Source organism: Vidua macroura, chromosome 6, assembly GCF_024509145.1.
Source record: "Vidua macroura isolate BioBank_ID:100142 chromosome 6, ASM2450914v1, whole genome shotgun sequence".
NCBI lineage: Eukaryota > Metazoa > Chordata > Aves > Passeriformes > Viduidae > Vidua > Vidua macroura.
Genome location: NC_071576.1, coordinates 5,603,314 through 5,891,671, shown reverse-complemented (window position 1 = coordinate 5,891,671; position 288,358 = coordinate 5,603,314). Strand labels below are relative to the sequence as shown.

At 44.0% G+C, this 288,358-nt stretch overlaps 5 protein-coding genes and 2 long non-coding RNA genes across 10 annotated transcripts in view; 4 read left to right on the top strand and 3 right to left on the bottom strand.

Moving 5' to 3' along the window:
• Positions 1-3,046, bottom strand: part of LOC128809066 (uncharacterized) — a 3,661-nt gene extending 615 nt beyond the window's left edge. The window contains exons 1-3 of the long non-coding RNA XR_008437595.1: positions 2,929-3,046; positions 2,197-2,489; positions 1-811 (exon numbers count right to left, since the gene is read on the bottom strand). The exon at positions 1-811 is cut by the window's left edge and continues 615 nt beyond it. This is a non-coding gene — a long non-coding RNA (uncharacterized LOC128809066). The remainder of the gene's footprint in view (positions 812-2,196; positions 2,490-2,928) is intronic.
• Positions 3,047-10,977: 7,931 nt separating this feature from the next.
• Positions 10,978-22,635, top strand: LOC128809277 (uncharacterized). Its single transcript, XR_008437672.1, has 6 exons — positions 10,978-11,137; positions 11,342-11,431; positions 11,708-11,831; positions 14,268-14,341; positions 21,593-21,695; positions 22,498-22,635. It is a non-coding gene; the product is annotated as an uncharacterized LOC128809277 (long non-coding RNA).
• Positions 22,636-51,938: 29,303 nt separating this feature from the next.
• Positions 51,939-90,079, bottom strand: SLC38A6 (solute carrier family 38 member 6). The gene is made up of 16 exons (XM_053980309.1): positions 89,915-90,079; positions 89,269-89,390; positions 88,481-88,554; positions 84,365-84,417; positions 81,430-81,469; positions 72,229-72,307; positions 67,708-67,790; positions 67,179-67,237; positions 62,866-62,931; positions 62,608-62,661; positions 61,003-61,082; positions 60,191-60,291; positions 58,081-58,205; positions 57,064-57,208; positions 56,849-56,943; positions 51,939-55,745 (listed from the first exon to the last, which is right to left on the bottom strand). Exons 1-16 carry the CDS (start codon positions 90,068-90,070, stop codon positions 55,665-55,667), a joined length of 1,413 nt encoding a protein of 470 aa, XP_053836284.1. The 5' UTR covers positions 90,071-90,079; the 3' UTR covers positions 51,939-55,664.
• Positions 90,080-90,226: 147 nt separating this feature from the next.
• TRMT5 (tRNA methyltransferase 5) lies at positions 90,227-96,831 on the top strand. 3 transcript variants are annotated; one of them, XM_053980308.1, is made up of 6 exons: positions 90,402-90,749; positions 90,842-90,971; positions 92,358-93,007; positions 93,298-93,422; positions 94,882-95,536; positions 96,546-96,831. In XM_053980308.1, exons 3-6 carry the CDS (start codon positions 92,449-92,451, stop codon positions 96,608-96,610), a joined length of 1,404 nt encoding a protein of 467 aa, XP_053836283.1. In that variant the 5' UTR covers positions 90,402-90,749; positions 90,842-90,971; positions 92,358-92,448; the 3' UTR covers positions 96,611-96,831. The 3 variants fall into 3 exon arrangements, with proteins under 3 accessions (XP_053836281.1, XP_053836283.1, XP_053836282.1); XM_053980306.1 differs by lacking the exons at positions 90,402-90,749; positions 90,842-90,971 and adding an exon at positions 90,227-90,285; XM_053980307.1 differs by having other exon boundaries at positions 90,402-90,971.
• A 1,977-nt stretch (positions 96,832-98,808) lies between these two features.
• MNAT1 (MNAT1 component of CDK activating kinase) lies at positions 98,809-216,685 on the bottom strand. 2 transcript variants are annotated; one of them, XM_053980322.1, is made up of 8 exons: positions 216,571-216,685; positions 182,337-182,489; positions 180,651-180,724; positions 172,189-172,292; positions 168,075-168,215; positions 162,582-162,707; positions 133,861-133,982; positions 98,809-99,994 (listed from the first exon to the last, which is right to left on the bottom strand). In XM_053980322.1, the coding sequence occupies exons 1-8, from the start codon at positions 216,657-216,659 to the stop codon at positions 99,874-99,876; spliced, it is 930 nt and encodes a 309-aa protein (XP_053836297.1). In that variant the 5' UTR covers positions 216,660-216,685; the 3' UTR covers positions 98,809-99,873. The 2 variants fall into 2 exon arrangements, with proteins under 2 accessions (XP_053836297.1, XP_053836298.1); XM_053980323.1 differs by lacking the exon at positions 216,571-216,685 and adding an exon at positions 186,051-186,145.
• Positions 216,686-217,895: 1,210 nt separating this feature from the next.
• On the top strand, positions 217,896-228,947 carry LOC128808786 (homeobox protein SIX4-like). Its single transcript, XM_053980321.1, has 3 exons — positions 217,896-218,723; positions 220,081-220,769; positions 223,118-228,947. The coding sequence occupies exons 1-3, from the start codon at positions 217,897-217,899 to the stop codon at positions 223,912-223,914; spliced, it is 2,313 nt and encodes a 770-aa protein (XP_053836296.1). The 5' UTR covers position 217,896; the 3' UTR covers positions 223,915-228,947.
• Positions 228,948-250,689: 21,742 nt separating this feature from the next.
• Positions 250,690-253,347, top strand: SIX1 (SIX homeobox 1). Its single transcript, XM_053980383.1, has 2 exons — positions 250,690-251,408; positions 252,469-253,347. Exons 1-2 carry the CDS (start codon positions 250,849-250,851, stop codon positions 252,755-252,757), a joined length of 849 nt encoding a protein of 282 aa, XP_053836358.1. The 5' UTR covers positions 250,690-250,848; the 3' UTR covers positions 252,758-253,347.
• Positions 253,348-288,358: the final 35,011 nt, after the last annotated feature.

Below are 288,358 nucleotides of genomic sequence, written 5' to 3'. Positions count from 1 at the left end.
AGATGGCTGGGCAGCAGAGACTGACCTTATTGAAAATGAAAGCCTCCTGGAAGCAAGCAGGGAACTGAAGCAGCTCAAGAGTCCTGTGACTGGGGTATAATCAAACAAAATCCTGCTCCAAATCAATTACTTAAGTAGTTTGCCTTGGTCAAAAAATATAGGCATTTTTATCAATTCCAGTGTGTTTCTGCAGCACAGAGACTACAGAATAGTAACTAAGACTGTAATTAAATTTTAAGTAAAAGGATAAAGCAGGAATATGAGGAATATTGTAGGTAATGGTGGCCATTGCACTGCTGTGTTCCTCCATTGCATTGGTTATGGCAGGGCAGGTGTCATCAGATCACCAACCACAGCACTGTTGGCTTTCCTGATTTCTAACTCCAGAATAATGCCTATGGAAGGGGAAATACGTGTGCTCAGATTTTGTCATTTTTGTTCTACCTGAAGTAAAACTTCTTCCCAAAATAGTATTTTGTGCACAAGTTCTTTCTTAGCTACCTCCCATGGCACAGTGCAGATGTAGGAGCACGAATGCAATGTGCTGATGGCCATAACATGAATATAATGTGAAGTGGAAACAAGCAGACCTTTGGGGGAGAGAGCTTGTCTTGCTCTTCCAGGTCATGCAGCTTCAGCAATGGCAAGAGCAAGAACAATAACAGACAGCAAGAGGGATAGTGAAGAAGAAATAATAGCAAGGACTTAAGATCTGCCTGGCCATTCAAGAGGCAAGTCCTAAAACTCTGCAGAGTTCCAGAAACAGGACATCCAAACCAGAATCAGTCTGCCTTTGTTGCCAGGTGTGGCTCTGAAAAACAATTAATTGGAACAGAAGTTAAGATTACCACTGCATCACAAAAGAAGCAGCAACCAAGGCTCTTCCATGTACAAAATACACCTGAAATTTGAGAACTTTCCAGCACTTAGAAAACAAATCTCAAAAGCTCCACTTCAACAAAAACCTGGGGTGTTTTCAGTATCCAAAACCCAGTCAGTGATACATTCACAGGTTTTTTTAGGCCAGAAGGAATCATAGTGAAAACCAAATTAGATCTCCTGCATTACACAAGCACAGGACTTTTCCCTGACATTCCCATAACCAGAAGCATGACATGCAATCCACCTAGATCTGAGACAGAATTTCAGTTATGCTATTATGTCATTTTTAAAAAGGAAGGAGGGCCCAAAAATCTAAAGAAAAGCAAGTTAGACATGTAGTAAAGCTGTTGAGTGTTCATAGAAACCCTGCATCCTCCATGGAACAACATCCAATATCAACTGATGGAGGTTTAAGCATCCTTAGGCAGCACTTTTAGTGTGATTACCTCCTCAAGGTTGTTGTATTCTTGCCATGACTTCCCCACTGCTATTTTTACATGGTAGTTTGAAATTTTTGTCAAAATTCTTATGCTTGGATCTATGTTTGAGAGTCTGGTGTAGCTGCAAAACCCCTTTGCTCTGTCTGCTCCCTTTGTTATCCTTGCAAAAAGAAATATCTCTCTGTGTAAGTCAGAGTCACTGGAAAAACAAATCTTCATGTTTTGACCATTGGTTTTATGTTTATTCTTCCTCTGCTAGGTATCAAACCCACCACTTTTTTTTTAATATATATTTTTAGGTCTATTTTCTTAAGAAAGAAGAGTTGTGTTCTCCTGGTGTCTGTGCCTGTGCTTCAGTGTGCATTTAAACCAGGTGCTGCCAATGTAAAGACAAAATATTTGCACCCCCTCACTCCAACCCTGCCTCTGCAGGAAGGGTTTGTACAGCAAAGCAGAGGAGAGAATGGTGCTGGCTGAAAAAAAGGGTAAGCCATGAAGTCTTATTAACCCAAACCTAAGACCCAATCCTTCACACATTTTTAGGTGTGATCAGTTCACCACCCAGCTATGAAGTTACCTGTGCCACCAACACCTAGAGGAGCAATGCTCCTGCAGGGAGAACAGAAGGTGAGGGGTGCTGGGTTTTTCAGGGGGCAGTTAAATCAAATCCACCAAATCACTCCATGTGTGCACATGTGTTCATCAGCCTTTGCTGTTCTCTCCCTGTGCAGCTCTTAAATCTGTCTGGCCACCAAATCTCCACCCAACCTTACAGCAGGGCTGAGGACTCAAACACTGAGCTCCTGCTTCTCCCATCAGGCCTCAGGAAAGGGGAGAGACTCCTCAGAGGAGGAGAACCACAGTGTGAGCTCACCTTTTTATCAGCCACCAGAGAGCCCACGTGTGCAGCCACTTTCAGAGACATTTGTGTTATTGGCCACCAAAGCACCCACACTGCAGGGGCACAGGAAGCCTGGATTCACAAGTTCCACTGCTCACTGAGCAAATTGTTAAGCTTAGGAGCTTTTGTTCAGCTGTTTTGGGGTCTCCAAAGAATCTGCAGTGATGACTACAAGAACAATATGCTCTGGTGCTGGCAAGTAATTAGAAGGAAAAGAACCAGAACGGCCATTAAAACAGTAAAGGCAACTTTTTCATCCAGAGCGCCTAAAAGAAAAAAAAAAAAAATATTTAAACTAAATTTCAGCATGTAGCAGGAGAAACACTCCCCAGTCTGCCACACACATCACACACATCCTGTCTTCCCATCTCAGTTTGGTCCTAGGGGTCTTGGAAAAATGTTAATCCCCTTTTCAGTGTTAGGCTGAATTCCACCACTGTGTAACTTTTAAAATTCATAGCAAAGTGTCCTAGGCCCCGACAAGCACTTTGCAAGGAGTTTCTCACCCTGAACAGAACTAGTGGCAAGAATTTATTACCCTTCACAGCCATTCTGTGCATCAGTGGGAGCAGAGGAAACCTTTGGGGAGGGCTGGAGCTCACACAAAAACTTCACCTGCACCTTCCTGTAAACTCACACTATGAGTTTGACTCAAGAAAACAGGAAGGAGGAAAGACTTCCTCTAAAAAATGGGAGAACACTTACTTTTTAGTGGTACCACTACAAGATACATCCAGCCTAATTTTCTTCAGACTTGCCCTACTTTGTCCTGCAGAGGTCGGTCTTGCCTGCAACACACTGCAGACAGCAGGTCTGCTCCTCCTAAAACACTTCAGGAATTAGGAGTATTAGAACTTGGAAAGATTTCATCCCCTTCTCAAAAAATGATTTGTTGAAGTTTCTCTCTGAAACAGAGATACAGGGTTTTTTACAAGAATTTATGTTCCAAAAAAAATAAAAGTGATGACGATCCTCCCAAGTCAGATCATCTATCCAAAGAAATGTGAAAAACAAAGGATAAATCTTATTTCCAAAGAAAATTCTGGTATCTGGAGAATAAGCTAGTTTTGGTATAAATATGCTGAATCAAGGCTTTTTGTTGCCTTTTTCAGGCCAACATTTGCACTTGCACTAACCAAGGACATTAAAAATGAAGTTCAGCAAGCCACGACTGCAATCAGCTTTTCTTCTCTTGTAACACACACACACTGTCCATGCTGGGATGAGTACCAGAACACAATCTCAGAGTCTACAGCATGCTTTAAATCCCCCTGTACCTCCACAATTCTCAAATGCATGACTGCAGATGTCTTTTCCTGACATTGCCTCCTTAGGTATACTGCATAAAATGGACTGTCATCCTTCAGGAGGAGGGAAAAAAAATCCCAGTTCCAAAGAGGGGAAGCACTGTGATTTTGCTTATCTACCCTAAACAAGATTTGACATATCAAGTGCTAAAAGCCCCCTGCCTCTGCACTGTGAGGGGGGTTCTTATCTCCTCCTTGCCACTGAAACACGAGCTGGGGGGCAGCTCTCTGCTGAGCTGGTTTTGGGGGCTTTCACCAACATTTCCCAAACCAGTTCAGCTTTCCCACCATCTCAGGTCTAGCCCCCAGCTAGAAGTATTTAGTGTGGCAGCTGCTTCCTGAGACATTTGGCCTCCTGAATGCATTCCTCAGGGACTGGGAAGGGGATTTGGAGGAAGCTGGAGGTAGTTTGCTTTCCAGCATTGTGTGGCCAGCCTCCTTTCCTCTCCTGCAGCCCTGTCAGTGGGGATCCTCGGATTAGAAGGGAAGAGAAATCCCTGTCAGCTTAAGAAACTGGAAAAGACCAGGGGCTCAGATCAGACACAAACCTTCAACTTGCATTTATGTGAGGGCAAATTAAGTCAGGAAACTTTTTAAGACCTAACTGCTGCCAGAGGGAGGACACCACCTTTGATTTTTAGTAGGAAGATTCAGAATTCATTAGTAGGAATGAAGGCAGAGGTTCACCTGGGGAAACAAAAAGCTTGTCTGGAAGGTCACAGGGTCCTTTATTCAGAATTTATCCTGCCTTGTACATTCCTGTCTACTACTTCACGTTGTCATGTGCTAGTTTGGATGTGCAGCTAATAGCAGCTGGCCTGATTTACACAGCATCTTGAGATTACCTTCAATCCAAGCAGCAGAAATTTGTGCTACTGCAGCTGTGGATACAGAAAACCTGACTGCTACCTATGCCTGGTAATAAGCAGGATTTCCTTACAACCTCTCAATACTTTCCAGGTGAAATCACTGAATCCCTGCTGGGGATTACGTACAGGATGGATCACAGAGAAGTAGATTTTTGTCCATAGTTGTTATGTCTCCTTGTTCTTGTCTGGAAAATGTATACTCTCACCTTTATTTGTCACCTTTCCTGCTCTTACACTTGTAAATGCTCCCCACAAGTTAAAAATATTTCTGAAGTGACTGGTCAAATATATAAAACAGATGCACAATTGCATCTTGGGATGAATTAATTCTGTCTGTGTGTGAGCAGGAGTATAAACGTATGGGTAGGTCAGGGAATATATTGGACTGAGCACAGCAGCTGATTTTTAAATCTCTGCCTCTCAATCGCTGTTTCTTTGTGTCTGATTTTCTTCCCTCTTAGCTAGAAGTGGAATCAAGCAAGGATGTTTTAAGAGGTAATCCCATGTCAAGTATTTCATTATAATTTAAGTCAAATTTAAGATAATGCCAAAATGTATTCAACACTTTCAATTTTTTTTTTTTTATGTTATTTGAAGTATAACTTAAAAACAGCCACATTGGCAGGAATTTCCCTCTAAACTAGCAAGGCAAGGAGCCAGCTGTAGGCCTTCTTTCAGAGCAGTTCCTGGAGCCTTCCCTATCAGCAGACAGCACAAATACTGCTGGGGACTGGTAGGTGTAAATGAGGTTCCATGTGGGGATCCAGGTTCCCTCCATGTATTTTGAGCAACAGTTCTTTGTCTGGGAGTTGGACAACCTGGCCCTGCATCTCAAGTGTCAGGGCTACATGAGTTTTATGGCGAGGCTCAGATCTTCCCAATTGCATATTCACCCTGCATAGAGAGACAGTGGACATTGCTGTTTTGAGAAGGCAAGAGCCTGGATAATTAAATCTTTGTCCCTGAAAACTTGCATTAGATGTTCACATCCTCCACAGACAATGCTTCATGGTATATTAATATTAAATATTATTATCATCATAATTATTATTAAATATTATTAATATGTTATTAAATATTAACACAGTGACCACCAAACTGAAATTAATGGCAAAGGCTATGGCTAGTGGAAGAAATTCCTCATAGCCATGTGACCATCTAGGACTCCAGATGAGACATTTGGATCACTGAATCTAATTTAAGGTACCATATGCAAACCATCTATGCCATCAATATTTCCAAAAATTAAAAGCCACATGCTTAGGACGAAGCATGGACCACAGGTTGCTTTCACATCACCTGTTTTATTACATTCAGAAGGACAAGAGTTGAAATAAATTATGGGATTTGGCTCTCAAGAGAACTCAACTCATTACCTGATACCTTCTTATACAGCCTTAGGCACAGGAAACCCAGATCCACCAGACACAGTCAGTCCATTTAAGTCAATGGAAATTGTCACTGAGCCACCTTGAGCTGTTTCAGGTTTTCTGTTTTAGGTGACCCAGTTATCAACCTGCAGAATTCCCTGTTTGTTTATTAGCTGTGGTCTGTTTCATGGGAAGAGTGTGAGGAAGGATGCATGGGATTTTTTTTATGTATTTTAGATATGTTTTGCTCACATGTTACACTGATGAGGACAGAACACACAGCCCTCTAGAAAAGTAAAAATAGTAGCCATGCTGAACAGGCAAGATTTGGTCCTCACTGTTTATATTTTTTCTTCTGTATTCTGTGTTAAAAAGGAGGTGTGGTGGGGCCAAATCCAGTTGATTTTCTCATGTGCTTACTGTATGGTTGTGTGTAAATATCCAGACTCATGCAATCTAAAATAATGCATTAATGCCCTTGTAAAAATTCAGCCCTTCCACTTTTCTAAGGAGCCTGCTCAAAGAAACAGCTACAGGGTCAATCCCAGGTATAACAGATTTTTCTTTTAGGCTTGAACAATAAAATAGTTGGTGGTCTCTAATGCTACTGCCTTTAAAACATTCCTGGGTTTTATTAGGATAACCCATAAGTCTAGAAAGTTCCACCCTAAGAGCAGCAGCAGCTTTTTTCAGAAAATACAAAGTTCTTCTTGTACAATGTTGGACTCAAGGGTGTCTGAACTATGAATGGGTGGCTAAGGGCATAATAGGCAGCAGGTTTCACATTTTTAAAAGAGTGTCGGGGGGAAGGCAGCCCTAAATTTTGGTGCTGATGTGTAACACTGCCTGGAACAGGAAGGGGCTTCGTGCAGCTCCTGGTGAACATGGGCAGGTCCTCGATGGGTATTGAAGCTCAGCCCAGGGTGCTGTACTGATTTCCTTTCCCAGACCTGGCCACGGATCTACACACCATAGGTTGTCTTTAAGAAATCAGAGAATGCACACATTTCTTCAGCAAACTATTCTATGGAACCATGTGCAAATACCTGTGAAGGGCTAAAAGAGAATTCCTGAGATACGTGGCCATTTGTTCCACTGCAAAGGACCAAGTAGTTCCTTTTCTTTCCAAAATACCTGGAAAATAATGCCATGGGTCACTGTTTCTATGAAACTGCATTTCTTGGTTTATTTTTGCTGACTGATCTCATAAGCTAACTTTCCAGAGGAGCACATGTGAATTTATTTACATATGTGCCAATTATATTAATAGAAGTTGCAATGACTCATCAGTGCACATTGCTAAAAATCCTTCCTCAGCTCATCTTCACAGGGAGATTTCTTCTCCATGTGAATTTCCTCAGCTTACCTTGCTAGAAGTTCACGCATCCTTACACTCTTGGGAAGAAAATTCACTTTTCTTTCTGAGCTGGCAGGCACTCAGCCTGCCCATCCCAGTGATTGGACCTGCAGCACTTTGGCTTTGTGGCAACGAATCCTATTTGGGATTCAAATCCCAGAAATCTTCCTGGCAGAGAGCTGCTGGGTTTTGTTCAGTGATGCTTGAAGGCCCCCCCCCACATTAACAATATCATAAAATTTTATATTTTACATTACAGCAAAAGACTCTTTTGCTGTATCATATAGTTTGTATAAGATCTGGTGTATCTCATAACACTGGTGCTGGCTGGACTCTTATACTTCATATAGATAATATTGTTAATTAACAGTTTTTCTCTATCTTTGTTTTGCTCTTTCATATAGCTCCCACCTCTTTGTTTTTCCCTAATCTTCCTGCCTTCCTCTTTCTCAATTAATATTTCTCCCTGATCTCTCTCCTCATGGCCTCACTTTTACAAAACACATACCCAGCCACAATCAGACTGAACCTGATTTTACAGTGTTTGCATACATGCAAGATTAGGCAAAATGCTCAGTGCAACCTCAGTAAACACGTGCAGGTAGGAGGGCAGCATGGCTCAGAACTTACCCTGGGCTTTACAAAACTGCTCTGCACTGGCCCAGCACAGCTTCCAAAGAGGGCTTTTGAAAATCCCACTGCAACATCTTAAACTCCTGATCTAAGGTTCAGAAGATATTCCCAAAGAATGCAGTTCTTCTATAAATATGAGATTGATGCTGGTGGTTTCTAGGCTGGAGTCCAGAAAGGAGGTTCCACTTCATGAGGACAATGAATTCACAGTTTAGGCACTGAGCTGGTCCAAGTGAGACAGAACTGGAATAGCTGAGGTGTTTTGCATAAAACTGTCCTGACAGTTGTATTTTAGATGTGCACCCCTGTGGGCAGCTGATTCACTGCCCCCTTTTTAATTCAATATCTGCAGGTAACCATAGAGGGTAAGGACAGTATTTCTCAAATTATTTTTGGGAAGAACTCCTTGATTAAAGCTAATAAAAGTTAATTGTATGGTACACCATAATCAAATTTTTTATGCCACTACTTTTAACAGAATATTTGAGACTACTTTACTTTCTTGTATAAATGAATCAAAGGAACAAGAGTGTTCTCTGCCTTAAAGAACTGTCAATCACGTCAGACAAAAATAATGATCATTTCCACTCCTGCAGTGATGCAAAGGGGCAGGTAAGGGTGTGAATTGAAGGAAATAAAGGATGTAAATGTTTCAATCCAGGACCATCATGGAGCAGAGCCATGGAGCCTGGGACACCATAAGCAGCTTCCCCCAAGATCTCAGAGGTGACATCACAGAGCTGAGCTCCCTGAGCTGAACCCAAGTCCCAAGCCAAGCCTGCATCCTTCCACTTACCCAGGTAGCCTCAGAGCTCCAAATTCTGCCCTGGGGTACATGCTGGCCTGATGAACGTACTCTGAATAAGAGCTGTGGGCAGAATTTAGCCCACAGCAGGCAAGATTTATGGATTGAAAATGTCACATACTTTGCTTTTTATTCAGCGAGAAAACAAGAGAAAAGCTTGAAACAGGCTGAGCAAAGTAAATGAATCAGGACTGCATATTTTTCATTCTGAAAACAAGAAAATATATATGCATGAACATAAAAAACACAGGTGCCCAAGTGCTGCAGTGGCCTCCTAAATCTGCTATAAAGCACCAACATCTAAGTTATACCTGTCTCCAGACAGATACATAAATTAATGTTGGAAGGTTTCTATCGGGAAAAACTATCTTAAATAAACTCTTTTTTTTTTATCTTTTTCCCTAAGGCACTGTGTCCCTTGTACTTGAATTAAGTGTGTATAGGTACCATGCTCTTTGAACATAAAACTGCACAGCAGCAGGGAAAAGCAAAGCTTTGGTTATGCTGCATTCCTAATAATTTTTGCAGTTTATGGAAAACTCCCATAAACAGAGTACAACACAGTTGTATAGTTTCTCTGCTAATATGCTGTCTAGACTCCTTAAAATATGAGTTCTCCCTGCCTACCGTGTATCATGGCTTAAACTTTTGACCTTGTTTCTGTTCCCTTTGACCACTTGATAGGTTTTGACCCTTTTCAAGTATTTAATACCCAAATGGCAGGTCACCAGAGCTGCTGGGGCTATTAGGACTCTTAAAACCTGTCTTTTATTGTGAAGTTGAGAAAACTGGCTGCAATCTAACACAAAAAGTCAGAAAATATCTTCCCCCTTCACACAGCCCTCAGCATACAGCACCTTCCTAGGCTGGGTGACATTGATCTGTGGTAGAAGTGACAGCAGGCTCTTCTCTAACACCATCACATACGTGCTGGAGGGGGCAGAGGGCTCGACATGGAACCACACCAACACTGGGGCATTGCTAATGCATGCCTTTGATTTCTGTTTATGGCCCCCAAGTTGAGCGATCTGTCTTGTTGGCACCAACCTGACTATTTTTAAATGATGCAGCAGCTGGCTCAACACATACTTCAAAGATTTATGTTCCTGTCTCAAAGCCCTCTCACTGAAAGGGGGACTCTGGAGTAGCTTCCACTCACTCCACACACACAGACAGTTGACATACTTTATCCCAGGACACCACAGCATGGATTTTAACCAAGAGAAGGCAGGCAGTTATATGAGGGAAGGCAAATACAGAACAAAGGCAATAGTGAAATATTTGACAGTTTACAGACCTTGAAGTTCCCAAATTATAACTCATAATTCTGGATTTCTCAAGCTGAAAAGTCGGATAAACTCCTGATGGACATTAAGTGCAGGAAATCATCCCTTCCTATGAAAGGAAATACAGAAATGGAGTTAATTCCTACCCTTGCAGAAGCACATGGATAGATAGACACACACCCACACCGTCTTAGATGTGCTCATGTTTCAGTAACACAGTAAAAGATCACTGTGCAGGTGGGTCTAACCAGGTATCAGTTGATGAGGGATATCTAGGAACACCCATCAGATGCAGAACTGCAGGATATTTCAGCTAAGCCATCACATCTGGCACCAGCAATTACTAGAGGCACTCTTTTGTAGGGAGGCATTTAATATTTGCCCTACAGTGCCTCTCCATTATGAATAGCCTGAATGAAATCCTGTGGTTAACAGTGATTCCAGAAGTGGCCAACCAGCCTTGCCTTCACAGAGGTCTAGAAATCCAAAGATCCATATGGGAATATTTTTCACTGCTGGCTATAGTAGAAAAGACTACCCCAACTGCAGGAAGAAATGATGATGTTTGGTTTTAGATTAGAAGGTTGAAGGATAGTTTTATTAAAACTATAACATATTATATTAATATACTATTTAAAGAGAGATTATTTTGTTTTATATGCATATTTTTAATTTACTTAATTATTAATTAATTAACAAACTTGTGATTGTTTGTTGAGAGTTTGAGACACAGCTGGATCTGATTGGTTATTGAACTTAAATAACATTTACTAGCATTACTTTAGGTAAACAATCTTTATACTAAATTTTACATGGGGAAAACAAAGGAGCAGAGATAAAGATTGTTTTCTTCTCTCTGTGCTTCTCTTGAGAGACAGAATTGTGTCTCTCTGTCTAGAGAATGTGAATGCCACAGCTGGCTAGAAAAACGTATGTAATTCTTGGCACTAATTTCCTGGCTAACCCAAGGTGGACACTCAAATGAGCTACAGACCTGAAAAAGCATCAACAGTGTCCCTACCCAGGGAGCCACCCTGGAACAATCCATTGTGATGGACGAGTTGGAGATGTGAATCCCATGGGAAGAGAACCCCTGTGGACGGTGGAAGCAGTGATGGAGGTGATGCTGTTCTGCTGCTGTTAACAGCCACAAATTGCCTTGAGTTTATTGCAGCTCTGACACTACAAGGGAGGACCTGCTTGCCCCAAAAACCTGAAGGAAGGGAAATAATGATCCCATCTGACTCCTGTGTGGGATTAGCTGCGATTCCGCTGTGCCTGTTAAAAGTAATTGCGTTCCCTTATGTTAAACCTTTACCTGGAGAGCAAAAACTATGAAATCCTGGCAAGCAGACCCCTTCTCCCCATCACCACACAGCTGAACTTGCAATCCTGACTTCAAGAGAGCTGCCCAGACCATGATGCAAATCCCTGAGCAGGACCCAAGTGGGATGTGTAGTCTCCCATCTCATCTCTCAATCCTCCCCGCAGGACAAGAGAGGTCACAGCTCCATCCAGGTTACAGCTCCATCCATGGTGGGGCACAGCATCCTGAATTCATAAATTCCTTCTGCTGAGGAGGTACCGCTATCAATTCCTCTAATTTAGCTCCTTCAGCTGCTCTCTGAGCTGTTTCCTGTGCATTCTGGTTCACTGTCCTAAAACAAATCTCTTTTAAAGGAGATATTTTGTTAAAGTGTCCAGAGTCAACTGGTGTTTAAGTGCATGGATTATGGAAGTATTTTAACAGTGTAAAAATTTAAACACAGGGAACATATATTTTGGGGGATTTTTCCTCCCTCTGTCAGTCTTATTATAAGGTTGGTATTGGACTCATTTTGACCTCCTTCCCAATAGGTGAGGGACCAGAAATCCATCCAGCCCATCACCCTTCCTCTCGGCTGGTCACTTCTGGGGCTGGAGCAAACTCCTCTCTGTCTTCAGAGCAAGAGAGTAATTCCATAAAACCCATTAGAAATATGTGTGTACATCTATGCACACACATACACACATATTTATCATCCATATGTCTCTCTCTCAGCTTTATTCAGGCTTAAACTAAAATCCTTCTAATCTGCATCAGACACAGTAAATGTTGCCCCTGTGATATGTCAGTGCTTCCCTGCCTCTAATTTTTTTTTTAGGTAATATTTGGAAATACTATCCAAAAGCTTTTGAGAACAACAGGAATCTTTCTGTCATCCCCTTGGGTTTTAGATCAGGACCTGAATTCTTGGTCTAAGCCAAAATCTCTATATTGTCCTCTCTCTTTTTTCTCTGATTTTCCAATGTCTGCCACAGTTCCCTCCCTTTCTTACAACATCTGGTAGAGTTTTTTACTGCATCTGTATCTGAGGGCTGAATTAGACACATGACTTCTAAATAGCTTAAAATATTTTGACATCTCCCAACCTACTTCTAAATCCTACAGATGGGTCAAATTATCTGCTAAGATCTGCTGCCTCGGTCTCACCCTAGTGTTTTCTTGTTCCTAAATGTGCAGAACAATTATGTGAAATGGAAAAAAGTTTAAATTATAATTAAATTACAATTAAAGCTTAAATTTTATGGTACTGAGCTAAGGAGGTAAGTTCAGCTAAACATTTTGTCAGCATGTAACAAACCAAATTTGTGTAAGGAATTGATATTCTCCATACATTGTGGAGAATATGTTCTTGTGTGCATTTTTCCTTTTAAATCTCCAGAGGCAACAGTGTAGTGATACAGATTTCAGGCATGTATTGAATAAGATCACACCATAATATTGATACATTTATAATAGTCTTCATATGGAAAAATTCTAGCAAGTTCAAATGATTCACCAAGATTTTGCTTAGGTATTCATGTCTGAACCAGAAACTCTCCAGAGGGTCATTTGCTTGTTTGATAAATCAGAAAAGAACACATTTTTATACAAGTATTTTAATACAGGAAATATGAGTCTAGTCAGTATCTTTCCAAATACATGTGTCTGAATGGTTTTTGATTTGAAATGCTGCTTAATGTCTTTTAAAGTACTATTTAAACAACTTCACATGAGCAACTACCAATCAATATGTCTCCCATTCTCTAACACTAAAAGACCAATGCTAAATAAATGGGTTTTTAGAATCACATATAATGAATAAACCAAAAAGGAAATGGAAGAGGAAAAAAAGAAAACAGCAACAAGGCCTTATTTAGAATATGTATTACCCCAAAAATGTAAATGGCCACCTCTAGTTTGGCTTTCTAATGGAAAAGAAATAATATGAAATTGGGCAATTACAGATCTTTTCCTGAGGTATGACTCAGGCTGCTGCATTTTTGGAGGGCTGGTAGTAATGGCACTGGGGGGACTGGGCAGTGTCCAGGCAGGCCAAAGGCAACAGATTTATGGCATTAAAAAGGGTGTAGCCAGAGAGTAACTTGTAACAAATGCATCTAAAAATGAGCTGTACAGAAATGATGGATGATAGCAGAGAGCAGGCCCCCAGGAAATGCTGGGGTTTGAAAGCTCCCATTGAACTCTGGTTTAATCCTGGCTTGGGTGGGGCCAGCAGAGGGAGAGGAGGCTCCTCACAGAAACCATATTTTTACATTGCAATGTGCAGAGAAATTCAGAGTCCCAAGCATCTCAACAGAGGAAAGGGAAGACAAAGCTGCTTTGCCAAATTTGCACAAGCTGAGCTTGCAGGGCTTTCCTTTTAGAAGAAATAAAATCTAAGCCTTTTGGTAGCGTGGTGTATCAGAAGGATTTCTGAATCCATCTGTGGGGTGGAAGGTGTGAGCTGTAGTGCAGAGAGTGAATGGGAGTAGCCACTCCAGGTTTTGGATGCTGACCACAATGCTGGTCAAAGGCTGGAGGAGATGATGGACAGACACTCAAACAGCTCATCTGTCCTATCTACTGATCCCCTACCCTACTCATCTCTTCTAAATTCTCACCATTCTCTCCTGAAATCACTAAACTTTTTTGCATCCATAACTTCTCCTGGCAGGGATTCCACAGCTCTGTTACCTTTGTGTGAAGAAAAACTTCCTGTTCTTTTTAATATGGATTTCACAAGCCCTTTATCATGGCCACTTTTGCTGGGAAAATCACAGAATGGTTTGGGTTGGAAGGGACTTTAAATATCATCAATTTCCACCCCCCTGTGATGAGCAGGGACACCTTCCACTAGATCAGGTTGCTCCAAGCCCCACCCAGCCTTGTCTTGAACACTTCCAGGGAAATGATAGTGGACAGTTTATCCCTGCTTAAACCCTCATTATTTGTGGTACTCTAGATCTCTGTCATACCCCCACTCCCAAACTTTCCCTTTTCCAGATTCAATCATGTCTTATATGGAAATTATTCCAAGCCTTTGATCACACTTTTTACCCTTTTTTAGAGCTTTTCCAGTTTACTACATGCTTTTTTTTTTTTTTTCTTCAGATGAGGGGACAGAACAGTATGTTATGAAATAATTATACATCATTTGAGGTGTGGATGACCCATGGGTGTAGAAGGTGTTTTGCTTTCTATTCCTTTCTAATCATTCCTAACATTCAATTTACCTTTTTTTAACTCATGGTTTTTGAGCCCTGAACTGATGCTTTCATTCCAGATTCACTTCTTAGTTGTAATAGTCAGCTCAGAGCCCATCATTTTATAATGAATCTAGGGGTTGTTTCTCCCCACATGCACCACTTTCTGTTTATACACACTGAATTTCATCTGTCACTTTATTACCCAGTCACTCAGCCTCATAAGGACCTTCTGCAACTTTTCACCCTTCACAATCCCACTGTTAAAAGCCAACAGGAAGCCTGTGGCTCCTTTTGCTCAGGGAAGGTTAGCAGGGACTGGGCAATGCAGGGAGACTCATCCTTGGGCAAACTTGGCTGGATTTGCTGCCCTTAGCCTTCCCTCAGGACAAACTGGGCGCTCTTGGGGATGCTCAGAGCCTTCAGGCAAAGGAGGAGTTTTCCCAGCACGCCTCCATGGAATTCTCTGCAGCCTTCACCTAAATGGGGCCTGCCTGAAAGCCTGGGTATGTGAGGATGGGGAGGAGCAAGGCAGGCTTGCCCTGCACAGCTGCACATGGTGCTGGGAGTTAGACTGGCTATGGTACAGCCACACGTCTGCTCATGTCAGCTCATAAAAGACAAAAAAAAAAAAAAAAAAAAAATCGCTTTTGGTTTAAAGTTTGCCCCCTCTGCGCCCCTCCTTTTTTCCCCCCTCTCTGCTTCAAAAGAAAGACAGGTTTGAGTCTGACTCTGAAGCACCCTCTGCTACAGTATGTGCCATTTACTTTAGTAAGGCTGATTAAGTCATGCATTTACAAGTAGACCTTCCATCAGAGCTAATTTAAAGCAGATGTTCTGGGTTCCACAGCCAGGGAGGCATCAATCTGAGAATTGCAAGGGTCTCTGTAAGAGCACTGTTTTTACTGCACTTTATAGAGCACTGGGAGGAGGTTAATTGGTGTAAAAGTTTAATTTCAAATAAGGATCCCCTTTTAAAGTTGCATATATGCATATACTTTTTATGGAGCGTTATATTACAAAGTCAAAGTGGGGGAGAAAAATCATCCAAAAACATTTCAGGATCAAAGACACCCAACCTGTCAACTGCTAAGATATTTTTATGAGGAAATAGGACTCACATTTTCTCCAGAAGAAGGAGAGAGAAGTAAGAAGTGGAAAAATATTTAACTAGATTCCATGGTATATTAGAAGAAGGAGAAAAAAAAAAACACCCATGCCAATATGTTGGTTTCAGAACCTTCTGGCTTGGCTTCGACTGCTGAAAATATTGGCAAGAAAATGCTCTGCACTGGGAATATTTATTAGAAAAGCAATAGATTTGTACAGTTTAACAATAGAGGGAGGATTCACAATCGTCCATTTGCTCTCTGTTCTAACTTTCAACTACTTTTGTTTTTTATTTGCAAGCCAGAATAACTATACTTATCCCCTGAAATGCTCGTCAGCACTGGCTTAGCATAATTGTATTATTTTATTAATTGTATTGCCTATGGAGGGGTAATGACCTGTTTCTTACACTGAAAACCGCACAGGCTACTCCCAGATGGGAGGCCAGTCTTTTTATGAAGCTTAAGTCATTTAGATTTACATTTTATGCTTATTAGAAGTTATCAGATTTTTTTTGCCTTTAATAAAGACAACAAAAGAAACCAGATTTACCTTGAACTTCAGTTTTGTAGTAATACAGACTATGGCAGTGTTCAGCTCCAGAAAGGTTCTCTCTTCCTCCATCCTTCCTGAGGGAGAATCTTATTAAATGTTGCTGCTCTTCCTGCCTTGTGCTACAGGAGCATCTATGGGTCTTGGCCAAATTTGCTTAACACTTTCCAAACCACGGCCTTGACAAAGCACCTTCGAGTCTGCCAGGGTAAGAGAGCTAGAAACAGGCTGCAAATGCTTCCTGCAAAGGAGAAATGAGTGATTTACTCAAGGCTGTAGAAAAACTACGCCCAGAGACCTCATACATGCTTCTTGTGCATGCCAGTCTAGAACCCCAATCACAGCAGGCTCTGTTTCTGATCCTGATGAAGACTTCTCATCAAACAGTGACAAAATGTGACAGAGAGGCTCTTATTTGTTATTTCTCCTTTCCCAAGTGTTTGGAGCCATTCCAGACTTGTATGACCAAGGGAGATTTGGGGGGTGTTCAGTGAAGAGGGTAATTTCAGACTTTCTGGGCTGTAACCTCCTGGCTGAGCTTGGAAAAGTCATGTACACAGAGTGTAAGGCACACAGTCCTGGCTTGTGGTCCTCTTCTCCTCCTTGTACCTCAGGAATCTGTAGTGTTGTGCTACAGAAAGAATTCCATAGTGGTGGTGTGGTGATGTTTGAGTCTGCCACATGAGATCCACACCACATTACCCAAAATTGCCATTGCCCAAAGTGCCTCACCTCTGCCCATCTGTCTGTAAGTGGCTCTGTGCTGCTATGGGGGCAGCACTGCCTGAGCCCTGTGCAGCTCAGGAACAAGGAATGTGTGGCCCTGGAAAGGGGAATGGAGGAGTTTGCTTTGGAGGATTCCCAGCAGGAGCTGAACACTGGGCATGCTGGAGGTGCTGACGTGCAGGATGTTTCCCAGACAGCAGAACAGTGCAGGTGCTGTAACTACACTGGTTAATGGGCACTGTGCTGATGGGCTTGGCAGGATTTTATCCCCCAAAATTAAGGGTAGCTGTGTAGAAGGACTCAATCCTCAGATCTTTTATGATTGGAAGAGCACACCAAGTCCATCACTAAATATGTTCTTTCCAAGGGCAGCTTGAAATGGTATTGATAGGATGAGTGAAGTTCCTGTGCAGGGTTTGCACCTATTCTTTATAGTCTGGTTTAGTGAAACACAGAGACCTGAGCGGGCCGTGTGCCCAAGGAAGAATATAATCCTTCAGGGGATATGGAACTAACAATCTCATAATGTATTGAAGCCAAAACAGGCAGAGCACACTGGGCCAAATGCATCCTGACTGGAAATCCTGCAATTTGAGAAGGCTGCAACACAGAGGAGTTTGACCCAATGCGTTTTGAATTTAGAATAGATGCCAAGTAGTAACCATTCCCATGTGAAAATAGCAAACATATCTCTTTGAGACCAATGTGCTCCAATGAAGTGCATGAACTTAAGGGTTTTTTCCTTTCCAGGTGAATAATACAAAAACAAATTAAAAGCAGGAAATCCTGATAAGTGGTACAAGGATGTCTGTGCTACAATAGCATCAATCCCCATCTTCTCTGGCCCCCTTTTTCAACACCTTCTTCCTCATTAATCTCATTTTTAAAGTCCTGAAACAAGTTGCTGCCAAGCCTGATTTTTTTGCCAAAGTTTTTTTTTTTTTTTTTTTAATACTCCAGCCATTTGGAATATGTATTGTGGTTCTGTTAAAATACAGAAGAGAGAGAGACTGCTCAAAAAGCAATTACTAGTCAGTTTATACAAAACAGCAGTTTTGAAGGTTCCTTACCTTTGTTTTGTCTTTCAAATTCACCTCTAAAAACATGGCTTCCAAATTCCATGTAGTAACTTTCAGTCCCCCAAATGCAAACTGTGAGGTCTTCAGTTAGCAAATACTGAATTCTGGAGTCAGCTTTTCCAAAAGGTCTTCTGGAGCACATTGGAGTCCTCTTTACTTTAATAGGCTCTTTTGTTTTAGCTTTTACTGACATCAGTACATCCCTGGTAACTTGGGATCTCTGCACATTTCAAGCCCCAGACTTGCAGTTCTCCAAATATCTCTTCTCACAGAAAAAATAGGAGTATTTACAGCACCTTTGAGAGATTGGGAGTTGTATCTAAATCCAAACTTGAAATCCCCAAACTCCTGTTCATAAACTTCACACCCTGAAACTATGTAGGATCCCTAGTGCCCAGCAGCAAAGTTCCCTAAATTCACACTTCAGATTAGGTGCCTCCTCCTCCTTCCAGATGCTGCTGGACATTACCAATATCACCAACCCAAACCATTCTGTGGTTCTTTCTATGACAAATGCTGATTCATCTCCCTGGTATCCAGTGACAGGACACATGGGAATTGTTCAAAGCTGCACCAGGAGAGGTTTAGACTGGATGTTAGGAAGCATTTCCTTACCAAGAGGGTGGTCAGACACTGGAACAGACTTCCTAGAGAGGTGGTTGATTCCCCAAATCTGTCTTAGTGCTTAGGAGGCATTTGGGCATTTGCTCTTAATGCACTGGTCAGCCCTGAAGAGGTAAGATAGTTGGACCAGATGACCACTGTAGGTACATTCCAACTGAAATATTCATTCTATTCTATTCTATTCTATTCTATTCTATTCTATTCTATTCTATTCTATTCTATTCTATTCTATTCCGTTCCATTCCATTCCATTCCATTCTTCTCAAATCGCTCAATTTTTATAGTGAAACATGCTAGATAACCAGAACTGCAACCATAATATTGGATGTGTGTTTTCCTCATTATTTTTCCTGCTTCCATTTCTAAACACACAGATCAGTCTGATGTTCATAAAATCAGGAGACAAAATGCAAGACTGTGTCCTTGGATGCATCCCTAGGGATCCTGGGTTTAGTTGCTGGTGCCAAATGGGCTCTGTGCACAGCACCCCATTCAGCTCTGCCAAGACATTTCCTGCTCCCCACAAATTTATGATGTCACTTGGAGCAAAACTCATCTCAGTATCTTACTTTTATGATGGTAACTCTGTTGTGAATCTGATATAAAAGCAGCAGTGCCCTGGCTTCTCAGCTGGTGTAAAAAGGAGAGCTGCATCAGTTTGTGCCAGCTGAGGATGTGGTTCAAGCTGTTTGGTTAAAGCTTTTCCCTGCAAGCTGTTTGCTGCAATCTCAAGGACGCTGGAAAAAATGTTAACATCAACCAGTTGGGGGCAGGAGGGAAAAATCCCTGAAAATTTAATATAGTTGCAGAGCAGTTTTTGTTTTTTCCATTAGTCGATATTCTCAGGTTACCAGAAAGGAATTCATTGTCCTTCTCCACATTTGCTGCTATTGAAACAAGAGATTGAAAGAGTTGAGAATAAATGGCCAGGCTGAAAACTTGCAGTGCTTGTGCTGGGGTTTGGGTTAGAGCCCTTACCAATAGAGGGCTGATTAGGCATCCATTTCCCAGTCCTCAGCAATGAGATTAGGAAGTGCAGGAAATTCAGTGTCTTGAGCTTGCCACTGCTGGCTTGTTCCAACAGCCATCCATCAAGGGACTGACAAGCTCAAACTGTCCATGTCAATCTGCAGCTGCCTTTAATCACACACAGATTTATGGGACACCCCCCTCGCCCCCTGTGGAGATCTAGAAACTGTGCTTTGTTTTGCCTTGACATATATTTTTCCATTTAAGATGAAGAAGTATGAGTCCTATTAAGCTGCACTGCAGCTAAGAAGCAGAAGGGGCAAAGCTCTGTCTGAAATGGAGGAAATGATGATGTAATTTTGAACTGGTTAGGACTGAAGGGATTAAAAGCTTTGGAGTAGGATTTGGAAAGTCTCTGGTGTTACGTAGAGTAGGGCTTTATCTCCTGCCTCCCCATCTGGACAGAGAGGACCTTTTTCCTAGTTACTGGTTGTTGTTGTAGCTGTGCTGCTCATGAAGCACCATGGCACTTCAGACTCCATCATCATTTCCATCACAAACCCTCCTGTCCTGTGAGGGATCACAACATCAGAGTCAACATTTGCTGCAGGGTAAAGCTTGCCCCAAAAGTCTGGTCTCAAGCTGAAGAGCAGCAGGGGCACAAGGCAGGATCAGGCTTGGAAGCTTTCCACTTTCTAGTAACATTACACTTACCTCATTTTCTAAAATGAGCATTTCTAGCCATTATCAACAGCCGCAGAGCAGGGGCTGATGCTCCTTTTCCATGTGTTCAGGCAGCTCGCTGTCCAGTCCCTGCAAGGATTTATATCCCCACTGGTTTGGTGGTGGGACACATGTCCTGGGTGATCCTGGCCAGGCACATCTCGCTCGAGGGGCTGTGTAACAACTCAGCAGGCTCAGCAGCTCCTTGGCTCACCTCCCCATCCCATCTGCTGCTCTCTGATGCTCCAGGCAGGAGCTGCACACACAGGGAAGTGGCTGGTTTTCCTCAGCCTCCCCTCGGCCATTCTGCTCATCCACGAGAGGTCCAAGGGAACACGGGTGAAGTCATCGTGTGCTGCTGAAGCCCTGAGTGGTCCTTGCAGTGCTGTCTTCCAGCAGTTCAGTGGGTTTTGGGGGTCTCACTGGCTCTTTCCATTAAGAGAAGAAACTCATTTCAGTTATTTTTCAAAGTTAATGATCAAAATCTCTTTATGAACTCAAATCCTCTTTATTAACCAAACCTAGTTTCTCTGAGCAGAGCACAAATCAAATAACATGTGGGAACAACACTTGATCTTACTGTAATCAGCTGCTCCCCCAAGTTCTCTGTCCCTTTCTGTGTTATTCTCTCTAGGTTGGGCTCTAAGCACATTTCTGGCTGCAGCTCAGGTCTTTGGTTGCTTCTGTTTGTTGCCTTTCCCCCTCTTAAGGTTCCTCTCATATCCAGACACATGATCAAGCCAGAGCTGTATTCTGTCAGAAATGCTCTTGTCGGGTTTATCATGAAATTGAATTTGTCAGCTACAGATATGTCCATATCAAATACAAGACAGGGATATCAAGCTAAGAATAAGTTGGCAAATGGCAAGAAATAAATTACTTCTTAATCTCCAAGAACAGAATTGGTATTTTGACAGGTGTTCTGGCCATGCTTTAAGGGATAATCAAACTCCCTGCATGCTCTAAACACATGGAAAGTCAGTATACATGCAAAAAAGTGGCCATATCCCCTAGTAAAAACCTGACTGAGAAATACCTGCATTGCAGATGTATTTTCAAAGCCTGTTCTGTAATTACTCTGCTATATGGAAACACAGCATGAAGTTGTGGTCTGCTCCCATTAGTTTTTATCACAAAGCAGGCAAATAAAATCAGCTATTCAGGCATGCTGAAATAACATTAAGAGCCTGATAAATTTGCAAGCGCAATCACTGTTGCAAGTCAGAAGATATTTACAATTCAAAGAGCATCAGTCCAATTCAAGAGGCTTCCAAAGATCTGCTTTCTAATCTATCTCCAATGTCAGAATAATTAGAGTGTTATATGTTCTGATAACAACTTTCTCGAGTTCCTTATCTGAATAGAAATAGCACAGGGACTGTCTCACTCAGGAGACGGTAAATCAAAAGTGAAATGACAGTTTTAGTGGAGGCTCTGGGATTTATTTCAGCTGAAGACCTGCCCATGCCATGATGACATACAAGCCGGCCATAAAGACAGCGCTAAATGAATCTTAAAAACGTTAAGAGAGATCCAGTTTACTCTCAGAAGAGGTCAGTGATTTACAGGATTCATATTCCTGTATTGTTTTTATTGTTATTATTTTATGACAAGGTTCATCCGGGGTCAGTTGAGACTCCAGAGTTCTCTGTAGCTGAGCTGTGCCTGTTGCAGTGACTGATACAAGGAGGGAAGAAATTTCCATTTATTCCATGCCTGGGAGTGCATTTCTGCTGGAGGCTGGAGTGCTGCTCCATAGGGAACAGGGCTGGGGATAACTTCTCTAGAGCACAGGAGCCTTCAAGGGTCCCAACAGGAGCATTTTGAGCTTGCCCAAAAATTAGATTTTTCAGCAGCACACACCACTCATGGCAGGTACACCCTGCTTGGTTCCTGAGACTCTGTGTAATGGAAAACAAGCCTATGTAAGCCAGAGGGCAGCTCATGGACATTGTCCTACATTTCTGCTTGGATTCACATGAATCTGGTGATCATCTTAATTAAAACAAGGTTTATGTGGCACTAGTACACACATGGGTATGGTATTCTCTTTTGGAAGGCCAGGAAACCATAATTGCCCAGAAGAAAAATATTGGGCCAAGTCCAAAAGTCCTCTTTGCTCAAAAAATATTCCACAAAGACAAAGAGAGTAGAGTTCTTTTGAGGGATCACAAGCTGTCTGCCTTAGCAAAGCTGAAATAATGTGGCAAAGCCATTTCACAGACTGCCCCACTGCATGCAAGTAGGAAAAAAATATACAGGCAAACCCACTATTGCTTGCCAGTGTCCAAGAACCAGGGAAAATTCAGTTTTGACTAATTTTCTCTTCTCTTTCTCTCTTTGTGCCCTCTTCAGAGCAATTACAGGTAGACATCCAGCAGAAGATTTCAGTGCTCAAGCTGAGTTCTGCAGCCTTTTCCCACATCTACTTGTGCTCACTACAGGTACCAGAAAAAATGGTGGAGAAGTATCTCAAGACACTTTGAGAGATGGCTCAAGACACCTTGCAATAAATTATGTTTTCACAATGATAAGTAGCAATTGACTGGTAGGCTGAGAACAACAACGTGGTTTCCCAAAATTTATGCTTAATCCTGTCACCTGGAAAGGTGTTCTGCAACATTAGTTAGTCCTTATGCCTGGAAAGAGTTTGGTCCTGAACCCTGACAGACTGGTGGACTTTTGCCATCAGCCTGGGAGAAAGCTTCCCTTCAATTCCAGATGCACGAAATTAAATCTGTGAGTTCTGGTCAGTGTTGCCATTGCTGGCTTTCACAGGGTGTTTTAAAAGGGCTTTTTCCCATTGTTTTTCCAAGGACCTGCCCAAAAATGTTTCCATCCAAACCACCATCATGCAAGACTCCAGCAGAGGAGAGAAGAACAATAGCACACAAGGTTCCAAGTTCAATAGCAATTTCAAGGATTTTGGCTGTTACAGTTAATGAGTGGCAGTTTCTCTCAGGCCTCCTTTCTTTAACCCTTGACAGCCAAGGCTTCAAGGGCAAAGAGGTCGAAAAACCCATTTATTTAGCAGACATGAATTACTAAGAAAGCAAAACTAAAAAATGTAGAAGTGTTTTGAAGCAAAAATATCAGATAAAATGAGATTTTATTTCTATTTCCACTTTTGCTAAAGTAAGGCATGAGACTGAAGGGTGGGGTTCAGAGTCTGGATTTTGGGCAGGGCTATTTTAGAAGGCTGAAGACAGTCCAACAGTTGCTCTAGGGCAAGCACTTCTCAACTTTAGGGTATTTTAAAGAAGTATGTTTCCTCATCTGAAATCTGTGGCTTGGGCATGTTTCTAAGCATTTCTTTTTCTTGAAAAAAAAAGAAAGAAAAAAAAAAAAAAAAAGAAAAATCATCATATGGTGCCACTGCAGAAAAACCCTGGAGCTATCTGAAACTACCTTTTCACGCCTTCCCTTCCAAAAGGCATGGGGGGGGGGGGTTGATAGATAAAAGACTGAAAGCCAGAAAAATGAGGAAACCTGATGTTCCCCAAAAATTATGCACAAACCAGTTCTAAAGGACAGAAAAAACATCTCTTAGCTCCTCTGTGGGGAGAGCCTGACATCTGTGAGGAGGAGGCAGCAGCTCCTCACAGGCCGTGTGAGAGGACACACCGTGTCCCCTCCCAGCAGCTGCCAGCCCACACCGTGAGGATTTTTGGCCTCTGGTGCTCAGCACCTCTGGAATTATAAGGCCCAGGACACAGGACCCTTCCCCCAGGCCACACCAGCCCTCACAACCAGGGGCAATCCCTGTCAAGTGGCCTGACACAGGCTGAGCATCACCCGAGGCAGCCCAGGTCTCCTGAGAGGTCCCTGTCCCCTTGGCTGGACCAGGTGGGGACGAGTTCAGCTTCATCACACGGCGCCTGTGTCAGGACCAGCACGTGTCCCCTGACACAGCTGATGCCTTGGAGTGGTACCTAGAACAGAGGCCAGGCAAGATTAAGAGAATAAAGTGGGTCAAGGCCTACAAACAGGTACACCTTGGGCAGTCAGAAGCCTTCCAGAGGCCTCACCCAAGCTGGATGATGGTCACGAGTTTTTCAGACAATTATAAATTTGGTCCATTTACATATCAGGGGTTAATCCTCCAATGACAGCTTCAGGAAATGAAGTTATACACCCCCAGTTTGTTCCTCCCCAAATTCAATTTTTTGTTTAAACTTTTGGGGCCTGAGGCAGTAGGGTGTCCTTGGATTTCAGGCCTAGAGGGATTGTTTTGTCGGACCAAAATGTGAAGACAGTTAACTAACACTTCATATGGAGTTTGGAGTTGTACATTAATGCAGTACAGAATTTGAAAATTATAAAAGCTAAAATCCTAAGGCATCACAGCCAGGGGATTATGAGAGCCCTCTAGGCCAGAGCTTGAGAGAGGGTTCAAATGGAGGAAAATGTGCCACAGGGAATGATACACGATTTCAACCTCCAACATGAGGAAATCCATTATTTCATGGGAGTTTAGCACCCTGCCAGGCACTCCTGCTGTACACAACCCTCTGAGCTGGTTGTTCCTTCTGCAGCAGAGAGAGAGAAGGATTTAACCTGTGAGACACAGGAGCGTGTTCTGCCACACTTCTCTGCACCAGGATCTTGTGGCCTCCAGTGCCCCATCTTTGCTGAGCCCACAGTTCTTTCCTCCCTCTGCCTCAATTTCCAACTCCCATGAGTGTGAATGGTGGCACAGATGAGAATAGACCAAAACTGGGGCTTGTCCTGCAGGACAACAGAAATCAATTCAAAATATCAGCACCTTGGTGTTACCTGAGATACTTCATTTACTGGTGGTATTCTAAAGACTTTTGTCCATCTTGGAAACAGGGTAAATCCTCCAGTGCAGCTCTGGAGAAAAGAAGAGGCCCTCACATTCATGGTGAATGCTTGTCACAGTCCCTCAGTGACAGCTCAGCATTTGATATGAATGAGGGAGGAGGCTGACAGCAAGTGGAGATCTTCAGGCTAATTACCTTGAATAATTTGCCTGCAGGTGCTGTGCAGGTGGTCTGAGCCCTGAGGCACTGACCTAGGAAAAGCCATGGGAATCCTGCATCCTGCTCCCACCTCAGCTGCAGTTCTGGGATGCTGAAAAAACCCCACAGATTCCTCATTTTAATCCACAGTTATCAACTTAGAGTTGCTTTGAAAAAAGAGGAAAAATTTGATGTCATTGTAAAGCTTAACTCCATTCATTTTAGCAGCTTGCTCCATGCCAGCTTTAAAAGAAGTGGAGAACTTCTTCACAGATGAGAAGAGCATTCATCAGCTAAACCCTGCAGGCATTTACAAACCAAACCAAAACACACATTCTTTCCTGAGGCTGGCCAGGCAGCCACTGGGAGTCATCCCCTCCTGAACAATGATGTTTTAAAATATTCTGGGATTTTAGTTAGCCAGTGACAAACTCTCATGAAATGTGCTCGAATTTTTCTTCTAAAGGCCACTGACATGAGGGTTATCATGTCTGCATTAAGGTTTAAAGCTATTTAACAGCTCTTTGAGTGCAATTCTCAAGATGTATGAATCTTGTGAGTCACAGTGGTTTCTAAAGAGAAGCAGTCATTTATATCTTGGATTTTCAGTAAAATCTAATTTCTGGGAACAAATAAAAAAGACATGACAGCATTCTGTGCTTTGACATTCAGGAATTTGACATGAAATAACGTTACTGGTTTATGCTACTTGCTCTATTGGTTTCTAAAATCAGATACAAGTCTGTGATCAATGCATACATTTCTTAACATTGAATGTGCACTGCTTGGGGTTCATCCCAAGAAACAATTACAATCCTTCCCACACCCAGAAAACATATTGGCTAAGACTCAATATAGGCCAATCCCAAATTTATAAAGAATCTAAAAGCTTCCTTCACATGCTTAGGGCCAAGCTTCTGGGTGAGGGGTTAGAAAAATTCTTTCTGGGGAGTTGTCATTCAGAATGCAGAAGGCTCCCTTAGACTCAGCATGGACAGAGGACATGAATTACCCCCTGTGCATTTTAGGGTAAAGAAATTCAGCATATTCTGAGACTACTTCAGAATTCACTTTTTACACAGAAGTTGTCCACTGGTATCAAAAGCTGAAATGCAACAAAGAGGTACAGAAAAGGATCAAAAGAAATGACTGTTCAAAGAAGGATAAAGCAGGAATATTGAAACCTAAGGAATTCCAGGCTGTTTGACATGTCTGAAATTCATGTTCCTGCCTTACAACCGGGAACCTGTCATACCATAAAAGAAACCCTTATTTTAGCACCCGTTTTGTGATGCAAGAGGTGATGCATGTTTAAGTTCTTTGGAGAGGAGTTGAAAGCAAATGGGTTTTGCTTTTGCTGGCGTACAGGACAATTCTGTAGCATGTGATTTTTTTGTAATAAATGTTTGGAGAGCTGTAACTGCTGTGTGTGCACACGTGGGTGTCTTGTCACCTCCCTCGGTCCGGATGGTTTCGGGGTGTTTCCACGAGGAGGATACATATGCTGAGCTGTGGTCAGATGCCACTTCAGTGCCATTCTGTTTATTTTTAGGAAATGCAAACTGATCCCCGTGTGCCAGGATGTGATGGGATCAAACAGCAGGAGGCTGCTTCTCTGCTCGCCCCCATGCTGCCCCAGACCTTTTGTTCTTTGTTCTTCTTCAGGATGTGCCTTATGTTTGCTTTATCCCTCGCTGTTCTTGCCCACTCTTCTCTATCAAATAGCATCAGCCTCTTTATCATAGGAAATAGAAATGTCCTGGGAATGTCTCCATACCCTTCTAGCCTCTCAACTCAGTTTTTAATTATTTGCCCTGTGCTCTGCTCTGTTTCTTTTTCCTTTTTGGCTGCCACTAGATAAAGGAGCTGTTTCACTATAGAAGAAAAGGAGCAGTGAGACCAGCCCTAACCCGAGACCAAACACACCCTTTGGGAGGCTGTTTTCCAGGGGAGCAGCATCCCATCTTCTCCTGCCTCTTCCTGGGTTCACACCAAGCAGAGTAAAGGACTGTGGGCAGGTTAAAAATGGCACAACCATAATCAGGAGCCTCTACTTTGTGTCATAATGCTTTCATACCATGAGCTCAGTCTGAGCTCTCTCCTGTACAAACCTCCTGGGGGGATTTTATTCTTCCTGCTTGTTTTTGTTACATCTGCCTTTTGAGAGAGTCCCTGAGGAATATTTATTCTTTCTTTGGAATCTGCTGTCTCTTTCATAAACTCTCACTTCTCCTATAAAAACATATCCAGAACAGAACTCCTTCCAGTTTCCAATTTAATTTTATTCCTGAGCAGTTTATACCCAGTTGTTTCCATGCTGTGGCTATGCCTTAACTTGAATGACTCTTTTCCATCCTTGGTGTTTTCCTGCACAATATATGAAAGTTTTGTTTTTTTTTTCAGGGCTCCTCCCATTCCTTATCACAAACCACTTTTTAAAAGTTTATGAGTTCCCCTTCAAAGACTTTGGATGCATCAGGATTTCAGGTAGGTACAACACACTGGGCAAATGATACCACCAGATCCTCTTTATCAATGGATGGTGCATTTTCAAGCTGAAAGCCATCTCTTTAAATGAGTACAAGCCTTTTCTTGCTCTAAGGGCAGGGCTTTTATCTTCCTGCCTTTTGTATCCACCACTATTTTTTCAGATCCAGTAAGAAAAGCCCACCTGAATCCACCACACCTGAATCTTAACTCTATACAAGCAACATCCAGCATTTAAAATGATTGAATTTAATTTTCCAGCATTCACTGGTGCTGTCATCCTGTTTCATAGTATGAATTGGGTGAAGGTCAGGGCTTGACTGACCTTTGTCCAAGTTGTCCCTGCCCATGGCAGGGGAGGGGTAGGAACTAGCTGACCTTTAAGGACCCTTCTAACCCAAATAATTCTGTGACTTCAAGTTTAATTATGCATAGTTAATCCATTTTCTCAGCAGTACATAAAGCCTCTTCTTCTGTTCCTGGTCAGTGGAGTGATTGCTTAATGAGCCTGTTTCTGCCACTACCTGGATCAGTTTTAACACCTGTGCCTCTATGAGATCTGAAAAACAGAGCCTGGTTCCTTTTCAGAAATTGTCCTACACTCTTGTTTTCCCCATTTAGAGGCACTGCCCTGTGCTGGCACTAGTCCAAGGACAAGTTAGAGAACTTAACTTTCTTTTTCTGCAGCTCTTTGGCCCTCCACACTCACATCTTTGAAAGCCATGTTTCACAGTCATTCCTTGTTCTATAATATCCTGCTGTTTATCAGAAATGCTCAGCAGATGAGTGGAATCCATACTTGCTCCACAAAAGCCCAGATTCTCTGAACCTATGTGCAGGTCTCAACTATGATGCACTTTTCTCCCTGATCTGACTCTTCAGCTTTGTGCCACCTCCTCTAGCATGTGTTGGAGGAGAAGTTGGGAACTTCTGAAATTCTATTCCAGATTATTTTGTATGGTTAAAGGCTTTTTCTGCAGCCAGGATTATTTTTTCTTTCTTAAATTGCAAAGTGAAAGTCTGTAAGAGAACTCTTTCTCATTCTCTGTATTCCAGTTCAGTTTTTCTTGTTTTATGGTGCTTGAACAATGTTTCAAGTCAATTTCCTCTGCTTCTCTATCCTTTCAAGTAGGGCATTTCCTTTTCCTTCACTTCAAATTTTGACTCTCCCCAGAACAGATTAGGTTAGTGGCTGGTGCCCAACTATTTATCAAGGACTTGTACAAACCCTAGATAATTCAGCTTTTTTTTTTTTTTTCTCTTCTCCTCAATCTGGCAGTAAATCTTGCAGCAGCATCAAAGCTGGGCTGCTCAGGTCACACGTAGAAACCCATGTGTGTCCATCCTTCCCAGTCAGCCTTTTAGACTGCAAGACCTTTGGGGAGCCTTCCCATCCCAGTGCAATTTTGCATTATTTGAGAAAAAAACCCCAAATTATCTCCCTTATTCAAACTTCTCTGAGTTACTGATGTGTACAGAAAAGTGCTACAAATGCCTTGGTTTTGCCATCCTAGCTCCTACATCAAGAAGGCTGATTTCACTGTCCTCTGTGACCCTTCTGTCACCTTAGCCAAGCAATTTTTCAGCTCCTCAAAAGCACTTGCAGAATCAGGAATTAATTTGCTGCATCATCATCTTCTTCATCATCCAACACTATGTAACTGGAGGAATATAAGACAAGACATCAGTCTCTTTTTTTTAGATTATATTTTTAGCCTTTTGCAGGTTACATCAATCTATTTTTAGACTAAATAATTAAATAATAACTTCACTCACCTTCTGCTGGTCAGTCCTGACAGCAGGAGTGCTGTTGGACGAGATGGGTGTTGGGGGAAGTGAGAGCACAGGGCAGCTTCTCATCCTCCATCCCAGCTGCCAGGAATCTTTGAGCCAAAGTGGAAGGCAGGGACACCTTCCACTAGACCAGGTTGCTCCAAATTCTTTTCAGCCTGGCCTTGAACACTGCCAGGAAAAGGCTGAAAAGGCTCCACAGTTTCTCTGGGCAACTTTTCCCATTGTTTGACTGCCCTCACAGTCAAGAATTTCTCCACAATATCCAATCCAATCCTGCTGTCTGTCAGTTTGAAGCCATTCCCCCTTGCCCTGCCACTCCATGCCCTTGTCCCAAGTCCCTCTCCAGCTCTCTTGTAGGGCCACAATAAGGTCAAGCAGGTATTGTAAAGGTAAAGAGGCTGGACTTCAGCCTCTCTTCATGCAGAGTTAAGGATTTTCTGTCTTGGAGTAATTCTTTTCCATGGATCACCTTGTTCAAAAATCTTGCATGTCTTTTCCTTCTTTGAGGCACAATCCAAGCACTGCTTACCTTGTTGACATTGCTGTTTTCATTTTGGGAACCAATGGCCCTGAAGAAGCACTGCAGGGCATTGGGACTCTCCCTCTACCTGCCACAGATGACCTATTACAAGTCATCAAAAAATATGCATAAAATCAGTGCAAAAGCAGACAGGTACTTTAGAATTAAGACCCCTTAAAGAGTTTTGCTGGCTCCATTTTACAAAATCTGTTTTGCCCTGTCTCAAACTGGAAGGAATCAGGGTTCAAACCTGCAGAGGTATTATCTGTCACCCTGGGCAGGCAGGGCTGGCAGATGGGACCTGGCTTTGCCCACAAGAGCCATTGGTGTGTGAGCAATTGTTCTGCCTCCAGATCAGCAAGATGCCTCTCACATTCATAAAGTCACCACCAACACAAGACCTGGCAGCTCCTCAAAGATGAGCAGAAGTTTGGAAATCAAAGATATTTTTCATTCCTGAGCATTTCCATCCTACTCACTGGGCGTCTTTGCATTCTGCAAGAATAAAGCAATCAGAAGTGGTGGAAAAAACCCACCCTCCTCAATTTGACACAATTTTTACCATTTGCTAGAGAATGGTTACAACCCCCTTAAAATATGAGTTCTCTTCATTATAGAAATACTTTTTTATTCCTTTAAAAGCCAATGGAATGTGGACAATGAACAATCTCACATTTAGAAGCCAACTTTTCATCAGGGTTTATCCTTTTGATTTGGAAACTGGCTCATTTAAGCTGGAAAAATTCTGTGAAATGTTGCAATAAAAGAGGCTCTATTTTTGCATTAGCAGAAATATGCACATGCAGAAACCCAGGCGATACAAAAGCAAGCAAACAAAGGAGTGCCCAGCCCAAACTGCAAATTTCTTATTTCAAGCACAAAGGCCACATAGATCCTTGCCATCTCTAATAATAATAATGCATTCTGCCACCCAACAGCACAACATTCCCACCAGGCAGGGTAACAAAACTTAGTGGATGTGGCTTCAGCTGCCTAAATGTCATCTCAGTCTGCTGCAATCTGCTGTAAACTCTCAAGATACAAGTCATGTGTCACAAACTCCCAACAGTTTCTGGATTTGCTTTAGGACTAGAATGCTCTTGGGCAAAAACTATTCAATAAGGAAGAAATTCTGTCTTCTTTTTTTAATGATTCCCTGAAAGTTGCTTCTCACTGATTTTTCCCCCTCCTTTTTTTTTGCCTACTTTTGTACATGTCATTTTATTTTATAAATCAGATCCATCCCAGTTCCATCAATCAGACACAGGAGTATCCTCATAGATCCATAAGATACCCTGAGCTGAAAGGGATCCACAAGGACCATCAAAGCCCAACTCCTGAATTTTGCTTTTCTGTACTACAAAGTAGTGCAGTAATTGTACACACTGCTTGAGGGAGGTAAAAAACAAAAAAAGAATCTGAATCCAGGATAAGCTTCTGGCCAAAGCAGCCCAGATTTTCCATCTCATCTGCAGCTGAGACATGAAAAGCACACGTTAGGACTGGGCAGCATCCTCCAACAGCAGAAGCCCTATTTCTGGCAATCTTCTCCCCAAAGTTTCTGTGTGTAACTCTATTTATGGGCTTTTAGACCAAATATAGTAAAACCAGGTATGAGAAGGATACATTTAGACTGAATCAAAGTTTGAGGGAAGGGTAGGCTTTTTATGTTGCACATACACTTGCTGGCAGATATTTATAGAGCATGACTTTCTGAACTCTGATCCACAGTCAAGGAGTGGGATGAGTTACATGAATTCAATGCCACAAGCTCAACATAATTTCCTTTCAACACCATGGCCAAATTGTCTTGATTTCCACACCTGTACAATGGGGGATAACACTTATCCCTTTTACAGGGGATAATGTTATAAACATTAGTTTAATTACTTGGAGAGGCACCGACTTCATACTGTAAAATAACTTTACCTGTACTAGCTGTGCCACACAGGAGGAGCTGAAATCGAACCCAGGAAAGTGAGGGAGAAAGGAAGCAAAACTTCCTGTTGCATGATGCACTCTGACTAAGAACATGAACCCAAGGGACCTTGGGAGGAAAGGTTTTTGCAGCCTGCTTCTCCCCCTTTCACCATTATGCCCATGCAATGCCAAACACATTCCTCCTTTACCCAGGGAGCAGGGAAACACAGTCCTTCCACCTAAAATCAATTTTTCTTAGATTCCAGAGCAGCTGTGGTGCCATGTGCCAGCCACTATTCCCCATTCCATGTGCCCATGCTGTGCCCCGTTGTCCCCTCTGGTTGCAGAATAAATCAGAGGAGCCACTGTGGTACAGCTGAGAAAGCAATGGAAAATCCAGCCAGCCAGGAAGCTTTTTCTTCTTGATTTCTGTGAAGTTCTCCACACTTGGCAAGCTTTGTAAGCTCAGTAGTGGGAACTGAAAAGGAAAAACCATCACGTACCATTTTTCTGTGGCTTGCAAATGTGAAATAAATCAAGAGATAAAACATCAAGACATCTGTGATACAAGATTTGTTTTGTGAATGTTTAAAGCATTTAATCTCTGTTCTTCTGGCTCTCAGTCCTGGTTGCTGGGACATTATTATTTTACCTATTTTCTAAGGTATAATCACTTACATCTCAAGAATTTTCTGGCTGCTTTCTGTACTCCCCTTTGCACGACTTGGATAAATCTCCATAACTCTACCCATCTGTCCCGTTTTCTACCTTCTGGGTTATCATCTGAAAATCCCCACGTGACACCACTGAAGACCCCATTGCCAACAGCAGAGCCAGCTGTGCTACCTCATTATTTCCACCCCTTTGCTGCCTCTCAGAGCTGGGCCAGGTGTCCCTGAGCCACAGCCACCGCTCAGGCAGGGACAGGCATGACCTGAGCTTCCCATCACCACCAAACTCCTGTCCCTCCACCCACTGGGCCATAGGACATCCCCTTTTCCATCTCTTCACACAGAATGATGAAAGGTCGCTCTGGGAGTCCTGGGGAGCCCCACAAGCCCAGTGTGAAGCTGGCACTCCACCACCAACCCCTGGCCCTGGTGGGTTGCACAGAGGAGCCAGCCCAGGGTGAAAGAGGGCTCAGCAAACAGCCCAGCAAGGATTTGCAGATTGATGGAAGACCTGCAAATAGACCTTGCAGCATCTCTTTCTTCTGTGCCACATGGCCTTCTGTCTGTCTCCAAACCCTGGTTATCCCAGGGGTCGTGCAGGGACCTCTGCCCCAGCAGGTCTCCATTGTGCCTGTTGTAAGAGCTTGGCTACAGCTGCTTAATTCGTATTAAACAGTCAAGTTTCTTTTCATCTTCTTCCAAAACAAGGAGCTCAAGTCTTACAACAACATCTCCTAGGAACTTTCTGTTCTGCTTTGGGGACATATTTCTTTCTAGTGAAAGGAAAATTTCCCAATAACTTTCTTCTGCTGCCAGGCACCAAGGCAAGGCAGCATCGTGCCACTCCCTCATCATTTCCTAATAGCCTTGCACATCACTTTATTCAGGGCTGTACCCTCTCCTTTTAGTTTCCTATTCTCATTCCAGCCTGTCTGCTTGAATGCATCCAAAGGTAAGAAAAAAACCCTCTTAGGACAGTCTGTCCCACGCTGCACCCACAGCCATAAAACCTTGGTGGCCGTACTACTGGTTCTTATCAGCCATCACACCTTCAAGCGCAGAAGGTGTGTCTAATATTAGCCAGGAAACGTCGTGGAGAAGACCTGGACTTTTTCAGCTAATCAGTATTAATAACTTCCTATGTTTGTAGACAGCCCATAGGAAATGCAGCTTGACTCATCTACCCCGTAATTAGATGAACTCCCCGAAAAAGTGCAGGTGGCTGCACCACAAAGGCACATTAGCCAAGGTGCAGAATGTGCTCCTGACCAAAGGGCAGATAACAGCAGCTATAATTTCCTCCACTGATATAATGTAAAAAAAGCAGTATTTCTGACAGATTTGGCATATGGCTGAGGTTGGAAAGTCAAGCAGTCATTTTCTTTCTCTCTCTTATCCCACTCAGGGGAAATCTGTAATATGCACAAAGCCTTGATTTATTTTTTACACTCTGGCGTATTACTGGAAAATAATTACAAGGCAAAAATTCATGAATACCAGAAGATATTCAGGCCTATTTGATGTATAAGTTATACCTAGACTGCGATTCTTACAGAAGATATTTGTTTCCTGTGTTCTTTTCTGCTGCCAAGTTCAGCCATATATCACTTTTATGTATCTGAAGGCCATGGTGTAATGCAATATGAAGCTATGAATGGGATAAAGTTACATATTCTCCATTGATTTTCCATTGTATCCATTATCTTTAATGTTGGAATGCAGGTTAGTGCGAGTGCCGGAAGCCTCTGCACCTCTGTGCTGGCTGCTGCCCTAGGAAAACCATCCCTGGGGGGCAGATCAAATCAGCTGCAAGCTGCAGAGAGGAGACAGGAGTTCCCCGAAGTGTCCAGCTTAATGGGGGAAGTAGGAAGTAGGAAAGAGAGAGGGAGAAGGTAAACTCAGGGATGGGGACATGAGAGGGACTGGGAGGAAACCAGAGAAGGGCTGGAAGGAAAGGCAGGAGAAGGAGAGGAGAGAGAGGAAGGGAGCAGGACTTTCTAACAGTGGCAAATTGCTTTTTGCATGCTTAACAAAGGAGGAAGAGAAAGAGATTTGTGTTAAAGCCCCACAGGTACCACCAGCATCACTGCCCAAGAGGACAGAAAACAGCAGCCACCAGTGCTCAAGTGCCATTGCTCCCCAGTCCCAGATCTTGTGGAGATCAAGCTGAGGGTTCAGCTGCTCACCCCGTGGGTCAGGATGGGCAGGGAGAGTGCTCCCAGGCAGCACTGGAGCTTGCCACCATGGCAGATCAAGCAAAGGCTGATGAGTGGGACAGGAGGATGCAGCTGGACAGGGAAAGCAGGATGCTCCGGAGGCTTGTCACCCAGCTGGGCCCAATTGCACTGGGACTAGATGTTAACACTAACTCTCTAACAAGCTTCTCAAATCACATTTTTAAGGCCATGTGTTAACAGAAAACAACTGTTCGAATTTAGCAAGTTCCAGCAGCACTTTCACCCTCGTTCTGTCTGGGCCACAGGAGAAACGCCACTGCCACTTCATTTTTCATCCCTCTCACAAAGGGGCAGAGCTGTTAGTCATGCGAGTGGCTGCCTTGGACAATCCCACGCAAGCAATGCCAGCAGGATTTTCCATGTGTGACTAACTGCTCCTCCTGGGAGGCCAGAGTTTCCCACTGGGAAGGTAAAGGACCCCCCATGTTCTGTAATCTTAACTCTGCAGTCACCACTGCTGCTGCTATAAAGTGTTTTTAAGATGAAAATCCTTCTGCAGGTGACCTGCTCGTCTCCATCTGGCCTTTACTGTTCTGGCTGCTCTTGGTGACATCTGTGACTAATTGGTGATCGATGAAACCGAGCTGTGACCAGTACAAAAAACCTTTATTAAAACCCTGCCAGGTTAATCAGCAGGCATTCCTCAGGAGTATTGCTCAGAAAGAGCCAATTCTGAGTAATTCCATGGGACAACACTTCTGGAAGGAGCATCTCATCCAGCTTACCTTGAAGCACATCAGCCATGGACACCTTGTGTCACCTATAACTCAGGGGACAGAGCTTAGGGACCTTTTTCCTTCACTTATTTGTCCTGGTAGAGAAAAGGCTCAACCTGACATGGAGCAAAACCTTCCCAGCTGGTTTAAGAAAAATCTGGTACCTTGTTTAGTTCGAGCTGAGCTCGTGTGTGCACATGCATGTGCTGCACAGCAGGACCCCTTTTCTCATTTAAACAGCCAATTAAAGCCTACTTTGGCACTTAGCACATGACATCAACTCGCAGTACATAACCTGCCTAGCACAGTGTGAATTTAATTTGATAAAGGGGCAACTAATAAAGATCTTGGAAGGCTGGTTAAAGTTCATTAAGCCGTTCCTTTCAAGGTATACTTCCCTCCAGTGCAAAAGCTTGCATCTACTTTTTTTTTTTTTTTTTTTTTTTTTTCTTTAAAGCTGTGTTATATCCTGCCACCAGAAAAAGGTGCCTGTGTCACATCCCGACAGGGTATATTTAAAGTCTCACTGTCAAAGTCATGGCAGGCCTTGGTTCTTTGCCCGGGAATGTGCAGAAAGAAAAATAAAAGCTCTTTTCCCTGAGTGTGGGGCGAGGAGTGCAGTGTGTGTTGGTGCAGGCAGGCTCCTGGGAGGGGAATGGGCTTCTGTCACACTGAGCTGCATTCATCCTCCTTCTCCTGAGCCATCCGTGATTCCAGATGGATTTCATAAACAGATGAGGAGACTCCTCTGAGTTCACTGGTTTAATGCAGCCCGTATGGCTGACTCATGTAATAAGTATTTAATCATGTTGATGAAAATCGTTTTAAAAACTTCCACCACACACAGCGCTGCTCCCCGCAGCCATGGGGCTGATAACACCACAGCACAGCCAGGGCACCTCCATCTTCCACAGCCTCTCCAGGTGCCTGCCTTGGCTTTCACCAAGGACTTTCAAATGTGTGCATGCATTGTGCATTGCCACCCTCTAACAAGGGCCCGTTCATCTTTGAAAATACTCCTCAAATCACCCACTGAAGTGCCACAAAGGAGGGTCTTTTAAGCCCCACATTCCCCATGCAGCTGTTTCAGAGGTCATTCAAGGGTTAACACTTTAGTGTTTATATCTTCTTACTAGTTTCTGTTTGTGCTCACAAATGCCCATGCATTAAAAATTTGCTGAGCTTAAGTGGTCTCCATTTGTAAACAGAGAAATGCCACAAAGCCTTGCAAATATTGGGTGGAAATTGTTCTTCTTGTCAGCAGAAGTCATTACTGATGCCAAGAAGGACATGGGCCTTCATCATTCCCAGACATGGACCTAAAGGAACATATGTAAGACCATCATGTGGCAACCAGTAGTCCACATAAATTCAGTATATTTTAAGCTAGCTCAGAAAAAGTCAGGGCTCCTCCTCCTCCATTCAAGGTTGGACTCACATTCATGTTTGTCCTTTTACAGCACTCATCAGGGTTCAGCAAAGTTCTGAGAGCTTTGGGGAAAGGAAGATGAGTCCCATGCTGCCTTGCACAGGATCCCAGCCACAGAGAGTGTGTTTTATCACATGAAATTTTGTGGATCAGTCCAAATTTGTTGAATTAGATTTAATTTTAAGTGTTGTGGGCAAGGCCACATGCGGAGCTTTGATTTATCAGATAATATTTTCCAAACTGTAGAAATGTTGAAATCTGAAGGTGTGCTTGCAGTATACTACCAATTCCAAGGCTGCTTACATCCTGACAGGGAAAATTATTTTCTGCCATGAGACCAGACAAAACCTCCACTTTGTGTCATTAACAGTTAGTTTCCTTTTGTAAGCAAATTATTTTCCAAATCCCTGTTCAAGCCTGTGTTCATGGCTTCAGAAGCTGGGTTTATTATAATTTCCCTCACTTCATTTTACAGTAGTCATTTTTGTAATTTCTAAACATGCAGATGTATTGAAAAGATACCAGTGTAGGCTGAACAGAAAGTTGACTGTGATCCTGTCTCATCCACGTGTGAAGAGTGTGCCCAGGAATTACCCCATGCTTTCTGAGATGCCCTTCATGCACACTAGTTGCTGCTATAGATAGTTGTGCTTCAGTGGTTGGTATTTAAACCTTCAAAATTGGGCAGTCTTTGTGATTGGAAGGTCTTGAAGACTGGGAAATCTTGTGGTTGTGTTTGACTCGTATTGCTCTGGCACCAAGATTTACACAGCTCCAAGTAATGGAAGCATTACAGTCTTTAGAGACTTGATAACGAAATCCAGAGTTCACTTCACACAAGTCCTTCATCCTTCCATTCACAAGGTTACGAATTTTGGTGCAGCAGCACCAGACTGAAAGTGCAGGGATTCTGTATCTCACTTTAGAGAACCTAATGAAGATGTCATCCTGATCTTTCAGAAGAGCGCCTTAAATGGAAAAGCATTGGAACAGTGGAGAAGTCTCAATTTCCTTGCTTATGATTTCAAACTCCAGAGCTAAAGGACACCAAAGAGAGAGTTTAATGCCTATAAATCTTGCAGTGTGAACTGATTCATGACTTAGACAAAGCGCCCAAGCCCCTAAGAGTCAGGAGAACAACCCTTTAAAATACAGCTTGCTACTATTGCTGGAAACTTTAACCCGCTGGCTTCACACTCAGGAGGTTTAAGCTGCAAATGGCAGGAGAGGATTTATGTGTTCCTCTGAAAAAAATACATCAGGGTAGGAAAACTTGACCCGACAGTTTTGAGACGTGCTTGCCATAAATAACCAATTGATTGGCTGGGCTGCAAAGCCATTAGCAGGCGTGGGGAGCCTGCTGAGACTCAGACACAGTGTAAAATGCTGGAGGTGCCAGCAAAATGGACACAGCCATCGGCTACGCGGTCACCTCCCTGCAGAACTGCTCAGGAGGGCTCATAAAAAATGGAGCAGCTTTTATCTCCCTCATTCCACAACACCCTGGAAGGGGGATCCAGTGTGTGCGTGGGATCCAGGCTGTCGTGGGCCAAGGGGGAAGAGAAGAGAGATAAAATGACCACCTTGTGCTTGAGCAGTAAATCATCTGGAGGAGCAGAAGTATTTCAAATGAAGTTGGAGGTTGTGCCTTGAGAAGTTGCAGACGAGTCTCTTCTGCTGTAAATTACCACGGCTGCCAAGTGGCACTGGTAGGTCTGAGCTAGCAGGGCTTTCCACCCCCAGAAAAGTGGCAGCAGTTACAGCAGAAGGGAATTTGATGACACAGATCACAGATTTCAGGACAGAGAGACAGAGCTTGCTTTGCCCTCTGAGAATGGGTCATTTTTATCTTTTTCCTCCCAAAGAATGCATGTGATGCTCCCATCTTCACTCCCACTGCTGCAGTCACACTTTCTGGACTTGGGTTGATCTTTTTGCACTGCCCCACCCTGATGGCAAGGGAGAAGGTGGAAGTCTCATGGAGCAATGCCTGCCAAATCTTTCAGTCTGGAGAAGAGCAGGCAATAGGAAGCAGAGCAGACATGATGCTGGTCTACTCCAGACATTCATTTACACTTGAGACACGTGCACGTTGCAAATGAGAAGGAATCTGGGTGTAAATGGCTACATAAACAGCAGGGTAATGATGAACCAGAGCCAGCTCTTCAGTGAGATTACAGCTCCAGGCATTATCCTCAAACAAGCAAAGATGGAACCTTGTTCCTCTATCAAACAAGAGATGAGAAGTGATGACTGGCAGGTGAAAGGCAGGAAGGAAGAATGTGGGTATGTGAAATTCACAAAGAATCACTAGGTTGGAAGAGACCCTCAAGACCACAGAGTCCAATTCCATTCAGCCTGATCCTGCTCTGAGTCTCAAGTGCTTTCCCTGCTCAAGGAGCTGAGTGGGGCAACTCTCAAGTACCAGCTCCTGTGGTCGATATCTCCTCTGCCCTGGCACTGCCACCACTCAAATCCATCAGCTCCTTCAGAACCAGAGGATTCCTCCACTATGTAGGACTCAGTGTCCATGGACAGTTTTTCTTTCTTTTGGGTTAGATTCAACAGTTGGGTATTTTTTCTCTCCAGGGAGCGGATCCTCGCAAGAGAGGAACTGTTTCCAAATAACAGAATTGTTTCCAAGTAATTGTATTTACACAATATGCAAATGTGCACTGGCCAAGTATTGATATGCTACACAGGTGGTTTCCTGGTGGCTCCTAAAACACCAGAAATGGTGAAAACCAGGAGCAGATTCAGCTGCTTACAGGAATCTGGCCAATTCCTATGAGCTACAAACCTGTACAAGTGTGACTGGGCCTTGAGTCTCACTGACTAAACTCAGATTTTATTTTAACACCCTGATAACTCAGTAGCTACTCCCCCCATTTTAATGCCACAAGAGGTTATTGATCCCCATCCCCAGAAGTGTTCAAGGCCAGGCTGGACTGGGGTCTTAGCAGCCTGGTCTAATGCAAGGTGTCCCTGGACTTTGTGTCTCTAAAACACAGAGGAAAGTGCTGCCAAATACTTTGAACTTATTTTTTTGTTGTTGTTGTTGTTTCTGTTGATTCTTTTTGAACTGAAATCAGCATTAGTCAAAGGATTGGTGGCGAGAAACTGCTGAGATCTTGCTTCTGTTTTGCAGGTAGCAGCTCCTTAGAATTCACGGATTTGTATAAATTAGGGAGATAGCAATCATCATCTTTAAAAAGATCAGGACCTCATCAGCGCCTCATTTCTGACAGGAGACAGTAATAAATGCTTTGGATAAACAAGTATCAGAAAGGGAAGGGCAGTAGTCCCACCCACCCAGCCCACGGTAGTTCAGGGTTTTTTTGAAGGCAGCTGCTGTATCCAAATGGCTTCTGCAGTGAACAGGCCCAGTTTGTGCTGTTTTCCATGAGCCTGTGTAACCCGTTCCTTGCAAAGCTTTAGCCACCACACCACCACTATTGAGGTGCTCTGCAATGCCATGAAACCTCTTAGGTAAGAAAGCAGAGGGGCAGGTACCAATCTCTTCTCTCTGGTCACCTGTGACAGGACCCGAGGGAATGGCTGGAGCTGTGTCAGGGGAGGTTTAGGCTGGATATCAGGAAAAGCTTCTTCTCCCAGAGGGTGTTTGGGCACTGAACATGCTCCCCAGGGCAGTGGTCACAGGACCAGCCTGACAGAGCTCAGGAAGAATTTGGACAACACTCTCAGGCACACGGTGTTTGGGCCAGGAGTTGGACTCCATGATCCTTGTGAGCCCCTTCCAACCCAGGATGTATCTATGATTCCATGATAGTTCCTTTTGCTGCCTTTAACTTTGCTGTCAGGCAAGTGCTTTAGGCACCATCTAGTCCTGCCTTTATGGGATAAAGTGGACAACAGCTCCATGTTCACGTCTTTACTACTGAGGGCTCAATCCACATGCCCTCCTCGCTCGCTCTCCAGGTGTCCTACTCTCTTTGAACTGCCCATTTCTTGGAAGCCTAACACTACATTTTGGACAAATGTTTTGCTCCAGGAAAGAAAGTACTTGCTTTTGGAAGTGTCATTTCAGTGCATGCAGCACAAATGTTTATAAATACATACCTGCACACAGACAGGGCACTTGTCAAAACACATTCAAAGGATACCTAGGTTCTTTCATGTATTACATACTCAGAGTGAAAATAACCAGCTATATTTAACCCAGATCCAAGCCCAGACTAAATTATTTCAAAGGTCAATTAAAGAACAGAAAATCTCACTAGCTAATAGATAAAAATGCTCCCATTCATCTGCAGTTCCAAGAGCTTTCACACAACCAAAGCACAGGATGAGAAACTGTAATTAATCACCATTTCATATAAAAATCATTGACAACTCCAAGTTTCTATACCTGCCAAGACCTGAATTCAGATGACTGCATTTGGCCTACAGCAGTTGATGGAAACTCCATCACTCACCACGCTGATGTAGTTGTTTGGAAACCAACGGCTCTTGGCAGAAAAAACACATTTCAGCTTCTGTTGAATGACTGCACATATGAGGAGCAGGAGATGAGACAGACCAATAGCCAGTGCTCAGATTCAGATTATGTTTTGGCTGGGGCTTAAAGTTCAGGTCTGAGGCCAAGTGGAGGCTAGGATTTAGCCTGCAATGTAATCCTGAAATCACATGGGCTCTTCTCCTCAGGTGTTGGCCTCGGTGGCAGAGGCCTGGGGGTGTTTTCTCCCTTGCCTTGGTGAGTCTGTTGGTTTGGCAGACGCCGCCGCGCTCGCTGCATTCCTGTTCTTTGGCCCCGTGTGAGTCAGTTCTGGAAAACTCTTATTCGACCACAACTGGAAAAGAAAGAAAGAAAAAAAAAAAAAAACCAAAACCAAGCCCAAACCCACAGATCAAATCTGTAGGACGGGTTTGAACCACAGAGCCCAGTTTTTTTACCTTGACAGCCTGCATGATCTCAGCACAGACATAACCACAAACAGCCAAAGGAAGCACTCAGGGAGCTGAGCCCCTGCTCCCATCAGCCAGCCCGAGCCAGCAGACGATAACAGTCCAACCAAGAGAGCAATGAACGCAGCGAGCCAAATCCCTGAAGAAACTCTGGGATTTGTTCTCTCTGGCTGATTGGAAAAGCTGTTTCCAGAACTCAAGTCAACACCTTCCTTCAACCTCAGAACACCTCCTTGGGTAAACATAATCGCCTTCCAGGTTTGGGCCTTACTCAGAACGAGATCACTCTGCATAGGAATCATATTTAGCACAGGTCACGGTTTAAAACACCATCAGAAATATCTGTGAGGGCGTTCATGTTTCAGCTCTGCCTTCAGCCCTAAGGTGAGAACACCCCAGTGTGGATTTGTGATGCGCCCCAGAACACTCGTGCAATAATGAATGATGGCCCAGCTCCATTTCTTGTGCAGTCTGCAACTTCCCAACGTGTCTGACACACTGGCAACCCACGCGCAACAGTGATGGAAAACTTGGAAAGCAAATGGAAGCGAAGAAAAGCCCTTGGTGTAATTTTACAGTGTGTGAAAGACTTAAAGCAAGAAACACAACCAGATGCCACAAGGAAACTACTTTCAATTAGTTCTGCTTTGTGTTATACCTACTGATGAAAAATAAAAACAAATTCATTCTGTCAACAGCTCTATCTATAGCATAATCCTTAAATGAACTCATCCGTCAAACTGGTCTCCTCTGGCAAAACATATTACAATCCCTGTTTCTCAGCTGTGGGAATCAATCATCTGTTTCCCAAACCCATTGGTCAACATCTTAAGAACCCAATATATTTTTATTGCGCTGAACAAGCCAGTTACAGGGCACCAACCTCACCACACCACCGATGTACAAAGGCCTCGTGTATCAGCAAATTCAGCGATTCCAGGGGAGCTATTCCCCTGTCAAGGTTACGTGGCAAACCTGCCTGACCTGGAATAAAAGCAAACCTCAGCCTTTTTGCCCCAGCAGGATCCATGGGATGTGCTGCTGCTCACAGCTGGCCAAGGCAAGAGCACCAAAGAACAAACCAGATTTTTTTCTGGGTGGACAGTTCAGAGAGTGATGTTTGAAGCAGGAGATACAGAGGCAGGGATGTGCATTTTTAAGCCAAAGCTAATGGTTCCATTGAAGTAGCAGCAGAGCCACCCCACCAAAGCACTGGCAGCATTCACACACAGAATCACACAGAATCACAAGGTTGGAAGAGACCTTCAAGATCATCAAGTCCAACCTGTTCCTTGACACCTCAACTAAACCACGGCACTGAGTGCCACATCCAGTCTTTTTTTAAACACAACCAGGGATGGTGACTCCACCACCTCCCCGGGCAGCCATTCCAGAACTTTATCACCCTTTCCATAAAAAACTTTTTCCTAATATCCAACCTACATTTCCCTTGACACAGCTTGAGACTGTGGCCTCTTGTTCTGTCAGTTGCTGCCTGGAGAAAGAGATCAACTCCCCCCTGACCGCAGCCACCCTTCAGGAAGTTGTAGAGTGTGATAAGGCCACCTCTGAATCTCCTTTTCTCCAGGACAGCCTGGTCTTACAGTTCCAGCAATAGTACCAGCTACTCTTGGCATTGCAGGAGCAGCAATATCTGACTGATAATGCACTGGTTCAAGATAAACTTTCATCATTTCCCATAGATTTCAGTCCCCTGGGATATTTGAGAAATTTTTGCTTCTGGGTTTGAAATGTTTTGATGCAAGCCTTCACAAGAAGCCAAACCTTCCAGAAAGGTAACATTTCCTGGGTAATATTTCCCCGAACCTTGGGGTGCAAGCAGAATGGCAGAGGACTCTCCTCACCACCAAGCAGATCTACAGGGGTATTGCTCAGGAAAATTGCACAGACAAATAACTCTGAAAACACCACAGGAAGCTGACCAAGTGATGAGGTTTTAAGAAAAATAAAATAGAGAAAACCAGCATTTTACCAACATTTTTAACAATATCAGAGTTTACGAAAAGACTGGGCTACCAGCAGTTTGGAGAAAAGCAAGGTGTGTCCACAGTGTGGCAACCTACCTTTTCCTGGATGGAGACTGACCATGGCCAAACTCAAGGGAACTGTGTGCCCACTCCAGCAGGTGCTACACCTCCATGGCAGGGGAACATGGACATGGCCCATTGGTGCACACAGATGTCAATAAAATTCACTGCAGAAAGCAGCAAAGGCAGTGAGACTCAGCTTGGTGTGGATTTTGACAGCTCAGAAATACCTGCCCAGGGCTCCCAGACCCAGCCAGGCCTGGTGCTGGGCCTGAGGAGGAGGAGGAAGGGAGGAATTTGAGCTGAAATCAAAGCCAGACATCCCCAAAGAACAAAGCTGTGCCTCCGGATGTGCGTACACCAGGGGGAACTTTGGGCAGACAGGTGCCTGGCACACAGGGACAGACAGGGAATTCTGTCAGCCAAACATCTCCTGTACCCCTTCTTTTGGGAGGAAAGAAGAGTTGCCAGCAGAGCTGGCCAAAAAACAAAGCAACCAAGGCATGGATCTCTGGAGAGTCAGAGAATCCCCGTACAGCAAACAGAGTCAAGCTCCAGGAGCAGAACCTCGCAGGCAGTGGCTTCTGAGGGCACACGTGGGCTGCAGAACCAGCCCCTGGGGAGCTCATCCAGTGTTCATCTTCCCTAAACCCAAAGCCCAAATCTCCTGGCATCACCATGGAAGCAGCCTCGGTATCTTTCCTGTGTCAGAGGACACAGAGCTCCCTGCAGGCAGCAGGAGGGGTGACAGGAGTGTGCTCAGGAGTGTGCTCCCCTCTCTACACAAGGACCTGCTGTAACTCCCTGCCCTGCACGGTGGGCTGAGGGCGCCTGCTTCTCATGGCCTCCCTGGCTCATCAGTCACATCTCACATGGAAAGGGAGCTGAAAGACCTCGCCAAATCCAAGCCTCCAACCCCCTGAGCCAGCTCCGAGCTCTGCTCCCAAGCCAGCGTTGAGCACCGTGAGGTTTTTCACAATATGCTGAGTGCACCTTGGCTGTGCTCCTGTATGTCCCAGATCCATTCTACAATCATGAGAAGTAAAAGGATTTTTTTGTTTTAAAAGATTAAATTCTGGCTGGTGGTGCAACCTTAAATCAGACACTGTCCATATAATAATCAGGCATGGTTAATTCTTTTCATTCCTACTGAAGTGGTGAAAATTGGTGATGTGGAAGAGTTCTCCCGCTTACCCTGTGACTCTGGAGTCAGATTTTGGAACTGACAAGTGATCATAAAAGAAAACTGATTGAAAAACAACTGCATCAAGCAGATATTTGAATTCTGAAGGAGGCAATCTGTTCTAGCCAAGGAAAGGTGAAAATTATTCTAAATATTTTCAGAAAGAAAAAAATATAGTATTGCAACAAGGCAGACACACAAAGTAACATTAAACAGAGTCACTGTTGGTCACTTCCCAAAATCTCCAGGGGAAGAGAGCAGATGCCCAGGGCAGATGAAGGCCTGGCTGCAGGGCTGGGGCTGCTCTGGGCTTTTCCCACCGTGATGGTGCTGGGGGCCAGGGCAATGTTTCCTACTTCAAAGCCTTTGTTTTGGGGAGTTTGTCCAGCATAACCAAAGAAGCACAATCCAAGGGAAACCATGCAGTCCTCAAGAACAGTTTGGATAAAGAAGAGGGCAGGGTCAGAGTGTGTCACCAAAGTGCCAGCCAGGAGCAGAGAGCTCTGTGGGTGCCTGATGAGCCCAGTCCAAGCCCAGGGATGGCTTTGGTGTGGTCTGGGGTCACCCACTGGGCATCCCTGGGTATGAGCTGTCCTCCCAGCCCCAGGTGTTTTCTCCTGCTCTGCTTTAAATGATGGAGGGGCTGAGGGCTCTCCCCAGCAAGAGATGGCACTGCAGAGCCCTTGCCCCCACCATCAGGACATTTGTGCTCCTGATCCCTGCATCCTGCTGTCCTTGGGGAGCTGCCCTGAACACTTGTGCCCTTCGCATCCTTGGGATGGTGATCACCCCAGGCCCAGCACTGAGACAAGCTATAAATATTCCTCCCAACCTTCCCCCATCACTCAATCCCCTGGCACCCCAGCAGTGGCCACAGCCTCTGTGGAGCAGCCCACAGCCCCAGGCTGCCGTGGGGGCACCAGCTGCTTCCCCCTCTCAGCGGGATGCCCGCGGATGCTCGGAGCCCTGGGGGGGACGGGGCATCCCGCAGGCTCTCCCAGAGGCACCGGCAGATTAGCGGCTCTATTTTTCAAGCTGATCCTCTCCCACCCCCCTCCAACTTCATTCAACTTACAAGAATTTAAGAGAACTTGGCAGGACAGGCAGGATCTAAATATAAACCCTGGTGGCCATTTCGTCAAGCAGACCCTGATGAGCAAATGGCCTCTGTACCTGGAATGTGGGTTCATGGAAGTGACAGGTCAGCAAAGCAGCTGCCTCTTTCCTCCCAGCACAATGGGGATAGCAGAGATGCCATCAGCACGAGTTTTTTCCTACCCTGCTGTGCACTAAAAAAAAATATTCTTGGAACATTATGGAGCAGGGGAGTAAAAATAGATGTGCAGGTTCAGCATATGGCTCTCTTCACTCCTTGTGATTGCACCTTGTTTTGCAGAGAATAGAAGGAAAAACAGTTGTGCCACCCTGTTAAACTCTGCTTGCTCAGCAGCTCCTGACAATGACACTTGCTGCTTTCCAGGCTCATTTTAGAAATCCTTCCATCAACCTGGGTGTCTCTGTGGTGTCAATTAAACCAGAAAAGATGAGTCTGTAATCAGAGCAGCCTGGGTGGGAAAGGTCAAAAACTTGCTGCAACATCCTCAGGTGAAGCTCAGTTTTGCCTGTCACTGTTGGCAGCAACAAATAGTCACCACATGGAAAAGGAAGTTGGAAGCAAGGTTTGCTTTGCTCCAAGATCTCCTCTCAGAGAGCCATCCCTGAGCCCCACACCAAGGCTGGGTGGGAGGCAGCTCCCACAGCTGCTCACCAAAGTTTTTTTGGCTCAATGAAGCTCAGTAGAGACCAAACCAGCTGGAGCTGCTGGGATGCATCAAAAGCCCTGTGGCTGCTGTGCCCATGCACTGTACCCATCACAGAGGGTTGTGATGGCCAACTTTGGTCCCCAGAGAAGTGACAGTGGTTAAACAATCCCGGTGTTAATGCTGGTGGAGTCATTTCAGGGATGCAGCCTGGGAGGGACCATGCTGGTCCTCGCAGCATCTCCCACCCACCGAGCCACCTCCTGTGGCTTTTTCAGACCCTTGGGGACAGGCAAGTGTGTTTATGGCCAGCTCAGAAGGGGCTGGGTGACAGGCTGTGGCCTCAGGCTCTCCTCTGGTTTCCTTGAAGGAGGAGGACGAGGCTCCAAGATGGGTCACCACAATGGGACCATCGTGGGGGGTGAGGGCAAAGCAGGCAAGGATCCCAGGGAGGCACAGGCACCGATTCACAGAGGGTGACAGAGCAGAGGGGCTGGTGTCCCCTCCCAGCCCACAGACCCCCTGCAAACAGGGATGGTGCCACAGGCTTTTGAATGGACACTTTGCCACGCTACAATTTCCAGAGGCAACCCAAAAAAATCCTTCCTCACCTTGGTCCCTCCTCCCCTCCCCTCCCAGCCACCTTCCTCCTTCCCTGGGGAATGGAAGGGAGGAATTTTTGTGCCTTGGTGATCTTTAGCCTTGGCCTCCCTGCTGCTGCAGCAACCCACAGCAGTTCTGTGGCTGCTCCAGAACCAGCCTGGTTGTGTCAGAGCCCAGCCTGGCCAGAAGAAGCCCCTCTTTAGGACCTGGATCCTTAAGACTCCAGCAATCAGTGAAAGCCCCTGGAATCTGGGCTCCTAAACTCTTTCTGAGCTACAGGATGCCACCAGGAAAAGGGACTGACCCTCACCTGCTCATGCCCTTTATCATCACTCGAAGCCCCTGGGCTGTAACAGGACAACAAAGAGCTTTTAAATTCACCAAATTACCAACAAAACCTCATGTGTTTTTCCAGGCAACATCCACTGGATCCTGCTTTTTTCAGCTGTTTCAGTCAAGCGTGTTCCCTCTGTGGCGTAGAAAAGGACTTCAATCCTCACTCTCCCGAAAGATCATTTAACAGCAAGCTGGAGGGAGTGGAGATATGACAAGGGATTTTAATAGAAGGCAAATTAAGCTCTTTGTAAGTCACTTCCAAATTGATTTATATAGCCAAGGCTATTCCACTGTGCTTTCACAGTGGAAAAGTCCCCTAAGAAAACACCTTCAAAATACTGATCCAACTCTCCTTAAAGCCAGGAGAGGCAAATCACGCAAGTCAAAACTAGAGCTAAAATGTGCACAAAATCCAAAAAACACTCCAAATCACCATTCAGTAGATTGCTCCACAGTCCCCTGAATTCCAGATGCTGGAGCCTAATGGATAATGCTGAGCTATCAAAACATGAATGTACATGGAGTTTCTTTATTCTCAGCATTACAGCTCAATTTCTCAGCATTAACATTCATTTCAAAGCAAGGAATTTTGCTTGGCCTCCCCTGGGACCCCTAAAACCCTGGTGTTTGTGTTCCACCCCTGCAGCAGGAGCACAGGGTGGCAGGGAAGTGCTAAAGCCAAATGTTTCCCCCTTTTCAGCGTGCTGGAGAATGTGCAGCGACACCTCTGCTCAAAGGAAGGGCCTTGTTTAGATAAGCCATGGCAAACACGAGGCACAGGCCCCATAGGAGCGGCTTCAGAGGCTGGGAGAAGGTGGAATATCAACTTTCAGTATTTGTGGGTGGAAAAAAAAAAAATCTGTCCATGGTTTCCATGCAGTTTCAGCCTGAGGCTTTGCTTCCCCTGGGGAAATGTCATTCCTTGGCTTGTGACTCACCAAACTGAACTGTGAGATTAAGGAATGGCAAGACAGATGTCTTTGGCTACCCAGGCCAAGACAATGTCTCTCCACCATCATCAGAGTCATCTCCCCTTGGAAAAAGACCAGCTGAATGTTCCCGTTGCTCAGATGATTCCAGAATGTATGACTTGTAAACAGCAATGGAAATTGTGCCAGCAAATACCAAAAGGAAAACTGTACCTTTCCAACAGTTGTTGAGCTGGGCCCAGCAGTGACCCTCTGAGCACCTTGTTGTGGGATGGTGTCCCTCGAGACATGGGCCTTTCTCCCTAATCCCTGTGCACAAGGCCTGGTTGCCCTGGATGGTGTCACTGGTTGTGCAACAGCTGAGGCTGCTCTTGCTCATCCCCACCTCGAGTCCTTGGGAAGTGCAGTGGTGACAGCTGGCAACCCCAAAGTGCCATGGCAGCGGCTCCTTCTGCACTTCACTGGTGTCTGTGCCCACCAAATCCAAACCAGGCCAATTTCATGTGACAGGGTTAATGAATAAATATGAAATCATGTAAGGAAAGGGCTCTTAGCACTCCACTCCACTTTTCCATCCCACTAGTGCCTGGCAAGTTGTCTGCAAGCAGGACCTCGCTGTGCTGCACTGCTCCCCAGAGGAGCACACATCCAGGAGGGGTAAAAGAACCAACATTCTGAAGATGCAGCAATTTGGGGGCATAAATTCCACATATTGCTGTTGAGATAAATGTGTGCAGTGACCCTGCACTCAAACATCTCGATGACATCAAAAGGGCAGTGAAGGCCATAACCCCCTGCTGGAGCTGGGAAGAGGAAGGGATTTTGGGAGTGTTGAGTCTCAAATCCTTTCTAGTGGCCTCAGCTCTCCCTGTTTGAGCAAAGCTACCTCCAGACAGATCTTCCATCTGCACCTCTCACCCACCACATAGGACTTCACCAAAGCTCCCTGCACCTCTGTAAGTGCTGAAGAACCTGGTCAGCACCTGCTCAAGTGAGCAACAGTGGGAATTCCCCTGCACCCCTACCCAAAGCTCAGGGTGAGGAGCCTCCTATGACTGCACAACGAGCAGCAATTGAAATGCACCAAGAGGAGGTTTTATTCTGGTGAATATTCCAGAAGTTTGCCCCAGTGCCATGCAGACATGGGTCAGCAGGGATCCCCTTGGCACAGCTTCTGCCCAGGCTGTCTCTGTACCTGTCAACGTGCAGCTGATTCTGCTCACTGCTTTGGCCCAAAGGATCAAACACTGATTATTATATTTGGAGAAAGAGAAGTGGACTGTAGAAGTGTGAGCTGAGAAGTGGATAAACCCCATGCATTCACTCATCTTTCCCTTTAACAAGGATGGAAATTGTTCATCAACACCGGGAGTAGCGTCCCAGTGCCAGACCTGTAGGAAGCTATAAAACAGAGACTCTTTAACCCCTTCCTACAGGAGATTCACAGCCACGAGCTGCCCAAACCCAGAAATGCTACACTAAAGCCCCACCTTCAGCCCAAAGCACAGTGAAACAGCCAGGCATGACACAAGGTGAGAATAAGGCCTGAGATTTTCAAGGCCCTCAACTCCAGCCCGACAGGTTCTGTGCTGTCATAACCACATCCCAAATCTTTTCTCCATCCCTGTGTGTAAATCCCAGTATGAAGTGGAGCTCCCTGGAGGGCAGAGAAGGGGCTCCCAATGTCTCACTTCAGTCTGTGGAGGGGCAGGATGGGCTCCTGAAAGGCAACAGACTGGAACAGCCCCGAGCCTCCAGGGCTCATTAACTCTCCTTGGCCCCATCTGTGATTTGCTACATGATGTCTGGAGCAGGAATTTCCACCCTGTCTCCAGAAAAGTCATCCTGCACCTGGGCTGATCAGCCACCGCACCAACCTCCCTGCTCATTGCTGGTGACTTCGATTAAACCACACTTGAAATGTGAAACGTAAATCGGCTGGGGAAGGCATTCATGGCAGCAATGTAAAGGCTCAGTGCAAACCTTCCCAAGATGAACTGTCCTGACCTTGGCCGGGCTGACAATAAAAGTGTGACATCATGTGCAAACGAGCTCTAAATTCAAACCAGGTGCTGGGAGCTGCCTGGCGTCGTGCGGCTGCGGCACAAAGCCCTGACGTGTGAGCAGGGATGATGCTGGGGGCAGGAGGAAGGCTGAGCACGGCCAGGACACACTCAGCAACAAAACAGCCAGGGCAGCACAGGACTCAATTCTGCACTGCGTGGAAAATGCTGGGATTTGTGCTCTTCGGTGCCAGTTCCACTTGGGGCAAAAACTAGTAAGCAAACAATTGCTGGTACTCATTTCCATGTGTGTGAACTTTCCTACAGCTCTGGAACAAAGCCAGCAGCACAATAATGAGGGGGTTTTCCATGTTTGCTTATACCCTGGACTCCCCTGGCCCTTGCAAAGTGCTTGGAGCTGCACTCACAGGACACAGCTATTGGAGAGCACTGTGACTTACAGCCAAAAAGCACATCCATGCCCCAGAGCCCCTCCTGGCCAGGCATCGTTCCTCTGCTGCTACCCCCGAAGGAAATGGCCTTTTCCCCATGACTGACCCTCGCCTTGCTCAACAAGAAGGCCCTTCCCAAAGGGTCTCCATGAGCAGTTTTTCACCCCATTATGCACCACCAGGCCAGCTGCTCACCCTTTCCCCACATCCCAAAGAGTGCTGGCAGAGCTGTGAAATAAATTTTGAAGAACACTGAATTCATCCTTGTAAGAGAAACAATTTTGATAGCCCTACAAGCTTCAACTCTGTTTTTTTTTTTTTTTTTTTAATTTCCTGAATACAACTGACATGTTCAAAAGCTCTAAAAATCATGCACACATGTGGGTCAGTTCTGTTCTGTAAGCTCCTACCTGGCAAGTGGTGTAGCTAAACCACCAGTAAGTTTGGGTTAGATGCATTCACTTCCAGCTGAGAGACACTGAGATTAGTTACATTTGTTAACTTCCAATCTCCTGATTCTTGAAGAACACCAGCCTCTGGAATAAATTCTGCTGGCTCCTGTTCACAGGGGGGACCAGATCTGCACAGAAGAGTCAGGTTTGCTGTGCATGAACCAATACCTGGGAGGACAATAACTGCATTTCTCATTTTTTGCATCCTGGTGTTTTGGAGAGCACAGTCCAAAGAGTAAAATCCATCACTGGGAGCTGATTGGCCTGGGAGGGCCAGTTGGGAACCTTTCAGGATGTGCTGCAAAGCATCACCTGCACAACAGAGTGGGGATCACACACACAACTGTGTAGAGTGTAAACCATTCTTTATTTTTTGCTGGTCATTTTTTTGGAACGTGCTCTGGCTGTTCCACAGTGACTCTGAGGCAAGGAGAACTCAGAACAGAAAATCTGTTGTACAACACACAGGTTTGACATGAGCTGGGCAATTTTTACATCCAGATCATTATTAATTTCTTTTGGTAATTCCATTTCCACATGAAGCATGGCTGGATGAACACTACTGAAGCACACAAATACCAAGACCACCACCACAAACTGCAGGAATTACACAACACTTTTATAATATTGAAAATTCTCTCCCACTGGCAGTAAGACTAAACATGTGCAAAGGTTTCTTTGTACGGAGAGCAACTGCACTGAACGGTTTCAACATCAAAATCAACTGGAAAACAATAATTTCAGGTAAAGTGTTAAGTTAAATCTAACTAGGAAAGGAGTTCCACAATAATCCTAGTTTTGAGCACTGTTGTTTAGCAGTCTCCTTCCTGCCATGCTGGTTACAAAAACCACTCTTCACACCCAGCTTACCACAGTCCAGCTGAAACTTGAGCAGCCTCCAAATGGACAAGGAATGAAAATAGGAGAAAAAGAGAAAATAAATCAAAGGCAACCAATTAATTTTCATCTCTCACATTGTTCTTCCTGCTCAACTGGGGAAAGGGAACCTTTCCAAGTGAGTTCAGAAATGCTGTGGGTCCCTTCATCCATTCTTGTCAAGTCTTCAGTGGGGAGGGTTGGAAAATGCTGATGACAGGCAATAAAGTAGCATCACTGAAATTCATAAATCTGGAAATTTGGAAGAAAAAATATCTGTATGCAAGAATAATGAAGAAAGTATTTGTCAGCATTTAAATGAACTGAGAGTTCCACACTGGAGGCCTCTTCTGCTCAAAAACTTCATGGAAGTGCACAATTGTAGAAAAACCCTTGAGAGACACAATGCACAGCACAGCTGTGGGAGATGAGAAGGATAAATTACTCTGATTTTTCATTGTGGACAACACTCATACCTTCTAAATTTGGAAACAGAAATTCTTTTTCTGCCCCTCTCTCCTCCCTCTATATTTTAAGTTATGAACTACAGAAACTCAGAAGTAGCAGCATTTCTATAGTTTTTTTTTTTTCAGATGAAAGGTAACAGGCACTCTGTAAACCTCTGTGCTCTCCTTTCTGCAGCCAAAATGTAATAACAGAGCTCAGCAGAGCTGTGAGTTGCTTCCATTCATCCTCATCAACTTCACACACTGCAATTCTTCATTCCAAAGTCTACCTGTCAGGACAGTCAGTCAGCAGCCAGGCTAGTTAGGATAATACCCAAGGATTAAAACAATACTGTAGTGATTTCTGCACCACTACAGGAATCCACTGTAAAATGAAAACTGTATTTCAGGCATTTTTTCAGTCACACTTTCAAGAGGATGCACACAAACCAAACTGCCCAAGGGCAACAGAGCAGTACAGTGAGACTCAGCTTTTTCAGGGAGAGGAGGGAAGAGCAAAAGCTCAGCAAAGCTTTGCCAGCTTTCTGTCCCCTCACAGATAATCTAAGTATTCAGACTTAAGCATTACTGGTTAGAGTTTAAAATAAAAGTGACTGCAGGAATGACCTACCAGTACTACTCAACAGTATGCTACAAGAGCAGATAATAAATGAGAAATAATTTCCATAAAATTTCTAATAAATACACTCCCTAAATTCTAGTGTCTGACAAAAATCCCTGAGTTCATTCTCATCAATCTAAGATCTCCTGTTTTCCAAAGAAGTTTTGGTTCAGTCAGTCAGAAAATCACTTCCTGATGTACAGCTGTCAGTGCTGACTCAAGGTACACTTTTACAAGGTATATATTTAGTTTTCTACAACAGTGCCAGAGATTCCATGAGCATTTGAATCCCTGCAGTGTAACAAAGCCCATGAGACTCAGCTATCAAAAGGCAGCCACAGGCAGGAAAGCAGCTACAACTGCTTAGCAGGAGTTTGAATGGGAAAAAAATAAATTGGAAAAACAAAGGAGTTTGAATTGGAAAATTGAATTGGCAAAAAGTTCACTTTTTAGGCAGATAATGGCACATCTCAGGGTCACCTTGGTTTTCTGCTGGGTAAACATGCTGACAGGAGCCACTGCCAGTGCCACAGGAGGAGCTGGGAACTCCTGGCCAGGTGTGGATGTGCTGTTTCTGGTACTGCCAAACTATTACATGGAACTCAAGAAACCTCTTCTAGAAACTTTTTAATAAAAATAACTGCAGTCTTTTCCAGGGATCTTTTTCTTTGGGATCCTACCAAAATTTCTGAGTTAGCTCCCTGGCCTCACCACATGTGTCTATTTCTAAATTAAACTCCTAGGTAGAAGGGTACTTCCAAGCAAAAAGGATTTCTGAAGCAGTACTAGCCTGCACCACCTGGTGCCTTCAGGCCACCCATCAAAAATGAAAAGTAACTTCTGGACCCTGAGAGAGCCAAGTGATCTGCTGGCATGAGAAATCAGGAATAGAGAAGGTGATTCCAACTCTGCTATTTGCTGTTCCTCCCCTTTAGATAGGAGAGGATCAATCAGCCTTTGCTTCCTTAGGCATGAAATCTCTGAGGAGATAAGGCCACTTTAGGGCCATCAGATCCCACCTGATAGAAGCAAATGCTAAAAACCTCCCCATGGTCTCAGCCACTGCTTTCAATCTACTAAAATGAGGAATTTTTCTTGTGGGTACCGAATACCATTTCCAAAAAAGCCCAGCTGGTGTTAAGAATTGCATTCACATTCAGGGGGCTAAAAAATAAGGAATTACAAAAGACTACATGGAAGTTCATAGACATCTGAGGTAAAATTAAGGTTCCATAAAAGTAAAATTTCCCTTTGTTTTCAACAGAGGCAGATTTTCATCTTTTAAGCCCAAATCTTCTCTGATACACAAAAGAACATAAAGTATAGAAACACTTTAGTTCAAACCTGAAAGATTTGTAAAAATGGGAATAAGAAAAAGAGAAGAGTCTTTCACTTGGAGGAATACTGAGTATTTGAGTACTACTCAAAAGTAGCTATTAATTGAAAAATGTCTATTATTAACAGCAAAATGAAAACATCAAAACAAAATGCTACTAAAAGCTATTATGCTTGATGGGCAAAGTCTGCTAATTTAAAAATCACATCAGGATGATTCAAGTGTGCTGACATAGAAAAACTGTATTTTAATATCATGACATGCCCATTAAACTGAGCTAAGGCAGTTGGTCTTTGGATCCATCTTAGGATAAATTAGGGTAAACACTTGGAATCAACAAGATCTTACTGTGAACTGGCTGAAATTTTGGAAATTAGTCAAGCATAAGGACAATGTGCACTATCCTATGTGCATATATCACATTCTGTACAAAAAGACTGATGTCTATGCACCTTGTTGTTTTGAAAGGACAAGTTATTTCAAGTTTCTATTTTGTTCATCTTGTGCCCTAAACCATTTTTGCATTGCAGAAATTCCTGACATCTTTTTACCTGTCCTTATTATATCATCATAACTCATATTTTAGAATGGCAAAGATGAATTGTCCAGTAACTGAAGAGTGACTCAAGACTAAAGAAGGACCATCAGTAATGGAGCTGAAAAGAGCTTTACTTCTTCCTTGGCAGCTTTGGTCAGTGTTCCTTTGGGATGTCCAGCACTCACTGCAGCAGTGTTGGCACCTCTCTGGTTCTTGCTGTCCTCCTGAAGTTCAGTGCAGACAGTGTCAATAGCTGTTATTGATCAACCCAATTGAAAATTATTAGAACCAAACTGAGAAGGCCAACACAAATGCCAAAAATAACCAAGGCACATGCCTGTGAAGAAAGAAAAGCAAAAATTAATGTTGTGAAGGTCCACAAAAACAGGTACAAATAGTGTCTTTTAAAATAATCTCTAATGTTTCAAATTACTCAGTCTTCAAACACAAAGAATCTGCTTAGTGGGAAACTAAACCAAGCCTGGGATAGTTTTGCTGGGAACTCCTGGAGCAGTCTGGTTTCCCTGCTCACTCTATCCAGCTGCACAAAATATAATTTGCCCTTTACAACTCTAGACAAATCTAGAAACTGATTAGTATTTTACTCAAAATACAATTAAAATGGCAATGGATTTATTACATTTTCGAATAGCCAGATGATGATAAAACCACAGTTCAAGAGACTGCAGCTTGCTGATTTTTAACAGGCCCCCAAATTTGCTGGAACTAGTCATGACTTTAGATGGTCAGAGGGCATCATTATTAGATTTTCTTTCAGATTCCCTGTTTTGTCAATACAAGAGCAGCCCCATGAATCATAAGAATGGCAGAAAGACTATGTATAAACAGTCTGTCAGCATTTTGGCCACTCTGCTGAGCAGTGGTTAAATGAAGACAGACAGTTACAGTGCAAAAAGCAGGCTCCTGCACAAATTCCAGCCCAGAACTTAACCTACTACAACAAAAGAGAAACCACAAAGAGGAGAAAAAAAAAAAAAAAACAAACAAAAAGGAAGAGAACAAAAAAAAAAAAAAAAAAAAAAGATGTTTTTGCAAAGTCTTTTACAGAAAACAAGCACAAAAACTGTTGCACTTAAATGCAGTTTAGCTTTTTCCCAACTGCCCAGACAGAGTAACAGGTAAAAACTGAGCAGAAACTGGATTAAAAGTCAACATCTGAAAACTATAGGGAAAAGCACATTCTCAGATCAATGGTCCAGTATATGGACACACTGCTTGCCAAAAAACTCTGGTGAAGAAGGAGTTTCAGAAGGAGCAGGGCTACCAGGAAGGATGAAAGAAAATGCTCAGAGATTTTGTGAGCTGTAATGAAAACAAGAGCTTTGCCCCTCAGATTGTGTGCTCCACTGTGTATTAAAATGCATTTAAAATGAGCCTGTTTAAATATTATTAGTGCAGATGAGAAAACAGAAAACATACCCCAAGTTTCTGTGGTGATATAAAGTCCTCTCTGTTAAGTTTAAGATAAAATAGTCCAGGATATACAAAAAGCAAACATGTTGATGTGGTTGAACCTTTAAAAAACAGAAAGTAAGATTTTGTTCAGAGAAGACTGAAGTACATTGCAGAATCATATACTGGATTTCTTCAAGTTAAAATAAAACCCAAGAAAACCAACCACCACAAGAACTTACCAACTACTCCAAATACATTTTTTATGTCTGGCACATACATTGCAAACAGAACAACAACTGCATTCAGTGTTAAGGTGACAAGAATATGGCAAATCCACGACCCAGGAAGATGAGAGAAAAATACCATCAACACAGCCTTCCTTGCCTACACAAAGACAAACATTGTGTGGGTAAATACATACATACACACACATACTTTTTGATCTTATCTCCATTCCATAACCTTAAGAATTACGTAATTCCAGATGTGAAAGAACATTTTAAAAATCAAAATGCCAGAAGATTAGTGATGGTTTAATGCTTTGTCTCTCTGTAGTGCAGAATGTAATTTATTACTGTATTAAATCAAGATTTATCACATGGTCATTTGTCTTAAGAAATTACTGGCACCTCCCTTTTTTGGAGGGACAAAAGAAGGCCTGGGGGATAGTGCTTTGTCTCTTTGAAAATGCCTGGTAGCCAGTGTCAGCATGTTGCCAACTGATACATAAAATATACAGTGCTTCCATACACAGAGTTCTGCCTGCACAGTTTTTGGCCCTAAAAGAATCAATTTTCAATTCTACCACAGTGTTGATAAGCTAAACTAGGGTTTGTTTTTTTTTTTTGGTGAAATAGGTCTATATGTGTTTTTAATTTACAATTAAATTGAGTTTCAAGTATAAGTGTGTTTGTGTGTGGGTGCGTGCATGTAGAAAGGAAAAACCAAGTCAGCAAAACTCAATTTAAGAGAAAAAAAATCAAACTAAATAAACTTTAGAAGTTCTGAATTCTCTAAATTAAAAACAATGCTCTGGGCTAGTTTTAATCTGAAATCTGTCTCAAGAGCACAAATTAGCTTAGTGGTTAGTTGTTATTTTGGAGCTTTCATGGAACATATGCAAATATGTGGTCTTTGATCAATCACTTGACAAGTGAATAAGATACACAAGACTAGATGTGACTCAAGAATTGCAGTCTGCAAAACATTAGTGACCAGTGCTCACTGCCAGCTCCAGAGCTCTCAGGAATACTCACTGGGAAATGGATTAGAGGGACTGTCAGGAGCACAGCAAACAGAATGGCTGCTCTCACAGTCATGATGATGGTATCGTGGGGCAGGTACCTGGAGTAACCTTGCAGCAGTTCAGAGTCCACTTTGTCTGAAAACAAGACAAATTAATTGCTTTGTTAACCACTGGAGAGCTAGGGTAATTAGCAATGCATATTAAGGTGACATTCAGATGGATCCATCTGCTTGGGGGGATGCAGATACACTCTGGCATTACTGACACACTAGGAGGCAAAATCTTCAGGGAAATGAAAAACCTCAGGAGGCAAGGCCAGGCAGAGCCTCTGCTGAAGGCAAAGATGCCCAAAAAAAAGACACAAACATGAAGGAGACAGCATAAAAGAAGGAGGAAATTTAACAGCAAAAGTCAGAGCACTGAGAGTGGTCTGCTACCCTGATTTTTTTTTTTTTTTTATCTTAACTCTGCTTTTTTGGACTTCAGAATAGACTGAAATTTTCAAAGTCTGGTCACCCTGTGAAGTTTCAAATTCACAGAAAACAGAAGAAACCATCTGAACCACAGAGAGATGAAACATGCCTCATTTCAAAGAAGGAACTGTTCTTTTGTTTCCAATTTAAAATAAAATGTTTTACATTTTCTCAGACTGGTATTTTAGGAACAGGGAACAGACTTTCTCTGTTTAAAGAAATAAGTTAATTAAACAAGACAACCAAAAAGTGAAAAGAAGCTTGCAAGGGGAAAAAAAAACCAAACCAAACAAAACAACTCTCTTACAGACATCCACTCTTGATTCCAGTATTTCAGGCTCCTGAGTCTTCGAGTTACTAAAGGAAATCAAGCCTGCAGAAAACCCAAAGCATTCCCAGTGAAACAGACTGAGAGGCTACACTCAAGACAGGGTCTGGTCCCAAAGAAATCATGGCAGCAAAGGCAACAGGAACTGGGATGGCTTCCAGGACTATTTTTTTTTCCTCTTTTTTCCCCTTCTTATTAAGATTTCATCTGGACAGATAATTACCCTGCACTGCCTACTCAACCTCTCTGAGTTGCACTTAAATTTATATTCTCCAACAAACCAGGAAACAGCAATAGTGGGCAATAGGCTATTAGGGCCTTCAAGACTCCCCATGTAATTTTTGTAAGGTTTCTGGATATCTAGGGAATATTTTCAGACATGCTTGTACCTGGGGGTAATAAGTACAAAAGTCCCTAAAAATATGGAATTATTAGATGCTGAAAGTCAATATTCTTAGTGCTTTGTCAGACACCATCTCATCCCTACAGTCAAGAATTATAAAACACTTGAAAGGAAAGGAAATCCTAATCAGAACTTTCATTTACTGCCTTACAGTCTCCTATTTTTATTAGGAGACTGTATTATTTAGAATTATTAAATTCTAAATTATTTAGAATTTTTATTAACGCCAATCAATGAAGATTAGCATGTCATCATCTCATAGTAAGAGTTTTCAGAAGATATCAGAAGGATCCTCATAGATGACTGTTATGCATTTATGTGACAGCATTGGTATAAAACAACAACAGAACCAGAAAGTAGAGGAAATTCAATAAACCAGTTGTGTTATCATTGCTGTATGAAATAGACACTCACCTATATCTGCCAGGGCTGTGATGGACCTTTAAAAAAAGGCCACTCTGTAGATAAGGGGTCTGAAATCTTTCTGAAGTACAAGAATGCCAGACAGAAGAAGTCATCTATGTTTAAACTCTACTAAAAATCTGTACCCAGAAGTATCTAGAAGTTCAAATGCAGAGTGATAAATTGGTACTGCAGCACACTGCCACCTAAATTCTACAGCAAATGAAGATGTCTGTAGAATTTGGCAGGGCAAGTGTGATACCCCACCCACTCTTCTGATTGGTAATAAAAAGGTACAGTTACTTCATCAAATGTCAGCAACATTTCTAAGAAATGTGCACTTCTTCAGTTCATGTATCAAACAGACACATTTCTGGCTCAGGAGCTGCCTACCCTTTCAGATTTTTAAAATCTGAGGGTTCAAGTGTACTAATGCCTGAAGCATTCCAGGCAGAAGACATTTCTCATTTATCATTAACTTTTGTTCTAAGGAATACCTGAAGAATACACTTACCATAAAATGTCAGGTACCCAAAGAGAGCAGACATAAAGTAAATTAGGAAACTCAGACCAATTCCTGTGACAGTTACATTCTGCATTCTCCTTTTGGATGGACTAAAATGGAGAGAGAAAAGGACATCAGTGTTGCTTTATCTGTATTGAGGATGATTAAAACAGCACAATCTATACAGTACCTTGCCTTTCATAAGGAAGCATTGGCCTAATTTAAGGTCACTGAGTATTTGCTGAGGTCTGTGCTGTCACTGATATTTAAGGGGGTTTAAAAGTATTTTTAATCTGGTAATCAAAAGGGCACTTTTCAAGCAGACAATTAACACTGTCCTCATCCTGTATGGAATTTAGACTTCCCAGTGTCTCTTTTAAATGAAAATTGGGGTTTACCAGGATGATACCTATTCAGAGCCAGGAACAGAATCTATGTCAAAAACTGAATCAGATATGGCCAAATGCAGATTCAGTTACAGCCATAAAAATTGACTATTGAAGTACCTTAGCAAATGACCTTTTTATTCTCCTGATTGTCCAGGGCAGGACAATATCCTGACACTGATGATGGAAATACATTTGCTACTTTTCACTCCTCTAAGAGAGAAAAAGCCAGTACAGACTAAAACTATACATTTCCCAAAACCATGAAAGCTCCTTATTCTGCAGTGTTTGATGGCATTGACCTAAAAATAAAATAATAATTTTATTAATAAATAAATAATTTTTTATTTATTTTATTTTATCAGGATTAATTTAGGGAAAGTATTAAAAAAAGGTTATAATTGTATTTTAATATTGCATGTGTTCATACATTACCTTTGGAGCTCACAATAGATTGGCAAGACTGAGGTATGGCACAGAAAAGAGAAGGCCATAGTTGGTATTGCATAAGCACTCTGAAATAGAAAGAAAACATCTTGTAAGTTGTTTGCTATTACTGCTAGTTGGAAAAATATCTGTATGAACTCAGAATTCAGTTCAAGTGTTGGAAATCAGTGGAAGTATTTCCAGATGAATGCTTTGAGATAAATCTCCACAAGACAGAAATGGAGTCTCTAAATCAGTCCACAAAAATTCAACCTTTTCAAGTCATGTCAGTTCAAGTGGACACAGCTCAGTTTCATCATCAGGAGAAGTAATGCTGCCTGTAAGCCAAAATCTGGAAGATTCTTTTTTGACTGAAGCCAAGTACTTATGTAGAAAGAGCAGGATGTGTCCCAGAGCCAGTGTATCACTTGTGAAATTCTCTAAAAATTTTTCCAAATTCTAATATCCATGGCTACCTGTCAAATTACTGATTCCTTCACCCTGACCTCACTATTTTATTACTCCTTCAGAAAAATTTGGATAAAACATAACAGAAAATATTAACAGGAAATATAACATGCTTTGGCATCTGAAGTTTTAAGACAGTTATGTAATTAAAGATGCAACCACACAATTAGTGGTGTCTTATTCCAAAAATTTGTAATAAAAGAGATGAATCATCTAGTAGCTTACTGCAATTGCCAAGTAGAAGAAGCTGAACTACAACAAACACTTTTGTGCTGAAATAATCAGGCTCATACTGGTAAAGATATGCTACTTTGTATTGATAAAGCTAATTTTGAAAAAGAAGTAGAGATGAGTCCCAAGATTCTCCCAAACACAAAAAGCCAGAATTTCACATTAGATGTTCCTGGTCAAACACCATCTCTTCTTTAATCTACAGATAACATTTGTCTGATGTTTACATTGCCCAAGCATTTTTTTTTCCTTCCCTTTTTCTTGGGAGGGTAGGGTGGACTTTAGTTTTTTCAGAGAAATGCAGCCACATCCCTCCTAGATCTCACTACAGGGCTATCCCAGATTTACTTTTTTCCCTTCCTCTTCACCCCCCAGAGACCAGGGCTCTACATGACACTTCCTCTCCTGCAAGCCTTGATGGGTGGTTACATGATTTAAATGCCACGTTAATTAACAAATACCAGAGCTGGCACCCAGTGAGATGCACAAGATTGCATCAGGCCTGAAGAATCAGCTTCAGGTAAAGGAAAACTAAAGTTAGGTCCAGGCAGTGTCAGGAAAGCTGCTCTACCCTGCCAGGAGCTAAGAGCACACAGCCAAGTAGCACCAACTTCCAGCTGAGGGCATGTTAAGTTGCCTTGATCTGATTGCATGATGAGGCTGACCACTGCTTTTTTTTTTTTTGGTCATATTTCCAAAATATTTTCATAAATGCTAACTTTGACAGTCAGCTTTCATATAAAAAAAAAAAAAATAAAATGAGACTGGATAGCACTTGGCAGCAGGTACAGAAAATATTTCAGCAGCCCATAACGAGTTTTACACAAGGACATCTTACCCTGGGTAAGGTTTAAATCCCAATTTTTTAGAAACCACCACCCCCCTTTAAGTTTGTGTATTGTTAATAGAGATTACCTCTTTTGAAAGATGAAAGAGCTTTGCTTTACAATCCCCAGTAGAATTTGAAACCTGTAAAACATAAATGCAAAAAAGAAAAAAAAAAAAAGGCATAATGAAAGAATAAGCCCAAACCACAGACATGAAACTTTTCAGATTCTGTGATGATTAATAAAAGAAGGAATTTAAATTGCAAGCCATTCTGAAAGTGTTAATGTAAAAAAAGCATTACAGTTTACTAGTAAAATTAGAACTTCAAACCAGCATGCACTTTACCTGTAAATTCTCCATGGCACTACTCAGAGGTAGAGGACAGGGGATTGACCATTTTTTAATCACAACCTGCAGAGACAGCATATTTCATGTATGAATGATATCCTAAAAATCAGTTTTCAATTTAGATACACATAGCTGAAGTCTCAGCCTGTTGGAACACCCAGCAGGGAGCTACACCCCCAGTAAATTACCAGGCCTGCCTGGCAGCCAGGCCACCAGAAGGAGACTCGACAGAAAAGCCTGTCAGTGCCATTCCATCCAGCTGCTCACCCTGCACAGCTGGCAGCCTTATGGCCCAGGGATCTGGAGGTGGGGCACTGCAATGGGCTCTGACATGAGCTGAAATCCAAGCAGCACTCCCAGCCCCTCTCCCTGGGCTCCACACCAAGGGCCTCCCGGCCCGAATTGCTGCTGCGTTAGCGATCCCAGCCTCGCGCCCGCAGCACACGAGCCCTCAACGGAGATAGAGCAGAGCCTAGGGCTAATCTTAAAAGGCAGAAACATATGGTTTGGACTAGAAAGCAAAGGAAAAACAATAAATGCAATTATTGTCCCAGAATGTCATTGGGCCTTTAGCTACACCCTGCTGGTTTAGGGACTGCCAAGTAAGAGGGCTGAAAATCAAAGGGAAATTAAAATAAGAAATGTTACCTCCTTTTTCAGGAGCCCGGTTTAAAATGATAGTTGCATTGCTCTCCTCACCCTAATTAATTTCCTATTGTAGTTGCCTGGCTTTAGAGGTTATAATTCTTCTGAAGCCTAGAGCAAATCATTAAAAACTTAATTAAAGACTCAGATTCACGAGAAGAATAACATGCAAGGGAGCTCTTCCCCTGGCTCGGAGAACTGTGCTTTGCGTGCTGCCAAGTGGTGTTTCCCAGAGGATTAGATGCTCCCTCTTGTCACCAGTGCCAGGAGAGACAAACAAATGTTACCTCTGGCCAAAATGTGGGGAAAGAAAACTGTGGGTACACAGCAGGCAGAGTGCATTGTGGCAGTAACACGTTTTAAACTGCACAAGAACAACTCATTCAAGGTATGGAACTAGGTGGGAGCCTGCTCAACAGCAGCCTGCAAACACCAAACTCTAAAATATAACTTGGGCCTGGGTTGTATTTAAAGGCACCCGAAGAGGGGAAGGCTTTGAAGGCTCCAAAGTAGTCAGCTTTGTGGGAACTCCCCCACACCAGTCCAAAGCTGGAACAGGCACTGGAAAGGGGCATGGAGCTGAAGGGCAAGGTTTGGGGAAAGTAAAATGTGCCTGGCAGTGGTGAGGGGAAGATTTCCTGCAAGCTAAAGAGCAAAGATATATATAAACATTGCAGAGGGAGGACCAGGCAAGCCAAACCTAAAAGGCTGGAGAACATTTTTCTCAAATAAATGTAATACAGATTAAGAACAGACTGAAGTGGAAATAAAAGAAGACAAAATAAAATGTACTAGGTGCATTTTTAAAAACTCTATTTATATTTGCCCACTTGCTTAATTATTCAAATGTATTTGGGTTTCCAATTGTAGTCTAATGAGTTTCCCCAACTGGAAAGGATTTTTAAGCTGGCAGCACGTCCCAGTTAGCTGACCAGTCATGCAGGCACCACAACCCTCCTCTAGAACTTTAAGACTATTTCATATAAACATTCTTTTGACTATAAAAAATGTTTGGTTTTAAGTGAAAAAAACTTAAAAATCAAGAGAAGTTCTAGTGGAAAAAGGGTGTTTTAAGCCCACACCAGAAACATTGCTAAAGAATAAAGTTAGAAGCTCAAAGTGTTCTAATAGTCTCAGTAATTTTTTGTATCCTGCAGAGGGAAAACAGGAATCCCTTTATTCCAGCAGTACTGACAGCACTCAGCAAAGGGGCTGTCTGTGCATAACATCATCCATTGCATATGGCAGGTTCCCAATCTGCAACATGTTTTGTTCTGGAAACATAAACAAGAGATTTAGACAAACTCCATCAGCAATCATTAACACCTTTGCTGAACAAGCCATCAATAATGCTGTCTCTACATACACAAAAAATTACAGATCTGTCTTTATGCTTCACCAATATATACAGCAAGAGGGAAGGCAATAATAGAAAAATTTAACAATCACATTTTTTTTTTCCCCTGAGGATTCAAGTCAGGGAAATATTCAACAGCTGAGCAACAAAAGTGCTCAGGACCTCACAGAATCTGGCTTTGAATTAAGAGTTACATGTACTTGTTTTTCTTCTAGATCAGCTCATCTCAGTGTCTGCAATATTTTTGCAAGAAAAGCCTAGAACCAGTTTTTTGGCTTTAAAGGAAGAGATACTGAGGCATAGAGAGGACATTTGAGACCCAGAACAAAGAAGTCTCCAGCCCTTTGCTCAGTGCACTCCCTGACCAGACTGACCAGGATGTCTCTTTTCTGCAGGCTGCAGTAAAATTGTGGCTTGCTGGCAAAAAGCTGAACAGATGGTGTGCACTTGAAAAGGCACAGAATTACTGTATATGCAAAATATAATTATATCACTTCCATATGACTAACACAGTTCTCTTCTGGAACAAATTAAAACATATCTGCCACACAGAAATTAACAGTGTGCAAACTAAAACACCATTTCAACAGCACACATCACCCACTTCAAAGCAATTAGATATGAAAACTAAACCACATTTAATGCCTTTGACTTTCAGAGCCTGAACAAGTCAGAGGGAATATTCTGTCAAGAGTATTGGTTTTCTGGAAATATCCGTAATGGCTTTTAAAATTTTGACCTCAGTTAGATTTACTGTGGCTGCTGCTTTGCCATTTAACAAGAAAGAGTAAGCAGACAAACTTAACCATTCCATTAAAAATCCAGCAGTCTGTACTCCTTCATTAGCACTTTGTACCCACTTTTTTGACAGAGAATCCCAACTAAAATCTAGTTTAACTGATCCCAGCTTGGCATGGCTGCACACAACTCTTGCTTACACATTTGCTTTTTCAGGGACTGAAGTTGTTTTCAAATGCACCCACCCATTACAGCAGCTTTCCTCAGAGATCCATGCACATTCCCTTTGAAATCCAGGAGCTGAACTAGCTTTTTAAAACCTTTGCAACTTGCTTCAGCCAAAGGCCTGTGTCAGCATTATAGTTAGTGCTTTTTCTTACCATTTTTTCCCTTTTTTTTTTTTTTTTTTCTTTTAAAGATAAATTTTAGGAAGGAGGTCAAAAGTTAAGGTAATTTATAAATATTACAAATGAATTTCAATCACCTCTGGAGAGGCTATGGCTGCTTCTCAATATTCAGCTTAAGAAGAATACTTCCCAAGGTCCTACAAACACTGCAGCTCTCCAGGGATACCCCAGGGAGATGTTTTGTCAGCTTTGAAGTTTAGTTTTATCACATGGTTTAGTTCCTAATGGATTGCCTTGGTCTCCTGGATGGCATGTTTGTTCAACTTGCCTTCAACTCTGTTTATCCCTTTGTAAAACAGGTATTAAATGCAAGTCAATGCAAGCCAGAATGACAGGGCAGAGGGGGAACATTTTTGCCAGGCTCCCCAATAAGATTCAAACAGATGACAGAGTGAGAGTTGCTCAGTTGTACCACGTATTACACATGTGCATTAACACACTTTTTCCCTTTAAAAAGAAAAAAAAAAGTGCAACTTAAAGGCACATTTTCTCTCTTAGATCTGCCTAGCAGGTCTCACTTTTGATATTTGGAAACATCTACCTCACAGGGGCATTGAGAGGGTGAACATCAGGGTCAAAAACCCCCATATGGCTCAGAGAAAAGAACTTTTCCTTTCAGCTGGAAAGGAGAATAAGGTCATTGACGTATTAATGAATCTTGTAAACTGCCTTAATGAAGTTCTAGTTTTCTTTGCCTTTTTCTGAACTCTGTCACTCCATTATACATGTAAATTTAATTTATTTTGGAGTATATTAAATTTTCTGCTGTACTCATTGCAGTAAGTAATAGTTAGAAGTTAAGAAAACAGAATTCCATTCCTCTGCTAGCAGGGATACAAAAATATAAGTGCCAGTTCCCTTTGCTGCACCATCAGCAAAAAAAAAAAAAAAAAAAAAAAAAAAAATTGTTATATTTACCAGCCCAAAATATAATTATTTTAACTCTTTTCACATGCTTGGAAGTTCATACACATTTCCCAGTCTCAGCAAAACAAATGTAATCTGTCCTAGCAAGCACATACTGAACTTGAAGAAAATTCTAAATTTCATGTAAAAAAATAAGGGGGAGGAGAAGACAATTAATTTCAAAACAGGCTTATGAAAACATTCAAACAATAAGGGAAAAAAAAAAAAAAGAAGCTGTGCAGAGATTTTTAACTTACCACAAGAGTAAAGTACACCGTAAAGAAAAATGATAAACTACTTGTGTAGCCAAGAAAGCCTGTAAAATAACAGTAAAAATAAAAGAGAATTTATAAGGAAAGTGATCCTAATGTACAGCTAAAGCTTTACATTTTAGGCATGTTTTCTATTACAGTGCTTGGTATCTGGGGCTTAGGACTCAGAATAACAACATTCCAACTGCCTGTCACAGATCATTTATGTAGTTTTGTAGGGCAGAATTAGAACTGGCTTACCACTAATGGCATGCTGTAAGTAAATGCAGCTCTTTAATGTTCTGCTGTAAAGATTTTATTTTAGTATTGCAGACAAAATACTACTGCAACCCAAGTAATAGGTTAACTAGGCAGGGCTGGAAGGCAGAACACACTACAACAACTTAAGTAATCACCACCACCAGCAGCCCCCTGCCAGTTTAAATAAATAAATAACCCATTAAGGTTTTAAAGCCTTCAACTGTAATTGCTACTAAAGTAGAATAATATTCGCTTCTCTCCTTTAATTACTCACCAATTTTAGGAAGAAGGGCAAGAGGAAAAACAATGCAGACTGAAGTAAGCAGCAGCAGCAGTCTCCCATCGAGGTACCAAGACCTGTTGGAAAATTGATTCAGGATTGATACAAAGCTCAGGAGTCCTAAAAATATGTTTAACTTAGAACTGTGCTCTTAGACAAAGCAACCACTAGGACAAGAAAAAAAAAAATTTCCTGCCTCACATGCTATCTACATGAATTTGTACTCCTGGTTTCTACACTGATATAAAACAGAGCTCCCAGATAATGAGGGAGGAGAGCATCATTCTGTAAGAAAGCAGCACTGCAAGCAATGTTCTACAGGCAAGTGTCTGCATGGATTAGGAGTCTGATGTGTGCCAATTAATAATTCTCATCAGCACAATATGCAAATCCCTGCCTTGATTTACAGCAATGGTCAGAGGGAAGGGTATTTCATACTTCACAGATTTCCAGCAGAAGTACTCACACAGCACAGTGTGTGTCTAAAACTGGATTAGAGTGAGCTGCATATTTACACACCTGAAGAAACAGCAACATCAATTCCCACTCACTGCTGAGCTTCCCTTCCTTGCATACATCCATGAAAGAGGTAAAGGACAGAAGGGAGTAAAAATTATGCTGATGAAACTGGTAGAAAGTTTATACATAAACCAAGACATATTAGAAAAGCATTGTAGAGGCACATTAAGTCCTCACACATTTAAAGTCTATTTGAAGCATCAAAATCCCATCTCTGAAGTGAGGAAAGCACAGATGGGTAAGTTAAGTAACAGAAACATCTTGAGGGTGCCTGCCCCGACTTGGCAATAACCATATCCTGTACTGATAAACATCTTGCACATCAGCCTCCAACTTTACCACCTATAAACACCTTGACTTTTGACCTTCCAGTTTATTTAGTCCAGGATATGGTTAGCACCTAATAAACAGGCAGCACCTCAAATTATCATGAGGGAAGTACCATAACACCTGTGTTAAAGAAGATTTATCATACAGGTATATTAACTACTGCTATACATCATGGACAGCCACTTGATTCACTTGTTTGAAAAGAAGATGTAATGTAAGTGAACAGAGAAATTTCAAGTTTGAGAGCATCTTCACTGTATCAAACCCAAAGCAACCATTAGCTGACAATGTCTATATTAAAAATGAGTTAAAATACATAATTCTTCAAAAAGTGTATTATTAGCTCCGTGTCCTACTGCTACAGTGAAGAAGCAACTTTGCCAAAATCAGCTTCTTGCTGTAGCATTTATTCTTCATGTTGTTTTTATTTACCATTCATACATTTTTAAACATTTTCTTTCTCTCCAGTCTGGTGGATGTCCAGATTAGGAGGAACAGCATCATGGCAGAGAACATAAGGCTCATGCACTATGTGTATGGGACCTCTGTTTGAATCTCCTGATTCCAAACCCACAGCTGCCACCAAGGCTCACAAGCTCAGCAGAACAGACAGAAAATTATTTTGGTTACTTTATGGCAAATGAAGAAACATTTGTGGGCGAGGGGGGGGAACAGAGAGGAAAACAGCAATGAGGAAATGAAGGAGAAAAAGTAATTTTGTACACTGCTTCATTTTGGAACACCAGTTCTTATACTTAAAAAGACCTCAAAAAAAACTGCATGGAGGACTGGTTATTGGAAAACGTGTCCATTTTCTCCTCAAAGTACTGTTGTAAAATACACTTATTTTCCAAAGGCAGAATAAATGTTTTGATAGTGCCTTTAAAATCAATCTGATCTGTAAATTTAATCCTATATGATAAAAGCATTCAAAATATGAAATACAGAATATAAATCCTTGACTCTGCTGAAAAAGCTTTGGCATGCAGATGTTTCTGCTCCCTCCCCCTTATTTTAACTAAAAGCAGACATTTAAAAATTGCTTTAATTTCATTCCTGAATTCAACAGAACAAGATATTCATATGTTCTAAATTAGGATCTTACTCTCAGTTCGTATCAATTATACAACACACAAGCAAGACAACTTAATTGCATCAATCACATCCTCTGACAGGGTCATTAAATGTTAACAGAGGGCTCACAAATTACAACTTTTTAACACAATCCTCATTTGAAACTATGTTCATGTCATCAAAACTATGTGGGATTCTTGTTATGCAGAGAGAAACATCTCCACTCAATATTAATAAGTGTTCATACTGTATGGTTTTGTTTTTTAGAAAGACATGAGGATGTGTTAGACTGGCTCTGAGCCTTTCAAACACACACACACCTGCTAACCTCTACCTATAAAAACAATTTAATGCACAGAACATTCTTTAAATGGCTTTCCCAAATGTACAGCTCGGGAGGCTTTATGCACATAAAGTACTTTCACAGATAGTTTAACTGACACTTTTGATACATCCCAACTCCAGTTAAGATAAATTCTGCACCAAATGAAAGCGTATCAAATGCTATAATGACTTAACGAACACAGAACAGTTGTGCAATCCCATCTGGAAACAAGTGGCCCAGGTAAAGAAGTATCAAACTATTCAATATTTATGCCCTTTGTATAAATAAGTTGCTTCTTAGGCTTGGCATTTGATTACCTATTTTTTGTTGAACAATTTCCTACCATTAAAAATGTCTGCTAGTAAAAATGTACACTTAACATCTGCAAAAGAATACACAGAAACAAAAGATTATGATCTACCATGGCCATTCATATGGCAAAAGAAATTTAATATAGATGTGGGCACGCATATGTGCATGTTCCTGGAATACTGCTTGGCCACTGCACTTGAACAATTTGCTTGGACAAACAGCAGAGGAGGGAAATTGTGTTAAGTAAACATTGACTGCTGCAAGAACTCCAATTTACGGAGACAGAAACTGGATGAGACCAGGCTGCCAATCACCTAAGCACTGGAGCTGTGGTTAGGATTCCTGTGGACAATTTCAGCTCTTTCTAAATGCAAAGCTGAACTTCATTCCCATCTCCAGCTGTAGTTTCAGCTAAGGAAGAAACATGAGTGTTGGCAGAGCTGACAGATCACTGAGGATTACAACAGCTCAGGTGATTTGTAATAAACAGTTCAACACTGTTGATGTAACCTGAGTGCTCACATCCAGGAGATCTGAGGTAGGACCTGGACAAAGCTGTTGGGAGCATTATCCCACAGGCACCTTAATGAAGAAGTTTTCACAGTGTTTTTTTCAGACAGAAAAACCCTTTGAGCAGCACAGGGTTGAACCTCCAGGCTCTACCTACCAGGAGTTTTCTTAAGCTGTTTGTTTCAAAGTGTATCTTTGCTGAAAGAAAATCACTTTGCATAAACAGAGCTGACATAAAATTAAAACCAGTAGTAAGAGATATTAGATGCTAAATTTGGGGTTGGACAGAGTGGCATACGTGCAGCAGATACAGCAGCAGCTCAATATTACTGTGTATGAAGAGTGAGGCTGAAGTATGAGCTTGAAGGAGAAGGTTACAGCATCCAAATGAAAAGCTGATAACTACCACAGCTGGAAGAGATACATTAGCAGACTAAAAATAACATATATATATAAAATGTAATAGTTTAGAAAAAAAGAGAAAACTGACAAAAAAACCTTACTAAAACTGTGAGGGCCTGGAGGGCAGAAAGACAGAAAGCAAGATTACAACCACAATTAATTTTTCAAACTCATTATAAAATCCAGAAGTTTCAAGTGATAAAATAGAAAAACTAAAGTACCTTTTAACGAACTGATTTCCCACTTAAAATTCACCTACAACAGGAATAATACAAGCATCACACAGCCTCGAGACAATTTCAGCACATTTCAATCCAGAGCAAGTTTTGAGCTCAAAACATCTGAAAATAGCAATTTGGAAAAACAGCTGTAAGGCACTCCAAGATACACTGTTAGGAATGACAGGAGCATGGAATAACTCAAACAGGATATTTCAGTGCTGAAGCTGCAGTGTTTGCCTTAATATTTCTTGTGACAGTTCCAATGGAAATGTGAAGGACACACTCCTTACAAACAGCTTTACAGCTCAACTGCGAAAAATAACTTCTTTACTGGGAGCCAAGTTTAGGAATTATAAACCAAGTCTGGAATCCTGGCATTTTTCCCAAGACAAGTCCAATTACTAGAGCAAGACAACAAAATATTTCCATATAAATGCCTGCCATTTTTTTGTACTGTGATTTTGAATTATGTGAAGTGATAACACGACAGCAGTGGAAATGTTTCTTCTCCTCCCCCTCCCAGTACCTTCCTGCTTCCCCTTTTAAAATATTACAGGAAGGAGATTCCTGTAGATGGAGTTTTGCCACTGACTTTAAGGTCGTAGGATGGGAAATCGCCACGAGGAAAGAAACACGCTCTGTGTGTGTGTGCTGCAAAAGACTTGCACTTGCCAAATACATTTCATATTCCAACAAGTCACGTAAATGACTATTTATTTTACATGTGAGATCAGAGAAGTGTCAGCACCCATCTCTTTCAGCAGTGCTGAACCCCTTTATTCTTCAAGACAAACACAGAATGCACGAAGCATTTTTCCTTACCCACTCTCGGCTCCACTCAAAAGCCCCGCAACAGCCCCGGGAAGTTCAGACTTCACAATTAACAGATAAGATGACATGGCTGCAAACAGAAGCAGGACAGATTTAGCAGAGGAACAGCAGCATCTCAGCCAGCAGGGCTGGACCGGCGGGGCTACGCCTGGAACATCTCAGCTCTGTGTGAGACACCGTGGCACCAGAATCAGAATTTATTTTCTCATATACTTCCTTTAAAAATAGCTGCAAGTACTGCACTGATGTCAGCTAATGCCTCCAAAGAGACTCTTACAATGTGAGTCTTGAAATAAGGAAAACATAATCCAAAGGACTAAAAGGCAAAATAATATAATATATAGGCTTGCCTTTCTACCTGGGAATATAGACCTACAGGCTAGAGACAGACTATAAGGCTGCAGCACTCCTCCTTCCTCTTTATGAGACATTATTCATGATGAGAGTAAACAATATTTGTTTCTCTCAATACAATAGGGTTTTTTAAGGACTCAGTTTTCATAGTTGTTCAATTGCTGTTGTACTAAATAAATATAAGACAGAAATCCAAACAGAAGTATAGGACTTGAAAGGGTTTTTTAATATACTGCAGGGTTTGGTCCTTAGAGCTAAGAGGATTATCAGTGACAGATCCCTGCTTCTCATGACAAATCCATCAGCAACAAGATCCCAACAATAATATCAAGTGCAGAACTGTACAGGAACTGTGAAGCAGAAGAGAAATTATTAGCTACTCTTACAGGATTATTGACTTGAAATTAAGTGGTTTTAATTCTATTCAGCAGAAAGCAATCCAAAAGCTCCTTCACAGCACCACTTTTCTCCTTCACTAAATACTGTGATCAAAGGAATGAATGAGAGGGTTTTTAAATCCCAATTTATAGTAGTCTGATACCTTCACATACTGTTTATGTTGCTTTTTTATGTAACCAGCAGAGAATTATTCAAAAACATCAAGCTTTACAAACAGTTTCAACGAGCATCAAAGCCTAAGTGAAACTAATTTCCATCTGCAGCAGCAAGTAAATTTAGTATTGTGTCAGTAAAAGCTTAGTTACATTCAATCCCTGAAAAAATCTCGTTGTACTCAAATTTTATGGTTCAGTATTTAGTAATTCTTTAGAATTTTACCATGGCATATTTATTCATGCTTTAAAATTAAAACATACATTTTGAAAAGGCAAACCAGCAAACTTTCATAAGCTGGTATTTGAATAAGTTTGTGTGGGTTTTTTAAGGAATTTTTTGAATCTTAAAAGAAAAGATGTGTGGACTCAGACACTGCTGTATTACAGCAGTTAAATTTTGAAGAAAGGGTAAGGTGGTCCCAATAAAGAAAGAGAATTCTATTAACACTAAGTGACATCTACCTACCACAAGGTTAAATTAAAACCATTTGGTAAGTCACTAAATAATAATATTCACTTCTTCATCATTAAACGCTCTGGGTTTTTTCCAATATTTATGTCTATTTAGTGACATGTAGCTGTTGGTTGTGTGTGCTGAGGTATTTATCTGCTGTCCTGATTTATTCTCCTACAATAGAATGTAGGTTCAACCAGAGAGAATTACAGCATGAGTATTGTAAGTCACTAGAATTTGTAAGTAAATTAACCCAATTTTCATGCTAAGTTGCAGGCAGCTGCATATTTTATTCTAATTAAAAAAAAAAAAAATGAAGTGGGGGAGGAGGGAAAGGAAAATCCCTCTAAATTGCAATTCAACCTTATTTAACCATTAGCCTTCTCTCCTGTATGATAGAATACTTTATACACAAGCAGATCCGAATTTTCATATAGTTATGTCCTTCAGAAAGATTTCAAAACTAGTTCTTTTGCAGTATCCACTGCAGAAACCTTCAAATTAATTTCCAGCTCAGATTTCATCCAATATGCAACCTGTCACTCTGCCCTTGCATTCCTATTAGCCTCTGGCTAATCACTTGATCACTTATCCTTTGTTGCTCACTCTTTGTTTTTGAGAGGAGTCCTATTTCACTGAATTCCACTCCTAAGGAAGGAGCCAATCCTGCACCAAGAAACTTGTGCATGCTGAACATTTGTATGCATCTTTCCTCCTTTCTCTGGGCATATGGGAAACAATCTCACATAGTAGGATTTTTTATATTCTCTTGTTTCTACTACAAGATGAATAATGAATATTAAATAATTCTATTTATATCCTGATGTTGGAACCCTAGATAAAAAAAAATATTTAATTTAAGCATCAGGATGTTGATTTTTGCTTAAACAAGACCTAAATCCTGTGCATGAACCTGAGCAGGATGCCCATACTTAATTCAGTTTAAAAAGCCAAATTCTGCTTTTAGTTAATTTGCAAAGTTTTAATTCTCCTCAGGAGAAACAACTCCTTGTAGCTTTACTTGGCCACTGTGTAACTCTGCAACACATTACAGAGTGAGCAAAGAACATGGTTGGTTTGGTTTTTTATAAAGATGAAACTAAAACAAGAAAACTAAAACAATGTGACAGTCTTTTTCTACTTGAGGAATTGAGAGCACAGAATGTGACAGACAAAAAGTCCGGTATCCTTTGCCCCAAATAACAATCTGTACCTCACTTCCCTGACTCAGGTTGTGTTGTACAAATGAAACCTCAGCTCTCCTTGGCAGCCTTGATGTGCCACGGGAAGGAGGAGATTACACAGCCACAGACTGAGCTGTGATACAAGAGAGCACAAGAAAAAGCACAACATCCTTGTGCTGTGATTTACCCTGAAATACTGACATGAGACACCCATTCCAGCACTGAGGGACAAGGTTTCCTGCAGAACAAACCCTGTGCAATGGCCTGGTCTGAGGCTGCAGCAATAGGGGGATGCCACAAGAGCTGAACTAGAACTCCATGAGCAACCTGCACATGGTCACTTCCTAATTTTCAAGTTCTGAATTTGCTATTTGTATATGTTATTTGCCATTTGTATTATGTTAGTTTGAGGTAATTTTCAGTATGCACCAAGAGCTACTTGATGGAGAATGGTTCTGAACTTCTCAACAGGTCTTGACACACCAGAACTCAGCAGAAATCATAATTATGTTATTAGTTTATTATTCTGTACACTTGCACTGGGTTGAAAGCAGTAAGAAATATTGCTCTTAAAATACCTATCACTTTGCCATGATCTGAAAACTTGGTATTAGCTCTTTGACAGAAAAAAACCAAAAAATTTATTCAAATATAAAATAGAGTAATTGCTTTCCACTTCCATTACTACAGCCCGCAGTGCCAGCATGAGCTGTGACTCTATAAATACACACAGCATGCATACATTATTCAGAATGTCTGTGCTGTGCTACCAATATTGCTTAACACTGACCATATGTGCCCCTATCTGAAAAAACAGTTGCTAGAGAAAAGGTTGTTTTTTAAATAGCCCTCAAAATACCTCTTCTGAGGTAGCCCAAACTTAAAATATGTGGGTGGCTGTTTGGCTAAAAGAAAAAAAGTATAACTTTTTCTTATTATCCTACCTAAAAAGAGACCAAGTGCTGAAGTCCACAGCAAGGATGTCAGAGAATGTACAATAAACTTTTAAGTAAAGATGGAATTTATGGTGATATATCCTTTCAAATAATTTCATTGAAGGGACTGACTCTCCTGGTTAGCTTTTCCTCATCTGCCACTGTAGATGATGGTATTAGAGCCCTATAAAGATGTCTTTCATTTTTAAGCACTGTGCAAAGATGGAAACAAGCTCCCCTCCAAACTTCCCCCAGGAGAAGAGAGGGCAGGTACTGGTTTTCATATGTCCTCTTAGTAGAAGCTTTAAAAAGAATGTTGGGAGAATTTATTTGGTTTTAAATATAGATGTAGAATGGAGTATGTGACAGAAGATGTAATCCTTGTTCATATGGACAATTCGAAGAACTGAAACAGGATGTCAATTTCTTTGCTTGTCCTTCTATTATGGAGACTCATCCTGATAAATTTCTGCTCCTCTGCTTCCTTTTCCTTCTATCTTTAGCTTTTACCTGAATTAGTCTGGAACTTACCTATGGCAAGCTTAAAAAACAAACAAAAATCCTTCTTATTGTACACGGAACACACAAGCAGCAGGCTTTTTTTGGTAAAACTTCATTAGTTATAAGTGTACATTTATGCTAAAAGAATAGAAAAGTTTCCTACATAGCTCATCACATATTCCATTCTGTAGTACAGCTGCAGGCTGGTATTTCTGTAATTTTTTTTTCTATTATTTAAAGTAAGGTTAATATTCTTTACAATATCAAACCTTCCAAGAATCTTCCATTCACTGCAATAGGAAAACACAGGAGCATGGGTCATCAATTGTTAAATTAGTACAGGAGCTGACAAACCTGCCCTAAATTAAGGCAGCTCTGCACTGGAAATCCTCACTTTGAATCAGTCAAGATAATTAGGCTTTCAGGTCAAAAGTAAACCATGCTGTGAAAACAAACATTTGAGTTTGTTTGAAAACAGAATTAGATTTCCCATACTTAAAGGAAGCTCAGTAATTTCTTAAGGTATTACAGATGCAGGTCTCAGCATGAAAAAAGCTGTATTTTATTTTATTCCTCCATGATTTGCACCCTTCATTCATTTTCAAAGTTTCTGGAGTATTGTTCTCACTGATTACACAAAGGTTATTCCCATCCGCCCCCTCAGTCTGAAAAAATATTTGCTTTATTTAAGTTTGAAACAAATTTTGCAAATACATTTAGAACTAAACTGCAGAATGGATGAACTTGAGGAGGAGAAAGAAAAACACAAAAGAAAATAATTTGCAATTTAAAAATGTCCTTTAGCTTGATAAAAAGAGGGGTTTAGCTTAATAAAAAGAGGAGTTTATTAGTCTCTGCACAGCATCTCTAAGGAGGCACTTACAGAAAGCACACATATATATAAATATATATTTACATAGGGGGGAGCTAAGTTAAATAGTTCACTGTTTACCTCGGGAAAACAAAGAGGAGGGGATGTGGAACCCAGCAGGAGAAGCTGGGGGCTCCCGAGGCGCCGGGCTGCCGGCAGCTCTCCCGGGAAGGCAGCCCAGGCCAGCAGAGGGTGGTGCTGCTTTTTTGAAATATCTGCTTTGCACAGCGGCTACGCCTCTCCATTGATTCCGGGAAGCTTGAAAAACACGGACCACGCGATTGTAAATACTTATTTAGTGTGTCTTACACTCACAGCAGGGTCTCTGTGTATTGTCTGTCACCTTGACTGTATTAACATAAATACATAAAATCTACAGAGCAGCATCACCCATTGGAAAGAATCCTGTCGCTTCCAGTCACTGCCTGCAGCATTCAGGCAGTGCCGAGGATAAAAATCCCTCCAGGGACACAGAACGAGCTTTTTTCCTCATCACTGATTCTTACAAAGAAGAAAAGTGTGTACCTTTGAGGACACCTTATCTCCAGAATATGGAAACAAAACGCAAAAAGCACCAGTTATAGAAATTACATTGAATTAAACCATATTTATATGAGAAAATAAGTAATTCTTTGTAAAAGTAAGATAGCTGTCTGGAAAGTTTCATTCCAAAGAATGCAATGGCAACTTCGGGACAAGCCAAGGCAGGTTATCTGAAGAAATTGAAAAAAAATATATATTGCAAAAATCCTCACAGAGACTACCTAAGCTCCATGATGGTACTACAGCATTAATCACACTGTTAATAAATTTTGAATGATTAAACTCCTGTTCTCAGCAGTCTGGACTGATGTTTGTGGGCATCACAGCCACCAGGCCCTCTGGGCCTGCCATATCTCAGCCAGCAGTGACCTTCAGCTGATGGCAGCTCCAGCCTGGGAAGCATGCTGCTGGAAAACTCCACATGCTTCCTGCTAGACCTCAGTGCTGGCATTTCTTAGTGCTGGCAAGGGGCTGAGAGCTGCTCTTGTGCAATACTTTATTGTGTTTGTCTCCATTTTTCCACCAGCCTTGCTAAAAATCAGCCCTTCTCTAACTTTATTATACAGGCTTTAGGAGTCCTAAAGATTTTCTCTTGGGTACATGGCTGCAGACTGTCCTCTTTTTCAGTCATACCCACAAAAAGGACAATTCTAGACGGAGAAATTGCTGTCCTCCTTCCTCCCCTGCTTCAGAAAGCTCCTAGGAATCTCACAAAACTTCCCTGGCGGGGAGAGGGAAGGGCTGTGTGATTCCCAGCCACAGCTTTGGCCCACTGTGCCTCATCCATCACTTCCTAGAAGCACAACACTATTAAACAATAGCAGGGAATCCATCCAACTCCAGCTGCTCCTGGGGAGGATGACATGGAGAGCCAGCAGAGCCATGGAACTCAGCATTTCCGACAGCAGCCTGCCTCTCTCCTTGTGTGCCTCCAGGCCTGCAATTCCTCAAGGGCTCTCTCCCTTCTCTGAGGGCACCTGACACCATCAGGGACCCTTCAAGATCCTCTTCTTCACAGCAGGTGAGAAACGGACATAGGGAAGATCACTCCAGAGAAAGATGTGTGTGACAGGAAAGGGTTGATGAACAAACCTGAGCAGCCTGGGAAGTGCAATTTGACAGTTCCCTTTTTCATGTGCTCTTTGCACCCACACACCAAGCAGCCCTGTCAAGAACAAGGCAGTTCACATGACTGTTTACATGAAAGGGCTGCTGGATTGGGTCAAAAAAACAGAAATGGGATGTAAAAATTAGTAGCACTGGCCATCCCATCCAACCTTTTGTTTTCCTTTATTAACAAATACCTATATTTCAAGAACAAGAACATACTCATTATAAGGAAAGCAAGGCAAATGTTCTCTAAGTTTAGTCACTCTAAGCTCTACATATTCTATAAAGTCTTTTGAGTTAGGGTATTAAAATGACCCTAATTTACATTTGGATATTGAAAAGTTAACTCAGTATCCTGGTGCATCCTTAGTTAATCTTGGTACTCTAATGGATTTTGGTATTTGACTGGTATTATGTGGATTAACTAAATGCCTTCCAAGGGACAATTAAAAATCTGCAGGAAAAGTTGAATACTCATGTTAGAGATGCATGTTAAAGTTCCAAACAATGTACTTGAAAACTTGAACATTAATTTGACCAATCAATGCTTTCCTGCAACTGTACAAAAATGTTTATTTTTTTCCCTTGGGTATCCTGGTAATAGAAAAAATCAATTCCCCTATCTACACAAATCCCTGAATGTATGCAATTAGAATGTCAAATTCAAATTTGCACATTAAGCTTTCTTTTAAAAAGACACAAAGATGACAAATTGGAAAGCGTAACTATTAAAATTATTACTAAAATGCTCTCTCCACCACAAATTAACATAAATCACTTCTGCAATTAGGCTATTTTTAGAAGGGATCAGAACAAACTTTAAAAAAAGCCCAGACTAGATGCAGATAGTGACAATAAACCTGGTAAAGTTGCTTAATCACAAGCCATCTTTCATTATCTCATGCTCTCTAATATCTTCTGAAATAAAATACCGTATGATGCAACGCACCCAGGTCTGATGATGGAAGAGGTAACACAAAACAATTTTATTTTTAGCCTTCCTCTGAAATCAAAGATGTTGACAGAGTCTGGATGTCTGCCCAACAGGCACTGTGCTCCTGGTTCCTTCAGCCAGACAGAAAAACAGAAAGAGGGGAACACAGCAAACCAGCATGACAGGCAGAGCCCAGGTTTTACACTTAATTCCAGCATGGATCCCATTCAGGACAAACTACACTCCACACTTTTCCCATGTAAAATCTGCAGAAGGACCAGAAAGACAAGAAAAAATCTTTTATTTCCATGAAGTTTTTAAAGAGTCAAAGCTGTGTGAGAAGTGAAAAGAATTTTTCATATCTTATTTTTTTTAGGAGCCTGTCAGCCTGCAGCACAGTGACCTTCAGAGCTGGTCCTGACGTGGGGGACTTGGACTGCAGCATCCAGCATGCAATGGTTTGGGGCTCTAGAGTTACTGAGCTGAATTTTATTAAGGATGGCACAGAGGAAGTTATGAACTGTGATGAGGAAGAAATGAGAGTCGTATTTCCTTTGACAAGAAAATCTTGTACATGAACACAGAATCTCCAGAACCTGCTCTATGTATCCCTCCTTCTCTTGTACTGTTTATTTAGAGGTCCACTCAAATGGGAAAGGAAATTAAAAGATTTGTTCATTGCTACAGAATATCCTCTAAAACCTGTATGAATAAACAGTCCTTAATCTTGGAGGTGCTATGGTCACTCCTGCCTAAAATTAATGCTTGGATTTTTACAGCCATTTCATTTGGGTAGCTTTGATTATATTTGAACTTTTATATGTAAGAAAATATTCCAATTTTGTCCTGAAAGCACAGTTATTTTGTCTAGTTCTAGGTGCTTACACAGTGACAAAAAACAGCAATCATTGCATTATCTGGACTTGACAGGTAATCTTAAAGGAAAGGAGAACAGCACTGGAATGCTGTTTCCTTCTATTGATGTATGTGAACATGGGTATCCCATGGTGGTAGGGAACAAAGGAGGGAGCTTTCAGATAATTCCCTCATTTAAAAGAAAACATTTACAACAAAATAAAAATTAAAATTTTTCTATTAGACTTCAAACTGTTCTACTTTCACACAAATAATTTCTAAATACTTAGTGACTGTCAAGTGTGTGAACAAACCTGAGTACAAGTCCAAGTAGAAAAACAGGGAGTGTTATGCCATGTACCAAGAAGACAAAATAATGAACAGTAGAAGTGGACAGCCCAGTGATGTAAGTCAGGAAGATAAACTCCCCCAAAAATAAGTTACTGAGCTAAAAAAAGAAAGCTCCCATTAATGCAAAACATATGAAACATCATGGCTAAGTAAACATTCACTTGCTGCACAAATCACTAAAATGCATCAGCAGGTTCCAAAAGCAAAACACAAAACACATGATCTGATAAAATGCAGCTACCAGATACAAATGTACAGGACAGCAGAGAGGAGATGCTGCTTCCTTGAGCTCCTTTCAATGAGCAGTGCAGCTCTAAAGGATGTGCTCCACATCCTGGGATGCAGCAACAGGCAGAGAATCCAATCCCCAGAATTCTCCCATCTATCCCACAACTACAGCCCTTCTGCTCAGCACCATCACAGAAGTCCTTCCCTTAAGTTTTCTGTCCTTTTAATCAGTTTCTTAAAAACACTTTAATTATTTTGGTGCTCGTGGAGCTTTGAAGCCTGGCAAAGATTTATTATTGAGCATATGAAGTCTCTTACCTCCAATATTCTGGATAATTATTGTAGTTGCAACAAGGACCTATAAAAAAATTGATTTCTTTAGAAAGGGTAAGAAGGATAACTAAAATCACATGTCTACAGCAGGCATAAACCACATGTGTATTATTTTAAACACACCAGATGTAGCAGTGATAACAAGTCCTGAAAGGAAGGGAATCTTCTCTTTAGCGAGGAGTTTAACACATGGATACCAGCACAATCTAAAATGAACATGGAAACAAAAATTCTTCCTGAAAATATCATATTTTTATTCTGAAACAAAGCAAGAGTAATTATACAGTGAAGCCTGTTGTGCACAAGAGAAGGTTTTTAAATCACTGAAAACATAAGTGCATTCTAACTGATATCAGGTGAACACAAATGAAAATTATCATTTATCTCTGAAAAGACAGACAGCAGAGATTTGTACAAGTTCAAGTGGACCTCCTTACTCCAGAATATTTTTGACTGTCAGGAATGTCATTGCTTTTTAAAACTTGTAAACCAGATAGACTTTTCCTTAGCACTTGTGATTATTCATACTGGACTGATATGGAAGCAAAAATGATCACAGGCAATTAAAAAACTTGTCTGAATAAAAAAAAAATAATTTCCAACTGAAAAAACCATAAAAGTGGCTATGAAGTTTTTCCAATGTATTCTTTTGAGTTTAGCTCCAAGATATCATGAGCTTCAGTTTTCTTTCTGCCTACTGCTCTTCTTGATATAGGACATTTCCTAAATGAGTGCTGCCATTAAGTCAACTTGGAAAAAAAATAAGCTGCAGTAATGAGAAGAAGTACAAATTTGGCTTTTTGAAAAAAATAATTTCAGATTTAAAATTAATTGAAAGTCAGTTCAAAACTCACCAAGGAAAGGAAAGAAAAATTGTATCTTGGAATTTGCCATAGATGGAAACAAATAGTTCACACCTTTGGAAAGGGAGAATCAGCAATCTTCCAACAGCAGAATATTTCCATTCTTACAAATCTCAGAAAAATACATTTGAAAGGAAATCAGCAGGTTGAGTAATTGCTCTACTTCAAGAGTAGTTAACCAGTAGTTTACTCAAACTAAGCTGCCAGTTCAAGCAAGGTTCTACAGTGGCCTGGCAGTATCATCCCCTATGTGTGAGGGAGAAGTAAGTACTGCTGCAGAGAAAAAAGAAAAAAAAAAAAAGTCATCTGTGCCTGACTGACATGAGAACTATTCAGGGATAGATGAGAATTCAGAATGGTTGTGGTGAAGTAGAAAAGCCTAAAAATCAACAAGATCAGTTAGAAGCAAAGCAAGGCATTCAGGAAGCAGACCTCAAATACAAGACTTAAAGAGTTACTGGATTGCAAAGAGAAAACAGTCTGAGATAACACACTCAGAAGCAGCAAAGCCTGTCTTGCAGGCAAGTTTAAAGAAAAGTGTATAAATATCAAAGATGCTTCAGCAACAAAGACAACTGCTCCAGAAAACATCAGTTCACCAGGAAAGCTTGGTGAACTTTGATTATTTTATCAAAAGAACAGCTTCCCAACACAGAAATATTCCAGTGCTCTCCATGCACACTGAAAATAAAAGGCCAGACAATTTTCAGCACTGATTACTTAAACTGCAAATAATGAAACAGTATATTAAGAAGATTTTTTTAAAAAATACACATGTTGACTATGATGTGAAGCTGTGAAATCTCCTTCACTTAAGCTTTTAAATAACAGATTAGACAAGCATCTGCCAAGAATGGTTTATGTATGTTCAGCCCTGCTTCAGGGCAAAGACAGAGCAAGTCACATTTTAGATTCTTCTTAAGCTCCACATTTCTATGACTTTTGTCAGTAATGGCTCATGGTTAATGTGCACAGAACAACTCCTGTAAAAAATAGCTATGTCTTATTCCTTGCTATTATCAAGGTTTATTATCACTTGAGGTCGATCACTTATTAATTTGGTCAATAAATATTGATCCTCAGACTACACTCATCTGCTTATTAATGCCAATGGAAGCCTTAACAACACCTGACAGCTCAGGTTTAATTCTCACTGACATTTAGATATAAGAAAGCAGTCTCTAGCCTGTTAAGCCAAACTAATTTTAAAAAGTCTGCACTGTTTCAGTAAAACATTAAAATCACACTCATGTGTGGTAACAGCCTGTTCTCAGTAAGGTGTAAGTGGAACACAGAGCACAGAATTCATAACATTAAATGTGCAGTATTCTCAGGCAGTATTTCCTGTGCACCCACTGTTACTGCATAACATCACTGCTAGGAAAGAGAGCTTCAGAACTCAGTACAAAAAAAATAATAGCTAACATTTTCATTACTCTTGTATCAGAAATGTTTAGGTTTGATGGTGGTTTTGTTTGGTTGCTTTTGTTGGTTTGGTTTTTAGGGGGTTTGGTGGGGTTTTTATAATCATGAGATAAAACAAATAAGAAACATTAATGTGAAGAGCTTACTAAACAAAAGGAAACAAGTAACATGCATTATATGTACTCTTAGCTGTTCCTATTGTGGAAATGACATGAAAAGCCATCCCTTATCTTAGATCCCTATGAAATGCTGAAACACCAAGAGCAAATCCATCACGTACCTGTCTCTTAACACTTACAACAGAGGTAGGACTGTATCAAATCTGAACCTTGAGCCAACCTGACAACAATGCCAGTGAGCAGATTGGCACAGACAACTGAAAATGAGCACTCTGACAGGAATGCAGCACAAAATCTTGCATTTAAGGAGTGTAAATTTAACTGAAGTTGGGCTTCCACAGAGCAGACACACAAACTGAAACCAAGTGAAAAGCTTCAGGCTGTAAGGGATTTTTCAGCATACTATGGTGTCAGTAAAAGACTATTAATTTCATTTATATCTCTTTACTATGCAAAGAACATTTGCATATCAGAAGCATGAGACCAAGAAAACAGTTAAAAATGAATGCTTACCCTTCCAGCTGATCCAAATGCAAAAAGGCCAAGGTCTTCATAAGAAGTGACAGCTGTTGGCAAGGGGAAAAAAAGAAAAGAGCTAAAATATCTCTAACTTGAAAAGCTTGAAAGCTCTCTTCTTGGCCCTTTTTCCCCTTTTTAAATTAATAAAATTCAGAATTAAAAGAATATTTCATAGTATCTTTTTACTTACAAAATAGCTTTTATATACACGAGTAGTCCTGCTACAAAATAGAGCTCTATGCTCAAACATTCAGAGACTCTTCAGAAACTCAATTTAGTACTTGTAGTTGCAATATTTAAAATATAATACTAGTACGTTAATGGCAAATTGCCTTCTCCCAAAGATTTTCTTTGTGGGTGATGAATTATGAAATTAGCATTAGCAATGAGATACAAGATATTTCTGTATTTTATTTCTTTAAAAGGCAGGTTTTTTTAAATTAGGATGACAACAGAGGATACATTTTCATCTTTCTACAAATATAAACATTATCATCTTTTCAGCTTTTAAGAACTAGGCCCTATATATTTTCAAGAGAGCAGAAGGTAAACACCTTCTTTGGTTGAAATCTATTATTAAAAAAACCCAAAAGAAAACCCAAAGCAAAACAAAAATCCTGCCCTTACCTGCACCCAACTTACATAATTACATGAAAACAGCCTGTGGTTTCCTGTATAATTTTGCTGGGTTTTAGCTGAAGCTCACTTCTATTATTGCTGGTAACTCAATCCCTTCTCAGAGAGAAGGAAGTCATATTAAAGCCTTTCCTTATTACTCTGTATTTTGTTATTAGAAACTCAAGCAGTATCAAAAAGATGAAAGTTTTCTGAGAAACACCACTCATTTCTTGGGATCTAACAAAAGAGCTGTGAATGCCTCAGAGGGTAAAATGAATCTCAAACCCACGTAATTCTGTTGTCAGGACACTTGGTTTCTCTTCCTTGGTTCTGTTTGGTACAACACTGCTCCTGTCACATCTTAATTGAGGGCCCAGCTGTGCAAGCTGAGCTTTTCACACCTGAGTGAAGCCCCATCCTCTGAAGTAAATGACACAAGGCATGGGAGACACAGGCACCTCAGAGAGATCAGATGACAGCACTGGAGCCTCACACTTGCCCAAGATTAGGTGGTTTTATTTCACTGAACTTCTGCACACAATCAGATCAGTGCCCCAGAGGGGAAAAGAGCTGAACAAAAACAAACAGAAACCAAACCCAACAAAACTTCATACATTTTCTCATATGGTTTTCTCGAGGGCAGTGTTTCCCATTCTGCTCTACTACAGACACCAGCACACTATGACAATATAAATGAAATTTAAAAATTAAATGAGCCAGAGTCAGTGCTCAGCATAAACCTGGAACTATCTCTAACAAATATAATTAAACAAAATATGTCTTACTAGATTTTACCCTGTGTTTTTCCTAATTCCCATTTATAAAGTAGCTGATCACAAGGGGGGAAAAAAAAAAAGCATTTTAGGTAGCCAACTTCATTGCCACTAAAAAAAATATCAGTAAAATAGTAAACATATTTAGGAGCAAGTTGTTTTTACGACATGGTAATAAATATACAGCACACATGTATGAGGAGTTATGAGCAAAGAGAACAAAATTTTCCACACAATTCCAAAAGAGCAATATGAAACCTTAGAGTATTTTCTGTAGTAACTGTTTCTGTAATCAGTTTAGTCCTGTGAACACTGGGAAGTCCTATTACTTGATCACATTACTTCTGTAATTTCAAGAATATATGGAACAAAATATTTGCAATTTAGATAGAGATAATTAAGTTCTGCCCGATTAGCTTATTTTTTATCATGTTATTAACATTCCATGGAAATTATCCCTTTAAATGTGAAGGGCCAATATAGTACCAGCAATATTTGTGACTAACCTCTAAAATGAAGGAAAAAACAGCCACAAAACTTCAAAGTGCATCCCACTTAAATTCCCAATTCCTCTGCTTTACAGAGTAAGCTGAGCCTTTATCAGCCCAAAACAACACAGGTCACACTGAATTAACACCAGGACAAACACTGACTAAACCAATCTCAACACCTGACACTTGGGAATATTTTTTTTGCTAAGCCTTTTGGTCTACACAAATCACTTGATTTTGTCAAAGTCCAGACCAACATAAATGAGTAACTGAAGACACTTCTTTATTTTTGAGCTGCAAATAAAATGCCTGTGCTTAATAAATCCTGGCCTCTGTTTAAAATGGAATTAGTATTAGTGCTTTCTTTTCAGAAGGTGTTTTATAGGTCATCTCTTTCCTAAATAATAGTTTATAAAACACTTTCAACAGTTTATCTTCGCCACCCTTTAAATTTTTCTAGCTTGTTCTTAATATAAAAATACTAACATTTCCTTCCAATTTTTTCCCATGGATTACGTTTAATAGTCTAAAACCGTTTACAAATTTATCAAGATTTTTAAAGAAAATGTTTAATTAAGTACTTTGGAATCAAACACGTACAGAGATTTTACTTTGTCAAGGTACAAAGGTTGTATTTCCTACTTTTAAAGACAGTGTTCCAAGTAAAAACTTGGAATGCTATCTAACATTTAATTATTTCAGTATTTGACAGGAATTACAGGAAATATAATCTCAAATCTTATTTTAAAAAACCAAAACACAAAAGTTCATAAATCCAGCAAACTTATCCAGACATAGTTCTGGTGCAAGTCCTACCTGCCAGCATTAGGTGATAAGTAATTATTAGTTTCAGACAAGAGAAATTCTTCATCCTGACACTTCAGCTGTATGCATTTCAAAAATGTTTTCCTGAGATGGATTGTTGCCTTTGGACAAGAACTGAGGAGTTAAACCCTTCTTGCATATCAGGCCTCTGAGTTCAGAACATCCAAACTCTTCTTACTTCAATGAAATTAAATCCTTAGCTCTCCCCCTCATCATAATTCTTTTGCAATAATCTCTTTAATTATTTTTTTACTAAATGACAGCTTAATGCCACTTAATGCCCATAAAATACAGAACTTTTCAGCCTGAAGTAAGAGGCTAAAAAGGCCATTAAAATTACCTGAAGTCTCCCCTTTTTTTGTTTTTTTTGCTTCTCATGTACCTCTCTAGCTTCATGTTTCAGGTCCTGATTAATTTCTAATAAGCAGCACTCCAAAAGGAGAAAAAAATTACCAAAGACTTAATCCCAAATCACCAAGCTGCCAATAATACCAACCATAAAAGTAAGCCTACCTCTGAGGGGTGTTTTTTAAGAATGTATGAAGAAGACCACTCAACAGGTGGGGACAGGAGCAGCAGATCTAAGAAGAATCAGGAAGCAATCATCTGAGAGACCAAAGGCAGCTAAAGAAAACAAAGCCAAGGAGGAAAGAGGCAGAAGCTTTCTCCCACCACCTTCAAAAAAAGAAGGGAAACAGATGAGAGGGAAACAATAAGCAGGGAGACTGCCTGCTGTAACATGATCTTCGTGTATGAGAAGTCAAGGCAGGACTCAGTTGTTTCAGCAGCAATTAAAAGATCCAAGAATTAAAACATGAGCAGATTTGACTGCAGGTATTAGAATGGACTGTTTGAAGTGTCTCAAAGCAGTGCAGTTTCCAAGGGCTGCAACATGACTTCTCATTCAGCATCAAAAATGCTCTATAAGCTGCATCTATAAAGCACCATGAGAATAATGATAATCCAATAGGATTGAAAAACCTGAAAGGTATCCATTTCAAACCATGGACAAAAACATATGTACTACTCCTAGGAGAATGAAAGGCTGCTATTTTATTGCTCTTAAGCATTCACTGAAAGCAAAAGCACACAATGAAGTAGTGAAGTTCAGCCAGCACCAAAATAATTTTGCTGCAGAAATACAGGATCTCTCTGGAAAGATAAGAGAGGCATTTGGAAAAAAAAAAAAAAGAGAAACCAGGCAGTTTGGGATTGGCTTTGCATAAAAAGACTCAAAATCCTGTTTTTAAATTGCAGATTTTAATTGTTAAAAACATTAAATATTTCAAGGTCAGTCAATCAGACACCACTGTTAATTACAATCTTTATACTGGGTCATGTCTCTGTGATAAAAGTGAGGAAGTATTTCAGAGCTCACTGTTAGATAAATCCTTTTCACTTACCAGTCTGAGTGCACATACTGAGCAGAAGAAACACAGAGTAAGAAGCAAGGCTGGCAACAATCAGCAGCAAGATACTAGAAACCACAAAATATTCACAATTAAGCACTTTTACAATACAATGCACTTTCGAGCTTTAAGAGTGCTTCTCTTGCAAGAATTAAGCTACAAGATTTCCTCATTTTATGGCTTTTATCTGCTGACTATGGTTCACGTGGTCTCTGGATCTTCCCAATACTTGCCAAGTTGCCCTGATGTGTGGATTACAGAATGGCCATAACCACGGAGTTTGTGTGTGCACATATACACAAACACACATCCCCCAGTGAAGAGAAACCAATGCTTAGGAAATGGTCAAAGTGACAATTCCAGTGACTTTGGCCCCATCACCCACAGGTTAGCATTTGCAACAAGCAAAAGTGCAAACAAAAGCACAAGTTGATTCACTTGATTCACAAGTTTTCAGCCACATATCCATCCTATTCCACAAGGCCCATTCCTGGAGCTAAAGGAGATCAGAGTTTTGAAAGGAAAATATCAATCTATCAGGAGTAATGGCCAAGAAATTGCCACCCTGTGGCAATTTAATGCAACGTCTGGGTAGGATTTATGTTAGGCCAGATCTGAAAGACTAAATCAAAAAGGGGAAGATCTTAATCAACAATTCTGAAAGGCACAATATATTTATTTCTTCCTCAGATCTGCACATGAGTCTCAGTAATCAAGTCTTGTTCAATTTAAACCTACAAGGGGAGTTTAAAAATGAGTATATGTAAAACCTGAAAACTTACCTAAACCCCATGATCCCTGTGTTGGCCATGGCATAGGATAAGCCAAGTATCCCACTGCCCATGATTGCATTCATTAAGTTAAACACTGAGAAAGCAAAGGAAGAACCACGACTTGAAGAACTCTGTGAAAAGGACAGGGAAAAAAAAAAAAAAAAAGCACAATTAGTGAAAGAGGTCTTTTGATCTTTCCTGAAATGAAATTCAAGGGAGGGGGGCAACAGTCAACTTCTCCTTCTTTAATCTAAAATCTCACTTCTCATTCTAAAAAGACGCAAATCCTTGCGCACTCACGATGCCGCCCCGTAAGCATCTCAAGACGCCCACAGCCTTCGAGCCCAGCGAACGCAGAGCGCAGAACGAGCAGAGCAAGATTCAGGCTCGGAGCAGGCTCTGCCTGCGTGCTCGCAACGAGGGGGGGCCCACGGCTGCACTTCCAAGCGCTCAGCAAGCGGGGAGTCGAAGGGATCAGCAGCAGCGATGGGACCAGAGGCTCATCCCCCCCCGCTCCAGGTGATTATCCCCTCCCCGGGGCCGTCCCGCACAGCCCCGTCCGGCCCGGCCTTTGAACCCGCGCTCCCCGAGCTTCTCCTCAGCACCCAGCGCAGCCCCCTCAGGGCGCTCCCTCCCCGCCGCCCTTCACACGCACGCTGCCCGGCGGCGGCGGCAGCAGCGGGGCGGTCTCCCGGTCCTCCTCCTCCTCCTCCTCCTCGTCCTCCTCCCGCCGCTCGCGGGCGGAGAGGTACCAGCCGCGGGCGGGCAGGGGCCGGGCCCGCCCGGACCCCCAAGGCGGCGCCGCCGCCATCGCCCCCCGCGCCCGCCGAGCGCCGGGCCAACTGGGGGGCGTGGCATATCGTGGGCGTGGCCACGCGCGAGAGGCGGGGCCTTTGCGCCCCGCGCCCGCCCCGCTGAGGGGCCATAGAGGGGCGTGGCACTGTAGGCGTGGTCACTGCCCCGGCCCCGCCCAGCCCGGCGCAGCGGCGATGACGCGCGCGCGCGGCGCGCGGGGCCCGGCATGAGGTGAGGGAGGGGGCGGGGGGGGAAGGGAGAATTCCCTGAGGGGAGAACGGGATAATCGGGGATCGTGGTGCTGGGGGAAAAACGGGATAATCGGAGATCGTGGTGCTGAGGGAAGAACGGGATAATCGGGGATTGCGGTGCTGAGGGGAGAACGGGATAATCGGGGATCGCGGTGCTGAGGGAAGAACGGGATAATCGGGGATCGTGGTGCTGAGGGAAAGGATGGTGGCTCTCCATAGGCGCCTTGGGAAGGTGGCGGCAGTGGCCTCCAGCCAGATCCAGCGTTGCGGGCGGCTTTATCTTGTGGGTTTAATCCAGTACCGAGAAGCGACAGGATGAGAGGACGTGGCCCCGAGTTGCGCCAGGGAAGGCTTAGTCTGGACACGAGAAAGAATTTCGTCACAGAAAGGGTGATCAGACATTGGAACGATGTCGGGCAAAATGCTGGAGTCAGCGTCCTGGAGGTGTTTAAGGAAAGACGGGGTGAGGCACCCCGCGCCAGGGTGGTGGGTGTTCGGTCACAGTTCGACTCGATGATCCCAGAAATCTGTTCCAGCCGATTCGAGTCTCTGAGAACCACAGCACCCCTTTCCACGCCAGGAAAAGCACGGGGATGCTCAGGCCTCCGGATGAGGATTTCTCCTGTGCAGCAGGCGTGGGGAATGCAGTGTGTCTTTCGGAAGGAGGTGTGCTCTGCCAAAGCCCTGGCTTAGGGGAGTGGGCGGCCTGGGAGGTGTAGGGAGTCTGGTGAGGAGCTGGGATTTGGGCGGGACAGGGGATGGGAGCAGGAGCGGCTTTGGCAGGGTTTGGGCACAGCAGGTTTGTGAAGGACAGAGCACACAGCCTGTTGTTACCCTGGAGAGGGGCAGGGCTGAGGGATACTGTAAATGCAGGTGAACCCGCTGGGAAGAAATGATGTCTGACTCCAGTTCAGAAGGCTGAATGATTTCTTTATTATAACTATGTTATAATACATTAATATACTATTTAAAGGAGATACTAAAACTACATACCTACTTTTCTATCATATCTAACTCACAACTCCTGACCCTCTGTCGAGAGTCCAGACACAGGTGGATTGGATTGGCCATCAGGCTCAAACAATCCTCACCAGAACCCAATCAAGCAATCACCCCAGGTAAACAATTCTCCAAACACATTCCACATGGGAAAAACAAGGAGCAGAAATAGAAATTGTTTTTTTCTTTCTTCTCTCTGTGCTCCTCTATGAAAAAATCCTGAGAGAGAGAAGAATGTGCTTGCCACAGAGGGAGGCAGGCAACAGAGCCAGTTTCCTGGCAGAGCCTCTCCCTCAAAACAAGCTTTTACAAAAGTCAGGAGCAATGCCAGCCTCCAGCACCATCTAAACCATTGGTTCCTGCCTTGGAGCAGCCAGTGCCAAGGCTGAAAATTGGGCCCTTCTGGTCTGCCTCAAGTGGAGGAAACCATTTAGAGAAGTGTAAAGCCGCTTTGCAAGTTTCCATCCCGTGGATGAACCAGGGCTCAGTGGCAGGAGCAGACATTAGTGGTGCTCCTCTGGACCTTATGGGGGACATTGCATTTAATTAATGACCTTTCTGGCATGCACCTCACGGAGCAAAGTTTGTACAGAGCATGGAACCTCTAACACTGGGGCCTGGGAGGCAGAAATCACCAAAGAGTGATCATGACCACTGTTACTAATATCTGTTTTCTAGCAACCACTGCTTGGTAATGAATTTTACCAGACACAAGAGGGATCCAACAGGAGTAGGATCAAGACAGTAGAAATCTTTCCATTTGGCTTACTGAGATTAATATCACATTTATTAGAACAAAGAGAGGTCATTGTTTTTTGGCAGGAGGGGATTATCTCGCTGCTTGAAGTCAGTTAATGTTTGAGTCTAAAAGCACATTTGCAAAATAACAAATTTGCAGCATATATTTCATAATAAAGAGCTTTACTGAGCTATTGTGGATTGTTTGGTACAGATGGAAATTCTGGTTTAAGAGAACAGCAAATCCATGTGATTTGCAGCCTTTTAAATGGAATGATTACATAATGTCTATAAAATGAATAATTTCTCTTCTAGGACTTTGTGGAGATTGGGATACTGTGCCAAACTACTGAAAACTAATCATTTTAGGACAGCTGCATCAAATACATCATTTCCAGCAGTTTGGATGCTATTGGCACAACATTCTGGCAGAATACCTGGGCTCTTTGTAGTAGTTAAAAAAAATACTTTCTTCACAATGCCCGAAACCATGGAGGATAAAACGAATCCAGAACTGTATTTGCCACATCCTGGAGTGCGTGGGATGACGCTGCTCAACAGAGAGGCTTTCAAAAGGACAGTGGTTGTTCCAGCTCTTAAAGTCAAGAAGGAAATTGTGCATAGTGTGCTGAAGTCCCTAAAACAATCAGTACTGCAGCGCCCCGGCCTCAAGCGGGTGGTGGAGGATCCAGAGGATGAGGACAGTAGATTTGTTATCCTGGATCCTCATAAAGTACCGGAATTCTCATTAGGAGAGTCAGAGCAGCAGGCCCTAAAACAGCTCAATGTCCATCCTGAGGTGTCCAAGTACCACCTGGAGCTGAGCTATGAGAATTTCAAGTCGGAGGAGATCCTGCGAGCTGTCCTTCCCGAAGGTCAGGAGGTCACCTCTGGATTCAGCCGTGTTGGCCACATTGCTCATTTGAACCTCAGGGATCACCAGCTGCCCTACAGACACTTGATTGGTAGGTGAAACAGCTCGGGAAGGTGTCTGTGTCGTTTGTATATTGTTACAAAGTTGCTGTGCTGAGGGGCACAGCTCTCCTCTCACAGTGGTGCTCTCACTGCACTGAGCCCTGGGCCAGGGTGAGGTGTGTGCCTTGGAAAGGGCACAGCTGCAGCCCTCAGTCATTAGAGAGAGGTTCCAACACACACTTACTTTTGTTGATTTACCTGTTAACAGCAGGTTTGTTGTTGCAAAACATGAAAAGGTCATGGTCCCTTAACTATAACTATCTCCCACCCTCTCTTTCAGGCCAGGTTATAATGGACAAGAATCCGGGAGTCACCTGTGTAGTGAATAAAACCAATATTATCGACAGCACGTACAGGAATTTTGAAATGGAAGTGCTTGCTGGAGAGAACAACCTGGTGACCAAGGTACAGGCCTTTCCCCCCTGGTATTTTAAATTTAAAGTGCTAAAACCCAAAGGAACCTTCTGGAGAGCTGTGATGCAGGGATGTTGCTGAGGCCATTCCTTTGCACAGTGCCTTTCCTGACACCTGAGCCTAAGGGTTAGCTGTTACTTCTGCATGCCTTTGTCCTGGTCTGCCAAGAGCAAACTCAGCCACAGGGATCAGGAAGGCGTGTATTCTTCCAAGTTCACAGCCTGGATTCAATGATGTGGATTTGATCTAAGAAAATCCAGTATCCTAATTTCACCAAGCCTGGTACAGTGGCCAGTACAGAAATTTCTATCTCACCGACTTTGCAACTTAGGCAACATTTTGCCTTTGCCTTTTTCCTCTCCTGTCAGCAGCAAGACAAACCTCCTGTCTCCTCTGCTCTGACATTTATCAGGTGTAATCACTGTGTAACTGCCAAGTGTTCTCCGCATAGGGTTTTTTGTCTGTAGATGGAAACTTGGCCACTGCTTCCACAAAAATATTTTCTCTTATCTGTTAGCAGCTTTATACTTTCAAAGGAGAAAACATGAGATTACCAAATAAAAAGTTGAATAGCTTGGTGGAACACCCTGTTCATGCAGAGAGAAGGCCGTTGGATTGTCAAGGCAGCAGTGACAACTGAGTATTATGCAGATGGTGTCACCACACACCTGGCACACCATGGAGCTGCGTCCAGGAGTGCAGAGACACTTCAGGGTGTTTCTTGCTGGCAAAGCAAACGATGTTGTGATCTGGATCCCAAGTTGCTGTATTTTGGAATCGGACAATTCCACGTGCTGGTGCAAAGAGAGTATTATCTTCCATCCCATTCTCATCTGAATAAATACTCTTCCTTTTCAGGTTTGTTCTTGAGATAGTGGTCATCCCAAAGCTTGGGTTTGGATCAGCTTCCAGACTCTGTCACCTTGGGAGATGAAATACAGTATTTTTCAAGCTGCAGAACTGGCTCCCAGTGGCTTTGAATTTGGCTGACGGTTCCTGTTCTTGGGCCTATCATTCTCAGACACTTATTTACTGTGTGCACTCCACAAAGGAGGGCTTGAGGCATCTTTCCAAGGTCTGCTTTCAATAAAGGAGTTGTCAGCCAGCCACAAAGCTCTTGAAAACCATCCGATTTTTTAGAGTCATTTTAAGTTGCTGCTTTATTTCCACCTGGTGATTGAGACCTGTATAGAGTCAGCCATTGGGATTGACACTTGGGGACATAGCTGTTTCTGATGAGTTGATGTGTTAAAGATTTAAGATCTGTTTATTTGATTGCTTAGCTGATCTGTTTATTTAAGATTCACATATGCTACCAGTGGGACAATGCTGATGTACATGTTACCTTTCGATAAGGCACCTCGTTTTTTAATTTTCTTAATTAATGATAATGCTTAAATCTGCCTGGCATTTGAGCACAGAGGCTTAAGCAAATGTTTTGGACTTCCAGGTCAAAGAAAATAACATTGCCTATGAACTGGACTTTTCCAAAGTGTACTGGAACCCGCGCCTGTCCACTGAGCACGGCCGTATAGTGGAGCTGCTGAGGGCCGGCGATGTTCTCTTCGACGTCTTCGCTGGCATCGGGCCTTTCGCCATCCCAGCGGCCAAGAGAAAGTGCCGAGTGTTCGCCAACGACCTCAACCCCGAGTCCTACACCTGGCTCCTGCACAACTGCAAGCTCAACAAAGTGGACACCAAGGTGAAGGCGTTCAACATGGACGGCAGGGACTTCCTGCGGGGGCCGGTGAGGGAGGAGCTCAGCAAAGAGCTCCCGCTCCTGAGGGAAGGACAGAAAACCGCCTTCCACATAGTGATGAATTTGCCAGCTCTGGCTGTGGAGTTTCTGGATGTTTTCAGGCATCTCTTGGTCGGGGAGCCCTGCAGCCCTGCTGGCCTTCCCACTGTGCACTGCTATGGGTTCTCCAAACACAGCAACCCAGCCAGAGACATTCAGGAGCGAGCGGAAGCTACGCTGGGAACCTCCTTGGCCGGACGCTGTTCCACTTTCCCGGTCAGGAACGTGGCACCCAACAAGGAGATGCTGTGCCTCAGTTTCCAGATCCCAGCAGATGTGCTCTACAAGAGGCCCTGCCCTGATGAAGGTAAGGAGCAAACCTCCCATGTGGCATTGGGATTTCAGACTACACCTTGTGCTGCCTCAGGCTGGTCCCACCTGGTCAGCCCCAAGGGCCACTACAGGCATGTGACAGCGGTGTGGATGTGGCACTGAGCGCAGAGGTGGCCGGCAGGACCCAGCGCCTGCACGTGTGCAGCAGCTGCAGGGCTTCCTTGCTTTGCTAACAGCAGCCTGCTCCTCTGATCCCAGCATGAGCCTCCCCAGAAATATGGTGGACTGGACAGGATCACCCCACAGGCCATAAACCAGACCTTTATGCCTCAGGTTGAGGCTGAGGAAGGATGGGGACTCGGTGATCCTTGTGGGCCCTTCCAGTGCAGGATATTCAGTGGCTCTGTGATCTAATGCCAAGCACACATCTCTGCGCTTTTGCCCAGATCAGTGCACTTCCAAGGGACTGGTCCCAGCTCTGACCTTCTCCTTATGCTCATACAGACTCAGTGAGGTCTGGAGTCAGCTCATCAGCAGAATCAGGTTCTGTACCTGATTGAGTTTAACTGAGACACAGATACCCTTAGTGATCTTCAGGGCTGAACTTGGTTGGTGGTGGGGTTTTCTTTTTTTATTTATAATTGCTCATTGAAGAAACTGGTTGGTTTCAGTGACCTTGGGCTTTGCACTACATGACAAAGGGAGCAGAGGGAGCCTCTCATCTGCAGTTTCCCTGCAGTTGCAGGGAAAGGAGGTTTTTTTTAAGCTTTAATGCCATGAAACTGATTTTTATGCTGTTGTTGGGTAGCTCTGAAATGTAGGTCCAAACGTAGCTCCATAGAGGTTTTTGGAGAGTCTGTTTTGGCATTCAGTAAAGACCCCCCATTATTGCTCTAAGAGTTTTCATTTGTGACTGTTAATCCCAATTTGAACTCTCATCTCTTCCTGTTAAATCCCTTAACAGATCTCCCTTTTCCAGACCTTGTGGTAGGTCAGTCTGTTTACTGTACATTAAATAATTTACTTCTTCTAACCTTTTCCAGCAAAACCAGCCTCGAAACGTCTGTGTACCAGCCAAGATTCTTCGGAAGAGAAGGCACTGAGTTGAAGACCAGACCTATGGTGACTATCTTAGTTTGTGTAAAGGATATTTGGGGTGTCTCTGTTTACCCCTTGAGTAGTAAGGAGCAGACCTGAGTTCCTATGGAGTTTCTTTTGGGAGCCTTGCTTCCTGCAGTCACCTTTTCTTCTCATTGTGGGATTGATTGGAATTGCTACTACAAAAAATTAAAATGTTATTCTCTTATAATAAATTTGTTTTGGTACTTCCCTGCTCTCTATTGTTTCATGCCCTGCGCTAACTCAGTGGCAGGGCCTGGGGTAGTTTTGTGCTGTAGCATTTTGGTGATGTGCAAGTTGTGGGGAGAACAGACTTTTATGTCTTGTCAGGTCTAGGAAGGTGACTGATATAACCCCTGCCCTGGATTCTCCCCGACAGATGTTCTGGTTTCAGAATATTGGATTATGGTTAGCAGATGTACAAACAGCTCTTGTGTAAGCAAGGTAACCTTTCAAAAGCTTAACCTGAGATACCAAAAGGGCCTGATAGCTCAACATCCTGAGGTTTTGATTAAAAAATTCTTTTTAACACCAAGATTTAGTTAGGGATTAGTTGACTCTTAACTTTGTGTTTGCTCACGGTTAGAGCCAGAAAGACTTTAATGTCTTTTGCACATTTGCAGATGAAGTTTATGCTTGCATTGCAGTTCCAGGCTGAAACCAGCACCTGAAAAACAGTTCTGTCCTCCTGAAACCGTGTCCTCCTGTGGCTTTTGTGCCTCTGCCCTCTCCAGCTCTCCCCACCTCTGCCTGCTCCCCTGCTGCAGTCCCTGGATGATCTTTCTGGCTGGCTGCTTGTATTCTGCAGGGATTTGAAAAGCCTCTGCCTTTGATTTCCTTTTCTTACCCATCCAAACTATTGTTGGGCAATGTCAACCACAAATAGTTTATTTGGCCAGAGAACTCGGCTCGCCCTCTCGGTTTCAGATATTTTCCCTCAGCCCAAGCTCTGAGCTCACGCCCAGCAACCAGATGTCTGTCACCCTCCTGGCCCTGCTGCTGTGGCTCCAGCCCTGAGCCTGCAGCCCACTGCATTTTTGGTTCTCACCCAAACACCACCAAGGGCCACGGATTTGTTTTGCTGGTGGCTCCGTGTGACGGCCTTTCCTTGCCTTGGCCGTGCAGCCGGTGTTTGGAGCGAGCCCTCGCAGCCGGCTTCCTGCAGGATCTCATTTGTCAATCCCCAGGGAGGCTGTCCTGGCTCACCCGGCTATCCTGATTCCTCCCTGGCCTGCACTGAGCCCGAGCACTCCTGCTCAGGCCTTTAAGAGCAGTTCCTGCAGCCCCAGCCTGCCAGTGCTCTCCTCCCAGGCACGGCTGTGCGGGGATTCTGCCCCGGCCCCGCTGCTGCTGCGCTGCCTGTCCCATTTCCTGACACCTCTGCTGCTGTCCAGCTGCTGCCCTCCCCCTTTCCATAAACATCTGAAGGCAGCTCCTGTTCTCTGGGGCCCCCCACAAACACTGCTGGAGTGATAAGGCCCTCCACCACTCTGGAATGGTGCAGCCACCCTGGGATCCCTGCCTGACACAGATTGCGAGTCCCTGTGACTTCACATTGCTTCACAGCCCCAATTTAGGGCTTGGCACCACTGCACCAACCCAAACCAGGCTTTGATCACCATTTCTGGGCCAAGCCTGTAAAATACCTAACTCTGATTTTCCACTACAGTGTCCCAGGGCAGGGAAGGATTTGAAGTGGTAGAAGTTTTTTTTTTTCCCTGAAGGACTGAATGCCAGTGTCATTCCAGCAGCATAGCTTCAGTTTAGATACCAGTCCAGCAGATACATCACTATGCTCATAACCAGGGGTTTTCCAGCTCTCTGTGCACTTGCCAGTTCTGTGTACAAGAAATGGCATAAAAAATAATGGCCACGCTACACACAAGTTAATGAGTGTATTGAAATTATAAATATTAATATGCATATGCAGTTCTGCATTCATTAGGGCATGACCTGGGGCTGTACAAAGTGAGTATAAAGAGAGCATTGGTGAGGTGCATCTTTGCCAGTCTGGGTGAGCAGAGGGGAGGGGAGCAGAGGAGGGAAGGATCTGATCTCCTTACCTCTGCCTCCTGTAACATTCCTTGTCAGCAGCTGTTCTGGGCACAACCAAGGGGATTTCAAAGGGCAATGGAAATTTTGCTGTCTCCTCCCATTTTCTCTAATAAGAAAACACCAAGTCTAGAATACATCTCATTCATCTCTTTATTACGGTATAGAAAAAATACATCCATCTAGTGCACTCCTCAGAGCAGGATTAACATCTGTGAGCAGGTGGCCCATAAAACATGGCCCAAGGTGGCTGTCCCGAGCAGCTTCCCACCTCCTGCAGTTGGTCAAGGCTCCATTACAAGGAGCAGGTAAGGAATACAAAAAGGATCATATCAGGTGGTAGGGATCATCCCCAAAGCCAAAGGGATGTTCCCACCTAAAAAACTCCTGAGTTTATGACAGAAAAGTTGCAAATGGAGATAAACAGGGAAAAAGCAAACATACAAAAGCAAAACAAACAAACAAACCCCAAAAGGGAACCCCACAATTTTGACTATGACAGTGACTTTGCCATGTATGGAGGTTTCTTAGATTGCTTCTAGAGCACCTCAGCTGAAAGACCTTGAGCTAAAGGGTTTTTTCCAAGGAAAGGTAAGAACCAAGTGACACACAGAGGAAGGATCCCACACAAGAGTTGTGTCAGCATATTTCCAGAGTTTCTTGTCTCATCCAGCTGGCAGGAGGAAAAACCCACTTGTCTAAACTGGGAAAACTAGTTTTATGGGAAGAAAATGCAGGCTTGAATATTGACACTAAATGTTATAATCAAAATGGCATTTAAATACTTGTGCAAATAAAACCCTGCAATAAGAGTAAAACCACAAACTTTAATAAAGTCTGGCTTTATTTTAAAAAAAATTTACAAGTGTATTTCTTTAAGCCTCAAACATACACAGCTGAGTTATTCACATCTTCCATTAGATGTGGCTTATTGCTTCAGCCTCCCTCAGCAAAGTGCCACATGACTAACGAGTTTCCCCCTCCACAAGAATGTATCTACCATTTTACAAAGCTCTGGTGCAGAGGGGGTTTGGTTTCCCTTTAACACTTAAATGCAGCTGGTTTTGCAGCAGAGGGGTGCGCAGAGCAGCGAGTGCAGCCCGGCCCCTGCAGACGGCAGCGATCCTGCCCCGCCTGTGCTGCCTTGGGTGGCTCCTCGCCCCGCTGGGTGTCCCTTGGTCACAGGCTGGTGCTCCCTGGCTAGCTGGGGTGCCAGAAGAGCCCGCTGAAAGCGTCCTGCAGGGCCCGGTGACAAGCCAGGGAGGACGTGTAGCCCCCAGCCAGGTCCTGCGGAGAGGCGGCTCGAACGTGTGTGAGGTACCTGCAGCAAAGAGCAGCGTCATTTCAGAGCAGAGGAAACACACCAAACACCCCTGCAGTTCACAGGACAGCGAGGTTGAGGCTACTTTTTAGGAGAAGCAAGGAGATGGAGCTGCCCACTGCCCGCTGGACACATCAGGATAAAACTTCTGTGAGTTAAAGCAATGAATTAAAGCTCCTTCAGCCAGGCTGCCCCAACCAGCGCTCTGGTGGCACAGGGTTAAGGGCACCCAGGGGTTTGTGTTCTCTGTGCTCGCTCTGGGGGTGGCTCATTTCCCCACTCCCACAGGTCCTGCCAAGGCAAGGACACCACCAGAAGCCTTCCTGCACTCCCACAGGAACAGGAGGGTTTCAGCTCTGTCACTTAATGCCAGACACTCCTCCAAACTGACTGTGCCGGTTGCTCTGATGACCACAGGGCTGAGCTTCCTTTGCTTGCTACCTGTGCCTGGAGCCCACTGACCCTGGGAATTAGATCTGTGGGAGGCCACCATCATTTTGGCTGAAGAAGGTTCTAAACTTCCCCATTAATTAAGCATCATTACCCATTTTCAGAGCTGTCTAATTCTACCCCAAACCTTCCAGAGCGTTGAACTGACGTGGAAACACGAGTTGACATGGAAGCAGGAGTTGACATGGAAACACAAACACGCTGCCTGGGCTGGCACTGCCACTCTTGGCTCCCCTTGGCTCCTTCCAAGGGCTCCACCCCAGCCACACACGCTGAGAGCTCCTGCTAAAGGATGGCTTCATCCCACACTGTAACCCCACGGCTCTTGCACCCCATGAGACAAGTACAACAGAGATTCTTCACCAGTTTTGCACCAAAACCCCATCAAACAGACAGATCCACAGCCCAGCAGCACCAGCACGAGAACCATCTCCAATCCTGACCATCAGACACAACCCCATAAACACCAAGTGCTTTCCACAGGGGCGCTTCAGCCGCTGTTTTGATTCCTCACTTGGTACATGTTGCTCCTGGGAAGGTTGAGTCATTCCACCTCTGGCTTGGCAATCCAAGCATAAACTTGCAAAACGCACACAGCCTTTTATAATGTTATCCCAAGAAACCTAAAACAGCTGCACTTTTGGCAGCAAAATACAGGACCACCAGTAAAATATCCAAAACAGTTGCATCTTTTAATTTATGACTGTACACTGTTTCCATAAAGAGTATATAAAACAGGTCAGATTTTATAGGTAAGACATAATAAACAGTCATACCCATTGATGCCATAAAAGCATAGAGAAAGAGATTACTGAGTAATGATTAATTACAATTTTAAAAACTGTATTTCTCGCACCTAATAACCACAATGCACAGACATGAGCAATGTTTCTGAGATATTCTTGGTGAGATGCTGAAGCTGAGACTGAATTTACCTCCTGTGACTGAGTTGAGGTGTTTTGCACCAAGCTGTGACAGAATCTGGCCCTCACTGCCAGACTGCCCTCACTCCCATCAGCACAGACACAGGCAGGAGAGCACAGAGTAATAATAAAATAAACCCTTTTAGTAGTACTCAGTCCAAAAGAATCTACAAACACAGCAACAAAGCTGGTCCCATCTCTTAATCTGCAAGGGGAGGTGGTCTGCAGAGAGCTCTTGGTTTGTGGCAGAACACATTTTATGGGTTTTAATTTTTTTTTTTTTTTAACATTCTTGTTACTTGTCCCTTAATATTTTAAGAGGAAGATCTCATCCTTCCCAAAGGCCTTTTAAAACTGCTGTGGGAAACAGGAGCTCCTTTCCCCAGCCAGGAACGATGGGCACTGACAACAACAAATAATTTCCTTCAGAACGCTGGTGTGAAACTACCTCTACCCTCCAAAACAGAAAGTCTTATAAAAATCAGTTCCCATCTTGGATTTCACTTCTATCATATTTATTTAATTGCACAATTTCATTTTCCCCTCATGCATGAAACAGTCCAGTGAAAATGGGAGTATTTTACATTTCAATATTAACAAAGGTTCCTTGTGTCTTTCTCATTACTTTTCTTATCTTCCCTTACTTATATATCACTGAAAGGAGAAAAACAGAGCCTATTGTTTCCCTTTTTCTAGGACATCCGAAATTGAAGTGTTAGTTTCATAAGACAACCTGACTTCCAGCCACTGTAGCACTTGCAGTTAATTGGGAGGTGATCTCTGAAGCAAGACAAAATCATTGCCAAAAAGGCTCCCATCGACTTTTACTGCACAACCTGCTCTAATTCTCCTTACTCCTGTGAAACGAGCAGGGCCGCTGCTGGCTGTCAAGTGAGGTCTTTATTTTCTTGTTAAGTATCTGAACTTACTGCTCTTGACCCATTTAATTACTGTGGTCCACCAGGCAATTGCAAAGAACCTGCCACGCTGAAGCCACACAATGAGAAGCGAATGCTTTTCGCCGGCTTTTCCACACCGGTCCCCATCTGTGCTGCCTGATTCCAGCCATCCCCTCCACAGGAGAATCTCTCTGAACTGGATTCCTGGGGTTTCTGGCAGAGGTCAGCACATCTTTTCATGTACACCTTTACAACAGCAGCAGGAAGAAGCGCTTGCCAAGTTTTATTTCCAAAAAGCCGAGCTCCGTTAGGTCTTGGGACCTGGAGGTAATTGCTCTCACTAGTTAGCAAATTCCAGCACACTGGGTCTGTTTTTCATAGGTTTATTTTAAGTACCTGTAAATCTTATAAGCAGAAACCAGGAAAAAGAGGTTTGCTTTTTCTGGTGCACAATTTTTTAATGTAACTTGTTTTTACTGAGGGCAGACTAAACTCTGAAGTTAAAAAAAGCCTGCACTATTATTTTTGAGCAGGGCTAAAGGGCTGTGTGCTCCCTGCCCCACCATTTCACACTTCCCATTCCCAGCAATGCCTGTGCTCTGCTTCAGGCTGTGCCCAAACAAGCCCCCTTTCCTTGGTTGCAGCCGTTGGATGTTGATCTTCCCCATTAAGCTTTCACGTCAGTTAAAACACTTCGTATTTTGTTCTTCATGAGCCTTGGGGGGCTCATTCCTGACCTTCAGTTTCTCATCACCCTGGAGGGGGTGGGAGGAAAAAAAAAACCAAAAAAAAAAAACCCTCCTGTAATTCACACTCGCTGTGGAGGCTCAGAATCAAGCTGGCTGTTCCTGGGAGGGGGTTTCCTTTGTGTTTTCTCTTTTCCCAAGGCTGTGTCACAACCGCTTCAGCAGGACAGGCCAGGACTGTGGAGCGCTACATGGGCTCAGCATGGCAGAGGATGCAATCCCCCTGTGCCTTCCCAGGAGCGCCAGTGCCCCTGGCACTGCTGCTGCTGCTGAGAGCCAGAGGACCCAACAGCAGCTCAGCAACACCCAGGGCCACTGGCAAATATCCCCTCACCGCCCAGCAGGGTGGTCTTGCTACAGAGAAATTCAGGAAAGATGTCAGAAACAATCAGAGAGAATGGAAAAACAGCACGATCAAACCTGGCTAAAATAAACACCAACCACAAACCAAACAAAGCTTAAAAACCCCCACCTAAACAAACAAAAAGAGCCAAACATACAACCAACAAGCTCAAACCACCCCATAATATGTCCCTTCACACACCCAACTGACAGTACCAGTGCTAGGGATTATGTCACACAATTTTTCCTGCTACCCGAGATAAATACACTCCCAGGAGTTTTTCTGCAGATGCAGCACTTAGAGATACATATGGAATAACTGTGTATTTGGCATACAGATTTTTTTTTACCTATTATGTATTTTATGGGAGTGAAGAAATGAAAAATCATTCACAAGTTGTTTGACAGGGGAAAAAAAAGAAATAATTTAATTCTATTCCACAGAGTAGATTTACTGCTCATCTGATTATCTGCAGTATCCAAGACATAAAGTAATGGGGCAGACATTAGGTCTGGGAAAATTTCCAGATTCATCATTTAAATAATAAATAGTAGTTGCATAAAGCAAGCAAAATACTCCAGTCTGGAAAACTGTGTGAAGCACTAGGAAGGCCGCAGCATAGGCTGCTGCATTCCTGAGCCTTTCTGGAGACAGCATTTTCACTGGATTTACCAATCCCTAGGATGAGCTATTGCTGTGCTACTCAGAGGGAGCTGCAGGGACTGGGTCTCATCAGAAGGAAGGAGCTGGACTGTGTCTGGCCTGGCTTCTGCTGAGGAATGTGTGGCCTGGGTTACTCTCCATCCCTGAGCAGGTACAAACTGAGCTCCTCTGCTCAGCTCTGTTTTCCTTTGAACCAGTCAGCTCTGCCACAGTCGGTCCCGTGCAGCCAAACAGAATTTGTTTATAAAATGAGCCAAGCTCATTGCTGTTCTCCATTAAATAGCCGCAGGAAATGCATTGGTGCTATTCAAATATGGTGTGGGTCTCCCTCTCTCAGACTAATATGACTAAGGCAGGGCAAAAACACAAGGCACAAAGCTGGTACTCAAACCCAGAACAGCAATTCATCGTTCCAGGGAGTAGCTACAAGCCTGATCCTCAAATTTAAAAAACAAACAGATTTTCATCCATTTTAGCAGATACTCTTTGGGCAATGATTGTATTTAGATGTTAAACCCACCAGCTGTGACTGGTATCAGAAGTTCCTGCTGAACTCCAGCCAACACAGCCTGTTCTGACACAGAATTCCAGCTCAATGCAGCCATGAGCTCAGCAAGGGCTCCTCATGAGCCCAACCAATCCCTCCTTGCCCGAGGTCACACTGCCAGCCCTGACAGCAGCTGGGCACCTGCCACTCCTCTCCTCCACCCTCCAGACCACACAGACAAAAAGGGAGAAAATCTATCTAATAGGTGCAATCACTGAAGGAGCTTTGTTATTTGTTTGAGGGTTTTTTCAGTGCTTCTCTGTACACAATTGCAGCAACCAGTCTGGATGTCAAAACAGGGCTAAGCACGATGAGGTCCAAATAGGGAGATAAAAAATACATTTTCACCCAGATTATGGCACCTTATGGACTGAACACAGCCCACAGTGCAGGGGTACAAGGAAAAGTCACTCTAAAAACCACAACAGAGTTTTGGCTACTAAAAATTCCTGCCAAAGACAAGTGATCCAGCACAGACACCGCCCCTGCAGCCCCAGCAATCCCACCTGCAGACAGCAGTGCTGTGCACATTCAGCTTAGTAAGCCAGGCTGTTTTGTTATTATTAATAACCCTGTGCTGCTTTCTGAGGGCTTAGTGAGCAGAAAGTTCTCTCTGAGGTGTCAGATGAATGCCAGACCCTTCTCCATGCCACAAACTTGCTCAGCCCATTTCACTCACCCCTTCCCCAGGAGCCTGCTGCAGAACCATCGCTTACTCATCACAATTCTGATTTCCAGCAAGGAAATTTAGTGCCTTCATCTTGCAATAAATTTTGCAAAAGCAAATGCCTTCTGTCTCTAATGGATCTCTTTTTGTTACAGTTAAGGATTAAGAACAAAACATTAAGAGTTTAAGCTCCTAGAACTTTTAGGTTTTCTGAGTGAAGAACTCTGTTCCACCAGAAATAAACTTTCCCAGTAGAAAAGACAGGAAATGCCCCGGCCCAGCAAATCAATAGAAGAAATATAGGACTCCTAGTGATTCTTTTTTAACCTCTTCCATCTGCTTTTTCTAAACAGCAATTTATTTCAAACACTGTCAGAATTTTCTCAGGGCAGGAGTCTGTGTAAACTGTGTGTGGTGAAACAAAGTACTTTAAAATTAAAACAAAGCAGGTCTGCCACAGCACACCTCAGCTAAGATGGAACAGGACAGAGATTTGCTACCAGACACTGAAAGAGGCAAAAAAAAAAAAGCCTCAAAATGTGATATTAGCTATGAAACAGCTGTCGCTGATAAAGCCAGCTCTGACTCCAAAGGTAGAAATCAGTGATGAGTTATTTCCCCCAGTCTCTTCTCCCTTACAATATTCTTTATATAAAGGGCAAATCTTTTGGATCCTGGAAACCCAAAGCCAGCATTGTCCTGCTGCAACAGTGACCCAGCAGCACCCTGGGGCTCAGAGCTCTCTCCCAGTCAGCTGCTGCAGTGACCAATAAAGGCATTGCTGAGGGTTTAATGTAAAAACTACAGCACTTTAATTTGATGTTTCACATAAACTGTTTCCTCTGTTAATGGTGAAACCCATACATGACCTGTAAGATATATCTAGTGACCCATCTCAGAGAGTTTATTACAGATTACCTCTGAACTGGTGAATGCAGTCATGAACCTTGGAGTAGAAAAACCTTTAAATGCAAAGACCCAAAGTCACAGAAGCTCTCCTCAGTAGGGGAAGAGAACAGAGAATCAGCTTTTCCCATACTACTTTCCCTAAAAACTTCCTTTTTGTGATGAAATCCAGAACCCAGAGACCAAACATTGCCACTGAAAAGCTAATACACTGGAGAGAGGAATGGAGGGAATTTCTTTATGACAGCTGCCTCAAAATATACCTTTAGTGCTCCTCATAAAAAACCCAGCTCTTCTACTGGCAGAAAAGGAATTTTAAAGGAAGAAAAGTTTTAGAGAGCACCTGGTTCTCCAGCATTTTCCCAGCACTGCAATTCTACTGCTGCCCTGGTTTTTAAATAGATGTGAGACCAGACTCAGGTACTTGCATTTATTTAACACATAAACATTTGCTTTTGGAGTAACTGAGAAGCCAGTGCTGTTGCCTTGAGGTAAGATGAAAAGCTACAGAGAAATTGAGATCAAAGGGAAAGGAGAAATGCCTTCCGCCTCCCAGAAACTGATATAATTTTAAAAGAAGTGGATGTTTTAAAGTGTAAAGACAGGAAACTAACGATGAAAAAGGTTTTATAGAATAAAGGAACCTTTGTACTCCTCTGCCCTGATATGCATTTTGCACATTTCCTCTGCTGCAGGCTGGATGCAGCCCTAGGACAGGACCTGCAGGCACTGCCAAAAAAATGAGGTTTGGACAATTCCAGTCCCACTGCAGGGCCCTACCCAAGAAGGCCCCACCTCAATACAACTATTTAATGTAGAAAAGTCTATAAACTCCAAGTACAATGGACCACAGACTTTGAGACTGTCAACTTAAAGCACTGTAGCCTGTAGATATAAAAACTACTTTGAAATGGGACATAAACCCCTTAAATGGTGCAAGCTGACCTATTTCCATCTTCAAAAGGAACTGTAAATCCAATTACACCTGGAGATATTACAAGTGTTAACAAGCTAAATAAACCTCCTCTTTTCACTGAGGAGTTATCCAGGCTGGAGATTCACATTCAACAAGAATTCCCATGTGTAAATACACTGCATGTTTGAGAAACACATTTTGCCCCTCATACAAGCTGACAATTCACAGTGGGTGTCTGCATATTCCCTTTGATAACAATCAAATGCTGCATTTAAATCAGCTTCTCTTAACATTTGATCAGGTAGCATCACTTCAGATGAGGTATAACAGTTCCAACCTTAGAAAATGTGAATGCCAGTGCAAGAGAGCAGCCAAGGCTGTCTTTGGAGCACTCAGTGATTCTAAGCTCATGTGGGAAATCTTGAACACAGTTTCAAAAGTTCAAGTGATGATAGAGGTCATCTTGTTTTGTTGGGGTTTTTTTAGTTGAAAAGAAAAACAAACAGCCCTGAAGCTGCTAAAGTACATCACAACCCCACTAAGGAACCCTTAGAGAAAGGAGGCATATCCTCAGCAGGTCCAAGGCAACATGGGTTACAGGTTTCTGTGCTGCTGCAGGGTGGATTCAAGACAAGGATTATCTGAAAGTTCTCCTCATTTTAGCACATGACCGCCTATTTTAAAATAAAAACAGGAAATGGAAAGCAGAACCTGCAAATACACAGATCCTTTGCAAGCACAGGAAAACTAAAGGCTATGCAAGTTCTTTTTGGTCACGTGTTTCAGCTCTGTAAAGGAAATTTTATATAAATTCTATGCTGGCTTATCTTTCTTCGATTGTTGGGGAGCTTCCTCACATCCCACTTTCCTCCCAGTAATTAGTTGTTTGATGGCTCCACACATGTCAGAAAAGAGCCACCACTGACTGTGCTGTGTAAACAGTTTCCTTCTTGTTGCTCACCCACGCATCTCCACACCACACATTCCTGCCAGCTCCAAAATATGCACAGGCACTGCCACTGGGATTACTTTTTTTCCCTTTAAACTGCAAGGATTTCTGCTTCAACTCCTTCCCAAAGAGCTGCTTGCATTCCTTACCCCCATGCACTTAGCTGTAACAAGAGGTTAGTGTTTATTTCTAGAAGCCTTGCTCACAGGAAGCCTTCCTTCAGCGCGAGTGACTTCCGTAACTCCAGAGGGGCTGGGATGAGCGGGGGCACCTGGTCCCCCATTTGTCATCTTCCTGAGGTCACCCGCCAGCTGTCTGTCCTCTCAACACCCGGCCCCAGCACCGCGCTCAAGGCATTCTCCCTCGCTCGGTTTCCAGGTCTGCACTTCCCGATCCAGTAAATCAATCAGCCCCCACAGAAAGTGCTCCAACAACTGCAAGTGAAGCATTCGAGCAGCGCCGGAGCACAAGGACACTGCAGCGCCCGCGCTGCGCTGCAGGACTGGCATGGATTGCACCCGGCAGCACTGCAGAGCTGCAGCTGCATTTAGCCCCTGACTAAATCAGGCTCTGTGCGTACTTGACCCCGGGAAGAATGGCATTGAACACAAGGGCCTTCTCTCAGCTGTGATATTGGATTTTTTTTTCCTTTTCAATGGCTAAAACAACCATTAAGCCACCATTTCTGTAATTGCAAAGCAGCTCTCTTTTTAATGTGTTGTGGAAATGTTTTGGCACAGACTGAACTCCAAATTCTTCATCTTTCCCTCTGTCCTCCAACTCCACTCTTCCTCCCACATATTGTCTTTAGGCACAAGGGCCTAAAGGGCACAAGAAGAACATGGATGTGTTTAAATATATATTATAAGTCTAAGGAAGTTCACCACTGTTCTGTAACTTCCTACTTAAGTCAAGACTCTTTTCATAGGCTTATCTTTTTTTTGGTAAGGATAGGGCAAGTTCAGTTCTAAAGACAGCACTGTGTCTTTTCTTCCCTGGGCTGGACTCCGGGAATACAACTTCCCTTCTGCAGGAACTTTTATTCTGAAAGACAGTTCTTTTGGACACACAAACTCTTCTTTTAGGATAAAAATTCCCTCCTGTGCCTCCTGCTCTGCCTTTTTTCCATGTTCCACACACCCCACTGAGGACCATGAAATCCCCAGGACATAGCCAGAGATCCATATTGATGAACTGGGGCTTTGGGAGAGTTACATGAAAGAGATTCCTCCAGCACTAGCTTCCATGTAAATTATGCATCTGTAGGCAAAGGGAGCCCTTTCTGAACAGAGCACTCAGTCAGGAACACCTACAGAAGGAGGCTGGAGATGCACAGACACTTTTTTCCCCTTCCTTTTAGCACATTTTGCTTGATGCACAGTTCTGAGGCAACAGACGAGCACAGTCGTGATTGTGTCACAGAATGATTTGGGATGGAAGAGACATCAAAGATCATCCAGTTCCAACCCCCTGCCAGGGACACAGGGATGCCACCCACTAGCTCAGGACACAACTGCAGAGTCCAGGATGCCTCCAAGCAGACGGGAGGTATTTTAGCCCCAGCAGTGCTGGATTTCAGGCCCAAGGCTGGAAAATGAAGTGGCAGAATGCTTTTAAAGTTTTTCTTGCATTTAAGGACTTGCTTTTGCCCCCAAATCACTGCTGACAGAAAAAAAAAAAATCATATGAACACAGAAAAAGTGGTTAAAGCCTCAGCTTTGAAATACAATTTCCCCAGGCAGAAAGTCAGTTCTGTTTTCAGTGTGACACAGCATCCTCTGTTCTGACTGAGCAGCAATGAATTCACATCATATGGCAATTCCAGTTTAATATGACTCAAACAAATGAGCACAAGAACTTCTAGAGGGTTTTTAGCTGCTGATACTGATCAGATAAGTAAGCTGCCAAACCTAATAATTATCTCAAATGAAAAACTACCAACTCTCACTTATTCATTTCAGATAATAAGAACCCAAAGTTATTTTCTTTAGGCAGAATGTGGAAACTGTAATTGTTGAAAGCAAATATTGCAGTTTGAATGACAGTATTTAAAGAAGATGAGATTGTTCAGGTCAAAAGAAGGTGAAAACCAGGTGGCTTTCTCTTGCAGCTGACTTGTGCTCTAATGCACGAGCCCCTCAGCCTCCTCAGCTTCTGGCTGCTGCTGCTCAGGTCAGCATTTCAGGCTGATGCTGAGATCAGGTTTACAGCTCTCAGCCAGGCTGGCGTTTGCTCCCCAGGAAGGCCTGGAAGGGATGGGAGGGAGCAAAGAGGGCAGGAGCTTGGAGAGAGGCTTCTCCTCAACGCCAGGGATGGGTGAAGGATGAGAAGCATCTGCCCCAGGCAGGTGCAGCCTTGGGGCTGAGCTCCCAAACCCCCTCTGCAAAGGAGCTGCACAGCCCCACTCTGGCACGGCGCTGTCACAGCTCCCACAGGTGGGGGAGGAGGGGAAAGTTGCCCTGTTCTCCTGAAAATATTTTTACAGGGGAATGAAAGGGAAAAAGCCACTCCTTCAATCCTAGGCAATTTCCTCCTATCTGTCAGCATATGGTAGGAGCTATTATTATTTGGCTTAAATAAAAAGCATCATTAAGGCTATTTTTCTGTTTTAACAGCTTAACAATTCTATTGTGAAATCTGGGTGAAATTCTCTGGATTTTATTGTCCTTCTCTATTGTGCCCTGGTAGAATTTCTAGAGGGGAAAAATGCAGTGATGATAGGAGATCTTCATTTTACTCTTCTAAAAAGACAATGAGTTAAGTGTCTAAATTGAATCATTTTTTATATGATTTCTGTTGAATTAATTTTAATTTTCTGTTGCTTTCAGTCTAATCCAATATCCTGAAACAGCAGAAGCACAGATATCCAACAGGAGTGTGTTGAGTTAGGCAGAACCCCTTAGTTTCACTTAGAAGAGAAAATACCAGCAGAGTTGTTACAGAGCAGTGACATTCACAACTGCTGAAATTCTCCATGGATTATTTGTTAACCACTCAACTCAACTTGCAAATTGCATCCCCAAAATCTGTCTCCAAAGAAGTTGTGCCTACTGACTGAACTGATTTTGAAAGTGGTGTAAAAAGTGCCTTTTTAAACATTCACAGGAAGTGTCCAGAAATCAGTGGGGATTGCTAATAAAAATGACATTTAATACATTCCCTGCTGAGGAGAGCTCCCAGTAACACTAGGTGGCAGAAGGCTCTGTCACATTGAAGACACCTGCAGATAGACACACTCACAGAACTACTTGAGCTTGATGTTAGAAAAGCTAAGGGGAAAACAGTTGAAAGCAAAACAGTTCTAAGATCCCATTTTCCATCCACTCTTCCAGTTCTAACTCTGGCTTTGATATCCATAGTACACTTCATTTCACCATTTAAGCTATCCCAGAACGTGAATACACCCTCTAAACCTGAACCTTTAATCACATCTTACTCAATTCAGATGAAATTCTGTATGTGACAGGTGATTCTATTAAGCTTTTATGTAATTAAAAAGAAATTCACTGTTTAAAGAAATAAATGGCCACTAGGACAAGTACACAATAAAAACATACACTCTTAGTTACCTTGAAGCAAACTTGATACCCAGCCTGGAGTGTATTCAGCAAATACACTTCTGCAGCTGAAAGAAAAACAACTACCTACAAACAAACTCATTCAAAACTGTTCAAGACTCAGTGTGGGAAAGATCTGCTAAAAATGTCAGCTGCTCCCTCATGGAGGTGCATTTTCAGGAATACTTTGGTAAGTACATACAAAATTCAGCTGCTTGTTTCTAGTTTTGTATATTTAACCCTTTAAAAAACACCTATGCTCCATTTTCCTTTATTCTGGCCACTCCCTTTCCAACTGCTCTAAGTTTCTCTCTCATCCTCTATAAATCAAATCCATAGGGAAATAAAGAGATGCCCCTGCCCTGGTGATGTTAGGAGGCAGCTGTAAACACAAAGAGGGAAAGCAAAAGCCAAACACTGTCTAAATGCTGAAAACCAAAAAGCAGCAGAGGGAGAATGACATTTGTGATTCCTCAGATAAGGAGGAAGTGTAAGTTTGAGTTGACAGCAAAGATTTCTCTGAGATGCCCACGGCTGTGCTGCTTTTCCACTTGCCAAGCAGCAACACCCCAGACTTGCAGCACTTGAGGGGTGCTTCCCCAGGGCTGGCTGGTGCCAGCACAGAGCTCAGTGCATCGTGGAGGGTAATTTTGCACCTCTAGCCATGGAGGCTGTTTGTGTTTAAATATAGAATATTTTATCATTCACAGTTGTCAGCAGTGGAAATTGTCATCTAAGCAGGAAAAGATGCTGTTGAAGAAACAGGAGGGGGTGGTTAGAAAGTAAAAATTATTTTGGCTGTGACAACTCCTCTCCCTGCCCATTCTGAGGGTAAGGGATCACACCACCCATTGCAAATTGCTGCCTGAGAGTCAGAAAAATCAATAGTAGGTAGGAAAGCTGACTTGCCAATGCTACAGCCACTGCCAGCAGATTATTAATGCATCTGTCTGCATTCTTTAATGTTTCCTAAGAAGCAACTATGTTAACTGAAAAGGTGCTACGTGTCACCAGCCCTTCTCTTCTCTCCTCTTCATTTTCTCTCCATATTAAAACCTTTGCTACCAAAGAAAACAATCATGTTTCACCTCATCTTTTCCCAGCTTTTCTGAAGTTCAGTTCCTGCTCTAGAGCAATATATACAGTCTAAGTACTACCCCTGACAAGCTGTTTGACAGCCCTAAGTTGCACATCTATTTTACTCCCAGAGCCTTGGAGTTGGTAGGGCTTAGATGGGAAATGGAGGCCAATTAAAATAAACACAGACAATATCAATGCATTCTTCAGAAAGGCACAAGACAAGCAAAATGAAACACTACTGGCTTTTGCCCACAGTTAGAATTCAGCTCATCTCACAGGCTGAATGCTCTGGCTGAGATCCAGAAAGACACTTAAGCACATGTCTTATTTTAAGCATGTGAGCAGCCTCATTGATTTTTCACTCATGCCAGGAAGAATATTCAATGCGCTTAAAGTTAAGCACATTGTTAAGTGCCTTCCTGGAGCAAGGCCAGGCTATTTAGCCCTTGCAAGAGTTAGTCTAGAGAACATTTACCATTATTTTAACTTCTCAAGACTTTCTTTGAGATAAAGTTTTATGCTGTATGAAAATATTTCATTCATACGAGCAGTCACTGGCTCACAGCAACCTTCAGGGACCAAATATTCTTCCCCTTCCCACATCTTTAAAGCAGTAACTGGAAGGATTAAAGACACATAAGCAAATATACCAATAAAGAAAATTAGTTTTGAAAGGGAAGCCAGCAGTCTTACTGATCTGAAGAGCAAAATGAGCCCTGCACTGAAAAGCTGACAGACATATTAATTTTCAATGAAAACTAATAAAGTCATTTGCCAATGTCCCATTCCAATACCAAGTCCTGTGCAGGAACTTTGAAAAGCAAGCTAATTGTTGACTGAAATTAATTATCACAATAAGCACACATTCAATTCCATTTTCCCTTCTTCCTTTTACATCGAGTTAAATACAAAATTCAAGGAAAGGCCTGTTAGTGCTTCCTCAACATGACCTCACCACATCAGAGCACTTTAGAGATCAAAGGCACGACAAACACTTTGCTCTTTGCTACAACAAAGTGATGCCATTTGCTCTGTTTGCTACAGACAATTGAATTTTTATCTGGTTGGCACTATCCAAGCTCAGTATCATACCCTGAATAAGAGCTAGAGAAAGGTGTTTAACAGTACAGGAAACTCAGGAACAGAACTCAGGAAAGCTGGACTGGGTGAGACTCATCCTCCCTCTACCCCAGCCACCCCTCTCCAGGAGGAGAAAAGGGAGTGCATGGCAGCCTGACCATTCCAGTGGGACCAGCAGGACACTGACAATTTGCTCCTCTTTTATGAGCAGATGTACCTTTGCATTCCAGTATTTGTTTTTTTCTGGAGAGTTTAAACTCAGTGGTGAAAGTACACAATTGACAGGGGAATAGAGGAACAGAAAGGCAGTTGAACACTCAATCACCTCTGAAATCTCAGGGTTACACAGCTGTTCCACTCATCATGTCTCACACCAATGCAGCTCCACTGATTTCATGCTACCAAGCCCACACCTGATGGCAACTCCAGCCACAGCATCCAACACTCCACTTTAGAAACTGGTGGAGCAACCTCTAAGACCTCTGGAAAAACCAACTAAGATAACAAAGGCAGCCTGCAGACAAAAAAGACACTTCCTAGTGGATTCTGCTCTAGAAGTTGTCAATTTGAAATAAATAATCTCTTTATTTTAAAATATCAGTTTACATATCTTGTTGCCGAGATTATTTGGTGAATTTTTCTCACCTTGCCATGCAATCAGAGCAGGACAGTGACACTGAGAAGGTTGAGGCTGGAAGGGACACAGGGAGCCCACTTGGCCCAGCCTCCCTGCTCAGCAGGGTCAGCTCAGGCAGGTTGCTCAGGGCTGTATCCAGTCAAGTTTCAGTATCTGCAAGGAGGAACACTCCACAGACTACCCGGACAGCCTGTCCCAGTGTTCGACCTCCCTTGCAGCAAATGCATTCCAGTGGAATTCCATGTACTTCCATTTGTGTCCATGACACCTTGTCCTCTCACTGGGGTCACCGAGGAGCACCTGGCTCTGTCCCCTGCACTCCCTGCCCTCCATCAGGTATTTACACACATCAACAAGGTCCTTCCAAGCCTTTTCTTCCCAAGATTGAAGGTTCCCTCAGTTTCACCTCACACGACAGATACTGAACTGATGCCTTGTGAAGGCTGACCTAGAACAGAGGCTAGACTGAGCTAAAGAAAAAAGTAGGGATTTATTAGAAGGCCTCAAGGGATCCACCTTGGGCAGCACAAGAGCCCAGCCAGGGCTACACCCCAGGTGAACCCAAAATGGTCACAAAATGGATGACCAGTCAGAAGATCTCTCACTTTTCTAAGTTCTGGTCCATTTGCATATTGGAGTTAATTGAAGCCCCATCCCTCTTGTTTTTCTCTCTTCAACCCATGTTGTTTATGCTCTTGGGCCTGAGATTTGGATCATTTGTCCTTGGTCCCCAGCTGGAGAAGGAATTGTTTTGTCTCCCTACTCTGTGAAGAGAGCTCACCATCCCCTAATGTGAAGCCCAGACCCACACACTAAAGCAGCACAGAATCTGAAAAATATAGAAGTTAAAACCTGAGGCATCACCAATCCCTACTTGCTCCAGCATGTCCATGTGAGGCACCAGGGATGCCAGGACAGAACCCAGCATTCCAGATGTGTCGAGCAGAGGGGAAGCATCACCACCTCCCTGACCTCCTGGTGACACTGCCTGGCACAGCCCAGGAGGGTGGTGGCTTCTCTCTCCCACTAGGACAGGCTGCTGGCTCCTGCTCCCCATGGGGTGCTCCAGGCCCTTCTCCACAGAGCTGCTTTCCCAGCAGGTCACCCCCAGCTCGTGCTGGCTCATGGGCTTATCCCAGCCCAGGTGCAGCACCCTGCATTTCCCTCAGACTGCTGTGACACCGTTTCTCCAGCCTCGAGGTCCCTCTGAAGGGCAGCACAACCATCTGGTGCACGAGCTCTGGGCTTTGCATCACCTGCAAAGCTGCTGAGGGAGCACTCCTTCCACAGCCAGCCAGGAAAGAACAGGGTGCTGCTCCCAGTATTGACTCCTGGGGGGAAGCACTGCGTCCTGCTTGGCTTTCAAACCCACAAATTAACGGGTATGTTAACAACATTAGAATGTATTTGTTTAACCAGTTCCCTTTTTAAATTTAGATGGTTAAATGAGTGCAATATTCTAATATATGCAAGATCTGTTTCTGGTTCAAATTGTCCTTAAAAGTGAACTTCCTTCAAGAAAACTTCAAAAATCATTTATGACTTTAGAGGGGGAGACAGATTTCTCTTTTTGAGTTGCTTTAGTATGTAACTAACCTGAATGGTGGATTTCCTTAAAAAATCATTTCTATAGACAAAAATGCCCCTTCACTTGAAGAATCCAGAGCAACAAGAAAGCTGTTTTCCAGAACTGGGATTACAGCCAGTTCATGATGGATAAACATTGAATGCTTATGGTATAATTATAATGTCACAGCATTTGCTGCCAGAAATACAAAAATATTCTTAAAATTATGCCCTAAATAGAATGGTGTTTAGTTTAGCTAAACTGAAAGCACACTCCAAGAAATGTGAAAAAACAAACACCACGATTCCAAATCTCAATTATGCATACTAAGGGCTTGTTTTAATAAAAGTATATTTAGTGGCTGAATAAAGTTTCTCAAAAAATAATTTTAAAGATAATGAATTCCCGATGTCCAAAAAAGTGTCACATGCAATTTCATCAGTGACTCATGTAAACTAACCTCAAATTTAACCAAATGCAACTGTGATCAATATTGTGTCAATCTGAAAGTATCTGGGGTTTAAGGCAACAAAACCAGATGCAAGGATGAGTAAAAATTTGGAACCCACAAACAGAATGGATTTCTTGGCTACTGAAAGGTCTGGAACAGTTATACTGACAGGGAGAAGCCAAAAGAATGAGAAGTTTTGACAATATTGCCACATTTAGCAGGAAGAGAGTCAAGTGCAGGAGGAATAAAAGGGAGACAGTTTGCTGTCAATGCACGTTATTTAACTTTTTTTCTTTTAAAGATGGCATCCTCCAGGTATGGACTGTTCTATACACCTCTCACCTGTTGTACAGTGTCTAGGGATGGACTTGCAAGTATGTTCCTGGGCACTTTTGTAAGGCAAAACCCAGCAATAAACAACCAAAAAACCCAACCACATAAAATATAAATACTGTCAGATTTACCAACATATTCTTGAAAAAGCTGTAAGTTACTGAACAAGAAGGCCAATTATAGAGTAGATTTGAAAGAACAGGACATTTGAACTGATTCTACCTTCACTGTGAAACAAAACTGAAGGGTTGTGCTGACCTGCCCACCAGTGCTGTGCTGTCCATCACAACCTCACAAGAAGGTGACAGAGAATAAAAAGTTGTCTACATCAATCCCCTTTTATTATTTATTTTATTTATCATCTCTTGGCAGTGACACTTATCACAAGCTGCAGTGGAAAAACCCATGAACTGAAAACAAAAACGGGGCTGTGAGGGGAAAAGGTGTCAGAGTGGAGAAGGGGAGTTTTATTTCTCCAAGCAATAACCCCTACCATGACAGCCTTGCTGGCTCCTTCTCCACTGACAGGAAATTTCTGTAAAAGAATCATGTGGTGCTGGAACACAAAACTGCAGAGGTTCATATATGAGACAGGCTATAGGTCTGACATGGGACCAGCAAACCAAGTCAAAAGCCCAGTCCTCTCCTCTGCCTTCCAAATACTAAAATCTTAGAATGTGACAGAAACCTGTTGACTCTGACCAAATTTAAATTATGCCAATAGAAGCCAAAGAAGCAGAACACCTAACACTTGCAGAAAAATGAGAAGCTCGGGACTTGCCTGCTTCACAGAGTCTTCTGAAAGTTTTTATCTTCACAAAACCAGGCAGAAAATCCTGAGGACCACAGAGGGGCAATGGATTTATGAGGTCTGAGAATCCTCAAACAAAGAGGTAGTTGAGCCAGTTGATTTTATTGTTTTATCCTTGAAAGCTTAAATAATAAAAAATTTAAAAATAAAGCAGAGCAAGCACCTACTAGAAAAGCAGTGTCAGTATTGTCCTTTAGGCATGTTTCTCTCCACACCTCTGGAAAGTTGTCTGGCATTTGACATAATTGGGAGGAAGAATTTTCTCCCCTGGCAAAGTCAATTAACTTCACTATATTTGTATCATCTGTCAGAGCTGAATCTGCTCCCTTCTTCAAGTCTGACACAAGCTCCTACACCTCCTTGACAGATCAAACAGCTTATATAGAAATTGCTGTGCTTTAAAGGGAAGTTCCATGGCTATGTCAAGTAAAAAGCCGCAAGACAAGAGGTGAGTGATTATTCTATTAGTATACACTCCCCTGGAATATTAAAATACAGCCTAACTTTGTACTGAAGTTTAACCTCTTTCAGGCAATTTGCTATTTCATTATGAAACTCCTTTAGTCTTCAATCACCAGAAACATCTGTAGAAAATTAAAGTAGGTCTTTTTCCTGCTCTGTGCTCTTAACTGCTTAATTTCTCGTACTATTAAGATATATAAGCTCCTTGCTGTAACAAGAAATGTAAGAAACAGTGTGGGCCACTGCTTTAACATACAGCCATAAACAGGTATATGCAGGTTTATGCATTGAGTGTTATAACCAAGCTTTTTATCTTAAGGCTACATAAAATATTAGTGCTCTGTGAAACACCATTCAATGTGATGCCACTAGATTGCATGTCATGCCACTCTTTGGCATCGTAAGTCAATTGCCAGATCTCATCACATTTTATAAGCATTATAGCTCAGGCCCAAACCCACCTCCCATTAGCTCCAATTTAATATTTGCTGTACATCAATGTATGAACCTCGTAATTAAAGGCAGCAGAGGAGAGAAGGGTAACACACACAACGTGCTTAATGCAGTTCTCCAGTTAAAACATGAGCACAAAGCATGGTGGGTAATGCAGGAATGAAAACACTTCTCTACTGAAATGCCTTTCCTCGTAATCAGCTCTTAAAAGCAGCCAGACCAGTAATGCAGCTCTCCCAGGTGGCAGCCAGGGACTGGGAGCACTCACTGGATGCAGAGCTGAGAAAAAACACCGAGGTCTCTGTGGACTTACACTCCACAGATTTTATGTCCCTGAGCAGCAATGAAGAGCACATCACAGAAGAAAATGTCACTTCTGTCTAGGGCACAGACCTATTCTGAAGTAAAACACCAAACACTCTGTTGAGAAAGGGGGTTTGGTCCAATAAAATCTCTTTCCTACCAGAATCAAGCTGCTGTTTGTATTGAGCTGGTGGAGCAGTGCATCACCTCTGACAGGCTGTTGATGTGATTGAAGGGAGAGAGCACAGGACTGTATTGATCTCTCAGCAGCAGGGCCAGCACTCCATGGAGCTCACTTTGAAGTAGCCCCATACAAGTACTGCATTATCTGCCTCGCCAGCGCCGGGCAGGTTTTCAAAGGCTTAAATAATATTATGGCACATAAATCTACTAAAGGCTAACCTGATGCCCTTTGTGAGTGAGAACTTCTTGTACTACAAAGGTTCTACCAGTTGGAGCCATGGAAGAGCAAAAACCACAGGGGAAGCAGAGCTGGCTCTTCCCAGACCACCTCTGTGCTACTCCAGCACAGGCTGAAGCACACGTGAGCCTGGGCTGCCCTAAAAGCCATCGCAAATATAGCCCCACACACAAACTTTACCATGAGTTTTGCAGGATTTTCCTGTAACTCTTTATGGAGGTTAAATCTGTATCAATGCAAACTCCTCATTTTTCTGTACAGAAAGCATTCTGTTGTTTTAAGGAAAATAATCTGGTAATATTTCCAGAGGAGTCGTGTGGGTCATCTTTCTGACTTAGCTGCCCTTCTGCATCAGAACTATTATCCCTCAACCCCCTGGACTACAAAAGTTTCCATTGTATGCCCTGTCCATTTAATGCACTGCCACTGAAAATATCCTACAGTGACCTATGGATTGAAGCAATATTGATCTCGAATTTCTTCACCCCAAGAACTAACACACCCCTCAGTGACACACCCCAATGAAAAGTGCAAGCTCACCTGTAGCTTTATAATAAAAGCAGACAGTAATTAATTTTTTAAGTACCATATTCAAATTAGTTTTCATAGGTGCTATCAAAAAAAAAAAAAAAATTAAGCATGATTTACACTGATAGATCTTAAGAAGCAAGTGTAAATGGGGATTCATCATCCAAAGAGGTATTTTCCCTGCAGGGATCTCATTTTATCCTAGTGATTCTCAAAAACTTTCATCTACCATTTGAAAGAAAACATAAAAGTCACCCACTGCAGAATGTACATCTGTCAAAAAATCTGAGGGGGCTGGGGAAATGGGTAAATTATTCAAATTAATCTGTGTAGCACTTACTAACATGGACTTTTTCCAGTTAGAGACAGCTTAACAGCAAAGGTCACACAGGCAGGAGCTAAGAACAGGTCACACAAATACAGCACCACAAATTAATTAATCCTGGAAACAACACAGATAATGGTGCCTGACTTACAAAACCTGATCTCTGGTTTCTTCTGGAGGTAAGGAGGAGGGTACAGACACAAAATAGTATCGAGTTAGAGGAATTCAGGATTCACCCTGGTTTTCTGCAGTGAGTTCTGAGTGTTACCTTCTCTTTTCTGGGGCAAAACACTGAGCTTCAGTTGTACTTGCTGAAAAACTCACTGCAGGCCTGCAGACCTACAGAACACCTAATAATACAACAGCAGTAACAGCAAGGGGTTTTCACGTTGTAAATGTAAAATGATCCATAACAATATCTGCATACACACATAGGTATGCACAAACATATGCATCAATAAAATAATTCCAGGAGAAATGACAGCTTTCCTGGGCATACAGATCATCCCCTCAAAGCAGTTATTCCTGGCACCCTAGATCCTACCCTCTCCCTGGAAAAATTAATGGTACCACTGCAGTTTCTTCACCACTCTGGTGGTGAAGAGTTTTGGGGAACTCTCATCCTCCCCTGTATCTGCCCTCACGATGTGGCAGCTATTCTTCTGGGAGCACCCAAGCCTTTTATCAGAGGAAAAGCAAAATGTTTGGAAATGGCTCATTGAGAGAGAATTTAACCAATGAGTTTATGCATAAGTTAGAGAAAAGGTGAAGGGAATCCAGGAACATGCATGCTTATTTAGATGTGTTTTTCATATTCAAGAGATTCTGATAAATTTAGCATGTCTTCTGCATGTTTTTTGGTTTGTTTTGTTTGTTTGGTTTTTTTTACATCAGAAGTATTTTAAAGCCTCTCCTTTATTTGTACTTCTTGCTTTTCATATTGTTTTTGCTTTCTCAAGGAAACTGGCAGCTGAAATGGTGTTCTAAAAACAAGTCACAAACATTTAGCAGTGTTGCCATTTCAAACACCAGGCTCAGCTGAAACTGCCGTGTGGTAAGACGATGCTGTTTCAGCTGCTGGAGCCCTCAAAGGACAAAAAAAAATGCTGAATAAAACCAAAATATAAGTCATGAGTCGACAAAAACTCTGGGATTTGTTGCAAATAACATCCTTCAAAGCAGCCCAAAATAGAAGATGCACTGCTTTTTGCAGACACCAGGAGCCTGTACTATCACCTCCACCCAGACACCCCAGTTTGTGTGCTTCTCTCTACTGGAAGTAGCAAGTACTTCCCAGAACCTAATGCTGATATTTCAAATCAGATATTTCCATTTTTCAGATAATGAACCAAAGCATGAATGGGAGAAAGAAAAAAAAAAACCAAAAAGAAACAATGCATATGTGCATGAGGAAGGCATGAAATGGAGCCATACACAAGCATTGAAATCTCATCCATTGGTTAGCCCCATTCATAGTCTTTTTCTAAGGAGATAAAAATAGCATTAAAAGGAAATACATTGATTTTCTTTTCTTTTCCTGGTTTTCAATTCCCAGGGCAGACAGCCTGTAAAACCTGCTGCTGTAGTACATATGGGCAGCTGATCTGAGCAGAGAGCTCCAGGCAAGTTTTCAGCATTTGTTTTGAAATACAGGAAAATCAACCAGCAGCCAACTGCTCCCAGAAAAGCCAAATATCTGTGAGCTCAGGGATGAAGAGCACCAGCACAAGGCTCCACTGCCCACCTTCTGTCTTACAGGTAGCTGCATTCCTTTGCTCCATTTGCAAACTTCCCTGAGCCATGTGAGCACACTCCTCAATTATATGGAAGAGCCTGGGAGCACACACAGTTCATCCTTTGGATTGCAAAAGAAAGTATCTACCCAGACTGCCCAAGGGCAGGAACATTAAAGGCACTTCTGTCAGGTCTAATCCTGTTCCCACTGAAGCACTACAAATTCCTCTGCCAGGGCTGGGAGCAGAACTGGACCTATGGGGAGCTTTTATTTATTTTTAAACCTATCACGCTCAGCATCCAAACAAGTTCAATGGGAATTTTTCAGATTAGTGTTTTGACACCAGAGCCAAAAACAAGTCAAGGAACATGTGAACTTCCTACAGCTCTTTGGAGAAGGCAGGGAAGGAGCCTGGAGGGGTTAACTGTGAGAACTGGTGAAAATGGTGAGGAAGGAGCTGCACTGAGCCATCCTTGCCAGACCTCCAGGGTCTGTTATGACACTGTCAATTGCTCAGATGTTTGTAGAACTGGGCAATTCCAATTTTGTGTGTTCTTCTGCTAGTCCAAGCTTTTCCAAGGCCTGGATAAATTGAGTAAATACAACAGGCCTAAAAAAAATCTACAGAGCACTTCTGGGTGAGCAGAAAAGAGAGAGGTAATAAATGCAGAATACAAAAATAACAACTTCAGTGACTGTTCTTAGACAAAAGCCAAAAGATCAAGAAGGATCCTATGGCCCAAACTGCTCAAGGCAAGGGACTGCTCAGTCACAGCAGACTCCTGAAAGCAAACTCCCCATTGCACTCACACCTTCACAACAATACTTGCCTTGCTTCTGGGGAGAAAAAGAGCAGGATGCACCTACATCATGGAACAAGGGAAAAAATAAAAAGGCAAGATATGGTTTCCTTATTTCAGATTGTTTGCAGACTCTATATCTGTGGGACTTTTCATTCCAAAATTAACTGTGTGCTGAAGAGAGTCTGGAACAGCAGAGCCTTTATGCTTCCAAGTTTTGAGATGGCCTCAGAGTGCAAAATCTCTTCTCCCTCATTTCTGGAATAGCTTTTGACAATTAGTAGAATCAATGACCACAGAGCAAGAAGTCTGCCCAATCCATCAGGGCCTAAATGTGAAAAGAGGGGGAAGAGAGAGAACCTTCTAATGACAGGAAGGGGAGAAGAGGTGTAGAATTTTTTTTGGCTTTATTCAGGAGCATTTCCTCATGAACTCTGGAAGAGAGTCAGAAAATAAAGATAGCAGCCAGCACTCACCTCCTGCATCTTTTTAAGGGAGAACTAGACAAATGCAGCAGTAGCAAATAAAGGAAACCATAAGTAACCTTCTCTGTGCAAGGCAGACACTACCCCAGTAGAGAAAGCTGGCACAAACCCAAGGTAGAGAGGCTGCTTGGTAAATTCTCAATAAATATTAAAAACACAAGTATGCTGATATCTGCATTTTTTCCGAAGTTGATGGAAAAATTAAAGCATGGGTCGATGCTCCTGAGAACAGAGGAGTCAGTAAGATTCCAGGTTTAGGGGAAAGAACAAAGGGATGGAGAAACTATTATCTTGAATCTCAATTAACGTCGACAGAGTCCGGAGATGGGAGAAAAGCGCCTGCACTGGAGCCAGGACCTCAGCACCTTTTCCACCCTTCCAGAAAGGCTCACCCAGCTTTCAGAGGTGGAGAGCAGGGGGGCCTGGAATCCAAGCTAGTGGAATGATGCCAGCAAGACATGGGACCCCCTCCTTCTACAGGTTTCACCCTCTTCTCTCTCCTCACCACAGATATACACATTGCTCCTATCGAGTCAACAAGGACAGAGGAGAAGGAAAGAAAAGAGACGACTTTTTGTTTTCCACAGAAGACAGTCCTCATGATCTGTGGTGTATATATATATAAAAAAATATATATATAATTTTTCTATGTATTTATATTCCTCTGCAGAGGAATAGTGGAGACCAAGTGCACAACCATCACCAGATATCATTAGGATGTTAAAGAGTCTGAAGAATTTGCTCACCTTTAGCATCATCTTAGAAGAAACACCACCAGGACAAGACCTGACTTGAGCTCTAAGCAAAAAAAGCTATGCCTGTAAAAAAATCTGCATTGATGGGTCATTAAAAGCAGTGACTAAAATACCTTTTTATTTATTTATTAAATTTTTTCTTTAAAAAAGAAATATTTAAAATACAGAATAACACAGCCACTTCCAGGACAAAAGTAACCAAGCACGACGTAGCAAGTGTATTACATCAACCTCCATAATAAATCTAACCTGCTAATATTTTCAACACTGTATGTGTTCTTGCACACTTTCAAATTACTCCAACACTATTTTAAACAAATCCTTCCACTGAAGAAAATGTCAATATATCAAAACTATTTTTTAAACTAATGAGTTTCCTTTTTTATAAAGCAATTACTTTAAGTACTGAAAAGGTTTCCGTGGCACCCTCCAATTTCAGCTGACAAATATCAGCAATAGCTGGATTTAAAGCAAACAAACTGAAACCCCCAAATCAGCAGCGTTTAACTCAAGGAAAAACGTTAAATGTTTTCAAGCAGAAGCATTGAAAAACTTATTCTTACTGAAAGAAAAAAGCATGTACGCACACCTGCTTTTCTATCAATCTAAGCAGGAAACCCATTTCACTGCTGCATCATAAGTAGAAGAAAAGTGCTTATTAAAACATTAATCACAGTCCATTATATTCTGACTCCATGCCAGAAGTTCCCATTACATCACTGAAAATATCTATTAACCAAAACCTGATTCTGACAAGTTACAGAAGTGTAGTGTTTAGGATTTAGTAATGTAAAAGTCAGTTTTAGAAGAACAGTTACACAATTGATTTTGCAGTGGCAAGCAACTATAATTAATTGTTTTGTGACATTTATTACTGCAGTGGGGTTGATTTAACTGGTGTTTCTACTGTAAAATTATTAAAAAATTATTTCAAACTTCATCTACTTTTATTAAACACATTTATTGTGAAGGTATTTAATACCCGGGGCTGGCTAAACAATTTTAAAACGTGCTGGATATACCAGTACATGTAAAACTGTATTGTCTTGAGTAAATATGGGCCTTGTTTAGAACCACGTCTCACAGGAAATTATGCCAAATGAAAACCATCTCCCCTTCTCCTCTCCCACTGAAAAGGATTTATGTTTTTACATTTAATACCAGTTAAAGAAACAAAAATATGGTGGTGTTACCTTCAAGCCTGAGCAATAGTTCAGCTGTGAAGTCCCATTATGTTCAAACCTCTGCTTTGTTATTAGAAACACAGCCTAACTCAAATGCTTCAATTTGGAAGAGGGAGAAGTGAACAACTCAATTCTTCCTGGAAGCCTGGCACTGCAGGCTTGTTTACCTAGAACAGTCTTCAAATAACTACGAGCAAGGCTTTAAAACCAAAGCCATGAAATTGGTTCCTAAATGTGTGTACATAATCTCCAGCCAACCATTTTAATTCCTCAACCCCCTCTAAGCAGCACCACTAACAAAAAAAGCCAGAAATAGTTATAATGCATGATAGGAAAGCCATATAATATATTTTGCCCTCTTGACCCAACATGAAGTCTCTAACTTCAAAAGGCACCTGAGATAATAACCTTTAACCTGTCCTTGGACATATTCCAATTTCAAAGATCCAAAGAGCTTCAGTCAAGGTACTTTTAGGGTCCCCCCTCTCTATCCAACCACTCCCTTCCATGCAGCAGCTCTGGTCTCAGTTACCCTGAAAATCTCTGCTGTTCCAGCCATTGGGGACAGATGCACAAACAGCTGGAATGGAAGATGCCAGAAACCCCAATTCTTATGGGTGTGGAAGACTTGGATGTTTTGGGTTTTTTTTTTAAGGAAACTGGGAAAAAATAAAAAAGAACACACCTGTGATGGGATACCATTAACTCTTAGGAAAAGTTCTCTGGCTCCACTTTTCCCTCCAGCGTGATCTAATCTGAGGGACCACAGGGTCAGTATCAAAATAAGAAAACAGAGACTGCCAGCCCAACCCTTAAAAATCTTGTCATCCATCATTATCAGGATTGAGAGCAGTTACATACACAGGATGAAATTTATCACTGGAATTACTGACTTTGGCAACTGACCTGCTCCTCCAGGAAGAGATCCCTCACTGCTACCACTAAGCACTCTTTGGAGAAGCTTTAAGCATTAGAGAGTCCTTCAAAAAAGCCATCTGAAGGGGGTTAAAGAATCACAAACTACTGCTTCAAAAGCTGCAGGAAGCTTCAAGCAAGACACCCCCCCATGCTTCCCTCTGCCATGTAAGGAAAGTCATAACTCACCTTTTTCAGCCATTTGATACCTGAACAAAATTTTCATTCAGAATGCTGCTTTACAAGTGTATTTATCAGTGTCAGAGTCAAGATGATGCATCATTTCTGGCATTATTTTTCTCTTTATAGGTCTATTTTGCTGGCTGTCTCTGGCTAAATATTTTTATTTTACATACCCCCCCCCCCCCCTTCTTAAACAACAGTGTTGAAGGGCTTAGGAAGCCTCTCTCTCCTCCTTTCCACACTTCCTTTCCAAATTTTTATTGCAATGAATTTTTACAAATGCTTCAGAAGGCAAATTCAAATAGGATGCTCATTACCTTTCTACTTCAACTACATCTGAGACTAAATAGTTTAAGATTCTTGCATCCAAATAAACCTTCAGGAGAAAATCCCAGGGTTTTCTTAGACTGCCCCAGAGCAAGTCCTTGTTGTGCCATCTCTCCTGACAGCCGAGCACAGAGCACGAGCAATACCCAGATGTTGATGAAGAGGAGGAGCTCAGCAATGGATTTCCATGAGCTCCCACACACTCCATCAGGCAGACTTTGCTCATCACTGTGTTCCTGTCTCTGTACTCTAACACTGGGCTCAAAGAAAGCATCTGGGGGCTCTGTCCCAGGAAGAACTACAAAAACTGGAGGACACTGAGGCCCTGCTGTTGTTGAAGTGAGAGATAATCAGGACAGATCTCTCCTGCACGTGTAAAACATTGTTTTTCTTGTGACAACCACACAATTCTCAGTGCAATTATCCATCTGGCTGAGGAGCCAGAGAAAGACTCAAAAAGGGCAACTTGATGGAGTGCAGGAGAAGCAAGGAAGGAAAAATATAAAGAAAAGGAAAATACTGAGTATAAAAACTACTGATCTCAAATTTACCACGTCAGAGATGCAACAGAAGTCCTAAAACTTAACTTCTACCAAAATACAGCAGCTAAGGAGGAAAGCCTGTGGACATACAGAGTCACAAGAGAACCAGACTTCAACAGCAATATCAATGCAGGGGATGAAGGGAAGTATGAAAGCAAAGAAGGGCTTTCAATAACAGATAAGAACTGCCACAGACAATCAGGTCTTTTTAAGTGGCTGGTAGTAACAAGGCTTTGATTTGCTGAGACATAAAGAGCACAGAAAATAGGGCATTTGGCCCACACAATTGCTGGATGCCTCCTGACACATTATAATCCATCAGCAGACAGCTTTGCCTGACACCTTTCAGCTGCCCACTTAGCAGCACTGCCTCCAAACCTGCAGAGACAGCTCAGGGTTTGCCTCCTACAAACTCTCAGTAATAAAGCCAGTATTACCATCCTGGTTTTTAAATATTTACTGCTTGATCCTGTAGCACAGTTTGCAGACAAATCTCCATTCTGTTAAGGCTCTGATTTTTTTTTTTTTTCTCTTTATATTGTAAGTATTTTAATGAATGTATGATTTAGTATTCGGCAAGCCCGCGCTACAGAAAGACTATTCTGGAATAAATGGTATAATTACATTTCCTACAGCGACCTTGTAATCTCACGAGTATTTATTCTAGACTAAACAGCCTTACTCAGCTGCCCTGTGTCTGATTGTCGATGAAAGAAGCTTGTTTGACAACTGCTTCGAGCAGAAACATATTTTTTCCATGATTGCATGAAAAAGTAAAAAAACATTACCAGACCGGTATTCCGAGCACAGAGGCTCATGTTAGATCGATGAGTTAATTTTGAAGCCAAAGGCCAACAAAAACAATCACCATGGACATTCTGCTGTCAGGGCCAGCTTTTGAGGTTAATTTAGTGGTACACACACAGCTACAGCCAGCTTTACATGTAAGAAACTGCGTGGTATATGCAGGCTTCCTTCTTTGTTTCTTTATATATTTTCCATATTCTCTGCTTTTATAACCCTCCTGAGACCTTTTACAGTTACAGAACCCACACTATACCCACAGGTGGGCGGGCAGGAAGCAAAACTCTCCATTTCATAAGCAGTCCACTTTTAATATATTCAATTGCTAATGACCTTGACAGAAGAGCTCCATGCAAAACACCATATTCTACCGGGTGTCGTTTGAAATGTTCATAGACTTTTTTGCCAGAAAGCTGATTCCTTAAACAGTAAGATTTCAGACTTACTAAAGGCTGCACTCCTTGATTTTCATTCAGCTGGAAAAATTGGTGCTAATCTACCTCCCCCATATTAAATTTGTGTCCTTCCAAAAATCCTAAAATGAAGGTTGTAGGATTTCTGTGGAACACTAAAGCAATACCAGACAGTTTCTATATCAAACCAGGTCAAGATGGTTTACAGGCAGTTCTGTTGCCTGCCATATTCATGATTCCAAAAAAGGGCACCCACACAGTACTTGTTTTGCCATTCATGGGTTTTTATTCAATTATTCATGATAAAATGAAGAAAAAATAAAAGCTTGTGTGGAAACTGTAGCTGAGTCTTTAAAGCAATAATCACTCCTTACCTGCCAATTCTCATTCATTAGGTATCCAATGCAAAACACTTTGCAAAAGACAGAAATCTCTCTGCTGAGGATCAGGCCCTGCAACAGGAGACTCTGGGAAATTCAGACCATATGCCTTGGTAGCTAAGAGAATTCCTGCAAGGAGTGCAGCCCTCTATGTGCCCTCCAAAGCAAGACAAGCTTCCCTTGCTCTTACTCAATCTTTAGACTCTGACTACTGAGCTTATTGAGATACTAGATTCCATTAAAAGGAGTAGAATGAATTCAGTGTTCAAAACCAATGGGCCAAAGCAGATCAAATCAGCCCTTCATTTGTGGCTTTTCTCCTTTTCCAAGATTCAAGAAGTATCTGCATACCCCAGTGACAGAGCAGATGTGAAAAATCACCTGCTATGGACTTTTAAAGCCCAGCAGTTCTGTCATCCATTCAAAATCAATTCTCAGTTATTTCACTGCCTCGAACCCTACACAGACACTGACAGGGTTCTAGCAGAAGCTAATCCAGCCAAAGACCAGCTCAGCTATGCTGTAAGAATAGTTTGGAGACCATCCTGACTATTGCCTCACTTAAAAAAAAAAAAAATCACAATGACTGACAGCAAAGAAGTTACACGAGTCATTTCTAGATTAAGTGCCAGAACTCTACATGTGTTTCAAATTACACTACAACACTGTACAACAAAGAAATATGAAGAAATTTTCCACTTGAAGTGAAGGTTAAAAATTAAACACTAACAAAGCTCTAACAGATATGAAACCCAACCTCATCTTAATACGAAATTTAAAATGCCTGAGCTGTCCTACCCTAGGAAAAAAGGAATGAATCAATCCATTTGTTCATAAGAAAAAGCACAGTGGGCTAAAACATGTTCATTGTATGTACAGATTTTCACAGCACTCCCACTCTGCTTCAGTACTTACCCCGTCAACTCTTAAAATGACATTCTGTTTAGATTTAACTTTTAATTTATCAAAGTATATATCCTATCCTCATAAGATTAGTGTTCACTATTGAACTTCTTTTTCTGCATCTTATTTAAACAAAATATTAACCAGGGTGCTTCTAATAATGTGATTATACATGAAAACAAGTTGATAGATCAAAGAGAAGTCACATTTTTCCCTAAAGAAAATATTTTTGGAGCAAACCTGATTTTTTTTTAACGTACACACATATATATATTCAGGTTGGATCTCTCCAAAGCTAAGTAGGCAAACACAATTTTATTTTAAGCAGACTAGGCTTGACTTGATTACAAGGTCTGCTGCAAAGAGAAATTTTTAACCTGACTTGTAAATTACCTCAATTTTATGAGAATGGTGAGGATATGACTGGCACTGTGTTGAGTATGATTCATTTTGGATTACTAGAGACTGCTTCTAAACCTTGAGTCATGAAGTTTACATCTCTTTACCCAAAATGCTAATCACATAAGCAGATTTTCAATTTATAGTCAATTTTTAAGTAGCTTGTGTATGACTCTTCCCAGCTGTAAAACTCGGTGGCTGCTGTGTGGCCACTCCTGTAAAACAGACTTACAATTACTGTCAGGAATGTCTTTACATTCTTCACGACCTCCAAAAAAACATCATTTGGATCCTCAGGGGCTTTTTTGTTTTGTTTTTCCTTTAGAATCAAAACTACATATCAACCATACATTTTTAAAGCAACACACTACTTTCCATCCCCATCCTGTATTATTCTTTCGTTACTTGGAATGTCAGTTTGTTATATTTTTCATTTCTTTTGTTTTCCAGTAAGAAAAATGCAGACCTCCAACCACACAAATTCAGCATATTCAGCTAAAACATCAGAAAGGAAAAAAAAAAAAAAAGCAAAATGAAGAGAGACAAGCCTTTTTTGCCCATCTAAGAAAACCTCCAAGTACTGGCAGCAAGTGCCCAAGCACCCAGGTGCTCCTCGTGTTCTCTGGCAGCCACACACCTCTGCTCCCCAAAAGGCAATTCAACAGATTTGCACCAATTTGAACCAAAAGGTGACACTTCCCACTTCAGCCCAAGCTAATAGTTTGTGGTGAGAGCAGAAGTGCCAGTAGAGCCCTTGATAAGGCAGGGATCTCTCTCCAGACAAGCAGCAGGCTGCCCCCAGCTCCGTGCACAAACCAACCATCGCCCAGGGCACGTCCCTGAACACTTCAGTAATTTAGAGCAGTGACAAAGCCACACAGACCCAGGGCTGTAAGTCATCGTGGAGGGACAGGCAGCTGCAGAAGCCACCCCCAGGATGGGCATGTTCCAGTGATCCAAGACCCCATTTTCCTGCAAGGGCAGCACCACATGTTTGGGAGATGCTCTCACACATCCTCTCCCCTTTTCCAAGTCACGTTTCCATCTGACAGCTGAGACAGGCATGAGCTGGTCCTCGAGTCTGAACAACCAAAGTGACCTTCATGGGGGACTGAAGGACACAAACCCCTACACATTATACCAATCATTTGTGTTGGGGGGGAAAAAAAATCCTAAATCTTCATTATTCTCAGATTTCCAACACCCTAACAAAAAAATGCACAAGGGTGTTAATGCTTTTCTGCAGTACTTAAGGAAAAAAAAAAGAAAATTTACATTCCCAGGGGAAACTGAAAACAAATTTGTAAGAACAATTTAAACATAAATTTCCTTATTTGCAAAATATGCAAAATCCACACAGAAGAGCAGTGGAAAAATGCAAAATCAAGTTTATGGTCTGCTCATTAAGTTTTTTGAAAAGCCTAATAAGCAAATAATATAAGTCATGTTAAAAAGCATTTTTTTTTAATTATAAAAGATTCTTTACAAATGTTCTACACAACCCCATAAGTATTCACCCCTTTTCTTGCTCTTTGCTAAAACCTTCTTGCCAGCTGTGTCCTTCATTACAGCAACTCAAAAGAAAAAAATGCTGAAACCTAAAGCAGGTCTTGCAGAAGGTTAGAGACTAAGGAATATTAAAAAAAACTCATTCTACTGAGTGTTTTGAAGATTAAAAAAACATATCTTTAAGGAAAAAAAAGTCAATAAATTACGCTACCTGAAATGAATTCAAAGTCACCAGGTTGACAATTGTCTTTGCAATAGTTCTGGCTCCAGAAACTCAGATAACAGCCTGCACATTTGAGGGAACTATTTAGCAGCAATAAATGTCAGGCTACAAAGTTATTAACAGGAAAACGAAGAGAGGGAGGGAGAAACTAAAATTAAAAAAAAAAAAAAAAAGAAAAAAAAAAAAAAAAGAAACAACGAAATACATTCAGAATCATAGAATGGTTTGAGTTGGAAGGGACCTTAAAGACCATGTAGTTCCAACCCCCCTGCTATGGGTAGGGATGCCACCCACTGGGCCAGGTGGCTCCAAACCCCATCCAGCATGGCCTTTTATAAGTGCAAATGAACAGGAAAGTAAAAGTCTTTAGCTGGAGAGGTTTACATTGTGCCCAGCTCTTCTGCCTCAGCCAGGCAGCTGTATGCAGCTGTATGCAGCTGCCTGCACCGCCCCAAAGCAGGGACAGAGGCACATTAGTTAAGCATTCATCATCAACAGGAAATGCGCATGAGTTCATATAAACACAGAAACACAAATATATAAACCAACAGCCCTGCACGGTTTAAGGTATTTCAGACACCCCATGGAATAGGGTTAGAGCTGTGCTGGCTGGGAACCCACAGCATTGATGTATTTGTTTTGGAATGGCAAACAGCCTCGGGACTCAGAGGAACTCTTCTGGTGGGCACCACCAACCCAGCCAGGCAGCCGGGCGTGAGCCTCCCCTTGCTGCCGCAGCCGCCCCGCAGCCCTCGGCTCCTCCACCACCTCCAGAGCCAAGCCCAACAAGCCTGGCTGGTCCTGCTCACAGGAGGAAAATGGCACATTTCAAAGTGTCTCCAAGGAAAGAGACACTGTGGCATTGTTAGCAAACCCTACTCTGAATATGCTCCCACACAGACACAACTGAAGGTTTTAAAGGGTTTTGCTCTGCAAAGTGTTGGGCTGCCTCAGAACTGGCGCCACTAAATGCAATGGACATAGAAGAGTGTTCCTGATGGATTTGGATACCAGCATTCATGGAGCACAGGCAAAGGGAATCCTCCCTGCACAAGCCACCTTTTTCTTGTTTGTAATGAGGCTGAGGGGGCCTCCAAGCCCCTCTCACACTGGAGGTCCCTCACAGCTGTGCTCCATCCAAACAGGTGGCCAAGGCTGAGCCAGGCTCTGCCCAAATTTAAACTCCTAATTAATACTTGGTTGCAGAAGCTTGATACCAGATAATAAAAATTAAAGGCAGCAGGAGGACACAGAAACAATAAAAATGGAGACAGCCTCACTTCCAGACAGTTTTCACTGTCAGTTCTCACTTCAGTTTTCTGAAGCACCATTAGGTTGCTTGTTTACCTTATTAAGTCTGTCTACCTCTGTCATTTCCTGGATGAGATACAACTTCTCCCATGCCAGTGAACTAGATGGGATTCCTGTTTGGATTTCAGTGGTCTCCCAAACTGCACACTAAATTGCCTCTACTTTGTTCAGTACTTTGTGGCCTCAGTTTTCCCAGATTGCCCAGCCAAATGTAAACTGTTATTTTTTTAAAGTCTTTCTTGCCTTGCCAGGCTGAACATTTGTTCTGCCATGTAGTTTTCCAGGCACTGGAAGTGCTGATGACCTTGAGGGTCAGGCCATGATGAGCTGGGTGACACTCCCCCAGTAGCTACCATTTTCAGGTGGCATTTCAGCTACAAACACATCTCTAGAGAGCAGACACATCATTCCTGGACTTCCTAACCTCCCTTACCCAGGCACAGAAGGCTCCCAAACTCCCTTTCAAACATGGATGCACACCACAATGCTGCCAAGCTGCTGGACCAACCCCACATTATATTTTTTGACAAAGTTAAGCTCTGTGCTTCATTTCTCACAAACACAGTTTGACTGTAGACAGCAGTCGACAAGTAAATCTACCCTTTTCCATGGCAAACAGCCCAACTTTAATATTTTTACTGGCTTACAGCTGGGTAAATTAAGCCCCAGATTTTTTATTTATTTATTTTTTAATACTGTGCAACTGAAAATGAACAGCTACTTCACTATGACTGCCAAGGACAACCTTAAAAACACTAATGCAATCCAGTCCAGCTCTCAATAGATCTATAAAGGCAAGAGGACCAAAAATTTCAGCTTATCCACCCAAACAAAATGTTAGTTGGGCAGGAAGTCTGATATTTCATTAAGATCCCTTAAAAAAAAAGGGAAAGAAAAAAAAGATCCCTGGCAATCTGAAGATGGTAACAATCCCGGATTTAATGCCATAAAATGGGAATTAAAATGCACTGATTTACTTACCCCAGCCTTCCCAACATTTCAGGCTCTGGAACTTGTGGTCCATATGTCTCCACTTGCAGAGGCTGATATTCATACAAAGTTTCCTCTAACTTTTGAATGGGAGCTAATGAAATATGCTGACCCTGTTGGAAAAAAAAAAAAAAAAAAAAAAGTAAAATATTGCTACATATAATCAAGGTCATGGTTTTGTTTTGACTTTTTTTATATGCAGTGTAAGAACAAGCATTAACTTGGTCCAGACAAACACCCTCCCACTAAGAGCATACTGTTCACTATATCACTCATTTCTTTGTGATTTACATTTTTTTACTGGGACCTACAGATTGGAAGTGATGTTTCATCAGCTATAATTGTTTGGACAAGAATGAAAGGGGGAAGAAGCTTTAGTCAGGGCAAGCTTACCATTAGAAAGTACAGCTGCTTCCAGTGTCACTAGCAAAATTATTATGAGGCACTAATTTCATTTATCTGAAGTACTATCAAACAAATGTCTCTGAACAACCCTACTTGATTCTCTAATCAATGATTTCCTGAAAGCCCTAATTAGAAAGGGAAGCCACTTTCCTTTCTCTCCACAGGCTTTGTAAGCTCCCATACATAATGGCTCTCAAGATAGACTTTTACAGAGCAATACAATTAATTCATTCAGCAAATTCCCATTTGTTTCATAACTAAAAATACAGAAACACATAAACATTAAGCTTTCACTCCAGATGGTACTTTTGCAAGACCTTCAGACTGCTGAGAAACAGCAAGACATTTCCACACCCCTCCCCTCCAAGTCCCTATCACTCGGAGCTCTCACAAAACAGGAGACTTGTGGCTGGGAAGGAGGGGGTCAGGAGGATATGAGATAGAGCCAAAGTTAACAGATGTTGCTGCGTGACATTCTACACTGATTTGTTGATCTTTCACACAGTTTCAATTTTCTACTGTATTCTATGGTGCTCACAAAAATTAGCAGCAGCAGCAAAAAGACAGAGCACCGTGAGCTGCCCCAAAACAGCCTGGCTTTCCCTGTAGAAATTGAGTTTCCCATCTGCAGAATGCAGGAATTTAGCAAAGTAGTAGTATTGTTTTTGTAGACATTTTGTCTGAAAGAGGAGATGGGAAGCTTTCCATGGTGTAATGCCGTGTATAAGCCTGGCTCCCACTGGTGATCACTTACTGAGCTGAGCTTCCCTGGGGCCACTCCTTTGAGCATCTACTCCCTCAAGTGGAAAATACAGGCTCCTAATGTGGGACACCGGGTTAAAATTAACTGAAGAGGGGAATGAAAAAGTCTGGAGAAGGGGAAAGCTGTTAATTAAATTTGTGGTTGAAGACAGTGACCTTTCTGAATTTGGAGCAGAGATATTTTTGTTTAGGGAGTTGCAGAAAATAGCAAAGAAAACTGAAGACGTAAGTCCTTGAGAAGTGTTATCGTGGATCTAAGCCGATCTCTACGGAAATATCAGCAGCTCAAGTTTTCCATTGAAACAGCCCCTGTGTGTGTGATGAAAACAGAGTTTTAGGCTTTTCTGCACTGCCTGGGGGACTGGAGAGGCCACTGCTGACACTGGTATGGAGACAGTGTCCTGGAGATGAGATGTGAAAAAAGTTCTCTAGACAGCCACGCACCACTCCAACTCTCATGGCCAGCACATGTATTTCTGTGCTACAACTGTTGCTGCAACATTTTTAAAAAGTAGGAAAAGAAAGGTTAAAATTTAGCTTTAATCACACTTCATGATATTTTAGGACATAAAAGCAGGGGTTTCTATTTTCCTAGAAGTTGTCAATTTACAGTCTATCCAAGTTTATTAAAATACAGTAGTTTGTAGCTATATTTATGTGGGCCTCTTACACCCATTGCAAGAGGGTAATACTTAAATAAGACTCTTATATTTGAATTTTTAGCAACGTCTTTGTCTCTAACCAAACCAAATGGAAAGTCATACCAATGTTTTACAGATGTACAACCTCATCTGGTGAGTGAAGAGTCTCACTCTTTTCAAATTCAAATTTTATTCCAGCCATAGAAAAGAAATTTCAGTTTTGGGCAAAGATCAAAACCATGGTAAATACTTTGGGAAATTACTTCTGTGCAGAAAAAAGGAGAATCTCAGATTGCAGGCACCCCATCCCTTGAGGACACCACCAGAACAGCTGCTCACTGTCAGCACAGTTGCCACTGATGCCTTCCTGACACTTTGTTAATGAGAGCAACTTCTGCCAGCATTGGCCAAGAGACACAGGAAGGCTCCCAACACATGGACTGGGATCATCACTGCCTTCCTTCCCCACTACCATTTATGCTGCTACAGATGTCCACCTCTGGAAGCTCCTGGGAGGACAGGATGAAAATGTCTCATTTGTTTTCCCCTCTTTGTGGGGTTCTCAAGGTGCCTGAGGTCACAAGGGATCATGATGGTCATTATCTCTCAGATGACCAAGCAGGAACCGTAAGGGAGCTGCCCATGAATGGTGGGAAGGCTGACTGGTCAGCACCCCAGGGGCATGGGGGGCACAGGGATCATGGGGAAGGACTTCTCTGTGTGGAATTGCATCAGCAACTCACTGTGGTGGCCTGGAGAACAGCAGAATGTCAGAAGAGGAGCTGCATTATATAAATTGTCCCCCCTTGAGCTGGTCTGACATCATGTCCAGCACAGGCCAGGACATTTTGTGTTCCTGTATGAAGCCCAAGGACTGGCAGTTCAGCCAAAATACCTTCTTTTGAAAGGCATCCAATCTAGATTTAGACAGATTTCAGATCACAGAGGTACAGGCACATCCCCTAGGTAAGTTGTTGCAATAGTTAATTATCTTCACCATTAAATACTGGCAGCTCATGTCTGGTTCATCAGATTGACCCTCTCCTCTGTCTTTCTCACCTCTCTCATGGGGCAAGGTGCAATTATTCGGAACCAGGATGGCATTTGCATGGTAAAATGACTGCATTGGTTTGTGTGTAGCCAGCAGATCTGCACCTCAAGGATGTATGATATGCAGCTGTATGAGACAGCTCATTTGTTTTTGTTTCCCAAAATCACAACTTTAGCTGAAGTGCTTTGGCAATGTGGATTACATTCCACTTAGCAATGGGTAAAAAGCCCCATGATCAGCTGTTGTTCCTGCCCTTTGGTTGCCTGGCCTTTAGGCTACTGAGCTTACAGACTTTGAAATTGTTCAGCCCTACACAGGTTAGTGAGGTCCCAGAACTGGGTATGGCCCAGACTGGTGCAAAAGGCTAGGATGCAAACCAAAACCATTGCCTTTCCTATTTCCACTGCTGTTGGGATAAGCTGACTCACAAAAAAACCTTGTTGAAGTTAAAAGGCTCCATTTGGCCACTATTATCTCAGTTAAGAGCCATTTGACCAGAAGCATCCCACTTTGTCTCTCTGTCCCAAGTGGTCCCTAACCACTTCATAACAGACTGGTAATAAAAGCGAAGCTGCTGTGTAACTTTAGAGACACCACAACAGACAATAACTGTTACTTTGGTCTTACACAGCACTTTTACAGATCCAAAACCCATTTCTAAGCTATGAGGTAAGACTTTTAAATTTCCTGTATTCCACCTAGACAGTCAGCTTTACCTCTTTCCAGCATTAGGAGGTATTTATCAGCATGCTGAAACCAAAATGAAAGCAGTGGGACCAAGGTCCTTCTTCTGCATTGCTTTCTCCTGACAAACCTAAAATCTGATGTGGTCATGGGTAAGTATTTCTAATTCCCCTTGGATGCTGTAATGTTTGTGTAAAAGAAGCTGACAGCATCCAAATGAAGACAGCAAAGGCTTCCAAGAACACAGACAACACTTTTTCCTGCCTCCTCTCCCTCCCACCCCAATCTTCACAGCATACGAGTGTTTTCCCTGGGATTATTTTAGGCACCAGAGCTGTCTATTACATAGTGGAATGTATGGAACCACAAAACATGCTGCTAATTAGAAGGAAGGCATTTGCTTATCCTGAGGACTTTGTTTATATAAAAGCCTGCACAGCAATGGATTTGTGAGCAACTGACATTCTATTCATGTGCTGTATGGGTTCAGATGAGAGACATACAGGACTAAATTGGGAGGGGGTTGAATAATGTCTTTGTATTAGAAGTAAAACTGACTCGCTGATAGACTGAGACAACTATCAGCTGAAAAAGAAACAAAAGCAGTGGCCAGTTTTGGTTTCAGATTGTGATACAACATGGCACTAACAGAAAAGCCATGGATTACATACAAAGAACTGCCCCTGCAGTAACAAGGAGCTTACTTTAAACAAAAACAACTCTCTTTCAGGAACAATCATGGCTATTAGAACATCAAAATTACAGTTTTTCACTGCACCTTTCACACAGGCTTCGGGAGGGACTCTTGGCAGATGCCAGGTACATCAGTATTTGCCTGCTAGCAGAATGAGGTTATTTTAGCACAGAGTACAGAAATATCAGCCCAAGTTGCAGCGTTCACACTTCTTCCTGTCCTGCCCTCTCTCCCTGTCTGTGTCTCCAAAATGACACTGCCTTCCTCCACCTCCTTCCCTCGGCAGCAAAAAGAAACAACTGACAGCCTTCCCAGAAATCTTTCAAGAGCAAAGGAGGAGGAGAAAGGAGACTCAGACCAAAAATGCACTAGTAGGGGAAAGAGAAGGAACAGCCATGCCACAAAAACATCTCCAGGCAAGAGACAGAAGCCAGAGACTGGGGTCAGTAAAACTTGTCCAGACAAGGCAAGTTTCTGTACTAGCAGTAGCTGGAGTAGTTGATGGAGCCAATCTTTTTGCCTTTTAAATTTCTCTCTGCTTAGGAACTTACTCAGCTCTGCTATCAGCACACGTGAGAGAACAGAAACAGCAACATTCACGCTACATCTCAATGTTATTTTTATTTAACCCTTTTCACTGTCAGGTCACTCTCCTGAGCCTGGCCAAAGGAGACAAGGAGGAACCAAGGGCTGTGGAATGCCAGGACATGATGCTGCTAAAACACATCCCCAGCACTGCTTCCATTGTACATGGCAGGACAGAGAGGTTAACAAAGACCCTTTTAAACACACCATCATCTGAGCGTGCAATTATCCAAATGCTTTCAAGCGAACATTAAAACAAAACTATAAATTCCATGAATTTTTCAGTATAAGCAGTCTTAGGAAAGCATTTTACTGTTAAGCTCATAACAGAATTCAGCTTTTGAAAAGATTTCATGTTAACACAATTTCTTACAGATATCAATGCAAATATCTTTGGCGATGTGTTGTGAACCAGAAGTTGGGTTGTTGTGGATTTATTCTCCCCCTCCAGCTTCCACCCTCTCAATTCACTATTGACAAATCCATGTCAGCAACGCTAATGTGGCCTTCTGATTCTGATTAACTACTTTGACTACAGTAATACTCAGGAAAAGGAGAATGAAACTGATAGATTTGGAGGGCTCAGTTAATATTATTTTAACCTTTACCCTCTCTGTCTTCCACAGCCTTTTTAAATAAACACAAAGTATGTCAAACTAAAATGTATAATTCTATTCATTGGCCTAAAATTCCTGTGCCAGTGAAGCTTTTTCGAAGACTTAAATATCAAATGTTCTCTCTCTGCTCTTGAAAAAGCAACAATAAATCTAATTTATTTACTTGATTATGAGAAGTAAAAGATTATGAGGATATTTCAGAAGCAAAACTGAAAGAACAAATGACCTGATAGAAAGCAACAGAACCATATTACGATTTTCTGTTGATCTCAAAACCAGAATCTGACCACAAATGGCAAGATCAGAGATACAAGATTGCCAACCCCGCTTCTCTGTGTGGTAGATGATTTCAGACACCTAATAACAATCTCCCTAAATTTAGACCTTTTTTTTCCCTCCATAGTAACTTAATTTAATTTTCAAATGCCAAAACAGATTTAAAAGATGTGCTTTCTTTAGGAATGACAGAAATAAGCCAAGAGATCAACAGCACTGAAGAAGCTATTAACAAAGACAGTCAGATATATGTAATTTGTAACACAAACAGTTACCTAGAAAATTAACCACGGACTAACATGGGTTAAATCACACCATTAGTTCTACTTGCCTCCAAAATTTTCCTCTACAACTTTCTGACATAAGTAATTACCTGACCAGACTTATCTTTAAGCTCCTGCCAAAAAGCCCCGTTTCTCTAATCTGCCAGAAGAAAGCCTGTGTCCATCTAACAAGCCGAAATACAATTCTGCTGGGTCAGAGCCAGGGCAGGATTTAGTGCCTACTCTCTTCACAGAAAAGCCCGGTGCCCTTTCCTCATGCCCATGGATTGCAGCGCCTGCTTGGGACTGTCCTCTCCAGCACTGCCTGCTGCAGCCCAGGCAGGATTCAGGGGATAGTCTGGATGTTTGCTGCAACAAGTCACTCTCTTGTTTTCAGCACAGACCCCAGAGTTCTGGCAGGATCTGCCAAGCTTTCCTCAAAATCCCCACCACCGTTCAAAGGATAGCCCAGTACACAAGACAGCGTGACTTCGGGGAATGAAAAATTAAAAAAACAACATCATTTTCATGTCACTAATAAGCCCACGGGTCACACTCCTGGTTTTAAGCACTGGTTTCTCAATCTTCCTCCCAACTCTGTCTCAGCTCCTAAGAAATTAGTTCTGTGCATGTCACTGTGCCAGACACGGCTCAATTGCTTCTGCTCCTTTTGTTCTGTGCCCAGGACCTCTACCCTGCACTCGGTGCCTGTTTGGCCACCTTCAGCTGGACTGGAGAGCCATGCCATGAGCTGGCTGCTGAGGGGCATTTGGACACCCTGGGAATGCCAGTTACATTTGCAAACCTTACTATCAGCTCGTGTATTGTTTTTTCCTAGAGCGGCTTTTACAGGACTCTACATGGCCCTTCTCAGGGTATAGCTGCAAGTTCTTCCCATTTCCAGAGAAATGTTTCATTACAGGTGACTTAAAGTCCATGTTCTGTTCACTTTGTTTCACCAGTCCTCAGTGTGCTATGTTGGTAATACAGCACACTAAGCAGAACTAAACAAACTTTTGTTGCATCTCTACCATCAGACTTCTGGAGCCTTGGTCATTTTGGTTTGGCTATCAACAAAGCACAGTATCAACTATCAACAATAGCCAGTCTAATTACAGGATTTAAGGCTTTAATATAACATTGTTTTAAATACACACATTTAAGACCTAATTTTTCAAGGGACATGAAGTAGAAATAAATGGCAAATGTCAATTTGTGTATCATGAACAATGAGAGAGGGACAGACACAGCAGTGGAGGTCAGAGCACAAAGCATTGCTCATCAACCAGCAACAACTGCCTAAGTCTCTGCACAGGTGACTCTACTGGTGCTCCTACTTTGCTCAACTAAAGCTGTGTGTTACACTGTTATGATCCCTCTATTATGCAAGAAAATTATCTAGGATTTCCTGGAGAACAGTGGAAACTGTAAAAACCAGCTGCTGTGTTGGAAGAACAGCAGCTCATAAAGAATCATACATCACTGTACTTCATTATCTGCTCTTTCCTGAGATTCTCTAAAGCAGCTTCCCCCGGCCAAACAGCCACAGCTCCACAATACTGTTTTTGAGGAATGCAAAGTCTGATGGATGTTTAAAAAGAAACACTGCTTAAAATAACAAAACCAAACAGAAAGCTGATCTCAGACTGTAGAAGATGAGTAACTCTGTGTGTGTGTATGGAAGTTAGAGATATATTCCCTGTTTTACTGAGCATCCAGCCTAGACCCAGATAAATGTTGATAAAGATGCAGAACATCACATTCAGTATGGCTTATATCTGCCTGATAAAGGGAAGAAATAAAGTGAGATTCCTTGAATAGCTAGATTTTAAGGAGGGACTGCTAAGGTTGATGATCGTCTGGCAAGAGAAAGCAAGGAAGTTTTTATAGCAACAGACACAAAAAAAGGAATAAAATATTAAGAAAAGGACAATAAAGGAAGATGAAAGGAAAAGCATGAATAGAATACAAAAACAGGAAGGGTGAATTATTAGAAACAGGCAAAAAGATAAAAAGAAGGAATTCAGAAAAACCGAAGTCTAAACTTAAAAAACTAAAAGTATCAGACGTTAGAAGTACATGATACATTTTCACAATATTCGTGGGCTGTATTTAGTAGAACATTTTAAATGAAAATTGAAAACTGTTAGCAATATATTTAGAAATTATTACTTAAAGTAAAAGTAGTTTATTTCTAGCCTTTTTCCATTTGTATGCAGGGCACACAAGTAAACATGAACCAACTATTCCAGGACAGGAGGGGACCCACTGCGAACAACACACACTTCATGGCACTGCTTTGAAAATGCACATTAATTGTTTCAAACTAAACAAAGAAACTCCCTGGGGCAGAAGAAACTGCATTTTTAATCTGCATAAAATTTACTTTTTTCCTTCCAGAGAGGTTCCATTTCTTTGCATGCAAGTTTCCATCGATGTTTTAAGTGGGTATAACAAGATGATGCTTAAATCTGAACCACAGACACATGACAGCTTTTCAAGTTGTGTGTACTTACTTCCCATGGCACCTGAATTTTACCAGTCTTTTGGACAGGATTCACAGAACTTCACAGGACCAAGAAGCCTATTTGTAAACCTTGCCTGATCCTGAGAGAGTTGCAAAAAGTCCTCCTACGAACGAACTACTGTGGCCTGCTGCATTGCCCTGGTTTGAGTGGCTACAGCTTCCTAACTCCTTGAAACACCACCAGAAATATCTAAGGCATCTTTAACACAAAGAAAAAGGAATGGTTCCTCCCATGAAAAATCTACAGTCTCAGAGAAAATAGAAGCTGGCAGCAAAAACAGATAAAAGCACGTGGCAATTTCACACTCGGTCTCTGAAAAACCATATTTATCTGTTTACAAAATAAAAAGATGCCTCATCTGTTTCATCTTGTTCATTGGTTTTGTTGTGAACCCTTTTGCTAAAACACTTGTATTCAAATTTTAAAAAAGCAAGGGTTGCCACAGATTCTGAAAACAGAGACTGCCGTGAAAGCAACTGCAGGACAAACATTGCATTTCGAGCAAGTTGGAGGAATGTCTGAGTATTTCCTGCTATAGGCTTACAACAGACAGTTTTGCCTTAAAAACAACCCTTCCACTGTAGAAGGGAAGATCTGGCACAAGTACTGGATGGAGCCACATCAGCAGAGTGCCCTGACATTTAATAAGACCCAACAGGGGAAATGCATGGCTCAAAGGCAGCGTGCTGGATCAGGGATTGCACTGACATCCCAGGCCATGGCCACCGGCTGCTGCTTGGGAAACAACACAAACAAGCTGCATTCCCAGAGAAAACAAGCATCAAGAAGATTTGTTAATCAAAGGACTAATCATATAGGAAGGTCTTCATTTCTTTGAATTTCACATATTATTTCCAATCAGTAAAATATGTACCAGGCTCTCCACAGAGGATGCAAATGCTTACCCTGGCTCAGGGCAGCTGCTGCTCTGAGAAACAAACCAACATAAGCTGATCATTTGAATCCCTTTAAAACTCTTAGTATTAGACTAAATAAAGCACAGCAGATCTTACTACAGTTTTACAAGCCATGATGAACATCTTTGTGCACTTAAAAACTATTATTTAATTAACTTTACCTGTGAGCTTGGGGAGGGGAAGGGTGCACGAGGGGGGAAGAAAATAAAATACAAACTCCTTTTCTCCTAAACTCTGAAAATAGTTCAGGGTCCAAATCCCTATACAAGAAGTAATAAAAATAGTTTGGTTTCTGGTAGCAATAACAAAAATGAGGGCAAGATTAATTCTTACACTTTTATGGCAAACAATCTAAAGCAGATGTTTGAGAATAAAAGCGAGATGTCAAAGTAGTTAAAAAGCGCTTTTCAAACTCAAACACAACGAGACAACGTACAGCTTTATGTGCTTATATAAAACTCTAAATCATCTCAATTAGCTTCCACCCTTCACCCTTCTCTAGTCTATGAAGCTTCACAATTACCAAAAATGCTATATTCAAATCCAAACCACCACAGATTGGTGTCTCCTGAACAAAAGCACATGCAAGTGAGCTTTGCTGATTAGAGATCAGCTACTGAATCTGGAGCCTTATGAAGAGAAATAGGTTTCCCTGGGTTGAATATCCAGGATCTCTGGAATAAAGTCCCTGTCTTCAGGAAACAGAGCACACTTTAAAAGGTACCTAAAAAAAGTTCAGAGTGTATTTACATTTCTGCAGTTTTGAGACAGAGATCAAACCTCACATTCTAAGGTCAAAATCAACATAAGCATTCCTCAGAATCAGACTTCAAATGGATATTTGAAGTTATCTGCACTTTCTTGTTTGCGAGTTCGAAGAATTGCTGATCATAAAGCAAATTTTAAGATATTAAATCTTTCAAGGAGAGATTTCACAAAAATGATGTGTGTATGCAGGAGAATTGAGTCCCTTCACATGTAACAGGGCAGAAGCCTGTGGAAAGTAACCCTAAGCACGCCCTTTTCCAATGAAACCGCCCTTTATTGTGAACGTTGTGTTAACTTAAAACACGGTTCACTTAGATGTGCTTTCCAAAAGGCTTCAAGCAGGACGATACTGATTTAAATAAAGAAAATTAGGCAAGATTTTGCACTTGAGCTTCCCACACAACGAGGATTTGCCAAGCCTTTCCAGTCTAATCAGTGCTGCAATCACCCCGGTATATAAAGAGACTGACTCAGCGCACACAAACACTTCCAGACTCACCAGCAAGAGCTGATTTTTTGGCTCACCACAGCAAACTGCCTCCTAAGCTGGCCAGCCCCAGTGTCCATCTACCTGGAAGCCATCCATCCAGCCACACTGGGCTACTGTGCATCTGCATCGCTGCTCCACTTCATTAGTGAAACACAAACCCGGCTCCAGCCATCCCAGTAACTGATACCGTATCACTCAAGTCAATGGGAGCAAATCAGAAACTCTACACTACATATGAATTATAATAGGTTTTTGTGTTTCCTTTCCCAAGTGCTGACAGTTTGGAAGGTTATTTTCCCCACCACCACCATGGCTGGACTATAACCACATTAATTTCAGTGTGCCAAGGCAAGCTGTTCAAGAAGCTTTCACGGCACATTTGGCTTAATAATCCAGGGTGGGGTTTTGGGGGTTTGTTTTTAATTGTCCAAGATTTGACAAGAAAAAGAAAATTAAGTTTAAGATGTATAACTCTCTGGAAAATTATATTTTCAGCAAAAGATGGCAAGCTTTAAAAAAAGTTTTAACAAACAAATTTAAATCACCCTTTAAATCACCAGCAGCCTAAATAACTTGGCCCTAGCTCTGGACATAAACTTTTATCAATGGTAGTTGACTGAGAAAACCATGTTTTCTCCTTCAGTTTCACATTAATCTCAGGGCACAGTTAAAACATGACACTTCATCAACTTTTTTTTTCCCACATCTCCTGTTCACAGCCATTGCTGTGTTGGCTGAAACATTTATTGCCAGGACAGAGCACTGACCAAGAGACCTACAAGGAACAAAAGCCTGCCAGAGCCTAAAGCAGCTCACCTTATGAAATCCCCTAACCCCCAGCTCAGCTACTTCAGCAGCTGCACTGGTCTGTTCCAGGGTATTAGCACAAGTAGGGATCTGCAGTGACTGTTTGCTATCAAGTCAAAGAAATTCAGACTTTATTTAATCTTTTCTGCCACAGATTTAGACCAATACTAAGAGGCAGCCCTCAACTGCTACAAAGAGCATTCTATAATTCATACAATAGTTGAGTCACAGCAAACCAGCAGCCTGGCCAGGATAATGCTTTGCTGAATGTACCTACATTTGCTTCTGTAAAGGGCTACAATTTGCTTTTAATTATTCATAACGTTCTACAATGTACTTGGATGTGTGTACTGTACATACACACAGCAGTTTGAATAAAATAAACACACCTTGGTAATTAGCTGATTGCAGTGCTCAAATAGTGCCGTTTTTAATGAGATGCTCTTTGTGTGCATGAAGGTTTCTGTTTTGTGTGTGTACACACAGATACACCCAAACACAAATAATCCAGGGCATAAGCTAAACAGTTTTAAACAAAGACTATCATAGAATGTTTGCACAATCCTGTAATGCCCCAATCATGTGCACATTTGCACACGGGAATTATTTAGAGGCATGTCAAGCTAACAAATTTATTTGCCAGCAGAAAATTTTATCATCCACTTACCTGGGGCTTAGACCCAGATTCAGCAACACTGATTCAGCTTAGAGAACTACCCAGCTCCAAGCACACAAAGAGCCTCACAAAACCAAAGGAGCAGTCACATTCTGATTACTTTGCCTGGATCGTGGCCTAAAAGTCCAGTCCAACAAAGCCAAGCAAGCCTAAACCTGATGGCGTAAACTGAGCCCATCCGCTGCGCTGCAATTACCTATGGCAATAAACACCACGCTCTAGGAAGCAGAGGCTTGCACAAACAGGCCTCCAGAGGAACAACCAGCACCCTCCCAACTCCAGCCTCCACTCCCTGTCCTTGCATGGACTGTTCCAACAGCTGGGAAGTCGAGCAGGTTGTACCCAGGTATTTGGCACCCATGTGTGCCATTGCTGGGTCTACAGATCCACCATGAAACACGGATGGGCCCTGGGGACTGAACTGCAACGGGGACCAAGTCACAGAGCTGAGAGTCAAGCCAAGAGCAAAACCTGCTTGCTTCGTTTCAAAGCACATGCTTAAGGGTTTTCTGGGTCAAAGCCAGGGTGATCCATATCTTATGAGATCAAGCACCTCTACCAGGTTTGTATCAAAAATTTACATGACTATTTCAGCGATCCCATTAGCCCACAAGGGCAGACCTCAGCTCAATAGTCGAGGTATGGGCAGCCAGATGAATTTTACCAGGCTAATCTACATGCCTGAGGCATTTCCAGAGCAAAAACCTACCAGTATTGGTGTGCGTTTTCTTACCAGTTTAAATGGCTGTTTGACCATCACTTTCTAAATGAAGGTGGGCATCAGTAGACTAATACAATATTATTAAGATAGATTTTAAGAAGTGTATCTGGATTCCAAGTAATATCTCAAGATTAGTTATTTATTATATAAATCACCTTAAATTCATTATCTAGGCCCCATTCCCATGGGCCAAACAAGTTGAGAAAATAGTTCCACTAGGGACTGCACATAATGGGGTCCATTACTCATAGCAAATAGATCAAACCTCTTCAGAAAGTTAACCTACACAGAAAGCTTCCAAATTTCTCTAACCATGCATTTAAAACTTTAAAAGGAAGAGAGTAAGCAATTATAAATCATGCAGACACACATATTTAGAAATCTGTATAATTTTAAAAAGTGGACTAGAATTCTAAGGAATAGCTTACTGCAATAACCATTGAATTGTCCATAATCATGTTAGTGGTTTTTTAGAATAATACTCATCTTAGCATTTAACATTTCTTAATTTAAAAAAATCATAAAATGCACAGCAGACAAACCACAATCCCTAGAAACTGATGTTCAGGGGCATCACTTTATTCATCAGGTGCACCTCATCTTATCAAAACAACACAAGAAAACTTGCTTTCTTTCCAAATGCACACCAGATTTCTCTAATCTGTGCATTTACCAAACTGCACAAACAGAGAACTGGCGATTTGATGCAATCAGCACAGTGCCATTTAAAGCAGAGCACATCACAGCACCCTTAAGTCTTTTTGGAAATACCTCTGCTGCTCAGCAGCACCAGCTTTCCACCAGTTGCTGCTCCACATGCTATTGCCAATCAGCTGCATTTGCTGTAGCGCATTCCAAAGTTTACTAATTAATCTCTGCACTAAACCCCAGTGATGGCCGGTTGCCATTTGAAATGATCATCATCTTTTATTTAAAGACATAGCGACCTTATGGCCAAACTCAGACCTTATTTGTAAGAAAGAGGTGGGCCAAATTTCAGGTAGTTAAATCCAGGTTGGTGTTTGTTTTTTTTTTTTTTTAAACCTGGACAGAGGCAATTATTAATGGTTTGAGGATGTTTACATTAGACACACTCAGTCATTTCAATGTTAATTGTCAGGAAATGGCACACACTTGCTTTCTGAGCTCAGAGCCACATTCAGCAGAGGGTATGAGATGCAAACTACTGCAAAAGAGACCGTTCATTTCTTGCAAAACAGCCTACATGCTTTGAAGCCGTGTGTTTTAAAGATTCCAGCTTATTGCTACGTTTCAGATGAGGTTTTAAGCAGTGATTTCAGGCAGTCCAACCTCTCACACCATTGTTCCAGGCTGCTCCCATTCAGCAGTGTGTACTGGCTCCGTGACCTTCACAATGACCTCTACAAAAGCAGTTGTGCATTTCACTGTGGTGTAAATCCTCACAGACAAGTCAAACCTGTTCTTTTTGGCATCCAGCCCTTCAGATGAATACTCTGCAGAGATTTATTATGAAAGGGGAATGAAGGGGCATTATTGCACAACATTCATCCCTCACATACAGCTAAGTTCCATCTCTTACAACTTCTGAAGACTTTTAAATAAACAGATCGTCTTAATTACACAAATCCCTCTTGCTTCTCACCAATTTTCTGTAATTAAAATTTGCTGTTGTTTACAAAAAGGCAGATATGCCCAGGAAAAAGCATGTGTGTGAAGGTGTTTTACATTATTATTAATAAGTAATATTCATACTTCCTGTTACTATACACAAGGGATTAGTGTTTCCTAGCACACCATTCACTTATAACACTGAAGTATTATTCCACATTGTAGCAACACACATTGCCCTAAAAGGGTCCATTAATTATTTTTTTAATACCATGAAGTTGCTGCAGGATATTAGACTGTCTCCATAAGAAATATACTGCTATGGTAAAATGATGAATGATGAAGTTTGCAGGTTTTTAATTAGATTTCAGAGCAGTAAGAATTTACAAAGTTGTTCTCCATGGCCTTAGCTTAATACTTTCTGTGACCTTATGCAAATAATTAGAAAGAGATTCAAGATTCCATTAATCAGAACATATAAAAGCATAAAAGAATAGTTAAAGGGGTAGATTTTATAAACTCAGTGAGTCTGTCAAAGTGGTCAGAGAGAGTAGTAACCCTAACACTCACATCATCCACATTCTTTCAGGTTTTCCAATTGATCCTTCAGCAAAATGTGTCCTGTTAGGGAAGGGGGAAACCATAACAAAAAAAAAAAAAAAAAAAAAACCACAACAACCCAACCTAAGTTGCATTGATGTTTCAATCCAAAAATCATGCTCCAACTAGCTGCAGTCGCTTGGTATTAACCACAACTGAAGCATTTTGACTGAAGCTCACATTCCCTGATCCAAATCTCAGAGTTCCCCTCAAAAGCTCCCTCCCCCCACTGTCAGCTGTCATGGACAATTGACAATGCACATGCACATCCCTCCCACTGCAGAAAGACAGACTTGCTGTGTGTGTCTCTCCCCGTCACCCACAGGCCATGACAGGTAGGGGTTCTCTCTCCCCTTCCTCAAAGTGTCAGCTGGCCATTCCTTGCCCTTCCAACTTCCTTCTCTGCCAGCAAAACCAAAGATAACAGAATGCACAACAGCAGAAACTTCCCTGTGCAAAAGATACGTGAAAACACAATCTCCTCCCACCTTTCCCAGGTCCAGACTGCACTTTCACACTCCAGAGCTGCAGGCAGAAGTTTCTCCAAACAGAACATGCAGTGGTTTTTACTTTACTATGTTTAAATTCACTTCCCCCGTAGGTCCAACTCTGCCACCTCCACTCCTTTTCTAAGTCTGGGGCTACCAGTGAGAAGAGATGGACTGAAAACAATAGAAGGTGAACCAGCATGGTCATACAGTGCTGCATTTAACAACAAAGATAAACTATCTGCAGTTCTAAAGCAGCTTTCTTCCTACAACAGAAATCTCACATTTTGAAAAGCTGCAGTTGCTGTGTAATTGTCTCTTCATAAATAAACCAAATAAAAACTTAAGTGCAGCTACATTTATGATTTGGTCTTCACAACAAACAAAATAACACTGATCTTTCCAATACTTTATTCAGGATTAAAAAAAATCCAAAGATTTTTCAATTAGATGATAGAGAGACAATGCCAAAGTTATACCTGGCACCTACAGCTCAAATTGGTTACAATTTAAAAGCAACAAACAGATAAATGGGTACAAGAATCTTCATTAATATTTATATTAAAGTGACACATCTGTTTAATCTTGTATTTCAAATACACTTAACTAACCAGACACAAAACAGGTTAAAAATTAGCACAAAGCAAATGCTGTACACAACACTATCAATGAAACTAAACTGACACAACATTAAGCTTTAATGTAAATTGCACCTTAAGGATTGGAATGGGGGGCTTTTACCCCATATTCCAAAAGTGCCTGATATGTGATAAATTCTTGGCCTAACCTTGTCTAGGCTTCAGATTCTACCTAAACAGGAATTCAATGTGGCATCATCTCACCAAGTAGCAGATTAAGGTGCATAAGAGAAAGCAAATGGGTAAAGTTAAAGAAAGGATGGAACTCCCACTGCAATCCCCTCTATGTTCTCCCATTAGCTCTCAAGCCAAACCCTCTTTTTCACCCCCATAACAGAAGAAAATCCTAATCATGTTTTCTTGTAAACAACCACAAAGAGGAATGTTAGGTATGCAGGCAAGGCCAAGACAGTGCCACCCCTTCAGAAGGGCAGAAAATTCTTCAAATATTTACAGATCAATTATTCCAGCTCTGCTTGTCTGAACCCAAAGAGTTATCACAGGGAACCATTACAAACTGGGATGTATGTGACTTTTTTGCTTTATACCAGTCATGCAGCACAGGCACCAAACACAGGAAGCCCCAGCCCCAGAGTGCCCAAGGATGGTGAGGATCAGGTGCCCATGTCCACCCCTTTAGATGTGTCAGCACGTCCCCACAGCCCAGCCCAGCAGCTCCTGGCTGCTGGAGCACTGCCTCTGACTGACTTGCAGAGGATCACGTTTCTGTGATCTCTCTGTGCCTTGGAGAAGGGAGTGATGCTCTATTTATTTATGCCTCTCTTTCAAGAGATGAAACAGGAGAATAGGCCTCAGACCTAAATATATATATATATATATATATATATATATCTATGCTGCTTTCCTCCTGTGCACAGCCCTCACTTGTTCCTCACTCCAAACTACTTACCTTTTCAAAGTCCTCCAATTCCACATGCACCACTTTTAAATGTACCATTTGTGTCCTGCAGGATCTACCTCACTTGCCCAGAATAATACAAGAATCATTATTCTTACACAAAACCACCATTTCATTTTCTACTAATCATGGCAAATGTTGCTAGTTCCAGTCTCCTGGCCCCCATCCAGCTAATTTAGATAGATGGTTCCACATGTGCTCTCTGTCCTTCCATTTCCTGCCCATACCACGGCACACATTTGTCTAAGTGAGTCAAAGCAGCTTTCTCTGTAGTCATAATATTCTTTAGTACTTTATATTTTAAAAAAGAAGCCTGCATAAAACACAGCCTATTAACATGCTATTACTGACTTTGAAAGAGGCAGAGGATTTTACTGCTTTGCCACACATTCTGCTGAACTGTAATGGGTCACAAGCTACACCTGAGCCTTGCATTTCCCCCAAATACAGAATTTACCTGTGTAACAACTGTGTTCAGGCAAAGCAAAACAATAAACTAAACTAGCCATTTCTCTACTTCAGTATTATCCATGTTTTTTGCCCTTAAAGTAAAAACCTCAACAAGCCCAAAATATTAGGAGGAATGAGGACAAGCCAAACTTTCAGAGACCAAGGCACTTCTTCATTAAGGTAATTTGTTTCCTTACTAGCTAAAGCTGTTCATATTCCTTTCCAGAGACACCCTGACTGACAACCACTACATATATATAGGGACATCCACCTTTTGGTGTCCAACACTGACTGCCTCAAACAATATTCCTTTCTTTCACCCTCTGCACCTGAACAAACATTTTTAAGGGAAACTACTTTTGAAGTCTCCTTACAAAACACTGTCTCTTTGATCCAAATATCTTTCTTCAAGTACCCTAGTATGATACAGATGCACCTTGGATGGTAATGATCACTACTGAAAACTAGAGCCCCCAAGAGCTCCTTTGAAATACATCTTAATTTTAAAATTAATTTTTGATTTACAAATGTGCCCTCTGAAAGCTCAAAATTTGACTTCTCTGAGACCCTGTAGCAAACATTCATTTATTTGCTGTGTGCACCTATGCAGGAGCTACAGTGCAGAAAAGGTGGTACAAGCACAAACATGCAGCACAGCCCCAACCAACACACTGATGATTTTGTCTTCGTAAGAAATCAATATATTAGTAATTAATTTATCAGTAAGGCTGGTGTACCTTGGACAAAACTGAAGATGCTGCAGGAAGCAAGTTCTGCCCATTCACCCCTGCCTACAGCCAGAACCCTGGTTAGCACATGTGTGTGTTTGGGTGGGTGTCACGTTGGAAGCCACACAAGTGCACACACACCACCCTGGCTGACCTCAGAGAACAGGATTCTTACACAGGAACTGACTGTGATGGATGAGTACCAGAATCCCCAGGTCCCCAAATCCTTCTGGCCCAGAGCTCCTCTCTAATTCCCAGCCTTGTGGAGAAACTACTTAGCCCTAGAAACTCCCATCCCACTCACACCCACCTTTCTGCCCCAAATCTCCCCCCTCAGAGGGATGGTGCCATGTCCCCCCATGTTCTCCCCAGTTTGTCTCCTCTGCTGCCCTGTGCTCCCCCATCCCCAGCAGCCCTGATCCATGCTCCAGCAGGGCACCACGGCTGCTGCCAGAGCTTGGTACTGATTTCCCTGCCATATTTCCTCCAGCAACTGCCTCCCACTATGGCCAAACCTCATACTCCTCTTGGCTCTCCTTGTATGACCAAGCCTGGTAAGAATTTCAGAAAAGCCAGTTGTAGGCTGTTGTAGGTAAGAATTGTACTTACCCAAAATTTGTCTTAAAGTGGCCCTGAGAACAGGGAAGGAAGAAAATACAGGTATATGGGAGACCTTTCAACTGTGCTGTGAGATCAACACACTCCACATCGACAAATGGATTCTAGTTCATTGAGAAATGCAATAACCAGGAGTGAAACCAGGCTGGGAGGTAAGTCTGCACACATGTGCCTTAATAGGCAAGTCTCTCACAGCAAGACAAACAGACATGGTCCAACTGGATGCTGACTCAGCACTCTGCAAAGCCATCATCCCTGCTCTGCCATTCCAGGTCACCAGGGCTCCTCCAGGTACACAGCAGAGAAGATGAAGGAATGACACAGAACTGCTTTGATCAGCAGCAACAGAAGAAAGGATTAGAAGCAAGAATGTGATGTTCTCACAGATGCAGACAACTGCTAAGGAAAAGGATCATGGTAGGAAGGTCACACGTACTTCTAAGCATGTATACAAATGTACTACAGCTTCCCTAAATGGCTTCAAATACTTCACTGATCTTACTACAGTTCTTTAAATGTTCTTGCTGCTCTCTTTAAAAGAATTTTCCTCTTTAAAAAGTCCTCAGCTGAATGTCATTTCACATCCAGTCTGTAAGAGTATAGACAACCTACCAAGCATTTGCAGAAGAAATCAATGTTTTTATTGTTAAATTACAATTAAGGTGCCTAAACTACTTTTTTAAAGACCTAAATTCTAAACCATTTAGTTCTGTGAAGTCCTCCTTACACAGTCATCTCCAAGGACATAAGAAGCTCCTACAAAGAGGTAGAGAACAGCCTACTTCTGCCAGTTACCTAAGTAGAAAATGAGCTTGTATCAGGTGAAGGAAACACAGTTACTGAATTTCCCCTAAAATGTAAAAGCTAGGGCAGCAAGTGTTCCCAGAGGCTGACAAGGAGAATGCAGAGCCCCCATCCCCAGCAGTCTTTCAGAACAGGTTAGGACAGGTCCCTGCCATGGAGCACCCCTGGCTCTGCCTCACGGCAAGGGGAAGGACCCCATGGCCCCCCAAGACCCCCAACCAGCACTATGATTGTACAATTTCACAAGTACCTGCTGCAATTCTGGCACCACAGCTTCTCTTTTCATTCCTTTTTCTTCCCTGATTTAAAATTCCACCCTCACAGAGGGACTTTGCTCCCATTTTTTATCATCTCTATAAGACATAATGCTTATACTCACAATTTTGGACAAGCCATTTCTTTCTGTTTCACTCCAGCACTACTTTCTCATGGGTTTACTTTTAAACAGTGCATCAAACAGCACTGTTTAACAACTTTTTGCATTAAAAGTGTGGTTCAATAACTTTGTAACATTCATTTAGCACAAACTCTAATATTTAATGTTTATGATGTTTGCAACTCTTGGCCAAAGTATAGCCTCAAAAGAGCATGTATGCACTGAATTGTATCTTGTTAAAAAGAACAGCAGCACTGAAAAAACTTACATTGGAACAATCTATAAATGTGTTTACATTATATGAATGATTTGCTGTTCCTTCACAAGGCATGTAGGAAGTCAGCACTTCTCAAATGTGTAAAGTATTTCCATGTGCTTAAAGCACAATCTTTCCAAAACAAACAATGATTGAGAAATTTTTTATTATTCTTTATTTCCCTGCCAGCTGGTTTTTTGGACTCTCCTCTCAGCCACCTTCTTTCTTTCAGTCAGATCCCTCCTTATTGCTCACAGTAACACCTACTCAAGCAAAGGTACATTCAGAGCTGTAAGACCCAGAAACAGGAGGATCTCAGGCTGATTTAAATAGCATTTTCCTTAGATTACTCTACAACATGTCTTTGTGCTATCTTAGCTAGTGGCAGGTCTGGCTGCTGCTTGGGATGGAATTCGGGCATCCTACATTAGAGCCTGAAGCCCATTCCTGCTGTTCTGTCCCACTGCCTGCTCCCATACAGGCAAGGAAGCAAATGACAAGCTGGCTGAACTCTTCCAGCAGCCTTCTTTCTCCCTGTGAGCCTTTTCATGGGACCAGAACATGCTGCATGTCACAGAGATGTTCTCTGAAAAACGATGGGGAAGACTCAGCCATGCAAGTAAGCTCTTGACCAACTCCAAAAATCAAACAGGACACTAAAAATCACGAACAAAACAAGACAAAACGAAAACCCAAGCCAACTCAAACAAAAAAAAAAACACACCAAAGAAACAACCCACAAAAAAGAAAAAAAAAAAAAATTAAAAAAACCCTAACCTAAGAACAGCTCCATTCCAAAAAGTGACAGCTAAAGCACAGATCTGCTCCACTGCTGGCCACAGACACTTTAACTAACAAGCACATTGGTCATGCCATTCACTCCTGTACAATTAACACTGTTGGCATTATTTCATTTACTGAATTCCAGTCATTACAGCTGTGCAAACTTATGGGTCTAATTTGTATTTATACTAATATGTGTACATAAACATGTGCTGCTTTAGCCATGTAAAGGAGCCTTAAAGCAAATTAATAAATATTATTTTAACAGAGCAGTATCAGAGAGCCCAACCGTAAAAAAGAATCAAGTCAAGCAGTTCTGATTCTGTCTGTCCACCAAACAACTTAATTTCAACTAGAGCATATTTCCTAAGGCATTCCAAACTAAAAGCCTGCAGAGAGCTATGGGGAGACATAGCACTGTATTTTCAAAATACAGTCTCCTTTTCAAGGCCGTTGCTGTGCAAATGAAGGGTGGGGAAATAACAAATACTGTCATTTACTTTGCCTTTTTTCCTCCAGAAACATTTTCTTACCAACATAAGGAACAAAATTCATTAAGTCAACATCATGTGCTGAATGTTTATGCTCTTTGATATAACAGTAATTACTTAGTAAGGCCAGAACCCAATTAATGTTTTAGACTTCAGTCCATGGGCTGGGGTGCACAGGAAGCATGCTGATGATAGATCACTTAAATAAAGTTTATTTGGCATATACTTCAAAACCAGAGTTCAGAAACTCAAAGCACAGTTCAGCATGTATGTGCTTGACTCTTAACAAAACATCTTTATTTAAACAGAGGGCTAGAGATTTAGTATGACAAATGTATTTACTACTACTAATCATTTTCCATCAAGCTACTCAGAAGCTGCAGTCATATTGTATTTATAAACTTATGAGATTTAAGGGAGCAGTAGGTGGGTCACAGGACTGTGGATCCCTTTTTAAATCCAGCATGTTAGTCCTAACCTGGGTTATATCTTCCAGCATATTTGGTGTCCCTCAGTTTATATATTTGAATTCTATATCCACATATTGTCAGAAATGGTAGAGATCCAGCAGCCATGACTTCTTTTTCTTCTCTTCTTTTCAGAAATAGTATCCTTTTTAGCAAATCAATGCTCATTGTTAAAAACAAGACACTGTTACTGATGACAAAAATTCAATGCTAAAGCAATATGCAAGGTACACTCTGAGTAGGAATCAGGAAATGGTGCTTAGCAACTGCAGAATCTCACTTCTCTCAGGGCTACCTGCACCTCTGTTCATCTCTGCTCCAGGGAAGCTGCTTGGCAGGAACGCTGCTTCCCTGAGCACTCCGTCCAGAGACCCTCTGGAAAGTGCTGTGACTCCCCTGACTGGGGCATCTGGGTTCCCTCTGGAAAGGGATTCTGCTTCCTGGCACCGACACCGAGCCCCGAGTGTCTGAGCTGGGACACAGCCACCACATCCAAGCACAGAGACACAGAATGCTCAGTGCCACTGGAAATTTTACCTTTACATGCATGTTCTCTTAACAAATATGCCTATTCCAAAAGGATCTATATGCCTAAACACACTAGTTACTCTTGAAAGTAAGTGTTGTACTTTTGCTGTGATTCTAAACTACCAAGAGTTGCAAAGAGGGAAATATTCCACTCAGCTGTAAAAGAGAAATGTGCATGGTATGAGCCAAACGAAGATTAAGAACAAAATACCAATTAAACTCAAACTGGCATTCATCTCAAAGAAATCAATTCCATCTGAACAGTTTCAGTCTGAAGATAGACCAGCTGAGCTAACAATGAAGGAATCCTTGATTGCTTTATTTTTTAACTTCAGGCAAAAACTAAAAGCACCCAAAAAAACCCCACCACAACCCCCACACACACTAAAACACACTGCACCAAAACCAACAAACCAACCAAGCAAACTAGAGCAGTAAGAATTGGCAAAGTAAGGCCCCCTCAGGAGCTGCAGAATAGCTGTAGCCTAAACCACAGTGTGACATGCACCTCACTTACCTCAGAGTACCTGGCATATGTCTAAGCAACTTTGAAGGGGCACAATTGATTAAAAAGGGTATTTTGACAGACTTTTTTGAGTTTGGAACAGGATTTTGGATAATTGCTCCACGAGCTATAAAAGAAACAGACTGAAAAACAAGAGCAGCCGCTGAGCAGTTGTTTGCACAGGAAGCAATATTGCAGGAAAAGGCAATAATAAAGAACAGTTAATTTGACCTGAGCTGATGAGGTCAATGTTTTAAAAGAAATAGCTCCACATAACGTAAAATAAGAACGTTATTTCCCATCAGAATAATACTGCAAGTGTAAAACTGCACAAAATCTCTTCCCTAACACTTGTTATGTGCAGCTTAGTGGTAACACACATTCCTGAGGTGTCCTAGACATCCTGTGTCTGACACAAATCCATTCCTCTGAAATATTGGTTCTACAACTGCTCCCTCCTGCAAGCTCTGGCTGCTCCAGGCTGCACACTGCTCTCCTCAGCATCCAGCTACTAATAACCTGAAACTGCAAGAACTGGAATAAATCTGGGCAATATTCAGAGCCACAAAGTTATATTTAACACCGCTGCTGTGAGCTGGACAGGGAAGCAGTAGCTGGAGCAGATATTTCACTCTTAATTCGCTGCCATTCAGGGGTGCTGTTGACAGGAGATGGAGCCCGGCTCAGCGGAAGAGCCACAAGGTTAGGAATTTAGTAGGGTTGGATCCTATTCCTTCTTCCTCTACTGCTCTGCTGGCTAATCCTGGGTGAGAACATCCCCTCCGGGCATCTGGTTCCCCTCCCTCCCTGACACATCTATTTAAACTGCAAATTCACTGGGGTAGGGACCATCTTGGTAATGATAAAGCTTGTACAGCACTCCACACTAATGGTTCTATTAATAAATATTCCCACTGCTATTAAGTAATAAAACAAAAACAATGATAAGAATTGCAAGGTCAATGATGCATTACATTAATTCTGAGGTATTTGGGTATAAAATGCAAGAAGGCAAACTCTCCCAAGCAGAAGCAAACCAGGGGACACCTATGTTGTTTTCCAGCATTTTTGGGCAATCCAATTAGAGGTAATTGAGTTTTTAACTGCATGAGATTACTCCAAGAATACCATCACTAGAGGCTAAGTGTCCTGGGAGGGTGGGGGAAGTCCAGGACAGTCCTTCCAGTTCTGTAATGTTTCTTTTCTTAAAAAGAAGAAACAGAAAAGGGACAGGCACACAGCTGGAAATGTGCTGGACGTGGCACGAGCTGAGCCAGTCTAAGGCACTCAGATTTTCTACAAACACAGAAACAGCTGGGCCACAGACTCAAAGGTTCTGTGCTCCCAGTTCAAGAAATTGAGAAGGAGTTAAACACATCCACACTTCTATGCACTTTTTAACCACCAAGGTGAGGTAAAGCACAGACCTAGAAAAGGCTTCTAAAGTACTGTGAACACTAGAGACATAAGAAGGAAACTAAATTCATGTAACACAATTAATTCCTGTTGCATTTGCAAATTGCCATTTGTCTGCAATATATATGAGCATCTCTCTTACACCTTAAAATGAGCTCCACATTAAATCTACCTGACAACCAGAAATGGTCATTACATTCACCAAGAAACAGAAGAATGGTTCTCTTGCCAGACCTTGTTTTGCACCTCCTGACAAGCCCTAGAAATGCTGGAAACATCATTCATTTCAGACAAAGTGTGCTCTTTTTGACAGCTGCTAAAGTCTGAAGTACCACAATTGACAAGAAATCTCATTTTTAGCACTACTGCAGCAATTAAGATTGCTACGGTTTCTTTTGTAGCTTTACTCTGATTTGAGATTGGATTTAATAAGACTGTTTTAAAATATTCAGATGTGCTGAAAGTGTTATTTCTTAATATGATGAACATGATAAGGAAAAAAGCCTGGCAGCACTGTCTCCCCCTGCTCAAAGAGGTAAATCAAACTGATTGATTTGGAATGTAAGCTTAGTGCACAGAGGATTGAATTTACTGAAGAAGTTGAAGAGCAGACTACAGAGGAAAAACTGCTTCCACTTGAAAGGAGAAACAAAAAAAAAAAAAAAAAAAAAGGAATTTCACAAAAGGAAAAGTGAAGGAGACCCCGTCCCCATGAGCTATTTGTCTGTCTCATGCTATAGGGGATGCTCTTGCTTAGCTTACATGACATTCCCTCCTCCCCCTGCAAGCAGAGGAACTCACAGCATTAATATGACACCTTAAATGAGCCAACTTCCTTGAGCATTGCCCAGGAGACTAGAATGGACATGCTCCTATCTCAGACACCAAGAAACATGTCTGATTAGCAGTCAGGCAGAAGAACATCTCTGACCAAGGAAAAACACTCCTGTTCAAGCTGAAAAAAACCCCAGTGGATTGCCACAAGTGGCATATTTTCATAGCCTTTGTGTAAACACCAGCTCCAGATCAGCCAGCAGCTCAGCTAGCTCTATCTGGCTTCCCTTCTTTTGAAACCAAATTAAAGGAAAACTCCCATCAGAAAAGGTCAGTGGCCAAACTATTAGGAAAAAATAAAAGCCCAGAGGAAGGACATACATAGTGATTCATTAAATGTGCACTGCTAAGCCTCTGACAGTGGGCATAAAGCAGACTTTTCACACAAATGTCTTGAATTTGCAGAACTCTTGTGCCAGAACATTCATTAGAATTGTATTTCTTAAGAAATTCTCAGTACTCCCCTACAGCTGCCCCCACCAATAGGAGTGGTGTGAACCCCATGGATTAGAGGGGAACAAAGCCAAAGCAGCTACAAAGAGCACAAGAAAAGCTCCACCCACTTCACGTGGACACCTACGCAGAAGGAGCAGACTGAGCATCTCAGGTTCTTAGAAAAACACTCAGCCTGGCAAACAAGCATGTCCTAAGGTGAGTGCCAGGTGGGAATTCACCTTACACTGTCACTGGAACCCACCTTCATTGATCATGTGCAATGAGCAGAACTGCTTTTCACAAAACTAACCCTGCTCCAAGGCCAGCAAACTTGCATTGGATAACTACAGTAACTTTCCAAGACAAACCCCAATCCTAATCTGAAAACATCAAGAATTTGAGATTTCGTTGCATTCCAGAGCCAATTTTAAGAGTGAGGCCAATTAACCAGCAGAACATTGTGTGAACTTTAGGTCTTATTCGTTCCTTCAGCTCCTATTCAGATGGTATTTGTTTAACTAAGGTTACTGGTTCTTGCTACATTTAATGCTGCACTGCTCAGACCTGGCATGTTCTGTGCTAAGGAGGTACTCAGTGTAAACTGAGTCACACCTGAACCATCTCCTAAACCAGAGGCAGAATGCTGCACACAGAGCAGATCTTTCTGCCTTTGAATGGACTTTTGTGGCTCCTCTTTGCATTCTTTCTGATTTTTGCACTCAAAATGCAGCCAGCAGAACTCTGCAGACCACAACTCTTCCCAGCATTGCATTCAGGAGAAGTCCTTTCCTATTTATTGCTGGATTATTCACACACCCAAGACCCCCCACAGACACTGTGGCTGAGGGTCAAACTGGTTTACTCGCTTAGCTAAACGTCCAAATCCTCTTCCCAGAGCCTGTTATTTACTCTTCTATTTCTCATTTTGCATTTAGCCTTATTAAAACACATTTCATTCAAATGAGGCCAGCTTGTCAAAGTGACCCTGTAAACTGCCAATTTGCACATCATCCACAGAAATTCAACATCTGCTTCCAAGCACTGAGCTGCCTCCTAGCAGAACACCCACAGAAACATTCCCAGGCTGTGGAACCAACTTCTTCAAAAATTACCAAGTTAGACACTTCCTTCATTTATTGTGCAGAATATCAATATTGTTATTATTGTGTAATAGAATTTGTATTTTTTTAATGTCATGTAATAAATAAATCAAGCACCTGTAAAGAAAATAAGGAAACATTCATCTTTCTAAGCAAAACATGTAATTTTGTTGAGGTAAAATTTTTGATGCAAATCCATTTTCCATAAACAGTAGTCACCAACCTCAAATGCTTCTCTCCTTAACTTTACTGTTAAAAAACATTAATAGAAAGAAGTACAGTTAAACTGTTCTTTTTCAATTTAGGACTAAGATCAGTCAGAGGGAGGAAATTTTTGTTTCCTGAGATTGAACAAATTAAATTATTTATCTATTTACATTTTCTGAACACTGATGAATTAGCAATTAGTTATCTGGCATATCCCCTATTATTCCAAACATTAGGATTTAAATGTTCTGCTGCTGGAAATCTCTTCAAACAAGTCTTTCACCATTCCTAGATGAAATTTACTTAGGGCTGCAGATCTCAAATGTCCACTACCACATACTGCATTTATATTATTTTTTTTAACTAATTAGAAAATACTTCCACTGTCCTCATAACATATATAAGCTGATCTTCTTCCTTTTCCCACAAAAAACCACAGCTTTAAGAAATTCTGACAATATATTTTAACAGCAAGAAAAAGTACAGCCATTCAGACAGAGTATTTTTAAGCAGAACAACAGGCATTTTCTCTCCACTGGCTTTTCTACACAGAGAGAAAAATCTCTCACAAAGCATATCAATCTCCCCCAGACTGTTAGATTTTAAAAGAAATAGGAAGAAGATCAATTTACACCACAGGAAAACAAGAAAACAACCCACACAGCCTTGCAAAAATTGACACTGCTTTTGGAAAAATAAGCTGCAAATGCTTCCACACTGTGAACACTTTAACAGATAATGAACACAGCACAAATATTCATGGCAAAAGTAAATTGATTACTGACAAGAAACCAGCTTGATGCACAGATTTTTGCTTTACTGACTTCTTGGTTTGTTGAGGAGACTAGAGAGTGTTGGCTATTTTCAAGGCATTCAGTTTACCATTACCAATGCTAAAATACAAAGTCTAAGAAAGGTGGATTTTTAAAAACTCTAAAAAGAGATTTAAAACAATACAAAACCAGCAAGGTGCAGAAAAGACCAGGCACTCATGCTCCCAGCCCCAGCTTTACATTTATGTACACAGGCTGGTATGTACTTGTGCCATGTCATTACACAGAACAGGAATGCTGAGAGATCTTCAGCTGCCACCCTCATGGTGACACCTTTGCAAAAATACTTGTTGCTTCCTAGAGCCAAATAACAATGAAAACAGAATCCTTAATCTTGGCATAATTTTCTAGATTGTCAGTCTCATACTTACAGATTATTCCAGTGCTCAAAATAAATCTGAAGAAAGTGCAGATGATTCTTGAACTTCAAAAATTTCAACTTCCAGAATTGGTACACAAACAAGAAAAATAATTCAAGGACACCACAACTTCACAGGGAGAGAGGTATCGTTTGTTTTTTGACAACTACACAATGAAAGTGTTCCATATATTTGTGATGACTGTTCTGGGTGGGTCATCACAATATTCCAATTAGCAGAATGAGGAAATTCTTCAATTAATTCCTAATTACTTACTCAATGGGAAGCGAACAGCCTATTTCATGTAACATGCAACTCAGATTTAAATGACCTCTGAATTTCATATGAGGAAAGCCTTGATCTTCTGAAAGGTATTAAAAAAACCAAACAAGCAAATCTTACCATTTTGATGCCAGTGGAAAACGTGACTGGTTTGACAGGTTTGGGTTTTTCCAGCTGCATTTCTAGCTGGGTAGATCTGTCCTTATGCTGAGCTAAGAGCAGAGAGGCAGGAAGATCAGAGCTCTCCTGTAAACATATGAGGAATAAATTTGAGTCCTAGACCAAAACAAATATTAATTAACACTGCATATTCTTCTAAACTGCAAGCTGGGACTGCAAGGCCATCACTAGCAGAACAGCAGAATGCCAAATATCCTCTCCCTCAGAAACAGTTTACAGAAAACTATCATTTTCAGTAATAAGAAAAAGCTGCAGCAACCCCATAAATCAGAGTAACCTGCAAACAACCATTTTTATAGAATCCACATTAAAGACAATATAACAGGCTCCTTATTCCAACTGCCCAATGCAACAATATTTATTAAAATAAAAAAAAAATTAGAACTTAATCAGAGAAGGAATAATACTGAGTAGTATAACTTGGATCAGATGTTTATCTAAGACACATTCTTTCTACCAATGAACTCAGACCAGTTTGAAATTGCTTCCCATTAGATTTCACCTGAGGCCGTTTGGAAATGATCCTTGCTCTGCTCTGCACAATGGCACTATTGTAAGTGCAACCAACAGCATATTTATTTTCTCCTTCAGCAACTTATTTTTAGGGAAGCCAGCCAATTTTTAAAAATATATATACATATATATATATATATACACACACATATATATATATACACAAAGTAGTAAAATGAATAGTTAAGCAAATGAATTACTTAAGCTGTCAGGACAGAATGATTATTAACATGCATATATGTAAGTGCATTTTTGAGAGAGTCAGGAAATTATTGGCCAAGTAATTTTCTAAGAGACTAATGTGACTATCTACATGCACACAGAAATCCTTGAGAATTCTTGGCTAGAAGCTCCATGAAGTTGAGTGCAGGGAAGAAGTTCAGACAGATTCTTCCTGGATTGCTCTAATACAGTATTTTCTTCCTAAGGCCCTCACACATCACATTTACTTCTGTTTCAAAGAGCCAAGCAAATACTGAACTATGAACCATATTTGTTACTCACAAAACCAAACAGATTTTATTAACAGGACTGTGATGTTTTTAATGATTCAGTTCAAGGTAAGAGGTTGGTTGTTTTTAATGCCACAAAATGCCTTGCTGTTTTTATGGTACCTAGAGAAATCCTCTGAAGTGATCATGAAGAACAGTAACGTTGTACACTGACTTTTCACATCACTCTCTAGTGTTTTTTCCCTTCTATATTTTATTACCTTCCCTTTGCCTTACCACTAGAATGCAAGATAAAAGCAGAAAACTCTCACAAGTCAAGATCTGGTCCAGAATCACAAGTACAACAACTAAGGCACAGGTTCCTACTTGCATTTCTGTGATCAGCTGGGAGGAGGGAGAGAAGATACAAAAAACCTAAATTGTAGGGACATCTAGTTTTTGAGCAACTGGGAGAAAATTTGGGGCACAAATGCACTAGTTTAGAGTCTGCTTCTTTCAAGTGTTGTACATCTCTAACCTGCATGCAGCAGCATGTGCTGTCAGAAGAGGTTAAGGATGTTGAATTCCTTCAATCACCAGATTTAACATGTTAGGGGAGAAGGGAAGAGTAGAAAGCATTCTCCTGTTCATTTTGTTGCTTATATTCCTTCAACACTCACTGCATTTCTAATAAAATGATTCAAGGAAGCCAATTTTTAACCATCTTCTCAGGAGTTCACACAATGACCAGATTACACAACTGTGGGAAACCCACACTGCCAGCAAGGCACCACATCCTGATTGTTTGTCCTTTTGAATATGCACAGAGCCCTTCTGTTAACTATTAACACACGTGGAAGTTCCAACCCTGTGTTTATCCATACCAGCAATTTTCTGTATGGGAAAACAAACTGTCTACACTATGAACAAAGCTGGTTATACACAACAATTTCTGGAAGATTTGTCTCAAAACCCTTGAGGTTCTGGTGAAAGTGTGGATATGACGTCTTTAACGCCTTTGCCTGGCTCCAAGCTATGCCACAGTCCAGGGAAAACCTGCTCCTCTGCCATGTGCTGCAATCCCATTGTCCTCATGCCTGGGAATTATGGGCTGTCGAAGAGGAGAGTGCAAGTCCCATAAAACACAAGAGATCATCTTAGAATCCTCGGTATACATATGAGAGAGTTTGTACAGCACATAAAGAAAGTGCTTCAATATTTTACTCAGCCTGGATTATCCATGACTATCCAAGGCTAAAAAAAATCCCCAAACAAACAACAACCCAAAATAAAACACTCATAATAGCTCTCCCAGTGATGCATAAAGTGCATTTGAGACTGCAAGTCTAAATTACAACAGGGTATTGTGCTTTTAAAGTGAGAGGTTTTATTGTAAAAGAGGTGACCTACAACAAAGGTAACACAGAAATTCCCTAATTAGTAGTGGGAGGCAAAAACAACCAAACTGCTCTCCCAGTGGCCTGCAGAGCCTGAGTCCCCCTGATGCCTCCCTGATCTTTCCAGCACTTCACACTGGTCTTCCCCTCCCTGTTCCCAACCAAGGATGGTTTCATGGAGCCTTGGCCCCAGGTCCAGTCCTTTCTGCAGGAGCCCCTGCACTCCCCAGGCTGGCCAGAAACCAGGAGCCACTGCACAACATTTAGAATACTAAACATTTTTCTGTGCCTCTGTACTACCTAAATTATCAGCTCTTTGAAGATGGTACAGCATTCTCAAACACTTTCGCACACGATTGAGACCTTTGCTCCATATGAAATAAGTACCACATCTAATGACTTGGACCACCAAGATGAGGACAGGGAAGGAGCATCTCTCCCATGAGGAAAGGATGAGGGCACTGGGATTGCTCAGCCTAGAAAAGAGAAGGTTTTGAGGTGACCTCATTGTGGCTTTCCAGTACCTGAAGGAAACTGACAAAAGAGATGGAGACTCTTTACAACAGCCTGGAGTGGCAGGACAAGGGAAATGGCTTCAAACTGACAGAGGGCAGCTTTAGATTAGACACTGGAAGAAATTCTTTCCTGAGGGTGGTGAGGCCCTGGCACAGGCTGCCCAGAGAAGCTGTGGATGCCCCAACACTGTCAATGTTCAAGGCCAGGTTGGATGGGGCTCTGAGCAATCTGCTCTAGTGGAAGCTTTCCCTCCCCACAGCAGAGGGTTGGAATTGGATGGTCTCCAAGGACCCTTCCAACCCAAGCATTTCTATGATTCTATGAGATCTGCAGCTTCATAAGATTTCAGCACCAAAGGTAAAATTCATTTATTGACAAGGAAAATACCTGACATCTCTACTTGTACAACACAAAAAATGTGTCTTAATTTTTTTTTTTTTTTTTTTTTTTGTGGCCCAGTGGCAGAGGCAAACTTGGAAAAAAAAATTACCAAGATCCAGCAGTGGGCTGCAGGCTGACAGATCAGGTGATCTGTCCAAGGGAGAAGATTCAAAACCAATGTCAGATTCCCTCCTTCCTGTGCTCTCACAATCCTGCAGAGTCAGTGGTGTTACCACTGGTATCTCTGTAGCCAGAAATTAATCCTTTTTTGGCTAAGCACAGAACCAGCAACCATAGATAGAAGATTTTTTTCTTAATTCTTTCTTTACACTGCTGCTGCTTATGCTTGGCTTTTGCTGCATTTCTCAATTAAGTTTTATTTATGATCAGTTTCATTTTCAGATTTGGAGCACAGCATTAGAGGGATTTCAGAGACCATAGGAAAAATTTATTTCTTTAACAACTGCTGGTTTTCCAGAGACTTTGTAAGTCATTACACAAACACTTCAGTGCTGGTTTTATAAACCTTAGTAATATTACAAAACAAGTTTTGGCTCAAAGTTAAGTTGACACTGCCCCTTCAGAAAAAGAGACACAACTTGAAACTGTCCAGTTTCCTCCCTCAGCCTTTAAAAATCACCTTTATATTGTTTTTAGAATATTAAGGTATGTTTTAATAGCAATACATATGCAATCACAGTTAAATCTACTTATTTTAATCATGTTTTAAGGGTTATTTATATCTATTCTTTCTGCAAGCCACCTGGTGAAGGTTTCCAGTAAAACCAAATGCTGTGTTAAAAAAAAAAATTAAACAACCACACATCAACCACTAGTCTCTAGTCAGTTAGGAGTGTGTTTTAGAACAGGTTTTTAAAAAGTCAAACTCAAAATCCGTATTCTGAGAATTTAAACTCAAATTCATAGTGGAGTGTTTATTAATTTATCCACCTATTCCTAATTGTGTGGACTCTAAACGCATTTACCTTTAAAGTGAAAACAGATTGCTGGATGTAAAGATATAGGCTTGGCTTTTTTAAAAAACCTTTCTGCTCATCTCTGCTTTTGTCTACAAAAGGAAAACCAGTAACAGGTTGCCAGGAATCCTGGCTTGAAGAAAGGCATCTATCTCTTCAGGAGGCTCTGAAACTCCTAAACTTCACTTAGATCCTCTCTCCATGTCAGTGCCTTCTGCCCTGGCTCAAAGAGGAACTCTACTTTTTCAGGAAAAGTAGAAAAGTATCTGTATCTTGAATAAGAACTGAGACTACAAAGCAGGAATTATCACTGTATTAGTGTGAGACGCACTGATATAAGAGAGAAAATATTATTTGGATATGCCAAGCAGCTTTAAACCATGCTGACACAGCTGAACCCATGTTTGTATGCATACATACTTCTTTTTTTCTGATTTCCCTCAGGGTTACACATGGCTGTGTGTACACAGACTGTCCTTATGGGTGTTAAACCTGTGAATGTGTGTGTATGCATGTCTGTACACACACTTGTATTGAAAAAATTGAGATGTGAACCTTGTTTAAGTAACACATTTAGTGAGTTTCTCTATGCCCACACATTATTGCATTTCAGATGCAGAATCAGTAAATTAATCAAGATTACCACGATTTCCAAAAGCAGTCTGAGTTTTCCTCTGTGTGTCTATACAAGCTTCCTTCACTTCAACAGGAGCAACTTGTACAGGAGAAGTTGCAGTAAGAGAACTTGACACACTCAAGGCAGAAAACTTTTCATTGCAGTCGTTTTTGCATTCAAAGGGAACACCTATCACTTGGTTGCTCTGATTGAGCAAGGGCTGAGCAATGCTTGGATAACTCATGAGGTTACTGCTCTCCACCATCTCCACTGCAGAGGTGGCTGAGTCAAGAAGCACCTCCTGATGACCTTTTTGCTTCCACACACCAGACTCTCAGCCACTACTCAGAACTGCTTAACAAGCCAACAGTGGTAGAGTCCAATTAGGTCTACAAATCCCAGAAGCAGTCTTCATCCAGCCCCTAGCTTACCAAAACCAGAGCGGTTTGCAACACTGACATAAACAGCAGGTGAGAGAATGGAAACACAAAACATGCAAAACAGGGAAATAGGGACAGATCTGTTAATTCCATGCAGTTAGCAGTGATAGAGATGAATGTCAATGCTACTGAGCTTTCAAAGCCCCTGCTTTTGTTACTCACCAGATCATCCAGGAGTGCCTGTTTATTCTTCCTTTTCATCATCTGCTGTAGCTGCTCTTCCTTCTGCATGAACAGCCGCCTTTGTTCGCTCTCCTGCCGCTCTACCTCCAGAGCCTCCTCCAGCTCTTCCTGCTCCCGTGTCTGAGAGGGAAATCAGAAATCAGCTCACAGCAACCCCACAGCTCCACTGCCCCCCAAGGGACCCCAGGCAGGCCCTGCAAGGGGAAAGCAGCCAAAACCTACCTTTTAAAGCAGAATTTTAAGGTGACTATGGATGATTATTCTACCTCCTCATTGTCCAGTGTAAAGCTAAGATTTTTAACTTGCTGCTCACTGGAGTCAGATCTGACTCCTTAAAAGTTAGGGAATGGCTTTTCCCTACGCTTTCTCTCTAAAGTGAGCCCCTCTCAGCTCCCACACATCCTATAACTCCATGATGTAAGTAGGGTGAACAAAAACATGATCCCACAATACTGTTCCTAATCATCTCGCTCAGCCCAGACCAGCTGCATCTTCTTTGCAAAGCACACTGTGCTCGTAAGTGGTGTAGAAGGAAAAATGAGAAATTACAAATATGTGAATATTAATAGGGAAGCCTATGTCTTTAAGCATTTAAGCACTAAATGTGAAAATGTCACATTTTCAGAAAATAAGGAATTTTTCCTATAACATGGATTGCAGTCATGTGACATGAGATGAAAAGAAAGATTACTAGTACAAAATGACAGGTTTTCGTTACAGATCTATTTCTTGGCAAGTATTTTTTTTAATGTGCAAACTATTAGGTAATCTGTATTTAAAATCACAGTGAAAGAATAAAAAAATAGAAGAGGGCTCAGAGACAGAGGAAAATAAGAGGATTAAACAATTTAATAAAGAAGGTGGATCAAAAGAATGTCAGTTTGGTTGCCAGAAAGTACAAGGAAAAACATACTGGAAACATTTTCCAAATCTTCTCCATCAAATATACTAAAGCAAAGGGAGATGCAGTAAAAATGGCAAGATAATTAAAATTTTATAAACTTAATGGATGATTTATTGATGAAAGGAGTTTCAGCAGAACATCATAGGGGAAGACACTGATCTCTTCTCTGATGCCCAGTGACAGAACCCGAGGGCATGGCCTGAAGTTGTGTCAGGGGAGGTTTAGGTTGGATATCAGGAAAAGGTTCTTCCCCCTGAAGGTGGCTGGCACTAGAACAGGCTCCCCAGGGCAGTGATCACAGCACCAAACCTGACAGAGTTCAAGGGGTGTTTGGACAATGCTCTCAGGCACAGGGTGGGACTCTTGGGGGTGGTGCTATGCAGGGCCAGGAGCTGAACTCAATAATCCCTGTGGGTCCCTTCCAACCCAGCTTATTCTGTGATTCTGTGACCATTATCGAGGCCAAGACCATAGTAAAGTTTGCTCTAATCATAAAGTTATATCATAAAGCACAGCTACCTAATAAAGCCAAAATATGCCCAAAAATATCCCTTCACCAAACAGATTGAGCCAGTGGGTCCCAGTGAGACTGAGTTACTCCTGGGAGATCTCATCACCTGCCACCGAGCCAACAGAAGCTGCTTCCATTTTGTAATTGCTGCAGTGATGCTGGTAAAAAGCTGGTCACCAGCCAGCAACCACCTGGAATTGGGCTCTCTTTGCATTTAATGAAAGGAAGAAAACAAACAAGAAAATCCCCATATTTCTAACTGAGGTTATGTCTGAAAATTAAGGGATTTAGTTCATTCAGTCAACAAGACAGAAGAGCTCAGGGTCTTTGAGACATTCCAAGGCTCTTCCACATTTATCTCTAAAGATTGCCTGGAATTTGCACTGAAACAGAAGAAAACTTGTAAGGGAAGTGCTGACAGACCTAGTCTGAAGAAACAGCCCAGAAAAATTATAGTCTGAAATAAGTAAACTGATAAACAAACTTAAACCAGAGTAGACTACAGGAAAATGGAAGACTTATCACATGTCAGATCAAATTCTTTAAACAGTAAAAGAGATGAGTTCAATAGGCAGCAAGGGTTGTGTCCAGACTAAAGATAATCTAAACACAATCCTGATATGTGAAGGAAAAGATGATGACAGTGAAGCCTGGAGTAATCTCAAGTCTACAAGTGAAGGATAGAAAGTAAAATCACGTTTCGCCACATTCAGGAAAGGATAATCACTAAAACATGCACATTCGCATCACAGAATTCAGACACAACTATTTCAAGACTGCACAAAGCAGCAAGTGAAATTAAACATCTAGTGATAAAGTAGGAAGCAACAAGTTACCCTACGACTGAGGAAGTGCAAATATTTAAGGGAGAAACACTGGAAAAGCTGTAGTCCACTCAGGATGCAAGGTTTTATAAATAAAAAGTGTATATAAATATCTAGATATTTAAAAAAACTATTTATAATTGCAAGAACACCAAGACTTTCACTTTTTTTCTAAACTACAAGAGAAGAACAGTTTTAGGATCAATGTATTTCCAGCAGAGATGGGAAAACAGAGTTCCTTTACGAGAGGCATTAAGATCTCTGCATTCAATTCTGCCAAACACAAATCACAGTGGAGCAAGCAAAGGGTAACAAAAACAACAAGAGGGACAGAAAACATCTATATCCCTCAGAAGCAACCACGTCAAGAATGTAGGGACAATGACTGGCCATAAGAAGTTTAAGCAAGAAAGCAGAACACCTTTTACCATACATGGAGTAAAGATATGCCAAAACTTGCTTAGAGGAGCTGGAGAGGAAAAGCAACACTTCAGCTTTTAGGAGAGGGGGAAATTTATGGACAAGATGATGCAGTTTTTGTAATAACCATTGTGTAAAGTCTATTATTAAGTTTCAATTGTTGAAAAAGAAATTATGAATGCTTCAAATGTTAAAAAGGAAAAAAGAGAAATGTTTCCAGCTCTTCAGTGAGTCTGGATTCACACAGGCTTGCCCAGCTTCCAGCAGCCAGCCTGCAGCACAGCAAGACTAGAGCACAGCAAATAGAAGTCCTGGGGGCTTGAGTGGGTACAGGGTATTACAGAGCTGCTTGACAGCATCACACAGCCCCTGCACAGGCTGTCAGAGCCACTTCCTTGAAGGGAAGGTGGGCTGCAGGCAGAGCTGTTCTCACTGTGACCCCAGAGGCTGCAGCTCCATTGTAAAATAAGACACGCAGCCAAAGCTTTGGCAGGTCTCTTCAAGCTCTGAAGCAGAGGATATTGCACAGTGTCAGAGACAGGATAACAGATCAGAGATGGACCCCTAGGGAAATTTCCTTGCCTTTAAAAGGAAGAGGTTCAAACAAACATTTTTCAGATTCCAATCTCCTCCTGTGAAATCCTAGAGCTAAAGAAATCACTCAGAGTTTTGCCACAGACTTCAGGGGAGTGAGGATTTCACCCCTACTGATTTGAAAGCAAGTCCTTAGTGCAACTGGATTACAAACACAAACCCTTGTTATGTCACCCTCTGGGCAGACATTTTCCTTCAAGAACTGATAACAATGTGTATTTTTATGCTGAAAAAATATTTAACAGATTAAACTTTTCTTACAGGAATAAATGCATGGAAGTTTATTTTTAAAGAACAAAATGATATGTGAGCCATAATTTAATGAATGAATCTTCAAAGAACCCTGTGTTTTGCATACAGATTATATATACAAAATCCCTGATGTTACTGTTATCAGCTCTTGAACAAAAGTTTTAATGTTTGTTTCAACATCTTTCATTTTGATTTTTGCATAAACCAGGCCTGTGTTTTGCCTCAATTTTACAACTCTCTCCTGGGAGCTTCATAATGTCTGAGTCTGGATTCCTTTTTTCCTTCAGATGAGAAAGGAACGATTGTCCTGGTGTAGGAATGAACTTCATCTCTCCTGGATATTGTCCAACGACACTGCCAGCACACATGCCGTGGTGATGTATGAGACACAGGCTCTACTGCCTGCCCCTCTCCTCAAGCCCTTCCCAAAATAAAGCATAACTACATTTCAACTATCAACCTCAATATTTAAATACAAAGAACTCTGCATAGTGTTTTCAGCTTTGATTTGTTTTAGGAAAGTACTCCACAAATCCTTTAATTCTTTAACAAATGAATAAAAATTGTAGGGGAGAAAAGTTAACTAACCAGTTTTAACTTATTCTTCTGAATGACTTCTTTGTTATCCTTTTGATACAGCTCCATTTTCTTTTTGGTGTTCTCCAAGTCCACATTGTTGGTCAAGTTAAATACTGCATAAATATTATAAAGACAGAAAGCAAAAGTATTAGGTCAGCATGCATGGCTACGACAAAGAAACACTATTCTTATGCTCTCTATCCCTTCTAGCCAAATATAAACATTGCAGTAACAGAACCTATTTAAACATGCCATATAAAGACAGAGACAATCTGCTAAGTCACTGCACTTCAACAAAAGCCAACAGAGTTTCTGTAGGTTTACACATCTGTAGGAGATTAAAATTTGAATCTTGAATCCCATTTTGTGACACTGTAATGATACACATGAATAATCATCATACTATTCATAAAAGACTGAACTTTCCAAGTAGCAGTTATAGCTAAGAAAACGGTGATTCCTGTAAAATTAAACTAGACCAAACACTATGAATATATGAAGACAAGGTTGGAAATTAAATCATTTCTTTTCACAGGGAATATCTAATGCACAAAGACTACAGTGACCGAATTCTCAGGTACACAAAAAATTACATTGCTTGATAATTTAAAGGCGCCTATGTACTTTTATTATGAGGAATCTGCAGATGCTTGCAGATTAATAGGTCAGCTGACTTTCTTTTGATGTCTCTCAATGGTGACAGACTATATCTCATGTAATTATGAGCAAGCAGGGTCAGCCAGCAAGCTCCATAGTTTAGCACAACATTCCCAATTATCTACACATGGATATCTCAAGAAATTGAACAGTTTCTATAATCAACAGCTTGAAAGATGTAGATGGTTTGGATGATTTGCAATTTGATACAATGCCTGAGCCCTTCACCTCTAGGTCACTGGTTCACTTGTGGGTCAAGTGAATTCCAACTGAACGCCGTTATCACTGGGAAGTCGCTTGGTGATCCCCATCCTGAGTGGATGCTGGGCTCATGCCCATGGCCTTAGAGCTACTGAACAGTGCCAGCACAGAGCACTCAAAGCCTCCAAGAGCTCTGTCACATGCCTACAAGAGCAGCGAGAAAATTTGTGCTGCCATTGATAAATCCTCCACAAGAAAACAACCGCGCAGTGACCGTGCTGCGTCAGACCCTAAAGGGAAGGAGGGTCTTGTGGAAACACCAGCCTGGCACTTGGGAGGTTTGGGTTCAGTTCTCTCTTCCAAGGCTTTTAGGCAACCAGGGCCAAGCCAAGCCTGGGCACAGGCACCACTGCCAAGTCATTTGTACCAGGGAGGCTGCTGGAGAGGAACAGAAGGAAGCAGCATGAAGTCTGTTGTTACTCATCAGGGTAACGCACATCTCAGTTTGGAGAACATCAGATCCCTTTCATCCTCACCACATGTAACATGCCAGAGAAGAGCACTTAGGAGGGTTCTAGGCAAACCAAACCAAAAGTAGCCCAGACTGGCAAACCAGGTGAGAACAGTGAAGGAAACATCAAGAAATCAATGCCAGGAGCAAATGGAGGTAAGAAGAGGAAGGTCCAAAGTGGTAGAGCCGTGGGATGAAGGTCAGCTCTACAAGCCCAGCTCACTGCTGCCAAGGGAGGCATTCCTGCTGTTATGCCCCTCCACCCAAACACAGGCCTCACTCTTTCTCCTGCTCTGATTCCAGATACTTAGATACTCTGCAGTGTCAAGAGAAATCCTCCAGTAACCTGAACTGGCTCAGCACAGGGGCTGAGTGCCAGAGAGGGTACCACGGAAGTAATAAAAGGGTACAGATGGGAATAGGAACACTTTCTTGCCAGGAGTACCAAACCACCACATCATCTTGCTCTTATTAAAAATACTCAATTTCCTCAAACTGCCAAAAAAAGGGCTCAGCAAGATACAGTTCAAAAACTTCCTAACCTTAAAAAAAAAAAAAAAAAACCCCACTGTATTTATTTTTCCCATTTTCCAAATAATAAGCAGTATCAAGAGGACAGCATTTCAATTCAGTCGGGCTCCTGAACCAGCTGAACTTGTACAGCCCCACCCCAGCATCCTCAGTTCAGAGGGAAGACCTAAGATGGCTGAGTTTGTGCTTTAAGAATTTCAGAATCAACACCTGAGTTGAATTTTTGAATTTTGCTACTGTTCCTGGGCAGACCACTGGGCCTCTGTACTGGAGGTCTCCCACTGGCAAGAGTCAGAAAAAAGGGAATAAAGGTTCCCTTCTCCTACACACCACCTGCTGCTGCTGTATCTCCACACTATGGCTTCAGGCAGCACTTCTCCCTGAGGTCTTGATCTCATCCCAGCTGGGACCTCTGGGCACTGCCATAACCCAAACAAGCCATTTAAAGTTCAGCTGTTTGGTTTTTGGAAGCAAGCTACCCATCCCAAATGTTTTGGGGTTTTTTTCCCCTCCAAAAGGAATGACATTTTCTTATTTCATATTGTGACAAACACATACTTTTTGGTTGCAGCAACCTCTCCTTAGTAAAACATTATTTTAGTCTAAATATTTAGTATTTTAATGGCAATCTGACAGCCAAATTTCCAGTCTACAGTTGCCCACTGACAAGAAGTTTTAATATTTGAATATTAGGGCACAGAAGAAGTGTCATGTGAAAAAGCTGGCACACAATCAGCCCAGGGCTCTGCAGTGACAGCAGCTGCATGGCAATGTCAGCACTTCCTACAACTTAAATCCACACAGCAGCTCTCTAAACTCTTCAATGACGACACAAGAAAGAAATAGCCCATGAGCCATGCTGTGCTAGCAGGATGCCCAGATGCCACCTTCAGGTGCATGAGGAGATGCCAAATTGCCTTTAGGCTCCTGAACATCATGAATATTTCTCTAAAAATAAATCTAGCCATAAGCTGATGATCTCTGTTTTGCAATTACTGCTGTTTGAAACCTTCAGGGTTTGTTTTTCTGCTTCTTTCTCAGTTATCTTTAATAGGTCCAACTGGTCACAATTTGGTCTGTAAAACAAGAAGCTTAAGATTTAAAACTCATACTGGGAAAAAGCAGGCATGTTTTAATCACTTGTAGATGCCTACCTTTATTAAGAACTGCTTATAAAAATGGGTGTATTTTGGTACTTCACATTAACATTTCTATCTAAAAAATATCTATTTCTGCATCAATGTTTGGGAAATTTCACCTGTACAGGCACCCTAAAAGCCCACTGCACTGCTCATGGTGGAAGTGTTTATCACCCCCTTGTTTTCCTGCTGTGGCTGGAACCAAACCACAGCCACAACCCTCTCAGCAGTCAGATCTGCTCACACCATGCTGACTCTGCTCTCCCCATTTTATCCTGGTTTGTCACTCAAGGATATTGTAGTACACCAACAATCAGAGATTCTAACTTCCAGCCCCCTCAAAGGCCAGAGGAAATTTGTCCCAGAGAATGCTGATCTACAGCCACTGATAAGAAACATTGTCCTGGTCCTAAGCATCTCCTCCTCAACACTGACTTGTACACATTTCAAGAGTGGAAACACTTAAGACATTTTGTTGTAAGACTGGAAACAGTGTAAAAGAGTGTTAAAAAGTGTAAAAAAAAAAAAAAAAAGGCAAAACAATGGAAAGTGTGACAGTGTAACCTGGATCTGCCTACATCAACTTCAGTGTCAACAGCTGCCCTTTAGCTCATGCAAACAGCATCTTCTGTCCTACAATAAACACCTACCAGCAAAACAAGCTGCTCTTTGACACTGCATGGTTACCAGTGGCCAGCCAGCCAGCCAAAACATCTTTCAACATATTTTCTAATAAATTTTTCATGAGCTTCAAACGTCTTTTCATCAATATTTATAGAATACAAATTCTTGCCATTGTATCCTCACAATACAAAGCTGACAAGTCTGCTTTGCAAGGGGCACTAGGGCACCAAAAAAAAATTAAGATATTATTTCCCTCTCTTGCCCTTTGTCCCCTCCACAAGTTACTTGGCATTTAAAACCCAACAGCTATAAAACCAAAGAACACTTGTTCTTGTTGCTAACACTCAACATATAAACTTTAACATAGGACTATGCAGCGCTTTTTTTATTTGGCCTGCTTTGAGTTTTGCCAGAAATTTATTTTAAATATACTTCATAACTCCAAAAAAAAAAAATTATAGAACTAGAAGAACTAGAAAGAGTTAAAAATTCCAACTCATATGCTACACCTACCCTGAAAAAATATTGGTGTAGATCTGAATATGAGTGGCAAAGCAGATGGCTGGTTTGAAAAGGTTTCAAAGAGAAGACAGACTTATTTTTGTCCATGCTGAAATATAGCATAAGCCGATATAAGAGGCCTGAAGCCCTTCAGGGAAAAGAAACAGAAGCTGTTTTGTATGCAACAATTATTTATCTTCTTATCCATCTCACATTGGTTGGTTTATAAAATGACTTGCCTTGAGACATCTGTTAAGTATAACAGGAAGACTATTGTGTTTTTGTGAAACATTTCATTCTATTTAGGTGAAACTCCCAAGTTCTGAAATTCAGCCTCTACAGGGACTTTCTCTGTTTTTCAAAACAACAACATTCATTATACAATTCTACAACAAATGAAAAAAAATATTTTCCTTGTTATAAAAAAGAAAATGAGACAAAAATTTTAATTAAGTGGCACAATAATTTGTCCAGAGACATAGCAGTATGAATGAATATCACTCCACTGCAGGACTAAGTCCCTCAAAATCTCCTTTTTAGACTAAGACTGAAAATTATTAGCATTAGTTGACTATAAACAATATTCCTCCCATCCTACTACAAACAACTCCTAAATTATCATCTCCTTAAAACCCCAGATTGGGAATGGCAGAGTGCTACAGAAGGAGACAAAACTTCATCCTCAGTTTGCCTGGGATGTCCCAGGCTACTGTGGCAATTTCCCTTGGTGCTTTTGATGCCTGACCCCTGTACTTTTAAAAGGGGAAGGAGTGGAGTGAGGGGGAGAAAAGATGGAAAAGAATTTAACAGATCCCTTTCAACCAACATTTCTGGGATTATAACAAAATAATTCTCAGAAACAAAAGAAAACCCACAGTTAAGCCAGAAAAGTCTAGTTAGGTATCAATGATTATTTCTATTTATCCTCAGCAGTCTTTTATTGAGTCAATAACTTTTCCAGAAAAGCTGTAAACAGCAATGAATGACTGAAATCACTCAGCCCTATCCATCACTCTAAGAAAGACCATTTTGGCTGGAACAGTGTGATGACTGAAACAGATCTTTGATAAAGCTGCCCAGTTTCCAGTTGGGTTATTGCCTGTGTCAGGACCAGCAACACCATCCTCGAGAACACACACACAGAGGGGGGAAAAAACCAAACCACAAAACAATAAACAGCACAACCCACAAGTGATCACAGATAGCAAAACCCTTTCTATCCAAGGATCACTTGTCAGAGAAGCGTTCTGAGAGAAAGTCCTGGTATTGCATAAAGTCCTGGAGGATCGGGGAGACACGGGAATACACAAAGAACAGCAGCCTCCTTCGGAGCTGAATGCTTTTTAAAAAGCAGGATTAACCATAACCATTGTGCTGCGGTAATGCCTGGGGGCCTCACTCAGGTACCAGGAGAAGGTGCCAGGCACACACTGGGAGGTGGGTCCTGCTCCAAGAGCTTTCACACAGGGCTTGAAAAATGGCCAGAGATACTCTGGGGAAGCAGAAATTCTTGGGGGAAGAAGAAAACTTTGTAGAAAGAGCAAGCGAAATTCACATTGTGGCCACATAGTGCAACTTGTAGCAACAATCAAAGGTTTAACCAGGTCCCTCTCACCCTATGGGCACAGACCAGACTCACTCAGATACATGTTTTCCACACCTTTCCCAAAGGCAGGTTTTAACCCTTTCACTTTATTTTTATTCCTAGTGTTAATGACAACAAACTGTGCTTACAATGTTCTCAAATTGTCCAACTGATTTTTCTTCTGGGGAGAACTTGCTTTAAAAATGTGTTTTTTATTTAAAGCCTTGTTTAACACATTTTAGCCCAAAGCATTATTCAGTGGCTACACTCGAAACCACTTCAAAAAACCTGTTTTTTATAATAGAAATCTTAAAAGGTGACTATCCTAATGTTTGTTTGACCTTCCCACATACACACATGCTGCTGCTGCACCATCCAACTCTTCTATTCCAATAGAAAAAGTCTGTAGGTAAAAAACAGCTGATATGAAGGAGGAAAATGTGTTTCAAGTGAGGTCAGCAATTGCTGTGTCTCATCCATGGCTAGTTTTGGAGCTGACCTACCTGGAATATTTGGAAAACCTATCAGAATCAGGGCCACGTGAAATACACCTATACAGGATGTTAACATTTTGTCTGTGCTAAGCAACTACTTCATTTAAGCCCCTACAACAACTCCAGAAACGAAACCTTCCAGCAAAGAGGAAAAAAAAAAAAAATAAAGGTAAAGCTGCACTTTGATCCTCTCACAGAAAAACTGAAAGTTTGGGGCATGAGGAAAGGGGAAACCTTCCCAACCACCACCAGTTACTGCAAGTCTGCTGAATGTTGGCTCCACAAGGCAAAGCTGCCCTGCACATCCTCTCTTTTCCATCTTGCAGCCCAGTTTTCCACATGAGCAAGCAAGCAGGGAGTTCAGAGACACACAAAAATGAAATAACTCCTCTCAGCAGTAAAGTGTGACATGATCATACAGAGTCAATGACTTTTAACACACTGTTCAGTCACACCATTCACAACATGCACTGGAAAATGCCACATCAGACAACTGCCAGGTGGGGAATTCTGCCCAGGACCACAGCAGGGATGGGCTTGGAGACAAATGTGCAATGGGCTTTGTCACCAGGGAAAGCAAACAGGGCTTGAACTCTTGCCTAAAGTGGTGTTGTTGAATCTAACCTGTCCTTTGGGATCTGTCTGGAGTTGGGATATCAAAAATGAACTCACTGACAGTGAAAATTAAGAGTCTTCTGACTGCACCCCTTCTTTCCTCTCATCACCCTGGCTGCCACATGAACGAACTAGGATGCAGTTGGACTTCAAATTTTAGATGTTCCTCTCAGGTAACTAACTCCAATTCCTAAAAACTCTATCAAGCTTCTTCACTATGCATTTGCAGGGCCAAAACAATTACTGGCCAAATCACTTTTTTTCATAAGGTTATCAAGACCAGCCAGGTTTCTGCTGCTTCTAAAACCAAGTTCCCAGTACAGGATTTGGAACCATTTGCAATGTAACCACCTAATCTCAAGAGCTGTAAAATCATAACATCCTGCACAAATTCTTGAGGTTCAGACAATTTCAGGCAAAACTTCAACTCCCTTGTTACAGATGTTGAAAATCCTGCAACAGCAGTTAAATGGGAAATTGTATTTAATGCTACATGAAAAAAAGCAGTTTTCCTTCCCATGAGCACACAGATTCTTCCAAGATCCTCTGGCCATTCTTTCTATTCATTCCCTCCTTCTCCCATACCATTCCAAAAAATATACAAACAAAGCTACACCCACATCATCTCCTCCAGATATCTGGACCCATGTGAGTGTGACTGGTGTTTCCCAGCCACACGATTTGGCTTCCCAGCCTCAGCCTCCTGATGCCAACAAAAACATCATACATTGCTCACAGCAATAAGTGTATTGGATACATTTCTACAAAACACCAGAGCGCAAAAAGGAGCAAGGGCTCCTTTGAGAAAAATGAAGGAAAAGTGTCATCTCCATGGTTTCCTTCAAATTACATTTACTGCTCCTCCTGCAAGCTCTAAGTCACCTCTTCTTCCTCCAGGTCAAAAAAAAAAGAAAAGGCTCAGAAGCTCATAAAAACCAAGAGCAAACCATTTAGGAGTCACTCCTTTGAACACATCCTTGTTTTTCTAAGCAAAACCCATCACTCCACCATAAATCACAAGTCACCCTAACTAAGAAGAAAATAAACTCTGTTGATAACATTGTCCCTTCCCCAAAGGGCAAAGTTCTGCTTCAGCTAATCCAAAAAGAAAGAAATCAACGTCTGTTCCTAAACCTTCTCCTTCTGCACAGAAACATAAAATGCTACCACAGTGGTATGTAAGGTCATCAGCTTCAAAGCTGCTTCAACTACTGTACTTGCAGAAGCAAAAATGATGAAAGACACCATATGGCTTCTGTCATGGTAGATAAAGCTAATGGAGGGATATAATGAAAATTTCAATTTCTCCTCTCTTTGTTTAATCTTTGCCAGTGCAGCATTGACAGTCCCCTGCAAGCCTTTCTTTTCCAGCTTGCTTCCTCTTTGGATTGTTTTTTTTCCTCTGGCAGATAAAATGCTTTACTTAACAATGTACTACAGTTCAGCAAATATGATTAAATCCAGAAAAAAAGTAATTAGATAAAAATCTGATACAATGAAAAATCATGTTACAGAAACTGAACTTAGACATTCTCATAGGCAGCTGAGTCAGAAGATAAAAGCTTATGGTCTCATAAGCACAGGACATCAAAAATTCAAGCATTAAGACTTACCAATTTCTTCTATTTCTTCCAAGAAATCATTATATTCATCAAGAGTGGGAAAGTCTTCCTCTCTTTTATTGTATCTTTGAGAGAAGAGAAAAGTATTTATAAAACACAGAAAGATGCAACTTCCATTCAACAAGGCTTTTGCTGCCAGCTGATTAAGCACTGATCTAGTTTTATCTACGGTGTGCTTTGTGACTCCCAGACTGACCAGAATCTTTAAGGGGAGACAGAAGTGCCTGCTCCAAAGGAAGGGAGGCAGCCTGGAAGAAATCTGTGCTATCTTTGCCTGTTGTTTGCCAATTCCTTTTCCAGGGTTACAGGTAAACATGAGCACAGAGGCCAAGACAGAGGAACTCCCAGCCAGCCTTTTAACAAAGGCAGAGACAAGAGTAACACCCACAGAAAAAAAGCTTTTCTAGAACAATCAGAAAAGGGAGTTTGGCTTTGTGCCAACAACAGAAAGCATATGTCAGCAGCAAACTGAAAATGTTACACAATTATCTCATTTCATATCAATAGACCATTTCAGCACTCATATTCACCTCTTCAGAGCTGGAGAAAGTAAAAAGATGAAGGGACAATTGGCTTAGAACATGGACAGCTTTTGAAAGTAAAGACAGGCAGACTTTCTTCCCAAGAAAATATAAAGCTGAGATTTTGCTTGATCTGTGGACCATGACATCCAGGAATATCAAAATCCCAAGAATTGAGGCCATATTCCAATTTGGGGGCATTTTTTTCTGCCTCCTAAAAATTAATCTGGAAAACCCAAGCAGGCCAAGCTTACATTTTCCAACATTTTCTCTTCTAACTAAACTTTATTCCATGTTTATTGACTTATTCCAGTTTGAATTCTGTTAACTTCAATAGACATTAAAATCCAATTTCAAAATTATCACTGCTTTCCACATCAGCATCTTGGTATTCAGTGGCACAGTTTCCCCACATCTCAGCAACATCATATGATTTATTTACTATTGTACCAAGTTTTAGATAGAGGCTGACAAGCTTATAATTTACCTGTAAGTTCACTTAGGCACACACAATTCTCTCTGGATCGTTACATTTATCAGATTTTTTTCTATCAAAACACCAACTGGCTCCCATATTTTCCTTATAAAATGCTGCTTACTGGCCACAAGGAGCAAGATGCAATCTTAGACCTCATTTATCTCAATTTCAAGAGCTTTCAAATCTGCATGAAAGACTGGTAACACCAGGCTTGTAAGGAACCATTTCCACTAACAATTGCTGTGTGAAGCTAAAAACAATGTGAACTCTTTTGCCCATTTTGATTTTGAAGGGAACTGGCCTTCAACTCTCAGAACAGGTCCCCAGGGAACAAAACAATCAAGGTCCTGTTTCTTGCTCTACTGCCATGTTCATCCTTTCAATATCTAATCATCTCCATTTTGGAGCCAAGTCTTTGCCAAAGAAGGCCACATAGAAACACTCAACATCTTCTAATGCTAAGCAGGAATCCCTCAAGGCTAAATTGAGAATTCAGCTTTCAATTGTTGCACAAAATCAGATTCTCTGAAATCCCTCCATTATAAATGGAGTCAAGTTTTATGGTCTGCCACTTAAAAAAAAAAAAAATCTCCCCTGTACTACTGAATAAGTAAATAGTTTTAAATTTTGATCCATGAAATGCATCTACTCTCTGTTCTTTTACATGGTGACACTCACATTTTCAGCACTTTCTTCCGGATTTCCACTTCCTTGTCGACAGCAGGATCCTCAAAGAGCTGTACCCTGAAGTTGCTCTTCCTCAGGGGGGTGTCACACTCGTGGCAGTTCCCAGCCCCTCTCACAAACAGCAGCTCCACACAGCTCTCACATCTGTGGAAGAAAGGAAGGGGTGCAAAGGCACAGATGTTAAACAGGAACTGAAACACAGGAGTGTGCCCCCTTTTTGCTGTTTGCACAGAACACCTCCCCTGATTTCACTCTTTCTGCAGCACCCACCAGAGGCAGGAGGCCAGGGCTCTCCACCCTGCCTGAGCAGAACAGGCTCAGCAGCACAAACACATGGATTCTCCCTGCCCAAACATCTCCAGCTCTTTGCTGGGACCAAGCATCAATACAAAGAAAACGATGGAGTCTGGATCAAGGGGAAGCTGTTTATTGTCATCAGCAAACCCATTTCACATGGGCCAGACTGCAATATCCTTATTTACTCTAAGCACCACCTCGTTGCACAAAAAAAACCCAGTTTATTTTCTTGATTCTGCAGTGCAAGGAGAACTCAATCCAAGCACGGACACAAATCTTGCCTGCAGACTTCCAAGCATCTGTCAGTCCTATCACAAAGGAACTGCTGCAACAAACCTGAGTTAAACTCCAGCCCAGCAAAGCTGAAAGAATCAAAACCATTTCAGTCAGCAACCAGCTTTATGCAGCTCTCCTGTGCCTTCTGGTAATACTTTTTAAATTGCATATAAAATAAACTTTACACAGAGGCTGCACAGAAATAAAACAAAAATAACTTTCTGGTTTTATTTCTTTTGACCTAATGAAGACTTCAGATTTTAACAAGATACTTGCTGACCAGTCAGTTGCCATTTAATAAAGGCAGAACACGTAACAAGAAAGCTGATTTTAAGAAAGAAATACTTGGGTAGTAATAATGTGCAAATTTCTAGCAGAGGACAACACCTGCTGCAGTCATTTCCTACTGCTGGGGAGGCAAAGGGGAGCCTATTTATAGCTTTGCTATATTGAAGCCAAAACAGTTGTACATTAAGGGCTAAGCCATGTTTTACCTTCACAAACCCAGCACAAAAGCTAAACAAGTTAAGAGAAACAACACTGACATGGTTGAGAAAGATCTTAAACAAAACTTTCACACTGCTGACCTATCCCCAACTAAACTGGTTCCAGTCCTTACAGAGGCAGAGATGAGGAGAGCCAACCAGTTTTACCCAGCTTCTGTTTTCAAGATTAGAAAGTGGGAAACAAACACAATTGTATCTCACAATCAAAAAAAAAAAAAAAAAAGGCAATTTTTTGTTGCTGCTAACACATGGAGATCTACAGCTTCAGCCTGTATCTTGCACAGCAGCTGCCAATGTTAAAGAGCAAACCTTGAATTTACTTGGGCATTTTCCTGCTCCAGAATTCCTTTAGTTAAAAAAGAAAATGTATTTATAAATACAAATTGTCTGGTTTGGGAATGATTAAATTTCATTAGCACACTAAGCCTGAAATTTAGAAGCTGCTGGAACATGGACTCAATAAAATAATGAGAAATTAATGTAAGGTACATAATGAAAGCAATTTATGGCCCCACTACAGGAGGGCCAAGAGTAAATGCAAGAGAGCAGGCAAGGCAGGGAAAGAGTTTTCTCCTTCCTCTCCCAACCTGTCTGTGCATGCAGGAGCCCAACATAAGGACAGTTTCACTGCTCTATTCTGGCAGCTCGTCCTGTTTGTGCCTCTCAACACAGCAGCCAAAGCACAGAAAAGTCCCTGCCTCCTTTTTCCTAAGTTATAGAATAAGGAGTTAAGAGACAGAACTCAGCAGGTGGATCCAAGTGCAGGTGTTTGTATTGTTTTTTTATCACACTATTGCCTAAGGACCAACAGAACAGAGGCTCCATGTGCAGGATATTATTCACAGACAGTAGCACCTGAAACTACTTCACTCCCCACTTCCCTTAATCAAAGACACTTCAAGTTTGCACAGGACTTGACTATGGAAAAAATCCCTCCTTGGAAAAGCACTTCATACAAGTGCTTCAATGCCTTCCCCAACTGAAAGCACTGTTTCTAAGGCTGCAAAATAGCTTTCCATACATAAAAAGATGAGTCAACACCTCACTATGGGAATCCCACATCAGGTGATTGCATTCTCACTCACTCGTGCACATCCACCCTTATATTTATTTGGAGATAATTCCTTCTGAATTCAAAAGGGGCTGTATGGGACAAGTCAAGGGCAGAGCTGGACTCAGTACACATCCTGCCTCCTCTCCCATCTCCAGACAGATTTAACACACACAGATCCCAAGCTTCCTTCCAAACAGATCTGTCATCCTTGCCCCCACAAACAGCAGCCACTCTGCCACCAATGACAATGTTGGTCACACACTTCCATCTGATTCTTGAGGAAGGGAAAAAAGCCCTTTTCCCAACCCTGCTCCAAGGAATTCCCTTTGGTTTCATGCGGACCACTAATGTCAGAGCGTGTGTCATCACCACAAAGGCACACTGTTACAAAGGTGGATTTAATTAATTCTTTCACATCTTGAAATAAAGATTTCAAAATGTGACTTGAAAAAAATTACCTTGCACTGTAAAATTTAAAAATACATTTCTTTTTCACTCGGATTATTCAGTTAGCTAGTTATTAAAGATATGTAGCAATTTCTGTGACTTCACCAAAGTCACAGAAACTCATTCAATAGCACAGAGGGACACCCCAACACCACAACTGGTATTAGAGAGCTCCTCATGGCACATAAACCACATCATTTCAGGAGATTCTTCCATTTCTTTCCAAGTCCAGCTCTTCCCCACTGGCCTTACTGTAAGGACAGCTGACTGTGGAAGCAGGACACCATTCTGTACATCTTTCATTGGCCAACACATTACATGTGGCTTTCTCCAAATGAGCAAAGCACCAAAGCACCTGCTTAACTCACCTTCAAATCAGGGCCAAAACAGATGGCACTGTGTTTTCTTAAATGAGGAGCCTTAAAGAGGCAATTTTGCATTTGCATGCGTATTATGTATGCAGATATGCTACATATATAAAGTAATGATGACAAATGTTCTTATTTTAAAAAATCCCATCTATACATTTGTTCAATTCTGAGTTTGTCTGAAGACTACAAATTCACATGAGAGCTAAACTAAAGGTGTGATGTTGCTGCTTCTCCACAACAAGATTGCACGTTCTCTGCAATCTGTATTCTACTTCACACACTCACTAAAACATTTTGTTTTGGATTTGATTTTGTATCTTGAGAACATGTGATCAGGATGAAGATATGAACAGAAAATGCCCAAGGACTTACACATGGACATACAACAGGGACAACTATCAGTAATGCCAACCAGGAACAATAAAGTCTCCTGGTCTTTGACACCACGAAACATTAGAACGCTCATTTTCATTTCATGCACAGAGGTTTTATCTGTTGCTCTTCTCTTTAATCCCCATGAAATATTAAACCAAAGTCCCAGTCTCTGAGCAGTCTAAAACACCACATTTTGGGGAGAAACAAACAATAAAACATTTACATGGTTTGGCACCATCAATGCACAAACAGCACTACAGGCCCTCATGTTCAAGGACTTCAGCATGGTACTAAAAATGCTTTTGGTACATTGCAGAAAACAAGCAGAGGTTCCTCCCCAGAAAGCTGTTAAGATATTTATCAACTAAATTACACTGACTGGGAACTGAGTGTTTGTTTTGGACAGAGTGTCTTCAAAGGGTACAGGATTTGTGCCCAATCCTGCATTCTTCACACATGCACACATTCACTTCATGCAGGGATGATGGCAGACCAGGAATCAACCCTCTGGGACACTGAAGGATGAAAATGGCTCACAACATTAGCATAGCTTGATGGTGCTGCTCGCTTTTTTAGCTTGGCTGGCAAGGGAGCAAAAAAACAGATTAAAGGAACAGCTATTTTCACAAGCAGGAACACAAGATATTCCCTCAAAATTTTAGATTCTGCTAAGCATTACAAAAATTTGCAGAACTTTAGATATGCAGCCATTAATTATTTCAGTAAAAAAAAATATATATGGCTTTTGCTGTTGACTAAGAGTATTACAGAATGAGTTACTACCCTTCTTTACAAAGCCTATTTTTGGTAGATAGATTCATTACACAATATCAAATACTTAGAATTTTTAAGCCCCTCTTTCTTCAGCTTTTAGAAGCAAGATGTTTCTGTTATTTAAAGTAACAAAATAAATTATCCTCTCTCCTATGGAAGAAACAGTTTTGATTAAAAAATAATAATACAGTCTTCAATACATAGCCAAGACTTGAGCTACAAACAAGAGGAGTGGAAAGAATCAGCAAAAATGATGTGTTTTCACTTGTTCCTCAATTTCGATGTCAGAGGGAAATTTACTTATAGAAGTGGAATGACTTGATTTATGGGGAAGGAATATTAAAAAACAGAAAACACACACATGAGAAAGCTTACAGAATGTCATCTAGTTTTTTAAATCAAAGATGCTTCTAGAAACATTCCTGGGCTTCTTGGATTAGACAATTTGATATTCTCAAGCAGTGATTCTTGAACTGAGGCAAGAACAGCCCAGTCTGGGGAGAGCAGCTGTCAAACCTGTTTATTTCACAACTTTCAGTACATTTAACAAGTCGCAGTGGTTTCTGCTACGTAGCCAAGAGCTCATCAACGATTTGCAGCTGGCCACTGCAGCTTTATTTTCTGTGCTGATGGACTCAGACACAGCCTAGAAGGCAGGTTCTTCCTGGAGTCTGCAGCAACCATGACCTCTCTGATCCAAAAGAGTCAAAAGAACCCAGCTAAAGCCATTTTTTCATGTTACAGGATAGGGACCAAAAGCAAGAGGAAAGAGAAGCATGACCTCAGTGACATCAAACACTTCTGAGAGCCTCAGAATAAAGGAGCTTAAGAGATCAATAGGGAGTTAGGGATAAAAATCAGTCTTTTCTTTTTCACACCTCAGCTTCAGGAATCCATAAATCCTTATTCAAGTATTTGCAGTAGCTGCTGCCTATGGTTTTTGGGCCATCTCTTCCCTGACTGCCAAATACAGGAGGGAGTTGGGAGGTGATACCAATTACTCTCGCTCTCAGTCCTGTCCAGATTCTGTTAAGCTCTATCAGTGGGGATTTTGCTGTCCTTACCTTGTGAGGAGACAACTTCAGAATGCTCTCAAAACTTTATTTGGCCAAAAAACCCACACAATGGGTCTTGTCTTCAACTAGTAAATAAACAGGTCTCACAGGCAGCCCACGTGCCATGCAGAGACTACAGCTCATCATGGCAACAGCTTTCAGGCAGGAAGCACAACTCTATCAGATTCAGATGGGAAGTGCTCAATTCAGGCGAGAATTTTGGGGTTTTAAACACTGCTGATAAGCTATCTGCAGTCATCTGCAGCTCCCTTCTCTTCAGTCCAGTCACACACATTGTGACACAAAATCACAGAGATTGCTTCGCTAACATTTCATTTTTCTCAAAAGTATCAGGATTCCAGAGAGCTGATCTGAACTCCCTCCTTTAAGTAACAAAGCAAAAGAGACTCTGGTGCTCTGCCTATATCTGTGTTATGTCAATTCTCAGCATCATCTGCCAAGCTTCTGAGAACACAATCCTCCTTCTCGACTGTTTATATCTTTTGGGAAAAGGATGCACGCACACCACTTCTGTTTCATTTTTGTTTTGTCAGACAATTTCTGCTCCATATTGCAGAAAAGAGGAGGTTAAATGAGCCCAGACATCTCAAAGATTTAGGAGACATTCAGGCACAGTTAACCCTATTTTCCAAACTCCCATGTACATACTCTGCTATACAGACCAGTTCATCTCAGCTGCACCAGAAATAAAGCAGACCAGGTAGTGGCTGAATAACAGCCTTGACTGACTGGCATTTCAAAAGAAAAAAAAAGACATACTGAGTCAATTAATAAAAAACATTTCCACCACCCATTGTGTTTCAACATCTCTATTACAAAAACATTTCAAGGGGCTTGGACCTGACAAGAGAATTTCCAGCAAGCTAAAACTTAAATCACTTTTATCCAGTAGAGATGAGCCTTACTTTTTTTCCCTAAAGAAAAAAAAAAAAATAGAGATGCTTTTATGTTATTAATTCTCAATAGTATAGAAAAAATGTTTTTATGGGTATTTAAATAAAAGTGGTTCTTTCTGACACAGTGCTGCTTAGTCAATTAAGGACACAATCAGAAAAACATGTCTTACAGCACCATTCTGCCAGTTTGGTCAAACAACAGGCCAGTACTTGACAGGCCAATTCTTAACACTTCAAGAGCAGCTGTGTGGCATTGAGAAATAAGTGCTTTCACAATGACTAGGCACACCAAAACCGACCCAGAATTTACTCAGTGTACCAGAACAACTACTCCAAATCCATTATGGTCTACTGGGCAAACACATGCACTAAAATAATAATTCAACTGTGTCAATAACCTTTTTTATTATGCTTTATTTTCCTTCAGTGAGAACTTTGCAAGTTTTCAGAGTTCTCAACAAATATCAAATTAAATAGTTTATCAGGATCAACAGCTGCCCACAGCACACCTGAACTAAAGTCACAATTACGAAACCTCCCAAGTCTGACCAAACTGCCGAAACTGCACTTTCTTAGACACAATCCAGCTCAACGTCACCCATTGTCTCACAAGACAAACACACTTGTCATTAACAAGTGTGAGATCTCACACCAGACTCCACCTGAGATATGTTGCTCCCTTCTCCCTCCATATCCATTTCTTACTTCATGAGAAAGTCCTGCACCATGGTGTGGGCTGAGCTGCCCCCAGCGCTGACAGGTCTTGCTAACCCAAGTACTCAGAGCATTCTCTTACTCCATCACACCAAACACATACATAAACCAGAAATCACATGGGGAAAAAACTAAAACATAGACAACAAAAAATAAACACTTGGGGGTCCCAAAATAGTCACAACAGATCTTTTACTTGAAATCTTTTACTGAAACAAGACTTCTACCTTCTGTCCTGTATTTTCAACACATTTTAACAGTGCAACAACAGCATGTGGGAACAAGACAAGGAAATGTGGCTTTACGGTAAAAGGGGAAAAACATTAAAAGGTATTTGTGGCATGATGGGATATCCTGACCACATTACTGAGGGCTTGTCACGAGACACTCCCATATTTCATGTCTAATCTCAGAGTAAGAAGATAAAATTGATAAGACACATCTGTCAGAGAGCCAGACATATGATCAAGGTCTTCCAAAATACATTGGGGTCCCAATGGGAAACATGCAAGGCTTTAAAGATCTTCAAAAATCAAAATCTTGACCCATCTTTCACAAAGATACTGTTGAGTGATCTACAAATGCTGGCGCATCTCTCCTGGCTATTGGGAGGAACCAAGCCAAATTCCTGCCAAGAGCAGAGACTTGTGTTTGACTCGAAGCATGAAAAGTACACAGTCCAGTTTCCTCAAGCTATTCAAATACAGAGACAGTGTGGGTGTATGTACACACAATTAAAAACAACTGAAAAAACAGCCTGGTGGAGCAATCACCCATGTCCTGGATAGCTCTGAAATCCCTATCAGTGCTCAAAAAACAAAGTGTAACAAAGTGATGTCCTCCCTACCACTAAACTTGCTTGGTATGAAGTGACTGATAGAACAAGTTGCCATGACCAAGTGGGAGCTCCTGCATAAATCTTGGTTTATGATACAATAAAACCAACTGTTTCTTTTTATTTAATTACAAATGAAGGGCCAAACTCAAAGGTTAAGACATCATCTGCCATTCTGATAAGCAGCAGAAGTCCCAACAACCCTGAGTTTATATATTCAGCTTTGGAACACCAGAAATGCATCCCTATATGTTAAGTCAGCACCAATGCCAGAGAAGTTGCTGTAACCTGCACTGCTGTGCACTGTCCTTCCCCTGCTGTCCTCTCCCACAAGCCAGGATAACATTTGTGCAGCCACACAGTTCTTTTTTGGGTTATTTTTCATCCAGATAAACTCTCCCATTGGATGTACCACACAGTCAGGTTACAGTTTGAACAAGATCCCTGAACTAAGATCCCAGCGATTTCCACTGGGTGGAAGGGCATAAAAAGCTGTTCTTCTCTTCCCAGCCTCTGAATCAACAGCACACAATGCTGTTTATTACAATTTCTCCTTCCCTTCTCTAAAGCTTTTGGAGCATACTCAGCTAGTTTATCTTGATCCAAAAGTATAAGGAGAAAAAAAAAGACCCAAAAAGTGTCCATCATTATTTCAGGGTACCCTACAAGTTGTTTGATCAACACACCTCTAAAAAGCTAAGTAAATGAACAGTTAAAACACAAGCAATTCAATAATACATGGGGTAGCAGACAGAGGGTAAATAGTATTTTTTAGCATTACTAAAAATAAGACAGCCAAAAGACCATGAAAAATTATTTCAGAATACTTTACACAAAGCACGCAAGATTACTTTACAGCCATGTCCTTCCACAACAGAAACAGAAGGCAACACAACTGAAAAAAATTAATTCACACATTTGAAACTGATCACAAAGTCACTGGGAGCTCATCACTTAAAGAGCACCAAGTAGAGAAAGTGACAGCCCTATACCAATTAAATATCACCTCATGGTCCCCCCCTGCATGTGGTGCAGTCAGGAAATGGCACATGGAACCCAAGGTGGCAGCAGAAGAGCTGCTGGTGTTTGAAAGTCACCAGCAGGATGTGAGGTTTAACTTGAGATGACAAGTGTGGTTCTGATCAATCACACTCAAAATAGATGAGCTCATCCTATAAATGCACAAAAAGGCAACTAGATAACCACAAGATTAGGAATATTGGCTTTTCAGGAAAAACAGCAGAAAAAGCTACTGAACTATAAGAATTCCAACCAATAGAGTAAAACTTCATACTGGAAAGTGTATTTCTCATCAGTCACAACAGCAGGGGTCTGGAATCAGAATCAACAGGAGTTACAGGACAAAAAAATAGTTTAAAAATTAAAATTATTTTGTTTTAAAAAGTTTTGTAGTGTTAACAAGAGGAGGATTTGATGACCTGATAGTCTTCAATAGGTAACCAGATTTGGTAAATAAGATGTCTCCAGTCTTATGTACGGTCCTGGTTATGGGCTCTAATGACTGAAAACCTGAAACAGCAATAGCTTAGGAAGAAAAATAAAAAAGGAGAGAGAAAAGCTAAAACTATGAGCATCTTAGAATATCTGGGCTATGCTTGTCTTCCTTTAAAATTTTTTTCAGTATTCAATCATCTGCTCCTTCTGCTCATAACACTAATCACTCTCAGCCATCAGTCTAAAGCAGTCTTCCAAATTCAACAGAGATTAATATTCTTCTATCAAAAAGCAAGTCATTTATCTTATCTGGCATAACCCATAATACATATATGTCAGAGACCCAAAATTGATTCACGTGGATCAATTTTTTTGCATTGTGTAAAAAGAAAATATAAAATCCCACCATTCTGCTTGTCCTTAATAGCCAATACAACACACAGAAGAAACTGGAGTAAGAATCCCCAGCAATTTGTTATGGAGATATATTCTACTAGCATGTAAAAAATCCTTTCTGCAGCAAAAGGTGGTGACTCAACAAATCATCCTTCCCTCCTCTCCAGTCCAACACAGCCTCAGGGAACCAAGTGCTTTTCAAGGCTGCTGCCTTTTCAGTGAGACCAAAAGCACCAGTAGCCTTTGAATACTTTAAGGACTCAGTAGTATTTTTGCTGTTAAGATCACATGGCTTTTCTGGTTACCTACTAAAATTACCTATTAATGTAGGTAATTTTACATCATATCACAATTCCCTACTGAAATTTCAGTTGATTAGAACATTATTTATTCCCTGCCTTAAAGCACCATTTAGAATGATTTGCTAAATCTCTGTTGGCTTTTCTATTGCAATTTGAATAGCTGGACGTCAGAGAAGGAAGAATGATCTCTATGAACTCCTTTAATACCTTACAGAGCAGAGCCCAAATTATTCTGAATGTTAAACTGCAGAATAACAACAGATGCAACTCAGTAACACTTTATTGCCCTCTTTCATCCAAATTCAGACTTAATCCTTCAAGAAATAAGCCTAGGCAAGTATGTTTTAAAAAGAAATGTTTTGGCAATTCTACTTTCTTTTTTTAACCTGAAGAAAGCTAAAGGAGATGCAAAGAACGAACCCAAAATCAAGTAAAGCATTTCCTATTGCAATGGGTGTCTCATTTAGGAGTGGCTGTGCTACCTTGTGCCAGAAGCTCATTTACATCACATCACCTCCCAGCACCTTTGATCCACTGATGATCTTTAGCATCACAGGCACCTTCCCAGGCTCTGCACCTGCACTCCCTGAAACTGCACCACTGACAAACACAAGTTCCCCAAATTGCAGGTTTAGCTTTCATTTCTGTAGCCAAACAGATCTTTATTGCACTTTCTTTAAATGCTTCTTTCTCTCCCTAATCTTAATTTTCCCCATGGTAAGTGCAAGGACAATATTCATTAGAAAACCCCACAGCAGCAATTCCGTTTTCCCGCCTCCCTGGTCTCATTTGGGAATCTCCCACTTCCTACCAATTTTTAAGGGTCATTCCTCACTTCATTTTCACATAATCCCCAAACAACCATTATCACATCTTTTCTCAGCATGAGATAAAATATAGACTGTGCTTCATAAACAGTGGAGACCTTAAGATTACATTCTTGGTGGGACACAGCATGATAAACATTTCAGGGATGTCTTGAAATACCCTACAATATACAACACGTGACCAGTGAAACTAATCTCAAAATAAGTATATTCTGACTTATTAGAAACAAAAAAAAGAAAAAGGAAAAACACACCAAAATCTCCTTCCCCCATCCCACCCTGGTCATTGAGCAGGTCAGGTTTCAATTTCCTTTTTAAGGGTGGCAGAAATCCTGACCTACTCAAAGCATGGTAGAGAACTTTTTTTTTTTTTTTTTTTTTTTTTTGCATTTTAAATTTAATAATTCCAAAAAATGCTTTTTCCTCAAGCTCAAAAATAAATGGCAACTGCTATTCTAGTGCATTAAACCACTCGGTGAATGTCATGCAAACTTTTTGAAGCTAAATTGTAAGGTCATATTCAATGCAGCTACTTTTAGGTATTAAAAATAAGGAGAACATGTCAGGCTTTCATTACCTGTGCTGGCATCTTAATCATTTCCTACAGATTGTGGGGAATAAAAACCCAGCCCTACTCCAGTGAAGTTGGAGGGAGCTTCACAGATTATCAAACACAAAGTACAAAGTGAGCAAACACATTACTCACCATTGCAAAGATGTAACACAAGCTGTTCTCTCAGAGTTGCAGCACGTTTCAAAGAATATTATCACTGTGAAAATTTGTGATGCAAGTTTATTCCTTCAGTGTTTGTTAGTAGGAAAAGCAACGAGGAGAATCAGTTGCACAGAGGGAGCAAGAAGCGAGACAACTCGTATTGAGGGAAGATCAAAAAGATGAAAGCAGAAAAGTTTTAACAAAATACATTCTGTTCTTGTTAGTATTTCTCTCAGTACCCATTCTGCCACAAACCACACAAAGCAGAACACCCCAGTGAAGTTACTCAGCAGAGGATGCAGACGCTGGGACAAGAGGGAGGAGGACACACAGCTGCCTCCCCACACTGGTGAGATGATCATGACCAAATTGTTGTCAAATGATTTGAAGTCAGATAAATATCCACAAATCTGTTCTTCATTATGTGAAGTTCCCCCCATGTACAGCAAATTCAGAGTACAGGCTGTTGGGATTTTGTGTGTGGCTTGTTTTTATGTGTGGAAACAGGCTAGAAGAGTGTTTTTGAATGCATGTTTTAGCATAAACCCCACCTGCCACCTTCTGTGGCACCGGTCTAACTTACTCATTTTGCAGAGTATTTTTGTTCATTCCTATCTCTGTGTAATGTTAGTGGGAAAGACAAGAGTTCTCCATTTCCATTCACTACTTCAGCTGTAAATATCACACAGAACCAAACCCCAGCATTATCCATGGCTACATCCATATGCTTTGTGCCACCAGAGCCCACTACTCCCCCTGATTAACTAAAGAGCCATTGAAAACAAGTAAGGAAAAGGAAATCTGGCCCAAGATTCAGATGATCAGTTCCAGACAATATTTGAGCTGATCTGTTTTATCCAAACATCAGCTGAGGAGCACTCCACAATGCTGCATGTTCTCTCATAATAAACCACACTGCTCCATAATTATACAGGATCCTTGCACATATTCAAAAGCAGCATTTATTTAGGCTCACAACTGTATTAAAGGTCATGTGTAAAGAACATTGTTCCTGGCCTGAGAAAGTGTGTATAGTATTTTCCCTATCCATATAAATCACATACAATAAATGCTTGATATTATCTAGTGCCACTAAAGCAGTCAAATTAAAACAAATCAGGGGAGAACACCTCTGAGCACACATCTCTAGGAAGTTTGAAAAATAGGATTTCGTGCTTTTTATATGCTCCTAGTCTCAATCAAATTGTAAGCTGTACACAATAATGAAACGGATTTTTTCACAATCACCCACTCAAATAATAAAAATTAAAAACCAATGCATCTATTTTACGCATGATTTTTTGATTCTACAGATCCTTCCAGAACACAATAGCCACTAGCAAAATCCATGATGACCAACAACTGGGAGACCCAGTGAAGACACAAAATAAAGCAAAGGATGAGTTTTTCAGAAAGCAATGACCCCTCCAATCCCTGACATCTTGGGGTGCCCATGTAAAACTGCCCACCTCTTTCTTATCAAAGCAAGCTGCACATGTGCAAAATATTTAATTCTCTCTATCCAAAAACTAATCTCTAAGGAGATACCACACTGAAAATCTACTCTCATCATTTTATGATGCTATTTTATATTCCTGCTATTTATAACACATTTTTGTTAATTTCTCTAAAGCTCTCAGATTCCCGTGAACGTCAGCTACTTCCTTAACTTTCAATTTTTAAAGGGCAATTCATACAGCTCCCACCCCCTAAAACCACATGCAACACTTTGGAGAGATGTGCAATGCATTCCATAGTTTACCAGCATTTTCTCCAAGAAAAATTAGGATGTTATAGAAAAGTGATCAGCTTCTCCACTCTCACAAAGCACATAAGCCAAGTTTACTAGTAAAAATAGAACAAAAGGGATCCAAAGATAAGGAAAAGATGGATTGCTTGTAGATACTGAAGATTGCACCCTGGCTATTGCACACAACAATTAAAGCCTCAAAAGAATCCAGTTAGGGACACAGGCTGTGGTCCAAGAGTCACAGTGCCGTTGTGCAACTCAGGTACCTGAAAAGCAACTACAGCTCTACTGAAAAAGCCATTTACAGCCTACCCAGGGCAGAAAACACCATAGTGGGTGTTTTACTTGGAAAACCCTGTAAAACGAGTTTGGTGAGACCCACTGCAGCACAACCTGAATCCAATGAACAAAGTTAACCAGTTTAACAAAATTCTCCCGTGAAAAAACACGCTACAGTTGGTCATGGAAATCAGAAAGATCAGGCCACATTCCCAAGATGACTGAACCCAACAGAGAAAGAACTGCCCTGTCTGTACAGGTGAAGTAGAAACTGGGCCAGGGGGATGTCAGCCTCAAAACTGGACCCATCAGCACACTTTAATGAGCTTGCAGACAAGTATTGCCCAGGTCACTAGAAATAAATAAATGTGTAAATTAATTCAGTGATCCTGGGGACATAATATTCTTTCCCCTCCTTTCAGGAGGCATTTCAATGGCTCTGTATGCTTAGTGCCATATCTTGACTGCTACAACATGCTGAGCCTTCAAAACCATCTTGTATTAAAAAATAGAATACATGACTCAGATGGTTTAAAGACATAGATGCTTACTCAAAAAAAATACTCCACCCCAAAATATCACCTTAACAGCAATATATATTAACACCTTAACAGCTTCCAGAACTGACAAGTACTTGTGTGCAAAACTTCCAAGTGACAGAACTGAGATATGTGTGAAACACTGGGGTTTCTACAGAAATCAATATTATTAAAGACTGTAAAGAAACTTCCTTGCTGACCAGCCCTTAAGTAATTTTAAGGCAAGGGAATGCCAAGATGATCAATTTTCACCTTTTATCTGAAAGTGTTCTCATGGAACAAAGACTCTCCCCCACAAAGGAGTATTTCCTGCTGGTCATTCCCTTTTATCTGGTTGCTGAAGACCTTGACAATACTGATTGGAGCACTCTCACTTCTCAGGGCAGCTGCACTTAAACCACACAGATACAATCACACTCCACTGCTGCCCAGGCCATACAGGTGGAATTAAATCTCAGTCAAATTCTCATAGGCTTTAAATGATAAACTGTTAAAACTGTGGGAACGTGCACAGTGGAGGCAGCTTAAACATAATACAGTTTAATTGCATAAAGATGTGAATGCACTAATAAGATAATATATGTTTAAATTCTGCTAGTGAGGCAGCAATTGTCACTCTGAGCACAAGGTCTGACAGTTCAAATTGTCACCAGCACCTGCCTCACAGCACTGAACAGTGAAAGACAAACCCATGTGATTTCTGCTCAGCAGCTTTTATCAAAACCAGATTCAAGTGGGTCTATTAAATGGCCAGGCCAAAAGAGTTTCTTTGGTTTTGACAATATACAATTAAGTCACTTTTCACATGCCCAAAATATCCATTTAACAGGCATGTTAACACTCAAGACTTCATCATTGATAAGCTAAAGATGTGTGGCTGAACAACAGCTCACAGCTTGTACATTCTCAGACTTAGCATGTCAAAATGTGACTATATTCAGGTCTATTTTACTATGAAAAAAATGGCCTAATCCTTCAGTCAGGGACTACTTGGAGAGGTGAACTGGCTTTGAGGCACTCTGGGAATTGAGGTCTCAAGGAAGAAGGGGAAACAAACCCTCACTATTTGGTGGGCTTCAAGGAGGTCCTGGATTCAGCTCCATATACTTATTTGAACAGTCTCACAGGTATCACCAGTAAACAAAAAGCCTGTTCATTACTGTTTGCAAGACTAGGCCCCTCAAGACAATGGCCTACTGAAAGCAAACAAAAAATCCCCTACACAGAAAGGAGAAAAAAAAAAAAAAAAAAAAAAAAGCAGAATACAGACACTTGAGAAAACACTTATTACATGTACTGGATAAATCCCATATAACTGGAGTTTTTGCCTCCCCTAGCAACACTGTGTGGGTCCAAGACGGCCCAACATTCACCTCTGCAAGCAGCCCCAACACTGAGGCCATCCTTATGCCACATATTGTAGAAAACTCACCAGGAACTACTTTTCACTTGTTCTTTGCTACAGACAAATATTCTCCAGTCTTTGTTAAAAAAAAATGCTATAAAAACTAATTATTAAGCCTTAGACTAATATTAGATTACTTAGACTTAGATCACTCAAAAGAAACCTGAACACTCATCCAGAAAAGTGAGAGCCTAAACGTGACATAGAACTTGGCACAACAGACCACAGCCTGCTCTGCTCCACTCCAATACCAGCAATAATCTTTCCACTGCTAAAACCATGAGATTTCTCTTCCTGCTCTGCAGGAATGACTTGTGAACCATCAAATTCACATACAGCAGAAAAGTGAGGACAAGAACTGCATTGCCCAAGGGCTGGCCCAAGACATGGAGTCTTTCACTCCCTGTTCTGGAGTTAGAAGTGTACATATTTGGGCACAGTACTGAAAGTGCAGACACTCACTCCTGGTTGTCCTCCCTGAAGATCACTTTGCTGCAAAGGTCACAGAGCAGAAATGCTTCCTCTGTGTTTCACAGGCTGCTGCTGCCACGTGGGGAAAATGCGTCAAGCCAGTCACTCCCAGAGCATTAAGGAAAACCGGTTACAAGACAATAGCCTTCCTCAGCTCCGAGGAGTGTTTACAAATGTGATGAATGCCAGTGTGGCCTAGCATGCCAGCCTGAAAATAAGTCAAGCACCTGGCCCTTAGCACAAAAGGCTGACTCACCTGTACAGCATCTATTCCACTTTGAAAAGACCCCATGTTTAACTCTCCTGGGGACACAAAGTACTCTCATGACGCTGACAGGAGCGTGACTTTTCCTGCCCTTCTCTCCCTCTGCACACACCAGTGCAGACAGAAGTTGTGGGATGGCTGTCCTACAACTGACAAGAAAGATGGGGACAAAGACGACTTGCATACATGTGATCTCTCTGATAATGCACAAACACCCCCTGACACCAGCTCACCTCCTCTGTTCCAGGGGGAGGGGTGTGAAAAAAAAACACCAGAGAGATAAGGAGCCACAAATACTTAAATCTATGCTCTATGAAGTTCTAATTCCAGTGTTATTTCCCATCCCATCCTGGAGCTCCACTGAAAACTCCTGCATAAAACTGGGCAAGTACTTTAGCAGGAGGCACAATATCAGCTGTAACTCAGGAGGAAAATGTTTCTTGTTCCTACTATATCTTCACCTTCCCTGCCCAAATCTGTGTACTTTTTACACTACAGCTCATTCAAGAGTTTTTCCTTTCCTTGCAGAGAACTGTGAGTTGGGACCCACGAAAGGTCTTCTGGCTACTACCAATGTAAACGATGTTAAAAAAAAAAAAAAAAAAAGGGAGAGAAGAATAAAAGCAGCTTGGTGACAACAGCCACGACACATCAAATACCAAACTTGCTTCACTGCCATTCCAAATAGATTTTGCTTTGTATTACCTTCACTTTCATTTATGTAGAGAAGAAAAATAGGCCAAACAAAACCCATCACTTTTCTGAGGGACCATATTGTGCACCCTCCTGAGTAATCTCTCATACCAGCTTTTCATTCACACTGGTGACAACCTTACAAGTCCACTGTGAACCAAATCCCTGCACAAGTTTTGAAAGGACCATGTAAAGACCTAAACAAGAAGAGATCTGAAAACTCTTCCCCCACTTCAAGAAGAAAGTTGTCTCCTCCCCAACACAGCTCTTTTCAAATTGCAACACTTTCAGTAATCCACAAGTGATCCTTTTATTTTCAGGAGCAAACTTTAGGTAACATGAAGAGGAAGTTCCTTGCCATTTGTTTAAGTGAAATCCCAATCCAAGTTACACCGTGTTTGAGCAAAAGACAAATGGAGCCTCTGCAAGCTCGGGTTGTCAACTAAAACAAACATCTTAACTCTCCCAGTAGGGACTGGGGAAATTGTGTGGGATCATTTGAGATCAAAGCTTTTTCTGCATGGCTGACACACACCTACACGGGCACTTCAGGCTCTAGGAACGTTACAGGACAGCACTCTTCTGGCACAGCACTGGAGTTATCAACAAAGATACATGCAGGTACCTCATACAGATTCATCTATTTTTTTTTTTACTGGTATCAAATATGGCTACTACAAGTGCAAGCTCAAGTCTAGTCCTACAGTAGCTTATCCTATTTTAGATCTGCTCTGCAACCTCTACATGTGCCCAGAAGCAGTACAAGGAGCTATTTCAGCTGATAACTAGTCTAAAACCCTAAGAGGGATCACCTTCCTGAACTGATTCACCATTCAGTGCCAAAAAAAGGGTAGGAACACAAGGATGGGACAGGCATGTGACACAGAGAACACCTGGATTTTAATTAGCTGGACTAACAAGGGAGGCTCAAGTGGAAGTCAACACGCTCCTGCAGCCAGTAATTATTACTTGTTCTCTTAACCACACCACCTCTCTTCCTGCTGTCTTTATGCATAAAAGGCATCACCAGTGATGTCTGATCACGTCCAAAACATACAAATATTTTACACCAACCTGGCCAGTAACAAAGCTCATTTGTGCTGGAAGCAGAGTGTGGGGAGAGCCATAACATTTTGGGACCAAGCAATAATAAAACCACTGGAAAGGGTACAACCACAGATGCCTGGCAAAGGTAAATGTAACACAAAATTTAAGACCTTCAGAGGTACCCCTGCACTTAGCAGGGGGGTTTAGTACTAGATGACCTTAAGGTCCATTCCGACTCCCTAATACTCTATGATAAAACTTGCAAAAATTCCAAAATTATGCTGCACGGAAAAGCTAAAGTGTAATTTCCTTAACTCATGCAAACACCCTTTCCTGGAATGCCCAGCAGCTACTCATGGGATTGGCACATTCTAAGTTTAACACTTGACATCAGGAGGCTTTCAAAAGGCTGGTTTTGTTTGCTGGGGAAGCGGGCTGTGTATTTGAAGATGAAGTGTTGATGGAAAAGAAGTTCGCAGAATTCACAGAATCACAGGGTTGGAAGAGACCTTCAAGATCATCGAGTCCAACCCACACCCTAACACCTCAACTAAACCAAGTGCCACATCCAGTCGTTTTTTAAGCACATCCAGGGATGGTGACTCCACCACCTCATTCCCCTTTTAGCACATATAAAAATGTAGAGACCCTGTGAAACCATTATGATTTTTCTCATAAGATGAGGCAGCACTGCTTTAATATCACAGGAGAAATGCACAGGCACAAAAAGTTTTATATCAAGAATGCTAAAGAAAAGGAAGAAATCAATGCTCCTCTTATTCATTGCATATGCTTGATATGTCCAAAAAGTAATGGATTAAAATATTGTGATTATAGCATAAAACACATCCTGCAAGATGAAAAATACCATTCTATGTCAATCATAGTATCCTACCATATAAACAGAGGAACCACACTAAGCCCGAGTCCTTATCTTGCAATTTTCCACTTTTGGGCGCTAAACTCTAAAGCAAAGCTTGGAATGTAGCTTTTATGCACTATCTATACATTCCTCAACAGATTCCAGGTAACAATACTCAAATTATCCTTGAAGAAACTGGAAAGAGAATTCTGGAGATATTAGGAAAGAAAAATAAACAGAGTTTTAATAAAGCAGTTGCTCCAATCTTGCACAAAAATTGCTCTCTCATCATGAAATGAAGTTGGATTGGTGTATTTATTATAGTCCCTAATCAAAAGCTGACCTAGTCAAACCAAAGGCTGGCAAGTAGAAGGTCTGGTATCACTCAGAAGAAGATGAGTGACAGCCATTTAATATAAATTGATCACATTTAAAGGGGCAGATGACATAAACCTCCACCTCTCCCTCATTTCATTCACCTTCAGCTTCAACTGTAAATAGTCCAAGCCAAATATGAGAAGTGATTGTATTAGGACAAACTCCAAGTCTGGCACTATCAACTTATCTTAAATAAACTGTTTGTCTGTGTTAAGTAAACTATTTAATAGAAAAACAACTGTCAGAAAAACTGATGCACAATTTTTAGAAGTGAAAATAAATAGTAGAGGTTTATCCTGAAAGTAATCATCACATGCAGATTTTTCACTATTTCTATGGGCTACTTGCACAAGTGAAGCTATTCTGGCACTCAAGCACCTGAAGAACTGAGTCAGTCTTTTAAACAACAGCCTTGTTAACACAGTTCCTTCATCCACTTTTCTGTTGTACTGCTCTGCATTCCAAACAGCTAGGAAATGGGAATTCTAAGTAGAAAATAGATTTTTTGTAATTAGCCATCATAAATTCAGTAAATATGGATATCATTCAGTGATTCCACACAGCGGAAGTGAATATCACTGATACAGATCTGGCACCACCCAGGGTAAAGTCTCTAGAACAGACCAGCACAGCAAATATTCACTTTCCTACTTCAGGACATGTCAGATTTAATTGCCCACACCAGATCTGATCTTGTAAGGAAGGAGTCTCTGAAAGCCTTGAAAATCATTCAGGAAAACATTCAAAAGGTAAAAAAGCAGTGTTCTGGCAGGGCCATGCACCGGGGAACAATCCAGAGCAGGGATTACAACTCAGTGCACCACAGGCACCACAGGCTGTGCTGCATTTCCCACAGCTTCCTTCCCCTGGGCAAAAGCTCCCGTGGCAGCAGGGCAGAGCTGACTGAGGGCAGCAGTGGCATCACCCCTGCCCCATTCTGGCTGGCTGTGCTCTCAGGAACTGCCCCCAAGCCTGTGCCAACGCTGGCAGTGCCAAGGACACTGTTCCAGAGCTGCACCTCCCAGGAGAGGCCAGCACAACACCTCCTCTTGGTCTGCACCAAGGACAGACCACCAAGGACAAGAAGTTCTAAGTCTCACTAAAGGCTGAATAAAATTGTGGGGCTGCTTGACATACCTGAAACAGTTCAGGATATCCATATAATATGCTCAGCATACTGCTTCCATTTGTGAAGCTGCTAAAAAGTGTTTATAAAAATATATATGGAAAAATATCCTGTGGGTGTAATGCTCCAAGTAAATCAATGTAAGAAAATAAGAACTGTTGAAAGAAATCAGGATACAAACATGTGCCATGCAAGTGTAGCTTCCTCCTGGTACTAAACTAATATTTCTTTTCAAGGAAGTTAATAGAAAAAACAAAAAATTTCACATTGCCAAGAATGGTATTCATCCCATCCCCTCTTTCTACACTACTCTCTGTACTATTACAAAGGCAATACTATGTGTAGTAGAGAATGTTTCTGGTTATTAAATTTTATGTTTCTCTACTCAGTGGCATCACATTCTATGTGGCCTTTTTCTGCAATTAACATCCAAAACACAAATTAAATATTTATGGATAAATGTCAATTATGATTATGAGAAACAATAAAAGTACCATAAATTAAATAATGCAGATAGAACAATATTTTCACATGACCAAAACAATGTTTCAGGGTTAATGCTTTCTTATTCTAATTGAAAATGTAATTATGCACTCATAGGTGTCATTATTGCATAAAATTTGGTAAACAATACTATTTTTTCAGCATTATGATTAACTCCCTGTAAGAAAAAGACAAGCAAGCCTGGTTACTTCTTCCAGCAGTGCAAAATTATTGGATGCTTCATAGGTATCTCCAGTATTAGACTGTCCAGAGTGCAGTAGGGTATTTACACAGCTATTCCTAGACTGTTTCCATCTTCTGTAATTAATTATCCATAATACTATATTTTGTTCAGTATTACCAGCTCTCCCACATATCCAAAATATTTCCCACTATTGTACTTTTTAACTGAGGAACTAAGCCCAGGCTTGCTAAGGAATTAAAAAAAAAAATTTAAAATGCAAATACTCCAATATGACACTGGGATAACCACGTTGTTGTTTTAAGGTCATTGCTTCTGTTTTCTGAGGCTGATTTAAAAAAAAATGAATAAAGGTCTGAAACAAAACATTTTTACCAAATTACCAAAAGCAGCCGAAAGTCATCAATGACAACTTAAGGAATTGTAAATTACATGGGACACACTGTTCACAAATAAATCAGATTTATGGTTATGTTCAGTTGTTCCTGTTACCTGAAATTAGAATTAGAAGCTCATTAAAAATGAATACATTTCAGAGAATGAAGAGGCACAGCATTATATTGATGAAAGCTTCATTAAATTTTCAATGATAGAGCTGCTTCTATATTTGTGGAGGAAGGACACAGTAGAAAGAAGTTGGGACAATTCTCCTTCAAGCAACTTTGCATCTTTCTACTCTCCCTAGAAAATAAATGGATTTTAAAACAAAATGTTGGACTAATTAGGTGTAAGAGAAAGTAACTGTGGTCCATTATATTCAAGGAATAGCCACTTTCAGGTCAGCATTTTTCTTGGATATGTTCGCCAATTATACAATGGATACTCCAGAAGAAAGCAGGAGAGAGAAATCAGGTTTGAATGATCAAGCTCATATAAAATACAGGCTCTGTATTTATCTGAACTCAATGGCACAGTCACTTTTTAGAATACTCACTCTAAAAAAACAGTATGGGAAATGAAGCTTTACCTAGCAAACAGTAAGAGATAACTTCTTGTGCAAGCAGAATTGTAAATCTATTTATCAAAGTCATACAGTAATGCAGCTTTGTTTTTACTGCAGAGACTGAAGCCAAGAAACAGACAGAAAGCAAACTATAGCCAAGCCCACTACTCAACCAAATGTCTCATATTACCAATGGCAAGTCAGACGATTAAAATCTCCGTATGTAACACAGGCTACATGAAAGAAGGCAGAATCAAAAACGCAAAAGTGAAAATTCAAGTGGTCTGATCCCTCTTGTGGTCATGCACCACAATATAAATTTATTATATCACCACATTGTGCTAGCCAGTTTCCTTTGGAAAAAAGGCTTATGCAATCAGGCTGCTCCTCCCCTCAATAACCATTACCTTGTGTCAACCAAGCCAGGCAGCGGGGTAGAGGCCTCGATGTCCTGTTATTCCTCTAACAACCTGCACGATATATGGCCCAGGCATTACATGTTTTCCTTACAGTTAACGGGCATGGCCTGCCAGGCACCAGGATGAGGGGTTGTTCTTTCCAGTTTGTTAGGATCCCACCTCTTTCAGCCTTTTGGATAGGCAACAGCTCACACACACAGCTAACACAGAGAGGCAATACCAGTTTATCCTCAGACCTTGTTTATTCTGCCCTGCTCAAATCCTGCTTCGACACATTTACTGTTTTTCTCCCCCTCTCCAGTTTTCTTTGGCATGCACGGTCAGCATTAAATAACTGACCTTCTCAAAACCACCATGAGGTAGCATTATCCCCACATTACCAGATAAGGAAATTAAGCCACTATAATTAATGCTTGAAGCATGCCCAAATTTCACATTCCTGATTTGAGAGCGATTAGCATTAGCGCTCTATAGGATTTCCTCTGCCCAAAGCCCAGCTCCCAGGGAGAGCAGGAGCAGTTGCCCAGAGCCTGCACTTCCACAGGGGCATCCCATGGGCACAACAGAGCCCCTACGAAACGCTGCACTCCAGGAACTTGGCCAACTCTACCCCAGGGCTCTGTAAAACAACTCCAACACCCAGGTGCTGCTCCAGTCCAGTGAGGGAACACAGGAACAGAGTTCCTGCACCCTTCTTCTTCTCCTGGCCAAGACTTTTGTATCCAGGCTTGGCTAATTTCCATTTAGACACCTACAGCCCTACACCACAATGTTCAAGCCATACACTCACTGTCCTCACCTCTGCCACAGCCATGGCCTCCCCATGCCTTCACCCTCCAAGAACTGCATATCCTGCTACACACTTCTTGAGCTCCAGTTTTTCCTGGGTTTTACAAAATTGTCCCAAATCCTTCCCTAGCCCAGTCATCACTCCTTCTCTCAACTTCTCATGTAGTCATGTCCCTTTCTCTAAGCAAGTTTCCCTTGTGATCTTTGTAGTTTCCTTTATGCCATACAGTCAGACTGGGAGTCAGCCTCCCCTTTCCATCACTCCAGCGTTTCAATTTCCCCAGAGCCACAAGGTGTTGCCCAGGTACACCTTCCCTGCAGAACAGAAGGCTCCCTTCCAAAATCTGTCAGCTGGCAGCAAAGGTTCCCCCACAGACCCCATGCAATTTGAGCTCCCTAACTTCATCCCAAGAAACAAATCTCCAAGGGGCCGTTTCATTCACACATCACTGAGATCCTGCCCATGTGAAGGCAGCTAACTCTGCGCACACCTCCTGTATTACCTTTCCCCAAAACCAAGCAGACAGAATAAAAATCAACGGTTTGTTTGGCAAAATTTTGTTGCAAGAGTAGAAACTAAAAAGTTCAAAGAAATGTAGCACTTCTAGACTAAGCTCAACAGACAAGTATCTCTCCAGCTCCTGAATTCCTCCAAGCCTGCTCAGCTGATGATGTTCAGCCCTGTTAACCTCCCTCTCTCCCTTTTCAGAACACAGCCATACCCCAAAACTAAAAATAACCTTTCATTTTTTTCCTAAAACAAGGGATCTTGGGGATTTAAAGGCAGCCTCCCATTTCTAGTTCACAGCACATCAGTCACAAGCTTATCAAACTAGACAATTGCCACTGACAGTCTTTCCTGACACCGTCCAGGGTGTGTAAGGACTGTTTTTTCAGTCTTTTAAAGCCTACAGACACTACTCCCAGAACAATCTGGACTCTTCTGTTTACACAAGGCTATTCATGTACTCACAGTAAAGATTACCTAGCCACTAGTTACACCTACAGATTGCTCAGCTCCTAATCCCCACAAAGATATCTTTTTTTTTTTTACAGATAAACACATGACACCCTGCAAGTAAGACAAGTTAAACATTTGTCTGCCTGTACTTGTCTGGGACCAGAGATGTTCCTCCTTAACCCTGGCTCTGAGGGCAGCTCTTGCAATACATCTAATCCCAGTGCCAGACTTTCCTGCCCAGCTAGACCCAACACTTCCCATTCTGGCTCAGCAGTCTGAAGGTGTCAACATTGGCCAAACCACTCCCTTGCCTTTTGCTGTCTAGGAACATCAGTCCTCCTTTGCCACCCTGGCAGAGACTGGCCACACTTCTTGGAACTAATAAAAAACTGAAGAGCTCAACATTCTTGGGAACTTTCACCTCAACACTCCTTAAGAGGAAACCAACAAAATACATTTCTTCTCACTCTGTCCCATCCCACTGTTTCCTAACTCTCAGCAGAGCCACTTATCTTCTCTAAAATGTTAAAGTTGTCATGCTCATCTTAAGCCCAGGATTCTGCAAATGCTTAGACACAATCTAACCTTAGTGACAGCCATTGAGGCAGGACTGCGTGGGCACAGCAAAAATCATTACCTCATGTTTCCCAATGTGAAGCCAAAATATTTATCAGACAGATGAACTTCCTCATTGTTCCTTTGTGACAAAGCCATCTTGTTCTCACTGATCTGAACTTACCTACGTTCCACACAAAAAAACCTGCAAGAATTTCCTTACATATTCTCTCCCCACGCACGTTATAGTCAAAAAAATAGCAACTTAGTATCATTTTCAGAGCATCAAAAAATGTTTTTAGCTGTGACAAAGTTTAATTTTGTCACATAGAGCAGTGGTTCCTGCTAAGAACTTTTCTCAGATCTAGTCTCATCAAAATTAATTCTTGCAAAATATTTTTTAAAAAAGAGAAACCAAGTAAATGTCTTTATAAAATTCAGATCACTGTTAGGACTACTATTTGTGACTTTTACTGCAGCCAGAGTGGTCTGTGAGGAAACATCCACTGTTCCCTGCATATCATCAAACCAAGAGAGGGAACCAGCAACATGAAACTGAAGTGTCCCCAGTGCAAGCTCAGTACAGTGCCTGTGCCACAGTCTGTAACTTCCAGGGAATTTTCCTTATTTTCTCACCAGATATGAACAGTGGAGTATTCAATTCAACTTCCAAAATGTTGACCTGGCTTTTCTTCAAACTTCACCTTCAGCTGTCCAGGGGGGAGGAACAACCAACCAAAGCCCCAAACAAAGAGCATGCACACAAATGCAACTTCTGGACATTTGCAACAGGGCACTTCTGGATCTGCCCTGCTGTGAATTTACAGTTAGCAAGACACACATGCTTTCTAAAATTACTCAGGAATCTATTTGCTTAATTTCATAACTATTATACCTATGCATATGGCTTCTTAACATCTGACAACTATGCAACCACATAGAAGCAAGCCCATTGTCCTTTTTTCTCACAGACCCACAGAATTATTGGCTTCAATTACAATGAAGTAGATGCAACCAAAAGAAAGAGAAAAGAAAAACCTGCCTAATACAAAATTGTTTAAGCTGCTCTTGTGTTTGTCTTTTTTTTGAGAAGCACTTGTTTACACCACAGAGATTTACCACACCTGTGTCAGACCATTGCCATATTCACCCAAACCAGAAGGGGCCAAGCATGTTGGAACACTCCTCAAGCTGGGCACCCAAACCCACTGCCAGGACCACAGAATGGTTTGGGTTGGAAGGGACCTTAAAGATCATCTCATTCCTATCCCCTGCCATGGGCAGGGACACCTTCCACTAGAACAGATTGCTCAGAGCCCCATCCAGTCTGTTCTTGAACACTCCCAGGAATGGGGCAGCCACTGCTTCTCTGGCCAACCTATGCCAGAGCCTCACCACCCCCACAGTAAAGAATTTTTTTCTAGTAACTTATCTAAACCTGCTCTCTTTCAGTGTGAAGCCATTCCCCCTGTCCAGTCACGGCATGCTCTTGTAAAGTCTCCAACCCAGGCTGCAGATTTAAACAGACTGAATTTTCAGAACCAAGGAAAAAGAATTTACTTTTCCATTTACTGACTAGAGAGACAGGATATAAACAACAGCTTTCCTTTTGCCAAGGTCATAAGGTGCAGAACCATAACTTAAATTTCCAAAAAGTACTTACAGGGAATGAAGAGCAGAGCTCTGTGAGCTTTGCTAAGCAGACAAGAAGAATTACCAAGCAGACATGGCAATTGATAGCTCAACAGAGAAAAGAGGAGATTTTCTAAATATGCCAGTTTTAAAACAAAAGAATTAAACTGAGGCATTAACACCATTTCATCAGAAGTATCAAGACCATGACTCAGAGCCAAATGTAAAAGCAAATTTCCACTGTCAAAACTGGATGGCAGAAGGAAGTAACCTCTTGGGTATTTCAACAATGATTTAATCACCTCCCATGACTAACTTGTAGAGACTTTGGAAGACTAATGGGATGGAACTGGATCCAAAGAGCATCTAATCCCAATTAATAAAACCAGGAATAACTCCGAAAAGACAAAGAAGAAAGATGACCTAGATTTTTATTACCTAAGAAGTCAGGAAAAAGCTTTCTTTCAGAGGGAATACATCCCACTTAACATTAAAAAAAAAAATTGCTTCTTCCTCTGAGGAAGCAGACCAGCTTTGATGATGCAATTACTTCAATCAGGCATCAGTTAAAGTCTCATAGTAGATCTGACAAAATGAGTAAAAACCTCCCTGATGTGTCTCCCAAGTCACACAGAAGAAACTAAGAGAATTCTCTCAGAGGTGGAAATTACTGGGAATGAAATACATTTACATAGCTTTCATTAGTTATCTCCCTAAAGCAAAGTAGGCAGTTTCAGGACCACACCAAGTTTCTGTTCTGGTTGAGATTTTCAACTGCATGTAGTCCCAATTCACTTTAATCCACCAAGATTATTCATGCTTTTCATACAAGCAAGGATTTACCATCTAAACTGAGGTGTGATATGGCAATAACAGCAAAAAAATCAAGCCTCAGAGACAAAACAACACTTGCTCTTCCAGATAAACCAACTTTTAAGGCACATAGCTTAACAAAATGGTTAAAAAAACTAAATTAACATTGTGTCATAGGAAGGTACTTCCTTTTACCCTATTCCTACCTCATTTGTAAACACAGATTCCTACAGATGACCTTGCATCCCCTCTGATGTCTGACTAACCATTCACAAGCCACTTCAACTTGCTAGTTCTGTACAAACAGCATTAACTGACCAAAAAAAGCCCATTTTCTGCCAGATCAGCAAACTAGATCAGCTCCTGCAAGGGTCTGGTAAGTACCAAAGCCTGGTGGCTCTTTTCCTTGTGCCTGCTGCCTGTTCACAAATTTGAATCCACACTTCATGGGCTGAACCAGCATGCTCACACTTGTTTGTGCTCCAAAGCCCACACACTTTTTTTGGCCTAAAAATCATATATATTACAGCCAACCTTTATGTTTACAAATGACAGCCCTGAATCATTGTCCTTGTATATCTTGCACTCAAGGTATTTTCTTTAGGAAAAATAGCTTGCCAAATCAAATTCAAATGCATATTTAAGCCCCCCTAATTCCCACATGTTCAAATTAAAAGTTACAGGTCTGACAGATCTTCACTGCCTACCTCTAGTTTAGACTTCTTCACTCAAATTCACTTGGCTGAAATACAGTTTTATGTTATTTTCCACAGTCTCCAGGGCTTCCCCCCATCCTAGAAGAAAGGCATTTTCTTGAACCACACTGCAGAGAAGAATGCAGCAGGAAGCCAAGCCATCCTTTCACTTGGAAGGGGTTGAAACAAGAAGATTCCAAACTGTTTTCCAACAAGTCCAGCCCCACGCATTGGCATGAGACCCCATTCCCCTGAATTCACCAGGGATATTCCTACTCCTACCTCCCAGGGAATTTGACAGTCACAAAACTCCAAAAGCTTCTGACATTAAAATAAATGGGCAAATAATGAAACCTCTGTTTCTTCACATTGCAGCCTGTTAACACCACAATTAGAGCTCTCCAAGGATGCACTTCCCCCCTAATGAATCCCTGGAAACACCTAACAGGGTGCAGGGCAGATTAGAGAATCCCCACAACACAACTTGGTGAACTGATGTCTCCCCTGAGCAACACAAAGCCGGGCCTAGAGACAGTAAGCTTTTTTTACACTGTCTTCATTTTGAAGTCTTATTAACAAATTAAATGAGAAATAAATACATCTCCCTCTGGGAACAGGAGGAAAAAAAACCCTGTATTTTAGTAAGGAGCCCAGACACCTCTCCATAAGCCTCTTCAACACAGGAAAGAGACCAGAAAAGCTTATAATGAAGCAAATTAATCACCTACCATCTAAGATTGTGGAGTACACGAACAAACCCATAACCACCAAACTGGCAGCAGCTGAAACTGAGCTTCCCAGTTTTCTGTGGAGCCTGCTCTGGTCCCTGAGCCCTTGTCTCCCAGAAATGTCAAGCTTGCAAAAGACACTTTGTCAAGACAGCACAACAGCTGGCATGACACCAGAGAAGAAAAGGAATTTCTTTGATTTTGCTGGTCTGCTGACACCCACATTTCCTCTCTCTACAAGCCAGGATGGCTCCCAGGTAGCTGGAGCACCAGGACTGACTCCTAAGGAGGAGCTTTACATACCAGTTTCCTTCCTGCTCCCTATAAAAGGCAGTGGGATAACAAAGGTGAACCAGCAGTCCCAATTAACCACCTTTTTTACCTAACATTTTTGTGTCTCCTTCTTGGAGATCATATGGTCCACATTTACAGCCAAGAATAAATCTCTTTACCCACTCCTGTTTGCAGTAACAACCTTAACATTTTTTTTAATGCAGGTTTGGGTGGATGTATTTCCTCCCCTCTTTATGTAAGTAAATCAGTGAGATATGCTTAACCTGCCTCCTAAAACTCAACACAGGCCATGAAATCCAAGCAGGCAGAGTAAAAGATAATTCATGGTCTCAAGTGAAGCCAGGTGGATTACAACTCCATTGGCAAGCATGCACCCAGCATCTGCATGCTTAGAAAAGACTCTAGGAATTCTCTGAAAAACCAAAAATTGTCATGCGTGCACAACGGATTTTGAATATAATTCTTGAGTGAACTTCTAAAAGAAATCAAAGCCATCAGTGCACCTTAGAAACTAATGCATTACAGCACTTTAATCAAGCATTGCTCTGTAATTAGACACACTTTTCCCTGCACAAAAGTTTTTTAAAGCCAAGTATCTGATGCCTTGAACCCCCATTATACTTAAGAAAATAAACTTTAGAAGACATTCATTATTCTTGAACTAAGCATTTCCTTACTAAGTCCCATCCTAGAACAACTTTTAACTGCTAATTTATCATCCTCCTCCCAGTGACAGGGAAAATTTATAGTGGAAAAGGCTTATTTAACATGACTCTGATGCCAAAAACACATGGTGTTACACTTTTGGCAATATTAGTCAAGAAGCAATAACCAAGGAAAACAAACTACTAAGAAATAACCCCCCAAAAAATCCACTCCCACAATTGTAAGGCTTGGCATGGTTCTATTGGAATAAACTGCAGTGGAATCCCAACCTGAAGGTTGTTTATAAAAGACCAAATGTCCGATTTCATCCTCTTGCAGCCACCTGCCTATCCCTTATCTCCACTGCAGCACTGCTGTGCTTATCAGCACTCTGATCCCACTCTGCCAGGAGCACATTCCAGAGCCCCACTGCCCATGCCAGAGGTGCAGCACTGGGAGAAAGCCACTGTGAGTTTTCTGAAAGGGTCAAGCCACAGACACGGGAAGAGACACAAAGGATGAGGGAGGAGAAATGGTACCTGCATGCTGCTGCCAAAATCCAGAACCAATCTGATGGCAGGGTCAAGGTCACAGTAAGAAAAGAGATGGGAAGCCAGCACAGGGATTTTCACACATAGCATCTACCTCAGATGAGATTTAAATGAATGAAGTGAGGAAGAGGAGAAGAATGAACAGCCAAACCTCCAAAGCACAGGATTTCATAGCAGGAAGAACTTTCACTGTAACAATCTGTCAAAAAAGAAAAAACAGGGCATCTGTTGCCCAACAAGTTCTCAGATATTCTGAGGTGCTTTTTTTATATGAGAGATGGAAGGAAAAAAAGAAGGGGGGAAAATAAACCATGATAAAAGGAATGGCTCTTCTAATTTCATTCTAATCAGAGGGCAAGACCACCTAAGAACATGAAAGTGGAAACAACCTGGCTGACAGAAGGCATAAGAAGACAACTCTCACGGTTCTTCAGAAGGGAAAACAGAGTCACAAAATGAATAAAATGAACTCCCGATAAAACCACAAGCTTTCTGAAACTCAGATGAAACAAAGATCTGAAGCTTACTGACAAATCAGCTCAGCCAAGTAAAGGCTCTTCAATATTTTAAAATCCAAGGTATTTTGCACAAGTGTAAATCACATCACTGGAGGTCACTTCATTAAGTGAACAGCACAGATGACAGAATAGGAAATCTTTAGGAAAGAAACTACCAGGAGGCAGCACTGAAGGTAAAATGAAAATATTCCTTCAGAATGCCTGCAATGCAAGAAAGCACAGCTGAAGCAGGAGCGCATTAACCCGCTCTTCAATGAGAGGGAAAATCTCTAATAGATGATGCCAAAGCACTTGGGGCATTTTCTGCATCAATCTCCACTCAGTAAGATGGATTAGCTGGCTAATGTAACTCATAGCAGAGCAGAAGGAGCAGGAGCCCAGGCTAGAACTGGGAAATGCATTACAGCAACTGCTCCAAACCTCCCGAGCCAGCAAAGCCACGGCTCTGAATTTTCCATGCAGATTTATCGGCACACTTCAAACAAAAAGCACCACAAAGGCAATGTGCTTCTGCAGACAGCTTAATGAGCTTCCATAAACCCATGGACATGTAGTCCATAAACCTGTGGACTATATCCAGGGGTTACAGCATTAGGAGTACTTCAAGGTTTTCAAATCTGGTAGATGTAATATTTACCCTTTGAAAACCAACAAAAGAAGTTTTGGATCATCTCTGCTCTCTGCATTAAGCTCCTACAACCTAAAGAAGGACTAAAGCACCTGCCTCTAAAAAGCAGGAAACAAGTACAGAAGGAAACACAGATCAGAGTCAGGCTTACCATCAGATCCTGGGAAAATGCCAAAATAATCTGAGAAAAAAATCTATCTCCTGCATATTTCAGATAACACAACAGATGAGATTCAACACACAATTTCTTAGGAACAAATCGTATCAAAGGAATATAATTCCCTCCAGTGACACAGTAACAATATAGGTAGTGAAACAACAACTACAGGCAATGTAGTTTTGGTTTAACTGGACTTTTGACACTCTTAAACTGACAGCCATATAATCTAAACAAAAGCAGAACACACTGAAGTAGTCAGAGATGATTAGAAACCCACACCCAGAGATAAGCTATCATTATTTCAGTCTGAGAGAAAATTGGTAGCAAGCCCATTCACATGGCTTTAATCTTTTCACATTCTCCACTGTTACAGAAAGGAAGCAGGGGAAGAGGGTTATTTAGCAATGAACTTACTGCAGGCAACTTCATATTTTGCTCTGCCTCACTTGGATTTCTTATGGTGACAAGCAACAATTTCCAATATCTCCCAGACATTCTGTCCACAGACTACACATTGGAAAATATCAGGATGTTAACAGAGAGTAATCTCAGACAGTTTCAAAAACTTGGATGGAGGGTCTCAGAATCCACAGTCACCTGAAGCAAGGAAAAGTCACCTGAAGTAATAAAATTGTTTAACAGAGCAAAAAGGTAATAATAATCACCTGTACAACATAACATGGAAAGTAAGCTTGAATTCTGTTCTGCCCACAGATGTGCTGAGTGGTGAAGTGCTAAAGAATCTGGGGCTAATGCTCAACATAAATCAAATGTATCACTGCAAAAAAACTAAACACATCATGAGTCATCATCCTGCCTGGAATAAATGCAGGTATGAAAACAACACAAAATAATTTTGATTCGGGCTGTTGTACTAAGGACTCAGATAGAACACCACGTCCATCTCCAACAAAATGCAAACCAAGTGGAAAAGGCCTAAAAAACCCCCAGTGAAAATGGGCTCCAAGTGTAAAAAAAAAAAAAAAAATTAAAATCACTGAAGAGAGGAGACTGAAGCAATGGGATTTCTTCAGAGTGAAAAATACCAAAGAGAAAGCCCTCAAAATATTCCATACATTCCTACAAAAGAGAAATAATAAAGAGTTCACAACTGCATAAAATTCACAGTAGAGTTCTTAAATGCTTCAATTATAGGAAATAAATTTAGATTGGAAATTAGGAGTAGCATTTTCAATGGTAACAACTGCTAAATATCAAAATAGATTGACTAAGGATAAATGTCCATCAGAAACTTATGTTAGCTCATTTGCTTTGGGAGCTAATTAAGTGTTCCATCCTTGTGACTGAAATATGGTGTATTTATGAGAACAAGTCAATTATCTCCTTTCATTCACAGGTGGGTCATATGAGCTTCCAGCTTCTAGATGAGTTACTTATGGAAATTTATTAACCATTATTAAGAAACAACTTCCAGCATGAAGGCTTTGTAACACTGTATGGAAACAATAATAGATATACAACCCTGAGGGAGCTCTTGGAAGGAAAACACAGAGGAAAAGTGGCACACTTGAACCACATTGCGATGGAGAGTCCTTAATTACAACCAAAACAAACCCAGAGATCCTACTCTGCCACAGAGATGCAAACAACAAGAGCTGGGGTGCAGAAACAAGAAGCAAGACAAGAACATCAACCCCAAACACGGTGTCAGCAACTGCACCCAGTAAAGCAGAAAACACCATTAATTGTCTCAAGCAAAACTCAGCTACAAAAAAAAAAAGCCCAAAGCAAGTGAGAAGCAAAGCAGGAGAGCAAACTGAGACATGCTGTCCTCTGCTGGAAGCGGCTCTGGAGGAGCCTGAAAGCACATGGGGACCACTTTGATCATTCCTTTGATCTTTGGTGAATGCAAGATCGAGGCATCATTTTAAACCCACACGGCTTTGCCTAAACGGGGCTGCTGCCTTTTGAACTCCAGCACTGCTGTCACCAAAGGGACACTCCTGAGGCCACCTCTCCCACACCACCAGACCTTCATGGCAAGGGAAGAGAACAGGAGCAGGGAACAGAATGAGAAGTAACACTTTTTTCCTAAGACAACAAGATAAATCCTTTCCTGTAACTGACTTTCTTCATCCCGTTCACTTACAACAATGCACCAAGGCAAGCAAAAGCTCTCAGGCTGCATCTTTTCAATGTAATTCACAAGTAGTTTAAAAATATACACATCACAGGAAAGATGACAAGACAAAAACAAAAAATATAGAAAGGGCTGCTACTGCAGTACTGGACTTGTATGGTGTACATCCAGAAAGAATTTAGAGTACAGCCTTTCAAACTTCCACACTAAGGATGGTCTCCAGATCTGAAAGTGAATGAGTTCGGGCTATTTGTGGCTAAAATCAGCAAGACCATCTGTGACTAAATTCAGCAACAGCCAGTGCTGGGTACTACCTAAGGGCTGAGTTTTGGGAGAAAATGAAAAAAAGTAATGGATGTTCTTGGGGGAAAAAAAAACACAAAAAAAAAAAAAAAAAACCACAAAAAAAAAAAAAAAACACGAATGAGTTAATACTACCATCAGCACAGCTTCGCAAGAGGGTTTTCCAACATTTAAACCAGCACCAAACCTTCACCAAAACACTCTTCATTCAGAAGAATTAACACATTAAAATAATACAAAAAAACACCCTTTTCCTTTACCACTCGAGCACAGCTTTAAACAAGAGATGCTTAACTCTATGGGAAATGTATTTTTCCCTGCGTTCCCCCCTTCGCACGCCGAAGCGTGGCAGCCCTGCGGGACAGGAGCGTGTCCCGAAGTCACGCCGTGTCCCGCGGGTTCCTCCCCGGGAATTTCACTGCAGAGAAGGCACCGAGGGCAGTCAAACCCACACCGGAGCCGGCTCGGGCTGACACGGACCCTCCGAGGGGGGGAAACGGCGGCACGAGCGGCCCGGAGCCGCCTCGCAAACGCCGCTCGGGTCTGGCGGAGCCGGTGCCGCCCGCACCCCCGGACCGGCCGGGGAGCGACCCCTTCCCCCAGGCCCCGCCGCCCCGCAGAGCGGCCGGGGCTCCGGACCGCGCCCGCTCCCCCCGGGGCCCGACGCCACTCACAGCGTGTGCCCGCAGACGTTCACCATCAGCTTCAGGGAGGGGTTGCGGTACTTGGTGGTCTTGCACCGCGGGCAGCCCAAGTCGTCCATGGCCGCCTCCCGCTCCCCTCCCTCCTCCCGCCGCGCCTTCCGCCTTCCGGTGCCGCCGCCAAACGGCCCCGCCGCCGCCCGGCGCCGCCCCGCGCGTTCCGCACGCGCCCCGGGCCCCGACGCCGCCCGCCCGAGCGGGAAGGAGCCCGGGCGGCAGCGCCTGCCCGGCGGCGGGGCTGGGGGCTGTCCGGGCCCCAGAGCTCCCGCTGTAACAGCGCGAGACGGGGGACACTTGCCCACGAGTAACCAACAGGAACCACGGAATCAATTACTTCGGGAAAGACCGGCGTGTCAACCAGACCATGGCACTAAGTGCCACGTCCAGCCCATCCTTAAACGCGTCCGGGGATGGTCACTCCACCGCCTCTCTGGACAGCCCATTCCAATGTTTAATCACCCTTTCTGCGGAGAAATTCCTCCTAGTGTCCAACCTAAACCTCCACCGGCGCAGCTTAAGACTGGCCTCTGGTCCTGTCGCTGGTAGCCCGGGAGCAGAGCCCGACCCCCACCTGGCTACAGCCTCCTTTCAGAGAGTTGCAGACAGTGATAAAATCGCCCTTGCGTCCCCTTTTCTCCAGGAGAAACACCCCCAGCTCCCTCAAGCGCTCCCCACAGGACTCGTGCTCCAAACCCTTTCCCTGCTCCGCTACCCTTCTCTGGACTCGCTCCAGCACCTCAATGACTTTCTTGAAGTGAGGGGCCCAGAAGCGGACACAGCAAAACTCCCTCACCCCCAGTAACGACAGCAGACAGCACCGGGAGCGTTTTAACCCTTTCCCTTCCAGGGAAAGCCGCAGGTGACGGAGCCGCCGCTCCCGGGGGGCTCCAGGTGGAGATTGGGGGGGGGGGGGGGGGGGGGGAGCGGAGAGAGGAGCGCGGCCGCTTGATTGACGGTTGCCGTGGAGACGGCGTAGCCCCGCCCACCCGGCGCGGCGCAGCCAATGGGCGGGCGCGGCCAGGGCAGCGGTGGGCGGGGCCACATAGTCTTGCGGCGGGTGCGGGAGTCGCGGCGGGGGGAGCGGCGGAGCGCGGCCGGGATACAGCAGCGATCCCGGATGGTCACTGCGGGGCCGGGGGAAACCTGATCGGCTAGAGCAGGAGGAGGAGAGAGATAGGAAGGGGGGAGAGGAGGAGAAGGGAACGTGGGGGGGGGGGGAGGGAGGAAGGAAAAAAGAAACCCCACAAGAAAAAAAAAAAGAAAGGAAAAAAAAAAAAAAAAAGGAAAACAAACCGAAACATGTCTTCTGCCTCCCCCGCCACGGACGACATCGTGATCGCGGTAGAGATCAAGGAGGAAAATGTAATGGAAATGCTCTCCGAAGCCCCCGACGGGCCCGCGCCGCCGCCCCCTCCCGCCGCTGCCCAGTTCCCCATGGAGCATGCAGGCTCCGCTGCCGCCGGCGAGGAGGGAGCCGCGGAACAGGTACTGCTCCATACAGAACTCCTGGCCAGGAATCACCACGCTGCCTCCTCTCCCTCATCTTCCTCTTCCTCCTCCTCCTCCTCGCAGACCCCCCTGGCTTTCTCCCCGGACCACGTCGCCTGCGTGTGCGAGGCGCTGCAGCAAGGTGGGAACCTGGACCGCCTGGCCAGGTTCCTGTGGTCTTTGCCCCCGAGCGATCTGCTACGTGGCAACGAGAGCCTGATGAAAGCCCGGGCGCTGGTGGCTTTTCACCAGGGCATCTACGCCGAGCTCTACAGCATCCTGGAGAGCCACAACTTCGACTCCTCCAACCACCCGCTGCTGCAGGAGCTCTGGTACAAAGCTCGCTACACCGAGGCGGAGCGAGCCCGGGGCAGACCCTTGGGGGCGGTGGACAAGTACAGGTTGCGGAGGAAATACCCCCTGCCCAGGACCATCTGGGACGGCGAGGAGACGGTCTACTGCTTCAAGGAGAAGTCCCGCAACGCGCTGAAGGAGCTCTACAAGCAGAACCGATACCCCTCGCCCGCCGAGAAGCGCAACCTGGCCAAGATCACCGGGCTGTCCCTCACCCAGGTCAGCAACTGGTTCAAGAACCGCAGGCAGCGGGACCGCAACCCTTCCGAGACCCAGTCCAAAAGGTGAGGGAAAACTTTTCCTCCCCGCCCCCTCTCCCGCCTGCCTTTCCCTCTCCCGGCTCTTTCTTCCCTTGCAAACATGGCGCTTACCTTCGGTGCGCCTCGTCCTCCCCTCCTTCCTCCTCCCCGCTCCCTCGTTCCCAACACACCCACCCGGCCCGGGCGTGCGAGGCGGCGCGGGGAAACTTCCCGGACCCGCCGCCCCGCGCTCCCGGGGGAGCTCCCGGCGCGGGGGAGCCGCGGGGCGGACTCCCGGCAAGGGACGGGACGGGGGTGTTTGTTCCCCCCGCTCCTTGTTTTTATTCAATTGTCGCGCCTGACAGAGTTAATCATTGACGGCCGGAGGACGCGCGGGGTCCCGGCGCTCTCTCTGTTTTGAAACCTGACTCGGGAGCGGGCCGGGCTCGGGTTTCAGCGGGGGAGCGGGGCCGGTTCCCGGGGCTCCCGGCCGCGCCGCGGGGCGGGAGAGCGGCCCCGGCCCCGCTCCGCCCGCGGCTCGGGCTCGGCTCCCCCCGCCCCGCGGCGGGGGCGCGGGCAGGTGGAGGTGACCTCCCCGCTCCCGCCCCCCGCCTTCCTCCGGGAAGGGACGGGAAGGGGGGAGAAAGCGCGGGGAGGAGGGGGGGAGGAAGGGAGCGGGGAGAGAAGGAGGGAAAGCGGTCGGCGGAGGGGGCCCCAAGGCATTTCTCAACCAAGGGCGCGATTGTGCCGCCGCGGCCCCTCTCCGCGGGACACATCAAAGGGCGAGGGGGGAGGGAGGGGAGAGCGACCGAAAAATGCAGCCGAGGGCGGACCAGTCAGCGAAAAAACCCGGCGCAGCCCCGGGCGGAGGCACAAAGGCCGCCCCCCATCTCTCCGTCCCTCCCCCCGGCCGCCCGGCACGGCCGGAGGTGCCTCCGCCGGCACCGGGGGCAGCGCGGGCCGGGATCTCCCCCTTCCCCCGGGCCGGGGGCGGCAGGCTGAGCCCGGAGGGTCCGGCGGCGCTTCCCGGCCTTGCCTCACCTCCCAGCGCTTTGCCAAATGGCCGCGGCCGGTCTCACACGTGTGGGCACCCCGGGCCGGCGGAGGGGGGCCCAGGCCAGCCCCCTTCGGTCGCCGGGGTGGAGGAATTTATTTACAACTCCATAACCCAGTCTGTAAAGTTTCTCCTTTGGCGAGTGTTTGGTTTGATGTGTTCTGTTCTAAGAAATCTCCTCCCTTGGCTTGAATATTCGTTTAAAGTGCCTTGTAAAGGCAAAACACAGGAAAAAAATTGTTCGTGGAAACTCTCACATACTTGTGTTAAAGCAAGAAGTCCCCCTTGGTGCAGAGATCCTGGTATGCCGTGGTAATGCAATGTCATCTCTCCATCTTTTTCCTGCAGCGAGTCAGATGGCAACCCTAGCACAGAAGATGAATCCAGTAAGGGGCGGGAGGATTTATCTCCCCATCCACTCTCCAGCTCATCCGACGGCGTTGCCAGCCTCAGCCTTCCTGGGCACATGGAGCCTGTCTACATGCAGCAGCTTGGAAACACTAAAATAGCCTTGAGCTCGTCTGGTGTCTTGTTGAATGGGAACCTCATGCCTGCCAGTACCTCTCCTGTCTTCCTCAATGGTAGCTCGTTTCTTCAGGGACCCAACAGTGTCATACTCAATGGACTCAGCGTGGGCACTTCGCAGACTGTTACCTTAAATTCGCCCAAAACTGCGACGAGTGTTGTGAGCAACGGGGTGTCCATCACTGACATACTGTCGTCATCGTCGTCAGAAGATGTTAAAGACTTCAAACTCCTTCAGGCTTCGGTCCCCAATGCCACAGCAGCCTTCAGCCCCAGCAACATCCCAGTCACTTTCCCAGGATTGATACCAAGCTCAGAGGTGAAAAGGGAAGGCGTAGAAACTGCTGCTTCCCAGGATGGAGGCTCCGTAGTTACTTTTACTGCTCCTGTCCAAATAAACCAGTATGGCATTGTCCAGATCCCCAATTCAGGAACAAATGGCCAGCTGCTGAACGGAAGCATTGGTTTCTCTTCTCTGCAGCTGCCTCCAGTTTCTGTGGCAGCTTCGCAAGGTAAAAGCTTTGCCTCTTGCAGTAAGAGGTGTGAGAAAAAGTTGGAATCAGGCACACTGTGCCTTTTAGAAGCTGTGGTCCTTTTCTTCCAAGGTATCAACAACATAGTATCTCAGGCATGGCCACACGCAGAACACCAAGTGATACTGTTTGCCTCCCTTTATAGTGGGTTATGCTCGTGGGCACCCCTTTCATCTCATGCTGTTCACAGAAGTCTGTGATAGGAGTCTTCACAAATATCTGTAAATGTTACATGTTTCAGTAATTCATAATATTCCCCATTTGCCACTGAATTCTTTCAATGAGAAGGTTCATAAAAATGAAAATTATGTCAGCTGGAAATTGTTACCGTTGTTGTTCTTGTGGTGGTTGTTTTGGTTTTTTTTGTTTTCTTTAACAAAGGCATTTCACAAAAATACACTTTGAATTACTGTAGACACAACAAGACCAAGCAGTTGCTTGTACATTTTCTGTTCCATAATTAAGAAAGATTAAAGCTGAGGGAAACAATAGAAGTAAGCACTAGCTTGTAGATATAAAATGTGAGGCTCTTTGGATAAAACTGCCCTCAGTCCAAGGGAAATATGTCATCACAGGTTCATGTGCCAAGTGTGCAGGCTCCTCCCCAAGTTTACTTTAGAGTTGGTCTTAACATACCATAGTCTGAATCTTGCAGCTGGCCAGGAAGAATCCCAGGGAGCACAAACCTAGTTCTGGATCCCTTTTTTGAAGCAGATCAGTTAAAAAGCACAGTTTGGTACTCATTGGCCACTTTATCTTTGATTATGAAAATGATTAAACTGGAATGATTCTCTCTGGTTTCAGGAGCTGTGAATACTATAATGAAAGTCAAATTGTGCTCATGTGCTTCTTTGAATTTAATGTATATAGGGTGTGAATTGTTCTTGCTGAAGCACAGAGAGAACCACTAGAGCTGTGCAACCACATTTCAAATGGGTGCACAATTATAAGGTCCTAAAATGTGGCACTCGCAGGCACTGGAAGTTATTGGCACATAGTTTAAGCAAGATTAAAGAGAGAAGACATTTAGTCTGAATGCCACCTGTAATTATTAAAGCCACTTAATCCACATGCTCAAAGGCATAAACTAACAGCCAGCAAAGGTGAGAAACAAAGTTCTGTCCTTTTAAGTATTGTAGGACTATTTGAAAGTCCTAAGATTCATAGTAAGTTCTTCTCTGACCATTTCCCCCATTGTTAAAAACACTGATTGCCTGCTGGAGAGTGATCCACCATATCCTTGGTGCAGAGAAAAGTTCTGGTAGTCTTGGACGGATAGCTGGCTGCCTATTCCAAGTGAAGCATGCTGCAGGCTATTTCAAGTAAGCCAGTAAATAATACTGACAAGTAACTTCAAGTTACCTGGCTTTATTATTCTGGTTTACTTGTATGCATAACATCTTCCAGAAAATCATAGTTGATTAACCGAAATTAATAGTGAACTAAAATAAAAAATTATCTTTGTTGCTGTTCTAAAATATTCAGCTGTGTCCAACTGTAGTCTCTTATAATTAAACTGCTTTTGGGAAAGAGAGGTGTTCCAAGTGGGACTCAGTCCCAAGAGCCAGTATTTCTTATTTTAGGAATTACCATAATGACAACTGACATGGCAAGTCCAGTGAAAACAACTTCAGGTCATCTCTGGCCACCTCTCCTTGCTTTGGCTCACTACAACATCACACGAGCAGTGCCATGGCTTTCAGCAAGGGCAGGCAGTGCTGGGTGACTTTTCACAGCATGGTGGATGTGGTAGGATTAGGATTTTAGAAAAAACATGATAAAGCAAGGTGAAAGGGGCTAGAGCTGAGTGCTTGAAGATTACCTAGTTAGACCAATAGAAATTACTGGTTTTTCGTGTTTTCTGTGCGGGTTGGCTCGGGCAGGTTCTCCCCAGCAGCAGTGGATTTCATGTGACGTGTCTCCAGTTCCCACACACAAGCTGTAGTCTGTCACTGAACTATCTTTAATAGCTTTTCATGCTTCTATTCTTAGATGGAAATTGAGTGGTGGCAACTAGTGAAGGCCAAAGCACATTCATTTTAGTCACATGGCTGGGGACTGTTTGCTCCTTAATGAGAGTCTGAAAGATACCTAATCTAATATATCAGAAACTTTTTTTTTTTTTTTAAACTTTCTAGAAGCAACTTCTATTAACAACATTAATTTCTCTACACCAAGTTTTCTCTCACCTGCTACAAAAATTGCTTTTCAGTGTTACATGAAATATTAGTGTATGTGTATACTGCAAAGGTAAAAAAGACCAGGACTGCATAACTCTCTGCCAGCTGTAATCTCTGTTTTCTTTTCTTTTGCTTCCCTTTCCCTAGGTAATGTTTCAGCAAACCCCAGCACATCTGATGGAGGAACTTTTACAACTGAATCTTCAACAGTGCAGCAAGGAAAGGTTTTCTTCAGCCCTCTCACTCCAAGTGCAGTGGTTTATACAGTTCCCAATTCGGGCCAGGCAGTAGGATCTGTCAAGCAAGAAGGACTGGAAAGAAGCCTGGTGTTTTCTCAGTTGATGCCAGTCAGTCAGAACACGCAACTGAACGTCAACATGTCTTCTGAAAATATATCCAGTGCAGGACTCCAGTCCCTGGCCTCCTCATTAGTGAATGTAACGCCCTCACATAATTTTTCCCTCACACCACCAACTCTTTTAAATGCTGCAGAACTGAGCTCTGGTATCTCGGAGAGCCAGTCCATGTCTTCACCCGTGACCAGTACCTCTACGGTGATATCTATCAGCAACACTAACTATGCAACCCTTCAGAACTGTCCCCTCATCACCAGTCAGGATCTGTTGTCCATTTCCACAGCGCAGCCCGTGCTTGGAGAAATAGTTTCGACAAGTGGAGACCGTGTCAGCCACCCCCCTGCACAAGTGCACCAGGATTTTGGCAGAGAGCACAGGCTGGTTCTGCAAGCCGTACCCGATGTCAAAGAGAATTTCTTACCTAATTCTGAGAGTAAGTCAACTGGCAATTTAATGATGCTGGATTCCAAATCTAAGTATGTTATGAGTAACATGGTTGACACGGTATGTGAAGAACTGGAAACGGACAAAAAAGAACTTGCCAAACTGCAGACAGTTCAGATGGATGAAGTTATGCAAGACTTGTAACTTCTTTCTTTTCTTGCTTTCTGTTTTAATAGATAAGTCTCCTGTTGAGGCCCTAACAAACACCTAGTGGGGTGTTTGTGGGTTTTTTTTGTTTGGTGGGTTTTTTATCTCATTTAAAGAAACCAGAAGAACATTTAAGTGGTCTGAATCAATGTAAAGAGGAATCTCCAGCAATGGAATTAGGTTGCCACACTTGGTTTGCATGCAGTATTCTCTTTTAAGCAGAGTAAAGGAGAAAGGAAATGGCCAGGGCAAGTACTGAGGAATGGATACAGGTTTGGCTACCAGATACTACCCTGAAAATTTAACTAGACTCTCCATAGTACAACATACTCTTATAACAGTAAGTATACACTCCTAGCTTCAGACGGAAAACAAAAATCTCACTCCAAAATGGTAGAAACAATAATGCAGACATGTGTTTTCTGTTTACTTCCAGTCCATGGGCATTGAGAGATTTCTAAGGAACTCTAGACGATACCTCTCTGGCTACTTTTATGTTGTTTGAGGTTAAGAAACAAAACAAAATCATAATATTGTTACTGGTATGTTTGCTTTTTTTCCAGCAGACTTGCATTTAAACCAAAAGTCTCACATCAATAGTGTACAGGTTTCTAAATGCTACAGCTAGCATTTTGTCAGTGCACCAGAAAAAGCATCGTTTCAAACTCTAATTATGCAATTCAGAAGCTTTCTATCCAGTATGAATGTAAATATTGTTTCAGTTCTTATAAAGGAGACTTTTTTTTTTAATTAGTACAATGGATTTTATTTATGGTTTATGTTCCCTTTCACTTTAGACATAATGCATTGAAAAGGAAAACGTTTTCTGGCTGTTTAATTTATTTTATTGTTTGAGCAGGAAGCAAGCGTAGTTATTTCTGACAAGGTTTTACTTTTTTGTAGTTTTTTTCAAGCAATAGACTGTAAAAGTAAAATGTTAATCACACTGAAACTAGAAAATTAATTCCCAGTCTCACAAACCCAGGAGGTCACTGTTTCTACCCCCTCTGTCTTTGTGTTCAGGGTTTTTTTTTTGTTTGTTTGTTTGTTTTGTTAGTAATTTGCGATTCAGTTGAACCCTTTTCTGTATTTTTTACAGAATTCCACGTGCCTTTCTTCTTAGTGGCCTTATCTTTGTTACTAAAGCACAGTGGCCGGAGGAATAAAAACACTGATTTGCAAATATCCGTCCTCAGGGCCAAATCCTGATGCCTTACTTCTGCAAGTAGACCCGCTGACTTGGGTGCCCCTGCTTGCACGAGTAAGAGGAGGTTTAAGAGTCTTCTGGACCTTGTGGGTGACATTTCCTGGCAGTGCAGAGAGCCAAGGATGGCTCCTTCTGCCCCATGTCAGCAGGACAGGAGGGGTCCAACCACAGGGTTGTGCCGAGGGGAAGCTCTTGGCTCCATGGGATGAGCAGGAAAGGTTGGATGGGCAGGCCAAGGAAGGGAACCCCATGTTTACACATTGGCCAAACAGCCCCTGTGGGACAGCTTCAGCTGCTGCTCGAGCAAGGCCCCCATCCAGGAGTGCAGCTGAGTGTGTATTTATATCTGTCCTCCCAGGAGAAGCAGCCTGGGGGCTGCGGTGGGAGCTGCAGCAGCCGTGGTCCGTGCCTGGCCGGGGATGGGTGTCCACACCTTTCTCCCTGGGCACAGCAGAAGCAGGGTGGGCTCTGGGCAGGTGGAACAGATCCTAACCTTTCCTCCAGAGGAGTTTTTGTAGCATGGAAAAGCACATCCTTAAAGCTTTAAAATAATAAGAATTCAGATGTACAAAAGTGACATGCCGTTAATCCTGGTGGGTTTGGTTTTGTTATATTTTACCCTAATGTGAATATATACAGTAACTAAAGCATGTGTTCATCCTCATCTGGGGCCTGGTCCGAAGCCTTTGGAAGGCAATGGGAAATGTTTTCATAAGCTTCTGTGAGCTCTGAATCGGGCTGAGGACAGAACAAGATCACTTGTAAAGGACAAAAAAAGAAAAAAAGGAAAGGAAAGATAATTAAGGTAGCATATCCCAGCGTGTTTGTCTTGGTTTTAACTGGTTCCATGGAAAGCTTTTGAGGAATGAAGGTTTTTCTGTGCACCATGAGCACGGCGTCGGCATTCTCGTTGGAGTTTTGCACTATATTGCATATTTTGCAAGGTTTTCTGTGGAACCTCGAGGCTGAGCTCTGTTGGTGTGCACTGGAGTCCATGCTGTGAGCCAGGGCTGCAGGGAAAAGAGCAGGAAAAGGGAAGAACGAGTGTGCAAGGGGAGCACTTGCAGCTGTACGGAGTCGCTGACGCTCTGCAGGCAGGAGCAGCCCATCAGAGTTGGCTGTCCCCATGTGCTCCCAGGCAAACAGGCTGTTTGAGGCAAGTGCTTTAAAGCAGAGATTATCACAAGCAGGACATGGAGCTGTATGTTCCCCTGGCACAACTTTCCCTGACGTTCCCGGGGGCTCCGCGTGAGCAGGGAATCGGATAGTCCAGAGTTCTCCTAACCACTCTGCTTGTTTATCTGTTTGCTGGGCCCCAGCATGAGCAATCTGTTTCCCACCTCTTCTTCACCCATGTAACTAAGATGGTGATGACAGTAGCTGTATATGCTTTGCATGAAATCATTCAGACATTTGGAAAATTAGAAATACCCCGTATCGCTGTCATTTTAATGGAGAATGTGTACTTGGCTCTGAAGGAGTTGATGGTGGATTAACATTTGGTCTGTGAAGCTCAGACTATATTTGGAGGCAAGCTAGGGAATATTTCAGAGCAGTTGTTGGTTGCTGTGATCATCTCTCATAACTGAAGAGACTGTGGTGTTACAACAGTACCTGTTACTTCATTTAAAATTTTTCCTTCTTTGCGTTCATTGTGTTACTGAGGCTCTGAATTCCATGGCTTTGCAGCACAGTTGATGTGAAAAACTGTGTATGTTGTTACAGTGGCACGTTTCTTGGAGTGTCTGGTACTTCTAATAGGAGACTTCCCACTCTGCAGTGGGAGTGGAGGATGTACATAAAAGCAGTGTTTTGGGACAAAGTGAGATTAATCTATTCTAGTCTTCCAGATATCGAGTAACTTCCTATTATCTTTTACTCTTTCTTTCTTCCTTTCTTCCTCCCATTGAAAGTAAGTGTCATTCCCTCCAGATAATGTAGTTATAACCTCATGTTTTCTGCAGGTACATATGCACAATATAAAGACTCATTGCACGGTACAGTGTGTTTAAAATAGAAATTTAAATAAGTAGTTTTATTCCTTACAAGGGTAAGTTTTTATTTTGTGGCCCTCAGGCAGGCAGGCTCACTGCTCTCAATAGACAGTACTCAAAGCCCAAAAAAGTGTCCAGGGCCAGATCTTTGGCTGCTGTAAATAAGGCATTGCTCCACTGACTCCCAAACCAAGGATTTTTACGTGGTGTTTAGGGGATTTGGATGCTGGTCTCCCACACAAGGGAAGGCAGTGAGTGTCCAGGCCCCACAGACAGCCCTTATTATCACATTCTGTTGTTTAAATGGAAGGTATGTCTACCTGGCATACACATTCCTTCTCTTCCCTCCCTCCCTGTTATGGATGAGAGTAAAGGATCATTTCAACTTCACATATGTTTGTAACTTCTAAGTCCACTGGAAATCTTACAGAAAACATTGCCAAATTCTACTGCTTTACTAGTCCCAGACTCAGCTTTGAAAAATATGCCTAAGGAAATTCTTACAAAGCATGATGTTAAAAACCCCTCTCTTCTTTACTACTTTTGATTAAAGCTGCCTCTGTTTCACCCGGAGTTTTGCAGGAAACCAGAAACATGAATTGAATGCTCTGTGTGGACTATTTGCAGCATTATCCCTGTGGTCTTACCTGCAAGGACATTTCAGCAATGTAAATCACAGACATCTATTGGCCAGGTCCTCAGCTGGGCTGAACTAGCATGATTTCCATTGAATTTAATGTCCTTTTTTACCAGCTGGGAATATGGTCCATTCATTTCACTGGTGTTAGATCAGGGACGGATTTGGCCCAGTACACAGTGGCAGCACAAACCAGAGCACAAGGCTGACACTTGGGTAGAACCAAACAGTCACAGTCTATCAAAGCATATACCTCTTCCCATTTACTGCTTTCCCCTACCTGTGGATTCAGGAAGACTCATTCAGAAAGTGGCTTCACCCAGAGGTGAGGCTGGAACTGTCATTACTGCTCTCAGTCTGAGATTGATGACGGTAATGGACAGGTTCTAATTTCAAATCATGCAAAATCACCTCAGTAATGATTTTCAGTTAAATAAATCAGGGTGGAATTTGGCCCTGTGTGCACAGGAGCTTTTCATGTCCATAGATCTCCAATGTGTGTGCACTTTCCTTAGCAAGGGCAGATGAACAAGAGGGTGCATCCCTCCAGTATCATGTGAGATATGTGTGCAGGGCTCTGGGAGCATGAACTGCCCAGTGCTTGTGGTCGAGAAGAATGTCAAATCATCAAAAAGAATAGTGATTTTATAATTCTGAAAACAAAAATAATGGTATTTTTAAAAGCAAGGATGCCTGAAGTCTTCCTGTATCACCTAGCAGTTATTATCTTGAAGGATATTTTATACCTTAGCTGTATGTTTCATATAATTTAAAACTTGCTTCTTAAATTTCTGAACTCAAGGAGGGGGTGAATCTTCTGGCTTTCAGGATTCACATTCAGAGGATGTTTGTTCTTTTGCTGCATGTACTGTTTGTCCAGAACTAACCAGTTATTTCTCCAATATGGGTTTTATTGTGCCTTACAACAAATATTAAATTTAAGCGGAATGTACGCGTTAGAGGAGGGAATAATCAAGAAGATTTTACTGCACTGTTAGGTGATGCTGCCCCAGAGTGTATCATCAAACATATCTGTGCTTAATTACCCAACCAAAGAGATCTAAAGTATGTATGTTTGTTGTACTGTAATAGGGGTTTGTGCCTGGACAATTAAGTGTTTTATTTGTATTCTGAGATGATGTGAACTTATTTTTCTAAACACTATACTGAATAAACTTTATATTTATACACATCTTGTGTAAATATTTCTGTTTGGATGTCATGTGAGGGTTTTGAATTTTGAGTTGGAAAAGCAATCTGAAGTAGAAACTTGGCTTCTAATGACTCATCATGAAAGGTGATGGCAACTAGGAGCGCCTGTGCTTGCCAGGGATTTGATCTGCATCCTATTTAAGCAAGAATGAGACTTTCTGTTGACTTGAGGGGGTTTTGTCAGAATTCTAAAATACTAAATTAAAAACCATAAATCTTACACATCATATTGAACCTATTTGTGTCTCAGACCAAATTTATACCATAATTAGTTAGATATTATTAAAATCTACTTCCACCTGCTAGTCGGTATTTACTTGTGGTTCCCGTGACATTGGCATGCTTTCTGTGTCAGGGGCTTTTTTGGGTAGGTGTGCTCCTATTTGCTAAATTCCTGCTTGTTGAAATTTTTCTTTAAAATGTTGCACATAGTGTCAGACTTGGTTTTGGCAGCTTTTTGAGAACAGTTTGAAATGTTATGTTCCCCTGATATTAAAGGATTTAAACACATTACCATATTACTTCAGATCTGTGTTCCAAGTACCAGGATTGCCTGGTTACGATTTTGATGCCAAAATGAATGACAGTAAATCCAAACAGACTAATCTGTGCAGGTGAAATAGTTTCCCTCACTGAAGCTATATGTACATTAGAGATAATTAACAGCCTGCACACACAGCAGGAAAACAGCCTTCCATCCCTTTAAACTGTGTTTAGGCCAGAGGAAGCAAGGTGAGGTCGGGGAGATTTTGTTTGTTTTTAACAGATACAGCTAAAAACATTACATTCATTCTTTTCTTCCTCACTAAGACACTACCTTGGTGTTTTTTGCTATTCCTCCACCTTTCCCATTGATTGCAGCCGCAGCTCTCTCCTCGCAGCTCTGCTGGCAAACGCAGGGAGTCCCCTCCCAGCCCGGGGAGCATCTCCCGTCTGCTCGAGGCTGAGCCCAGGGAATCCCTTCCCAGCCCGGGGAGCATCTCCCCTCTGCTCGAGGCTGAGCCCAGGGAATCCCTTCCCAGCCCGGGGAGCATCTCCCCTCTGCTCGAGGCTGAGCCCAGGGAATCCCTTCCCAGCCCGGGGAGCATCTCCCCTCTGCTCGAGGCTGAGCCCAGGGAATCCCTTCCCAGCCCGAGGAGCGTCTCCCCTCTGCTCGAGGCTGAGCACAGGGAGTCCTATTCCAGCCCGGGGAGCATCTCCCCTCTGCTCGAGGCTGAGCACAGGGAGTCCTATTCCAGCCCGGGGAGCATCTCCCCTCTGCTCGAGGCTGAGCACAGGGAGTCCTATTCCAGCCCGGGGAGCATCTCCCCTCTGCTCGAGGCTGAGCCCAGGGAATCCCTTCCCAGCCCGGGGAGCATCTCCCCTCTGCTCGAGGCTGAGCACAGGGAGTCCTCTCCCAGCCCGAGGAGCGTCTCCCCTCTGCTCGAAGCTGATCCGACTCTGCAGCTGCCGAAGTAGATAATCCAGTTACCCGGGAGCAGCCCTAAGCCAGAGCCAATTGCCTCGTTGCCCAATTCCTGTTTCCTTCCCAGAAGCGGGCGCTTGGCTCAGTCGTGTTCGCGGCGCTGCCTTTGCCGTGCCTTGGTTCTGCCTGAGCAGAACTGTGGTGGTATTTTCCTGCCTGCAGAGACCAAATTCCAAATTGATCCCCGGGCAGCAGCTCTGTCCCAGCTTTGCTTGCAGCAGGAGCTGAGGATCTGAGGGCACCCTTCGACCTGGCTGGGAGCAGCTTCTCTCGTTTCTGCCTCACGATGCAGGCAGGGAAGGAGCTCCAGGATCACCGCTGCTGGGCTGGCTCCAGCCAATGCCCCGGGAAGGGATTTCTGGCTGTGCAGCCCCCACAGGGGCTCTGGATGAAGTGCAGGGGTTTGAGAGCAAGCGAGAAGCGGAAGGTCTCGGCAGCGTATGCAAATGTCCAAATTCTCCCTGAGCAGCCACCCATGCGGTATGCAGGATGAATCATGTCCTAACGGAGCGCATTCCTGCTACTTTGGAGAGCTTCGCAGATGTGTTCCAGGTCACCCTGGGCGAGAAAACCACACACAGCCACGGTTCTTTCTTCCCTGGCAGCCTGTGCACAGATGGAGAAAGGGGGGACAGCACCTTTGGAAGGGTGAGCAGCTGGGTCCTTGAGCCCCTGCCTTTCCCCCAGGGCCTGGGGATGCTGGAGGGAGGAGGAGGGGGCTGCCAAGGCAGTAGCTGGGATGGAGCTGATGGTAGGAAGGGTCGGGGAGATGGGTGGTTTCTCTTGATCTAGCTGGGAGACAAGCTGGGGAGGGAGAAAATGCTGGAAGACAGCACTTATTATCCTCTATATTTGTCTTGATTTTTCCCTGGTGCCAGATCAGAAGGGGATTTTGCTGCTCCAAGAGGCAGAGGTTGGGTCAGTAAAACAAGACTTTAATATGAATACTCACAGCTTGGAAAGCAGAGGTCTCCTTCCAGGCTGCATCCCCTGTTGTGATGATCTCTGGCTGCAGAAATCTCTGGGCTGGAATCTTAGGCCAGTATATGGATACAGATCACATTTTTAATATAAAAATACATTTTAGAAGGCAAATGATTCCCAGAAATAGGAATTCATCTGCCAAGCAACGTGCACATAACCGATTTCACACTTAGAGGTGCCAGAAAGTTCAGGAATGAGACCAACAATAAAAAACCAACACACGTGTGAAAAATCTACAGCATTAAAGCCAGATTCAATAAAAATAGCACCTAGTTTATATGCTACAGAAGCTGGCACATGCCTGCAAAAGCTGAAGGAAAGAGATAAAATGTTCAGAAGTTGCATGCAGTCCAGAGGAACAGAGCAGCCCTGGAGCAGTGCTGATGGTTACTCAATAACTCATGTACAATATTCTCCCGTTTAAGTGCTTTAATTCTCCATCCTGCTACTTCTCGGGCAGAAAGACACAATTTGGAATACTTGAGGCTGATCAATAAGCTTTGCTGTGGCAGCCAAAGTGCTCTGTGAGAGATCTTACGTTATGAAAGGACTCCCAGAACGTTACACCGCATCATTTTCTTCCCTGCTCTGCCCGCTGACAGGCGGCGAGCTCGGCGCTCGTGGTATCCCTCGCACTGCCTGCAGATGTAAACGCAGCCCCTCCCCTGAGGCGCGCAGAAATAAAAGCAGGCTGGGAGGAGGCAGGAGGGGAGGGGAGGGGAGGTGATGTGCCCGGGGCGATGCAGGCGGTGGGTGGCACAGGCGGGTTGCAAAGCCAGGTCTCTGACTCCCCCTGTTGCTTTGCCCACTGGCTCACGCCACCTCCTCGGGAGCCCAATCCCGCTTGGATGCAACATCCCATGACAGCAGCAGGAGGACTTGCTGCTGACACCAAAGCTGAGCTTGCTTCTTTCATTTATTTGTTGTGTTTGCAGCCACCTTCTCATGCCGACCAATAGCCCTGCTGATAACTAGAGTGGCCCTGGAGCAGCATCCCTGGGCCTCCAAGCACTCGGGCTCCAAAAAACTGTTCCTGCCTGGATCATTAGCTCAGGGTGATGCACATGCAGGCCCTGGAGGACTCCAAAGCCACCCACTTCCAGATCAAAGCAATCTGAGAAACGTCTGGCTCATCTCCCACCAAGTCCAAGGAGCTGAGAGGGAGAAATGCTCAGGGGATCGAGGATGGGTTAGTCCCGAGCCTGAGCTGTGCATGCTCTTGCATTTCCTAAGTCAGTGGCTTCTTAAAAGAATACAGTGAGAACAAATGACAATTTGGATGTCCTTGGGAGATACTGGGGATTTTGCTATTTATTGCTGCTTAATCAAACCAAGGCAGGCCAGGGGATCAGAAGGCAGTTTTAAAAGGCAACACTCAACAGCATCCCAAGCACATTCACAATGCACATACAAATATACATGTTGTGTGTATTAAAAAACATTATCTATTGTGTTGTATGCATGCAGGTGGAAGTGAGCACTGACCAGATCAAGACTAAAAAAAAAATCTTTATTTTGAGGTCCACTATGAAGTTGTGCAAGAGGTGCAGCCTCTTCTTCTTCTTGTAGGCAACATATATTAGAGCACAGTCCCAAAACTACACCACAGACAGGTTCAGATTTCTGACCTGCTGCTGCTAAACATGTTGTCCCCTTGCTCAGAGCATGTGGCAGAAGAGCAGCAGAGGCAGCAGGGGCTGAGTGCCCTGTTAGTGCTGCTCTTGGAGGAGAGGCAGGCCCAAACAGTATCAGCAAGAGAGAGAGCTGCAAACTCTAGGGAAGTGACACCACCTGCATATGGAAGGATTTAGGCACATCACACCCCTGTGTGGGGAGTCACATCAGCTTCTGAGGGCTGCATTTCTCCTCCTCTTCCCGACTAATGTAGTGGTGTTCTCCCCAGAGCTTCAAAACACTGAGGTGTTTTTACTCCTTACATCACCCTCAGGGTTTCGTGTCCTCCAGCTTTGCTGAGAAAGCAATGAACTTCAGATCAGAAAAGTGAGACTCTCTTTCAGACATCTGCCCATGAGGACAAGGACTGGGTGCAAGAACACAGCAGGTCCAGCCTCCACGTCAGTGAGCACTGAGGGGCTTCAGCTGAGCCCCTGTAGCATCTTCCCTGTGTGGGTTTTTTTTTTTTTTTTGTTTTTTGGTTTTTTTTTTTTTTTTTTTTTTTGCTTGTGAGCTCCCCATGACCCTCCAGATAAATTCCAAGGGAGATGTTTAAGGGCTGCTCTCATTTGCCCTCTTCACCTCAGCCCTGCGGAACTCTTGATATGAGGTGGGACCCAGGACTTCCAAAAACAGCAGTACCTGGCAGCAGGCTGTTGATAGCAGCCTATTTCAAGGTCTGGCTTTATCAGGGAGGGCCTGGAAGTGCTCCCAGGAGCACAGGGCACGCTGCACATTCCAGGCACAGTCGCCTTGCCCTGACCAGCAGTGCTGCAGGATGCCTGGTCCCAGGACAGAGATCACACAGCACCAGCTTTGGTGTTGTTCACTGGCTCAGTACAGAGGTGCCAGGACATTTGGCACCTCCTGCTATGGTTAGCAGGTCTCAGTAAATCCCTTCTGGCCTCAGTTTCCTGTAGCTATTGTGGGTTTTTTTCTTGTGCAAACCAAAGGCAGAGTTAACCTGAGCCTCAAGCCAGGAGAGCTTCATCCCATTCCTTTGGAAAAGTCAGCCCCAGCAAATGAAACCACTCAAGCAGTTGCTCAAGTTTGTGTTTGTTACCCAGTAATGGGAGCAAGCATTGCTCACCTGTGCATGGTGAGAAGTGCTCCTGTTCCTTCCAGATTTCTTCACCAAGATCTGAATCTTTTTCCTTTAGATTTTTGATCAGTTTGGGTTATGAAAGCAAGTCTTGTTTCAGGTGAATGATGCTCATGACAAACAAGGAATAATCATTTGCTGGTGCCCTGGAGGACCAGGCTGGAGGACCAGACCCTCAGATTAAGGTACAGTGTAGAGCCTATTTCTGTTCATTTCTTAACTATTCTCAGTTATTAGGGTCTTTCTAGAAGCCATAATAAATGAATGTGAAATAAGCAGCTGTTTTGAACATATTCATAACACTGGAAAGCAGTAGGAGAGCTATATCTAAGCCCAAATCTAGAGAACGCTCCTGCTTAGGTTTTACCAGAGCCACATCCAGTGAAAGAAGTGCTCCCTGTCCTGCAAGCTCTACTTCCAGCACAGGCACCAGAAGATCCCATGTTTCAGGATCCAGGTCTCCACCCTGTGAAGCTCGTGCAGAATCATCATGTATTTAATAAGCACACCCTCTTCCAAAATCCAAGATGTCCCTGCAAACACAGCCTAAAGCTGTGCTGATTAGAATCACTTGATCAAGAGATCACTTTGATCAAGAGATGGTGGTATTTTGACCTGGAAGCACAAGACAATCAGAGTTTCAGAACAATTTCCCACCCACCCTGCAGAGACTTTGCCCAGATCACATTTCCCCAGTTCATTGGGGCATGGAACAGCACCAAAGGCTGGTGGATGCCAAGCTGTGTCACCTCTGATGGCTCTTCTCTTTCCAAGCAGAGTATCATGTCATCAAAGGCAACAAGGCTGGCACGACAGAATTTGAGAATCCCACTTTATAGCTGGTAGAAATTGAATCCAAACAAGTCTGTCAGTAATGATATATTCCAGGTAATGCAGGATTGAAATCTCCTGGCTCCAAGTCTCAATCTTATACTTAAGCAACTCTCTGATTTGTCAGGTTTCACAATTTATGGACTTTGCAATACTTAGTAGATGGTGAGAGTGGGGAAGTAGGCAAAGGAGTTACAGCCACAACTTCCTGCTCAACTTCATTCTTAAGTTCCTGGTTTTAAAACACAGAAATAAATTTGGAGACACTGAAGGTCTCCAAGCCAGAATATATATATAAATTTGGGTGTATCACATCTATCTATCTAGCTGCATTTTATTTCAAATCTGGTGTTGCCTCATGCTCTCCAAGCCTTTGAGTCTGATAGCACTTTGTGCAACAAGGCACTTCAGGAAAATAAACAAGGGTATAAAATAGGTGCTGTTTTAGAAATCAAACTAATAAATGGTCTACAAATTCAAGAGAATATTTGTCAAAGCTGCCTCTGGGCTCAAATTTCCATAAACTCAAAATTAGGCTTCTGAATTAATTTTCTAGACTATTGCAGTATAATCAGTAAAGCTAATAGCTGATTAAAAAAAAAAAACAACTTAGTATAACTCAAGTTAGAGACACATTTCACTGACCTAAAAACAATCCCCCCCCCCCAAGAAAAAATAGCATACAAATGCATTTCCTAAAATCAGCACTGTAAAAGCACTTCTGTTTTTAAGGAATTCAAGCAAATTCATTCTACATCCCTGTGTAACACAGGCAGGATTTCCAGAGCATCCAGCTCCTGGCAGCTCTCAAGACTGGCAGCACAGACCATTGCAGGGCAGGTTGCTGGAGACCCCAGCTCCACACCAGTTTGTCTGCATACAAACTGCATTTTGGTGGATCCATAATTAGCACAAAGCAAATGGCTCCCTGTTGTAACAAATGGTTTTCAGCTCAGTTATCACCCATAGCAAGGACCAGAGGAACCTTCAAGGGCTGTGGGAAAGGAGGCAGAAAAGGGAGAGAAGCCTTCTTGAAGTGCCTTTTATTAGCTGCCACCCTCAGCCCTGGCCCAGGAAAAATCCAAAGTGTTTGTTCTCACAGACAAACCAAATCAACTTTGGGATTTTTATTTGTTGCAACATAACAAGGTGTTGCAAGAAGAAAAAACACTGGGTTGCTCAGCTCATTCTGCCTCTTAAAGCTTTGGCCTAAAACAGAAATTTGAAAGGCTAATGGTGGTCTTCCTTCAGTCCTGACTATAATGAGTGTTTAAATGTTCCAAAAACTTGTATTTTTGCAAAATAACAGGAAGCACAAAGAGAAAGATGAGTTATACTTTATTTTTCAAGCCCTACCCAGAGGCAGTTTGAACTGTAACTATCCCAAGATTAGCTGATGTTAACCACTTGGAACTAAAAGTCCAGTTCCTAAATGTCTGGATTTATATCTCCCCATCAGTACAACAACAGTAACAGCAATTCCCTCCTCCGTGGCAAGAGGCACAGCCAGGCTGGGGTTCACTCACCTGGAATAGCACAGTCAAAATACTGAGGCCAGACCCTACTGATCAAACATATTTCTTTATTCATTTATATAAAATATTTTTTTAAATGTATAATATATATTTACATATATTATCTATTATGTTTTCATATGTAACAAGTATTTATATTATGCAATCTGAATATATTATTTGATATTATATATACATAATATAATATATATATATCAAACTTTCAGCTTACGCAGACGACTGCTCAGAATTGTCCTGTGTGCTCAATCTCTCCCTAAGCTGTGCCAATGCCTCCCACCTCCCTGTCCCTGCACACCTCCTGCACACTGGTACCAGGAGCAGGGCACAGCAAGAGAACTCTGCCCTTCCCTCTGGGGAGCCTTTTCCTTTTACCTCCCCACTTCAGTGACATTTGACCAATTCTGCTCCTCTTCAGTCCACGTGCAGAGAAGGGAAAGTTATTTTTCACAGAAGCACAGAATGGTTTGGGTTGGAAGGGAACTTAAAACTCATCTTATCCCATAGGTGGGGACACCTTCCACCAGACCAGGTTGCTCCAAGCCTCATCCAGCCTGGCCTTGAGCACTTCCACGGATGAGGCAGCCACAGCTTCTCATTTTAGTTGAGTCAGGAGGACAACTCTTCACCAGTGGTGATGCAGCCAAGGCTGGACACTGCTTTGCCTCCTGGCAATGCATTTTAAGAGCCATTCCTTAAACAACCTGCTCCTTTCATTGTCTGTCTCCCAAATCCACCAGCACAGCTACAACACTGTCTCCCCTCCTGGGCTCCCACTGGGTGTCACTGACCCACCCAACAGAGCTGTCACAACTTTTCTGAGCAGCCACTTCTACCAGCAAAGAGATCACACTCACAAATCACTGCCTGGAAAGTCTGTGTGGTATGTGGCTTAATTTTCTTTTCCATAATATGAAATCCAATCTGAAATGCACAGATTAGTTTACTAATCTGTGTAAATCCTATTAATAGCACTTACGCTGCTGTGCTCCCATTCACATTCTAACAAATCTGCTTGGACTGGCTTGGTTTTCCCTCATCTCCTGCAAGATCTTCACACCTGGTTGCTGTCACGTCTTCACAAAATAGCTGGCCACAAATGGAAACTTGTGCTTTGCAGTCATCTCTCATATTTTAATTCGTGTCCCATGGTCCATCATGTTCTGGATCAAAGCATTAGTGCTGTAAATCACCGTGGTGCCATCGAAGCTAAAGGGATTATACAAACGATTACACAGCTCCAGTGGGGAAGGGCAGAGCTTGTACCCTCCTCTCCCCCAGCATCTGTGCCTGCTCCAGTTGCATCCTGCCCCTCACAGCTCCATTGGCACCCCAGTGACTCCATCCTGCCCTGGGCAGCTGGCCCAAAACTGGCCCAAACACCAGCAAAGGACCTGCTTGCAGGGAGGAGCTGATGGACCATCTCTGGAGCCACTGGATGTGTTCACAGCAGCCCCACACACATCCCCTCGTCACCCGTGGGTTTAGGGTGCCACACCTGGCACCAGGGCTTGTGCCAGCCAGAAGGAGCAGCCTCACTGGCAGCTGGGTGGGCTACAATCCCCTGAGCTCAATGTGGGCTCTCCAAGAGAATGCACCCTGTGTTCTGCTGTAGAATAAACCATTCTCTGCTTGAAACAACAATATTTACTTTTCCTGTAGTGGACTCCAGTGGCTCCCTATGTCACACTCACAGTGAGAGGGGTCAGAACCAGGAGAGGAGGAGAGCAGGGCTTGCATGCCTGGCTCCAACTTCCTAATTAAGCTGTGCATTAATTAGCTAATCCACCTCCACCCTCTGTCCCTTGCACTTCGTTTCAGCACCGTCCTGGAGTCCTTGTAACCGAGCACCTTCCACAGCCTCAGGCTGTCCCACAGCATGCCAGCACCGTGCAGAGCCAGGGCCACGCTGCTCCCCTGAGCTGAGGAGTCCTTGCCCTTGGGCCAGGCTGGAATTTGCCAAAGCCAGCCCTTGGGAAGGGCTCTGAGCTGCTGCCACTCCTGACTTGTGCCCTTGCCCTCTTCTGGCACCTGCCAATGCATTCCACGCCGTGTGCCAGGCAGGGGAGGGTGGATGCAGGATAGGAAGACACCCTGCCAGGAAAGAAGCTCCCCAGAACTTACCAGATGGAAGGTTTTAATGGAGAACAGAACATGGAAACTCTCAGGTGATGAAGGGAAAAAGACCCACTCTAGATTGTTCAAAGGAAAGGATTTGAGTTAAAACTGCTTTTACACAAGTTCACGGTAGGACAAACCCACTCATGGTCTCCCTGCCAAGGGATCCCTGCTCCTTGCAAGAGTCTGCTGGCTGCTTGATTCCCACCATCCAGCTCTCTCCAGTTCCCAGGGCCAAGCCCTGAAGTGCTTCCACTAACCTCAATAAAAAGGCCAGACCTACAGTGCCAAGACAGTTCCAGCACAACCTTGGATACATTTCCAATGGCTTTCCTACCAGAGTGTGAAACAAATTATTAGCATAAAATATTTGTGGCTCTTCTTTTTCCTCCCTGAAGCTGAAGGTAGAGGCAGCTGAACTGCCTCTACCACCCATCCAAAAGCATTTGGATTTTCTCTCATCACTGTAGAAACTTTTCAAGGTCAACAGTGCTTCACTTTCTCCTAGTTTCCCCTAAAATGGTTTTAAAGTTTTAATTACCTGAATAATTCATGGTGGTTTATTTGAGTGTTAGCTCAGGAATTGTTTGTAATACCTAGTTTTGTGGAAGAAATATTTTAAAAGCGTTACCCACACTGAAGAAATTTTCCCCAAATTCTCTTTTACAAGGGGTTCTTACCTGTTGCCTGTGTTAAAGCTTGCCTGTAAAACAGCTCTTTGTTTACAGACCTTTAATCTCTTGGTAAAGGTGCCAGTTGTGAGATATTAAAATGCCACAAAGAAAAAAAAATTAAACAAAAAAAAAAAAAAATAGGAATTTTCAGAGTGAGAGAGACAACCAGCCAAATACAATATGTGGCCAGACAGAATCAGAAGTGCTGGCTGCAGAACAAACCCAAGAGGCATCAGAAAAACCGCCCCAGCCACAGTGGGAAAGGTTCACCAGCAAAAGGAATGTACAAAACAAAATAGGGGAAAGATCCCCCCCTTCCTCCTCTACCTTGCTCCCAAAACATCATCTGACACCGATGCCTCTGGTGCATGCAAATGTGCCACTTGGGAAGGGCAAACACGAATTTTGCCTTTGGTGTCCTGCCTGCCCCATCCTCTGCAGGCAGACCTTCGGAAAAGTGGTGCTTGAAATAAAAAAGGGTGAGATAAGAGAAGGGGAACAGCCCATCTCAGCCCTTTGTACTTCCACAGGGCTCCTTTGTAAAATGAGTGTGACTTCTATCACCCTTGCTGCAGAGCACCATGTGCTGGAGACCTTGTCCCATCATCAAGCTCCTGTGTGCTCACAGCCAGCCTGTGCTCATTTTCCCCCTCTTTCCTCTTGGATGTGGCTCTAGGGGACAGTCACCATCCCTCTCTCACCCTGCCTTTTCTGCACAGCCTGAGCAAGCTGTGCTAGAGGTTGGCCTGAAAAGAGTTCCTTGTCCTGATGTCAAAACCTGTGTCCCATCATCAGCTGGGACACAGCACACCCTGCTGCTGCCCCTCTGGTTGTCTGCACCCAAGGGGCTCATAATTCACCTTCTCCTCCCTGCTGCTCACAGTCCTTGAATGAACATGCTGGAGAGCTCAGCTCTGCTAGGAAGGTACATCCAAAATGTGAACTTAACTCTCAGCTGCTCTTCAAACCCTGCCCAAGGACACACTCATTAGCTCTGCTTGCTCATTCTCAGGCACTATCAGGGCTTTCTGCCCCTGCCTGTCCCCAGGACAAAGGTTTCTGCTTCTCTGTGGTCTTGGTAGAAGTAGTGATGTGTTCCCTCCATGGTCATTGCAGAGTTCAACCTGCTGCACCAGTGCACTTGGCAGGAGCAGGTGACTTCAGCCAGGACATCAGATCACAAATGTGGTTACAAAGGGTTCTGCTATGGGGGGATCATTTGGAAGGATAAGATGGATAAGCAGGAGAAGTCACCTCTGAAATCTTGTGAAGGCTAAAATCCTAGATCAGCCCTTGCAGCCTGGCTCATCCCAGCTTTTGGCTTCAGAAATCCAGAGCTCAATTTCTGCTACAAAATCGTAATGTTTGATTTCTGCAACTTGCTGAAGCATCTCCTGCTTCCACACACCAGGATGTCAAGGAAATACTGGCATTGTCTGGTGTAATTGTGCTCTAGGGGCAGCAACAGAAAAATTGCTGTACAGTTTCCTCCACTTCAGCCCTGCAAAACCCTTTTTCACCTCCCTGGAATGTAAGTTTTCTATCACTCTCCTCTGTCTCCAATGCTCAGTTACACAGGACCCCATCTTTAGGGAAGCATCACAGTGTTAAAACTGCCTTTCAAATGTATTTTAATGCAAGTATTTATAATTCATACCGGAAGCTGTGTAGAGGATCACAAGTCCTGGCCCTTGGTGTCTCCCAGTCCTCCAGGCACAAACACAAATGAGCTGCCAACACACTCCTCAAAGCTGCATCCTGCAGCTCAGTGATCCTGTTGAGGTCTGCATGCTTGGAAGGAAATTATAGGGGTGCCAGCAGCAGCCATGACCACGTTGTCTTTAAAGCTGAGGAATGCCTTGGAAAGTGATTGTGTACAAAAATAATCATAAAAACCCCCAAATTTTTCATGCCATCCTTGTGCTCAGCCTAACAACTTTGCCAAGCACCCATCTGTTACGAGTGATGGTAAAGATAAGTTTCTACTACCACAACCTTACCTCAAGAAGTGCAGCCCCACCTGCATTCACAGATGTGCTTTGGGAGTTAAGTGGAATTGCTGGAAATCTCCCAGAATTGAAGGAACTTCACTTGAACATGAGAAAAAGGGGAGGGGAGAAAAACACAATCAGTAGATTAGACACTGTGATCTGATCCACTCGAGGCACAAAGGACATTAAAATAGAACTGAAACTCAAATTTGATGAAGCCAAGAGAGAGCAAAGCTGGTTGTAATTAACCTACAAGATTCACAGGCACAAATTATCACAGGGGCCAAGAGCTTGTCCCTGAAAGTGTGGAAATACATACATTTATACACACACCTGAGCAGATATAAATATATGTGTATAACTGTGTTCTCTCAGGGCTGAAAAGGACTTGACAGCACCATTCAGTCTTTCCCCCAGCTCCAAGACAAGATCAAATAGACGTCGGTATTTTCTGACAGATGTTTGTCTAGACCTGTTTTTAAACAGAGAATCTCCCACCTCCCCAGGCAATTTATTCCAGCACTTCCTTTTCTTCTTCAGCTTCATACACACACGCACAGGTACCTTTATCTCAGAAGGTGAGCAGAGCAGCCTCTGATGCCTTGCACATCAAAAGGCTTTGTGAAGTCATTTCTCATGGCAAGACCTTTCTTGTGGATGACGTACGAGCCCAAAAGATCCCATCGTGACCTGAGGTGACAGGCTGGGCTTGGGGGACAGCAGATGGGGCAAGGGGGGCAAATGGGGAAGGAGGGGAAAATTCAGTCTTTTCCTTATTAACCCGTCAGATTTGTCTGCTGATAAGAGAGACCAGCTTTGTACACTCCATTTTTAGACTCAGGCGCTAAGTTCCTTTCTTTTTTGATGGAATAAATACACTTTTGGCTTCTTCAGCAGCCACCTCAGAAGAGATGCTGTCCTGTCAAACTTCAGTACGGCAGAGGAAGGGATGAGGAATGAGGCTGTGCAGCTGGAATATGTAAATGGCAGGATGGAGAGTAGCACTTTTCCAGCCACGCTGGGTATCTATTACCTCCACTTTTGGACTGACAATGCACCAAATGTTTCATTGCCTGGGGCCTTACAAAGCTGACCAGCTTTTATAGCCAAAAGCACTAATGTAGAAAGGCAATTGGGAATTAATTATTTAATGTGGCTCTCATTGGTAGAAAGCTTCCACCCCTCCTGCATCTCAGCTACCATTATACATATGTTGCTTTTCTTCAGACTACAGTGATTAGACAGCAGAGGAAAATGATGGCTAAGTTCTGTTCCCACTTGCAATGCACTCCATTTAAATCAGCAGATTTGCATTCAATAACCAAGGACACAGTTTAGCCCCGTGCTAGGAAAACATTGTTTATGAAAAAAAACATAAATAGATTGCAGCATTTCAGTTTTGAAAATAAGCTTTTTCATACGTGTGCTCCCAAATTCCCTCTATGGAAGGCAGAATAGTCCTATCTAAAAATTAAAATCCATGCGAGTAGCCCTATTTGTAGGAAATTACATCAAGCTCCCTTTAATTTGTCTGTTTGGATGCCTCACTGGAGCAGACAGAAAGGTGTATCCCAACTCCACTGCATGCTGGTTCAGCTCCAACTTCTCCTGAATTCTCAAGATAAGCATCTATTTCATTTAGAACCTTTTTAGTTATGACCTGTGAAGAAGCAAATGTCCTTTTGAAGATCTCCCTGCAACAGCTGCATGCCAGAGACTCTTGGCCAAGTTACTTGAAGAACTTACGGATCAGGCCCCACGTATTTAAAAAAACAAAGTGCAAAATAAGATGCTGCAGCAGGGCTGAGAAGGGGCATGAACTTACCTGTCAGTTGTGATACGTGGGAAACTGGTAACTTCTTCCCTGCAGTCAACACCTCCAGAATCATTCCAGATGAAGCTCCTACAGGATCCTGCTGAAATTCAATGTAGTGAATGACACCAGGAATTAATTTATTGCAGTGTGTCATATTTTTCCAAATACAAAATATATTGGGTTTGCCTTTTTTTTTTTTTTTTGGCCCTTCAGGATGAAAGATATATGGCTGTACAGATGTGCTTTTCTAAGATTCAGAGGCATGAAACCTGAAATGCCCCAGCAAGATTCAGGAGCGAGTTTTAATCACCATGGAAGCACGACACTTTTGAAGGTCTATGAAATTATACACCCAGCTCTGAGAAGGGTAAACTTATCCGTCTGGAGAGATCTGCTGATAAACAGAGACAAGTCATTTTCTCCTGGAAAGCTGCATTATACGTTGTTTGAAAAAACAATCAGATGTTAGAGACAGGTTTGTGCTGGGAAGAGAAAGGAGCAAAAAAAAAAAAAAACCAGCACCGGGAGGGGCTTTCTGTAAGGGAAAAGGGAAGGAGGTGTGAAAGTATTCCCTGCAAATTCAGGAGATGGAAGAGAAGACGGGCTGAGCATCTCTCAGGGCCAGACAGAGCAAGGCTGGCGACGACAGAGGCATATGGAGACCCACCCAGGGCGCAGACAGACCGGAGGACCCCCAGACCTCGGCTTACGCAAGGTGACCTTTCCCCTCTCTAAAATTTCAAAGCTGGCGTTGCCGGCGCTGAACAGACTGTGTGCCATATGTAACATGACCTCAGCTCTGCTCTGCCAAGCCACTGATGGCATCACTAATGAGAGGTGAAAGGTCCCCTCCTTGCAGCCAGCTTGGAAAGCCACCAGGGCGGTGGGTGTGGGATGGGCCCCCCCAGCACTGGATCGCTGAAGGCAGGACCCCACTGCCCCACAAGCCCATATTCCCACACGTGGGGGCCCCCTGACCCGCCACAGGCACGCACACCCATCCAAAAGGGTCATGGTGCCTCTTCCCTTGGCACAGCTGAAACTGGCACAGTCCCCCAGCAATGGAAATATTTGTTCAGTACCTGAATGCAAAGCACACAGGGAAACGGAGCCTGGGATGTAAATCCTGTCCCCAATCCAGCTGCCACCCTGCAGCACCCTGCTCCCAGTGTGGATCGTGCATTGGCTGGGTGGGGAGAAGGAATTGTGCTGGGGGATGGCACAGAGGGAGGAGAACCCTCAAAGTGCCTGCCTCGATCCGGGGAGGACATAAAATGTAATTTATATTTTTTTCTAAGCATTTTGCACGGAAATCATTACAATAATGTATTGGGGGTTGGGGGGGGGGGAATCACCCACCAGCCTTGCTGCCTTTTTTTGTAGTTCCTTTTTTAAATAAGGGGTTTTTTTTCAGTTTTCCCGGTGTCCAGCGCCCCCGTCCTAGCCATCCCCTAAAGCAGGGACAGACGGGACTCACTCGCATGAACTCGCTCCCCCAGACACGCGTGGGGACGGTCCGTGTGAGTGTGGGTGGGTGTCACAGATGCTGGTGGGGGGTGGACACGTGGGTAGGGTGGGAACCCGGGTGGGTCCGTGCACGCAGGGCTGCGGGAGCGTTCACATGTTCGGTGTGAGCACACAGGGGTGCGGTGTGTGCCCACGGCAGTGCACGCAGGGTGTCTGTGCCACTTGAGGAGCTCTACGAGACCTCCTGCCTTCGGGGGAGGGGGAGTGTCGCACACACGGGTGGGGAGTGCCCACGGGTGGATTTTGGGGTGTGGGCACAGGTAGGGGAGTGAGCACGTCGGTGGGGGCGCACACGTGGCGTGTGTGGGGTGACACACGGGTGGGTGTCACAGGGCGGGTGCGGGCGGGGGCTGCTGTGCCCGCACCCCCAGCTCAGCCCCGGCGCCGCGGGGGGATCGGCCGGGCTGGAGCCGCCTCCCCGAGCGCACGGCGCGGAGAAGGCGCCCGCGGTTTGTTTCGCTTCTGCGAGTGACTCATTCCTGGCAGATGTGGCACCGCTGAGGTGCAGCGGGGACCCACCCACGCCCTCAGTACAAACACGCCACCCGCGGCCGTGCTGCTGCCTCCCCACGCAGGGCCAGACCCCGCGGGGAAGGGGCTGCATTTACCCCTCGCTGCTCTTCTGCCGGGGATTCATTTTTACATCGCATCCGGCGCTGAGAGATTCAACTATTCGTTCCAAATATTATTCTGCCCCTCGTCCTCAGCACACCCTCATCTCATAGGGGCGCAGGCGAAGCTGCCCACGCGTGTTGGGTCGCGCTGGGACATATCCAGCTGCCGGCCGAGGAGTGGCTGCAGAGGGGCAGCTGGGGCGTGTTTTTCTCCCACGGAGGAGCCGCATCCCGAGGGAACATCCTGCCGGCTGCAGAGAAGCAGCACTCGACCCCGCGGCAGCCCCACGCCTGGTTTGGCCGCAGCCTAATTCCTGCTGCAGTATCCTATTTTTTTAAAAAAATTGTAAAAATTAAGAAAGAGGCAGAAGCTGCGGCTAACATTGCCTCGCGTTACGGCAAACGCTATTACGCTGGGAAAAGAGAGAAAAAACAACGTCGGGAGAAAGCGAATCTCAGCGCTAACACCGCGCGGCCGCTGCGCGCGTCCCTGCGCGCCCGCGGGGGGATCGCACCGCCCCTTCCCCCCCTCGGCGTGGGGATCCCACCCCCGCGGTGGGGCTGCAGCGGCGCTCAGGGGCTTTGGGGCGGTGCGAGCAGCTGGGGATGGATGGGGATGGGTGGGGGGGGGTCTCCCCCTTTGAATGGGGGGGCTGCAGCTGATGGGGGGAGCTGCGCACGCCGGGTACCCGAGGGCCGTGTCACGGACACGAACGCGCGGGGGGAGGCAGCACAGCCCGTGCCGGCTGGAAGGCGAGCCGAAAGGCTTCCGTGCAGAAAAGGAGTTAAACCCCGCCGTTGTCCTTTGATTTAGGAAATGGCTCATCCAATTCAGTTCCAGATTATTCAGGGGCAGGCTGCCTCGCTCGCTCCCTCTCTCCCCACACCAGCCCAAACATCTTGAAGTAATCAGCAGCTGAGAACGGAGACGTCCCCCTGGCATCTCAGGTTAAAGAAGGAGGTCCAGGAAAATGTGGTAGAGCCATTACAAGAAACCTGAGATGCATTCATCAGAGACTCCAATTGCCATCGCATTAGGATTGATTAGAGACCAGCAGTACCGTAATGACCCGGAAAGCGGGGCATACGGGGATTATTAATATCAGACTTCTCAAAAGAGAAAAAAAAAAAAAAAAAAAAAAAAAAAAAGGAAAAAAAAGTGAGGAAAAAAACGGAGGAAAAGAGGGAAGAAACAGGAGGGAAAATTTAAAAAACAAAAGCACATCGCAGGGCTGCTGCTTGGAGGCAGACTTACCTGAGAGCACAGGCACTGGCAAGCCGCACGGACGAGAATTTATCAAACTTCTGGGAAACAAAAGCAAACAAATATGAAAAAAATCGCCTCTGAACCCCCTGAAGTCGCCTGCTCCCATGCACGGCTCGCACAGAGACTCCCACCGCTGCTGCCACGGGCCGGGCGGGCCACGGTTCGGGGGTCCCAGCCGGGGGTTCCCCCTCCGGGGCCAAAGGACGCCGGTCCCCAGGCTGCAAGGACAAGTTAAAGAGCCACCAAAGAGGAGCAAGGAGAGACCTCGGTGGCTCGTCTCCTTCTCAGTTCCCTGCGCCAAAACAAATCAGCCCCTCCTGGTCTCGGTTTAAATGTAGCTCACTGGATAATTAACTCCATCTTTCCAGCCCTGCTTTAACTGTTTATTTAGTGTCACCCCGTATTACCATCACTAGCACTTTCCTCTGAACGGGAGGAGCTGGAGGGTTTCACCTCCCAAAAGGAAATTCTTCCTAGCTTTAAAGAATCAGCATCCAGGAGGTACATTAGCGAAGAGGGAAGGGGGGGGGACGGGATCTGGGGGTGCCATGGCAAAAGCAGGAGGAAATAAGGGTGGAGGTGGGGGGACAGGGACAGAAAGACGTATCGGCCCTCGGAGAGAAGAAAACAACGCGTGATCACCTCTAATCCTTTGAAAAATGTCCCGGTAAGTGCGCGAAGAAAGAGCCCTTTGTGCCTTGGGGATCGGCCACATCGGGAAGGCCTTATCCTCATCCTTATCCTGCCCCAGCATCCCATCCCGGCCCGGCCCGGCCCTCCTCCGGCAGCGCCGGCCCGGCCTGACCCCGCTGGGTGCGGGGGGACCCCCTCGCCGGGCACCCCCGGGGCGCGGGGCCCGGGCAGGGACGCGGCCCCCGCCCCGCGGACACCGGCTTTGTTTTTACAGGTGTCGGGAGGGCAATTTACTAACAAGTAATTAAAGGTCGCGCCGGTTTGCAAGCGAGCCGGGCCAGAGGCTCCTGCAAGAGAAGAGCGGTGCATATGGAGAGGGGTTTGTTCTTCCTCATTAAAAAATAGAATAATAAAGCAGGGTGGGGAGAGAGGGGGAGAAAGAAAATACAAATCCTTTATTGTTGGGGAATAAGCCGGGAAGCTGGCTGTCTCCCTGCGCCTCGCATTCGGCGGGGAAGGCGGCGCGGATCCGGTATCACGTTGCAGATCCTCACTCGAGATAACGAAATGCGATCTATTTTTCAGAACAGCAAGTGGATGGGAAAGGAGCCTCTACAACACAAACCTCATTGACTTAATGGGTCGGTTTTGGATTTCGCCTTCGAAATGTTCGGCAAGTGGCAGCGTTGTGTTTCTGCCCCGCCGGTTCCCAGCCTCCAGCCCGGTTCTCATCCCGACGAGAAGCGGCTCCCAAAAACCCGCTGCTGGTTTTATTTTGTTGCGCTATTTGTTCCCTCTAGACTCTCGCACTTCTAGAAAAAAAAATATTAAATTTTACTTTTGACTGGGGAAGAGCTTTATTTCTAAGCTCAGAAGGAAATGGGGCATGTATTTGGTTTACTTTTTTTTTCTGCTTTGTTTTGATTTTCTGGCGAAATCGAGGAAAAACCCGCAGCGTGTTGCGTGGGCTCCATCTTCATCCCCGCCCTGCGTTGTATAAATACATCGAATAAATAAGGGAATAAATGAATTTCCCACACAAACAGAGCCGATGGGTGCCCGGGCAATGGGGGCGAGCAGCGGAGGCCCCCTTGTTCGGCCGCCACCTCTCCGCGGGCGCGGAGGAGCCAGGCCCCGGCGGCGGGGGCAGCCCGGGGAGCTCCGGCCGGGCGGGGAGCGGGGTGATGCTGCCGGGTGATGCTGCCTGGCTGCTCCTGCTCCGCCGGCAAAGGAAGCACCGAGAGGGACCGGCGGCAGCTCTGTGCCGTTGTCTTGTTCGGTGGCTTTTTGCTTATTTACATCTTCCTTGCTTATGTTTTTATTTTTTGAGCGGCTCGAAACCCTCTTTTTTTGTTGTTGCTTTTGTGATTTTTCAGGGGTTAAATGGGATGGGGTGTTCTGGAAGTACATTTGCCTCTTTCCGTGGCTCAAAATGAAAGGCTCCTAATTTTTAGGAAAACCAACCCCGGAGCCTTAATGAACATTGATGCTCAGCGGTCCTTGCCTGCAGCAACTCCCAGGTAGACCCCGGCGGCTCTGTCCCCTCCTTATGTGAATTTTGGTGAGAGGGAAGAATAAAGTCCCGCTCAAGAATCGCGAGGAAGGCTCCGCTCAGCCCTCGCCCGTGTCTGTCAGCTCTTCTGCCGGTCGCATCGGGATAATTTGCTTATTCCCAGCAAGAGCGGTGTTTGTTTTGGTCGGCCTTTTACAGGAGGGGAAAAAAAGAAAAAGAGAACAACTAAAAAAAGGAGAACTGTGAGGGCAGGAGAAGCCCGCTCTCGTTACAATGCCCAGGGGCTTCCCCAGTCCCGCGTTGCGTTTCTCTCCTCCTCATCCAGAAGTTACAAACCCTCAGGTCCGTGCTCTTCCTGAGCTGAGCCCCTCATTAGAAAGAAGAAAATAAAATTTAAAATGAATAACAATAGAAATAAGGGATGGGGGAACCGACCCCTAAGCTGGGCAGGACGCTGCTCCTCCAGGACGCGGCCGCGGGCGAGCCCATGCCTTATAATTCTGCGCACTTGCTCCAGACTTTAGGGTATTAGTTGATTTTAGAGCCGGGTTTAAGGCTCCGTTCCGGTCCCCACACAGCTGCCTTGTCAATAAGGATCTGTTCCAAGTAGACATTCCTTCTGGGAGGACATTGCAGCTCTTTAAGACTTCATCTGCAACATCATAAGTACTAAAATAAAATGGCAAGGGAAAATTACCAGACACATGGTCATGGGATATGGAAGCGCCCTGACTCCAGCGGACATAGTACAGTCGCTGTACAGACTGGGTGGCAGGGGCTTAATTTAAACAGCACCGAGACGCGAAATACGTGGGAAAAACAACAATCCGGATTTAGGAAAATATCGGCCTTTCCCACGTCGTGGCGCGGGCAGAGGCTGCGGGCAGGGAGCGGGCGGGGAGCGCCGCCGGCCCCGGCTCCGAGCCCCGCGGCCGGGAGCGGGCTCCTCTTCACTTGGAGCAGTGAACTCAAATAAATCCCACTTGGTAGGTCAAATAAATCCGACTGTCTTAGTGAGGACAAACAGGTTTTAAAGAGCCCCGCGATGGCTCTTAGCACCCGCGGAACGAACTCGTTCCTGAATCCAAAGCGTTCTGGAGTGTGCTTAAAATACGGGCTTCGACTTATCTAATCAAAGATAAATACAGCCATAAAGACACTCCCAGCCCCCCGCGCCCTGCCCTTATCTCACCGCATTGTCCTCACCTCCCTGCTGACAATAGATTATCTTTGCTTAGGGAGCCTAATTGTTTTCTAATTTTTTTAATAATTGCTTTTGAGCGGGGGTGTGCAAATGAGGATTAGGCTAATTAAAGCGCCGCCGGTGGGTGCAGCGCTGCTGCCCGCGATCTGCACGGAGCTGCCCCGACCCGCCGGGCCCCCCCCGCGGCGAACGGGGCAGAGCGAGGGGCAGGAAGGGGCGCACGGGCCCCGCGCGTTATTCAGCGCTTCACGAAAGCATTATTTATTCATCCCCAGCTCGAAGGTAATTAAATACGGGCTGCCTAGGCAGGGGACGGCGAGCGGGCGGGCGGGGGGCAGGAGTTTTGGGGCGGAAAAAAGATGGAAGAAAGAAAGACAAGAGCCCGCCGGCAGCGGCTTCCCCGGAGATGCGCCCGGGGGCGCGGGTGGCGGAGCTCCCCCCGCGGCCGCCGGGGCCGCACCCGCGCAGAGGCGGCGGCGGGACGCGCAGCCGCGGCCGGGGCCGTGTCCGGGGCCGTGTCCCCGCCGCCAGGCCCCGCCCGCCCGTGCCGAGGCTCTGCCCGCCGGGCCGGGCTGGGCTGGGCTGGGCTGGGCTGTCCGGGCTGGGCCGGGCCGGGCCGGGGGTGCCCAATCAGCGCGGCGCGGGGGCTCGGGCGCTTTAAGCGCGGCGGCGGCGGAGCGGGGACAAAGTCCCCCCCGGCGCCGCGACGAGCATCCCCGCTCGCCCGACACACACGCCCTCGGCTGCCGCAGCGCCTCCCCGCTCTGGGGCCGGCACCGGGACCGGGATCGGGATCAGCACCGGGCCCGGGCCCGGCGGGCGCCTACCCCGCGCCCCTCCGCCGCCGCGCTCCCGCGGGGTGCCCGTCGCCTCCTCCTCGTCCTCCTCCTCCTCCTCCTTCTCCTCGTCCTCCTGCGGCCGGCGCCGCGCTCGGCCATGTCGATGCTGCCGTCGTTTGGCTTCACGCAGGAGCAGGTCGCCTGCGTCTGCGAGGTGCTGCAGCAAGGGGGGAACCTGGAGAGGCTGGGCCGGTTCCTCTGGTCGCTGCCGGCCTGCGACCACCTGCACAAGAACGAGAGCGTCCTCAAGGCCAAGGCGGTGGTGGCCTTCCACCGCGGCAACTTCCGCGAGCTCTACAAGATCCTGGAGAGCCACCAGTTCTCCCCGCACAACCACCCCAAGCTGCAGCAGCTCTGGCTCAAGGCGCACTACGTGGAAGCCGAGAAGCTGCGGGGCAGACCCTTGGGCGCCGTCGGCAAATACCGCGTCCGCCGAAAATTCCCTTTGCCCCGCACCATCTGGGACGGCGAGGAAACCAGCTACTGCTTCAAGGAGAAATCCCGGGGCGTGCTGCGGGAATGGTACGCCCACAACCCCTACCCGTCCCCCCGGGAGAAGCGGGAGTTGGCGGAAGCCACCGGTCTCACCACCACCCAGGTCAGCAACTGGTTCAAGAACAGAAGGCAACGGGACCGAGCGGCGGAGGCGAAGGAAAGGTACGTGCTACCCTCCGTTCCCCGCTTTTCTCCCTGCTCCACCGTGCGGGGGGCGTTTGGGAACCCCGGGAGCTGCTCCGGGAGCGCGGCGACTACTCGGAGCCGGACGGGATAGGAGCGACGAAAACACACGGTTCCCTTCAAATCCACCCCCAAGCCTTTTTTTTTCTTTTTTCTTTTTTCTTTTTTTTTCTTTCTTTCTTTTCTTTCTTTCTTTTCTTTTTTTTTTTTTTTTTTTTTTTTTTTTCCTAAACCGCGTTGCGTTTCGCCCTTCCGTGGAAACCCAAATGGGTTTTTCACTCGACCTCACCTGCCCTGGGGGAGCAACGAGCCTCCACCGTCCTCTTCCAGGCCGCTCCGCCGCCTTTGTTTGCTGCCTGCCTTCCCGAGTAAACCGGGAGCGATGCGGACCCGGAGGCTCCGGGAAGCGGTCGGGCTGCCGGGTCGTGTGTGGCCGGGGGTCGGGCAGGATAGCTCTGAAGCTCGGAGGAGAGAGATGCAGCTCCGGGATGGCGAGGTGGGGGGAAGCAGAGGGAGATCGGGATGAGGACGCGCCGGCCGGGCCGGGCCGGGCCGCCGCCCCGTACCGAGGCCACCCCGGCAGGCGACGCGGTGGCCTCGGTGCGAGGCGGCCGCTCGGCCCGGCGAGGCAGAGAGCCACGGAGGTCATCTCCTTCAGCTACCTCCCCACCGAGCCGCCTGGAGAAACCTCGCACCCAGCTCGTCTCCGGGCCGTACTTTCATTTTTAATTAAAAAGAAAGGAAAACCGCCCCTCAAAAAAATCCCTTCCTCCAGTTTTCCCTCCTCACCTAAATTACCGGGCTGTTGTTCAGTGTATTTATTTGTAGGAGGGATAAAAGAAATAGGGACGATCCGTTATGAAATTATTAGGATTATTTTTCCCCCCTTGAGAAGCATCTGCTCCCACGCTGGAACTAAAGGCGAAGGATTTACGGTGGGCATTAGCACAATGCCCATCCCCGCCGCCTCGTGCCCGCCCTAACATCTCCGTGGTGGGATTATATATACATTTTTTTTTTTTTTTTTGCCTTTCCGCAGAGAGAACACGGAAAACAACAACGCGGCCACCAACAAACCGAACCAACTCTCGCCTCTGGATGGGAGCAAACCCCTCATGTCCAGCTCCGAGGAAGAGTTTTCTCCTCCCCAAAGCCCGGATCAGAACTCGGTCCTGCTCTTGCAGGGGAACCTCAGCCACGCCAGGAGCTCCGGCTATTCCCTGAGCGGCTTAGCCACATCGCAAACCCCTCACAGCCTCCAAGGCCACCAGCTCCAGGACTCGCTGCTGGGACCCCTCACGTCCAGCCTGGTGGATCTGGGATCCTAAAGGCCCTCGGCGGGCCGCCGGAGGATCGGGAGAGGAGGTTCTGCTCGGGGACAGAGGCTCTGGGTTGTACATAGAGGACAGCACCCGGTTTTACAGGTCACCCGCTGATTGTTAACGGGACTCTCGTCTCTTTTCACACAACCCCACATCGGCTCTTGCTCCAGTTCCCCCTCAGCGTCTCCCACTATCACCACGATTTTTAATTTTTTTTTTTTCCCACGTAGCCAAACACAGAGAGCGGCAATAACCCTCATCAGCCCTTCGAGTTCAAACGAGTTGGTCCCAACGGGAATTACAAAAAAAAAAAAAAAAAAAAAAAAAAAAAAAAAAAAAAAAAAAGAAAAGGGGAAAAAAAAAGAAAATAAACCCCCCAACCCCTGCTGGATCTGATTCCACCCAAACAAATCCCAGCGCTGCGGGCACGGTGGGGCTGGGTCGGCCAGCACATCCCTGCTGCTGCCTGGCCCAGTCCCCGAGGAGCTGGGACGGGGACAGAGGGAGAGAATCGCTGTACTGAGCCCTGTGGCAGAGTGGGAGGAGGGAGGGGAAGTTACGTTTACATTTTTCATATTTAGCCTTACCAAAATGATTTCGATGTAGTTTAAACAAAAAAACAAAACAAAACAAAACAAAACAAAAAAAAACAAAAACAAAAACAAAAAACCACAAAAAAAAAAAGAGGAAAAAAAAAAAAAAGAAAGAAAAAAGAGTGGAAAAAAAATATCAAAAGCTGCAGTATTAGAGTTTTACCAAGTGCCTGTGTCTGACCGCGGCCATGTGAGGCAGATACTGAGTGGGCTCCCGTGGACCCGCGTCCCCCATTTTTCTCCTCTTTGGTGGTGAAATGCATAAATGCATTAGGATCATAATAGTAATAATAAAAGTCGACGGCCATTTCCTCCTAAACTGCCCCGCCAGTTCTCCGTTGTCTTCTCCCGTCTGTGCCCGCTCGCCGCCTCCCTCCTCCGGCTTGCAGAGAGCCCGCGGATGACGCTGCCTGTCTCGAGTATTTGTTACCAAAAATCGCATGTGCTTTCGGGTTTATTTTCTATTGTACCTAAACAGTCTAAATTAAACAACGCTGATGGCAGAACACTCAGGCTGCGCTTTTCTTTGCAGGGGCGAGCCCGTGCCTTTCTGCCCACCCTCGCCCCCTCCCCACGGGCTGCAGCGGAGGTTCGGGGCTGCGGGGAAGCCGGTGACATAGTAAGGGAGCAGGGACGGGGACAGAGGACCCGTTTAGCCTGCTGTGCCCCGAGGGAGCCGGACACTCTGCCGGGAGGGAGCGCCGGGCCCCGCCGCCCGCCCCGTCGGGGCCTCGCTGGTGCCGGTCCTCCCTGTTAGCGTTTTGCATCATTAAGTGCGTGTTTATTTAAGTCGCTGCCGTGTTTGTGCTCGGGGTCTTGGGCCATGGAGAAATGTCACCCTCTGCAGGAGGGTCTTGCCCGGCCGGAGCGCGGCGCGTCCCTCCCGCTCGATCCCCAGCGGGCCCCGGGGAGCCCCTGGCGGATCCCCCACCCGCGGCCGGACGGGACAGCGGATCCGTGCCCAGCCCTCGCCCTCCTGGGCTCCGGCTGCGGAGGAGCCGGGCCCGGGCTCTGCGATGGTTTCCCTGCTCCCTCCGGACGCTTCCCGGCCGCCCCCCCGGGAGAGCCGGCGCAGATCCCGCCGGGCTTCCTGCGCCCACGACGCTTTAGGGCGGCATGGCCGGGGCACTGGGGGACCTCCCGCCCGGCCGGGCACCGCGTGGCTCCGTGGGACCAAGGGCGGAGGGCGCAAATCCCGCGCAGGGACGCGCAAACCGCGCGGGGGGCGCGCAGCTGCTTGCGCTCCTCTGCGGCCGCGGAAGGAGCTGGGGCAAGACCCGGCGTTGTGGGGGGAGCATGGACCCCCCCCTCTCTTGGTGTGCATCGACCCCGACCTCGGCTGCCCGGCTGGGGAAGGGGACCGGAGGCGGGTCCTACTGCCTGACCCGCCGGGACTGCAGGGGACAGGACGGGACGGTCCGTGCCCGTGCCCCCGGTCCGGGCTCGCCCTCTCGTCCCTTTCCGAGGACCTTCATCACCTTCCGGGGGTCTCATCCAGTTCCACCGTGATCCCTCACAAAGCAGGGCAGTCGATCCCGTCCCCTCGGGCAGAAAAGGGGAACCCCCGGGGAAATGCAGGATGTTTTTAGGGTCAGCAGCTGCGGGTTCTGTGCCTCGAGGATGGATAAGCTCCAGCTCGGTTTTTTCCCAAACCACGGGCTCAGTGAAGAGGAAGGATAAATATTGCCCGGGGCTCCAGCCCTGCACGGAGGGAAAGCCAAGCAAAGACTCGCAAACCAGGAGTTATTTTCAAAGCAAACAGCTCAAAGGCTCTTCCTGCGTGTAGGCAGGGACAGGATTGGTTGTTGAAGGCTGGGGAAGATGCCATGGGATGCTCTCCTTACCCAAATCCCCCTTTCCAGCACACGCCTGCAGACTGGGGGTAGTCTCAGGTCCCCCGGCCTCAGAGCCCTACCCAATCCCCAGCTCTCCGTTTTCCCAAAAGGGAGAGGGACGAGGTTGGCAACAGGCAGGAGGTGGAAAGGAAGAATGGAGGGTGCTGAGGGCATCCCCCTGGAAATAACTCCCTGGCCAGCCATCAGGTAGGAGCAGGGAGGCCCTGGAGCTGAGCCAGGCACAGGTTGCTGAGCTCTCCTCGATTAAGCTTGACCTCGCAGCAAGCTTTTCACAGCAGAGCCAGCCTGGGGAGGCAGCCTGAGGCTCTTTCTCACTAAGCTCTGCTTTGTATTTCCACCGGCAGGAAGGAGTTAATTCGCCCCCCCCACTCCCATTCACCCCCCAGGACAGATTTCACACTGTGTCCAGGTCAGCCAAAAAAGGGGAGGAAACGAGAACAGCAGAATGATTAATTCTACCTGCTTTTCCCATGAGTGATCACCTGCTTTCGGGGTCATGAATAGCAGGTAGCTCTCTCCGTCTCCAGCTCTGAGAGCCTCATTTGTTTGGTGACAGCTGAGTGACAAGACCTGAAATCTGAGCCTTCAACTTTGCCTGATGTGTGGATAAAACCCTGGATGTTCCCTCAAACATTTCAGGAAATGAAAGTTGTAACGCGATCCCTTGTGCGCCCACATCTCCCCCAGCAACACACAAAAGCTCAAAGGAACCTTCTCGGATTAAATTCAGCCTGGAGAGGATGGAAGGAAAATGGAGAGCAGGCTGAGAAAGCTGGAACTGGCAGGCTTTTCTTCAGCACTTATTGGAAATGTCTGTCCAAAGCAGGGATTTAGAAAGGTCACCTTTACCGTAAGCGCTTCTTCCTCTGTCGGAGTCAGATGGGCAGCCCGCTGCTCCCCAGCCCATCTCCACCTTTGGGACAGCCTGGGGAGGGCTGTGGGGTGCACTTAGATTCCCCAAGCAGGAAATTCAGTGTATAAAAGCACCCAAGGAGAAAGCCAGCCCCCTGCTCTCTCCTCATTTCATTTCCTGGGTTACGCTGTGCCAGCGCTGTCCTGTCCACAAACCACACGTCTGCTCTGCCCCGTCCTGCTGCCAGCTCCTGCCCACTCCCCGTCCCCACCAGCCCCCCCGAGGGCCAGGTAGAGTCCCACTCTCTGCCCCCACAGTCCTGGGCCACGTGCTGGCAAATCCTCCACAGGAGCTGCTGGTGAGGAGTGGATGCTCGCTCAGCCCGTGGGTTCAAGTCCAACATTTCCAGGCCTGGCTCCCTAAAGCTTACACATCCCCAGCTGCAATTCCAGGAGGCCAGGGCCAAGATGTGGCACATTTGTGCTCTGTGTCTTTGCAAACCAGGCCTGAACAGCCAGAAAGTTGATTTGGGAATGTCAGCAACTGGAATGAGTCCAGGTGTGTGGTACTGTCAGGATTAGGCCAAGGCATCCCAACCCCCTCTCTCCTGGTAGGTGGTTTTATGGAGCTGTCACTAGGCAGCCAGTGGCTGCTTCTGTTGTTATCCAGCCTGAAGATAAAGTACTATTTAACAATTGTTTAACTATTCCTGAAGTGCTTCAGGATCCACAGGCTCTGTAAAAGAAACAGCACACGCCTCGAGATAACTCTTCACCTCTGAGCTTCTCCCTTGCTCCTGCTTTTCTCCAGACTGCAACTCACGAATGCTGCACAGGTGGAAAACCTCTCTGTCTGCCCACGCAATGTGCTTTGCTGTCAGTAATTTTGCACCCAAGGAAGAGCTTGCTGCGGGGTGACACTGCTGGAGATTGGTCTCTGTACAAGCAGCCTTCAGGGCAGGTGCTGCAACCTGCCCCGTGTCCTGAGCAGCAGCAGAACACAGAGCTTGCACATCCTGGGTGTGGCAATCCATGTCCAAGGATGGATTTTGCTGTTCCTGTTGGGCCTGAGGCTGTCAGGTTTTCTGAGGGCACCAGGTGCTGTGTGGGGAGGGCAGAGGTGGCAGAGGCCGGATCTGCAGGACCTTGGGGGCAGTGTACAGAGTAACCAGAGACACTGTCATCTTTCCCAGCTGCACGTGGACACAGTTTTAAATATGGAAATGAAGGAAAATTTGCTTTAATCTTCAGGCAGAGAGAGCAAATTACCAGGCTCCCCAGAGATTTTTAGTGCTCACCCCAACTGCAGCCTCATGCTGCCTGGAAGGAGGGCACCAGGCTGACCCCCCATCCCGTGCCACCCTGTCTTTCCTTCCAGCTGGACTTTTCACCAAGTGCAGGAACATTCCCTCTCTCCCTGTGGTTTATAGCGTTCATCCACATCTCCTCAAGTTGTAAACAGAGGCTGAATTTCTCTGAAGCATATAATCCCAATCCTAATAATGAGGTTAAAGAGGCAGATTTAGTTCAATTACGGTTTCCTGTTTTCATTTGTCCAGTGCTTTTGGAAAATACCTCTGTGAGCAGAGCGACTCCTTCTCACCCCTGTCTTAGCTTCTCATCCACAGCTTAGCTCTGCAGGGATAGAGATGCTCTGGTATCTGCTCAGACTCAGATGAATTTCAGCTGTGGTAGAGAAGGTATGGGAAATCCTCATGCCTGCATCTCAGGATGGAAGAAAAGGGGAAAAACTCTTCTTTTTCTGACTTCAGGATGGAAAAGCTTTTAAGATAATAGCAGGAGCATGGATCAGCCCTGTTTTACAGAAAGGGAAACTGAGAGCTGGGGAGATGACAGACCTGCTGAAGGTCAGAGCAAGGGCAGGTGATGGGTGGGGAGGGCAGCTGGTACTCTGCACTCCCACACTGCCTCCCTTTATAGCCCCCATAATAAATCACCCCATCTTATCATTATGTAACACAATATTCCTAATACAAGACAAAACCAATTGACTAAAAAACAATGCCAAAGGAGGCTTGTGGCTAACACTCCCTGAAGAAATTGTCTCTTTTCTAGAACCAAAAAAAAAACCCAACCAAAACACCCCATACCAAACAAACAAACAAAAAAAAAGCAAATTAGAAACAATTGAAAAATGAAATCGCATGTGCAAACTACCAGGGTGTTTCTCCTGAGCCCCAAAGGGAGCCTGTGTCCCCCCACCCCTGCTCCCACTGCCCTGTGTGGGGTGGTGGGTGTCACAGGGACCTGCAGCTCTGTCCAGGAGGGCACAGGAAGGATTTTGTGGCAGTGCCAGGGATGCTGGCAGACGCAGCCTTTGTGCATGCTTCATTCAACAGAAAGGCAGCATCATCCTAGAGCAAATCAGAGATATATTTGGAGAATTAAGATCTTCCTAATGTCCTGGAGCTGGCAGGGAAACACGAAGAGAAAGAGTTCAAGAAGGAAAGAACTCCAGTTTATAAACTGCTGTTCCCTTCCTGGGAGCCCTCCTGGGCTGGGCAGAGGCACTGGCAGAAAGGAAGTGCAGAACCTACCAGGAATCCTGCCAGGGGCTGCTTGGGTCTCCACAGCCAGCAGCTGCCCTCCCAGCAGCGCTTTGCTGCAGGAGCAACACCAAAGGGAGCAGGAGCTGGGGATGCTGTGCAGGCTCAGCAATGCTCATTGCAGGGGACAATTCTGTCCCCTGTTGTGATGGCTTCCAGCCCTGTCAGCAAAGGGGACCCCTGGGGGTTTACACCACGTGCCCGTCTCAGGATCTGGGGTGGGGATGCTCTGCCCTGTTCCAAACACCCCGTGGGTTCTGTTGGGTGAACAGTGGGGGAAGCACAAGGTTGGGACAGCTCAGGCTGGGACACACATCTCTGCTGCCCTGTGGGAGGGGGAAAGGCTGAAGCTTGAGCCTGGAGGAATCCCCCACCCCTGGAAATGTTCAGGGCCAGGCTGGATGGGGCTCTGAGCAACCTGGTCTAGTGGAAGGTGTCTCTGCCCATGGGATGGTCTTTAAAGTCCCTTCCAACCCAAACCATTCTACATTTATGTGATTTTATGAGTTTCTATTTTCAGAAGTGCCCCTTGAGGCAACTTCTCCAAAAGCCAAGGAGGAGCTTGATGAGGAGGTGGGATTATTTCTTGGGGGGAACAGCACAGGGGACGCTGAAGCTGTGCTATTCCCAGGTGCCTGCTGAAGTGGACAGACAGAGCAACAAGCTGGCCAAGAGGCTGATGCCACCTGAGGCTGCACCAGCTGTGTCTGTTATCCTTGTGTGCAGGATCTGCTTCTGAGCCCTCCAGGTCCCAAGGGTGACCTGGACTGGGTTCAAAAAGCCCTCAAGAGGCACAGCAGGGCTTGAAGAGGAGGAGCTGCAGGGGGCTTGCTCAGAGACCCCCAGCTCTGCTCTGTCCCTGAACTCCCCAACAGGGAGGGCTGGGCTGGAGGAGACCTTTAGCAACAGGATTTTGGGGCTCTGCTGCTGGCTTGTGTGACTTCCATCACCCCATAGGAGCTTGGCACTGGGGTGGTGGGGGACAGTGGTGTGGCCAAAGCCTGTGGTGATCATGGTGAGGATGGTCAGCAGCTGGTCACCCCCACCACACCCCACTCCAGTCTGCTCCCACTCAGGGCTGAATTCAAGCCTAGCTGGGAAGTTTTAGGATGGAGGAGAATCAAGCCCCTACACGGTGATGACTTTCAGGGAAGTGTTTAGCACCTTGATCCGGGCTCACAGCACACCAAATGTCCAACCAGCTCATCACAGTGGTCCCTTCTGGTTTATGGATGTGTTGAATTTGCTAATCCACCCTCGATAGGAAAAAGAGGTGATGTTGCAGGATCTGAAGGCACCAGTGCAAGGGGGATTTGTTAAAATCCTCTAAACCAGAAGGAAAAGAGGCAAAAGGAGCCAAATCTGTGAATAGGACGGAGAGAACACGTTCCCCCAGCAAAGGGGAGTCCAAGGTGGACTCCACAATGGCTCTGCAGCAGCTGCAGGGTTAACTTCAAACCTAAAACACTTTCTAAAGGACAAACCCTGCCTTGCATGGTGATTTTTTTGTGCCATGCCCCAGCAACCTCCCAGAAGCCCAGCTGGATGTCACATGGGTGCATTCAGCCCCTGCCACTCCGTGCCCTTGGGCAGCACACGAGGGGATTGTCCTTGCAGCAGAGCATTGCATGGCACGGGGTGGGACCGCAGGATGGGATGTCCTTGGATGCCCTGTATCCGGGTCTGCACCCCCCTGTGCTCCTCCGGATGACGTTTTGGGGGCTTGGCTTTGCTCAGGATGCCTCTCTGTCCTCCTCCCTCGCCTCTGCCAGGGTTACGAAGCCACAGCTATTCGCTGGTGGCCTCCACGGAAACCGTATATCCTGCCTCTGCAATCGGAGACCAGGTGCCCACGCAGCTGCCAGATTTGAAAGAGGAGCTGGCAGGAGGGGAAGAGGCCAAAATGGGTGTGTCCGCGGAGGGGGAAATCACATCCATCCCAAACAGGGGCCCATCCCATCCTTGAACAGAGCAGGATCATAGTGAGATAGGGAAAAAAAAAAAAAAAAAAAAACCTCTTTGAAAGAAATCTCTCACGCCAACATGCAAAGGGCCGGGGGCTGAGGCCAGATTTAAATTGGACGTCCTGCCCAGTGATCCATGAGGAAAGCTCGAGTGCTCAAACAATGAGCAGGGAAGGAAAGCTGAAATGATGGTCACCAGGAGAACCTGAAACCCTCGGTGGGGAAAACAAATAAATCCAGCGGGCAGAGCCTTCCCCATCCCGGCTGAGGCAATCTGTGCTTATGCAACCCTACCCGAGGGCTCCCTATCTCTGTGTACAATCTGCGCTGATAAGATTGTTCCCTGCTGAAAATCAAAACCACAGGGATTCCAGGCGGCTCAGCCGGAGTCAGATTGTCCACCTGAACATCGGGGCACTTTCATGTGGAAATATAATCGCTCGGTTATTTAGCTGAAATAAGAAGAGAGGGGGAGAGAGGTTCTTGGCGGGTTTGGAGGTGGGTGCTGGATGTGTGCGGCATGGCAGGGATGCCAGCAAAGGCCACCACCCCGGGGGTGAGGTGTCCCCAAGGCATGACAATTGTTGCCTGAAGCAATCGTAGAAAAAGCAACGGGCTCTTGTTCAAACTTCGCTGGTTTTTAGTGAGAACAGCCTAGGTTTTTTTAGGGTCCGGGGACTTGCAGTTGACAGCTCTGGTGGGATAAACGCTCAAATAAGAGTCACATGAGCAACACTGGAAGCAGCCATTGCCGCTTTTAAGGTGTTTTGGGTGGAGCAGCACATGATTAATGGCTACGCTGAGTAGGAGACAGAATACATAAACATCTCCTATACATATAAATGTACATAGAGAGATAAATGCACCTGATAGAGCCACTGTGGAGAACAACTCACCTGATAAGCCATTCCCAGGAGCAAGATGTGCAGGATTAGATCCTTGTTTGCAGTTAAAAAGTAGATAGTGGCAGGTTTTGTCTCTATTGTAGTTCTAAAAGACGTGTTTTGGGGCATGTGCCTCAGCACCCGGCTGATTAGATCCCACCTGCTCTGAATGTCAGTCTTTTTCTCAAGGAAAAAAAAAAAGTTATTTGGGAAAAATGGCAGCAAGGGATTGCTTGGTAATGCTGGAAATGGGACTCCCTTCACTCAGGTGGGAGTGGGATGCTCAGATCCTGTACCCTGAAGCAGAATTAGGACAATACACGACCACCCGAAATATCATTTGTGTTTATTTTATTCATTTAGCACCATGTACTGACTGTTCACAAGTTTTAAATGCTGCTGAGTGAATATATACAGCAGAAATGTCAGCTGGGGTGGGGTGGATGAGACAGGCTGGGGAGTTGGGCTCCCAACCCTTTGCCAAGTTCCTACACCAAGGGCAAAGATCCTGGTAAAAGCAGTTCCAAGTGTTATGTGTACTCCTATGACTCCTGCTCAGTCCCTGCTCGGTTGCTGCAGCTTCACAATTGGCATTTCCCAGGGGAATTTGTGGCTGACTTTCTGTCTCTCCCTGCTGCAGGGAAAACTGTGTGAGCCAGGAGGGGAGCTGCACATGTGGTATTATCCCCTCAACAGACAGACTTGGCTAAAAATGAATAAGAGGCAGTGCTCCCCCTGCTCTGACATCTCTCCTCATCCCTCAGCTCCCTCCAGTTACAGCAATCCTGCTATAAAAGAGAAATCTGTGTAAAACTGTGCTTGCAGATGGGATATATCCCTTTAATCTTGCAGAGGTGCCATGTTCCCAGGGCCACTGCCAGCCCAGGAAAGGCTGCATGTGCACACACACACACACACACACAAACACAAAAACACACACAGTTTTTTGGGTGACCGATGAGAAACCAGATCCTTTAGTCCTGCCCATGGGAAGCGTGTCCTGCAGTGGCCATCCTTCTGCAGGGCTTGGTGTTCCTGGCAAAGCTCATGTGAAATGAAAATGCCTGTAATTTTCTAAAATTCCTTAATCCTGCTTATTTTCTCTCTTTCCCTGAGAGATCGGAAGCCGCAGTGGTCTCCTCGAGCCCACCCACTAATTACAAGACATGAGCTCAACCCGCTGCTGGCCAGGAACAACATCACAGGACCAAACAGCAGGAACCAGCACTGAGCCCTCGCAGAAAACTGCCTGGGAGTCTGTCACCAAGAGCTTGGCAACGACACACCAGCCAAATCACAGCAAGAAAACAGGAAAATATCCCATTTTCCTTCCTCCCTAGTAATCCTGCCTTTCCTACAGCCACTGACTGGCTGCTCCAATGTCTGTGTTCCACTTGTCTATCTCACCCCATGATGCTTCTTTAGGTCTTGATCTATCTGGCTGCCAATTTTTTTACCAAAATTGACCCATGTATCTTTCCAATTTGCTTGAGAAGGTTAAGCCCTTCAGCAGGGCTGGGGAGAATGGGGGTTTCCAGCAGGAGGGTGGCATCTAGCAGAAAAAATCTTCTCCCTGGAGAAATTAGATCAGACAGAGCCCCGAGGAAGCCGAGCTAAAAATAAAGCCTGAACTCACAGAGGAGTTACAGGATGGGAACAGAGGCTATGGTGCATCCCTGGTTTTATTCTTAGCAGGCACAACTGGAGAGATGGGTATAAATTTACTGGCATAAATCAGTACAGTTAGTGGAAGGATGCTGGGTTTTCTTTAAATGCTCACATTCATGGTTTTATAGCAAATCAAGTTCTTTGCCTAAATCCCCCAGGTCTGCAGTGGCTTGTGATTGCACTTTATCCAGGCTACCTTGATTTCATGGACTGCTTCCCTCCCCCTGCTTTCCCTGTGCACAAGCAACAGGCACGTTCAGCCTCCTGCATCCCAAAAAGCCAGAGCTGCCAGAGGGAGGATGAGGCTTCTCTGCTCCAGGTCTTATCCCTGTACCAAAACCTTTCCATGCACAGGATTTCCCTGGACACCCTGCTCTGGCATGGCTTAGAAATAACATCTCAAATTCCACCACTTGCTGCTGGGTGAAACCACGAAGGTTGGTGGGGTCCTGCTGGGGGATGTGCTGTGGGGTGCCAGGGAGGATCCTGTGCCCGAGTGCTGATCTGGGAGTGGCAGTGGGAGTGCAGGAGTGGGAATACAAGAGTGGGAGTGCAGGAGTGGGAATGCAGGAGTGGGAATGCAGGAGTGGGAATAGAGGAGTGGGAATACAGGAGTGGGAATGCAGGAGTGGGAATAGAGGAGTGGGAATAGAGGAGTGGGAATGCAGGAATGGGAGTGCAGGAGTGGGAATGCAGGAGTGGGAATACAGGAGTGGGAATACAAGAGTGGGAATACAAGAGTGGGAGTGCAGGAGTGGGAATGCAGGAGTGGGAATACAGGAGTGGGAGTGCAGGAGTGGGAATAGAGGAGTGCGAATGCAGGAGTGGGAATACAAGAGTGGGAATGCAGGAGTAGGAGCGCAGAAGTGGGAATACAGGAGTAGGAATACAGGAGCAGGAATACAGGAGCAGGAGTGCAGGAGTGGGACTAAGGGAGGGAGGATACAGGAGCAGGAGTGCAGGAGTGGGAATAGAGGAGTGGGAATACAGGAGTGAGATACAGGAGTGGGAGTGCAGAGGTGGGAATACAGGAGTGGGAATACAGGAGCAGGAATACAGGAGCAGGAGTGCAGGAGTGGGAATACAAGAGTGGGAGTGCAGGAGTGGGAGTGCAGGAGTGGGAATGCAGGAGTGGGAGTACAGGAGCGGGAGTGCAGGAGTGGGAATAGAGGAGTGGGAATAGAGGAGTGGGAATGCAGGAGTGGGAATGCGGGAGTGGGAATAGAGGAGTGGGAGTGCAGGAGTAGTAATGCGGGAGTGGGAATAGAGGAGTGGGAATGCAGGAGTGGGAATAGAGGAGTGGGAGTGCAGGAGTGGGAATGCAGGAGTGGGAGTGCAGGAGTGGGAATGCAGGAGCGGGAATGCAGGAGCGGGAGCGCGTGTGAGCGCAGGAATGGGAGTGGGAGCGGGAGCGCAGGGGCGGCAGGGGCCGTGCGGGCGGGCGCTGCTCGTTCCTGGGGCTGCAGTGCCACCTGCTGTCACCGCCGCTGCCCGGGCACGTCCCCGAGAGCCACACGCCGCGCCTCTGCCTCCCCACTGCCTGAAGAAATGAAGTTAAGCAAGAAAACGCCATCGGGGAAAAGGCAGCGCTGTGTCCCAGGCGTGGAGTGAGATGAGCCCGCGGGGCTCCGTGGGCACAGGGACATCCCCCTGTCCCAGCACCCCAGGTGGACCAAAGCACCCTGCAGGAATTATCTCTTATCTCCTTCTGGATTGTCAGACGTGATCTTTTCCTTCCTTCTGTGCTTAGATGTGTCCTTCAGGAGCTTTACCCCACTTCTTGCTGGCTCTGTGAAAAGCCTGGAGTTTCCCCCGTGTCCATGTGCTTGAGGTGGCTCAGAGCAGCTGCTCAGTCCCACCTCTCCAATTCAAGCTCTTAGCCTAAAAATCGAAGTGGCCCTTCCTGGGTCGAAAGAGGGGAGATTTAGATTGGATATTAGAAAGAAATTCTTTATTATGAAGGTGGTGAGGCCCCGGCACAGGCTGCCACAGAAGCTGTGGATGTCCCACTCCTGGAAATGTTCAAGGTCAGGTTGGATGGGGCTTGGAACAACCTGGGATAGTGGAAGCTGTCCCTGCCCATGGCAGCGGGTTGGAATTGGATGACCTTTAAGGTCCCTCCCAACCCAAACCCTTCTGTGATTCTATAATCATTACTGTTAACCTCAGTGAGAAAGAGATTTTGTGCCCTGCAGAAAAACCCAAAAGAGCTGCCATTGCCTCCATTTATGTTGAAAAAAAAAATGATAGAAACCTAAAGAAAAAATAAAAGCAAAAGAAAAAAATTAAAAATAATAAAAAATGAGTAGGGATATCCTAGTTGCTGAAAATTAAGCATTAGGGGGAAAAAAAGTGTTCACAAAAGCCAGATCCAGACCGGCTGGGCAGCTTTCAGAAACAACAACAATTAAGTTTGGAGGAAACCAGATACTCACCATGAAAATTTGCAATTCTTTGTTGAACAAATGTTTCCATGGAAAAGCTCTGTTTACCCTTCACTTGTGCTGTCAGCTCCTGAGCTGGGATGCTGTGCAGCTGGGCAGGCAATGCCCAGAGGACCCAGCAGATCTGGGACAGAGCACCGAGCCCATGTTTGGCTTTTTATTCTTCTACCTGTGTGGGTTAGTGCATGAAATGCATTAATCCCTCCCAGGCAGCCCAGTTTTGGGAAGGAGGGCTGCCAGGGGCTGATCCCTGAGCAGGGTATGGCCAGAGATTGGGATGTGCAGGGCCCAGTGGAAGAGCCTGCTGGGGATTTTAGGAGAAACCTGCTGGAAAAGCTCACCACGTCCAGCCTTGGTGCCCAGAAACGCGTGGACAAAACCATGAGACTTTTAGGAGTAAAAACCTTATCTTTAAAAGATTAGACTCGCACTCAATTGATCCAATTTCCTTTTTTTTTTTTTTTTTTTTTTTTTTTCTCAGCACAGACACCAAGTAGCAGCACATTTCCACCAGTCCCTGCAATCCCATCCCAGGATCCAGCCGGGAATCTGCCGGGTGCAGCTTTCCGAGCCGGGGAGGTGCCGACTGCCCCGGACTCGGCGTTTTCTCACAGCAGTGCCGGGAGCAGCGGGGCAGAGCCGCGCCAGGGAGAGGCTGCATTCGAAACCCACCACTTGGACCCAGACAAAACGGAACGGGGAAAGTAAAAACAGGGGGAAACTTGGCTGAGGCTGCTCCTTTCACAGTCTCCTTGCGCTGGGTCTTAAGAAGCCAGCCCACGGAGAGGGGTGGTTTGCTCTCTGCTGTCCTGGGGAGCTGGGAAAGGAGCCAGGGAGAGACCAGATCCTGGAAAGCAGCCTGTGCCCTCTGCCAGCACATGCTGCCAGGGGTGGGAAGCAGGGGGAGTCATGCATGGGCTCCCCACCTCCTCTGCCGCTGGTGAGGAGCCCGGGTGTTGCTGCCCTGCTGGGTACAACCTGCATCCCCATCAAACCACTAAAAACCTATTTGTTGGTTCCCATTCCCTGAACTCCCCGGGCCCAGGTCATACAAAATCAGTAGGGGAAAAAAATATATTTTTTCTTTTTTTCCCCAAGGAATTAGCTTGTGGAGGGAAGGTTGTGCAGGACAGACTCTGAGCTTGGCTGTCCCAGGTGGACACCCACCCAGTGATGATTTGGGTGTCCCATTCCTGCACAGGAAAAAGGTCTGGGGCCTTCACTGCCCTTTGAACACCCAAGGGCTGGTGCATCACATGCTGCTCTTGGCTGCACCCCTCTCTTCCTTGTCCAGTTGCTGTGCTCCCTGGATTGCTGGGAGCCTTTTCCTGCTGCTCCACAGCCCAGTACCCCTCAGCCTTCCTGTTGGGGACTGTCCCTTGCTCTGGTTTCAGTGGGAGCCTGTCCACAGCAGCTGCACCATTGTCATTTATGAGGCTGTGCTGACAAACACCAGCCAGGTCCCTGGTGGGGGCATGCCTTAATGCTCCCCCACACCCATCCTCATGCTCAAGTGTGTGTTTGGGACTCATCTGTCATTCAGGCTCTGTCTGGTCCTCATCCCTGTCCTTTTCCCCTGAAGATGCTGAGTGCCTTTTCAGCGTGCACAGCTCTGGCATTTCGTCTCAACAGGCCAAGCATTCACTCCGTGCCAAACTGGCAGGCAGCTCACTTTCCTGGCACGTGGCCTCCTTGGCTTTCCATCCAGGCTGATTTCTTCTAATTTAATGGTTTTATTTTTCCTCATCTTTAAAATTCACCACTGGTTTTGATTAGGTGGCTGTGGACTTGCAGCCCTTGGGCTTCCAAGAACAGGAAAGGGGAGGTCTGATGTGGTGGGTCTGGTGGCAGCAGTGCCTCAACCCAGCTTATCTTGCCTTTGAGAGAGGGGAACTGTGAGTCAGGGGCTGAGAGGTGGCCAAAGTGCTTTGTTTTCTTTTATTCCAGCATGCTCCCAGACTCCCTGCAGCTCCTGGGTGCCACCATGGAAATGCCACCTGGAGGAGGTGCCAGGGTGAGGAGAGCATTGGTGGCAGAGAAAGAAGATGGGGACAAATTCCCAGCCCTAAGGACAGGAATAATGGGGGCAACCACAAGGAAAAACAAATGTCTGAAATGTGAAGGGAGTTGTTTATGCAGAGGAGCCCACTGGTCAGCTTGGAGAGAGTAGAGGTCAGTCCCTGCCTGGTTGTGGCTTCCCAGGGGGAGAATTAAACCCACTTTTCATGGCCTCTCACCTATCTCCAAACTGCTGAGGGTTTGTGAACCCCATGCTTCCTGTCCACCTGGGAGAGCCAGGCACATCCTTCCCTCTGCAAGCTAATTCCTTGGGAGGAAAAAAGAAAAAAAAAAAATTTCCCCTACTAATTTTGTATGATCTGGGCCTGGGGATTTCAGAGAATGGGAACCAACAAATAGGTTTTTAGTGGTTTGATTTTCAGTGGTTTCACCTCTGGATATAAATGTTGGAGCAAGTGAATGGCTCTGAGTTGACAGCATTTGCAGAGACATATTGGGGCAGTTCCCGGGATAATCAGGGCTCCCTTCCTGGAAGGACATCACTGATTTGGGCTGTCCAGGAGACACATCTTCTCCCCCCAGTCCTTGAGCAGATGTGGCCCTGCCTCACAGAGACCATGGGCCAGCACAGAGGCAGGTTGGAGGGATGAACAACTTCTGCTGGGAGCTGAGGAGGGTTTGGGGTGGGACATCTCTTCCTAGGATGGCAACTGCAGCAGACACTTTTGCCCCCAGGGGAGATGTGGCAGGGTTGAAGAGCAGCCTGCTGTCACCACTGCCACCCAAACAGCTCCTGGGAGTCCCAGCCTACACCCTCCATCCTCCCCCACATCAGGGAGAGAAGGCAGCGAGAGGAGAACTTGGCTGCGCCTCAGGGCTGAGCCCCACCACAGCAAATCTGAGCCCCACAAACCCTACATGCTTTGCCAGACCCCAAAATATCCCAGCCCCTCCACCCTGCTGCTGTTCTTTCATTTTATTTTTAGATCTGTTGCTCCTGTTAGCTCTTTTTCTATTTGTTTTTGGTTCTTATTATTCCTGGCTCCCCTCAGTGTTTTGCTTTCCCTCCTCAGCCCTCATCCGGATGTTTATTCTCCCTGCTTGTTTTTCTGCTTTCCCGAGGTGCCTCCTGGCTGTGGCTGGGCAGAGCTCTGTGTTTGGCCTGGGCAAGGGCTCTCATGTAGCTGGGCTGGGAGCAGACCATCATCTGGAGACACCAGCCTGGCCCAGGAGGGGAGAAGCCTTGGGCAATGTTTGCTCCAAGCAGGAACGTGGCTGGTGTAAGAACGTGGCAGCTCCTGCAGCAGAACCGCTGGCAGCAGCGTGAAGGAAGTGGGGAAAAAGGAGTTCTCCCATCTCGAAGGAACTCCAGGGGACAATAGTGATGTACCCAAGGTGACAGAGAGGATTTCCAGCAGTCCTGGGAGCTGCCTTACCCACGTGTCCACATCACCTCGTTGCCAGTGTGGTTGTGCCTTGAAAACCAGGCTGGGCCAGGCAGTGCCTCTGCCTACTAAAACCCAAAAAGTTTTCCTTTTGAGGATAAATACACCCAAATCTGGCTCTGTTTCTTCCATGCTCACCACTGTCCCATACATGGATGTTTCTGTGCATCTTCTCTCTGCTCACCCAGAAGTGATTTTCAAGGGTTTTTTTGGGGCTCCAGCTGAGACACATCCCCACGAGGCAGGTGGAAGGAGATGCTTCTTCTACAGGCTGAGAACACACCAGTGACTGAGGTCTATCACTGCCCCCCATTTGGGGGCATGGACTGGAGGGTGCTTTTGGGCAAAGAGGTGGGTGCTAAGTGCACATTCCCTGTGGGAATGAGGTTTTGCCCTCAGTACTGCCACCAGGGTTGCAATAATCCCTCCACCTCTGACTTTTGCTTTATTTTTTTGTCTCACTGGGAGGAAAAGGCACTGCAATATCTCACATCAAAGAGCCATGGTGGCTCTGGGTATTTTATTGCTGATAAACACAGCAGATAAACACAGCACACACTGCATTTGCTGCCAGAAATACCCTGGATTCCCTTGTTAAATTATTTATTCCAGTGCAAGGGCACAGATTTTTATGTAGTTTATGCTTTTGGTGCTCCTCTTTCCATCCTTTCTGAGAGTGAGGTGCCCAGAGCCACATGGCCAGGGGGCAAGGAAGCTCCTAGCACAGGGACACTCACAGCTGGAGGATGGGATGAGGACATTCTCTGATCTGTAGGTATTTATTTAAAGAACAACTCAGTCATGAGACCAATACAATAATTTGGAGCAGCCTTGCACAATTTTGGTACAGTTACAGTGAAATTTGCATCTGAGACATTAAAGAGCTGGTCTGGAACTCTGCACATGGGCACGGAGACTTTTTATTGCTCGACTTCAAAGAGGTTCAGTAACAGGAACGAGTGTTCAGGTAGGGAAAAGTTCTTTCTTTCCATGTGCAAAAGCATGCCAGAGGACACACAGGCATCCCTGCACACAGAGTTACAGGGCTCTGGAGAGAGTTAAAACAGGGCAGGCTGAGGAGTTTGCATCAAAAATAGTATTATTTTTGGAAGGAAAAGTCAGCTGACACAATGGCCCAAGCTGTCAGGATCTTTTAGTTAGGGGTGGGGGCAGGGAGGGGGAGAAATCAAAATGAAAAGCACTCAGTTGGCTGAAAGGAACCAAAACATGGCAATTTTTGATCAGCTTGAGGCCAAAGCCTGCAGGGCTTCACAAGAGGTGGAGTCGGGGTGCTGTGGGCATCAGCTCCAGGTCCCATCTCTGAGGAGCTGCCCTCGGACCATGCACAGGGATGGGAGCCCCATCCGAGGGCTGGTGGGGGCATGGGGCTCCCCACTGGGTCTGTCCCCAAGGGCTGCGGCTCCTGAGGGTCACATCCAGCCTGAATTTGATTCAGCAGAAGAAATCTAAACGTTTCACTACATGGGCACTGAGTCCTGTCCCTCCTGCATCCAAACTTGGCAATAAATCTGAGTTTTCTGCATGTGTGGGGTTTTTGATTCTACAGGCAGAGCTGGTTCTTTGTAGTTTGCTTGCTGCTCGGGGTGAAAGCAAGAAAACCATGGGAAATGTTTCATTTGTGTTTTAACCTGGGGAAATTTGGGTTTTCTGCATTCAGAAAAAGCCTCCTCTAGGAAATCACACGCAGCGCAGGGCATCTCTGGCAGCGTGCTCACAGACATCCTTCCCTGCCCTTCCTCAGGACAAAAAAGCCTCATTTATCTGATTCCCTGGTTTCTCTGCCATCCCTTTGGACTCCATGGCAGAGGGGCACACCTGCACATGCAGATATCCATCCCAGGGACCTGAATTTTCCCTTATCCCCAGGTGGGAATGCATTGACTGCCATCACTCATTGCAGCTGAGGGCTGCAAAGATACGGCCACACCTGCAGAGGACCATCTCTGGAAGTCTTATGTTTTTGGTTCTAATTTTTTCCTTCTCTAGTTTCTAACCCACCACTGTGGGGCTCAGCCCCTGAAAGGGCATCCCTGCACGCTGGCTCCATGGACACTTTGATCCAAACAGGCCCCTCCATGGCTGCTTCCCACCCTTAAGCAAGACCCACACGTGCCTGTAAATGTCCCATGAAATTTTCATGTCCTGCCTGCACAGGAGAGAGAAAGAGCAAGGACAGGCCTGAGGGCAGAGCCAGCCTCTCCTCCCAGGGTGTTTCACTAAATGGAAATGAAGGAAGCAATTCCAGGAGCCCTGTGCCAGCCGTGTTTGCAGAGGCTGGGGAAGCAACAGTGAAGGTTTTGTCTCTTCCTGCAGGCACAGTGGGGCTCTGGCCTGGTGAGGAGCATGGAGGCAGTGCCAGAATCCTTGGAAAAATATTCAAATGAAGTCTCAAAGAGGAGTGATGGTGCTGGAAATGGGCATGGCAGCCTGTTCTGTTTGTGGTATGGGTGAGATGGATGGTGTAACACCCAGGCTCAGCTGCACACTTTGCTTTTGACCCCTTTTAATTGTAAAGAGAAATAAAATTAGTCCTTATCAGTTTCTTCCATCTCATGGCTTTCCCTGCCCCTTTAAACATTCCCCCATCTTCTCTTCCATCATTAACTCTTTGTTGAGATCCTGGGATCCTTCACACCCCGTTGCTCCGGTTTTACCTGGACAACCATTTCTGCAGAGCTGGGACTGGAGCTATTTCCTGCCAATTTTCTGGCAGGAAACCGGGGCCAAGCCACAGGCTCACGGATCCAAAGCCGTGCTGACCCCGCTGCTGCCCTGCCCCAGCTCCAGCCCAGGGGTGCAGGGCTGGATGAGCCTTACCTGGGAGGCCCCTGCGGGGATGACGCTGCCGCAGAAGGGGACGGAGATCAGCCCTTCCCCGGCCGCCTGTTCCCAGAGGGAAGCGGGGCCAGCTCTGCGGCTCTCGGGGCTGTTTCCCTGGCGTTTTGTGAGCAGCTCCCTGGCCCAGCCCAGCCCAGCGCTCTCATCTCCCCGCTGGGAGCCGCAGCGTCCTTTGCTGACTGCGGGCAAAGGATTTTAATTACCGGGGCTTTTGGCAAGCCCGGGAGGCAGCAGCGGCCCCTCTGTGCTACCTCTGGGCTGGAGCTTGTGCTTCGGGCATTTCCTTAGGCTGGGACGTGTCTGGAGGGCTGCTGGGATCTGTTCCCAGCGCAGGGCACGGGTGCAAATGTGCAGGGCAGGACCAGCGGGTGGAGCTGCCTGGGGTGGGCAGTGCAGTGAGGCTGGCACATCCCCTATCACGGCCTGAAGCATTCCCTCCGCGGCTTTCTGGCCAGGAGACCCTCGGCTGTGCCTCGGCAGGGTGGGATCTGCTGGCAGCAGGGGAAGGGCAGGTGCTGGTGGGGCAGGATGTGAGCAGGCTGGTGCCACAGTGCTGACCAGGTGCCAGCGACCACACCCAGGAGATGTGGAGGTGACACCCAGCCCAGAGCAGTCTGACAGAGAGACTTGCCAGCAGATGTTGTTGCAATGAACTGTTCTTGTCCCTTTCTGTAGATACTCAAGTTTTTGGAAAGCCTTTTTTTCCCAGGCTGGAATGGTGCTCAGGTTGAAGGGAGAGGAGTCACGGAGATGTCAGCACAGAGCTGGCCACGGTCACACCTGATGCCACCTAAACCTAGGGGTGACAACTTTGCCTGGAGCCCGTTTGCAAACATCCAGCAGCAGCCACAGCACTGGCTGAAATACAGATTTTCCCCCATGTTTTCTCGTTCCCATTGGCCTGCCAAGGCTCAGGGGCAGACTGGTGCAGATTGGTGTGGCATCACAGACAAATGTGCCACATTCCCCCTGTACAGGACACACAGGGGACGGATCAGCCACACTTTAATTCCCCTGCAGGGGAACATTGACACCCTCGGGGCACAGCCACCACCTCCCAGCACCGATGGAGGGAACAGCTGCTCTGATTTTGCTGCTGTATAAATGACACAGGAGGGACAAAATACAATTCCCTGTATCTCTGACAAATCCTTCTCTGACAGATGAGCTCTGACCTACTTTGCAGTGCAGCCAGATGTTTAAATTTATGAATGCAGACGTATTTCCCTCAGACCTGGGAAGGAATGTTGTATTGCTGCCCATCTATGTGGCCTCTTGGGCAGAGGAGCTGGATTTCACGGGAAAATACAATTTGTGGTTCAACCCTAAAGGTTTTTAAAGGAAAGGAAAACATGAGATCATGCCATGCCTTTTCAAAGGCAATCCCAATGGTACAAACCAAGGAATGTTCAAGTGATAACATTTGTATCAAGCTGAAAACCGCTGCTAGGAAAGAATTCCTAACCTGACTTTTTGGAGGGTCACATTTCCACAGCTTTTGTCTTGGCATTGGTTATGACTCCTTCCCTGGGATTTCACACTTGTTGGTCTCCAAACAGAAGTTTTATGATGCAGGACACAATTTAGCAGATCTTTCCTCATTCTCTCAATGAATCCCTTTTTTTTCAACCATGCAAATGGCAGAGCAACATCCCTGGGACCCCCCTCCCAAAGCAGTGGTGAAAAACAAGCACTATTTTGCTGCTGACCTCCTATGTGAGTTTTACTCCTTCAAAGTCCCCAGGTGGTTGTACAAGTCTGCAAGAAAAACTTGAAAGTGCCAATTTATGAAATATGACCTGGATATTAATCCCACTGACTGTATTTGATGTGGGTACCCTGATTTAGGGTCATTTAATTTGCAGCTTTTACTGTTTTAGAAGTTATTGTGATTTCTAAACTGTAAGCCAGTTTAGAACCAACATAAGGTGAAGATAAATTTCACACGCCAAGATACATAATCTTTCTATTTATTTTCTGATTTTAAAGGTACTTCTTCATTGCCCACACCTCCCCAATTAAAACAACGTGAAGATGCTTGGATTAGGTATCAGAAGATACTGATAGGGGCTGAAATCAGGGTATATAGGCTTCAAGGAAGATATTCAGAGATATTTAAAGCACAGATTGTGCAAATTTTGTATTCTGTGGGATATCTGATGCTGTGTGATGTCAGGGAAGGGGTCTGCCTGTCTTTTAGAGAAGAGCCACTCAGGCACTAATTTATCTGTCAGATTAGCCAAAATCTTTTCCTGCTGGAGGAAGTAAAGCAGGAGCCTGGTGAACCAAGAACAGAGGAAAATTCTTGACTTTGCTGTTGTCCAGATTCAACATGAGGAAGGAGTTCCCTCTGGCATCCTCCAATAAATCCATGCACCTGCAGCCTGCAGCCTGCTGGCAAGGATGCTCTCCTGGGGGGGATGCATTTGAGTTCTTACAGCAGCAGTGGATGGGGCATGCACAGATCCTCTTTTCTGGGTGTTTTTTATGAACACAAAACATCTGTAAGTCAATTTAATAAGGAACTTGATCCTGTCCAGGTATTAAAATGCCAAGGGCACACCTGGAGAATGAGAATTACCTGGTTACCCCTTTCCTTGGGAGAGGACTTGTCCAGTGCAGGCTTGACCAGCATTGCAATCATGGAGGATTTTCTGTTCCAGGCAACATGGGCAGGAACTTTCACCTTTCTGGCTGGCTGGCTGCTGAGCTGGAATGAATTTGCCCTGCAGTTTTGGATTTACACACCTAAAACTTTTGCAAGGCTCGCTCCAGCTCTCTCCAGCCCTTTGAGAGCAGCTGCTTTTCTTGCTGCTCCTCTTGCCACAGGAGGATGGAGCACAAGCCAGAGCAGGCATTCTCATGCCCAACAGCTGATCTGTTTTCCCCTGACTGTATCATTTGATGTGACACAAGGCTCAGGATCCTCCTGTCACCTCTTGCCGCTGCTGTGGTGGCAACACAAGTGACACCGACTGCCAGGAGGTGCTGCCCTGACACAGGAGGATCCTCGTCCCTCCAGAGCCACTTTTCTGGGCATACCTGAGCCTCAATGAGATCAGCTGCACCCAGCCTCACCCCAAAATATTCCCCAGCCACCTGCACTCCAGTGGAGTCTTAAATTCTTTTTTGCCACGGTTGGGATTAAATCGCGAGATGGAATTTCTTGTCGGGACTCAGATGTTTGTTAGTTCTCATCTCTGTCACAGTCTCACAAACCCTGAGTTCTGCAGCACTTCACTCTGAGAAACTAAAAATGGAGCCCCATCTCTCTCTCTACAAGGCCTTTTAAGGATAAACTGTCCAATTAAGAAATGGCACCTAAATTATTTTTACTTTTAACCCAATAACCAACCGCCCATGGCTGCAATGTGGACTTTTTTATCCAATTACACAAAACCACCCAAACCCATGGAGAAAAAGGTGAAGAAGAAGGACCAACCTCCACCCTAAAACATCCATCTTGCTTTATATATATTACTATATTCTAAAACCTTAAACTCTAAATTTTCCACCCTGTGATATCACACACTTGTATTCAAACTCCACACCCACAGTCCCAGTTCTGTCATTCCATTTTGGAAGCTTCTTTACGGCCTCAGGTCAAATGCAGTGTTCTCTTGGGGGTCAGTGCCTGTCAGCACAGAAAGTCTGAAATTCTCAGCAGCCAGGGTCCCAACACTGCAGCCCACAGCGCCATCCCTGAGGTGACAGCGACACAGGTGGCGGCAGGACAGCGAGGTTTCCACAAGGTGGCATCAGAAGACCTGGGCTCCTCTGGCAGAGCTCGGATCCCGCAGGCTTTAGGGCTTTCGTGGGGTGGCTCGGCATCCGCTGCAGCCAGAGCCCTCTCTGGGGAGAGGGCAGGGGGGAGGTGTGGGGTTTGTCCTTCAAGGGTCAGCCGACTCTGACACACACCTCTGCCCTCCTGGGGCTGCAGGGGTGTTTGTCATCAAATCTCGTCAGGGAAGGGCAGGCACGGGCAGCAAACACTTGGGGGGATCACTAAGGAAATCAATGTGCTCCCCTCCGTGCAAAAAAATCTGCAGCGAGGGGATTGGTGGAGAGGGAAAAGGAGTAGAGAGCAATGGGGAACGGCAGCAGGTACCAAAAACCCTCGAAAAGAATGACCTCCTAGCTTGACCCAGGACTGATGTATCCAGATGAGGCAAGTTTGTTTTTTACAGGACAGCAGAGAGAATCCCCAGAGAGGGGGGAACACCAAACACAGCTTGTGAGTTAACCCAGGGATCCTTCTTTTTACACAGCTCTAGGACAACCCCATGGTTCTATTCACCAGGCTGGAAGATGAGGTTTGCCAGCCCTTACCCCACAAATATCATCCCTGGGGAGTGCCCGAGCTCCTGCTAAGCTTTTTGGAGTCAGTTCTTCACCACTCTGGGTGAGCCCTGGCCGGGCTCGGCACTGAGAGGAGCCTCAGCAGGGTGGGATCGGACCTGAGTAAGAGCATTTGAGCAAACACAAGCCACAGCTCTGTGGTTTGCTGTCTTGGGACTGTTTTGGCAAGAGGCAGACTCCAGTGGGACTATTAAACCATCGGAGAGACTAGAAGCCAAACCAAAAAACGACAAGTGGGTGACCTTGTCCTTTGGGCAGGAACAGGAAAGGGGAATCAGCGGGGGCTGCATCCCACAGCGATCTGTCAGACACAGGGTAAGGCCAGCAGCAGGGCTCACACGGAATTACTGCAGGCTCCGAGGAGCTGCAGTGCAGCAGGCTGCAATTCAGGCAATATTTAACAAAATGCTGTCCACTCCTGCCATAATCAGTGAGTCCTCCTGTGGGAACCCAGGAGAAGCTGCCCTGTGGGTCGGTGTGCCGGCAGTGTGTTGGTTTGCTTTTTAAAATGTTTTTAAACTTGAAAAAGAAAAAAAAAAAAAAAAAAAAAAGACACTGACAATGATAATTAAGCAGTGAATAAAGGCACAGCTGCCGCTGTGGGAGCTGAGCAGTCGGTGGTGCCTGGAGGCTCCCGGCTCTCACACGGTGGAGCTGTTGCTCCAGGAGCTGCGGGTGATGCCTTGTGCGGGCTGACCTAGAACAGAGGCTGGACAGAGTTAAAGAATAAAGCAGGGATTTATTAGAAGGCCTCAATGAATCCACAAGAGCCCAGCCAGGGCTACATCCAAAATGAACCCAAAATGGTCACAAAACGGACAACCGGTCACGACGTCTCACTTTAGTAAGTTCTGCTCCATTTGCACATTGGAGTTAATTGTCCAATAACAACTTAAGGTTATGAAGTCCCATCCTTGTTTTTCTTTCTTCATTCCACCGTTCTTTACACTTTTGGGCCTGAAATTTGGGTCAGTTATCCTTGGTCCCAAGCTAGAAAAGGAATTTTTTTGTCCAGCTACTCTGTGAAGAGAGCTCACCATCCCCTAACATGAAGCTCAGAACTACAAACTAAAGCAGCACAGAATCTGAAAAAGATAAAAGCCAGAACCTGCGACATCTTTTCCCCCCTTTAGAGGCTTGAAAAGCCTTTACCTTGTCGAGTCTCTATTCTAAATATCTACTAATAATAGGCAGTGCCCTGCACCCTGCCCTGACCCCCACCCCAACAGCCAAGAGTTCACTTTCCTCTCAGAATGTCAGAGTTTGGCTGTGGGACATGACAGCAACCACAGGTACCCAAATTTGAGGATTTTTTTTTTTTTTTTGGAAAGGGGCTGAGTCAAAGGGAGAGGCTTTATGAGGCAGAGAGGGGTTGAAGTGGGAACTGGAGGTCAGATCTTACCCAGAACTTTGCCTCAGGTATACCTGGACCTGTTGGAGAGAGTCCAGAGAGGCCACAAAGATGCTCAGAGGGCTGGAACAGCTCTCCTGTGGGGACAGGCTGAGAGAACTGGGGATGTTCAGCCTGAAGAGGGGAAGGGGAGACCTTACTGGAGCCTTCTAATACCTAAAGTGGGCTTATAATAAAGTGGAAAAATGACTTCTTGCACAAGCAGGTAGTGACAGGAAAAGAGGAAGTAGGTTTAAATTAAAAGAGAATTAGAACTCAAAGATATTTAGATTAGATATTAGGAAAAAATTCTTCCCTTTGAGGGTGGTGAGGCACTGGCAAGGTTGCCCACGGCAGCTGTGGCTGCCCCATCCCTGGTAGTGTTCAAGGCCAGGCTGGATGGGGTTTAGAGGAACCTGATCTGGTGGAAGGTGTCCCTGATGGGGGGTTGGAATAAAATAGTTTTCAATATCCCTTTCAATCCAAATGACTACCATTCTATGATAATGGTAGGGAAAAAAAAAATACTACCTAGAGAAAAATAAAATTTAAAAAATCCCAACTGTTCTGGCTGCTCCTCCAACCCCCCTGATGGGCTCCCCTCCCTGAGCACAGGGACCCCCTGCTCCTGCTGCCTGTCCCTGCTGCCACCTCAGCTGGCCCAGGCCTGGAGCAGCCCAGGATGGGTATGGGGAGTGTTTGTGTGGCTGATCCGTGCAGTGATGCTTGGTGCCAGCTTGGGGAGCCCTGCCTTGGCACCGAGACAGCTCCAGAGCCTGACGCTGCACGTGGGGACACAGACACAGCTCTGCTCATCCTCCATCACGCACATCTCCCATCCTCATCCACACCTGCATGCTTTCCTGCAGCAGGGCTGTTCTGGACCCCTTTTCTCCCTGCTACCCTCATCAGATCTGAGGTCTCACTCCTTTCCAGCCACCGATTCGTGGCTGCAGGGAGTAGGCTGGGGATCAATGGTGCCTTTAAATAGCCTGACCCAAAGCCTCTCTAAGCAGCTGGCTCTGCCAGGCAGCAATAGAACTGCCTGGCTATAAGCTTTTCTATGCAAACATTTAATGTTAACATTACCAGATGAGCTCTTCCCTTCCTTTCCAAGCAGTGGAGGAAGACAGCACCTGTCCCATGAGGAAGACACTGCTGCCATCCACCTGCACAGCAGCTTTCATGGGAGAGGGTCATTACAGCCCTGACATCACAGTCCCACAGCCTGCACACCATGGGCCAGCACCGAGCCTGGGAGCACCCTGAAGTATCCCAGGCGTTTTTTGAGAGGCTGCTCTGGGAAGCCAATGGGGCAGAAGATTGTGCTTAAGTGCTTCCCTGGCTTGGGGCTTGTTTTTACTAATAATCATAGTTAATCTCTGCCTCATACAAGTCAGCCTGCACACACATCTTGTTTAAGCTTGATAAGATATGCTTTTGTTTACTGCAACCACCTCTGAGCCATCATTTTCTCACAAATGGCCTATGAATCATCAGTTATGTACTATTAATGTTGTATGGCAACGTTCAGTGACAGAGGAGCAACGGAAATCTGCTGGTCTTCAAAGGAAAACCTTGAATAACCCTGTGCAAATCCAAGTGTTTTCAGCCTGCTGCCAAGGCTATGAATATTGCAGATATTACATGTCTTTGTATGGTATTTGTTAAATAATTAAGATGGAGGAAGAGATTTTAGCCTAAATGGCTGCTTGAAGCTGCAGCATTAGAGACTTGCAAAATTATTGCTGGAGCCCATAAACACAGGTTTGCTTTTGGATCCAGTCTCTTAACATTTTGTATAGCTTAGGCAGCTGTTTCCCAAAGATCAAGTACAGGTTCCAGCTCATCCTACCTGGAGTTGTGAAGAGACAAAGGAAGGAAGAGATAATGAATGGACAATGGAGTCCTGTTGGGCCAAGAAAATCCAAATGTACTTGGGCATCATCCTCGATGAATTTGTACATTGTGCAGAGGGTGGTTATAGACTGGGGTTTTTGAAATATCCTCAGAATTCCCTGAGCTGGTATAGAGGAAAGTTAATTTTCATAGAATCACAGAATTGTTAAGGCTGGAAAAGACCCTTAAGACCATCAAGTCCAACTGATAACCCAGCACTGGCATGTTCATCAATAAATTATGTCCCAAAGTGCCACATCCACAATGCCTTTTGAACATGTCAGCGGTGGTGACTCCACCACTGCCTGTTCCAATGCCTGACCACCTTTTCAGTGAAGAAATTTTTTCTAATATTAAATCTTAACCTACCCTGCTGCAACTGGAGGCCATTCCCTCTTGTCCTGTCACTCATTACCTGAGAGAAGAACCCAACCCCCACCTGGCTGCACCCTCCTGTCAGGCAGTTGTGGAGAGTGAGAAGGTCCCTCCTGAGTCTCCTTTTCCCCAGGCTGAACAACCCCTTGACTTATCCCCTGGGTGAAGCTCCTTGCTCTCCTGTCCCATGCCTCTTGCTGTCTCTCTGGTCGATGCAGTCCCTTGGTGTCCCCAGTGAAAGTCACGCAGGAGCTGCTCAGCTCCACCAGAGCCCTGGAGAAGAGCTGCAGGATGGTGCCAGGCCAAGAGCAAGCCTGTGTGTAGCAAGTTTCCACAGAATCACAGAATAGTTTGGGCTGGAAGTGACATTTAAAGGCCATCCAGACATCCCTCTGCAGCCATCAGGGACACCTTCGACTACACCAGGTTGCTCAGAGACCTCTCCAACCTGGCCTTAAATGTTTCCAGGAATGGGGCATTCACCAAGTCTGGACAACCTGTGCCAGCGCCTCACCACCCTCATCAAAAACAATTCCTTCCTCATATGTACTCCCCATTAGTTTAAAATCATTACCTTTTGTCTTACTGCCTTTTAAAAAGTCTGTCTCCACCAGTATTTGATGTGTTAAATTCAGCAGCAGTTGAATCCTCGTCCTTTGGTGGGTTGCACAGCAAGATCTGGCTCATGGGATCAGCTGAAGCCATGGCTGGCTGGTAGGGCACCTTCACAGCTTCACATTGGGCTCTCAGGTGTGAGGGCTGCTGCCAACACCCAGGGGAATTTCACACATGCTCAGGAGCAGGCAGGAAAAATGAACTCTCTCTGGCAACTCCGTATGGTTTTGTCTTTCCCATCAGCCATCTCCTGGGAAATGGGTTCCATCCTTCCCCCTGCATGCTGTGAGACACGACATTATTCACCAGCAAAAGAGCAAAGCAACTTCCAGTAACCCCAAATCCTGGTGCAGGGCCAAAACCCAGCTCAGGCCAACCCCTGCTGGTGCTGTAGCCCCTCTAAGCAGGGGAGAAGCCCCCCAAGCACAGCAGCACTCCCAGCCCACTGCACTGCCCAGCCAGGCTTGGCTGTTTTTTCCTGCAGTCACCTTTGGGCCCTAGCAGTAATCTCGAAGCATCTGCTCCAAATCATCCAGGATTACAGGAATTAAAAAAAAACCCAATTAGAGACCCAGGGTCCTGCAAGCACAAATCCGTTTAGCCCTAATCCAGGCTGCTGCCCCTTCCCAAAAGGCAAAGGGATGGTCCTTGGGGGCTGGTTTTTGTGTGCCCCAGCACCACCTCCTCTCCTCAGCCTCAATTTACCCATTTTTGCCCCAGCAGTAGCACCAGGGGACCTGCTCATGTCGGTGGGGAAATTGAGCACTTCAGCTGCACAGATGTGGGGGGCAGTGCCAACCTCTTCCCCTGGGCACACCCAGAGGGGCTCCCAGAGGACTGTGGATGGAAAAGGGGGGGGGTGCAAACACATCTGAATGTGCCACAGTGCCTGTCAGGGTCTGGACACCAGGCAAGGGCTCCTCCACAGCTTGCTCACCATCATGTCCATTCCTCTGTGCCACCCAGGCCACCCTCAAGGCTCTGCCATGTTCTGCACTCAGCATGGACTGGGACACCTGCACTCCCATGCTCACCTTGCTGGCAATTCAATGTGAAAATGCTCTTCTGAGATAAGAGACAGAAATTGGAGTCTTTCAGTAGAGTGAGGGTAGAGACTGAAAATCCATTAGGAAAATGTCTCCTTTCCTTTGAAACCCTCTATTTCTTTCAGTGCTATTGGGGTGTTCTCCAGCTGGTTCAACCTTTCACCTGCAGCCCTAAACATCTAGAGATAAAAATGCATTATCCATGGAGTGTCCCAGTATGCCCATAAACTCTGTGAATAACACATTTTAATCAACATTGGGTTCCTCTCATGTCTGGTGGCCTTTACATCTGCCTGTAAATTTTACAGATCCAGAAGACATCCATAAGAAAACCAGCCAATGCTTTCATTGTTAATAATTGAATGGGAAAAATCTCTGAATTAATATTCAAGAACTCAGGGGGGTTACATGCTTCTAAGAGATAGGTGACTGTTACAGCAGGAGACAAACAATGCCTTTTTATTTTGCTGGCTTTTTTTCTTACACACGATGCAAGAAAAGGTACTCACAGCAGAGGTTCCAGACAGGTGCTGCTGTGACAATTAGCACCACATTTCGGTGTGCTGACACATGAGATGCTCTAGGTGGTAAAAGCTTTCAAAATGCAAGGGGACATTCATGGGTGGGAAATCCTTTTCTGTCTCAAGAAGTCCCTCCCTGTGGGGATCCTCCCAGGACCTTGGTGTTCTACTCTTTTCTGGCACCTCCTCCTGCTGCCAGGCCATGCTCACCTCTGGGCTTGGTGTGACAAGGGCAGGTGGGGGCAGTGGAAGAGGTGTGTCCTGTTAGCAGAGGGATCCACGTTGGTGCCAGGTCTTTCCGTGAGCCTCAGCGGGGATTAGCTAAGCTCCAGGGAGATGTGGGGAGAGGGCCTGTCCAAGGGTGATGGGAGAGGGCTGGAAAAGAGGAGGAACAGAAAGGAGGGGAGCACAGGGGTTGAAAAGATGCCGAAGCAAAGAGCACACGGACAAGGGAGGGGTTGTGATGAGCAAACAGACGCTGCAGGGCAGAGGAGCCACCATGAGAGCATCCAAGTGCTTCCTCCAAGTGCTTCAGACTCGCCCCAAATCCTGTTGGTTTTGGGGTCTGGCACCTCCAATGCCTCAGTGCTGCAGGGATCCCAGTGCCCTGGGTGGGTGGCACTCTGAGGGTGTGAGGGTGTGGGTTGGGGCTGTGGCAGGGCCACAGCTGTCCCATGAGCGTGGGCAATTCCATGATGTCTGTGTGCTTTGTCCATGACTGACCCACCGTGTCAGCAAAGCCCTCAGCTCACAGACTTCTGCATTTGCTGACTTTTACTAAAAGCTTGGTTAATTTGGTGTATCCCTGACTTAAAGGTCCATCAGCTTCCTTGGAACCTGGAGCTTTCATCCTAGGTTGCTAGGAGATGCCAGCTGGATATGATCAGTCCTGACTTGTTAAGAACAGCACCCATTGAAGGACTCTTCTTGAGAAGAAAAAATTGCAAGATTAAAAAATATAGGTTGCTCATTTTTCAAAGACCGGTTTCTGAAACTTCTCTGAGGCAGAAATGAGAGACAGGAATAACCACACAATACCCAGAGCTGTGTACTTCTTCCATCCCTCACAAAGATGAAAAGGCTGGCAGTTGAAAATGATCCTGGACTTCTGCAAAATGGCTAATTTTAATTTGACTGGGGCAGTGGATGACCCATCCCTGGCAGTGTTCTGGGTTGGACAGGGTTTGGAGCAACCTGGGATAGTAGAAGGTGTCCCTGCCCATGGCAGCAGGTTGGAACTGGATGGTCTTTAAGTCCCTTCCAAACCAAACCATTCTATGATTCTATGATTTTATCCACTTTTGTACCCATCACAAGAGTTTCCTTCTTTCTCCAGAAGGGAACCATCTGTAGTCCATCTCCCCAAGGTCCAAAGCAGTGACAGCTACTCTCTGGATGTCCTTGATGCCTGGCAGCACAGCCTTTTCTGGAGATATGATGCAAAATTGCAAGGGTGGAAAAAGACTTTTCTTAGGTTCTGTTGTGCAGCTTGTTACAAAGTTTTCAATGTCCAGGGAATTAAAGCCCTGAGAGCTGTATTCTCATGCTGTTGTAGAAGGATTTGATCTAATGGCCATGGAAGTCAACAAGAACCTGTCTTCTGGTCTTAAGATGTGTTTGTTTCTGGCTTGAATTGACAGTGAGATGCAACGTAGATCTAAGCAATTAACACTGAAGGAAGTATTGTTTATTTAGTTATGCAACAAATAATGAATATCATTCTATTAAAGAAATGAAAGCAATTCATTAATTATGCCTACTTTGCAATGTAATGAAGGAATCATTCTGCTCCATCACTCTTGGTGTCTTCTGATGCTTTGCTTGTGCTGCTGGGCATTTCATGTCTTCTCTGAGCCTTGCCCTCATGGCTTAAATAAATATTCTATAAGTGAAAACAAGATCACCAATGCCAGTGTAAGCAGCTGGGCCAAGGCCCTGGGCCAAGGCACTGTGCTCTCAGTGTGTGTATTTGGAAGGTGAAACTCAGAAACCTCACAATGACTGGGTTAGCTCTGTGACACAAACAAACCTGAACAGACAAAATGTATCCCTACAACCCCACGGGTGTAGTGACACATAGAGGTGACACCAGAACAGCCAGCTGTAATGCCTGGAGGGCTGGGAGGGCCTTGGCAAGGTGACTTATTTGTAACAAAGCACGGGAAATTGTTAGAAGCAATGAAGATAAAGCTATCAAATGAAAATCATGCTGCAGCACCGCTAAGAACAGCCTTTCTTCTGCCCCCCTGTCCCACACAATGTGGGTATGACCCTGCAGCCCCTCGATGCTCCCTGGCACCACAAACACTCCACTGGCTGCAGCAGGACTGCAGGGAGGCTGGGGACTACTGATCATGAAGGTGACTGTGCAGGATCAGGGCAGCACACGGTGACAGATCAGTCCTGCTTCTGCAGTGCAGGAGAGCAGGAAAAAAAAAAAGGCATTTTTTTGAAATAGTTGAAGCAGCGAGGATTTACTGAACCAGTGTTACACTGTCCATGCAGCTTGCTCAGTGTGCTGTTGCTAGCAATTCAGATATTGTCCAAGCTGTCCTGCTCATCAGTGCATGAACTCTGAAAACACTTAGCCACTACCAGCTCTGTGCATTATTTCAGCTGGAAGAACCGTGGTAGGTAAAGCAGCAATGATGGATCTAAACGATAATAAAGTCTCCCTGTTAAAAATTTAAAGTGCTATACAACTATTTTTAGTGACCTCTCCAGCTGAGATAATGCAGAAAGCTAACTAGATGTGAACATCCATCTTAGGAGAATTGATTCCTGCTGTTTGCAAACCAAGGTGAACTGTAGAAGGTTAATGTTCATGCTCCAATACAAGAGGTATCAGCTGTCTGAAAAGTTGTGTACTATACATGTAAAGTAATAACCTATTCAATGCCTAATGTGGATGCAGTGGTTTTATTCTTCCTCTAGCATGTTTATTTCCATAATGGACATTTAGTTCAGACTGAACACTAAGAGCTCCCTCCAGCAGATCCTCCTCCCTCTGTGTGTGAAGATGTGTGTGATGGGTGTGGGCATGAGGGAGGGAGGAGAATCTGGTTTTGATTCAGGGAAGTGAACATGAAAGCATTCGAGCATGGCCCAAACCTAAGTTCTTGGGTCAGCATTTTCAAATTCAGGCTTTTAAAATGAGGCAACTGCATTTTGTGGCTTCCTAAATAAAAGAGCTGAGCACCAGCAGCTCTCTCTCTGCAAGGAGATGGAGAGCACTGGGTGCCGCTGCAAAAATGCAGCACATATTTCAAAAATGCAGCACATACTGCAAAATGCAGCAAATATTCCAGGGCTGCTACAGCAAAATCTTTGCTTCTCAGAGCTCATTTATCTCAGAAGGGCTCCACATCCAGCAATGCAGCCTGCTGCCCTGCCCCTCCAAACCCTCAGATGGCAATTAGCAACATCAATAAGTAATAGAACAAATACTTTGTCTCTGAAAAAACAAGCTGCAGGCAGAGCAGCTCATTCGCTTTATTCTGAGGCTGCGCTAAAAAACTTCATTTTTAATATTTCATCTGCTTAAAGCCCCAGTCTTACAAACACTTAATTTTGAGATGAGACGCTTGAAAGCCAATGTGTGATGAAGGAAGGATGAAAGGCAAGACCTGATGCTTGTAAACAACAATATCCATCAAGTCTGGTGTGCACCAAGGATGCCTCTGTGGGGAAGATTTTTAGCAGAATTCCTGTGGCTCACCTCTTTAGCAAAGAGACAGTGATTTTCCATCAGAGCCAAAGCCTAAAGAAAATGGCAGAAAACAGCTAAAATACTGTAATAGAAATGTTTATTAGATTAACTGGTAATAAATTGAAATATTACTGGAGAAAATATATTTTAAAAAGTTGAAAAACAATGAGATCCACCTAGAAGCCATGAGCTTTGTGCTCTTAAGAGGCAATGTGGCTCTAGTGCTGCTTCAAGAACCATTTCTTGCAGAGGACATCCCACCACTGGAGCCCTGAAGTCCCTCTGACCCATGAGTGACCTGCCACATGAGTCTGCCAGGAAACACTCCAGCAGTTTAAGCTTAACAACCAAATAGGTTTGCATCACTCCTTCAGCACTTGGGGCTCTCAGGGGATAAAAAGGATCACCGACTGAGTGGGAACAATACTCACAGAAATCAACGCTGGCCTCAGGAGTCTCCTCTCACTCTGCGGTCAATAGGCAGAGACGAGCCTTGGCAGACAGTGAACTTGATTAGAGAGATGATCTTGGTTAAAACTGCCTAGATCTCCTTGCTGCTAAGGACAGAGGGGGAGGAGGGTGGGCCCGGCCCTCCAGGCAACAGAGCCTGATAGACAGGGCTGGATTACCGCGTAACCAGAGCGGGATTAGGTGCCCTGAGTCACCCACCTGAGCACTGCTCTCTCCCACTGACCACACGGCAGCCTGGAGATCTACCCACTCCATGGCAGTTTTGGGGACATCTGTCCCCAGGGTGACTCCAGGGACTGGCTGCTGACCTGCACTAGTGGAAGGTGTTGGTAGGGAAAGTGGTTGCAAGCTAAGGTAATTTTGAAGAACAACCCATAAAGTCTTCAAATTGACTTAAGAAATGATCTGGCCTGAAGAGCAGTTTCTAGCATAAATGTCCTGATAGAGATGTTTATGAGGAGGCTTTTTTTCCCAGCCTGCAGACACAGTGATTTGCTCCCTGAGGAATGGTTGTGTGCTCTTGTGCTTCTTTGAGGTGCCTGAAGGACACTGGGGCTGTGTGTCCCTGTGTGTGGCTGGTTCACTGTACACTTAATGGGGAATTACCCTCCCATACAGGGTTCCAAAGAAGAGCTCTCATTCTGTCCTCAGTTACCTTGGTATTACAACCACATGTTACAAAAGCATTTCAAGGATTGCTTCTGAAGAAGCACATGCATTTCAGTCAGTGACATTGGGAGGAAAGGGATGGCTTTGTCCTGAATGGAGCCTCTAATGGCATTGAAAGAAGATTCAGACCAGCAAAAGGCTGGTCTGAAAAAAAAGATTAAAAAAAAAGATGAAAAAAACCTGACTCCTGCTCTGCTGTTGTAGAGCTCTTGTTGAAATCAGTAGATCTTGAAAAAGAGAAGGTAGTGCTGGGTTAAAACTTTCTGCTTGTCCTAGAGAAGCCCCAAGTAGTGTGCCATTGAGGTTACTATGGAGTTATTGAATAAAGGCTGAGAAGCTTGTTCTGCTGATCAATACCTGTGTGTGCATTCAGATCTCAGCAGTAGCTGTTTGTCTCTTAGAGGCTCCACTCTGAAACCTTTATCCAGCTTTTGTGGAGTTTTCAAAGGGGTTGAACTTCTGAGACCAGTGCAAATAAGATGTGGGTGCTCAGGACAAATAGATGCTTCCATTCTGCTCCTACCTCTAGATTATTATAACCTCTCTTCTCACACCTTTGCTTTATGTTAGACTGCTTTAAAATAAGGAGAAAAAAAAGGAGGTATCAAGAGGAACAGCTTTAAATGGAAATAAAGAGATGTGTCTAAATCCTTTAGGCTGTTTGGGATGTCTCAAGTGATTTAGTCTGGCTGTATCTGTACATTAAAGCATATGAGGGCACTGAGGTTCATCACTTATCCTATTAAAACGTTAGAAGAGTCCCTGGCTCGGGTTTGCCTCAGACCAGGCAGAGCTGTCTCACACGATCCCTAGGGAAGAGCTCAACAGCCAGCATGGCATGCAGAGTCTTTCCCATGGACACAGCCACCTTTTTGGGAGGGTGAGGGGGCTGAAAATCACGGAGCAGTGACCCCACCAGCAGGCAGCAGCATCAGGACAAGTTATTTAATAGTACAGACATGGCAGAGTGCCTTCCTGCTCCGTGGCAAGTCTATACTGTGACAACAAAGAGATAAAACCCTGCCAGGTGTTTTCCAGTCAGGAGTGGGTGCCGGATGAAGGTGTGATAAGGAAAAAAGAGACCACCCCATAAGTCTGGTCTCCATATGGACACCCTCGTCATAAGGCTGTCCTGACTGCCTGAAAATGAGCTGCAAATCCAGATTTTGGGGATAGAGAGCTGCAAGTCCTGTCTGACACCATTTATTTGGCTGCCCGTTGGGGAGGAAGTCCTGGAGCTCCCACCAAGCCCCTCCTCGGGCATTGCTGGAAAGGAGATGCTTTTCCCTCAGCAGTAAGTGGGGAGGGTGAGGATCCCATCCCGCCCATGCTGGGTGTGAGGGTCACCCACAGAAGTGGGTTTAGCTCAGCACTGTCAGACAATCCTAAGATAAAAGACAAG

Bases quoted from the DNA above. Each gene is read 5' to 3' on its own strand.
- TRMT5 (XM_053980306.1), top strand. The intron at 93,008-93,297 runs GTAGGTGAAACA...CCTCTCTTTCAG, and splicing joins GCCCTACAGACACTTGATTG to GCCAGGTTATAATGGACAAG. The intron at 95,537-96,545 runs GTAAGGAGCAAA...AACCTTTTCCAG, and splicing joins GAGGCCCTGCCCTGATGAAG to CAAAACCAGCCTCGAAACGT.
- LOC128808786 (XM_053980321.1), top strand. From the start codon at position 217,897: ATGTCTTCTGCCTCCCCCGCCACGGACGACATCGTGATCGCGGTAGAG. The intron at 218,724-220,080 runs GTGAGGGAAAAC...TTTTTCCTGCAG, and splicing joins TCCGAGACCCAGTCCAAAAG to CGAGTCAGATGGCAACCCTA. The intron at 220,770-223,117 runs GTAAAAGCTTTG...CCCTTTCCCTAG, and splicing joins TTCTGTGGCAGCTTCGCAAG to GTAATGTTTCAGCAAACCCC.
- SLC38A6 (XM_053980309.1), bottom strand. From the start codon at position 90,070: ATGGCGGCGGCGCCGCCTTGGGGGTCCGGGCGGGCCCGGCCCCTGCCC. The intron at 72,308-81,429 runs GTAAGAGACTTC...TTCTGTTTGCAG, and splicing joins AATTATCCAGAATATTGGAG to CCATGTCATCTTATCTGTTA. The intron at 62,662-62,865 runs GTAAAGTGCATG...TATGTTTTACAG, and splicing joins GTGCCATGGAGAATTTACAG to GTTTCAAATTCTACTGGGGA.
- SIX1 (XM_053980383.1), top strand. From the start codon at position 250,849: ATGTCGATGCTGCCGTCGTTTGGCTTCACGCAGGAGCAGGTCGCCTGC. The intron at 251,409-252,468 runs GTACGTGCTACC...GCCTTTCCGCAG, and splicing joins GCGGCGGAGGCGAAGGAAAG to AGAGAACACGGAAAACAACA.
- MNAT1 (XM_053980322.1), bottom strand. From the start codon at position 216,659: ATGGACGACTTGGGCTGCCCGCGGTGCAAGACCACCAAGTACCGCAAC. The intron at 180,725-182,336 runs GTGAGTGTCACC...CTTCTCTCAAAG, and splicing joins CGGAAGAAAGTGCTGAAAAT to ATACAATAAAAGAGAGGAAG. The intron at 133,983-162,581 runs GTAAGATTTGCT...TTTTTCCAACAG, and splicing joins TTTCCACTGGCATCAAAATG to GGTCAGCATATTTCATTAGC.